This window comes from Armigeres subalbatus, chromosome 3, assembly GCF_024139115.2.
Source record: "Armigeres subalbatus isolate Guangzhou_Male chromosome 3, GZ_Asu_2, whole genome shotgun sequence".
Lineage (NCBI taxonomy): Eukaryota > Metazoa > Arthropoda > Insecta > Diptera > Culicidae > Armigeres > Armigeres subalbatus.
The window spans coordinates 23,651,533-23,857,779 of NC_085141.1; the positions used below are offsets into that span (position 1 = coordinate 23,651,533).

General features: G+C 41.1%; 10 protein-coding genes and 3 long non-coding RNA genes across 18 annotated transcripts; 5 read left to right on the forward strand and 8 right to left on the reverse strand.

Annotated features, from left to right (window-relative positions):
* Nucleotides 1-8,550: 8,550 nt before the first annotated feature.
* Nucleotides 8,551-9,801, reverse strand: LOC134219816 (uncharacterized). Of its 2 annotated transcripts, none has more exons than XR_009981672.1 (4): nt 9,435-9,800; nt 9,225-9,368; nt 9,073-9,161; nt 8,551-9,026 (listed from the first exon to the last, which is right to left on the reverse strand). It is a non-coding gene; the product is annotated as an uncharacterized LOC134219816 (long non-coding RNA). The 2 variants fall into 2 exon arrangements; XR_009981673.1 differs by having other exon boundaries at nt 8,552-8,992; nt 9,435-9,801.
* A 2,968-nt stretch (nt 9,802-12,769) lies between these two features.
* Nucleotides 12,770-18,597, forward strand: LOC134225821 (zinc finger CCCH domain-containing protein 14). Of its 2 annotated transcripts, XM_062706195.1 has the most exons (5): nt 12,770-13,011; nt 13,080-14,887; nt 15,038-15,780; nt 15,846-16,121; nt 17,720-18,597. In XM_062706195.1, exons 1-5 carry the CDS (start codon nt 12,973-12,975, stop codon nt 17,983-17,985), a joined length of 3,132 nt encoding a protein of 1,043 aa, XP_062562179.1. In that variant the 5' UTR covers nt 12,770-12,972; the 3' UTR covers nt 17,986-18,597. The 2 variants fall into 2 exon arrangements, with proteins under 2 accessions (XP_062562179.1, XP_062562178.1); XM_062706194.1 differs by having other exon boundaries at nt 13,080-15,780.
* Nucleotides 18,598-19,995: 1,398 nt separating this feature from the next.
* On the reverse strand, nt 19,996-23,617 carry LOC134225524 (uncharacterized). The gene is made up of 2 exons (XM_062705691.1): nt 23,246-23,617; nt 19,996-20,760 (listed from the first exon to the last, which is right to left on the reverse strand). Exons 1-2 carry the CDS (start codon nt 23,583-23,585, stop codon nt 20,708-20,710), a joined length of 393 nt encoding a protein of 130 aa, XP_062561675.1. The 5' UTR covers nt 23,586-23,617; the 3' UTR covers nt 19,996-20,707.
* A 6,265-nt stretch (nt 23,618-29,882) lies between these two features.
* Nucleotides 29,883-31,377, reverse strand: LOC134227793 (O-glucosyltransferase rumi homolog). The gene is made up of 2 exons (XM_062709469.1): nt 31,098-31,377; nt 29,883-31,036 (listed from the first exon to the last, which is right to left on the reverse strand). Exons 1-2 carry the CDS (start codon nt 31,240-31,242, stop codon nt 29,970-29,972), a joined length of 1,212 nt encoding a protein of 403 aa, XP_062565453.1. The 5' UTR covers nt 31,243-31,377; the 3' UTR covers nt 29,883-29,969.
* Nucleotides 31,378-31,499: 122 nt separating this feature from the next.
* On the forward strand, nt 31,500-33,108 carry LOC134227792 (mitochondrial chaperone BCS1). Its single transcript, XM_062709468.1, has 2 exons — nt 31,500-32,121; nt 32,212-33,108. Exons 1-2 carry the CDS (start codon nt 31,659-31,661, stop codon nt 33,021-33,023), a joined length of 1,275 nt encoding a protein of 424 aa, XP_062565452.1. The 5' UTR covers nt 31,500-31,658; the 3' UTR covers nt 33,024-33,108.
* Nucleotides 33,109-43,015: 9,907 nt separating this feature from the next.
* Nucleotides 43,016-45,773, reverse strand: LOC134226706 (dual specificity protein kinase Ttk). 2 transcript variants are annotated; one of them, XM_062707660.1, is made up of 6 exons: nt 45,390-45,773; nt 45,286-45,330; nt 44,644-45,230; nt 44,180-44,571; nt 44,015-44,121; nt 43,016-43,953 (listed from the first exon to the last, which is right to left on the reverse strand). In XM_062707660.1, exons 1-6 carry the CDS (start codon nt 45,527-45,529, stop codon nt 43,290-43,292), a joined length of 1,935 nt encoding a protein of 644 aa, XP_062563644.1. In that variant the 5' UTR covers nt 45,530-45,773; the 3' UTR covers nt 43,016-43,289. The 2 variants fall into 2 exon arrangements, with proteins under 2 accessions (XP_062563644.1, XP_062563643.1); XM_062707659.1 differs by having other exon boundaries at nt 44,180-45,230; nt 45,390-45,772.
* A 139-nt stretch (nt 45,774-45,912) lies between these two features.
* On the forward strand, nt 45,913-47,219 carry LOC134226707 (GPN-loop GTPase 3). Its single transcript, XM_062707662.1, has 2 exons — nt 45,913-46,282; nt 46,342-47,219. The coding sequence occupies exons 1-2, from the start codon at nt 46,238-46,240 to the stop codon at nt 47,191-47,193; spliced, it is 897 nt and encodes a 298-aa protein (XP_062563646.1). The 5' UTR covers nt 45,913-46,237; the 3' UTR covers nt 47,194-47,219.
* Nucleotides 47,220-48,868: 1,649 nt separating this feature from the next.
* LOC134225810 (polymerase delta-interacting protein 2) lies at nt 48,869-50,731 on the reverse strand. Its single transcript, XM_062706173.1, has 3 exons — nt 50,484-50,731; nt 49,615-50,245; nt 48,869-49,507 (listed from the first exon to the last, which is right to left on the reverse strand). The coding sequence occupies exons 1-3, from the start codon at nt 50,582-50,584 to the stop codon at nt 49,073-49,075; spliced, it is 1,167 nt and encodes a 388-aa protein (XP_062562157.1). The 5' UTR covers nt 50,585-50,731; the 3' UTR covers nt 48,869-49,072.
* Nucleotides 50,732-64,320: 13,589 nt separating this feature from the next.
* On the reverse strand, nt 64,321-158,391 carry LOC134225497 (uncharacterized). Of its 2 annotated transcripts, none has more exons than XM_062705613.1 (4): nt 157,885-158,391; nt 66,397-67,657; nt 65,397-65,690; nt 64,321-65,329 (listed from the first exon to the last, which is right to left on the reverse strand). In XM_062705613.1, exons 1-4 carry the CDS (start codon nt 157,893-157,895, stop codon nt 65,174-65,176), a joined length of 1,722 nt encoding a protein of 573 aa, XP_062561597.1. In that variant the 5' UTR covers nt 157,896-158,391; the 3' UTR covers nt 64,321-65,173. The 2 variants fall into 2 exon arrangements, with proteins under 2 accessions (XP_062561597.1, XP_062561596.1); XM_062705612.1 differs by lacking the exon at nt 157,885-158,391 and adding an exon at nt 88,067-88,489.
* A 1,947-nt stretch (nt 158,392-160,338) lies between these two features.
* Nucleotides 160,339-161,235, forward strand: LOC134225053 (uncharacterized). Of its 2 annotated transcripts, none has more exons than XR_009983148.1 (3): nt 160,339-160,439; nt 160,877-160,947; nt 161,014-161,235. It is a non-coding gene; the product is annotated as an uncharacterized LOC134225053 (long non-coding RNA). The 2 variants fall into 2 exon arrangements; XR_009983149.1 differs by lacking the exon at nt 160,339-160,439 and adding an exon at nt 160,606-160,732.
* Nucleotides 161,236-167,155: 5,920 nt separating this feature from the next.
* LOC134224807 (uncharacterized) lies at nt 167,156-168,115 on the reverse strand. The gene is made up of 3 exons (XR_009983068.1): nt 167,997-168,115; nt 167,491-167,561; nt 167,156-167,415 (listed from the first exon to the last, which is right to left on the reverse strand). It is a non-coding gene; the product is annotated as an uncharacterized LOC134224807 (long non-coding RNA).
* A 5,263-nt stretch (nt 168,116-173,378) lies between these two features.
* LOC134219154 (VPS35 endosomal protein sorting factor-like) lies at nt 173,379-190,151 on the forward strand. Its single transcript, XM_062697858.1, has 7 exons — nt 173,379-173,597; nt 173,678-174,589; nt 174,649-175,321; nt 175,548-175,691; nt 175,755-175,924; nt 176,122-177,052; nt 189,851-190,151. The coding sequence occupies exons 1-7, from the start codon at nt 173,584-173,586 to the stop codon at nt 189,953-189,955; spliced, it is 2,949 nt and encodes a 982-aa protein (XP_062553842.1). The 5' UTR covers nt 173,379-173,583; the 3' UTR covers nt 189,956-190,151.
* Nucleotides 190,028-190,981, reverse strand: LOC134219155 (zinc metalloproteinase nas-14-like). Its single transcript, XM_062697859.1, has 2 exons — nt 190,472-190,981; nt 190,028-190,408 (listed from the first exon to the last, which is right to left on the reverse strand). The coding sequence occupies exons 1-2, from the start codon at nt 190,962-190,964 to the stop codon at nt 190,161-190,163; spliced, it is 741 nt and encodes a 246-aa protein (XP_062553843.1). The 5' UTR covers nt 190,965-190,981; the 3' UTR covers nt 190,028-190,160.
* Nucleotides 190,982-206,247: the final 15,266 nt, after the last annotated feature.

Below are 206,247 nucleotides of genomic sequence, written 5' to 3' on the forward strand. Positions count from 1 at the left end.
AGCACGATATAGATGCCTCTAATGTTGTTGTTGATTTTGATGAACCTAAAGTTTGCATTTTGAAGATGGTATCCGTTGATGAAAACTTACTCTTGACTTTTCTCTAATTGGCTTCGCAAATCAGCCTCAATAAACTATTTTTTTTAACCTCGAGATTTCTGAGCCAAGTGATCATGTGTATATTATGTGGCTGGCAAGACCACCTTTTCATGAGAAAACATTTATGGGTCTTCGCAACTGAAAAATGCTGAAGTAGAGTAGAGTGGGGCAAGAGTGCGCGTGGGGTAAGAGTACGTTTTCAATTTTTTGAAGTAATGAAAATAGATAAACTAGCAGCACTGCATCAGTTTGACAGGTATTCTGGCCAACTATTATCATGTGTAATTGTAAATGATTTGAATAAACAACAAGGGAGATATGGAGTTAGATAACTTTTTGGTCATTTTGCTAAAAATAATTGGATTTCCGCAACTAGTATTTCATTACCATATATACGTTCAATCAGGTGAACATTATACCATTTCGATAACCTATTGTATAGAGTACTTTATGGTACAGAACACCAATCCGGTTGGTTTTCCAAGAAGTCAAAACCATTACTTGAATAATTTTTGGGACTGTGGGGTAAAAGTACGCAGGACCCGGTGGGGCAAGAGTACGCATATGAATCTTCATGTTATGATGTCAAACCCGTATCTGCGGCCGAAATAAGACTTCTTCCAAAGCGTAAAGATCCACAACTAAGAAAAAAGGGACAGAATTTGAAATTATCACAAGTTTTTAGGATAAGTTAAAGGAATTCGGTAATAGAAAGGACTTACCGAACAAAGCACTGAAGCGAAATAATGAAATTGTATTAGGACTTGTTGTACACCTAAACATAGTACGAAAACACAATTTCATCTAAATGATAATTTCATTTAATCAAAAGAAACATTCATAAATTACGAAACGTTTAGCTGGGAGGGGTTGCGAGATGTATGACGATCCATATAATTTTTAGAGGATTCATACAAATAGTGTAAGATGAAGGGGGAGGGGTGATGAAATAGCCAAATTTTACGTTACGTGATTGGTGCACTTTCTTTAAGGAAAATGCCTTTGTATACGCCACGCGAAACCTGATATATAATTTTACCTCTGTAGTTTTTTGTATATATAAAAAACAATGGTTTTTCGTATGAAAGTGCACATTTTTAGGACCCCCTCCCCCTTTAAGTGTTACGTAATCTTTAAACATTCCCTAATATATGGTCATTAATCATCAATTAAATGTTATTAACTCTTATTTGTGTTAATATATGCTTAAAGCACATGATTGGATAAATGCGTACTCTTACCCCACCCGATGCGCACTTTTACCCCACCGGTGGGGTAAGAGTGCGTTTTTCACTTGTCTTGCAATAAGGGTTCTACTAAAACGAATCTCAATAATTTCAATATTTTTTCCACTGGGTAACATAAAAGAAGAGTATATGAATCATCGACACTAATTTGATATGTAGAAGCTTGCTTCATAAGGGCCACATGATCGATTGAAAACTAAGTGCGTACTCTTGCCCCACTCTACTCTATATTCTAAAGTAAGTATGAGACTACAGCATCATTACGGCTATCAAGAGAAGTAAAAATTAATCGGTTTTAAAATGCATTTGGGGTTAAAAGAATAATTATTTTTGTTCAACGTTATTAATAAATGTGTGTGACCTAGGTATATCCATGTTCCTCCAAAAATTACGTAACGCTAAATTTGGCGATTTTGGACCCCCACCTTACTCTCTCCCACGTAACACTTTTTGTATGGATGGTTTAATATTTTTGTTCGAATCGTAACACTCGACTTGACCTCCTCCCCCAACAGCGTTTTGTAATTTATGAACAGCTCCATAACTTAAAAATGATCGGTGCTATCCCTGGTGACAAGTGGGTTCGGAAATTGATCTTTGATACGAACGAAAATCTTTAACGTAACTAAACATCGAATTCTTACAATAATCAGCACCGTTTATAAATATTTGACAACATCTGTGTATCCAAAATGGAATTTGGCAAACGATTTGCAGACCCTCCGTTGCCAGCGTGGTTGGCGACCATGGAACCATGGACCGAGTTGAACAGAGAAGACTTATGTACTGATATTTATTACAATAAATGTAATATGAATAGGCTATTTATTCTGATTAAATAATAAATTATAGGAAAAATATATAAAGCTCTTTTAGTGGAATGTATTCAACCGTCTAAGACGATTTAAGTACTCTCCATTTAATTCCACTATTTAATTTTCGATATCTTTTCAGATACGGTCAGTTGTGGTCGAAATACGTATCTGAAAAGATATCGAAAATTAAATAGTGGAATTAAGTGGAGAGTACTTAATTCCTCTTAGACGGTTGAATAAATTATATCCAAAATATTTCAATTTGATAAAATAAAATATGTCTGGTTTGACCCGTATGATATATGGTAGGGGAACTGTTCGGCATTTCATCTCATAGCTCCCATTTTCATCCCATTAAAAACAAAAAGCAATGAAAAGGAATTAGATTTGTTTCTTATTTTTGTGATTTTTCAGCAATGATCATGCATGTAAGCTAAAAGAAACGACGAGATTGGTGCTGTATTTCTTTGATCTTCGATGAGATGAATATATGTTCAGTGAGATGGAAAATGGAACAGCTCCCCTATATGGTTTGAAAATACTTACCTAGTTGATTCTCGAAGCGAATCTCAATATTTGCGACAATCCGGCACTGTTACTGTGTTGCCGAGTTGATCCAAAATATTTCGATTGATTTCCTCCCACATAGCATCCTTCGCAGTTTTGTTGGAATAATCCGCATGCGTTATCTGGTATATTTCAGGGTACTGACATACTTTTTGGCATGTCATACTTTTGATTTCAAATTCTTTCTCTTTTTTTGAGCGCTTTTTTGCATTTTTCTTGAAAATCGTCTCCTTGTATCTCCCCGCTCTCATCTTCCAGCCGCTCGGTCGCTAAAGAATCTTCGGGCGAAACCTCGATTATGTCTTCCTCGCTCCACACAATTTCGAACATGGTACAATATTTAAAAGCACTTCTTAATTTATATCTTAACAGGAATTTCAATAAAAACACTTAAACTAGTGAAGAAAAAATGAATTTAAATTTTCTGCGATCGTACTTTTATGGCTTGCATACTTTTTTATTTGTTTGTACTGTTGTAAAGTTTGGTGACACGGATATTTGAAATCAGTCAGGTTTTCCGCGGGTGGGTTTACACTTCGGGATTTTTGATTTTCCTGTGCGTATATTTTTTTCCCGTCACGGAAAATCAAAATCCGGCTCCCATTGAAAATGCATGGGAGCAAAATCCCGTGATCAAGATTCCCGAGATGTGAGGCTACCTTTACACAGGATAATCCGCATAAATTTATCGACTATACCATAAGTTTTAATTTTAAGAACGAAAAGCGTACAAACTGCAAATTATCTATTTTGTCCTGACGTAGTCAATTGATTTTCTTAAGAGGCTGAATCGAAAGTAAATTCCATCATAGATCCAGAACATGTTGGACATCATAAAAAATATCACGCCTAATGGAAACCTGTTAAATTATAATTTCTCTCCTCTCCAATTCACTTGGTACTTACGGAGCAATACTGAAAGCGCTCTGCTATGTTCCATCCGATGTGACTTTGTTGTTTCGAAGCGCCAAGCCCTCTTTTGTTCCCCTTTTCATTGCCGGCCAGTCGCCTCCGCTCGGCATCGACAATGAGTATTTCGAGGTATGTACCATCCAGGGTTAGACGACAATCGCATCCATGATATCCCTCGACGATGTTGTGTAAGGTTATGTACTCTTCAAGGATCCAGAGTGCTGCTCGTTGAATTTTTAAAGACTTGGCAGCTGGGAAAACTTCTGAGTTTCTATGTATTGCAGTTGATGTAACAACTGGGAAGAGTTCCGACCAGGAGTTAAGGATACTTTCCGTTGCCTCCATTGCCATTGTGAGTATTGGAAGCATTCTTCTAAAGTACAAACCACCTGATCATCAAGACATGAAGATAAACAGATCAATGCTCTTTTCTGATCGACGTGTAACATTGAAATGCATTAATGCAAGCAAAATAAAACATATTCTGCGCCGTACCCAAAAAGTTTGCAATCAATTACGGCTCGTCTGGGTGGTAGGTCCTACCTGAAGTATTTGTAGATAGAGCACGGTATTCCTTCTAACATACGAATGGTGGTGTTCCAGAAAAGCTCGAATAGCTGGGATCATAAATTCCAGGAGTTTCCGGCTTGCTTGCAATCATCTCCTGCAGCCAAACACCATATGGTAAAGTCTTCGGCATTTCCCAGTGAAGCAGCAACAACTTCTTGACTGTGTGAAGTGGAAGTGCGAAAGTGCGGTGGAAGTGCGAACCGGATGATTCGTCATCAGAAGGTTCGGTAGACGTTCCTCGTTCAACGGTATAGATATCGATCACATTTTACGGTCATCCGACAATTCTGCAACAAAAACATACTGCGTCAAAATAATTCTAATATTTATTTAACAGTAGGCACATATTTGGTCGAGTTTAAAAGAAATATTCATTTACCTACCTGGAAATGAAAAAACTTCCCCAATGTTTTGCCATCAAAAACACTCATGCAAACGAAAAAGACAGTCCACAACCTTGGAAATGACAACTGTTGTCAAACTGACGTGATTCGAATTGAGGGGCTTCTCAATGGTCGAGTGATTGTAATAATTGTAATCCGTCACTCCCCAGGGGTATATAGTGGTGCCCGGAAAAATGGCCACCCCTCCGTCTATGTATTCGTCAATGGTGTGCCCCCGAAAACGCGAGCACTTCGAAACTGGGATTCTGTCAGGAGTGACCTTAAAAAAGCATGAATCCAATTCATCAGCACTTTCTTCTATATACCACTGTGGCTGTGGGATAATTAATTTCCTAAACATATTGCGCTGCGCCGTACGACCAAATAAAGGCCGATGCCCACGTAGCGTTTTTTCAACGCTGCGTGCACGTGGCGTTGAAAAAACGCAGGTGTGCATCGGTGCGGCGACGCTGCGTTACCGCTTTTTCCCGATGCACACATGCGTCCTTTTAACGCCGGGTGAACGCAGCGTTGAAAAGACGCTACGTGGGCATCGGGCCTAAGTCAGCTACAGCTACAAGCAAATCAAATGAAAGATAAGACAAAAAACGCATACCGAGTTGCATAATATGTCTGTAACGAAAGGACCATAAGGAAAGTAAGTGCATATATGTAATCAATCCTTCTTTGTCTGTTAGACAGATAATTTCCACTTATAAGGAAATAATCTAATTAGACTAGTGGACTCCATACCCTCAAAATAGACTTATTGGAACTTGCTAGGATTAGGAAAAGGAGTGAGTGAAAAGAGGTTAATGAGTTGCAACGGTTTAGTATGTTTCCATATGAAATCATAAAGGATTGAGAAAGAACAAAATGTTTGAAATCCAGCATTTTACGAGCGCTACCCGAATAAAAATAATTATAGAAAAACAATACAATTTATTGTAACATCACTAAACAACGCGATAAATTTACAATAGATTTTATTGTAGATTGAATAATAGAAATACATTAGAATGTATTGTTATGAACCATTCATTAAATTGTAAATGAAGTTTTCGCATTAGAACGTACGGGTTGTTAAGTATCGTAACTATACAAAATCTGAGATTTTTTCATACACTTTTTTTTGTCAAACAATAGAGTGTATCGTAAATATGTTGTTGAAATATCCAAAGAAAACCAACAAAGAAAACAATCGCGGGAAAAGTGTACGGTTAAAAATCCCATGTGTAGAGATGCAAATCCCGCGGGGAAACAATTCCGTTTGAATTGATTCCGCACGGGAAATGTGTAATCTATGACGGGAAGAATTTAGTGAAGTGGATAGTGAAAATTGAAAAATGTGAGAAGTGTGAAGAGAAAACTAACGAATGATAAGCGAGAAATGAAAAAAATGAGTAAGTAAGCAATGAGCAATGAGTAGTGAGAATAAGAAGTAAGAAGTGTAAAATTAGAAGTGACAGTTGAGTAGTGAGAAATGTGTAGTGTAATGAGTAGTGAGAATGAGGCGCGGGAAGTGAAGAGTATGAAGTGAAAAGTGAAAAGTGACTAATGAGAAGTGAGAAGTGAAGAATGATAAGTGAAAAAATGAGTTGTGAGAAGTGAAATGAATAGTGAGAAGTGGGAATTGAGAAGAGTAAAGTGAGAAATGAGTACTAAGAAGTGAGAAGTGCAAAGTGAGCAAAGATAATTCTCGGGAACTTTTTCAAATCGGCGTATGTAACATTTTGATCAAGCTGAGAAAATGAGCTTGAAAGTTTTCAGATTTCATTTTTATTCCTATTTAGAAACTAATCATTTTTATTGCAATTGAATACACCTCAACGATACATTATGAAAAGGTTCATCGTCACTGACCCTGAAATCTGCACTGCGTGTGAACATTTCAGTTATTTTGATAAAAATATATGTTACAACGTTCTGCAACAGATAAATCACATACGTCGTTTTGATACGTCAGTATGACCGAGGTCATGCTACTTTCGTCGAAATGTTACGCTGCTCCGTACGCTGCATTGTTGATACGTCGAAATGTTGCGTCAAGTTGAAACGTTTCACGCACATGCGACAAAAAATTGCAACACTTACAACACGACGTAACAACATTTGCTGCAGAAAAACAACGTAAAATGTTTTTCTTAACGAAAATCAGAATATTTAAGCGACATGCTTAATTTTGAAATCAGTGATGAAAAAGTACAAGCAGACGCACGTTTTAAACTATTTAGTTGTTCGAAAAAACTTTTTAAAGTACATTTTCTGCTAAGCGGTGTATGTGCAATATTTTCAACAATGATGTTACACCGTTTTGCAAAAAATTGATTTACATTTTTAAAAACACATTTTCATGTAGCTTTGAAGATATACACATTTTTAGATGAATTTTATGCCATATGCTGTTGAAAACGGATTTGTTTACAATTTGCGACATACGTCGTTTTGAAAAAGTACCCGAGAATTGAGAAATAGTGTATAGTGAGACTTGCTCTAAATCATTCTCACTCACTCGCTCTAAGTCATTCTCGCTCACTCGCTCTAACTCATTCTCACTCACTCGTTCTAACTCATTCTCACTCACTCGCTCTAACTCATTCTCACTCACTCGCTCTAACTCATTCTCACTCACTCGCTCTAACTCATTCTCACTCACTCACTCTAACTCATTCTCACCACTCGCTCTAACTCGATCTAACTCATTCTCACTCACTCGCTCTAACTCATTCTCACTCACTCCCTCTAACTCATTCTCACTCACCTTCTCTCACTTATTTACTCTCTCATTCACTCACCAAATCTCACTCAAATACACATTCTCACTCGCTCGCTCAATCTCACTCACTCACTCACATTCACTAACTCTTGCTCTGTTGTGAAACGACCTCTGTCGGGAACTGAATGGACATTGGTCGGCCGGCTAAGCAACAATAAACGCCACAAAATTGATTACGTGTACAAGCGTGTTTTATTTTCGAATCGTAACATCACTGCCCAGGTACTATCTTGCTCCCTACACAGAAAGAAAAATCATTAGTAATGTTAAGAAAAACATTGGTTAAAATAAAAAGTTGCGTTGGTTCTTTTTCGTAGAGAGTTGGTTATGTTCAAAATAAAAGTATGGAAACTTTTGCAACTACCATGGCTTAAAAGCTGCTTACCACTCTAAATTTAATAGTTTGAACTTTCAAATTAAAATTGTAGAAATGTCAATACAAAATCATTACACTGGTGGAAGCAGCATGTGTAACATTTTAATTCAGAGATTTTTCATTCTTAAAATCCCTCTACCCACCATCTATCGTTTCTTTCAAACCTAATAAAATCGTATTAAATAGCTTTTAATGTTTAATTGCATTTTCAGAATTAATTTGTACTACACGTTACAGCTGCGGCTAAAATGCAAAGGTGGATAAAGGAGAGCACGTAGTTAGCATGTGGAGATACTGCGCCATCTTTCTTGTCGGCCAGAAGTTCCGACTCATGCGAATTATCTGCAAGGCAAAAAAAAAGAAAATCTCGCATTAGTATTTATCGTGATGTGTTCCGTTATTTCAACGCTGTTTAATTAGAATTAGTGAACACTGGCACTGCTTTGCATTTCACGTTATAATTAGGAAAATACGGAAAATATCTACCTTCTTGCTCCGTGAAATAAACGATAGCGTTTTAATATCGACGACACATTTGCGTGAACTTGATGGCACTTCTGGTTTTGGTTGGCAAAGGCAATCGAATACAACCGAAAAAGCAATATATTCTTCTTCTTCTCTGTTTTTTTCAAAACTTTTTGTTGACAGTTGAACAGTTTTTTGATAGTTTAACAGTTTTTGAAATTGAAAAGATGAACTTTTAAAATTACACTCAGGAAAGTAAAAAAACACTTTTGAATGAAATGCATAATTTTCTTTTATTGTTTTTTCACTTTTAATTTTAAGAAAATTCGCAACTTTTTCAATTAAAAGTGCATAATTTTTAAAGGTACAATTTTATTTTTTTCTGTGTACTCTCCTATTCTTTATCACCTGCATGCATTCTTCTTTTTTCTTTCCGCTGCTACTCTTCTAATTCTTCTTCGTGGCCTTCGGCCCATGCACAGGGTACTCACGTCCAACGTACGCTGACCAGAAGACAGCCATCGGTTTCCGACTGCGCTCGAGCCTACCTGCCTCACGACGATACTCGAGCGATGCAATCAGCACCCTTGGATGTTGTGTCGACAGCCGTGCCCGTTACTCGTCTGATCCACGTGTCTCCCCAACAGCAGCCCCCACTGGGTATCAATGCACCCACCTCTGGTAATCTGCGAAGCACTCCCTTGGAACAGTCCCGATGTTGTCGTCCCAGTCGCGTATCGGGATCGTGATAGGGATACCGCTCCTCTAGATTGCACCGGGAACTGGAAATCAAAATCAAGTAGAAAAAGAAAAGCCCTGAGGCATTCCTCAGGTTAGGCTCTGATAGTCCATAACAACTCACTTCTTTCCGAAGGCTTTTCTTCTCGGTGCTACCTGTGGTGTAGTGCCAAAGCTGCCTGTTGGTGTGGTGCCAGACGTGAGCTGATCAGCCTGCAGCGAAATTATGTGGTGAAATTTTCAATTTCATTTTTAATTAGCTCTGCTGTAGCTCACCTATCAACGTTTTACGGAATCACGCTAGCGACTCGTGCGCGCCGAGTAGAGAACCACCGGAGAATCGTCCGTACACCTCTGAACGCTCAACCTCTATGTTATGGCGAGACAACGCGCGTGGTCACGGAATGATTAGCGAGCAATCTGAGTGGGAACGAAATAGCGAGTTCCATTATTTGGCACCAATGCGATATATTTGATTCCACGTACCTTTGGCGCAAAACCAAGTGAATGAGCGTGCTGGCCGCTGCAGTTCCAAATTCTCGGCAATTAAAGCTCTCCCGGACTCCGTGTTTCGGCGTTCAAGCAAATGTTGGCACCTGTCGTCCCGTTATCCGCACGACGACGATGAATTTCCCTGCGCCGTTTCTCGTGCAGGTGAAATCTTCAACTTCGGTCACTTCGGAGTGTGGCTAGACCGAACAACTTTTGCCTGCCGACTCACTGTTTGCGGATAAGGTGTGTGTGTTCACCGGATGCAATGTTTCCGCTTTTCGCTGAGCTTCCGATGACAGCTGTTTTCCGCTATGTTGTTTTCGATGTGCCCATGTGGTGTTTTTGTTTTGTTTTTTACTTGTTGTACACGCTCAAAATTCTTTTTGGGTTTTAGATGATAAGCTTGCACACGTTACTATTCATATGAATTACTGACAAAATTTACTAACGTAACAGCTCACTCACTTATTCACTCTCACTCAATCACTCACTAACTCTTTCTCACTCACTCACTTTCTCTCATTCACGTACTTTCACACACTCATTCTCACTCACTCACGCAGTCTCACACACTTATTCTCACTTACTCACGAATTCTCACTCACTCTCACACCAAGCATTACAATATTGCACATATATCAATCACAAATCGGCATCCTAAATGCTAACTGCATTAGATCAGTTTTAATAATGTGAAGTGGCGTTTCTTTATCAACTGTCAGACAACGATACTCTAGATCAGCATAACGAATGCAGTGATACATTACTGTTGCTTTATTTCAATATGTCAAAGTAATGAACCATTAATTCGGTCTTATAATTGCCCTTTTCCACTTTAAGTCCACTTTTGGGGCTGTGTTTTTTACACGCATATATAGCTTCATGGTTACTTGGGTCACTCACTCACTCACTTTGACTTACTCACCCACTCTCACTTACTCATTTTCACTCACTTGCTCCTCGTTCTCTCCCACTCAATCGCTCTCTCTCATCTCCCTCTTCTCGTTATCTTTCCAACTACAGTATACCCCCGCTGATCCGACAAATGTATGGCCGGACTATCGGGGTTTCTCTCGTTAATCCGACTGTCAAATCCATACAAATGAACCAAAACAAAATCACAGCACAAATTTAAAAACTGACAGCATAATGTGTTTAAATGGGTGTTGATACTTTTTAATCCGGAAAATTCCGAATTAGCGAGATCCGGACTAACGAGTCGTCGGACTAGCGAGGTCCGGATAAGCGGGGGGATACTGTATTGTATATAAAGAAATCCGAACCAAAACCCCGAAGTGTAAACTCAAGCACGGGCGAGGATACGCAGATTCTCAAATCCCGAAGCAAAATCCTGAAGTGTCACACTTAGATTCAGAATTGCAGCTCGGTAATATTTTTCACAGATTCTATCCAGTAAAAGTAATTTTGAACCGAGTGGTCAGTAAAGTATGAAGAATTAACCGATTTCCGTATTAGTTTTTGCCGAGCTTTCAGCAATATAAAATTAATTACTGTTCCTCAGTAATATAATTTACCGATCTACTCCGTATTATGGAAATCTATCAGACTTGTCAAAAAATATACCGATCACTCAGTAAAAATATACGATTTACTGAGTACACGGTAAGGTTTTTACCGAGCCCTCAGTTTCCGTTCAACAAGCGTGATGCTTGATATGACGCCATGTTTTTTCAGTCGATTGAACTAAAAGCGGTTCTGACCAAGTTTTATTCGGTAGTTTGGAATACAAAGGTTTGCTCTATTTTTACAGATCCGTCCGTATTTTGTTTTACCGTGTTAATTACTTAATTACCGAGGTGACTACCGAGAGCTCAGCTGTTGAGAAATCGGTAATTCATCAACCGAGCCCGGTAAAAAAAATTAAGTGTGTAAACCCAATCACGGAAAATGTTTTGACAGTGGAGACTTATCGGCGGAAAATTTTCCCTGACAAAACGCCGAGCAAAATAAGGTATTTTATGAGACGTTTCGCGGTGGCCCGATTATTTACATTCAATGTTTTGTTTTGGTATGATTCTGCGTGAACATTCACACTTAAAATAAATCGCCGAATTCGGTAAAATTTTACCGAAATCTCAACAGCAGAACTGTTCGGTAAATAATTTAACTGATTTACGGTGATTTTGACAGTTGAGCAATGGAAAAAATTACAAAAAATCTGTAAAATAAATTACCGAACAGTTCTGCTGTTGAGATTTCGGTAAAATTTACCGAACATGGTGAAATGAGTTAAGGGTGTTAGGTCCGAACACAAAATAATGTTTGTAACCTTTTACTTTTCATTCGTGTTTTCTTCAGCATTTCATGCTTAGAATGCAATCCCGCATAGAAAAAAACAACATGTTATATGGTCAGAAACATTATTACGATGTAAGATATAGCTTCACAGTTTACGTTGCGGTTATCGAATACTTTTCGATCGATTCAACCATAACTGCTCGACATCATCACTAAATGTCAACATATAACATGCTGTCTCTAAAATGTTCTTTATTTCCTGCATTATATGTCAACATTTTATCATACTGTTGAACGAAAATTTTGCACGCGAAAACAAACGATTTTTTATGGTGACATAACTTACACACTTAAAATAAATCGCCGAATTCGGTAAAATTTTACCGAAATCTCAACAGCAGAACTGTTCGGTAAATAATTTAACTGATTTACGGTGATTTTGACAGTTGAGCAATGGAAAAAATTACAAAAAATCTGTAAAATAAATTACCGAACAGTTCTGCTGTTGAGATTTCGGTAAAATTTACCGAACATGGTGAAATGAGTTAAGTGTGTAACAACCCATTCAACATATTGTTATTTGTCAAATAACCGTACCACAAACTGTTAAAACTTTATATGAGATTGTTCATTTACAGTTGTCAACAGTAAAGGATACTGTTATCGACCGCACGGGAAAATATCCATGTACAGTTTGTAATTATGCGGGATGGTATAAATAATCTAACAACACGTTTTAAGAATGATGTGAAAAACCTTGTTCTAAATCCCTGGTAGCCGAAAAGTAAAACAGGTAGGATTGATGATGGGACCCATCGGAATGTTCAGCGCGAAATTACCAAACAAACGGGCTCCCACTAATTGTCAAAGTGGATAAACATGAGAAAAACAGCTGTTTCGATCTGTCTCATAAAATGCCTTATCCCGTAACAAATCCCGCGGACACGTTTTCCGAACCAGCACCGAGCGTGGAAAGCTGGATACGTATTTTTTGTACGATCCCCGTGCTAAACTGCGCGATAAATGCACTTTTCGAGCAGTCAAAGGTGAAAGTGCTTGAATGCGATGAAAGAGAAAAGAAAGCCTGAAAAATAAACGTCAAAGTTTACGATGGCAGAGCAAGGCAGAAGAGAAAAGTGAAAAGTTTTTCATCCAAAATTTGTTACAGCAGTAGAAAAACCGTGAAAATTTGATAATAATTTGAATTATTGGTCGTAGAGAATTGTGAAATCCTACTCGTGAGAAGTGTGGCACTCAGTTACGCGTTGAGAAAATGGATTCTCTGGGGTCGGAAATCGGCCAGAAGATGAGGGTAAGTTTTTTTTTCGATTTTTCTACTGGAGTGGGGTTTGTTGATGGCGGATTTACGTGTGATTTCAGAGCGCCGTAAAAGCGAAACTCATCGAATTGGGAACCGGTACTGCTAGTGGTTACATTGATGATGAGCTTCCCGATTATGTTATGATCATGGTAGCAAATAAGCGCTCTCGACAGCAAATGGTGGACGATTTGACACTGTTTCTGGGTGGCCAGACTGAAGTATTTGTCAATTGGTTGCACCAGGTGCTTCAGAAGCTGGAGGAGGTGACCCTTCCGGCATCATCGACTGCCACAGCTAGTGCAACCAAAGGAGGTGCAAAAGAGCCAGTGGCAAAAAAGAAGGCAACCGATCAAAAAGATAAAAAGGACAAGAAGAAAGACAAGAAAACCAAGAAGAAGGACAAAACTCCTGAAACGCGGAACAATCGGGTGGAGCCGGGAAATGAAGAGCAGCACACGCCGCCACATCCGGCCAGTCAGTTAGGAGGTGGTACAATTCAGGACGTGTTTGCGAATCAGTTCATTCAACATGCCAAGAAAACGATGGATGTGGAGAACAATGTATCGAAGAAAGCTCCACGGGAGTCTACGCCACCCATGAGAGACAGTTCCAACTCTCGAACAGGAAATGAGTTCGACATTCCGACTATATCTGAAATAGCCGGACAGAGTGCAATGTCGAAGCATCAGAAGGAATTATCAGAGTTGGAAGAGATTCAACAGAAAATTAAACAGGCTAAAAAGCAACTTAGGTCCATGGGTTCCGATGAATCGGAGGACGAGGATTTCCTGAACATAAAAGCAAATGATGAAGATTTAGAAAACATCGAAGATGGAGGAGTGGCTGCTGCTGCGAGAAGGAAAGAGAAGCAAAAAATGTCCATTGAACAGGAAAAGACTCGCACTGATGAAGAAGACCGAAGCAATACTCCACCACCTCCAGTAGTTGCAGCAACGCCAACAAAAAAGAAATCCATAATGGAACGATTGGGTACTCGCCCTGAGCCAAAACCAGCCACATCCGATTCGACGACTAAGGAGGCGAGCATTGCGACGAACAAGTCCAATATAATCAGTTTATCGGCGCACAGACGGGAAGAACGAGAATTATACGTGCCGGTTTTCCGTCGGAAAGAGATGGAAGAACAAGCTAAAGCCCGAGAAGCTAGGGCGAAGCTTAACAGAAGTAGAAGCCGGGAGCGAGACCGACGACGGTCGCCTTCTGGTCGATCCGGTCGAAAAAACAGCAGTCGTAGCCGTGATCGGTCGCGAAGCAGAAGAGATCGCGATCGAGAAAGGGATAGGTTTTGTGAACGATCTAGGAGCCGTGATAGAGGACGTGATCGAGATCGAGAACGGGACCGCGATCGCTCATCCGGCCGGGTAAACAATGGAACAGATGTTCGCACAAGAATCGGTTCTAGAGTCATAGTGCTTCCACCGAAGCCAGAATACAACGAGGAAGATGAGGAATTGGAAGTTCCCATTGCTAGTGTAGTGAAGATACAACCCCGTCCTCAAGTTCCAAAAAATAAACAACCTAGCAAAAACCTTCTCTTGAAGGCGATGGCCGAAGCACAGCGTTCAACCGCAGCAAATCTCAAGAAAACCATAACTAATCGGGAAGAAAGCTCTTCTCGACATCGACGAATGCTCATAGAGATACCAGGCGCAAAATCTGATGAAACTCCTCCCGTAGACGTCCATTATGAGTACGAAGACGACGATGAAGTGGACATTGTGGAGCATGTTTTGCGGGATGATGACGTCGACGCTGAGTTGGAGCAGATTCTCAATTCCAACGACGAATACATACCGGAACCGGTTACCGTGGCTACTTCCGTACATTCGGACACCGACAGCGATGGGTACGTATATGTTCCTTCAAAGAAGCTTTCTGATAAGCCATCCTTGGACGTCCCAACGGATGAGTACGACCCGAAAGACCCAGCCAAGAACCCGAAATTTGTGGTCACCTTGGACGGCGCTTACAAAAAGTCCTCTCGATCTTCCCCCAGTCACACACCGCCTCCCCCGGGCAAATCGAAACCCTCCATCAAGGATCGAATTGGTCACAAAGTGTCTCCCAGTGATCCTAGCACTACGCCGCCACGGGACCGTGAACATGGCAACGACGATCGGGCCCACCAGGAAGCGCTCAAACGTCGGAAGGAACGCTTCAGCATCAAAACACCTTCGAAGGAGAGCAGCGGTAGCAGCAAGCGCGAAACTTCCAAATCTCCAGAGAAACGGTCGAAATCATCTAAGAAGTCTCCATCTAAGCGTGAAAAGCGCTCATCCAACTCCAATCGAAAATCTTCCCCTAACGATTTGAATGAACTGCTTCTACAGCGAACCAAGGAATTGCTGGTAGACGACAGCGTTTCCTCTTCGCCGATCTACATGTCAAAGTCCGACTACGAAAAAATCGAACCGAACTCTTCGTCCCGCAAGCGAAAACGCGTCTCGCCGATTCAGTTTGCCCTGACGGATGATGAGGCAGAGGACACCGATGGTGAGTACAATCACCACCGGGATCGAGACCACAGAGAGCGCAAGTCGATCGAGCGTATTGTTCCGCATGCCATGGATGACGACAGTCGAAAGGACCAGCGCCGTGAGCGAGACAGCGAACGACGCACAACAGATGATGATCGTCGTAGAAACGCTAGCAATATTTCCGGCAATGGGGACAGCAAGTCGCCATCGAAGAAGATCAAAAGGTTAGAATCTAGCCGGAAGTTTGATGATGTGCCGCAATGTAAGTAGTTTGATGTCAAGCCGTAGCCAAAATTGTTCATTTTTGTTTTGTTTTTCATTATGCAGTACTTAGTTCGGTATCGGTTTCATCGGACGGGCTTTCGAAGAGTAAAGCCATCATCAAGGAGCGTTGCAAGTATTTTCCACTGTGTCGGCAGGGGGATTCGTGCGAGTTTCTGCATCCGAGCACCAACTGCAAAGCCTTTCCGGCATGTAAATTTGGCGACAAGTGTCTTTATTTGCACCCGATGTGCAAGTACGACAAAACTTGTCACCGGTTGGATTGCAACTATATGCACACTAAGCCGTTGGCGGGGCACGTCTCGTCGGCACCGCCGCTAGGTGAGTACATTTTAGAAAACAGTTTTGACATGGATACCTATAACCAACGAGTACCATAATTCTTCTGTTCCATACTCTGACGAACCATGTCTCTCGGATTCGTCATATAACACTAAACAGTACGGAAAAAAATTGCATCGAATTTCAAAAAACAACATTGCTCACAAGTTTCATTACCCCAAAATATGACCCCATGCAAAATTTGAGCTCAATCGGACATGATTAAGGGGTGCCTAAAATTCATCAAAGTTTTGAATTTTTTTTTCCAAGAAAAGGAAACCAAAGGAAAAGTCGAAATTGGAATTTTTGTTTTTGATGCCAAATGACTTAAAAATGCATGAAACGTCAAGATCTGATGCTACTTAAAAAATTTTTTTTTCAATCGATTTTTTCTCTAAGAACATTTTTGGGACTTAAATTTTTTTTTCAAACGATCGTTCATCAAATTTGTTCAAGGGACGTTTCAAATATGACGTCCACTACTTTTTGAGATTTCTTGTCCCCCCCCCCCCCCCCTCTGTCACGCTTTTTTGTATACCTAGTATATGCAGTGTCACAAAATCTTAGACCCCCTCCCCCCCTAAAACCTGTGACGTCATTGTTGAACGACCCCCAACGAATTTTAACACCGGACGATACGCAAACGTTTTCGTACCCAAAATATTCCCCAACACTGCTAAAAAGGTTTACACACAAAAGACTTTGAAGCATGCTCTTTTGACTATAAAGTATTCAATTATGACTTCAAAGTACGCTCTTTCCTGGGAGAATGAGACTACAAACAAAAAGGAATAAGTAAATATTATGCACAATTATAACTATCCTTTATTCACAAATGATTAACATTTATGCATAAAAACAGCAAAAGTGTGTAAAATTTATCCTTTTTACTCCTTTTGTGGGTAGTCCCATTCTCCCGCAAAAAAAGTGTATTTCTGCCCAAAATAGCACACTTTCAGCTGTGCGTGTTTCAGCTGTGCAAAATTTGAGCTAAATCGGACATGATTTAGCGGTGCTCAAAATTAATCATTTTTTTTTTCTCACAGGGGGAATTTTTTTTTATGCCAAAGGACTCCAATTTGTTCTTCGGTTGACACTTTCAAAAAACTTTGATATGAGTGCAGCCTTTTTATATACAATAACCTCTTTAGATTTTAAGATAAGTTAAATACAGAATCGGCTCCAATGTCTCCGCAGCTGATCACACACACACCGGTAATATTTGCAAATAATTGCAAACAACGCGTAACACCAATACACGATCAATTCTTCCGACGACGGGAAAAAAATAATATCACCATACATGCTCGCTGGTATATGCATTCTCTCTTGAATCTCCAGTTCGAACAATAGCTATTTTTTTATATCTTTATTAAAGAGATTTTCAGCCCAGATTTTTTCTCTTATTACCAAAGTTCGACGTCTACCAATTTGATGTCATAAATTTTATTCTTTAGATACTTACTTTATCAAGAAGTGACTGAAATATAACTTCGCGTAATTAACCATACGTACATCGACGCTTCAAGAAAACATCTAACAACTCATTAACAATTTTATACAAAAACAAATCTAAACATCTGTGTATTTAATTTCAGCTTCCTCGGTGGTTCCTGTTCAGAACTACAAAACCATTACGGCCAAACCATTGCCGCAGCTGTGCAGGTTCTATCCGGGCTGCTCAAACGGCGACCTCTGCCCGTACTACCACCCGAAGTTGTGCCGCTTCGGAAAGCACTGCATGAACAAGGTCGAGTGCAACTTTTACCACTACGATTTGCCCGGCGGTATTGGGGGACCGCTCGACCACCACGAGGTACCGCCCAAGGACAAGTTCAAATGGGTATCCCCCTTCTCGGCTTAGCATCATCGTCATCATTATAACCATCAGTAGATGTGGATTGTTTTTGTTTTTCCTATCAGGTAGCTGCTACTTTCCGATAAAAACTAATTTCTACAGCACGTAGAGTAGTGCCCCATCTTGCTGGGATGCTCTTTTAATTTCTAATGCAATTCGATGTGTTTTCTTTATTGTTTCAATAGTTTTAAGATTCAATATTATGGATATATTTATTCTTATTTAGATGCGAATTCTGTAGTAGTAAGAAAAAAACTGCAGAACGACAGCAATGAATTCCTCAAGAAGGAGGAAGAACTCGGTGAAGTATAAAACAACAAACTAAAGTATAAAAAGAACTTGTTTAGATGTTTGTTCAAATAAACATTATGTTATAAAAAATATGAAAATATAGAAAGGGAAGAATATTCATTGTACATACCAACTGAAAAAAAAACATCTGCATGATAATAACACAACAATAGAGTACAGACCAGCTTTTATTCGTATCAGTGAAAGTGTAGGCGAAATCTAGAAGCATCGACATATTGACGATGGAGGGAAGGTCTTGCTTCATAAATCGATCATATAGTAGTGGGCAAGACACCATCGGTAAATATAATCGATTCAGTTAATTCATATTGGTCACCAGGTAAATGATACGTCCGAAAATCCTTGTTACAGTGAGTTGATTGGCTGGTTGCCTGGGCATGTAGAGCAATATCATGCTGGTCACATGTTATGCAAATGCATGAATGCAAATCTAATTGACTAGATTCCATTCTATTGCCACTGAATACTAGATATTAGTCTTACGACTACTGAAGGTCCATCCTCTTCAATGCTTTCGACGAATCTTGGTAAAAATTTCCAAGTACCTACTCGCTACCGTGATCATTTTCCGTTAAATTTTTGATGGATTGTTTTTTTAATTTCAATGGTTTTATTATGTCCTTAATTCAACGGTACTATTACAATATTTACTTTTGCAGTTCAGATTTGGAATACCTTTCAACAGAGGGCAATTCAATTTCTTAACAAGAAGCATTAGTAGCATAAAACAGGATTTCACTAAGTACAAAAAGTTTTTTAGGGAAAATAGTGCAAAAAACCCTAGATGTAAAATTGTTACAGGCGTTAAGGGATGAGATGCTTTGATGAGCGGATTTGTTGACGTTTCACAGGATGTTATGAAGGATCTCGTAGCCCGTCCAATGCTTGTGTCGATAGTGTTGACACCGGCCAACTTGAGGAGATCGTCGGTCGGATACCAGGGGTTCAAGTTGAGGACCATCTTGAGTTGCTTGTTCTGTTTCACCAAGAATCGATTAGGGTGAGATTTTGCGCAGTTGTCCCAGACCGCCGATGCATATGTACTTAATTTGCGTTTCGTATGAGGTGATAATATTGTCGATGTCTCCTCACATGAGACATGTCGGAATCGACAAATCTCGAGTCATTCGAGACACCTGAGTAGTGTAGCCTGGGCACTGTTGTCCTTCTGAGCTGACATCAGCTAGAGTGAGAGAGTGCGTTCTGTAGGATCTGCCTAGGATGTGGTGGGGTTCGACAGTGGACTCTGTTGAACTTCTATAAAAAGCTGCATGTGTCCCCAAGCAGGCCCTATCAAAGCGACCGTGTACCGCTTAAAGCGCACTAGCCTAGTCCTGGTGTTGGGCGGGACTTTAAACAAATTTGACCCGACTGATCGAGCGTCTGATCACCAAGGAGGTGCGGCTGCAACAGCGTTTGTTCTGGCATCCAGCGGCTGAGTATGAAATGCTATTCCCCGGAAGCTATACCTAAGATGGCAGCCCCATCCCGCTGGCCCAACAACCTACTGTTCCCAAAACATCAATTTGTTCAAGAGTCCGATAATGAAAGAATACGGACTGATTTTACGGCAACGACTCTTAGCGCGAAACAACGGACACGAATAGGGACATGGAACGTTTTTGAAATGACCGTGTTTAAATATACTTAACGATTTCGGATTACTAGGTAGAACAGGGAGATGTGTTTTCATGCACGCTCAAACTAAAACTGAGCTTTCGTATATTCTTGTATCGATAACAGCTTTACTGCGAACGCACACATTTTAAGTGCTGATATAACAGTTCTCTCTCCTTGAGATATTTCTTACATTATTTCAAAACTTTTCAACACTATTATTAATCTATGTACAATCACTAAAATTACAAATTCAATACATAGTAAATTATTCGAAATTACAATTCAATAGTAATAAAAATTATCATTTTTCTTTTGTCGTTTTATACGTCGAGATCGCCTTGGCTGTGATTCCGGAAGATGACCAGATGATTTCTGAAGATTCCCATGATTCGGTTGATCGATTGGCACACTTAAGCCCGATGAAACCTGAACACTAGATGAATCTTCGAACGCTCCATCTCCACTCGAACCTCTTCGCATACAATTATTAGCGCTCATCGGCTGAGAATCGCCGGATGATGGTAACAAACTACTGTTACTTGACGCACATTTAATTGCAGACAAACTATTGCCTGAAGCGTGGTTTGACAAACTATTGCCACCTATGGACGGATTCGACAAACTATTGCCGACCATATTCATTGACTGCTGCTGTGGATCATAAATGAATGAATCTGAGGCAAAACCATAAAAATCGCTATCGTCAGAAACATTGTTGTCGACTTCATCATCTTCTCTCCTTCGTTTTCTAGTGGCAGGCTTCCACCCACACACCAATGTTCTAGGTGGTTTGGCTTTAAGTTTCAACTGGTCCCGATGTGCCGTATAAATCCGACCTCCAACCGAGACCTGGAATACATTTTGGATATTTGTTTCAGGAACTTGGCATCCAACCACCTTTTAATATCAGTTGCTCTAAAGTTCTTAAAATAGATTTGTTCTCCTGGGCGCAAATGAGAAAACTTATCCGGTGATGAACATTTATCGTCCTTAGAACTATCAGTATTCTCACTGATGTGAGTTGTCAAATTCCTCTTGAAACTACTCCTTGGATCAACTAGATCAAGTATCGTTTTTGGTCGAAAGTTGAACAGCTTTTCAGATGGAAATTTTGAATCCTCTGAACACGTGTTCCGATAATTAAATAAAAAGTATGAAATTTGATCCTCTATACATATTTCTATCAGGTATGGATCTGGCAGAAACTATGTCAAAACGTCCTTGACAACAGGAACCATTCGTTCAGCTTGACCATTACTCGAGGGGTGATATGGTGGGCTTTTCATGACCTGAATACCTTGCTGATCAAAGAAATCTACAAGATATTTGGAGTTAAACGGAGGACCTCCATCCGTCACAATAACGTCTGGAAGACCAATCCTTGCAAAAAGGCCATAAACTTACTTTTAACTTTGTTAGAATCAGTACCATATTTCATATACTCGACTTCCAACCACCTCGAAAAACTGTCAACTATAACAAGGAAAACTTTTTGTTGAAAATAGAAAAAATCTGCATGAATCCGACTGAAAGGGCGACTGGTTGGAATCCAACTTGTAGTTTGCGTAGATTTCTTATGAACAACAGACATTTGATTACAAATCCTGCAATGTTTGACAAAACTTTCGATGTCACTGTTGATTCCAAACCAATACACGGATCTTCTTGCCAGTTGCTTAAATTTGCTAATCCCTGAATGATTCCTGTGAAGCAGTTTTAAAACGGAATCCTGAAGCTTCGCCGGAATGACTATTCGATCCTGGAATATCAAACACCCATCCAAAACTTCCAGGTCTTGATGGTGTGAGTAAACGTCTCTGAAGCTCCTATGCACTTTCTTTGGCCAACCATGCTTCATAAACGACAAAACCTGCACCAAAAATTCATCCTTTTGCGTTTCTTTCGCAATGGTCGTATAGTTCAGCGGAATTTCACCAGAAATGTTGATAGATTTTATATATTCTCTTTGTAAACTTCGTGGAACTTCTTGAGGCAAAGGAAAACGAGAGCAGTAATCGGCATTACCCATTTTTGATGACGGTCTGTATATTATGTCAAAATCATAAATTGAAAGTTCTAAGATGTACCTCTGTAAACGCGTCACAAAAATTGAATTTTTACCGTCCTTTCCAAAAATACCAATTAAGGGTTTGTGATCCGTATAGACAGTAAACTTTTTTCCGTACAGAAACTTATGAAACTTTATCGTACTAACCACTGCAAGTGCCTCTAAGTGTAATATTGGATACGATTTTTGGGCATCATTGAGTGAAAAAGAAGTAAAACTTATTGGCTTTTCTTCTCTTCCAACAACATGCGCAATGACCCCACCTAAACCGTATCCGCAGGCATCTGAAACAACGACAATTGGCTTGTCAGGATCGTAATATTCCAAAAGGTTAGGTTTGAGCAAAATTTTCTTGCAGTCTTCAAAACTTTGTTGCATTCCTTATTCCAAATGTATTTGGCATTTTCTTCAGCAAACTATAAAGTGGACTAAGGCGGGAGGATAAATTGGGGATAAAACGACCGTAATAGTTGATTAACCCCAAAATGCCTTCAACTCAGTGACGTTATTCGGAGACTTAGCTCTACGAATCGTCTCAACTTTCAGGACAAGGTAACAAACCATTTTCTGTTAAAATATGTCCCAAATAAGGCAAACTTGAAACAAAAAATTTGCATTTTTTTAAATGAACCTTAATATTGAACTTAGCCAAACGCTCTAAGACCAAATAAAGCTTATTTTTACAATCCTCAAAATCCTCACCAGCTATTAGTACATCGTCAAGATAACAACAAACACAATCCAAACCTTTTAAAACTTGATCCATCACTTTTTGAAAAATTGAAGCACTGCTAGATGCTCCTTGAGGCAAACGGTTATACGAGTACAAACCCTTAATAGTGTTAATCACCATAAACTTTTTAGATTTTGTTGAAAGACGCAACTGAGTATAAGCTCCTGCCAAATCAAGGGAGCAAAAGACCCTTGACCCAGACAAAGAAGCAAACAAATCTTGAGGTACAGGCAACGGATACGTATTCGGTACAATGAGCTTATTCAATGAAACTTTGCAGTCAACTACCATTCTAATTCCCTTGTCTTTTTTTATAACAATAACCACAGATGAGGCCCACTCACTGGCCTCAATTGGAGTGATCACACCGTCACGCTCCAATGAATCAATATGTTTTACAACTTGATCACGCAAGCGATATGGAACCTCATAAGCTCGCTTGAAAATGGGTTTGTCTTCCTTAAGTACCAAATCTGCCTCAAAACCAGTAATAGGGACAGAAAAATCGTTGTCAAAGACAAATGGATACTTACTTTTAATGTCTTCCACAACCCTGTCTTCCTTCTTGATGTTGGTGTGGTTTATCATCAGTTGACCCCTAAACGAATCTCGCCACACTGGAAAGAAAATGTCCAGCCACTCTCTACCGAACAAAGGAATGATCTCTTTTGCACTTTCTAGCACGACTAGCGGCACTTTCATATGCCGTCCGTTCATCTGCACCGAAACCATTATCTGACCTGCGACGGACAGACGGGCACCATCGACGACTGCGAGCTTCAAATTACACTTGGACAACGGTTTATGTTTGAAGCGCTCACTGTATGTTTGCCTGCTTATTATAGAAACGGCAGATCCACTGTCCACTTCCATTTGAAGGAATGTATCGTCGACACCTGTTTCGATGAGACACGGACCGCTGGATCGTTGAGTAGAAGATATCATCAATACATCCATTTCCTCTTCAGAGTCCGATTGGGCCGCTCTTCTCAATCTCTCCGAAGATCCGTTTTTTGCTAAGACTGCAACTGACTTGATGGACGGCTTTTGCTGTTTTAACTCGAAACAGTATCTCCGCGTATGTCCTTTTCTACGGCAATAATTGCAGAAATAAACCTTTTGTCTTTTCTCGGAGTAGAAAGGCTCCTACTACGACTACGACTTCTAGTATCGCGATAGCTATGACGGTCACGACCTCTATAACGACCATGTGACCTTGTAGGTGTCGGCGATCGTTGAAATCCCACCTTTTTTGTCCCGAGACGCTCAACCACACTTATTCTGGCCGGCTCCTCGTTGATGAAGGTTGCACGTTCAACTGCTTGTTCGCGATTCACAATAATTTTCTCCGCCTTCGCAAGAGTCAATTCCTCCTCATCCAGCAGCCGTTCTTGAAGTAGCTTACTGGATACACCGCACACCAATCTGTCCCGAATTGCCACGTCCTTGAACGTCCCGAAATTGCAGTATTCGGCCAGTTGCTTAACCGAAAGCACAAAGTCTACCGCTTTCTCATTAGGTTTTTGACTACGGGAGTAGAACTTGACCCGCTGTACCAGATCACTTTCGCTTTTGTCATACCTTTTCTTAAGCGAATCCGTTAGATCTTTAAGTTCTATATCAGCAAGATCCCTACCAGGAAACAAAAGTTTCAGTTCCGAATAAACCTCGGTCCCACAAGATGCAAGAAAGGTTGCTTTGTGCTCATCAGCTGGAACTTTCTGGTGCAATAAGATCCAATTTAATTGTTCTAAGTACTGAGCGAACGGAATAGTACCAGGAACATATGGTTCAACACTATTCACCAACGGCATGTCTCTTGAAAAAATCGAACAAACAAAACACACAAACTATAAATATTCCAACAGTCAAACTTTGGTATTAAATAAGATCAAATTCAAAAACTTTAATTGAGATTTACTATTCAATAAACTGGTTTCAAGGTTTACTATTCAATAAACTGCCAAATAATTTACAAACCTTAAACGAATGTATCTCAATTAAACATATTTTAATTATCGAAACAAACAAATCAACCAAAAAACGATATAAAAAATAAAACAGACGTACCTGACGTACCTGACGTACGTAGTGCAACGTATCAACCAAACAGCGATAAACAAATTCCTCTAAACTCACCAAACACAGCAACAGACAAAGTATTTCACGCCACAGTACTCTCTGCTGACCTGAGCTGACCTATGGGCGATTTTTATTATCAATCGTCCTCACAAACTACAATGCCTTTTCATAGAAAAGCAAACGTGATGGCGGTTATTAGCGTAACATTCGCACTTTGCCTAAAAAGATTGTCACTAAACAGTCTCACGTGGTATATGCTATTTTAAGCATTTGTTAACATAAATCGACACTACTTTACAACGCGTTTCAATATAATTTTGTAAACTTTTAGAGTGAAATTTAATAAAATTGGTTACTGCCAACTTATCAACCAAACTTGAGGTTGAGCTGGGCGTCTAACATTAAATTGCACTTTTGGCAAACTACTGCCACTATTCCGTTGCACTAAACCACGCAAATTGAAACTAGTGATATAAATCACGAAATTAACTTTTTTTAACGTTCACCTCGTCGCCACTGAAATGACCGTGTTTAAATATACTTAACGATTTCGGATTACTAGGTAGAACAGGGAGATGTGTGTTCATGCACGCTCAAACGAAAACTGAGCTTTCGTATATTCTTGTATCGATAACAGCTTTACTGCGAACGCACACATTTTAAGTGCTGATATAACAGTTTTAACCCTAGCCCAGCAGAGTAAATTGGCACAACTTTCCAATGAGGCACGCCGCATGAAGCTTGAGATCCTGGGACTGAGTGAAGTCCGTTGGTCAAACTTTGGGGTACACAGAACACCGTCGGGACAAGTTCTGCTATACTCTGGTTTCCGAGGTGAACACGCTCCCCGGCATCGCGGAGTTGGCTTCCTACTGAGCGCTCAGACACACTCTGCGCTTATGAAGTGGGAACCTATAAATGAAAGGATAATCGTTGCCAGATTTAAAACACGGGCCCGAAACCTTACTATAATCCAATGTTATGCGCCAACCGATGCTGCCGATCTGCAAGACAAAGAGAACTTCTACAGTCAACTCAATGCCGTCGTAGATAGAATTCCGAAGGGTGATATCAAGATCTGTTTGGGCGACTTCAATGCGAATATCGGATCCGACAACTCGAACCATGAGCGCATTATGGGACGCCATGGTCTCGGAGAAATGAGCGAAAACGGAGAGCTGTTCGCAGAATTTTGTGGTAATAACGACATGGTGACGACATTGCTCTTCTTTCATCGACCGGTTCACAAGGTCTTTACAGAAAATCAAATCGACCACATCTGCATCAGCCGAAAATGGAAACGGAGCCTTCTTGATGTACGGAATAAACGTAGTGCCGATATCGCGTTCTGATCATCACCTCCTCATCGGCAAAATAGGCCTGCATATAGCGCGGATTCGTCGACAGGAGGAGAGAGTTGGACGAAGGTTCAACATACGCCGACTGGAAGATGCCACGGTGAAACGGTCCTTCGTTGAAGCACTGGAGACGCGTGCTGCAGATATTCCGGAAGGTGGCAGCGTGGAAGACCAATGAACCGCCATCAAGAATGCCTTCATCGCCACCAGCGAGAACAAACTGGGCGAACTGCCCACCCAGAGAAAACAATGGACCACCGATAAGACATGGAGGAAGATAGAGGAGCGAAGAGAAGCCAAAGCCGCGATAGAGCGATCAAAAACCAGAGGAGCCAAAGTCTTAGCCCGTCAACGATACTCGGCTCTTCAGAAGGAATAAAAACGCTCATGTCGACGGGACAAGCGAGCTTGGGCAGACTCTCTGGCCGACGAAAGAGAGAGAGAGCCGCAGCAACCGGGGACATTCGCCTCCTCTACGATATCTCACGATGCTTAAGCGGGGCGAAGATGAATGCAACGATGCCTGTGAAAGACGCGAATGATCAGTTATTGACCGACCCAACTGACCAACTGAAGCGCTGGTTCGAGCACTTCTGGAGCAGGTCAACGAATTCCAAGAGTCCCTTTACTTGGTATTCATTGACTACGAAAAAGCTTTCGACCGTCTCAATCACGAGAATATGTGGGGCGCCCTGAGACGCAAAGGGGTTCCTGAGAAAAATATCGACCTCATCGAGGTATAGTACGAGGCCTTCTCTTGTAGAGTGATGCCCAATGGGGTCTTGTCCGAGCCTATCCGGGCCGTAGCTGGAGTAAGGCAAGGATGTATTCTATCACCGTTACTGTTCCTCATCGTAATCGACGAGATTCTGGTAGGTGTTATGGCAGCCTACAACCATGGAGCACCTAGACGACTTCGATGATAACGTTGTACTCCTCGCTCAACGGCGCTCTGATATGCAGAGTAAGCTCAACGACCTTGCCGAGCGCAGCAGAGGCAGACCCAGAGGCTCATGGCGGCGAAGCCTCAATAAAGAAATAAAAGAAGTCGACCGAAATCTAACCTGGCCACAGGTTAAAGCGATAGCTAGACAACGCTCAGAATGGAGATCTTTTCCAGTTTTCCCAAACTTTTAGGGTCCCCATGTCCGATTCCACCGCGTGCAGCCAGCGTGTTCGTGGCCTTCCACGAAGCCTCCGGCTCCTATCTGGTTCTCTGTTGAATTTTATTTTTGCTATTTTTTCTTCCGACATTCGCACTAAATTACCAGCCCACTGAAGTCTGTCATTTTTTTACGATTCACAATATTTTCTTCTTTGGATACTTGATGCAGCTCATGATTCATGCGTCTGCGCCACATAACATTTTCTAGTTTCCCTCCGGGTATTGTACGCAGCACTTTTCGCTCGAAAACCCCGAAAGCTCTCCGGCCCGCCTCTGGCTTCATGTCCATAAAGAGCCACTGGTAGACTCAGAGTTTTGTATAGAGCAAATTTCGTTTCCGTCTGCATGTTGCGATACCTAAGCTGGTTACGTAATCCGTAAAAGGCCCTATTCGCAGCAGCAAATTTTTACTTCACGGGAAACGTCATTGTCACATGTCACAAGCGGTCCAAGGTAAACAAATTCTTCAACAACTTCAAACACATCACCATCAAGCACTGCCTCAGCACCAACACAACTAGCGCTTCCTCTATCTCTACCTGCCATCTTGTCTTGGTAGAGTTAATGGTTAAGCCTATCCTCGCCGTCTCCCTCTTCAGTGTGACAAAAGCCTCCACTACTGCTCTGTGATCGACTCCAATGAGGTCGATGTCGTCTGCAAAGACTAGGAGCATATGTGACTGTGTGATGATAGTGCCGTTCCTCTGCACGCCAGATCTCCTTATAGCGCTTTCGAGTGCAATGTTCCTCTCATATTTTCTGGATAATGTGGTGGGTTGATTGATGCAGCTGCTCACTTCCGTGTTTGAGAAGCTCGACCGGGATCTCGTCCTTCCCAGCAGTTTTACTGTTTTTCAGCTCGTTTAGAGCCTTCTTTACCTCATCCAGCGTTGGTGGTTCTACAGCTTGACCATCGCTTCTCCTGTCCTTCAGCTATCACACTAGTGCTGTCCAATGAGCAGCTCGAAGTTGTTCCTGTCCTGCTCGTTCTTTTTTGTCAAGAAATGGGCATGAGTAGGACAGGGAGAAACTTCGAGCTACTTCAAGCTCTCATTGGACAGCACTACTCTCTTCATGTTGCCTTTTTTTTCTGCGGTTCTTCTCTTCTGTCCTTGTTTCACTGTACCGCTCTCTGTTGGGACGGGTGCGAGCCACTAGCATTCGACTCCTAGCAACATTTTTCTCGTCCTTCATTCGCTGGCACTCCTCATCAAACCAACCATTTCGTTGGTGTCGCTGTGCAGTGCCCAACACTTCTTGCGCTATTGTAGTCAGAGCTTCGTGGATATTTTCACACAATCTGTTGATGTCGCCAGATCCGGTGGCATCTCCTATCCGCTCGTCCAGCTTCTGATGGTACTGTTCAGCAACTCCTCCAACTGACAAACGTTGGATATTGAAACGCATCGTTCTGTAGTTTAGTGAATTCGTGACGCTGGAAAGTCGCGCCCGATTTTTTGCAACTACAAGATTGATCGGAGTCAATGTTCGGACCTCTGATGAAGGACCTTACATCTATAACATCCGAGAAATCACCTGTCATAAGACGAGTTTAAACAATCCCATTGAATTCCACCACTTAATTGTATCCTGACAGATACGTATTTCGACCTCAACAGTAAGGCCGTCTTCAGTGTCTCGTACTTGACTCGACTTTCGTCGAAGTCGAGTCAAGTACGAGACACTGAAGACGGCCTTACTGTTGAGGTCGAAATACGTATCTGTCAGGATACAATTAAGTGGTGGAATTCAATGGGATTGTTTAAACTCGTCTTATGACAGGTGAAAACATTCCACTAAAAAGCTCAAAATAATTTTCTTATCATCCGAGAAATGTCGTTCGTGGATCAGCACGTGGTCTATTTGTGAGGAAGTGTATCCACTCGTATGTTGCCAGATGTGTTTGCAGATAATCTTACGTACGAAATAGGTACTGCTGATTGCCATTCCTCTAGCAGCCGCAAATGTTACAAGTCGCAGAACAGAACATTATCGTTGGTAGCGGAATGAAGGCTTTCCGTACCAATGACAGGGCGAAAGAAACTTTCTCTTCCGGTCTGCGCATTTGCATCCCCGATGACAATCTTTAAATCGTGCGTTGGGCACTCTCCGTAGGCCTTATCAAGGCTCTCATAGAACTCATCCTTTACGTCATCAGGCTTATCGTTCGTTTGGGCATATATGCTGTTCATACACACTTAAAATAAATCGCAATTTTCTGTGAAATTTCACCGAAATCTCAACAGCAGAACTGTTCGGTGAATAATTTTACAGATTTTCGGTGATTTTGACAGTTGAACAAAGAAATGCGGTCGATTATCGGCTTCCTTCGGATAACACGCTTCATCTGCTTTCCGATCACCATAAAGCCAATTCCTCGTTCTGCTCTGTCACCGCCGCTATAGTAGATGTGGTACTTGAATGAAGTTTTCGCTATTGGATCCACCGCCCGGATTGCATAAAAAGCATAAAAAATGCTAAGCTAGATTTGAACTCAAGTTCATGAGCATTTGATCAGTAAGTCTAAACAAAGTTTTCGGATCAAGCATAATTTGTCATTCATTTTGCATGGTTTGGAGTGTTTGTCTTTTATTTGTTTCATTTTGAGATTCGTTTTTGTTTAATTCAAGTCATAAGACATGCATACAATCCCTAGATCACTCTTATCAAACTATGGTCTCGCTTCACCTCATACTTGGTCAATTTCCCATACCGCCGCAGCAGTCGTTTCCAATAACACTCGACGTCCTTCATTCTCAGATGTTTCCAGACATGCTCGAAACCTCGATCAGCTATCTCCCGAGCCAGTTGGTCATGCTCCGCGAAAAATCTGATCAATTCCTCCAGCTCTTCCTGGCTGGCACCGACGCGCACGGGAACATAGTGCACCCACGGTTTCAACGATGAGTAGAAGAACTCCTGCCATTCGCTTCCCACGTGAAAGACCAACGATCGGCACAGAAACAGATGCTTGAAGCGAAAGCTGGCCGCTACTCCCCGGAAGTTGAATAAGTACTTGTACTGGCAGTGATCTTCCAAGCGAATCTCACTCGCGGGTTCGGCATTCAACGTATCCTGCGGGGATTTCCAAGCTTGGTTCTTCGTGTACTGGGCATCGACCAAATCAGGTCTACGGCGCGAAAGCAGAACAAGCGGGTCACGCTCATCGGAGGTTCTTGATCCTCTGAAAAATCCAATTCCTTTCTTCTTATCCCACGTCCATGATTCAGCAGCCTTCTTGATTGAAACCCTGTGCTGGTCCCATCGTCCCAGTCCAGTTGGGTACAGCGATATCGCAGGACCACCCTCCCAAAATCCCCACGTCGGATACATGATGTCCAGATAGTCGTCGGTTTTGCTAAAGGAGAATACCGGTAACTTTTCCTGGTGGTTCCAGTGTCGATTGATCTGTGGCCAGTCCCGACAGTTTATTATCAGCTCCATATTCGGTAACATGGGCAGGTTTGGTTTGATGAAATGTTCAATTCCAGAGCATCGTGCCGGAAACATGCACTCCTTTTGTCGATATAATTTGTGGTCCAGAATTTGATACTTTGTGCCGTATGCGGTAGCGCTTTCGATCATACGTTCGGTGATACCGCTACTGAAAGGGCGGATATCCGCCTTCAGGACGTCCGCATGACACGAACAATTTGCTTGCGTACAAGGCTCGTACGATGCTAACGCTTTCTGGATTTCAGTTATATACTTATTGTCAGCTGAAATTCGTTTAAAGTTAGTCAAGCTGAAAAATATTAAAACTCTGAAAACGGTACTTACCAGACTTATAGAAATTTAACTTTGGTTCATTCTCTGACGCATCAGAACATGATTCTCTTGCCATACACATTGCACTGTTATCATTTGAAAATCCCTTATGAAGATTTAATATAAGAACGGTTATAATTATTTCTAAGTACGGCATAATACTGCTGATATTGAATAACAAAATGCAACCGGCGATACCAAAGTACCGTATAGACGCGGACGCGGATCACTTCCCGTTGAGATTTCGCGAATCGCGGTGTTCGCGAAGTTCTGTTTACATTTCACTTTTGTTTGGAACATTGGAAATGAAATATAGTCGGTTCCATTTTTGCCTCCGGTTTTTGCGGTTTTCGTTTATGAATCCCGTTTCATCAGTTTTGTTTTGATTTTTGTGCATCTCAATCTTGCTGATCTCGCTGACAGACAGACGGCAGAATCATGACGTGTTTTGGACGTTTTGGTGCTTCCTGATGTTTAGATGAGTGTTTGTGGTGCGAATTTAAATTGGAATCATTCTTCTGTAGGAAACTAGATCTAAATTACTGTAATCAAGACTGAAGTGCGTTATTCGAAATGACTATCACCGACTATGTTTCGGCACTGTCGGATAATCCGTACTTCGGGGCCGGTTTTGGTCTATTTGGGCTCGGAGCCGGAGCTGCAATGTTACGTAAAGGCCTGCAGGGCGCGTTGATTTTGTTTCGCCGCCACTACATGATAACGCTGGAGGTTCCATGTCGGGACAAGTCATACCAGTGGGTACTGCAGTGGATCACCCAGAAGGGAGCTCGACACACACAGCATCTGAGTGTGGAAACATCGTTTCAACAGCGCGATACCGGCCACGTTAACACGAAGTACGATTTCATACCATCTATCGGGACGCATATAATGCGGTACGGAGGTACGTGGATCAAGGTGGATCGTGCACGAGAACAACATACGTTGGATTTACACGCTGGAATACCGTGGGAAACTGTCCAACTAACTGCCTTTGGTCGGGATAAGAACTTGTATTTTAAAATACTAGAAGAAGGTAAGATGGAGCAGGGTCACTTTGACTTCAGTCCTCAGTTACACATCACATGTAGATTATAATAATTCAAGGTTCATTTCCATATTTCAGCCAGGCAGCTTGCTCTGAAAAACACGGAAGGCAAAACTATTATGTACACCGCCATGGGTTCCGAATGGCGCCCGTTTGGTCACCCAAGGAAACGAAGACCTTTGAAATCCGTCGTGCTGGACGATGGAGTTACGGATCGAATTCTGCGCGACTGCCGAGAATTCATTCAGAACCCTCAGTGGTACGCGGATCGTGGCATTCCATACCGCAGGGGCTATCTTCTACACGGACCACCAGGCTGTGGAAAATCTAGTTTCATTACTGCTCTGGCAGGCGAAATCGAGTTTGGCATTTGCTTGCTGAACTTGTCGGAGCGTGGCCTTACGGACGACCGATTAAACCACCTGATGAACGTTGCGCCTCAGCAATCAATCATCCTGTTGGAGGACATTGACGCTGCATTTTTATCTCGAGAAGATACCAAAACGCAAAAAGCGGCATTTGAAGGGCTTAATCGAGTCACGTTCAGCGGATTGCTTAACTGCTTGGATGGAGTGGCATCAACGGAAGCGAGAATTGTGTTCATGACTACCAACTACATTGACAGGCTAGATCCCGCACTGATACGACCGGGTCGAGTTGATGTCAAAGAGTACGTTGGCCACTGTACTAGGCATCAGCTGGAGCAGATGTTCATGCGATTTTACGCAGGAGAAGAAGGTGCACAAAATGCGAGAGTGTTTGCTGATAATGTACTGCAGGATGGGCGCAATGTTAGTCCCGCTCAGGTTCAGGGATATTTTATGATTCATAAAATGTCGGATCAGATGACAGTGGTAGAGAATGTTCAGAAAATATGGGATAACTTGTGATAGATACGTAATGGAATGTTAGATTAAATGCAAAGTATTGTTATGAATAAATTCTTACAGTTGCCTGGTCGGGTTACCCTCAGAACATCACATGCGTGTCCCTTCAACACCTGAATGCACTAAAGACTATTTCAGCTGTAAAACAAAAGTCGAAACAATTCTGTGTTTATAGATACTCAAAATTATCTCTTCAAAGAAACCCAAATAGAACATGAACAATGAGACTCAAGAATGAACTAGCATGAATTCCATGTTTTATTTTCTATCTATCGCTACGATCTGAACGCATTCTAAACCTCAATTATAAATCTTAAAAAATGAAGAACGCTGAATTTAGATTCTGGTGGTACAATTAACATTTTGCCATGAAAGAAGTTTTATTGTTGATGATTAAAAAAAGAAATATTCCAAGTTATCAATGTATTAGCTCCGGTGATGGTTGGCAAATGCTGGGTAAAGCGTACCATTGGTACTTCGAGTACCTGAAGGAATAAAATAGACTCCATCACGCGGTCCTTAGCCTCCTTACCCAGCAGCTCCAATCCCTACCTCCCCGTGGGGCTGGCCGAGATACGAGTAACCTTAGGAAAGATCGGGTAACCAACCCCGGTGGGAACTATGGCCGTATGCTGACAGGGAATGGGGGGTTTGCTCCTCTCCGGAGGTGCAAATCTTACTGAGCGTCTGTTCTCCATGTAAGGAGCTGCTCACAACAGCGTCTGTTCTCCATGTTAGGGGCGGCTGATCATCGTCCGAATGCCAGCGAGGGACTCTAAGTGAAACTGTGCACCATGGTCCACCGGAAATAAGGAGGAATGGTCCTCCGGAAATTTAGGAGGTTTCGTGTCAGGCCCTGCAAGCCAGCCAAAAAAAACTCACGCAACGAACAATCAACAAGAGAGTACGGACCGGAACCATCGGCGAAGACCACTGCGACGAAAAGGGACTAGCGATTGGAAACTCGGTTCGTGGAACTGCAAATCTCTCAACTTCATCGGGAGCACACGCATACTCGCCGATGTGCTCAAGGACCGTGGATTCGGCATCATAGCGCTGCAGGAGGTTTGTTGGAAGGGATGAATGTTTAGAGGCAATCATACCATCTACCAGAGCTGCGGCAACACACACGAGCTGGGAACACACACGAGCACGGCAACACACACGAGCATAGTGATGGGCGATATGCAAAGGAGCGTGATCGGGTGGTGGCCGATCAACGAGAGAATGTGCAGGTTGAGAATCAAGTTCTTCAACTTCAGCATAATCAACGTCCATAGCCCACACTCCGGGGCCCTTCTTAGCCGTGCGGTAAGACGCGCGGCTACAAAGCAAGACCATGCTGAAGGTGGCTGGGTTCGATTCCCGGTGCCGGTCTAGGCAATTTTCGAATTGAAAATTGTCTCGACTTCCCTGGGCATAAAAGTATCATCATGTTAGCCTCATGATATACGAATGCAAAAATGGTAACTTGGCTTAGAAACCTCGCAGTTAATAACTGTGGAAGTGCTTAATGAACACTAAGCTGTGAGGCGGCTCTGTCCCAGTATGGGGATGTAATGACAATAAGAAGAAGAAGAAGAAGAAGAAGAAGAAGAAGCCCACACTCCGGAAGCACTGACTCTGACCACTATCTGATGATGGTTAAACTGCGCCCAAAACTATCCGTCATCAACAATGTTCGGTACCGACGACCGCCGCGGTACGACCTAGAACGACAGAAGCAACCTGATGTCGCCACTGCATACGCGCAGCATCTCGAGGCAGCGTTGCCGGAAGAGGGTGAGCTCGATGGAGCCCCTCTTGAGGACTGCTGGAATACAGTCAAAGCAGCCATTAACGACGCAGCGGAGAACAACGTCGGGTATGTGGGACGAAGTCGACGGAATGATTGGTTCGACGAAGAGTGCAGACAGATTCTGGAGGAGAAGGACGCAGCGCGGGCGGTCGCGCTTCAACAAGGTACCCGCCAGAACGGAACGTTATAGACGGAAGCGGAGACAGCAGACCCGCCTTTTTTAGGAGAAGAAACGCCGCCTGATAGAAGCGGAGTGCGAGGAGATGGAACAGCTGTGCCGTTCTCAAGAAACACGCAAGTTCTACCAGAAGCTCAACGCTTCGTGCCGCGAGCCGAAATGTGCCGGGATAGGGATGGGAGCATCTTGACGGACGAACGTGTGGTGATCGAAAGGTGGAAGCAGCACTACGAGGAACATCTGAATGGCGCTGAGAGTACAGTCAGTGAAAGTCATGGCAGCGGAGGAGATGACTACGTCAGTTCAGCGGACGATGGAAGCCAACCAGCCCCCACCTTGAGGGAAGTTAAGGATGCCATCCAACAGCTAAAGACCAATAAAGCTGCTGGAATGGATGGTATCGGAGCTGAGCTCATCAAGATGGGCCCGGAAAAGCTGGCCACTTGCCTGCACAAATTGATAGTCAGAATCTGGGAAACTGAACAGCTACCGGAGGAGTGGAAGGAAGGGGTTATATGCCCCATCTACAAGAAAGGCGACAAGCTGGAGTGTGAGAACTTTCGAGCAATCACCATCCTTAATGCCGCCTACAAAGTGATATCCCAGATCATCTTCCGACGTGTGTCACCGTTCGTGGGAAGTTTTCAAGCCGGCTTCGTTGACGGCCGCTCGACAACGGACCAGATCCTCTAAAAATTCCGTAAATACCAGGTCCCAACGCACCATCTGTTCGCTGATTTCAAGGCGGCATACGACAGTATAGACCGCGTAGAGCTATGGAAAATTATGGACGAGAACAGCTTCCCTGGGAAGCTTACTAGACTGATCAAAGCAACGGTGGATGGTGTGCAAAACTGTGTGAAGATTTCGGGCGAACACTCCAGTTCGTTCGAATCGCGCCGGGGAGGTGTTATGCGGAGAACCGGGTGTAACGGCCGGGGTACGATTTTCAACAGATCCAGTCAATTTATTTGCTTCGCGGATGACATGGACATTGTCGGCCGAACATTTGCAAAGGTGGCAGAACTGTACACCCGCCTGAAACGTGGAGCAACAAAAGTTGGACTGGTGGTGAATGCGTCAAAGACAAAGTACATGCTTGTGGGCGGAACCGAGCGCGACAGGGCCCGCCTGGGAAGTAGTGTTACAATAGACGGGGATACCTTCGAGATGGTCGAGGAATGCGTCTACCTCGGATCCTTGCTAACGGCTGATAACAATGTTAGTCGTGAAATTAGAAGACGCATCATCTGCGGAAGTCGGGCCTACTACGGGCTCCAGAAGAAACTGCGGTCAAAAAAGATTCGCCACCGCACCAAATATGTTATGTACAAGAAGCTAATAAGACCGGTTGTCCTCTACGGACATGAAACATGGACAATGCTCGAGGAGGACTTGCAAGCACTGTGATTATGCGAGAGACGGGTGCTTAGGACCATCTTTGGCGGTGTGCAAGAAGACGGTGTGTGGCGGTGAAGAATGAACCGTGAGCTCGCCCAGCTCTACGGCGAACCCAGTATCCATAAGGTAGCTAAAGCCGGAAGAGTACGATGGGCAGTGTTCCAACCCCTTCGGATCGGAAGCAGCGTCACTGCCCAGCAACTGAAACTTCATCCGAACACACAACCACCAACACCCCATCATCTGCAAGTAACACATTTCTGTTTCTTTCGACGCCGGCGATAGCAGCGACGGCGGAGTACAGATAGTTTTCCTTCACCAACGAAGCTCAAGCCACCGCAGTGCCGTCGACGAGACCAGTTCACTTTCACCCGTACACTTGATCGCAGCCGAAGAAGATTAAATTTAATTTTTGTAGTTAAGCTAATAAATGATTTGTAGTACTAAACTGCGGTAAACTGTAGTACTAAACTGTTTTGAACTCTTGAAATAGGTCATTGTCCTTGCCAACCTGCCATTAGATAAGCCAAACCTCCCGTCGTTGTGTTTTTTGCTCAAGGGTGATACAGTCCGGCCGCGTGTTCTCCCCACCCTGTTTGGGGCTCGAACAGGCAGGGCATGTTGCAAGAATGCCGGACAGCAACCCTGCAAAGATGGTGTTCGCTTCCGATCCGGCAGGTACGAGACGACGTGGAGCGCAGCGAGCGAGATGGGCAGACCAGGTGGAAAACGACTTGGCGAGCGTGGGGCGTATTCGAGGATGGAGAGATGCGGCCTCGTACCGTGTATTGTGGCGTCAAATTGTTGATTCAGTGTTATCTGTTTAGATGTAGACTAAATAAATGAAAAATGTGCAAGCTGACGATAAAAGGACGATTTTTCAACTATGTATAGCATCATCAACGTGCACAGCCCACACGAAGGGAGACCCGACGACGAGAAAGAAGCGTTCTATGCACAACTGCAGCAGACATACGATGGATGCCCACTGCGAGACATCAAAATCGTCATCGGTGACATGAACGCTCAGGTAGGAAGGAGGAAATGTATTGATGGAGGAAATGTATTGAATGAAATGTACGACAACGGCCAACGATGCATAAACTTTGCAGGCTCCCGCGGAATGGTAGTCCGAAGCACTTTCTTCCCTGCAAAAATATCCACAAGGCCACATGGAAATCACCTAATCAAGTAACGGAAAACCAAACCGATCACGTTTTAATCGACGGTAAATTCTTCTCCGACATGACGTATGACGGCGAATGTGAGCAGTTAGTTTAGGAGAAGAATGCAGCATGGGCGAGATTGCTACAACATCGCACGAGGGCGAACCAGGCACGATACAAACGGGCGCGGAACAGATAAAACTCGATCTTTTGGAGAAAAAAGCGCCAGCAGGAAGATCGAGACCGTGAAAAGGCGGAGGAACTATACCACGCTAAACACGCACGAAAGTTCTATGAGAAGATAAATTGTCTGGTCGAAACGATCGTTGGCCAAAAATGCCATTTAGCAGAAATAGTTTTTTGACAGAATGGTCATATGGCCAAAAATGTCATTTGGTCCAACGGGTCGGTCATAAAAAATTTCAATTGGGCTTATTCTACGAGTGGAGTGACATGAGATTTCTCGAATGACGTGAGAAGAGTCGTATAGCCCCATTTGAATAACATGGTCACCTCACGTGAGAATTGCTAAAATAGACTCATCTCACGTCACTCGACTCGTAGAATAAGCCCAAATGACTGAACCTCGTACTGAACGGGTCGAGGAACGGGTAATATGGTCAGAAATGGCCACTTGTTTGGCGAAAGGGTCGAAATGGAAATTGAACAAAATTCCATGGCCTCTCTATTTTTAAGTCGATATTGTGATTCTCGAGATATTATAGCATTTTGCTCATTCACCTCTGCCTCGCTTAGTTGTGCGCCGCTAAGGTATTTTGTCATATTGTGGTACTTACTCAATTTAAGTGCAGAATATTGCATCACAAATTAAACACAATTGCACTACTAGGATCTACTTAAACAATAGAGTAGAGTGGGGCAAGAGTGCGCGTGGGGTAAGAGTACGTTTTCAATTTTTTGAAGTAATAAAAATAGATAAACTAGCAGCACTGCATCAGTTTGACAGGTATTCTGGCCAACTATTATCATGTGTAATTGTAAATGATTTGAATAAACAACAAGGGAGATATGGAGTTAGATAACTTTTTGGTCATTTTGCTAAAAATAATTGGATTTCCGCAACTAGTATTTCATTACCATATATACGTTCAATCAGGTGAACATTATACCATTTCGATAACCTATTGTATAGAGTACTTTATGGTACAGAACACCAATCCGGTTGGTTTTCCAAGAAGTCAAAACCATTACTTGAATAATTTTTGGGACTGTGGGGTAAGGTACGCAGGATCCGGTGGGGCAAGAGTACGCATATGAATCTTCATGTTATGATGTCAAACCCGTATCTGCGGCCGAAATAAGACTTCTTCCAAAGCGTAAAGATCCACAACTAAGAAAAAAGGGACAGAATTTGAAATTATCACAAGTTTTTAGGATAAGTTAAAGTAATTCGGTAATAGAAAGGACTTACCGAACAAAGCACTGAAGCGAAATAATGAAATTGTATTAGGACTTGTTGTACACCTAAACATAGTACGAAAACACAATTTCATCTAAATGATAATTTCATTTAATCAAAAGAAACATTCATAAATTACGAAACGTTTAGCTGGGAGGGGTTGCGAGATGTATGACGATCCATATAATTTTTAGAGGATTCATACAAATAGTGTAAGATGAAGGGGGAGGGGTGATGAAATAGCCAAATTTTACGTTACGTGATTGGTGCACTTTCTTTAAGGAAAATGCCTTTGTATACGCCACGCGAAACCTGATATATCATTTTACCTCTGTAGTTTTTGTATATATAAAAACAATGGTTTTTCGTATGAAAGTGCACATTTTAGGACCCCTCCCCTTTAAGTGTTACGTAATCTTTAAACATTCCCTAATATATGGTCATTAATCATCAATTAAATGTTATTAACTCTTATTTGTGTTAATATATGCTTAAAGCACATGATTGGATAAATGCGTACTCTTACCCCACCCGATGCGCACTTTTACCCCACCGGTGGGGTAAGAGTGCGTTTTTCACTTGTCTTGCAATAAGGGTTCTACTAAAACGAATCTCAATAATTTCAATATTTTTTCCACTGGGTAACATAAAAGAAGAGTATATGAATCATCGACACTAATTTGATATGTAGAAGCTTGCTTCATAAGGGCCACATGATCGATTGAAAACTAAGTGCGTACTCTTGCCCCACTCTACTCTATACGGAACGCAACGCAGGCGAAAGAAAAACAAAAAACTACTAAACCACGAACAATTTCACTAAAACATATATTTTTATAAAGGGACGACATTATGCTGCAGACCTTAGAAGCGAATGTGGAAAAGCTTACCGAAAGCTCACATCTGTTTGACATTGGTTTATTTACTTTTTGCATGGCGCACAACTCGGCGCATGGGACCCGGCGCGTAACTGGTGAGCCAGTATGCTAATTTTAGAAAAGAATCGCAATACTAGCCTTTAGGCCAAAAGACATCTAGCCAGGTATCATTTTGCAAAACTAAACGTTTCATTGAAACTGTTATCAGGTCAAAACTGGTTTAACCGAAAATGTAGCTTGGCCGGAAGCAATGTACGGCCAAAAGGAAAATTTTGCCGGACTTGTAAAAAGTAGTTTACCATAACGAGTAGTTTGGCTGAAAATGTCGTTCGGACGAATAAGTCGTTTGACCGAATATAGATCTTTTGACCAAAAATGACGTTTGGTAAAAAATGTCATCTGAGAGAAAGAGCCATTTGGGCCAAAAATGTACTTTCTGCAATCTTCTTTGAAAAGTGTCTTTCGGCTGAATTGATCATTTTGTCAAAAAGACGGTTAGCCGAATAAGTCATTTGACAGAAAATGCCACAGAGGACATTTTCGGGTCAAATTACCATTCCTACCAAAAGGGCATTTTTGGTCAAACGACCTATTTAGGTATTTGAACGTTTTTTTTTTCGGCCAAATAATTAGTTCGGCTAAATGTCCATTTCGGTTGTAACGTTTCGGTTGTTGTTCGGTCAAACCATTTTTGACCTGATAACAGTTTCGGATAAACGTTCAATTCGGCTTAATGGGATTTGTTTAGATGGCTTTTGGCTTAAATGCCAGTATCGATTTAAAAATTTACGAAATTTCGTACAACGGTCGTTTGACAAAGGCCTTTCCAACAGGCTACTGACATTCTATTGTTTAGTGCATCGGCAGATCGAAGCCAGGATGTCCCGGGCACTATTTTTTTCATATTGCTTTTCAATAATGACCAGTGGCGTCGCGTAACCTCACTTTTTACCTGTGCACTGACCCAAAAAGTGAATATTTCAACATTTTGACAGTCCGAATGGAAAAGAAAATTATCAGAGTCGTTTGTACTAATCAAAATCTAGTTATTCTAGGCATTTTCACACACCAATTCCTTAAATTTAAGCTTAGTGCACAGGTAGATTGAGGTTAGGGAAACGCCACTGATAATGACAGCGGGCTATGTCGCTCGTCACAGGCTTCTTTTCAACGTATATGTCATTAAGCCAAACGGATGGAAATTTTGTACTAAATTATACGTTCAGTTATTTATATTTGGCCGTATGACCTGTTGGCCTTAATGATATTTTCGGATAAATGGCCCATTCTGTCAAACGATCATTTCGGCCAAACGGCATTTTTGGACTAATCAAAACGACTTTTCGGCCAAATTACCAGTTCGCTTTCGTCTATAAAATTTCCTAAGAATTTCTTATGGACAATACACTAGTCGCTCGATAACTGCAACATGTTTTCGTTTCTGTTAGCAAATACCGTTCGATAACTGCGACGCATTCTAGACGTCTAACAATTGTTAGACGACATCAGAATAGAAGTGCACCTGATTGTTCAGCGCTATCCAGCTATCATCGACTTTGACATCGTTTTGAAAGAGATTCTGGTATAGGTGCGATTGAGGTGAACCAAACCGCGGGCAGCTATGCCAGCCTATAATAATGGAGCACCTGAAACGACTTCGAATTGGCGGATGACGATGCACTCCTAGCTCAACGGCCCTCTGATATGCATAGTAAAGCTCAATAACGACCATGCCGAGCAACGACCACTTCGGCAGGTTGAGTCAGCAAGGTTAAAAAAACCAAAACTTTGGATTTGAACACGGCCACCCCTTCCAACTTCACGGTAGCTGGTCAACCAGTGGAGAATGTTGACAGCTTTCACTATTTTCGTAGCTACATGGTGTCAGACGGCGTTACTAAGATCGATATAGGCGCATGAATCAAGAAAGCAAGGGCCAAGAAATGTCTGGAAAAACTGGTAGATAAGTGAACGAATCAAAATCTGAATTTTTTACTCTAACGTGAATTATTTTATACGCTAGCGAAACATGGTGTTTATCAATGAAGAACACTTAATGGCTGCAGCAGGTGTTCATCAACTGATGCCTGCGGTCCATAATTTGAGCTAAGCAAGGCTTACCCTTTTCATCTGTACCTAATGAGCATAAGCATTATGACCGCACAATTCGTAGTTGCTACTCCGTGATTGACTGAACTTGCGAAATTGTACAGAGAACACAATGAATGGGGCTTGGGATTAGCTACCCATTCTCAATGTACACGTTTCGGGAGCTCAAATATTTAAAGTCAATAACGGCGCCGGCCACGTCCTTACGGTCATATAGGAATGGAAGGATTGTTAGTCCGACTCTCGTTGCTACTAGAGACCGAGTATACCTCTGCATCTCCACGATTGTCTTGGGATAGGATATCGTTTTAGTTACAAAGGATAATTTATCTGGATTCACTTTGGTAAGCGATGCGATCTATGGGATGGGAAATAACACTAATACGAGTTAAAAGTTAAAACATGCACGCCCGGTGGCATATGAAAACTGAGGAGATTCGCGTTTTGGACGACCGCACGGAAGCGCAGCACTCTGTACTCACTTGCTCGATGGCTACAGCAAACTATTGAAGAACGCGCTTTTTTCGACCGCGCGCGACATGCGCATGAGCCACCGAACACAAGATAGATATTTTATTTCTTTCCCGACGACTAAAACACGCACTGCACTTACTTGTTCGATGGCTACTCTTATTACCGGCCGCGCAATGCAGGACACAATATTTCGGCCGATCGCGCGATCGTTCTGCTGTTCGAAACAAGAGAAATCACGCACCGAACTGATTAGCTTTATTATCGGCCGCACAATGCAGAACACAATATTTCGGCCGATCGCGCGATCGTTCTGCTGTCCGAAACAAGAGAATTCACGCACCGAACTGATTAGCTTTATTACCGGCCGCACCTACCCTTTTCATCTTTACCTAATTTGGGGAAACTTTATTTTTGCAATGCAAGTTTGGCATAACGTACACGAGTAAAAACTATCAGTCCACGGACCCAATTCGATTTCACATTTCCTGATTTCGCTGAATTATAGCTTGAAGTCCATATCCTCGACTTCCGTGAAGTCATCACTGACAGGTAATGAAAATACTCAAGAATATAGAACTAGGTATACTTGAAACAGAACTACGAGGATCCGTTTGTAATAAATCTTTTTATATATACACCTTGGAAAATGCATCAAATAGAAATACAATCTGTTTGAGACTTAAGTTACTGTGTTAGTTTCGTAATATAATAAGCAATATCTATACGTAATAAATATTTCCGGACTAAAATGCTAGCAAAACTATGCATCGCCGCCCCACACTGGCATGCATCAAATGAAGATAACTTAGGTGCAAACTTACAATCGCATGTCATCGTTGTCGTAATCACTTGGGCGCTTCTCCATTCGGAAGCGGTATCACCATGTCGAATGGATACTGCAGCAATTCCGCCGTCGAAGCCCTGGATTTCGGGTCATACCTGAGGCACCTCTGCAGCATCTCCAGCAGCATGGCCGGGTAGTAGATCGGTAGCGGAGGATACTCAATCACCGTATGGGGATTTGTGATGATGCTTACCTTGTTGTGTATGTTCTTGATGTGGGCGAATGGAGTCTTCTTGTACAGCAACAGATACAGGATGCATCCCAGCGACCAGATGTCGGACTTTTTCGACATCTTGATCTTGGGCTGCGAAGTGGCAGGACTGGATTCCGTCGATGTGTCGATCAGGGCTTCTGGGCTGATGTAATTGAAGGTACCGGCCTGGGAGAACTTCATAATACTAGTGGAATCGAAAGCAATGTTGCTGGCAATGCCGAAGTCGATCAGCTTGAGGCGTCCTTTGACCATGAGAAAATTAGCGGGTTTCAGATCCAGATGGATGACTCCGTGCTCGTGAATGTAATGCACGCATTGCACCATTTGATACCAAACCTGCATCAGCGTATACAGTGGGATGTCCTTACGGTAGTTTTGAAGAATTTTGTGGAGATCGCAGTCTCCCTTTTCCATCACAAGAAAGAGTTGATTCGCTTCGGGATGGTGACAGCTGCGAAATAATTACCAGGTTAAGAAATAAAATGAGTTTTTATTGCCACTCTTATACTTACTAATCGTGGAGGGCTACTACATTTTCATTTCCTTGTAATTTGGCTAACAACTTTGTCTCGTTTAAATAACCCTCTACAAGGCTTGCGTCACCTTCAAGATTGACTAACTGAAATGTAAAAAAAAGTTTTAGGTACAATTCATTCGTGACGATAAAGCGCATTTACCTTCAAGGCGCACTCGATACCGGTTTCCATCTGCTTGGCCAAAAACACGGAACTTGATCCACCGGATCCTAACTTTTTCAGCACTTGATATTCCTTACCGTTTATCGCGATCACAGGGAACGGTTTGGCTTGTGATTGATCAACCGGCCGAAGTTCCTCCATCGTGACTACAGGTGGCGCAACATCTTTCGTTGTCCGAGGTGTTGGTTCCGGTGATAGGCGCTTTTCTGGTCCGGGAGTTGCCGGGAATAGATCATCTGTTGAACGTTTTGCGGGTCGTACTTGTTGCTGCTCTACAATCGGCGACAACGGTCTATCTTTCGACTTAATTGGTGTGTCCACCAGCGATAGCGATAAACTATCATTCGCACCCATCGGAGGCCGGGGCAAACCTGTGGCCAAAGGAGTAGCAAAGAGAATCTTCTGAGATTTGAATTCGTTTTGCAACGTATTCCGGGATTTACGATTTGTAGTGGAAGTAATTGCCCGTGACGACATTCCCCGTACGTGACTTTGAGGAAATTTCTCTCGTGGAGTTACGAACAGATGATCCTTGGGTGGAGATGGCATTTTCTGCTCTCGAAGGCTTCGGCCCAAATCTTGCTCTTCCGTCTCGTTCTTGTTGATGGGCTTTACTTCGATCTCTGTCACCTGTTCTGTTGCAGAAAGAACTGACGAGGTAGTACTGTTGATCCCTGAATCCCTCGCCCTCGATAATCTTGAAGCACTCTGGGAAAGAAGCGAAAACTGCTTCTCAAGCTGACGCCTGTCTAATAAAGGAACACGCTTTAAAATCTTTGCTTCCTGCGGTTCGGGGTCTTTAGCATTGTTCATTTTATCCTCTAGCTTCTTGCGAGCATGTACATTTTCCTTGTGGTCAGGACTAGGCATTGCTTTTGATGGTTTCTGAGCACTATCCATATCGTCGACGTTTTTCGATGGAGTCAAGAGGAACGAATCGTTCAAAATAGCGCAGTTCAAATTGTTGTCATCATCCGAATCCGATTCCGATTCCAATGGAGGTAGCTCGGAAACCCTTTTCGGCTGAATGCTGTAATTCAGTTTGTTATAGAAAAATATTGCAAAGAAATAAAAAAAATACTCACCTCCTAGTAGCTCTCCTGGAAAATTCGTCTGAGCATTCCTTATCCCTACAATAAAAAAATTTAGTCAACATTTTTCACAAACAGCCCAGTGATGGACAACAAACCTGCCAGAGATGCTATTGCTGAGCGACCCACTTCCGGACGAATGCAAAACGTCACAGCTATCCGGAACATCCTCATCCTGGTTAAAATCAGTGTCTTGTCCACTGCCGCTCAGCCGCTTTGCCGGATGGAACAATGACATGGTTTTGCACTTTCGGAGCGAATCGTTATGCGTATTTTTGATTATTTATTTTACTTATTTTACACCAACACGTATTTTAAGCCACTGATGCCAATGTACATTGCCGAATAAAACCTTGCACGAGAAAACTCCTAAATAAATTAAAAAAACAACCTTCAGTAACAAAACGGCTGTTAAAACTTTTCGCTTTCGATTAACCGCGAATAAACGAGTATGTTTTGACAGTGCGTGCATCGCCTCTTCTTTTTAAATTTCGCGGAACTGCCAACCTGATGAAACAAAAAAACTTGTTGTACAGTTGAAAAGAGCTCAACTAAAGTTTTTATTTGTTCGCGAAGTAAAATAAAATTCCTCGAGTTGAGATTTGCGCTATCTTTTTATCCTTATAGGTCTGTCTGCAAATCAATTAATATTGAATTCTTCAATTTTAGAACCCATTATTATCCTTGGTAAGCCGTTTTGTATATGGAAAAATCAAATATTTCTAGCTCGACATTGTGATGCATTATTTTTTGTCAGTGTATTAGCTTCGTAAGATTTTTATTGTTTGCAGTAAACAAAAAGTGCATGCAAGTGTTTTTGTTTATTATTATTATTTTGCTTAAACATAAACACGCGAAATCGGCTGAATACGCTGCGAGGTACTGAATCGTAAAAAAAATCTTTTGAATGTGAAAATCCTACACACTATAATAATTATTGTTCAAAATGCGCTATGGCCAGCTTGTGATGGGTCCCGCGGGAAGTGGAAAGGTAAGCTAACGAATTAGACAACGATAACATTTGCAAATAACCTTCCAATCTTTCTATAGTCAACTTACTGCGCCACGATGCAGCGGCATGGCTACGACGACAAGCGGCTGATCAAGGTGGTGAATCTTGATCCGGCCGCGGAGACGTTCGAATACCAGCCATTCATCGATATTCGCGATCTGATCCAGCTGGACGATGCCATGGAAGACGAGGAACTGCACTACGGCCCGAACGGGGGATTGGTCTTCTGTATTGAATATCTACTGGAAAATCCCGATTGGCTGAGGAACCAACTCTGCGGAGTGGATAATGACGAGGACGAGGAAGGGGTGGCCGATGGAATCGAAGAGCCTGACGATGATTATATTCTGTTCGATATGCCGGGTCAAATAGAATTGTATACGCACTTGAAAGCCGGGCAGCAGTTAGCCAAACTGTTGGAATCTTGGAACTTCCGACTGTGTTCGGTATTTCTGGTTGATTCCCAGTTTATGATCGATGGTGCAAAGTTCTTGTCGGGGACAATGGCGGCCCTCAGTGTGATGGTGAACATGGAACTGCCCCATGTGAACATTCTGAGTAAAATGGATCTGTTGAGTAAGACGAGTAAGGGACAGTTGGACAAATATTTGGAACCAGATCCTCAGGCATTGTTGGGAGAAGTTACGAATGAGTCTTCGTGGGGACGAAAGTATAGGAAGCTGTCTGAGACGATAGGACTGCTGATTGAAGATTTTAGTTTGGTTCGGTTTACGCCACTGAATATCAACGACGAGGAGAATATTGCCGATTTGCTGTTGATGATCGATAATGTGATACAATACGGAGAAGATGCCGACGTTAAAACTACGGATTTTGATGCCCAAGAGCCTGACGATGAAGACGATGTGGAGAAGTACTATCATGATTGAAGAATAAAATGTTGATAATAAAATCATTGAAGGTTGTTTGTATCTCTTCAATAATGTTTGCAAATTTGATAAATTTACTTACTTGATACTTGGCTACAGCTCTTCGATGAACCTACGCTTCTCCACTGAACTCGATCCTTCCAGTCGCTCTGAACATTAAGCGCCCTCAGATCCTCCAAAAAGCCATCGTGTACGCGGGCTTCCACGAAGCTTGCAATCTCTTTTGAGTTCTCTACTAAATATTATCTTCGCTTGACGTTCGTCCGGCATACGAACAAAGTGTCTAGCCCACCGTAGTCTGCCTTGTTGAAAAAGCTTAATAATATTCAGCCCTCTATACACCTTGTACAACTCATGATTGTGTCTTCGAATTGTCGAATTGTGTCTTCGTGTCGAATTGTGTCTTCGTTTCTAGACTACGGGACTTCAGCTGGTTACGAAATACGCAATAAGCCCTATTTGCAGCTGCAATACGCCTTTTCACCTCGCGGGTAACATCATTATCGCACGTCACTAATGTTCCAAGATACACAAGTTTTTCTACCACTTCAAATTTTTCACAATCCAGATCCAGCACCATTTCACTACCACTACCAATAATGAATCCACGTTGATTGCCAGTGACCATGTACTTCGGTTTTGCTGGTATTGATCGTGAGTCCAATCCTCGCTGTCTCCCTCTTAAAAGGCATAAAAGCCTCTTCCAAGGCACCGCGATCAATTCGGATAATATCGATATCGTCCGCAAATCCCATAGGAGCATATGTGATCTTGTGCTTCTTTGCACACCAGCTCTCCTCATCGCTCCCTCGAGCGCTATATTGAACAGTAGATTCGAGAGTGCATGACCCTGCTTCAATCCATCTAAGGTAACAAATGATGTGGTTATTTTATCCGCATCCCTTACACTTGATTTCGATCCGCCCAACGTTATATGAATCAGCCGTATCAGTTTCGCCGGAAAACCATGTTCTAGCATAATTTACCATTGCCAATTCATTCCGTTTCACTGACTCGTACGCCGCCTTGAAATCAATAAACAGATGATGTGTCTGCAAGTTGTACTCCCAGAATTTATCAAGGATTTGTCTCAGGGTAAACATTTGATCCGTCGTTGATCGGCCCTCACGAAAACCTGCCTGGTATTCGCCGACGAAGAACTCTTCAAGCGGTCTCAATCTATTGATCAGAATACGGGACATAATTTTGTACGCCGAATTAAGGAGGGTTATTCCTCGGTAATTGGCACACTCCAGTCTGTGCCCTTTCTTAAAGAGAGGGCAGATGAGGTTGTTCAACAGGGGCAGATGAGGCTGGCAGGCAATTCCTTGTCTTCCCATATTTTCGACATAATATGGTGCAGAACTTCATAAAGCTGCTCACTGCCATGTTTGAGAAGTGCAGTTGATATTCATTTTTTAATTGAACTGTTTGGCCAAATCGAGTTGCTCATAAAATGTTTTCCAACGAACTAATATGAATATCATCTAATTGCTCCATTTTATAACAAACCTAGAAAGTTGATTTCATATTGTATCCAAAATTTGTGAATATTTGTAATGGATCTTGTTCTGTTCCACAACAAACGAATTTGAAAAAAGAGTATTAGAAATTAAATGGAATAAGCCAGCAAAACTGTTCTATTTCTTTCACGCAAAATTTTATTCTAATCGACTTCGGTAGGTACTGGGATTATTTTATATCAGTTAAATCATATTTACAACGAATAAGTTGGCCTTATAGTTATTATGTTGAGACTATGCGTTGGACAGCATGTTTCACGGGATCATCGCTTTCAAAAGCGTCATATTTGTTTGTCAACATGTTTAATAAATATCATCGTTTCAAACACTTATGATCATATTTCTTTTTATAAAAACTAATCTTGCTTTGAGCTGAATTCTGCAGAGCTAACGCTCCCATCTGAGGATCCTCCTCCACCGGACGTCGTCGTGGATGACGGTGACGATCCGGAGTTGTTCGGACTTTTAGTGGTCGTTGAATCGTCCGAAGAGTTCCCACTGTCGTCCGGCTTGCTCTCGAGGGAGAAGGGTGGTATGCGACAATCGAACATATGTCCATCCTCACGCTCCATGCGGAAGGTACCCCACATGTGTCCGCTAGGAGCCTGTAGGCTCACATGCGAGCTGTATTGGAACGCCGGCAGCCGCGGGCTGAGGACTGGTTCTTGGCCAACTACTCCACGCCCACGGACGGTTTCCAGCGTGCCCGAGAGGGAGAAAATTCTCCAGTGTCGTTCGCGAAGCTGCACGCTCAGTTCCCCGAGATTTTCCAAACGAATACAATAGCGCCACTAGAATATAAGAGAAAAAGTATAAATAACCCCGACATAGTTAAACTTTACAAGTAGAGAGGTCGAGAATTCAGAAAAAGGACCCCAACGTTTGTTCGAATACTTACCCAGTATACTGAAGCTGCTGGGGTTTCGCGGCATCCCATATAGAACGGGATCACAGTTACGCGTATGCCCTCGGTCGTTTCCTTGTGCACATCGGACAGTTCTAGCCAGGGGTGATTCTTCTTCTGCCATGCCCGCAATGTATCCTGAGCACTAAAAGGTGGATCCTTGTCCGCTTGGTGTGCCAAGAACTTGTCGAACAATTCATGTTGCAGCGGATGCTGCTCACCGGAACTGTATGGCAAAATGTCCTCGTGAGCCACGTAATCCAGTCCCGGAATAGCGTACAAACTTCGACTGGATTCCTGGTTGCCCAAAAAGGTCACGGCCTCTGTCTGGGCTCGGATGTACGGACAATCCCGCTGGTCAATCAACACCTGATAGAAAGTGTGCGTCTTCTTTTGCACTTCTTTTGAGGTATTCGGAGGTGCAGGTGAATCTCCATTAGTCGACGTAGAAGTTGTCTCGCTCTGAATGCTCTTGTTTTGCGCAGGCAAATCGCGATCGTACACTCGAGCTAGCCAAGGAAATAGTATTACCCCTCGGTAGCCGAACACACGGTGTAGGAAGAGCTGACCAGTTTCGTACTTCCCTTGCGCCTTCGGAAGCTCCAATTTGCCAACCTCTGCCAAACTGAAATGGAAGTGAATCGCAATAAAATTATATAATCTCTTGTGAATCGCTTGTTTTGGATGCAAATGTATTTTATGTGATGCATTCTCCAAGTTAGCAATGCCGTACAGCAAATGCCCAACAGCTTTTATATTAGTGTTATCACTCGGGACATTGAACATTTCAGTGAAATAATATGTAAAATTGTATTTTGTAAGTCATTCTTCTCGTAGGACTGTTGACCACTTACAAAACTTACCGAGTGTTGTGTTGATCGCTAGCGGAAAAGTATCGCACGGAAAGTTGGAAGCAAATCGGGCGAAGCTGCCGCACGATCTGTGGCGTGACGTAGAAACCCATTGTAGCTGTCCAATATCGGTTGATTATATTTATTTCGAATTTCCGGATGCGAGACGGTTTGCGAACGAACACTGACCCTTTTTGCGCTGTTTGTTGCCGACGAAGCACCCAGCAGCCTCAACCATCAGCGGAGTTTTCAGTGACTGTCAAAATTTTCTCCGAATCGAACTGTCAACTTCGGTTTTTCGATGATGGCAAAAATTAATGATGATGACACAGTAAAAACATATACTCATATAAAAATACACATCAGTGTTGCCACATTTTTTTAAAGATTCAATCCACTTTTCCGCGAGCGGTAATGGCCACTAGAGGCCTTGATAAAGATTGTTATTCACCTGTCATAAGACGAGTTTATACAATCCCATTGAATTCCACCACTTAATTGTATCTTGACAGATACGTATTTCGACCTCAAAAGTAAGGCCGTCTTCAGTGTCTCGTACTTGACTCGACAAGTCGTGGGATTGTATAAACTCGTCTTATGACAGGTGAAAACATTCCACTAAAAAGCTCAAAATAATTTTCTTATCAAGATTGTTATTGTTATTGATTGATTGTTATTCTTTTACGCATCGCACGTCGCGTTTACTCTGGCGGGCACCTAAGAAGGGTATAAAGATCGCTTGAAAAACCGACTTTTTATCCGAGGCTCGGAGACCCAAGCCGTATATACCAATCAACTCAGCTCGACAAACTGAACACATGTATGTATGTGTGTGTGTGTGTGTGCGTGTGTGTGCGTTACAAAAATGTCACATCAAGATCTCAGCCGTCCGTGGACCGATTTGCACGATTTTAACACTAAACTAAAGCTTTGACTTTGTCATTGTACGAGTTTAATTTTTTTTTGCAACATTTGGTTCCAGAGATATGTGAGAAATACGAACATGAAGTGTATTTTCAGAAAACTAACAAAATAATGTCACATAAATATCTCAGCCGTCTGTAAACCAATTTGCATGATTTTATCTTTAAACGAAAGCTATGACTTTGCCATTGAACCCATTGTATTTTGATTTTGCAATTAGACATTGGGTTCCGGAGATATCTTTGAAATACGAACATAAAGCATTAGACGTATCAACTTCACACATTGGTAAAATATGTCCCATCAAGATCTAAGTCGTCCTTGGACCGATTTGTGCGATTTTATCTTTAAACGAAAGCTTTTTTTTTTGACTTTATTAAGGAGACTTTCTAAAAACGAAAGCTATGTTTTTATCATTGGACCCATTAATTTTTTTCTGCAATCGGAAATTCGGTTTCAGAGATATCTGTGAAATACAATATGAGACATATTTTCAGACTACTAATGAAGAATTGTCACACCAATATCTCAGCCGTCTATGACCCGATTTGAACTCTTTTGGGCTTAAAAAGAAGCTGTAATATTGCCATTTAAGGCGGCAAATCAAATCTGCAGTCTTTTTGTATTTTTTAAAAGTTGTTAAATTTCCAGAAATATCACTTTTTTTATTTTGAAATCGATAAAAGCATGATCATATCAGTTATTTTATATTCAATTGAAGGTCATATGCATAGAAATTGTAATATGAACTGGGCACACACAACCATTCAAAAGTGTAAGAAGGGTTGCGTTCACTGTAGGTGGATTAAGTCGGGTTTTCTTTTTTTTTTTTTGCTAATTATCTAATACATGCATTCATCTCTTAGACTAGGTGTTCCGTGTTTTGTTAACACTATCATCCTTATTTTTACTTACTTGATACTTGATGGGCTACAGCTCTTCGATGAACCTACGCCGAATGGAGTATCCTTCTCCACTGGACTCGATCCTGGGCCAATCGCTTCCAGTCGCCCTGAACATTGAGCGCCCTCAGGTCCTCTTCAACTGCAAAAAGCCATCGTGTACGCGGCCTTCCACGAAGCCTGCGGCCTCTTCCGGGTTCTCTACTAAATATTATCTTCGCTTGACGTTCTTCCGGCATACGAACAACGTGACCAGCCCACCGTAGTCTGCCGTGTTGTATAAGCTTAATAATATCCAGCCCTTTATACACCTGGTCTGGTACAATTCGTGATTCATGCGACGCCGCCAGATACCGTTCTCCTGTTTACCGCCGAGTATTGTCCGCAGTACCTTACGCTCAAACACTCCGAGAGCTCTCCGATCAGCCTCCTTTAACGTCCATGTCTCATGGCCGTATAAAGCCACCGGAAGAATCAGAGTAGTATACAGCGCGAGTTTTGTTTTCGTTTGCAGACTACGGGACTTATGCTGGTTACGAAGTCCGTAATAAGCCCTATTTGCAGCTGCAATACGCCTTTTCACCTCGCGGGTAACATCATTATCGCACGTCACTAATGTTCCAAGATACACAAATTCTTCCACCACTTCAAATTTTTCACCATCCAGCACCATTTCGCTACCACCACCACTAATGAACCCACGTTGATTGCCAGCGACCATGTACTTCGTTTTGCTGGTATTGATCGTGAGTCCAATCCTCGCTGTCTCCCTCTTAAAAGGCGCAAAAGCCTCTTCCACGGCACGCCCAACTAACAATTTTGGTGCTAAAAGCTTCAACTTCTAGCCTTTCGCTGTATAATATTTGAATAAAAGCAGCCAATGCTGAATAAAAGAAAAGTCTCCGCAAATAATCCCTTAAACTTCAACTCGACTATTACCCAAATATCTATCAGCTAGTCAGTTTGTGCCGAATATATTTCATCTTTTATCGTTTATGCAGCTTTCATATAGTCATATAACAGCTCTGTTTGAATTAGCAACAAAGCTTATCGGTTAAGAGCTCATGTATGTAATTAAGTTGCTTGTTAGCAACTTCCTATATTACGGTGAGTAGCATTCACAATGAAAATGCTTTCGCTGTTGTTATAGCACTAACAATATAGCGTAATGGCGCTATAAATGAACTAACGAAGCTTTTAGGCAACTTCTGTATCTTTGAAGATTACACAACGTTTAAGTAAACCTTATACTGCTCCTTTTAATAGCTTATCAGTATGGAACGTCAAAACCGCAATGTTTACATTTGATTTTTGTTGCCGGAGCTGAGTATTAGCTATTGATTTCTGTAACGCAGCTACAGAGGTATTCACCTGCTTTTATAGCAACTGACAAAGCGCTGTCATTAATGCTAGCAGATAGTGTTAGAAAACAAGCCATTTAGAAGCGATATTGCTGATGACGGCTACTGTTAAACGATTAGCAGCAGAGTAACATCTATACAGATCGAGAAAATGTTGCCTAAAAACAATTTCAGCGATTGATGATGCATAAAAGTTAGCCCACAGAACATGCTAACAGATGTTTGAATAATGGTTGAAATAATGCTGAAAGCATACTTTTTAAGCTTATGTGCTGAAAGCAGCATGTATGCCTCTTTCTAACGTTTATACAGCATGAATCTGAAAATTGCGTTAGTAAACCAACCTATAGGGTATGCGAAGAAGCACATCCATAATTTTCTTTGTTATTTACATATGTCAAAGTGACGGTGATGACAGAGTAGCGGCCATTGAATCAGGAGATCAGGAGTTCGAATCTAGGTAGCATCAAAATTGATATTTGAGTTTTCACAAAAAAAAAACATTGAATAAACTCCGAAATTTACTCTCCTCTCAAATAATATTTAATCAAAATGAATTCAGTGGCTGTATAAAACTTATTTAACAGATTTAAAAAATCTGAATAAGCGCTATTGAAGCGAATTATATTACTAAATGGTTTAATAAAGATTGAGAAAAAATTGTGTAACATGCTGTAAAGTAGTTGTGCAGGCACGCCAAAAACAGCTGAATAGATTCGCCAGATTTGCCAGATTAGCATTGAATAGAAGTTCTTGATTATATGTATAGCACACATATTCAGCTTGAAGCCGTATAGACGAGTTGAAATAACATTTACATTGACATTAAATGTTAGTTGGGCGGCGATCAATTCCGATAACATCGATATCGTTCGCAAATCCCATGCGATTTTGTGATAATGGTACCGCTTCTTTGCACACCAGCTCTCCTAATCGCTCCCTCGAGCGCTATATTGAACAGTAGGTTCGAGAGTGCATCACCCTGCTTTTATCCATGTAAGGTAACAAATGACGTCGATATTTCATCCGCAACCCTTACACTTGATTTCGATCCGTCCAACGTTATACGAATCAGCCGTATCAGTTTCGCCGGAAAACCATGTTCAAGCATAATTTGCCATAATTCATTCCGTTTCACTGAATCGTACGCCGCCTTGAAATCAATAAACAGATGATGTGTCTGCAAGTTGTACTCCCGGAATTTATCAAGGATTTGTCTCAGGGTAAACATTTGATCCGTCGTTGATCGGCCCTCACGAAAACCTGCTTGGTATTCGCCGACGAAGGACTCTTCAAGCGGTCTCAATCTGTTGAACAGAATACGGGACATAATTTTGTACGCCGAATTAAGGAGGGTTATTCCTCGGTAATTGGCGCACTCCAGTCTGTGCCCTTTCTTAAAGAGAGGGCAAATGAGGCCGTCCAACCAGCTAGCAGGCATTTCCTCGTCTTCCCATATTTTCGACATAATATGGTGCAGAACTTCATAAAGCTGCTCACTGCCATGTTTGAGAAGTTCAGCCGGGAGCTGGTCCTTCCCGCAGCCTTATTGTTTTTCAGCTCTTTGACAGCTTTTTTAACCTCATCTAGTGTAGGTGACTCCACAGCTTGTCCATCGTCGCTAATATTTATTCTGTTCACCGATGCACCGTCACTTCCTCCATTCAACAAAGTCTCGAAGTGTTGCTTCCACCTGGCAGCCACTTCAGTTTTATCTGTCAGCAATGTCCCTTGTTGGTCGTTGCACATGACGGGGGATGGCGCTGTCTTTCTCCGCACGCCATTGACAGATTCATAAAACCTCCGCTTATCGTTCTGCTCCATTTTTTCCTGCGCCTCACTAATCACTTGTTCTTCGTACTCTTTTTTCTTTCTGCGGAAAGTTCGTTTTTCGGCTGCTCTTGCTTCCTTGTACCGATCTCTATTCGATCGGGTACCTGACACCAACATCCGGCTTCTGGCAACGTTCTTCTCGTCTGTCACTCTCTGACACTCCACATCGAACCAACCCGTCCTGGGTCGCCTCTGTGCAGTGCCTACCACTTCTCGTGCTGTTGTGCTCACCGCTCCATGGATCGACTCCCACAGATCGTTGATGTTGTCGCTAACGTTGATTGCACTTATCCGTTCGTCGAGCTTCTGGCGGTACTCAGCCGATACTCCTTCCGCCGACAATCGCTGGATATTGTAACGCATCGTTCGCTGTGATCTTTCGTTCGATACAGTTGACAACCGTGATCGAATTTTACTGACAACGAGGTAGTGATCAGAGTCAATGTTCGGACCTCTGAATGTCCGCACATCAATAACATCCGAGAAATGGCGCCCATCCACCAGAACATGGTCTATCTGGTTGCAAGTTTCACCATTTGGGTGTCTCCAGGTGTGCTTTCGGATGTTCTTTCGTGCAAAGTAGGTGCTACTGATGATCATCCTTCTGGCTGCAGCGAAATTTACTAGCCGTAGAACCATTGTCATTGGTAGCTGTACCGATTATGGGAAGGAAAAGGTCCTCTCTACTGACCTGAGCGGTAGCGTCTCCGATAACAATTTTCACGTCATGCTTTGGGCACTCTCCATAGGCTTTATCAAGACATTCATAAAACGTGTCCTTCACGTCGTCGGATTTATCGTTTGTCGGTGCGTAAACGTTGATTAGGCTGTAATTGAAGAATTTGCCCCGTATCCTCAACACACAGATTCGTTCGCCAATGGGTTTCCACCGCATCACTCGCTTCATCTGCTTGCCCATCACTACGAAACCAACTCCATGCTCTGCTTTTCCGCCGCCGCTGTGATAGATGTTATACTTGAATGCAGTGTTGGTCGTGGGGTCCACGGCTCGGAATGCACGTTCTCCGGATCTGGGCAATCGGACTTCTTGAATAGCAGCCACGTTCACTCCAACCTTCTGCAGTTCACGAGCCAGAAGGCTCACTCGTCCAGGTTCATTTAGGGTCCTGACATTCCAGGTACCGAGTTTCCAATCATAGTCCTTATTTCGTTGCCGGGTCGGTTGCCAAAAATAACGTTCTCTTTTTCTTCTATCTCCATTTTTCGTAGTATTTGAGAGGCTTCAGTAAGCTACCTTACCGGGGTCGCGTTACCTACATCGCAATGATGGGGCTGCCACCTTAGGTATAGCTGACGCGATACAGCATTTCGTTAATCAGCCGCTGGGTACCAGGCAGACGCTGTTTGAGCCGCACCTCCTGGTGAACAGACGCTCGAGGCGTACCTTCTCACTCTAGCTGATGTCAGAAGGACAACATGTTACTTTGCTATGTTACTTTTTAGTTATTATTAATACATTTCAATTGCCTCTGGCAGTTAGGATTTTTCCTCTGGTTTAATTGAACCATGTAGGAATTACAATGTTTTTAACTTAAACTAAACTTAACCTAATTTATACTAAGGGTATAAGGAGCTAATCGTTGCAATAGAAGATTGCAATGAATTTTGTCTATAAAATAGGAAATCCTAAATAGCAGAAGTCCTAAATATTTGGCTTCGTTAGACCAATTAATTGGAACCCCATTCATAGTGACAACATGTCTGCTAGAAGGTTTCAAATAAGAAGCTCTCGGCTTATGTGGGAAAATTATAAGCTGAGTTTTGGAAGCATTCGGGGAAATTTTCCATTTTTGCAAGTAAGTGGAGAAAATATCCAAACTTTTTTGCAATCTACTACAAATGACACGAAGGCTTCGCCCTTTGGCTGAGAGGCCCGTGTCATCTGCAAACAAAGATTTTTGTCACCCTGGTGGTAAATCAGGTAAGTCAGAAGTAAAAATGTTATACAATATGGGCCCCAGTATGCTGCCTTGGGGGACACCAGCCCTTACAAGAAATCTATCAGATTTGGAATTCTGATAGTTTACCTGCAGCGAGCGATCTGATAAATAATTTTGGATCAGTTTAATAATGTACACACAGTAAAAAATAAAAAGTAATATTACATCAGATTTGATGCACATCATCGCCGTCGTAAATATAATGTTTTTTTAACGAGCCTGGAAAAACAAAGAGACGCAATACTCCTACCTTTAACAACCTTGTGCTCGATTGGAACAACTGATTTGACAGCAAATGCGCTGTTCCAATTTTGACACTTCGTCTCTTTGTTATGAGTGCAGCCTCTTTATGTTTTATTACATCTAGTTGACGTAACAAAAAGTTGACGTACTTGATATTTCGTTTTCAAATTGAAGTAGTGTAATTCAATTTCGACGTAATATTTTTTACACGGATAGAAATTTCATTCATTTGATTCAAAAATATTCATGTTTGTTCACAAACTGATAATATGTTTGAATCAAACATATTTATTTTGAAAATAAATTTAATTTCTGTTTGTTTCATGCGTGCACTAGTGGGTAGCCCCTCGCTCGCTCTTGCAAAAGTAAACAAAAACTTCAGTTCGGGTCAGGTACCCACTCGGAAAGGAGTACTAGACATCTACCGTGATATCTCTGAGACAAAAAAATGAGTCTCCTAGATATTTTTGTTCGATGTCTAGAAACTGTCACACCTCAAATCCGCCTCAAATGCAACAACCGTTTCTACCTCGATGAATAAATTATCAAACCGGTTAGAACCGATTGGATTTGACAGGTCTAGTCTCGTAGATGTTACCTCGATATCTCCTAGACTCGAGTACCACGAATCTTCTAGATATCTTCTAGATGTGAATACCCCCATTCCTTCCTCTTTTTCTTTTTTTATTCTGTTAGCTTTTCTTCAATTTTTTTACATTTTGGATAAGATATTATTTTTAATTATAGGAGTAAAACAAAATGTTTCTATTTTATTATTTAAAAACAACAATTAACATAATGAATCCATGTGCACAATGAAGAATAGATCTTATAGCAAAAGTATTCCGTTTGAAAGCGTTTTGGGATTGGGTTTGCAATTCTCTAGGGATTCTACTCTGAATCCCCTGGGAATACCGAATGGAATCCCAGAAGAATGGAATCTCGAAAGGATGCCGATTGGAATCTTAAAAAGATTCCGAATGAAATCGCAAAGGAATCCGAATGAAATCCAAAAGGAGTCCCGGGAAGATTTCGAATGCAATTCCGAACTCAAAAAACCCTTAAAAAGACCAAATAAAATCAACAACAAAGTATACAGGTACGAGCGAGCGCCGCTGATTTCAGTCTTTTGTGAAATTTGGTGAATCAGCCTGTTATAGTAGACATCACTACCAGCAAGTTAAAACAGATTGCATCCTCTCGCGCGCCGACGTTCGTACTCCAGACCACGATAAGTAATTCCTTTAAGCCGCCTATGGATACATTTACGCTGGGCTTGTTTTTAATTCTTGAAACTGAAATTAGAAGGAAGAATACTCTTAGTTGGTATTAGACAATTCCAATATGCTAGTTGGCATAATGCTTCATAAAGTCTAATCGAACTCACCTGTACATTGATGTTCAACAACCATATAACGGTTAAGTCTAACCAGCTCCATCCAGCAGTTCCAGAAGTGCTTGAAAAATTGCGGGTTTCCGTAATGTGTTGGGCGTTTCCTTCCATTGTCTACGACAGGGGGAATTTTTCGATCCAGAGATATGCCAACGCCTGGTGTCGCTATCAGGAATTTGTTGATTGCCCCAGAACAGCAAGGTAAAGCTTTGGCCGAACCGCACTCGACTCGGTGAAAAAATGAAGACGAAAAAAGCGCGAGGTTTTGTGACAGTTGAACCGCTTAATTTATTTGGCGGTATGAGCACTATGAGTGTACCGGTAACACACACATGCCCAATCATTCTTAAAAGGAACTTGGGTTAAGCGCTGGATGAAATTGTGGCTTGGCTTAGGTGGTTTGCGTCCTATTCAGGTATATTCCTGTTCGCTTTTAGACATCCTTCCATGCGGGTCCGATTGGATTCCAGCAAAGAAATGGAAGCAAGTTTTTTCTTGCTTCCAAATTGCTGATGAGGATGTTTTTCAGGTACAATAAGGTAAGTAAATGAAATATGAACGTTAGCAATTGTGGAATCTGGTAGTCAAATGCTACCAGAATATAAATATTGCAATAATTGATAGGAAAATATTTTTGCGGTCGAACCAAAACAATAATATCCATGTTTGATTCAATAATTTCGGTGGTTGAAGCAACTTAAAATGCATATTTGATTTAAAAATAGTTTTCGTTTGCTTCAAATGTAACATTATGTTTGTTTCAAACGTATTTATGTTTGGTGCTAGAACAAACTGAACTAAAATAAAAATATAAGATAAAAATAAAAAATCTAAATAGATTAAATTTTAATCTAAAACCATATTCGGTCTATCCACTCTTTGCTTAGATTAATTCGACAAAAAGCTTTGAATGATTACTTTAAGTTTAATCCTCGGAATGATTACTCCTTTTTTATCTAATGAAGATTAAAGGTAATTTATTTGTTTTAAAACATTTTTTCTACCAAAACAAAAAAAAGTTGACGTTGAAGAGACCAACATGATGTTAAATGTTTTTATTTATTAATTCATGGTTTGAAATTTAATTTAGACAATGGATTTCATCATTTTGTTTTCTGGGTTTCTACGGTGGACAGAGAATTTTGTGAAAAAAAAACGCTCGGTGGCTGTTACTGATATATCAACATCTCTTTCATCAGCACTTCCACTTGCTTCAAATTCTGTGCCGATACCACTAGCTCCCGAACTACCAACATATCCGTTTCTGGACGCAGAGCAAAACAGGTTTCGTATAGGGCTGTAGCGCTGATCACTGAACCCCATCCCGGACATCTCTGAAGCTCCAAATCGTGCAATTCTACTCCCGCGCGGTAGAGGTAGTCGCCATTATCGTTTTTGCTGGTGCCGTAGCAGAATCTGACTGACAATTGGAATACCTATGTGGAAAGGCTGTATCGGTCATTTTTGGAAAAGTTAGAAGAAAATAAAACTTACCTATGCCAGCAAGGCTTTTACGCCAGATGATAAACTTAAAAACAGATAGCTTCCGTCGTTCGTGGCGGCCTTTAGTACAAACTGGTTTTTAGTGCCTTGATTTGGTCAAGGAAATTGCCATTTTTTTACGTTCTCGTTATTATCACGAGCAGCTAGCACAGCTTTTTCATGCAATTATGGATGTGCAAACAAAAAAAAACTAATAATGTATTGGCGGGTGCCATTTTTGGAAAGTTATGGGGGAAAAAATTATAAGAGTCAGAAACATAAGTGAAAATGCAAATGACAGCTTTTATTCCAAAAAATCTTTGGAAAAGCTTAATTTGTAATCGCTAGAATGAATAAAAGTGGGAAAAGATAAAAAAGGAATAAATAATAAGCTAAATAGCTTTTTCACTTTTCTCCGTGTAGAATTTACCTCAAATATGTTTGTTTGAACCTGAGATATTTATGTGTTATATTTTATCGGCGTGGCGGCGACACACTGTTGGTTATCAGCAAAAGAAGTAGGGGAGTTTACACGGAAGTTTTTTCAGGAAGTTCTTCAGAAATTGAAAATTGCTTCGGAAGTTCTTCCAAAAATTTCCTGTAGGCATACCTTAAGAAGTTCTTCCAGGAATTCCTCCGGAAGTTCACCCGGCGATCCCTCCATGAATTCCTTGAAAATTCACCCAGGAATTACACTGGAAATTCTAACTGCAATTGCTTCGGAGGATCCTCTTGCAATTCCTTCACAATTTCCATCAGGAATTCCTCCCGAAGCTCCTCCGTGAATCCCCCCGGAAGCTCCTCCGGAAGTTCTTCCAGGAATTCCTGGGGAAGTTCCTCCATGGATTCCTCCGGAAGTTCGTTCAGGAATTATCTCGGAAGTTGATAGAGAAATTCATCAGGAAGCTCCTCCAGCCCGGAAGTTCCGCTGAAAATTGCTCCAAAAGTTCCTTCAGTAATATTAAAGAAAGTTCCTTCTGATTCCAGGAATTGTTCCGGAGTTTCCAGCAATATCTCCGGAAGTTTGTCTAGAAATTCCTCCAGACATTCCTTTGAAAATACTTCCACGAATTCCTTTAGAATTTCCTCCATTGGAAGCTAACCAGGAATTTCTCCGGAAATTCCTCAAGGAATTCTTCCGGAAGTTTCTCCGGAAATTCCTCCGGAAGTTTGTCCAGAAATTCCTCCGAAATTTTCTATAGGAACTCCTCCGGAATTTTCTCCAATAATTTATCCGGAAGTTTCTTCAATGATTCCTACGGAAGTTTCTCCAGGAATCACTCGGGAAGTTTATCCAAAAAGTTCCTCTGGGAATACTTCCGGAAGTTTCTCCAGAAATTCCTCCAAGGACTCCTCCAGAAGTTCCTCCAAGAAGTTCATCCAAGAATTCCTCCGGAAGTTCCTCCAAGATTTCCTTTGGAAGTTCCCTCAAGAATTCCTCCGGAAGTTCCTCCAATAATTCCTCCGGAAGTTCCTCCAATAATTCTTCCGGAAGTTTCTCCAATAATTCCTCCGGAAGTTCCTCCAGAAATTCCTCCGGAAGTTCCTCCAGGAGTTCCTCCGGAAGTTCCTCCAGGAATTCCTCCGAAAGTTCCTCCAGGAAATCCTCCGGAAGTTCCTCCAGGAAATCCTCCGGAAGTTCCTCCAGGAAATCCTCCGGAAGTTCCTCCAGGAATTCCTCCGGAAGTTCCTCCAGGAATTCCTCCGGAAGTTCCTCCAGGAATTCCTCCGGAAGTTCCTCCAGGAATTCCTCCGGAAGTTCCTCCAGGAATTCTTCCGGAAGTTCCTCCAGGAATTCCTCCGGAACTTCCTCCAGGAATTTCTTGGAAATTTCCTCCAGGAATTCCTCCGGAAGTTCCTTCAGGAATTCCTCGGGAAGTTCCTTCGGGAATTTCTCCGAAAGATCCTCCAGGAATTCTTCCGGTAAGCCCTCCCGGAATTTCTCCGGTAAGTCCTCCAGGAAGTCCTTTGGAAGTTACTCCAGGAATTCCTCGGGAAGTTCGTTCAGGAATTCTTCGGGAAGTTCCTTCAGGAATTTCTCCGGTAAGTCCTTCCGATATTTCTCCGGTAAGTCCTCAAGGAATTCCTCGGGAAGTTCCTCCAAGAATTCCTTCGGAATTTCCATCAGAAGTTCCTCCGGAAGTACCTCCAGAAATCCCTCCGGAAGTTCCTACAGGAGTACCTCCGGAAGTTCCTCAAGGAATTCCTCCGGAAGTTCTTCCAGGAATTCCTCCGGAAGTTCTTCCAGGAATTCCTCATGAAGTTCCTCTAGGAATTCCTCCGCAAGTTACTCCGGAAGTTTCTCCAGGAATTCTTTCACAAGTTCCTCCAGGAATTCCTCCGGAAGTTCCTTTGCAAGTTCATCCAGAAGCTTCTCCGGAAGTTCCTTCAGGAATTTCTTCGAAAGTTCATCCAGGAATACTTCCAGAAAGTCCTCCAGGAATTTTTCCGGAAGTTGCTCCAAAATTTTCTCCGGAAGCTTCATCCGGAATTCCTCCAGGAATTATTCAGGAAGTTTCTTCAGGTATTCCTCCTGATGTCCTTTGGAATTTTTTGAAAAACTCTACCAGAAACAGCGGCATAAAAAAATCATCGGTGGACTACTACGGTATGAACATGACTGGTTTATATCAGATTTGTATCGAGCGTAGTGACCTGGTAGTCCAATTGATCCCAATTCCAAAACAGTTCGGAGAATTTAGAACACCTGGTTCGGGTATGACACATGGGCTCTAGACTTGTATGAACATGACTGGCTAATGTCAAAGTTGTATTGAACGGAGTTGACTAGACCAATTGATAATTGGTTGATTTCAGATAGATATCGAGCGCAGTTGACCTGGTAGACGCATTAATCCAAATTTCAAAACAGTTTGGAGGACCTAGAATATCTGGTTTGGGTATATCTGATTTGCAAATCATATTCGTGAGCTCTTCGGAGTTGTATGGACATGATTGGTTGATCTCAGATATCTGTCGATCGCAGTTTTTGTATGGAACTTTTTGTATGAAAAAAAAAATTTCTTCTGGTCATTTTCGGATGTTTCCTATATTCCTATATTCCTATATTCCTATATTTCCGATGACCTATTTTCCCATAACTAACCCGTTCTTCGCAAGTCCATGAAACAAGCTTTCAGAAACTTTTTAAAGAGTTGGAAAAGAGCTACTGTAGCTATTGAGAGTTGAATAATGCATTGATTTTTCAAGAACTAAAAAGTGTCTGGCTCTAATGCCTATATCTTGATAACCATATGGCTTAGAGTGCTGATATGCTGGGGTTTAATGCTCCAAAGCATTAGCATTTAGTAGGTCAACTTGAATTACGAATCAGAGAAAATCGATTTTTTTTATTTTCGGCCACCTGATTCCCCATAGTGAACTGTGGCGGGCCGGTCACGTAGCCTGAATCATCCGTTGAAAATGGTTCTCGACAGCGATCCGACGGGCACAAGAAGGCGAGGTGCACAACGAGCAAGGTGTGGATCAATCAAGTGGAGGACGATTTGCGGACCTTCCGACGTGCAGCCATGGACCGAGCTTAATGGAGAAGGCCACTCCGGCCTTATTCTGAAATAAATAAAATTTGAGGCATCCATCCTGAAAGGGTGAAATAATACTGAGTTTTATTACTTCTACAGGTGGTAATGTCAGCGATTTCTCCCAATAACGTTAATTATTATATTATGCTCTATTAGCACTCATTGAAGGCTTTCGGATATATCTAAAGCTTGCAATACATCGCATTAGTATTGTTGAGTGAATGGGCACCTTGTATTTATGTAGTAAAAATCTTTACAAAAGAAGCTATCAACAATAGCTAGCTTGAAGTGGATTTCATGCTGATATTTTTGAATAAATTATGGATAAGCTTAAAGAGTATGTCTACGATAAAGCGTGTTTAGAAAAATATTTAGGACTAAGCCTTCCAAGGATTATCTTCGGTGGTAGTTTTCCATCGGAAGAGATACTTATCTAATTAATTACAAAAGTGTAGATTCTGATCAAGTTAGTGTAAAGGTTATATTATTTCCAGTATTTTCACAGTATAACATCCTTTCAATCGCTCCAACTCCCTTAGCATAAATTATAGAAAAAATTATACTCTTCTGCATGCACAACTAACATTAATACCATCACGTTCAAATCACATATTTTGGAGGCCTTTAAAAGACTTCATCGAAAGTAAGGTACGAAACATATGTTTGCATCCCAAATTCTCGTAATCAAACTACTTATCATCATCCCAATAAAATCAACAATCATGCAAATTAAAGTTCAATCTTTTACGTCGGATAATTCTTCACAATATCGCTTCTTCGAACTCGAAAGCTTATTTGTACAACTAATCGTGAAGAGATGAAAGGAAATGCTTATTTTACTAAAGGCATTTGAAACTATTATCAGTTAATGGCTTCTTGTATGAACCCCTCTTTCGGTGCTTTTGTGTGAAAATCTGTAGGAATTTAACGAAAATTACACCGAAGCGCGCTGGTGGTGGAACCAAATAAAACGACCTCTCTACTAATATCTAATCATCAAAAGAGGTACCAAACAAAACAAAATGGCTTATATGAACTACACGGATCGTACAGTATCATATCTAGGTCCCACCGTTACTATCACTGGCCGGAATTGGAGGTAGGTTGGGTGGAACGTACTCGATAAAGTTGGCTGGGAATTGCCCCTTTTGCCCATTCGTTTCTCCATATAACCATTCGGACGTGATCTGACCCAGGACTGTCACGTACTCATTTTCCTATAATACGATAGAACGAATATAAGAATTATTCATAACACATATAATTATGATTTTCATAACATACCAATATCGTTAAATCGTCTAAGGTTTCCGCGTTGAAGGTATACAGTACACGCACTTTCGGATGGTGCTTATTAAAGCTATTGGTTCCACTATAACTAATATCACCATATTTAGGAGCAGTTTTAGTACTGCTGCTGCTGATACTGTGGGTGGCTGCAGATGGTATCCGGTCTTCTTGCAGCGGCACTTTTACCTCAATATAGTTGGTGGGAAACATTCCTTCACATCCACGGCGATCCCGGCCTAACATCCACTCTTCGTTCAGTCGTTTCAATAAATAAATTTTATCGTTGGTCTGAAATGAATGAAAAGCATAACATATTATATTAGGAATCTATGAACGACATCTTTAGAATATTTATTATGTTTCAACATGAGGCCTTCCGTAGCTCAGGAAAGATACGCGACTGACTGCTCAACGTAACTGAAGAATGATGCCACAATTTTGAGAAGAGTTTCAATTTCCCCCAGGAATTTTTTTAGGGGCAATACTAAGATCTGAAGGTAGGTTGGGAACCACTGCTATTTAAGGAGTACTGAGAGAATGGATTGACAAGGGTCGTTAACTTGTTGATTTTTCCAACGTTATCGTTATTATGACACGTAACTATGAGAAAATTTACGACTGATAAGAATAAAGAGAGAAGCTAGACGGAACGGAATGACAAATAATACGCCGAAGGGAAAGTACATGATAGGAAGAGGTTGAAGAGGATCTAATAGAAGCCAGCTGTCATGGATTTGCATTAGTGGAGCGAGGTTGTCGATGAGTTTGTTATTTCTGTTCATTGTAAATAAACATCTTAAAACCTCGTGCTCATGAGTTTGTGTATGCTAAACAGGCATTGGTATTCCTTAGTCTAGTGACAAGATGCCCGGCTACAAAGCAAGACCTTGTCGAAGATTGCTGGGTTCGATTTCCGTGTAATAAATACTAAGCTGCGATGCGACTAAGGGATCTAATGGCAACCAAGGAACAAATGAAAAATGAGTTCACTCACCCTAAAGCAGAGATCCTCCTCGGTTTCTCCGCTGAAATCGTACATTGCGAATCCGTATGGCTCGCTGGCGCACTCAAGATCGTCAGACACATCTGCCGCCAGACAGGGAGGTGGCGGTGGTGGAATGTTTGGCATCGGCGGTGATGGGAGTGAATCCTGTGATTCCTCATTATCGTCTTCGAAGCCATCCGTCGTCGATGGTAGACCAACAGGAACGACTGTAGCCGCAGATGGCAATGGGACAGGCTGCTTTACCGACCCCCATAATGGCAATGGTGCCGGTTTCGATTTGTGACTATTGTGCACAGGCGTGGATTTTTGACTATTGCCGGCACTGCCTGCCTTGATGATGGTGGGCATCGCAACGGTTTGTACTTTTGGGGCGACGGATTTACCATTGCACAGGGGATCCACGAATTCGGATGAATAGAGTTTACTGTTCACCGCGGGGGTTCGTATCGTGGCAGAACCAACCGGTGCGTACATGCTGGACGGGTTCGTTAAAGGTCTCGCCGATGTTTGGGACATTCCGAAGGCGTCGGAAAGATCCCAAAGGTCTTTAAGGGCTGACGTAGAAGGTGTGGCAGCCGTAGAAGATGCCGGAGTGGTGGCCATTGAGCGCTGATGTTCGTGCTGACTGACAAAATCATCTTCGAAGCCACTCTCTGCCTGGGACATGTTTCCATTGTTCGGGGAGGAATAGTTCGAGTCCGAACTAAAACTATCTACACTGATACAATCGCTGCAGGATTTCTGGGTGAACGTGGGCGAGCTTGGTGGTGAGTCAAAGCTTATCAGTTCTGATCCGCTAGCGGTGGGTTGAGCATTGTTCCCTGCAGTAAATCCGATGGAACCGTACTGTCCGGTCGGATGTTGACTCAAGGGCGGTGGTTGTTTCGGAGGTGGAGGTAACTTCATTGGCAGCTGCCCCTGTTGCGACTTGACCACGCCTTTTGAACCATGGTTTCGTTTCTGACCGAAGAGGTTCGACAGAATGTTGATGGACTGTGGCTGACCGGGTTTCTTCAGAGCCGGGACCACTTTCGGTGGTGGAGGTCTCGGTGGAGGTGCCTTCTTAGGTTTCATATGGAGCTGATTTCCGGTTAAGGGAGGGGCAGGTCTACTGCTGGCCGCGCTATAGCCCGTTGGCGGTGGACTGAATGGTGTGTCATCCCAGTTGGTGGCCGGACTGTAGCGTGTGGTTTTGTTCGAGGTTGCTTGTGGGGGCGGTGGAGCTGGTCTTGACGGAATCGTCATATTTCTAGAAAGAGAGACAACATAACTTTTAGTTTTCTTCTAAAAGGCTAGATAAAGTGTGCAATACAATGTTTAGGAATAGCTCTTACTTTTTAACCGATATAAGTAATAAAGATAGGTACTCAAACTACTCCAAGAAAGCGTTCAATTTTAAAAGTTCATGTTCGTGAACTCTATGTTATTTTTTTCGCATACTTAGCATGACTATCAGTTTGAATTTTTTAAATCATTTTTTTGGGAGCACCCCATCCTGCAACAGGGTGGCTCCACTTGTTTGCCAAGCCAGAGGTGACCCTAGGGGCCTTTCCCTCTATGCCGCTCCTTCCCAGCTACGAGCTAGACACTTCTACACTCTGAGGAAAATCTATGCTAACTGCGTTTCTCCTGGTTGATCCCACGTTCGTTTACGTGCAGTTTATACTCGATTAATATAACCTCCGTATCCTCGCCGTGTAACGATTTAATCTTGCATAGATTACTTTTTTACTCTAGCTTAGTAGAAACTTTCAAAATATGAAAAATGATTTGTTTGATTTTCGAATTCTAATTTTCGTGATTGATTACATCTTTTGATTACATCTTGCCTTAGATTTCTAAATTTAATGATATGACATCAAACTGATTACTTATTTTGTTAACAAAAACCAACATCAAAATAATTTTCAATTTGCTTTCTTCCACAGCAAGAATAGTTTTCGATTTGATGTCACAGTAAGATTTTTCTGCTATATATTTTGAGCTTTTGACCAAACGACCGAAAGGTTATCAATCCGAGTTATTAAAATTAGACGATTTTCATAACAACTCAAGCTTCTGTGAGTGTTATTTCTCCAATATTGGAAAGCTGTCACAAGCAGAGCTTAAAATCTCGGGTACTTATTCAAAAGGACGTATGTGATTTTGTAAACAAAGATTCATACGTCGATTTGTCTAATCTGAAGGTACTCCCACGCAAACCAACACTACCAACAGGTAGCCGAAGCCCTCCCCTACCTGTCGGAGGTGATGATTTGTGTGGGTGTGCCATCAGAGGGGCAAATCGACGTTCGAATATTTGTTTACAAAATCACATACGTCCTTTTGAATAAGTACCCGAGAAATATTCAACTTCATGAAGCAACTTCGGTCCGAATTTTGACAAACATCGCATTAAGAAAATTATTTTGAGCTTTTTAGTGGAATGTCTTCACTTGTCATAAGACGAGTTTGTACAATCCCATTTAATTCCACCACTTAATTGTACCTGTGACCTTGTCAAGGTACAATTAAGTGGTGGAATTAAATGGGATTGTACAAACTCGTCTTATGACAAGTGAGGAAACATCGCATGAATATTCAAAACATAGAATGACATAGTCAGACGACTACTCCACAAACTCATTCATTCGACTGTCACTGAGTGTGCTTACTATGTGCAGAAAAAAACATATTTAGCATTGTTTATGTTGATGTTTACCGTTGAAAGTGCCTCGCGGATGAAAATCGGATTTAGTTCTATGCAGAGTGTAAAATAATCGAAATTTTTTGGTGAAGTCCACCTCCCTTCACTTGTCAGCTCACTTTCAGACGCATTCATAGTCGGCTCTGGACTGTCAATATTCAATTGAATATTAGTCATTGAATATTTATGCACATTCTACAAATTGATAAATTATCTGAAATCTAAACACGATTTAAATGAGTGAAGTAATTTATCACATAGAACTGAATCCGATTTGCATCCGTGAGGCACTTTCAATGGTAAACATCAATATAAACAATGCTAATTATGTTTTTTTTTCTGCACATAGTAAGCACACTCAGTGACAGTCGAATGAATGAGTTCGCGGAGTAGTCGTCTGACTATTTCATTCTATGTTTTGAATAATCATGCGATGTTTGTCAAAATTCGGACTGAAGTTGCTTCATGAAGATGAATATTTTAGGCTCTGGTTCTATGTGACAAATTACTTTACTCATTTGAAACGTGTTCAGATTTCAGATAATTTATCAATTTGTAAAATGTGCCTAAATATTCAATGACTAATATTCAACCGAATATTGACAGTCCAGAGCCGACTATGAATGTGTCTGGAAGTGAACTGACAAATGAAGAAAGGTGTACTTCACCAAAAATGTTCGAATATTTTACACTCTGATCCTAAACAATGCTAAATATGTTTTTTCTGCACATAGTAAGCACACTCAGTGACAGTCAAATGAATGAGTTGGTGGAGTAGTCATCTGACTATGTCATTCTGTGGGCAGGATATATAGTTGGAGCAAACAAAATAACTGCTTACACTCACTTCGCGTTCTTATAAATTTCTATTTTGCCAATTTCATAGTATTTTTTTATGTGTGCTGGCCATGAAGCCAGAATTGCTTTTATTCTCTCCGCGTGTCTCTATATTATACCAACGTCTCTGATACAAACATTGAATCGTTACTCATTTAAGCCGTGGTGCTTCAAAGCATCGCCAAAACGCAGACAATAAATGGGATATATTAACCACACTAAGTCGAATCCAAATCCAACAGACGGAATCAAGAAAGATCCATCACAACTGAGGTATATGTAGATATTAGGGTTTTAAGCAACGCTTCATCGGTGAAAATTTCTTGGCAAGAATATTTGGTTCTCCAAACATGTTTTTTTTTGCGTAGAAAATCTACGGCTACAAAGGATAATTAAAATGAATGCAGTTGAGGAAAGCACTGCTGATAAAAAATATTTTATTATTATTGTACTGATACAAAATAATAAAGCCTATGACTAATCTATCGATAAAAGTTTTCAATTCCATATGCTTGATTATCATGTCAATATATCCTGAGTATCAGTATCAAAATGTTAAAAAGTGTAAAAAATCTTTTGGAGACATACCTAGTAAGAATATGAGTCTATTCTTTCAAATATAAATCTTGGAAGTGTAATTATTGATTTACAAAATAGCCTCTAATAGTGCCCCTGGAGATTTTGGGAAGCTTTATTGTGGGTATATTAAGGCGTTAAAGATTCAAAGGTTTTTGAAACTGAGTTTACTGCCGCTACTCGCATATCAGTCCCATTTCGGTTTTCGTCACTTTTTAGTTAACACCGTGAATAGCATTTAATTTTATCATACTTCCACATAACATGATGAAAAATGAGACTTTGTTCGGGAGAAATGTGAAAAAATACCAAACCAACCTTGTCCCATATTGAATATACACGCACACCAGTCCCATCAAGAATTTACATAAGTGGATTGCTCAAAATTCAATTATATTTCCATTGATTTGAATCGTTTTGCATCAACTCATTGGATGAGGAATGACTCTGTAATATTTCAACTAGATCGTAGAACGTTTGAATTTATTAGATTTTTTTTAAGTTTCGCATGTAAAATGCGTTTTGAGACTTCATCGGCTATTATCTCAGTATGCGAAAAACCAATATGGGACTGATATGAAAGTACCGGCAGTTTAGTGTCCGCGTAAAAAACGCGTAAAAACTTCTCAAAAATCGATTTTTCGGGGTTTTTTCGAACCGCGAAAAAACGGCTTTTTCGAAAAATCCATGTAAAAAACGTGTAAATCCCGAGAACCGCGTAAACCGCAAAATCCGCGGAAAACGCAGAGAAAGCCATCCCAGTGTGCCACAATAAAATTAAAAATGTTACTTGGGTTCCCCCGCAAACTAAAATGAACGACGCTGCCCTTTCGATCCCATTAGACAACAATGGCTCTAAGGATCGCTTGATGACTCCTGCAGAGAAAGTCTCCAAAGTAGGTCACTGCCTCGTCAACTCACACAATCTTGGATAGAATATCGTCAGTCCATATCAAGCAGTCGTTAACGAGTATGTGTCCATTTGACTCCACTCGGTGGAGTTGAAAATCTCAACTGACGAATTGACGACGTACATATGTATACCTTCTTCTTATTATTATTGGCATTACATCCCCACACTGGGACAGAGCCGCCTCGCAGCTTAGTGTTCATTAAGCACTTCCACAGTTATTAACTGCGAGGTTTCTAAGCCAGGTTACCATTTTTGCATTCGTATTATCATGAGGCTAGCACGATGATACTTTTATGCCCAGGGAAGTCGAGACAATTTCCAATCCGAAAATTGCCCAGACCGGCACCGGGAATCGAACCCAGCCACCCTCAGCATGGTCTTGCTTTGTAGCCGCGCGTCTTACCGCATATGCATATCAAAACATCACAAAACATGAAGGTCCCCAGGCCTCAACAACATCCATAACTTCATTCTCAAACACCAGGCCTCAATAACATCCTGAACCTAATCCTCAAACATATGAGTGCTCCGTTTTCCGAGCACATTTCGCTGATTATTAGCAATCCCCATCTGGAAGCCTGACAAAGATCTATTCTCTCCCTAAAGTTGTCGTCGCATCAGCTTCCTTTCAGGGTAACCCAAGCTGTTTTAAAAGGCGATTCAACGCCGGTTACTTGAGTGCCGGCCGCAGCATCTTCTTCGAGGAATAGTTTGACTTCCGCCGCGGTTGATCAAATGTACACCTACACCACCAACTGACACATCAAGGGACAAGTTTGTCTCCAGTACCTCTGTCATGGCGGCCTAACTACAATATACCCAGCTGTCGACCAGGATTCCGGGTCTCAGTCAGCGGAGCACACGAAACATCTTAGACCAGATCGAGGATCGACCTTGCAACACCGAATCTTTCGCTTTTGCTCGCAAAACAAATTGAAGACCCCTTAAACTCCCTCTGTCAGCAAAAGATATTCCAGACCGCGACGACGGCGACAATCTTTATTTTGAAACTAAAATATCTTTTACTCTCTTTAACTTGATATTTTTAATGTAAAATGTCTATTTCTACATTAAACAACATATCGTCTGAAAAAAGCTTGAATAAACAATATTGGTATGTATCGAACGAAATGTTTAATTAGATTCAAATATGATGCCTTTGTTGATCAGCCGATTGATTTCAGGCCACGCTACTCCTCGTTGACCTGTTCAAACGATCGATTGAAGTATGATCTTTACCAGGCATGAAGTAACATAAACACTAGCCTCAATTCAGATACAAAGGGCTTCCACCCTTTTTTACCTGAAGCTGCGCATCAAACTTAACTAAGATATTATCGTTAACTACTTTCCCGCCCTATGAAGCCGTTCGTCAATGAGAGGCAATTAATTGAACAAAGCGCTCTTACACGTTATGAAAAACTGGATTGCAAGTACTTACACTTTTTTCTGCGAAATCACTAATTATGTAAAACTTTGGTAGAGAAGTCTTACCGCAATGGAAAACAGACCCGTTTTTGAATGCACAACCGAGCAATTTAATGTTTCGCTTCTTTATTTTCGCCAAATAGCTCGTAGAATAGACTACAGTGCCGTTGGTAGTACCGAATGAGCAGTGTCGTGACGAACGCTCATCGAATGCGAACGCTGCAAACTTGCTCACACCTCACCTTTAACAAAAACTAACTGCCCGGCATACCTCTCTATACATCGGCGTTGGCGTTAGGTTCGTGCGAGTGCGTAAAAAATATGATAGCATCAAACGCGACAATGACTCAGCCCCAAACGGTTTTCTCCTATGCGTTGTATACTACCGAGTACCGATTACTGAGGAGACACCACCACTTGCACTTATCGAGGTCTCTATCACAGTTCATTGTTTGTCGCGATCTCTCTTTACGCTCGTGCCATGAATCTGATATTCCTTGAACTGGCATTCATAGGTGAACTTTGCAAAATTTGATTGATTCCAGCAGTTTGATGGGTCATAGAATGTCTTAAAATGGATTTAAAAACAGTGGACTTAATAGTTTAGCTTTGTTATATAGTTATATAAGCTTTGTTTCATTCGTCTATTTAGCGGTGAAATGGTTTGCATTTCACAGAGAAATAATCTAGATCTTTTCTAACCAAATCGTTGTGAATCGCATTTCAATTTTAACCTTTCTACAGTGCTAAAAAACTCACACTGACAATGTTTGGGTCATATTGACCCGGATTTGACTTAGCAATATTACAGGCATTTCTCAGTAAGTTATTATTTCCAGCCAATAAAAGTAATATGATGGTTATACTTTTTTTTATTTATGCCGTGGAAGCCGTAAAATTTGTAACAGTATTTTCAATAAAGATTTTTCGTACGGTTCTGCCTAAAGTCTTACGAGTACACATGTTTATTGCATTATGTGAATCCTCTGAAAGCTTGCTGGGTACGTTTTTAAGAAGTTTATATTCCGAATAAAAATTGAAAGGGATGACGATCCCTTACACTCGGTATAGACGCCGCGGAAAAAATCACGGTGATACGCCGCACCTACTTACTATCAGCACATTAATGAGATATTATTATTAAGTTGGGTCAAATATTACAAGTGATTGGGGGGATAATCCTGCCAAAAAATTGGGACGTCCTAGGGTATTTATTCCATTATTAATAACATGTCACAATATTTCTAATATATGCAAAAAACGACTTCGACTTAATTTGTGTCGCTTTTCATTGTTATCATGCGTGCTCATCGCTGCTCACAATAAATGAGAAATAGATCAATTTGCACTCCAATTATTTGTTTTTAAGTATTATTGCAATGGGTACATGTTAAAAATTAAAGTAGCAGTTACCCTACGAAGGAAAAGCAGGCATCGAAGAACATTCTTCTCATCCCCACACTGGGACAGAGCCGCCTCACAGCTTAGTGTTCATTAAGCACTTCCACAGTTATTAACTGCGAGGTTTCTAAGCCAAGTTACCATTTTTGCATTCGTATATCATGAGGCTTAGACGATGATACTTTTATGCCCAGGGAAGTCGAGACAATTTCCAATCCGAAAATTGCCTAGACCGGCACCGGGAATCGAACCCAGCCACCCTCAGCATGGTCTTGCTTTGTAGCCGCGCGTCTTACCGCACGGCTAAGGAGCGGGCGCTCGAAGAACATTTCAATAAGGAAAATTAGACCAACTAAGCATAGCATACCATAAGTGAATGTACAAAGTACACCCAGGTTTTTTTTTACACGGTTTGGTTTTGGTCGTTTAAGACCTTCAGCGTCAATGAACCAATGAGTTAACCCACGAAAAAATCACAAAAAATCTAAGAAAATTCAGGGGGTATTTAAAAAACTGAACTAAAAAATTAATGAAATCCAACCGTGTAAAAAAAAAAACTGATTAATCCACCTAGCGGTGTTGGTGCCTTTCTCGTGCAAAAAAAAATACAAAAAAAATTGATTTTTAGTGTGATTTGCGCATAGAAAATAGTATTTTGGCCATAACTTCTGATCCCATAGTCCAATCTAGCCAATTTTCAATAGCACACAATGGGACAGGATTCTCAGTCGAATGGAACTTGTTGCGAGTGATTCGGTCAATGCTAAGTTCCAAAAAGTGTGTCTACAAAATTTTGTGCACATACACACTTACACACACATACATACATACACACAAACAGACATCACCTCAATTCGTCGAGCTGAGTCGATTGGTATATAACACTATGGGTCTCCGTGCCTTCTATAAAAAGTTTGTTTTTGGAGCGATCATATAGCCTTTACGTATACTTAGTATACGAGAAAGGCAAAACCTGGGTGTACATGTAAAAATCGTCAATTAGGTAATTATCTGCATATTGTCGCAAATTGATATTTGAGAGAACTACCTTTTCCTATACATAAGCAGTTGTATACCTGGCCACGTCCTTACAATCACGTAGTTCATCATCAGATGTCTCATGAACGAAATTTGTGTTTGTTGGTTGGTTAAATAATAGGGATCTCTATTTGACAATAAAGAGCGTGTATCAATAAAAATATATAGGAAAAGTGATTAAAAAGTGTGACACTCAAAGAGAGGCTCTCCACTCAGCGACACCCTCTTAAGTACCACGGAGTTGGATATTGGGAAGGTATTCTTTGGGTCAGGATTTGCCTGTATCTGGCAATGTGATCATGGTAGATCTTACGTTATGGGTAAATGTAGAAAAACGCAATATGTGCAATTGTTGACGATTCATGTAGTTGATTGTGGGAGAAAAAACGAATAAAAAATGAATAAAAGACTATTGATGAACTAATCTCATCGACGTGTATTGAAACACAGTAGTATTTTTTTAATTTTTTTACCCTATGATTTTTTTAGGTTGCAAAACAACTATAAATGGTTATGTTTTCCCGAACAAATATAGATCGTTTATTTGTTGTAAAAAAAGTAATAACCTCAATTCTCCAACGTTTTCCACATGCGGCGTCTCTCCCTGAGGTGTGGCATCTCACCCGGATTATTTTTTTCCCAAACACGAATAGTATAATGGTATAATCCAACTTTTTTGTTTTGGCAAATTACCTCTACATTATGTAGTAGGATCCTTAAACTATTATTTTATTTTTTTATTTTATTATTTATTTGGCGACGTGTTGCCATGGACCGAGCCGAATGGAGAAGACTCTTACATACCGCACAGGCCACTTCGGCCTTAGCCTGAATCCTTAAACTAGCAATAACAATAAATAGAGTTTCAATTTTACGTCGCGGATTGTTTTGAAGGAATATCGATTCTTTAAAAGGTTTGGTGCTACAAAATACTTTGATTATCAAGTAATCAAAACATTTTTAAATCTGTTTCTGTTACGTACACTTCTTCTTCTTCTCCATGGCTCTACATTCCAACTGGAACTTGGCCTAGCTTTTCAACTTAATATTCTATTAGCATTTACTCAGTTATTAATTGTAAGCTTTTCTATGCCCGCCATTGCATGAGTATGTATCTTGTGTGGCAAGTACAATGGATACACTAAGGCCAGAGTGTCGAGAATATTTCCAACCCGAAAACAGCCTAGACCGGACCGAGAATTGAACTCGCCATCTCCGGAATGGCAATCTTACACTGTTGCTCGCAAGGCTACTGGAGACCCATCACGCACACTATGGATTCATTTGAAAAGATAAGTTACACAATTCTAATTTTTCCAATAACGGCTTGCTGTTCTAAGCGATTTGTAACCTTTCAACATTATAAAATTCAATCAAAGTTAATTGCCTAGATTTCGGGTATTGGCTACCCGACATGGTTATTGATTTATATAGTTCTGAAAAACTTCGATGTGAATATGTACATTATGTGAGAGATTTTGATTTGGAAAATGTATTGAAGGTAACCATTTGCCATCGAAACGACTCGAACCCATGACCCTCAGGCCTCAGGCCTTTTGTTTAGAAAACGAACAATTCTGTGTAACTTTCAACTCCCAGGACCGATTTCAACCAAATTTTGTCACATATTTACTATAAAGAGACGATCATATGGAAGGGTAATTTGAGAAAGGGAGAGAGATCTGGAGGGAGGAGTATTGTTCAAAAAACGGGCAATTCAGGACCGAAGTGAACCAAATTTGGTACACACATTCTCTATCCTAAATAGAAGATAACAAAAGAGGTGGAATGGTCATTGGGAAAAAGGGGTGGGTATAGGGGGATGGGTTATCTTTGGAAAATGAGCAATTCAGTGTAACTCCCAACCCCCAGGACCGATTTCAACCAAATTTTGTACACATATTTACTATGAGGAGCCAATCATATGGGAGAGTAATTTGGGAAAGGAGGGAAGGGTCTGTAGGGATGGTTATTGTTCAGAAAACGGGCAACTCAGTGTAACTTCTGAACCCCTGAACCGATTTCAACCAAATTTGGTACACACATTCTTTATCCTAAGGAGATCAGTTCTAACGATGTGAAGTTGCATTTATTTATCAACTGTTAGACAACGATACTCTAATTTGCCATTGCTAAATTGCTAAAGTAATGAACCATTAATTCGGTCTTATAATTGCCCTTTTCCACTTTAAGTCAACTTTTAGGGCTGTGTTTTTACAAGCATATAGAGTAGAGTGGGGCAAGAGTGCGCGTGGGGTAAGAGTACGTTTTCGATTTTTTGAAGTAATAAAAAAAGATAAACTAGCAGCACTGCATCAGTTTGACAGGTATTCTGGCCAACTATTATCATGTGTAATTGTAAACGATTTGAATAAACAACAAGGGAGATATGGAGTTAGATAACTTTTTGGTCATTTTGCTAAAAATAATTTGATTTCCACAACTAGTATTTCATTACCATATATACGTTCAATCAGGTGAACATTATACCATTTCAATAACCTATTGTATAGAGTACTTTATGATACAGAACACCAATCCGGTTGGTTTTCCAAGAAGTCAAAACCATTACTTGAATAATTTTTGGCACTGTGGGGTAAAAGTACGCAGGAACCGGTGGGGCAAGAGTACGCATATGAATCTTCAAGTTATGATGTCAAACCCGTATCTCCGGCCCAAATAAGACTTCTTCCAAGCGTAAAGATCCACAACTAAGAAAAAAAAACAGAATTCGAAATTATCACTAGTCTTTAGAATTAGTTAAAGTAATTCGGTGTATTAGCGGTGAATTAGCGAACAAAGCACTGAAGCGAAATAATGAAATTGTATTAGAACTTGTTGTACACCTAAACATAGATAGCCAAATTTTACGTAACGTGATTGGTAGACTTTCTTTAAAGAAAATGCCTTTGTATACGCCACGCGAAACCTGATATATATTTTTACCTCTGTCGATTTTGTATATATAAAAAACAATGGTTTTTCGTACGAAAGTGCACATTTTTATGACCCCCTCCCCCTTTAAGAGTTACGTAATCTTTGAACATTCCCTAATATATGCTCATTAAACATCAATTAAATGTTATTAACTCTTATTTGAGTTAATATATACTTAAAGCACATGATTGGATAAATGCGTACTCTTACCCCACCCGATGCGCACTTTTACCCCACCGGTGGGGTAAGAGTACGTTTTTCACTTGTCTTGCAATAAGGGTTCTACTAAAACGAATCTCAATAATTTCAATATTTTTTCCACTGGGTAACATAAAGGAAGAGGGAACTGGGTAACATGAATCATCGACACTGATTTGATATGCAGAAGCATTGCTTCATAAGGGCCACATGATCGATTAAAAACTAAGTGCGTACTCTTGCCCCACTCTACTCTATAGCTTCATGGTTACTTGGGTAATGATTTATTCATTTTTGACAATGATGACTGATAATGATAAACAATAAAATTTATAATGATATGGAAATGCTAATATCATCTTCCAAACTTAGACGCACATGTTCATGATAGAATTAGAGGCGAAAGTATAGAATAGTTCCGTTAGGATACGGCAGGCATGAAGAATGTTTTTATAGAAGTCGATTTGAAAGCGAGCGGAGGGCAATATTTGTGATGGCACATATCACACGACCTTCCTTCTGCCAAGTTCCCGTATGAAGGGGGAGGGAAGAATATCAGTGTGGAAGCTGATATATCTCCACTGGCTAAATAAAATTTATGTTTGACAACGATTATGAATAATAAAAAACCGTTGGAGTATGATTAACGATTACCGATAGTGATTAAATGTTGAATAATGATTAACGATCGATATGGTTAATGATTAATGATTATGAATGATCAAATTGAAGGATTTGCATAGTGACCAATAATCAAGTAACCTTTATTCCAAATTGGATTATTAAAATGTATAAAAATTATATGATTATGATTAAAGATTAATGAATAAAAGCGAGGTATGCAATGATTAAAATTGATGATTAATGAATAAACTCAAACAAAATTATGAATATGATTAGTGATTAATGATTAAATGTAAAATTCTATGATTATGATTAATGAATAATGAATAAATTAAGCATTATCACGATTAAATCTATGCCAATACTCTAATGCTCTAATGCTCTGATATGAATAACTCAATGTTTGTATGATTGTGTGTATGTTACAGCATAACTTCTGAACCCCTAGGCCGATTTCAGCCAAATTTGGAACATACATTCTTCATATTAAGGAGACGAAGATAGTGGGTTAAGGATGAACAAAGGAGGATGTGAGGGAGTGGTATTGTTTAGTTATCGATCAACTCAACCCTTCATCGAAATCATGGTTTGTACAGTAGAAAGCAATGATTAATATGTTTTCTTCTAATATGGTGAAGTGATCCCTTCTTTAAAAATAGACGTTTGCCCGGAATAAGACATCGGTGGATGTTTTTCCTTCTTTAGAAATAGACGTTTGCCGGAATAAGGCGATTTTTAATTTGATCCCTTTTTCAAAATCAGTCAATGTTTACAAATGAAATCTGCCTTCTTTTAATCACATGATGAAGTATCAATAAGAAAACACAATTCTTCTGTTTATTGATTTTCCGATTTTGAAAAAAAAAAACCAGATTAATCCACCTAGCGGTGATGGCGCCTTTCTCGCACAAAAAGGTAATAAATGTAGCCTTTACGCTTACACCTCGATGATGTACAAGAAAGGCAAAACAGTTACACCGTCTAATGTTGTGATAGAAAATTTACACTAGTAGACGACAGATGGCGCTGCCAAAAGTTTCTCGAATTTCCTATGTTCGAATTTTGACTTTCGGACAATTTCATAGTACTATGAAACTGAACAAAGAGCATACTTACGCCTAAATGCGTGCAACACGAGCATCTTTATAGTACGATGAAACTCTTAATGGGAAGCCACGGATAAAATATTCATAGATGCAAGGCATTTTTCATAACACATTATTGTTCTATGTGACTATGTCTCATCACTATTTTAATATTATCTATTTTTTGCAATTTGCAATTATTATGAAATTCAATAGTGATCAACAGCGTTTTAGTCTCTGTCGGATGCAACTTGTTGTAAGAAAATCAGTTAAGAGTTTCTATGTGAAAATTTGGCTAATGTTTTTATGGCATTTTGTGCACACACACGCACACACATACACACACACACGCACACACGGACAGACAGACATTTGTTCAGCTCATCGAGCTGAGTCGAATGGTATATAACACTATGGGTCTCCGGGACTTCTATCAAAAGTTCGATTTTGGAGTGAAATGATAGCCTTTCGGTACAACTTAGTTGTACGAGAAAGGCAAAACTGCGAATCAAACTGGCAACTCCGAGCAAGGCCGGGTACATACAGCTAGTACCTCATAAATGCTCATAATCTGAACAGGTTTTAATGCATATAAAATTGACTTCGCGCCACCCCTAAATGGCCACCGAATTGCCTGAAATTTTGCCAGGACTCCTATATTATAAAAATGATGCTAATAGACATATGGGAGTTGGAATTTTCGAACATTTTTGAAATGTGAACTGCCCTAGTATTAATGCGTGTCGATATGTCCCGATAACGAAACCAGCAGAATTCGGAGACGCATCCTGGAGATCGTACGTACTTTGGACTCCGCAAAACGCTACGATCGAATTTCACCGCCGTACCAAACTGACCATCTACAAAACGCTCGTTAGACCGGTAGTTCTCTACGGATACGAGACCTGGACGATGCTCATTGAGAGCCAACACCCACTTGGAGTTTTCGAGGAAAGTGTTGCGTCCTATCTATGAAATGAAATGAATCACCAGTTGCAGCAGCTGGTGCGAAAACCATCCATTGTTCACACCGCGGAAAACCGCAGTGGGCCGGACACGTAGCTAGAATGTCGAACAACAAATCAGTGAAATGGCTTTCGATAGCGATCCGACGGGCACAAGAAGGCGAGATGCGCAGCGCAATAGAAATGGATCAGAAAGACATGCACTAAACAAATGACACGGGTATACTAAAAAGTTCAATGAAATGGACCCGTCGGTTCATCCCGAACAAAGAAAAAAATGTGTATTTTGGAAATGTTATACACGCCCAAAATACACATTTTTTACACAATATGCTGGAAACAGATTCACAACCAACATCTCTAATGCGTGCGTAAAATTTTGAACAAATATTAATCAAACGAAACACTTAAGTATTCAATTTTTCTGCGTTCAAAAGCATTCCACTAAACACTTACCCCGTCAAAACCACTATCACAACGCTCAACGTGCCACTTCAAACTGAATGCAAAATATGAACTGCACAAACCATCTTTGTTTTATCCTCGTATATTCAAGGAAAAGATGAATGAATAGTATTTCGTATACATATAGCGTTATCATTTTTCGATGATAAAACAGCAACACTCTACCATATGACGCGGCGCCAGAATACGCCTCTCATCGTCATCTATTTGAGATACCATCGTCGACGTCGTCGCATTCTCGCAAAATTCCCAGTAACTTCCTTGATGCCCCATTGCCGCCAGACACTGTAACTTTTATCATAATATGGTGGAAGAGCCAGCTGTTGACCCATTACCAATTTAGGCCGATACAAATATTTAAAAACTATTTTGTCTCCCCCATCCTCGGATTTTTTTTGCCAAAAAATAATATTTTGAGGGGGCAACAAAATAAAATTCGGATAATTTTGAGGATTTTCAAAACATTCTTTAACAAATACGAGTTTTTTTTATTTTTTTTCATTTTAATATTATTTTTTTATGAACCCCCCCCCCCTGGGTTTTTTATGACTGACTAGGCTCAAATTTGGCATAAACATTCTTTGCATATCAAAAAATATTGTGGCCAAATTTCATAAAATTTGGTCGACAAAAACCCTCCTGCCAATAATAGAACAAAACCTGCCAAAGCCGTCCCCCTACTACATTTCATTTTCATTTTGAAGCGTTTGGTGGGGGCGATGAGAACGCAAGTCAATCCAAGGTGGATAATAGAGAGGGTAATGGCAAAAGAGTCCTTGCAGACCACTTGAACGCTATGGGGAAGGATAAGGACGGGGTAAAGTGAGGTTCGGATTTGGAATCGACTCGACACTAATGTAAAATGTACTTGAATGCAAACTAGTCAATGATCAAAGGCTAAAAAGATAATTTCAAAAATTCTAGTACAACGTTTTTCTAGTTTTTAAAATGTAATCTTCTTCTTTTGCCTTGGAAGCAGCTGTTGTGGTTTGAAAGGTCACTTAGTCATATAGTCCAATTATAAGTAATTTAATTAGTAAGCTTTATGTGATCACATTGAAAATAAAAAAAAATGTTGCGTATTAGTGTTCTATTGTATAACTTCAATTTATGCAGAATGAAGATTAATTAATTTTGTTTGTTCTGGGTGTAGAGTATGCGTTCGTCAAATCACTTTGTTTACCTAAGTCATTGCTTCGTCAATGTTCTTAAGCTGTGTCGACACTACAAACTCAATGTTAGATACTACATGTAAAAGTGTTGAAGAATTTAGTTTATTCTATTCAAGGATGTTAACGATCATTCAGTAATTTGCGCTCGATCATTTAGTAGTTTGTCAATAACACATTCCAGAAGCAGAATTTCAAAATATGTTGTATGGTGGACTTCTTGTGCGATGGTTTTTCTACAAGTATGTCTAATGGTTCGTTGTTTGAATTCCACAAGTAACGGAGTTATAGCTATAGTTTCAGTAACTTAGACTAAATGATAACAAAATTCCAATCATTTAGTTTGAGTTACCGCAACTAGCGCTCTAACTCCGTTATTAGTTGAATTCTAAAAACGAACCATTAGGCAAAGTTGCAGAAAAACCTTCGCACTAGAAGTCCACCATACAACATATTGTGAAATTCCGCTTCTGGAATGTGTTATTGACAAACTACTAAATGATCGAACGCAAATTACTGAATGATCGTTAACATCCTTGATTCTATTGTCATTTTGTCAAGGTTGCCTATAACTTTAAACTATTCTAACAAGTAGCTTTATCGGTGATTAATTGCGTTGATTATCTATTAAGTTCTAATCAAGGTCAACTATACACCCAACCAGAGATTGCAACATTTTATTGCAATCTCGCATTAGTTTCGCGTACAGTTTGCCATAATTTGCGACATATGCACAGATTGCATTAAGTAAACGGCAGGCCCTTGTATTAGGTCCCCGGTCACGAGAAAATAAGAACTGGTTATGTGTTTGTGTCTACATTGAATCTAATTTTACACTCCCATCGAGGAATGAAATGCTGTATACTTCGACAACCTCAGCAACCTTATAAAAAACTGGATCAAAGGCGGGAATTGAACCCGGACCCTCCACACTAAGCACATCTAGACTGACGCGCTAACCATCTGGACTATTTATCAGACTAGCTTTATGTACCCGGCCTTGCTCGGAATTGCCAGTTTGGTTTTCAGTTTTTTACAATCAGAAAAAGATAAAACCAATTGGTCAACAGAGTAATTGTGTTAACTTATTGATACTTCGTCATTTGACTAATAGAAGGCTTTTGGAAGCATTGACTGATCTAGAAAAGGGGATCGTTGGTTTGAATAGGCTTATTCCTGGCAAACGTCATTTTCTAAAGAAGGAAAAACATCCACCTATGCTTTATTCCGGGCAAACGCCCATTTTTAAAGAAGGGATCACACTCGCCATTGCCTTTTTCCGGGCAAATGCCCACTTTTAAAGAAGCAATCACATCCACCATCCAGAAGGAAACACATTAATTATTGCTTTTCACTGGGCAAACCATGATTCCGATGAAGGGTAACAATAATCATTGCTCTACACCCAGCAAATGCATGCTTTCTATGAAAGATTTTTCTGATGCTGTTCATAATTATCCTAAATGCCCTTCATGTCAAATGACCTTTAGCCAAATATTGTTATGTTAATGGCCTGCTTCATTCAGGGATATGTTATTGTCGAGGATTTGCTATTTTTAAGGAATTCGGGAAATTTGTTTTCAGAGCATTGTACAATGTGAAAGAACCTCGAATGAACTAAATAAGAGGGGTTTCAAATTAAGACGTTTTCTGAACAATACCTAACCCCAACAACCTCCTGCATTCCGAAAGTTTCACCCAGCCTCTATATAATAGTTAATATGTTTTTACAAAATTGGTTTGAATTGACCCATGCGGTAAAAAGGTATACTAAACTGCTCGTTTAATAAATATACCATCTTTCTCATTCAGCTATGACACTCCTATCCAGTCTGATATAGTCTTCCTTAAACAGAGAATATGGGTTCCAAATTTAGTGGACATCGGTAAATGGGTTCAAAAGTTATGCTGAATTGATCGATACCTAAACAATACCCCTCTCGCACACCATCCCCTTTTAAAATTACCTACCCACATCCACTTAAGTTGTTTCCTTAGTACATACAATATTTGATACAAATTTAGTTCAAATCGGTCATTGGGTTCAAGACTTACATTTAGTTGATCGATTGCTGAACAATACCCTTCCCTCCATACCCTCCTTTCTTCAAAGAGCATCCCCAATCACGCTATCGTCGTCTCCTTAAGATAAAGAATGTGTGTTCCAAATTTGGTTGAAATCGGCCAAGGGGTTCAGAGGCTACACTGAGTTGATTAATAACTTAGCAATACCCTCCCCATACCCTCTCCCTTTTCCAAAAAGCATCCAAAACCTCCTATCGTCGTCTCCTTAAGATAAAGAATGTGTGTTCCAAATTTGGTTGAAATCGGCCAAGGGGTTCAGAGGCTACACTGAGTTGATTAATAACTTAGCAATACCCCTCCCCGCACATCCTCCCCCTTTTGCTAAGAGCATGCTTAGCTCCCCTCCATTGTCGTCTCCTTAAGATAAAGAATGTGTGTTCCAAATTTGGTTGAAATCGGCCAGGGAAGAGTTACACAGAAGTTACACTGAGTTGATCGATAACTAAGCAATACCCCTCCCCCTTTTCCAAAGAGCATCCCTAACCCCCTATCGTCGTCTCCTTAAGATAAAGTATGTGTGTTCCAAATTTGGTTGAAATCGGTCAATGGGTTCAGAAGTTATGCTGGAACATACATACAAACATACATACAAACATACAAACATTGAGTTTTATATATATATATATATATATATATATATAATATAATATAATATATATATAGAAGATAGAAGATAGAAGATAGATAGATAGATAGATAGATAGATAGATGAGGAACGACGCGACCAAAGGCAATCATTATCCACGTTTCATGCTATGCGGATGTGACAAGTGGAAGGGAAACAGGGATAGCAATGAGTGATACAAGTGGAATAAGCATCGTGCATATTTGTGTCCTTTTTCGTTATCAAGCTAAATGGAATCGGAAAGATTGTGTGGGTTAAAGTTTTATTGCTGTACACGATTCATATACTTGTTCTAGGAGGAGTTAACGAGATTCGTTTGGATGTATTGATCGAAACCAAATAAACCGACTTAATGCAATGAGCTGTATTAACAAGTATGACATTCTCTGATCGGATTGAATGCGAGATACAAAATGCTTAATACAAAGAATGTCATACAGAATTGTTTTGGGTGTAGGATTCACTTTTCGGTGGCAAACTAAAGCTTCATCACGCCTATTGCCTATCTATTTGTAAAAAAATATCGAGAATGAAGCTGTTATAAGATTGTTCATATACCATCATTATAATGTGTGTTTTTTTTTTATTATTGCTCTTCGAAATGAGGCATAACAAAATAAATCTGGTACCACGTTCCTAGTTTTGAAAAAACTTCTACTCAGTGTATCCAGCAGTCGATTCCCTACGAATGTCTTGAATACTTTGTTTTTCAATAAATGCCTAGCTAGCTGAATGTAAGCGTGGCTACGACTCAGCGTCACAGGGAACGCAACAGATAAGTATTGCCGAAAAGAAGAGAACTCACATCATTATCACCGATGAAAAAGGCCTCTGTCTGACTGCGCTACCATTCAAGGCTCCAAGACACGATGTCCGTTGGATCACATGCACATGCGTTAAATCAGTGCGCCAATGCCAGATATGTGACGCGGCACCAAACAAAAAAGTCAACATGTGATACCACCTTGACAGGATATGTCTTTGGTTGCTATTTCAGTGCTAATGGCGTAAGCCCACCCATCGCGGCAAGATCACATATCCGAGGGGAGGGATTTTTTTGTCGAGAAACAGATATTAGAGAAAAATGCCCAAAAGTAGCGGAATTTTAAACTTAGGCGAGGAAATATCCAATATGTTGAAATTGCATAGCTCCCCTCCCCAATTGCTCCCTTGCTGATACATACATAAAACAATAAAATACCCGATGTTATTCGTTGAAATTAACGTTTGAATGTCTCTGTACATGCCCTAAATCTAGGCGCCCTGGGGTATATAACAGGGAATCGCTTTCCTGTAGCCGACACTCCATTTGACTTCCGTGTTCCGTTTTGGGTTGTTCTTCTTGTCAATTATGGACCCCCAAAAGATTCCTATAATGGACACTGTCGTGTTTATTTTTTCCAAAATTGTATAAAATCATCTATTTTTACATTCCATGGCATTTCCAATGCATGTAATCATATCATTGGAATGTAAGTTAGGTTCTCCCGATGGAATTTCATTGAAAAATGTTTATATTATGGTGTAATATTGTAATTATAGCTGGAGGGTCCATTATTGGTATTTTGACCAATAGTGGATCCCTTCACTATTGGTCAAAATACACTAGATGTTAGAATAAGCATTAGCGTTGTTACGGTGTAATTCGTCGATTTACCAAAAGTGATACTCATGTAATTCCTTCGATATCCCTGTCTATGTTACCAGAAATCAAGAAAGAAGTTTCCTTGATTCCAGTATTAGACAAAAGTTAGAAAAGCATGAGGATTACTACTCCCGGCTACGCCCATCTTTACCACATGTAGGGAAAGGAAGGAAATGTGTATTTAACGAGTGACCACCAACATAGCGACACACTCATAAGTATCACTGAATCAGATAATGGGAAAGGTATTCGTTGAATAAGGTCTAGCCTGTAGTTGGCAATGTAACTATGCACAGTGGTCCAGGAAGCAAACAAAATGGTAATAACTTTTTTAAGCCGAAAGTAGCAGAGATAGGAAGAAACTATGTTCTACAAAGTTGTTTCTAATGGTAAGGGCGTTTTTGGAGTTTTGATGAAAACTAGGGTGGACCACATTAAAAACAAATAGAACATGTAACTTTTTTATTTGCAAATATATAGGTATACATTGTTCCGAAAAGTTGTAGCTCAGCTAGTTTCCAAACATTTTGCTAAAAAAAATGTTTCTCTAGCTCTTAAATTGACCGATTTAGAGCAATTATCCCAAGTTGACTTAGGGTGACCCTTAAAAAAACAGTTTTTTTGCTCAAACTTTTTTGATTCACATTTCTCAGCAATGTGGTGTTCAGACGACTTTTAGAGCTTTGCAAGGAGCACATTTTCATGTACTTAGCTATGGTACATTTAACTCCGTAATACACCACGTAAAGGCGTCACGGGTTTAAAAAACCCAAAGCTTTATGTTAGATAGAAAATTAATAGTGTGTTTAGATCACGAGCTATTCCACATAGAAATACTTGAAGTCAAAGTCTAACACACTTAATTCACTGGAAATAAAGTAAATTACGTTTCACATCAAGATGCTATGAATGTAACGTAATATAACTCGCAGTGTGAACACTTGACTCTATAAAGCCTTAACACTATCACAATTTACGTACATTTTAAACCGCTTCTTTGGCCATTGCTGGTGCGGATAGAGCCCATACGATATGGCCGATAAAATATCACACATGTTTCGTCAGATCCTCCTGCTGCTCACTACTGGCTCTTTGTTTTTTTTTCTCGGGGCACTGATATCGACAGCGAGAGCGGAAGTTTTGTTTTTGTTTTTTTTTCTTTTCCTCTATGAATGCAATTAGTTTATCAATCTCCGGACACTGAGGTTTCGTTTCACACTTTCTGATTTCCCTTTCGACCGATGAAAAAGATACATCACCAACGATATGCTAATTTAACAGTTTTAATTAGAAACCGCGCAATACGTTGCCCTTTTTGTCTTTCCAAGGTATACACGAAACGTGCTGTCTGCGAGAAAATGATCTTCCGAACTTAATGCTTTTCCTGCTCTGTTGACAGTGATGTTTTCCTGTGAAATTGCGCACAATTTATAAAGATTTTTCTGCCTCCCGATTCCATATGTGTTAAGTTTGCCGCGTTGATGACGATGTCGCACTTCAGTAGGTATTTAAATATACACGACTTATAACCGCAATACGGGAAAGGAAAAAAAGTTGTTCTTCGGGACAAAGGATAGGAAAAAAGTTGTTTATCTACAGAATGCGATCAACATATAAAGGTTCTCAAGCATCTTATTCGCGAGACGCGAATTTCCAATACGGGGAAAATGTCTGTCTATATTATTCCTACAGATACAGGTGGTGGAAATTCAAGCAAAAGCGCATGCGCGATTTACTTCTTGAACTTTTACTAATCTAAAAATTGAAACGAACTGTGGGAAATGCGCAATATATGTTTGTATTCCCAGACGGTAATACGAGTTTAATGGTACTATTTATTAAGTCAACATTTTGTTTATCGTTCAAAAGATAGCTTAATCCGTGTTTTGAGTCACACAGTTCGTTGAATTAAGCAAATGATTGTTTATTTGTATGACCTTGCTCCAAGATAGATCACGAACCGATCGACGGACGACATTTCTGGGAAGTTCTATATGTGAGGTGTTTCAGAGGCAAAAACATTGACTCGAATCTCCAACTTGTAGTCGCAAAAATTCCAGAACGATGTGATAATTAATGCACAATTTCTTCTTCCATTTACTCCCACTACAATTATTTGTATCACAGGTAATGTGACCAGATAAATTTTATGTGAGCGCGGGACAAAAAAAAAGTTCATAGTTAAATATGTTTTAGAAATGCGCTCAGAACTTATGTATTACCCAGGTTTAGTTTGCTAAGAGTTCGATAAACGGTAGCTCATTTTAGAAGTCAAAGCTTGACGTAACTGTCGAATCTATCGAATACTATCGATATCCACTATCAACACTTTAAAGGTCGTCTTCTAACTGAAGTAAATTTTCCGCAAGATTTTGATCCGCATGAAATTTTAAAGTAGTGGGATCTGGACGTTCCGTGTCGAAATCCAAGCAATCACGTCGCAAGAAATACATGTAAAGAAAATACACGTAGCAAGAAATACATGCAAGAAGTAAAATCTGTCAACAAGATTCCCATAGCGTATAAGGCCAGTGTTAATAGAATCATGTTCAAATCTCAATCATCGAAGCCTCATGCGCGAGCTAACTTGCTTACGATCTGTAGAGAGTGCATCGCGCTTGAGTTTTTACAGAATCGCATCGTTTTGCTCATTTGCAGAAAAATGATTTTGTAAAAACCCAATCGAAGAGTATTTTATGTTTAAGGTGATTATACAATGAATCCAGAGGTGAATTTTGAATTCACCACGAGTTTTTCTAGACCCTTCTTCATAAGTCCAATTCTGGCACTATAATTTTCGTACAGAGCTGAAAATTAAGTCGATTGTTCAACATAAGTGAGCAAACGATCCTACCATTCATTGTGTCATCGATATATGCGTAATAGTTCTCTCAACTCGTGCTCTTGAAAAAAAAAAACCATCAGAAGCATGTGGTTGTCAAGATGGCTGATGCAAATTGCGAGTCGAACATGAACGATGAACGATTCTCTGAGCCATGAGTCGGGTGGGGTTTGACTCGCGCTTAATTTGAATCCTGGATGAGATTTGAGATTTTGAGTCTTTCTTAACACTGCTACAAAGCATGAGTAAAACAAACTATAGAGATAATCACAAAGGCACATTTTAATCTTGACATCTATGATCCATATGATTGCCTTACAAAACATTTGATTCAGTCAAAATCGTATATTTTAAAAATCTAAATAAATCTAATATCCCGTCAATTAAAATTTTGTTTTACATATACCTATATATGTCTTAAGGACCGAAGAAAATTAAGTTATTTCGATAGGACCAGTTCTGAAACGTTATTCGTAAGAAGCAATTCCCGGGAGTCAAGCGAATAATCAGTTATATCTATCAATGAAGAAATCATCCTTCAAATTAAAATTCAAGACGGATGCTGATAACCTTTGTACATTACCGGAACACCTCGACCATTGGATGTTAACAGATCAACGCGTGTTTCTCCATCTATGCATTTCCGATTTCACCATCATGGAAGTGTAATTTGCCGACGTTTGTTAGTGGTAGAGGATCGAGCGACAAATACTAATTTGGTGAGGTCTTTTCAGTTTACATATATGTACTACTTATAACCCTTTCCAATCTTCCAACTGTTTTTTTTGCTTATTTTTGCTCTTTACGTCTATGCTTTCAACCACTACCCTTCCAGAGAACTTCCGAGTCAGATTAAGTGTCACACGAGAATATACTTCAGTAGCATGAAAGACTACTATTTTCAATGTAATCAATTTTATATTTCAATATTTTTATCCATCAAGCAAAAAGATTTCCTACGAAAATATATATTATAACTAATCACATAAATTCAAATCTATCGAAAAGTGTAGATACCAAGTTTAAGTGGGTAGTGAAAAGAAAATTTGAAAACAGCAATATTTTTGTATCATGTTGATCAACCGGAAGTTAAAGGGATATATTTTCTTTGAAATTACTTTTCGGGAACTCGTGAGTTCGTTTCATACTGTTTGTATGTATAATCAATGTTGCTAGCACAACTCTCTCTTAAACTCCCACGTAAAGAATTTCCAGGAGAAGATTTTCAGAATTTCCGCGGAAATTTCCTTCCCAGTTTACACGGCTTGCTTCCACGCAAAATTCTTCCGAATTTTCAAGAACTTTCTTAGATTTTTGAAATTTACAGAAGTATATTTGACTATTTTACTATATATGTATAATTAATTTCTGCCTTTATTTGCATTATATTTTGACTAGCTTCAAATCTTTTTGTAAATGTCTATTTCAATATATCTATCTTTCCATCTAACTAGCTTCCCATTTTTCCCTTATCTCAGTAGTAAGACATTGAAACCAATTACTGACTCGTAGAAGTGATACAGAAACGTTATATAGTAATAGTAATATAGTATCTGCAAAACGTTTAGTTTTTCTGCTTTCTTCGTTTTGTGCGAAGAAATATTCGATTTTGGTCAAATACAACAGAATGTTATAATATTCTTAAGGATAATGTTATATTCGGCCAGTACTTGCTGGTGAAGAAATCAGTTCACCTCTTTTCTTTGATTTGCAAATTGTGTGCGAGCATCGGTAGATTTTGATCTGTATCGGCGAAAAGAGTACTAAATGATACGTTATCCGACCAGAAGATATTTTGATTTTTAATTATTTTAGACATTAGAATAGACGAAGATTATGTAGGGGGAGATCCCCCAGTGCCGGACACATAAGCCATTTAACAAAAAACTCTCTAATTATACGGGTTATGTTTACTTGTACACCATATACACAAAATATGATCATTAATGATTTATACAAACTATATTTGTTCATTTGAACACGTTTTTGGACGATGTATTTTGATGCGGAATTTTGGTGAAAATTTTCACGGTTCAAAAAAGTGTCCCCGAGTACCGGACACTTTTGCATCATGTTAAAATATGACCAACTTCCTATTACATAAGTAAAGACATCATTTAGAATATTAATATTTTTCACCTGCTTCAAGTTGTAGATATTAACATGTGTTAATAGAGCTTATTTGACTCTCCAGCTCAATTTCTTACATCCTACTCAAAATTCCCTCCAATTCAATGACACCTTCAATTTTTGTTTCTGTTTATTTCTGTGGCTTTCTGATACATCAGCATAAAGAAACAATTGAATTGAAGTAAGTTTAGCAAAACAGGTGCAAAGAATGGCTATCTGATCACATGAAAAAACTCACTGTCCGGACCCGGGGGACAGCTACCGGATACGGAAATTGATTTCGCACCATAGATACATTATATATCTTATAAATCATGATCGCTATTTGAAATATGACTAATATTGACCATCTCGACATAATCAGAATGCATTTCATTGGTTTTAATATTGTTGATTCAAACCTTCTAAGATAAGGCGGAACATGAAAATGTTTGACAATTTTGCTCAATTTTTAATTTTGTACAAAGTTTATAACATGAGGATCTGATATTCCATGTAGGTTATGGACTTTCCAATAGCTTTCTTTTGTATTACATAAAGTGATGGAGGGATCTTGTCCAGAATTGTCCGTTATTGGGAGGTGTCCGGCGCTGGGGGATCTCCCCCTACAAGTCATATAACCATTGGCAATACTGTCTATTTCGTGTCATATGCTCGATGATCCTGGAGGGATGGTTTTGATTAGTAAGTAGAAGTTAAGCACAAGTAATTGGTTTAAGAGGATATTGTAACAACGTGTAACGCGTGTGCTCTCTTTCATATAGTGGGTGTATCAAAATATCCTATCGGAGGATCTAGAACAATTGTTATTTTCGCTATTTTTTGTGCAAACTCCATATGGCATCTCAGAAAATCTCTAATGATAGCCGATTTACCCCCTAAAAATGTATGGAAAAATGACACCCGATAGAACATTTTAAAAATTCACCTAAGTGAAAGAGGAAAATCTATACTTTCGTGTGGTGGGTGTTTTAGAGATGCTGTTTTTTGAAAATAAGCCTCTTCGGACAAAGACACCGTGGAGAGGCATCCAGGACCTACGCGGAATACAATCTCGTTAGATTTCTCTACATCTCCCTATCTTTACCTTCAGTTAAACTGCGGGATATTCCAGGTATTAACCACTGGAAGTCCTTTAAATTATTATCAGATAATTCTTTTGAAATTCCCCGATGAAATTCTCGGGTGCGGGTACGTAATCAGAAAGTGAAAATTAATGTCGCGTCAAGACGTGTTCTTTAGTAGGCAGAACGATCGGTCGATCACGGAATTTTTGTTCTGCATAGTGCGGTAAGCAGAACGATCGGCCGGTCATGCGAAATTTTGTTCTGCTTTGTGCGGGTAAGAAAAGTGAAAATTAATTTCGCGTCCAGACACCTTCAGTTCGTTTGATTGTGTTTTTGTTCTAAATCCTTTAAACTACACGCTTTACACGGCATACCGTTTACCAAAACGAACCCTGCCACACTCCCTACCCCATGTATTCAACATCCCAGTGATTTCTCGTGGAAGTGCAATGACTCGTCGGCTTCTATCAAAGCGAGTATCATGTCAACATTTCCTACCTTTTCCTTAATTGACCTGCATTCGGACACGGCCGGCGCTGGTGTTGCTTAATTTTGGGTCACCAGTTCTTACACATTGAAGATGATGTTAATCCCAAACTTCGTCTGTTGGTTCTCTGTGTAATTACAGCTGACCTGGCAATAACGGAGGAGCAACCGTGGGCGGTCAATCATGCTCATGCTCATGCTCATTTCTTATTTTTGTGATTTGTTTATGCTCAAAGTGCCGCAAGCAATCTTTTCCGGATTTGGTACAAGAAATCAATAACGACGGCGATGCGTCATTTCGGGGAATGTTCCCCGATTTCAATTGGATGAATGAAGCCCTGTGGTGGTTGCTCCGAGGGAGCCAATTATCATCAAAAATGAAGCCTTTCAAATTGATTTTGGCAGCCTTTCAGATCATAAATGGACAAATGACATCGGTGAGCAAGTTCCAGTTCTTTTCTTTTACTTGATTTTTGATACCGTGATGTGCTTGCATTCCATTTACTTAAGCTAATGCGCTATCAAAACAAGAGCAATTCTTTGGCTCCAATTCCAATCATATGAAAAACTATTGGTCCTAACTAATTCCGTTTATTCGCGTTCCTTATTCTGTTTACCCAAAATATTTTTTTCGTGGAAATGGTAATAGCAGTAATGGTAATAGTTATAATAGTTTCTCTACAAATTTTCAATTCATCATTGCAAATAAAAAGCTTCAAATGATACTTTCTTTCAAATTTGCATACAAAAATTCCATACAACATAAACATTATTCTAACTGCTCAGCAGCATTTCCACGGAAAAGGAAAGATTTCCTATCGAAGCTTTCCACCTTAAAGTTAATGTAATTAAGTTTAGAGCCTCTAATTTTGACCAAAAGCTAAAACTGCTAAAACTGCTATATATGCATAGTTTTTTTTTAATAAACTCCGGATAATCCTACTTTTACAAAGAATCCACGGTTTTCGGTAAACCATGATCTGATCGGCTCAGAGACGGGAGAGTTTCGATAACGTTTAAGTTGTTGTGCGATATGTACTTTTTGTGCTCAATAAAAATCTTTAAAACAGCGCAGATGAACATAGTTATTTTTGCAGGTTGAAAGCTATTGCGACTTTTTAGTCTAGTTTATGAGTTACGGACGTAAATGCAACCAGAGTCAAATTGCTGGAACGGCAACTGTTAGCGTCCAACTCTAAGCTAGCCACATTGGACCGGACGTAACCGGAGACCAACACAGACCAGCACATTCCGCACCGGTGTTATTGGAGCCGCGACCGACGCCCATGATTGATGGTTCTTGCCAGTATCAGCATAAAGTATTACCCAGCTAGGTTCCATAATAATTAGTTAACAATAAAATTCATTCGTATTTCTTCACTCGAGCGGACAGGTCGATTGTTTAGTTTTTTAAAACGTATCTCGAACGACAAAAACATAAGTGGCGCAGTCGGTAGGATCCGGTAGTTTTCGGTTGTGATAAGTGTAAAGTGAAATCGCCCGCCAACTGGAAGAACGTGGGAATAACGTCACCGACAGGAGTCATCTTCGACGGATTATTGAAGATTCGAGACGATATCCAGCACTCATCAAGCGAGAGCCTGCGGATCAACAATCAACCTATCCCCCTCGCGACGGTTCATCGCGGAAAACTAACTGTAAGTAAACGAATCTATCAACAACATTATCGATTAATAGTGATAATAAGTGAAACAGTGAAAGTGAATTAACAATAAATCCCTAAAATCGTTAGATAAAATATTTGTGAATATTAAGTGAATGATTACAAGGAGAATGTCTGAGGAAATTACACAACAAATTGAGGCTCTTACAGCCCAAATTGAGCAACAGAGACTACAAATTGAAGCTCTATCATCCCGTCCCCGTTCAAATTATGAAAGTGAAGTAGAGTCTAGAGTAAGATTGCCTTCCAATCCTACTTCCTCATTTAACCCATCTAGAGTGCCAGATGCAATCAAACTAATTGTCCCATATAAAGGAGATAAAAATCATTAGCCACCTGGATCGCGTCCGTCGAAGAAAAACTCGATCACGCAAAGCAATTATGTCCATCAGCAGCAGATGTCACTATGGTGTTACCTCTTTGGACAAGTATTATTAGGGACAAGATAACAGAGGAGGCCAGTGAAGCTCTTGAAGCGCGACACACCCCTTGCGATTGGAATATTATCAAAAAAGTACTTATCGAGTACTTTGGTGATAAACGAGATCTTTCTAGTCTTGTAACCCAGATTTGCTATTTAAAACAAAGCAACAAGAATATAACGACCTTTTATAACGAAAGCCGTGAATTATTATCGGATATTGTTGCAAAGCTAGCCTTAGATCCTGACTTGAACAGAAATATTCAAACCCTTTCCCGCAGTTATGAAGACATGATCCTCAATTCATTTATTGATGGCCTCGTCGAGCCATATTCCACACTCGTTAGAACTACATGCCCTACTACTCTTCTGTTAGCTTATCAACGTGCGCTTGATCAATTTAACGCTGCTCAGCGCAAGAGAGAAAAATTTCCAAAACTTCAGTTTCTTCCGAATAACACTAACAGAGCCCCGCCTCAGCAAAGTGGAAATTTCAATAGATACCAAAATAATTTTAGGGCTCAACCAAATTACAACCCGAATTATCGCCCATACTATCAAAATAATTTCAAACCTCAAAATCAGAACCAGCATAACGGTCAATTGCAGAACGCAATTAAATTCGAACCCCAATCTTCCTCAAACTTCAGACAGAACAACCCACCCCAAGGCAACATGAGAATTAATTGTCACGAAGATCAACATGAGTCCGACCAAACTTTCCCATATTGCACTAATTCCGATCAGTACACAGATGAGCCATATGAAGATCCTGTTGAATATCATGACGACTCAAATTTTCAACCAGGCCCAGATGCGGAAACCAAAACGTAAATAATTTTCTTCCCTACATCGTTGTGCAAGTACAAACGAAGCAGCTAAAATTCCTCATTGACACAGGTGCCAACAGGAATTATATTGATCCAGCCAAAGTTTTGCCAAATGAAATTTTTGAGTGTAAACCTACATGTGTGAACAATATTAATGGTTCATATGAAATTAATCAAAAGTAAGGTTGACCATTTTCCAAAATAAACCTGCATTAGATTTCCAATTATTCAAATTCCACTCCTTTTCGATGGCCTTATAGGATATGAGTCCCTTAAGAGTCTCGGAGTAGAAATATTGACTTCCACTAATACATTAAAATTTCCGGAATATTCCATTCAAATGTTACGAAAATATCCTGACTCTTTTCGATATCTCTCAATGCTCACGAAGAAGTTCCCGTAGTTTTGAACACAAAAGTTAGTCATGGAGATTTTTACATCGAATACCCTCTTCCCTAACACAAGATGTGATGATTGTACCAGGTCTGTATAGGGCTGACCATAATAAAGCCCACATTTTATTGAAAAACTGTTGCAATTTCACCGTGAAATGCAACCCAAACTGTTTAATTCCCTCTGAATTGAATAATTTTGAAGAACGTAAAATGAACACAACGTCTAAAAATGAATGCCGCTTTGATCCTGCTCCAATTAACCTGAAATTGAGAAACCAACTTCGTATCGATCATCTTAATGGAGAAGAAAGGGATAAACTTCTAAATCTTATTTCTAAATATCAGGACGTTTTCTTCATTAAAGGCAATGACTTGACCTTCACTAACGCAATCAAGCACAAAATTGAAACCAGGGATGAAATCCCTACCCATGCGAAGAGCTATCGGTACCCCTATTGCCATAAGCAAGAGGTACAAGATCAAATAAACGAAATGTTAGCTCAAGGCATTATACGGCCTAGCACATCCCCTTGGTGCTCACCAATTTGGGTTGTCCCAAAAGGCGGATGCCTCAGGCAAACAAAAATGGCGTTTAGTTGTCGATTATCGTAAACTAAACGATAAGACAATAGACGACAGATACCCGCTACCAAATATCACTGAGATTTTGGACAAACTTGGTAGGTGTCAGTACTTCACGACGCTGGACCTCACCTCGGGTTTCCATCAGGTAGAAGTTCATCCTGATGATGTGTCAAAAACGGCGTTTAGCGTTGAACATGGATTATACGAATACCTTCGCATGCCGTTTGGGTTAAAGAACGCGCCTGCAACATTTCAGCGCGTCATGGATAATGTTTTACGAAATTTATTACGCAAATGTTGTCTTGTGTACATGGACGACATAATTGTCTTTTCAACTTCTCTGCAAGAGCACATTGAAAACTTAAATAAAGTTTTCCTAGCTCTCAAGAATGTTAACTTGAAAATTCAACTCGATAAGAGTGAATTCCTAAAGAAAGAAGTAGCATTTCTTGGTCACATTGTCACCGACCAAGGTGTGAAACCAAATCCTGATAAAATCAATGCCATTCTTAAATGGCCTATTCCAAAAAATCAAACCGAACTAAAAGGGTTTTTAGGAATTCTTGGCTACTACAGGCGGTTTGTCCCTGATTTCGCCAAAATCACGAAACCATTAACCGCCCAACTACGCAAAGGAGAATCCGTAGAGCACACGCCTTTGTTTATGAAAACCTTTGAAACCTGCAAAAGTCTACTGACTCATAGTAACATTTTGCAGTATCCCGACTTCGATAAGCCATTCGTTTTAACTACGGATGCGAGCAATTTCGCCCTAGGAGCGGTGCTATCGCAGGGACCTATCGGAGCGGATAGACCCATAGCTTACGCCTCGAGAACATTGACCAAGTCCGAAGAGAATTATTCGGCCATTGAAAAGGAATTGTTGGCCATTGTATGGGCAACTCGATACTTCCGCCTGTATCTCTTTGGTAAAAAGTTCACACTCTATACTGACCACCAGCCTTTAACATATGCCCTAAATTTAAAAACCCCAAACACAAAACTCGTAAAATGGAGACTTCAGTTATCCGAATACGATTTTGAAATAAAACACCGGCCAGGGAGACAAAATGTCGTGGCAGATGCTTTGTCTAGAATACCTGAAATAAATGTAAACGAAGAATCATCCGATTCAAGTTCAATTCATTCGGCAGATACTGACGTGTCAGAATTCATCGAATGCACCGAACGTCCCATTAACTTCTTTCGCAATCAGATTATTTTGAAAATCGGCACTGAAGATTCTGAAACCTATGAGGAAATCTTTCCGAGAGTTCATAGACGAATCATTACCAAACTAAATTTTGGAGTTCCATCAATGATTCGAATCTTCCGGGAATGCATGGACCCATCAAAACAAAATTGCATACTTTGCCCGGAACGCTTGATTCCAACTATCCAAATTGTCTATAAAATTACTTTAGTAGACATAAAATCTTCAAGATCAAGATATCGCAGAAAATGTTAACAGATGTAACTAATATTCAAGAGCAAGATTCGCTCATAGAACAAACCCATGAAACCTCACATCGAGGCATCAAAGAAAATTACGCCGAAATGATTAGACGTTATTATTTCCCTAACCTTAAGACTAAGATTAGGAAATTTATTATCTTATGCCAAATTTGCAATAAAGCCAAGTACGAGAGGAAACCGTATAAGATAAAACATGGCGAAACTCCCATCCCTAAAAAACCATTGGATATCATCCATATCGATGTTTTCATTTCGCAACCCTACTTATTTTTGTCGGTAGTCGACAAATTAACTAGATTTGGAAGCCTCATCCCCATAAAATCTAGAGCTATTCCGGATATCAGAAAAGCTATACTGAAATACTTTGCCTTGTATGGAACTCCTCAGCTAATAGTTTCAGATAACGAACCGGCTATAAAGTCCATTGAACTAAGAGGCATACTCGCAGATTTGAACGTCCAACAATATTTTACTCCCGTTGATCGTAGTGAAACCAATGGCATCGTAGAACGCTTCCATTCTACAATAGCCGAAATATTTAAATGTAATAAACATAGGTACCCGAATGTCACTGTCAAAGAAATGTTCCTTATTTCCTGTACTCTTTACAACAATAGCATACATTCAGCTACCAACATGAAACCACGAGAGATATTCTACGGGATACAAGACGACGAAGAAAGGCCATTGGATCGTGAGAGAATGTTAGAAGCTCGGAATAAAATCTATGACGAAGCTGTGCACCAAATCTCACAAATCCAACGTAACCAAAATGCTCAAAGAAACCAAATTCGAGAAAACCCCCCACCTCTGGATGTAGGTCAACTGGCGTTCACCAAACGACACGGAGTAAAAAACAAGAGACAGGATAACTTCACCCCCGTCGTAGTCGCCGAGGACGGACAACAGACGTTCCTTGATGAAAATCAAAGGAAGTTACATAAAGAAGCCCTTCGTCGAATCAGAGAATAGGAATACTTCAAGCGAAAGGCTAACTATATACAATACTGTAAGAATATTCCTTTACGCAGAACGTACTGCTTGGACATATCCCAGCACTTGCTCAACTTTTCCAAGCTTAATTACAAATCGCAATAACTCCTAAACCAGATAGTCGACCTGCTAGCACTAATCCAATTAAACCCTATCACTATACAAATTCCATTCTAAATAATCCATCTTTGCTTTAAGCTATCGTACTAAACCAGAATAAATTTAGTTATTTTCACTAATAAAAGTTTTTCTAATTTTAGGACAACATTATGAAGGCTACCACGCTCATCATTTTCGCCGTGATCATCTCTTCATCTACAGCAAGATCCTCCCCTAGCATCCAAATAACCGATCTCCAACGAAATCCTGGTTTATTAACACTAGACATTGGGAAAACCTTTGTTAACATTGGGAAGCATCAAATTTACCACACAATTGACTTGAAACGATACGAACCAATTCTTGCAAAGCTCGAAATTATCCTTCAAGGAATCAAAAGTTTTGAAAATTATACAGATATAACCAAAATGCTTGAGTCAAAATTTAGCAATACCCAAACTCTGTTTCACAACCTAATGCCAAGACATAGAAACAGACGAGGATTGTTCAATTTTCTCAGTTCTACTCTAAAACAAATTACAGGCAATCTGGACGATAATGATCTAATAAAATTTCGGAGAATATCAGAAAGTTAGAGTCCAATAACGAAATTTTGATAAACGAAAATAACGAACAAGTCCAAATCAATAGCCAACTTCAAGATAGGATGAATAGAATTATCAGACAGTTAGAAAAGGACCATGATCAAATCAAACGATGTCTAATAGATTCACGAACTAGTTCAGGTGTAGCGAAAATTTGATAATTCTACAAGACATTCTAAAACCAATATTTTAATTGATAATGTAAATGATCACTTTAGAACCATTTTTGAAATAGTACAGCTAGCCAAATTAAGAGTTATTTCCAAAGATATTTTGACTCTGATGAATTAAAAATTATAATACAACAATTTGAAACCCAAAAGCTTAACGTAGAAACCGTAGATCAAATGTACGAATTCCTTGAAATAAGCAGCTTCCATAATGAAACTAAGATTATTTTGTAATTGAAATTCCCTCGCTCGAAACTCTTGCCTATAAAACTCTCTTACTAGAACCTTTGATAATTAAAGATAGGACGCTGAAGGTACCGGCAACCATAGCAATCATCAACGATTCCAATCTCTACTTCATCAACAAACCCTGCCAGGAAATAGGACGCAACCACATCTGTAGCTTGAAAACCTTCAAAACTCGACAAACGATGGCTGTTTCTCAATGCTTCTCAACGGAAAACCAGCAAACTGCTCATTTAAGGAAGTAAGCCAAGTATCGGTGGTAAAACCATTAACCCCAAATCATTTGGTCGTCAAGCAAATCAAAACCAAGAGATCATTACTTCTTGTGGAATACATAACAGAACTCTAACTGGCACATTTTAATAGAATACCATAACTGTACTATCTATATCGATGGGTTGGAATTCACCAACAAAGAATGGTATAAAACAGGTCAGTTATCAATCGTTCCACTGGACGGTTTGGACATCCAAATTAAAGACCTAGAGCCTGAGATGAGTTTCGAAAAAATCCACATCAACAATAGACATCATCTGGATTCTCTAAGAAAACCATGAATTCTGTCGTACTAACGTCAATGTCTTTATCAGGCGTCAGCCTGCTTGCCATTATAATCGCCATTTTATTTTATATGAGCAGAAAAATTTTCCATGAGAAGCAACGTGCCAAACCAACCGGAAACGAGGACGTTTCGGACTTCAAGGAGGGGCCAGTTACGGACGTAAATGCAACCAGAGTCAAATTGCTGGAACGGCAACTGTTAGCGTCCAACTCTAAGCTAGCCACATTGGACCGGACGTAACCGGAGACCAACACAGACCAGCACATTCCGCACCGGTGTTATTGGAGCCGCGACCGACGCCCATGATTGATGGTTCTTGCCAGTATCAGCATAAAGTATTACCCAGCTAGGTTCCATAATAATTAGTTAACAATAAAATTCATTCGTATTTCTTCACTCGAGCGGACAGGTCGATTGTTTAGTTTTTTTAAAAACGTATCTCGAACGACAAAAAACATAAGTTATGTATTATATTTTATTCATTTGTATTGTGAGAAAGTGAAAACTCAGTTCGCATCTAATCGTGTTTTCTTTAGTAAGCAGAACGATCGGTCGGTCATCGAAATTTTGTTCTGATTAAGTGAAAATTTAGTTCGCGACCAGTCGTGTTTTCTTCAGTAAGTAGAACGATCGGCCGATCATCGAAAATCTTGTTCTGCTTAGTGCGGTCGGTAATTAAAATAATAAGGGTTCGTTCGATAGTGTTTTTATTTTACATAGATCAAACTACACGAGGCACGATATAAACAGGCGCGGAACAGACAAAACTCGATTTTCCGGAGGAAAAAGCGCCAGCAGGAAGATCGAGACCGTGAAGAAACGGAGCAACTGTACCGCGCTAATAACACACGAAAGTTCTATGAGAAGTTGAACCGTTCACGTAAGGGCCACGTGCCACAGCCTGATATGTGTAAGGACATAAACGGGAACCTTCTTACGAACGAGCGTGAGGTGATCCAAAGGTGGCGGCAGCACTACGAAGAACACCTGAATGGCGATGTGGCAGACGAAGATGGCGGTATGGTGATGGACCTGGGAGAACGCGCGCAGGACATAATTCTACCGGCTCCGGATCTCCAGGAAATCCAGGAGGAGATTGGCCGGCTGAAGAACAACAAAGCCCCTGGGGTTGACCAACTACCAGGAGAGCTATTTAAACACGGTGGTGAGGCACTGGCTAGAGCGCTGCACTGGGTCATTACCAAGATTTGGGAGGAGGAAGTTTTGCCGCAGGAGTGGATGGAAGGTATCGTGTGTCCCATCTACAAAAAGGCGGATAAGCTGGATTGTAGCAACTACCGCGCAATCACATTGCTGAACAGCGCCTACAAGGTACTCTCCCAAATTTTATGCCGTCGACTAGCACCAACTGCAAGGGAGTTCGTGGGGCAGTACCAGGCGGGTTTTATGGGCGAACGCTTCACCACGGACCAGGTGTTCGCCATTCGCCAAGTACTGCAGAAATGCCGCGAATACAACGTGCCCACACATCATCTATTCATCGACTTCAAAGCCGCATATGATACAATCGATCGGGACCAGCTATGGCAGCTAATGCACGAACACGGTTTTCCGGATAAACTGACACGGTTGATCAAAGCGACGATGGATCGGGTGATGTGCGTAGTTCGAGTTTCAGGGGCATTCTCGAGTCCCTTCGAAACCCGCAGAGGGTTACGGCAAGGTGATGGTCTTTCGTGTTTGCTATTCAACATCGCTTTGGAAGGGGTAATACGAAGAGCAGGGATTAACACGAGTGGTATAATTTTCAATAAGTCCGTCCAGCTATTTGGTTTCGCCGACGACATAGATATTATGGCACGTAACTTTGAGAAGATGGAGGAAGCCTACATCAGACTGAAGAGGGAAGCTAAGCGGATCGGACTAGTCATCAACACGTCGAAGACGAAGTACATGATAGGCAGAGGTTCAAGAGAAGACAATGTGAGCCACCCACCGCGAGTTTGCATCGGTGGTGACGAAATCGAGGTGGTAGAAGAATTTGTGTACTTGGGCTCACTGGTGACTGCCGAAAATGACACCAGCAGAGAAATTCGGAGACGCATAGTGGCTGGAAATCGTACGTACTTTGGACTCCGCAAGACGCTCCGATCGAATAGAGTTCGCCGCCGTACCAAACTGACAATCTACAAAACGCTAATTAGACCGGTAGTCCTCTACGGACACGAGACCTGGACGATGCTCGTGGAGGACCAACGCGCACTTGGAGTTTTCGAAAGGAAAGTGCTGCGTACCATCTATGGTGGGGTGCAGAAGGCGGACGGTACGTGGAGGAGGCGAATGAACCACGAATTGCATCAGCTATTGGGAGAACCATCCATCGTTCACACCGCGAAAATCGGACGACTGCGATGGGCCGGGCACGTAGCCAGAATGTCGGACAGTAACCCGGTGAAAATGGTTCTCGACAACGATCCGACGGGCACAAGAAGGCGAGGTGCGCAGCGGGCAAGGTGGATCGATCAGGTGGAAGATGACTTGCGGACCCTCCGTAGACTGCGTGGTTGGCGACGTGTAGCCATGGACCGAGCCGAATGGAGACGACTCTTATATACCGCACAGGCCACTTCGGCCTTAGTCTGAATAAATAAATAGATCAAACTACACACCATACACGGCATACCGTTTACCAAAACGAACCCTGCCACACTCCCTACCCCATTAGAGTGGGGCGTCATGGTCATTTTTTCAAATCAATGGTTTTTCGAAGCCATTCTGGGTCCTGAATAACTGTGCAGAATTTGGGACCGATTGGTTGCTTCCTCGCTTTCCGCATCGCGTTTGAAGTTTGTATGGAAATTAGTATGGGAGAACGTATATTTTTGCATTTCTACTACTAGAGGTTTCAGTTCATCGTAAACCAAGTGGCACATTGCGTTAAAGTATAACCCAAAGGATGCCGAAAAACTTTCCTGAAGAAGGCACGTTGCTGGAACGTCCACGAAAAAAGTTATAACGCTTCAAACATTGAGTGTTCAAACCATATGCAAAAAATCGTTTATTCTGCCAGCACTGCCGTACTACGTAGACCAATAGTTTAGCTGAGTGTTATTTCAAAATAATTAATCTTATAGGGCTATTGAGCTAAGGGGAGCTATTCGGAATTATTTCACAAAGAAAAAAATCCGACAAGAAGGAAAATGAGTTTTGCCTTTCGATAGCCATAGGTTGTCCGGTAGTGCTGGCAGAAACATTGATTTCTTGCATATGGTTTGAACAATCAATTTTCGAAACGTAATAAAATTTTTTGTAGACCTCCCAGCTACGTACCTTCTTCGGCAAAGTCTTTCGGCATCTTCTAGACTATATGCTAACGTATTGAGTCACGTGATTGATGATGAATTGAAGCCGCTAAGAGCAAAAATGTAAAAAAGTACGTTTTCCCATACTAATCTCCATATAAATTTAAAACGCGATGCGGCATGCGAGGTTGCAACCAATCGAGCCCATATTTTACACAGTTGATTGGGGTCCCAAAACGATTCAGAAAAACCTTGATCTCACTTGATCGGACGAAGTTTGCGTTTTTCCATACAACTGCGCCCCACTCTAGTAGCCATGGACCGAGCCGAATGGAGACGACTCTTATATACCGCACAGGCCACTTCGGCCTTAGTCTGAATAAATAAATAGATCAAACTACACACCATACACGGCATACCGTTTACCAAAACGAACCCTGCCACACTCCCTACCCCATATATCCAACATCCCAGTGATTTCTCGTGGAAGTGAAGATGACTCGTCGGCTAATCTAAGCGAGTATCACGTCAACAATTTCCTACCTATTCCTTAATTGACCTGCATTCGGACACTGCCGGCGCTGGTATTGCTTATGTTTGGGTCATCAGTTCTTACACATTGAAGATGATGTTAGTCCCAAATTTCATCTATTGGTTCTCTGTGTAATAACAGCTGGCCTGGCAATAACGGAGTAGAAATCAATAGAAATAATGCGACTAAATTTTCCATCGAATTCATTTTGTTGTAAGCAAATCGGTTGGGATTAAATCCAAAAGAGAATGAGGAAATATAACATATCATCTCTGTATACATATACGATATGTAGCATACCGTAAAAGACTTTTTTCGCAAGCTGTCATGATATAGAAGTGATTCGGGAGACTATACCTCTTGATAAATTTCTTTTAAAAAGCTCCAAACGCGAGGAGAACTGGTTTTTATGATGCAATTCAACTTGTTCTGCACAGCTGTGCGATCCCCAACACAAAATAAGCGAGAACAAAGCGAGAATCTCCACTTCTCGGTGGGGGCAGTCTATCCGATTCTGTTTTTTCGCACTTGAATACAAGTTTGATAAATTTGTTTTCATGGCTTGTTATGATTCGGGCTTTTCTTTTATCGTTGTTCGTTATATATTAAGAACGATTTCTGCAAACCCTGATAAGAAAATAATTGAGACTTTTTTACCCGTTTTGGGCATAAGAAAATGTATTTTGGACATAACTTCTGATCCCATAGTCCAATCTAATCAATTTTCAATGGGACAGCCGAGCATCGCTCAGGATGGAGATCTTTCAAGTCGGCCCTTTGCACCACCGGAGGTGTACAGGATCCATAAGTAAGTAAGTAAGTAACAGGATTTAAATGCAACAAATGTCAATTTCAACATATTTGTAGTGCACTGCCAAAATTTCAGCTCAATCGGTCAAAAAAAAAACCCAGATTGATCCACCTAGCAGTGATTGTGCCTTTCTCGTGCATTATTAAACAACACAATCAAACAATCAAATGCATTATCGGAAAATTCGTTGAAATGCTGAATTATATTATAATTAGTATTATAAGCGTGCGCGTTTTATGCGAGTTTTTGTTAATTATACCAGAAAGCTGCAGAAACGTTATGGCGTTATGCGTCGTAACTTGCATGCAATCAATGCTTTCCAATTGTTGTACTAAAATCGTGTACTAATCGAGTAGAAGAGCTATTTCAAGGTTGATATTTCAAGGCATGCTAGAACTTAATTACTATGTTTCATAACTAGTTTAATATTTACATTTTTTTAGAATGCGGAATCGTTATGAAATTCAATAGTGATCAACTACGCTTTATTATCTGTCGAATGTAGCTTGTTGTGAGAGAATCGTTTTAGAATTACTATGTGAAAAATTGGCTAATGTTTTTTATGGCACATATGCACGCACACACACATACACACGGACAGACAGACATTTACTCAGTTCGTCGAGCTGAGTCGATTGATATATAACACTATGCGTCTCTGAGCCTTTTATAAAAAGTTCGATATTGGAGTGAAATGATAGCCTTTCGGTACAACTTTGTTGCACTAGAAAGGCAAAAACGAAGAAAACAATGGTAATTTGATTGTTTACTATTTTTGTGTTTTTTTTAGCAGAAAGCACAAATGTTACAAAAAAACGACAAAATTGACGATTTATTTCTTTTTTAATGCATTTGTTACAGTGAGATGGATATGGGTACGTTTCCCCTACATTGTATTTATTTTGTTTACATATTTTGCAAAACATCAAATGCGTCTACCTAGAGGCAAACAACAGATCAAATATCTCGGTCGATGTCTTTTAATTTTGCAACCCACCGCATCTCGTCTCCGTGGTCAAGGTCGACAAAGGAAGTGTGAAGTGGTTCGATTGTATTGTTGATATGTAGAACGACCACACTGCCACAAATAGCAAAAATAAAATACTACGAGCACGTTAGTCCACGACTGTAAGCTAAGGTATGGACGTATAACTACCATTATATAGTAACGGAAGTATAGTAGTATTGAAGATATAATTTTAGAACTGAAGTTAGACACACTATCCGAAATAATTATAAGGACAGCTTCAAATTTTGTAAAAGCTATTTATTCACGAAACAGCAGATGCGGATTGCAGTCTTAAGCTCATATCACTTCAAATTAAAAAAAAATCTCCTGATTAAGTTTAATTTAAGACAGAAAAAAATAAAATACCTATCAATATGATGTTGCTTCATATTGTGAATAGTTGGGATCTATCTCTCTTTGTCAATTAATTCAAACCTAATTAAACTTGGAAGTGACATTTTTAGAATCACGAACTACCCATTCACGAAAATCATTCTGCTTTGAGGTTTGTTGAGGTTTGTCAAAGGAAACCTTGCACTTTAGTATTATGATCAAATTTTATAATTTATAATTGACTTGTAAGTCACATAGACCAGTTCAACACTGTACTCATAATCACATCGTCCAGTGTATTATAAATAAGTAGAGAAACTAATGAATATAAACATAGTCGGCACGTGTCGTGAGTGTTTCTGCGCGCTTCCACTTTTCCCCACTATCGCGAAGTGATTAGTGTAGTAGTAGGTAAATAAGTCACACAAGCACGCAAAATAATCAAAACAACATGTCGCGCTGAAAACCGGTAAAATGCTTCGCAACTGCGCAAGTTCTTAAAAGTTGAGTGGTTCATCTGTTGAAACAAAAATCGTCAGATTACGATTCTCATATGCTGATAAAAATGATCATATGCTGATAAAAGCGTAATTGTTAAATTTTATTTTTAACAATTACACGGTTGTAAATTATGGATATTGGTATAAATCTAAAAAAGGATCATTTCATTACTCCGCCTCCCATGACGAGCCAGAGTCAGTTTTCCTTGCCGTTTCAGTCACCTACTGACTGACCACTGACCGGTGGCACCGTAAACAACACTAAGCAGTATACATATGTTGAGCGCTCACGCGATGAACTGGGTCAATTTGATTTAGCTCACACCACAACGTAGATCATCGTTGGATGGTTTACTTGCACGAAGTGCTGAACATATTTTTACCCATCCAATGCATTATTAAATTTTGTAGGTAGTTAGGCTTACAGTATTAGGGAAGTTTGGTTTATGTCAAGCATGTAATCGTTGACTTGATGTCCATTTCCGCTGCAATCAATAATGGATTGCAATTTCAGGGTAGAAGGTCACTTTCATAAATAAGTAGTAGGTATGGTACCAATCAAAACATTTCCAACAAACAACACAGTCTTATGCTTCAGATGCTTTACTAGCATGTGTATGTAGTGTACGCAACCCATCGCACATTCAACTCTTAATTGTGACTGAAATGCAAATCGTTTCAAGTGCGTGTTGCCCGCTGCCGCCTAATGCATCGGAATGTTTATTGTGCTGTGGGAACCGAATCTCTGACATCAATTGCGCTCTGGCGGATGAGCCGGACCGGTTCAAGGTCGTTACGTACACACATCGCATACCTATATGAAGATTTACTCTCAATCCAAAAGCATCAGACCGGAGTAACCAACATGTACATCAATTTCATAGGGCATAGTTTCACAGTAACTCAAAATAGCAATATTTGCTCCATTAGATATGAGTCGAATTACATTCGTTGGCTATCTTTAGTCTTTAGTTATGATTTAATTGATCCCCTGATACCTACTTGTGTTGCTGCTTAACCTTGAAAATTCGTCAATGTTTCGCTTGTACAAATGTTTCTGACCTTCCGGAAGACATCTGGCGGCCGTTCAAGTTTTATAAAGGGCCCGCTGATAAGCTAATATTCAGAAAAATTAATTCCAACGAACTCTTATGAATTGACTATTATTACATACGTTATTGATCTTCTGGAGCGTCACTACTGGCTCTCAAGTCCACGAAAATGGGTTACGCGAATCATTTGATAAGCAGAGTGCGATAATGAAGGATTTTTTAATTCACTCATATAAGATGAGTTGAATGACCACTTTTACGGATGTTTCCGGACCTTCCGGACAATAAATGGTTTCTTGGTTCCATGAGAGTGATTTACAAAAAAATATATTTAAAAAAACATGTTAATCCCTCTAGTGGCGATGGTGCTTTTCTCGTGCATCATAAAATGTATTAAGAAATCATAAAATCATAAAATTATTTCCCAAGGGGGGGGGACCCTTGGGGAAAAACAGTAATTTGGAAATAACTCCGGAACGCAATGGCCGATCAGGCCAATTTTCAATAGGAAAAATGGGACCGGATTCCACGAGCAAATCGGTCAATAATAAGTACCTAAAAATGAGTGAGTTTTTTGCGCACATACACACATACACATACACAGACAGACATCACCTCGGTTCGTCGTGCTGAGTCGATTGGTATACAACACTATGGGTCTACGGGCCTTCTATAAAAAAATGTTTTTGGAGCGAACATATAGCCGTTCGGTACACTTAGTGTACGAGAAAGGCAAAACCCAGAATAATCCACCTAGCGGTAATGGTGCCTTTCTCGTGTATTATAAAACAAGAAAAGCATATCAGAGAAGTCAAAATTGCACTTTAGGGAGATAGATTCAGTTATTTTATCAATTCACGTTTATATGGGGCACACACTTGAGGTATTCGTACCATGGTACAAAGCGACAAGAAAATAATTTCAAGGCTATCTTTAATGAAGACAATAATTGGTATGGCACTCATTTCAAGATTTTTGTACCATGGTATGAATACCACAAGTTCCCCCCATATTATTTGCGTTCATTTTTGAATGCATTGCAGCAGTTTTTGAAAAAAAAATTCGATTTTGAAATTTAAGAAAAATGGGTGAACAAAACAAACTATATATTCACTTCCAAGACGATTTCGTGATAGAAGGTCCGGAGAACCATAGTGTTATATACCAAACGACTCAGCTCAACGAATTGAGATGATGTCTGCCTGTGTGTATGTGTGTGCGTGGGTGTATGTATGTGCACAAAATAAAACTCATTTATCTTTTAGGCACTTATCTCGATTTTTTTGCAATAAGTTGCGTTCGACGGGAATCCTGTCCCATTGTTTCCTATTGAAAATTGGCCAGATCGGACAATGGGATCAAAAGTTATGGCCAAAACACTATTTATATACGAAAAACACGCTAAGAAAATCTCACTCAATTTTTTTAGTATATCTAATGTACGAGAAAGGCTCAAACACCGCTAGGTGGATCAATCAGGGTTTTTATACCAAAAACGGGCGCGTAAAAATTTCTCACTCATTTTTTTGGCATTTATTCTTAACCGATTGTTGAACATTGGCTATATCGGACTATGGGCTCAAAAGTTATGGCCAAAATACTAATTTTATAACACACGAGAAAGGCTCCATCACCGATGGATTAATCTAGGTTTTTTATAAGAATGAAATTTGAGCGTTTTCTTCGAAAAAACATTTTAAGCTGTTTTTAAGGATTTTTTTTCTCATCGGTTAAGGGCTCTAACCAGTTTTTTTTACAAGGACTATGAGATTTACATGGTTTATGAGCAACATCAAAAATAAAAAAAAAATTCCAAAATAGAATGGTTTTGTCGCAAAAACCGAATGGGGTATGGTCTGTATTTGTTTTCAACAATTTTTGTACGAAACTGTACGGAGGTTTTGACGCTCGATTCAAGATAAACTCTTTCGCTTGCATTGATTATATTTTAACTGAATTCAATAGTTTTTAACTGACTTTTTTGTTCGTGAAAATGACCAAGTGCACCATTTTCATTTGAGGAACTATTCGGCCTTGTCAATAAAAATGGCATTGAAACCAGAATTCTTTAATGACGAATCTAAATATAGCTCTTCTCGGTAGTGGTGATGGAAAGCAACATGCCACCTACGCTTCGGAACGTTTCTAAGACCATGGAGATCTCTCAGAAAAAGCTAATAGCATTGCGTTGCAGCTTGTGGATTACTGAAGACGATGACTGATCGATATTTTCTTGAAAGCGGCTCGAGTTTTTTTTTGAGACTTTTGACAACCGCAGTCGAGTATGGATAATTATGTTCAATTCCAGGAAACTCAACAATCTTTGCTCATTCATTGCTAACATCTTGATTTTATCTCAAGGTAACGCTGTACTGGAGAAGCGTTTTAGATTAATAAACAGGGTTTGGTTGTGAACCAGCATAAGGATTAAGGAAAGACTGGCATAAACGGTCCCACATGTGTAACAAAGGTAGAAATAAACAAAACAATAATTAATCACTACACAGATAGAAAAAGTTGTTGAAATTTACACGAAAGTAATGCACATAAAGGGAATGCCAAAAAGAGCGTAATTTTAAACGATATTTTTGCTTGGATGTATGCAATTTGTATGTCATAATGCCACTCTTTATTCGATTAAGTGGCATAATGCTATACATTTAGGGTGAAATTAATGGGAAAGATTTATGTATGCTAAGAATAGTGTAATTTTCCGCGTCTGTATTTTTTACACGCTGATTAGTTTTCATTATTTTGTTCTGTGTACACACAAAGGCCTGCTTAAGGTACAGTAAGACTCAAGAACAGAAACTAAATTGAGAAAAAACAAGGATCAGGAATGAAGGGCATGAAGTTTTTGGAGAAGATGGAAGACAACGCAAATGCTGATCGGGCTTGGTAGTCATATGGCTACTGCTTCTGCCTCATACGCAGGAGGTCGTGGGTTTAATCCCAGGTCCGTTCCATTATCCTACTTTGTATCTTTCTCTATATTTCTCATGTTCTAGCAATCGCTAGAACTGGAAATGGACTTCCCTACCGTTTCCATTACTATTCCTATACCTTTAACTTCAGTATTCTAACAGTAATCTGCTAGAATTGCAAATGAACTATAGAGCTCGTTTCCTACATCCAATTAGAAATTCCATAAATTGCCTTCTCCTATCTATCACATTGGCAGCTCGTTAACCAAGACGGACTTCTCCCTCTCGAACCTAATCCAAAAATTCCAACAAATTCCGCATGAACTCGTAGCAAGTGCAGAGGTATATTCGGCTTGCAGTGGGCGAGTGATTGCATCATCATTTATTCCCCCTTCCCTACATTGACTTGCATTCTGACGTGGCAGGCGCCCAGTATGACCTAACAAATGAGATCACCAGTACTTGTACATTGAAGATGTGTGCTGCTAGTCCCAAGCAAAACATCAGTTGGTTCCCTGTGCAAGAACAGCTGATCTGGTCATAATGGAGTAGCAACTACGAGCAGTCAATCAAGCTCAAGCTCAAGCTCAAGATGGAAAACAACGCAAATGCAGTACTGACAGAAAACACAATTGACTTTTCCTGTCAGAAATTTTCATTCACTCAATCGATTGTTTAATTTATTCAAGGTCATATTTCAATTTTAAGAGTGAAATCAGTTTCTCTCCAAATTTGTGACCACTATTTTAGTTTGGTTTCGTCAGCAGTGTTCCATTATTTTTTTTTAATATTTTCAATTAAATTAAATAATTCCTCGCTTAACTTTTCAAAAGGTCCTAAGTAACATTTTTTTGTGAATTAATTTGAATATGTATTGCAATCAACAGATCAATATGAAAACTTTTGCTTGCAGTAATTCATGAAAAAAATGTTACTTAGGTCCATTTGAAAAGTTAAGCTAGAATTATGTTACAGTCAAGAAAAGCGTTGTAATTGCCAAGTGGATTGATCCGTAGATAAAACGACGCATTCATATACCAAAACAATTGGAAAATATTTGAATCTCGTGATTCATTCGTGGTTCAAATCTGCAAAAAATAGAACTAATCGTTATACCAGTTTTAAGTTTTTGACGAACGCTCCACCACGGACCAGGTGTTCGCCATTCGCCAAGTACTGCAGAAATGCCGCGAATACAACGTGCCCACACATCATCTATTCATCGACTTCAAAGCCGCATATGATACAATCGATCGGGACCAGCTATGGCAGCTAATGCACGAACACGGTTTTCCGGATAAACTGACACGATTGATCAAAGCGACGATGGATCGGGTGATGTGCGTAGTTCGAGTTTCAGGGGCATTCTCGAGTCCCTTCGAAACCCGCAGAGGGTTACGGCAAGGTGATGGTCTTTCGTGTTTGCTATTCAACATCGCTTTGGAAGGGGTAATACGAAGAGCAGGGATTAACACGAGTGGTACAATTTTCAATAAGTCCGTCCAGCTATTTGGTTTCGCCGACGACATAGATATTATGGCACGTAACTTTGAGAAGATGGAGGAAGCCTACATCAGACTGAAGAGGGAAGCTAAGCGGATCGGACTTGTCATCAACACGTCGAAGACGAAGTACATGATAGGCAGAGGTTCAAGAGAAGACAGTGTGAGCCACCCACCGCGAGTTTGCATTGGTGGTGACGAAATCGAGGTGGTAGAAGAATTTGTGTACTTGGGCTCACTGGTGACTGCCGAAAATGACACCAGCAGAGAAATTCGGAGACGCATAGTGGCTGGAAATCGTACGTACTTTGGACTCCGCAAGACGCTCCGATCGAATAGAGTTCGCCGCCGTACCAAACTGACAATCTACAAAACGCTAATTAGACCGGTAGTCCTCTACGGACACGAGACCTGGACGATGCTCGTGGAGGACCAACGCGCACTTGGAGTTTTCGAAAGGAAAGTGCTGCGTACCATCTATGGTGGGGTGCAGATGGCGGACGGTACGTGGAGGAGGCGAATGAACCACGAATTGCATCAGCTGTTGGGAGAACCATCCATCGTTCACACCGCGAAAATCGGACGACTGCGATGGGCCGGGCACGTAGCCAGAATGTCGGACAGTAACCCGGTGAAAATGGTTCTCGACAACGATCCGACGGGCACAAGAAGGCGAGGTGCGCAGCGGGCAAGGTGGATCGATCAGGTGGAAGATGACTTGCGGACCCTCCGTAGACTGCGTGGTTGGCGACGTGTAGCCATGGACCGAGCCGAATGGAGAAGACTCTTACATACCGCACAGGCCACTTCGGCCTTAGTCTGAATAAATAAATAAATAATAAGTTTTTGACAGTTGACTGGTATAAAAAATGAATCTAGAACGGCTGCTGGGAAAATTGATGTTTCAGATTCATATTCAAACTGACAGTCCCGAAAAATTTGAATTATCACTGATTTTACTCTTAAATAGTAAGACGCTTCAAAATATGAATTCTTTGGGAAAGTTGACCTTGAATAACTCAAAAAAAAAAATGACAGCGACAATAAAACGAGATGAAATTTTCGACGGGAGAGGCTAATATGAGCGAGCACCCCCATTTTTTTTCAAACTTGGGTATACATATATTTTTATTAAAAAATGGATAAAGGAATTAAAAAACCCAGATTAATCCACCTAGCGTTGGTGGTGCCTTTCTCGCATTTAGTGAAGACACCAACCTTATATATGGGGTTTATATGGTCCGATGTACCATTTTCTTCATAACTTTTAAATGCAATGAGCGATCGTTATAAAATTCAATAGTGATCAACAAGGTTTTGTCCCCTGTGAATGAAACTTGTTGCGAGAAAATCGGTTAAGGATTTCTATACGAAAAGTTGTCTAATGTTTTTTATAGCTTTTGTGCACACACACACACACATACACACATACATACACACGGACAGACAGACATGTGCTCAGCTCGTCGAGCTGAGTCGATTGGTATATAATACTATGGGTCTCAGAGGCTTCTATAAAAAGTTCGTTTTCGGAGTGAAATGATAGCCTTTCGGTACAACTTAGTTGTACGAGAAAGGCAAAAACGTAGTTGTCACGGGCGTTAAATACAATTGGGTCACTACAATCATTGTTACTTAGAGTACGATAGTGAAAAGCTTTGAAAAAACCGCTATGTTCTAGATTGAGTTTCATGAATTGACCACTTTTATCGGTGTTCCGGTGAAATAATAATAGTGAAAATACGTCTATAGAAATGGGTGACGACAATCGTTTGTTGCGAAGCACACGATAATGAAAAGTTTTTGAAAAACCGCTCTTTTCTGGGATGAGTTTTATAAATTTGACCACTTTTACGGACATATTTTTTGGAGGAACAACACAAAATACGATGATGCATGGAAATAGGCATTGGGTACATTTAATTTGAATTATTGATACAACAATTGTGAGCATTTCCAAAATTACCTTTCGAAACGCAAGACATCAAGCAAAAATTGGCCTTAGAATCTTTCCCTATAAACAATTTCAATTGAATAAGCCAGATTTTTAGCTAAATAAGATTATTTTTAGGGTTGTTAGTTTATTTGTTGGGTTGTTCCTTCGAAACCGATTCCTAGGGAATAGAATGTTCAAACTGCAAAAATCAGTTAAGAATGACATCCGTGGAATACATAACTTCAATTTGATTCCATAAGATTGGTTCGAAAATGAACTTTTGGCAGCGAATTGGAACAGAAAACTTTGGAATGTCTTCACTTATCATAAGATGAGTTAGTAGGGTTTCTTACCCCATTCCCGGCCTAACATGCGTACGACTGTATTATTTAATTGATATTTATGACAGGAAGCAACTTTTTCTGAAATTTGTAGGCTGTATAATACTGCATTGGGGTTCACTTCTGCTTAAAAAATAGCTATTCGTGCTAAATATCGTTCAAAGAAGCTTTTATTTGATTTAAATTAACGAGGTGCAGCACTCATTTCAGTCATAGCGATTCCCAATCCGGCATACAAAAAACCAGTTCCCGGCCTAAGCAAAATTTCACTCAATCTCTCAACATTTTACTCTCATTCTCTCTCGGGACGGTAGAAAATGCGATGTAAACAAAAATATGCACGTTCCACGACAACCTACCGATGCCAGATGGTATTATTCATAATCATTTTTATTTGGTTGCGAAGATATATAAACTCATCCAAGACATCTTCCAAATACTTTAAAGCAATATTTATTTCACCTTTTAAAATCGAGAGAACTATAAATAACATGATAACGTCAACATATTAGACAATTTTCCTATTAACGATGAAGTATCATTTTTATAATCCTGGCCTTTTGGCAGCACGGTGCGGCTAGAAGTTCTTGGGCCGAGGTGAATTTTTGTTCGGTTTGTGAATACATTTTAAAATGTATTCTAGTATGTTTAAATAAGTTCTAGTGAAACGAACAAATAAGAATAATTGAAGTGCGGGTGTTTAGAATTATGGTGTGGTGATTAATAGCTTCATGCAATGGTTGTATCGAGCACTGTGACGATTTCCAGGTAGGTGTTTATTCGATAATACCGTTTTGTAAAAGTGGAAAGAATCACTCCGGCTCAGTGGTGTGGCATCGGAGAGTGAAATTTTGAATTCTACATTTTTATTTTCTACAATTGAATCAATTAGGAGTAAAACAAGTGATAGAAAAATATTGAGTATTGTGAAAAATAAATGGGAGACTTTTTAAAAATTATCAACCATAAACCTACGACTTCCAAACAGTTTAAATCATTAGTTTTCTGTGCAGTGAGCCGGGAACCGGGTCCATAGGCCCAAGTAGTGATTTACCCTACTATGCCATTTAATTCCATCACTTGATTGTAGCATCACAGATACGAAATTCAAGCTCAACAGTCAAGTGTTTCGACATTAAGAACGAGAATTTAAAATCCATAATCACAGCTGTTGACACCATTTTGTGCTTAGTCGTGTTTCAGAATTGGCAATATAGGTACGTGTTGTATAAACTAACATTAAAACTCGCAAACTTTGGTCAAAGTAATTTATGACCGATGAAAATTTATTTTCCGCCACTTCATACACATCCGGCGTCACTAAAAATGAAACCCATATGTACGAACACCGTGAAGCATCTTCAAAAAAAGTACCGGAATAGATCACCTCATATTTTTTTCGTTCCTCACAATCGATATCAGCTTTACCTACGTATTTTATTTGGTCGAGCCATATTTAAAACTAATTCCATGACACGCATGGAGTTGTCAACAATTCACTGATAGTTGATTTTGATCTGTTAATAGTAACAAGCAACAATTAAATATATTTTGATACACTGTAACTAGCAGAGATGATCACTCAAAATACACTCTTGCAATGTAAATACGACCTATTCGCAAAGCGCTCTATAAATAACGGCTAAAGCTGTTTTGAGGTGTCAGTAGCCTCCACCCCAATTTATACGATGCTGCTGCTCATCATCAATCAAAAGACGCACGTTCGAATATCGTCCACCGTGATTCAAATTGGGCAGGGTTCGGATTTCTCACTCACTCACGCGACAACAGATCGCTCCACCATCCATTTTATCCGGATAAATTACAGTGCGATAAACTCCGGCACAAGCGATGGTGCGAAAAATTGTCATCCCTCTTCCCATGTTTCGCGAAAATCAAATGCTGCTTACTTTGCTTCTCCGAACTGATTGCATACGACGATGCGCCACGATAAATAGTAGGTTCAATACAGCAGTTTTTCTATTTGTTTCCAATCAGTTTGTCTGGTGTTGTGATTATAATGGGCGCTCTAAACATTTAAAAATTGTTTTGGGTTCTAATCCCGTCGCGGACCTACAGTTTTGTGAATATGCTTTTAAAACTTATCTGGAGAAGTGGCGAGATGGAGAATTTGGAGGCCCAAAATTAAATTATCCGGCAAGCCGCCGCTCGCGAGTTTATCGCCCATCTTTCTATCCGGATAAAATATTGTGTGAGAACACTTGCTCAAAGGAGAATATGGAAAAATTGCACTCCGCTGTTGGGATCAATCCTGGGTTTTTATTCATATGAGTGAGAATTCCGAAGCCTGAAATTGGGTGACATTGAAAGCGAGTGGCCTGTTTGGAAACGGCATGCGAAAATGAAATCGACGACACTAACGAGCGGAGCAGCCGGTGCACGCCGTAATTTTAAATCGATCGATTTCTATGGCTGTTTTTTGCATTCACATCGTTTTTCTTGAGTGCCTTAACAACATGACGTACTTATGTGCTTTGGCTACTTCGCTTTTTCAAACTTCGTGGCACGTTGATTCAATGAACCAAAAAATCAATATCGTAATGTGAACTTATGGTACACTTAATCACCTTAATTACTTTAAAAACCTTTAATGCGCATTAATATGTAGAATTAAAAGTCGCATCAACTCAAGAGCGAATGGATTACAATCGAGTTAAGTACGAGACACTGAAGACGGCTGTTGAGGTAGAAAAATGTATCTGCAAAGTTACAATCAAGTAGTGGAATTAAATGGGATAGTACTAACTCGCCTTATAATCTCTAAATATTTTTAAACAGTTCTAGGAAATATTTTAGAAAAAGTGCTATGAATAAGAACAAAGAGTTTTCCGAAAAATGAATCTTTTTGAAATATGATTCAAATCTATTCGGTCGTGTTTTGATTCTAGCTGGCTTTAATTTTGAACATTATCAATAGCTAATGGTATGATGTTACCAAACACAACTTTGATATGAATGCACTTGCACGATATCGGCGACTTTATTAACATTGGAGGGTGTTTATTTATAGCACTGATTCAATTGCTCCAGATTATTGAATTGTGATTTCATTTTGATACATACAATGATACGCGTGTAACTTGTTATCGTCGTCTAAACAAATAAATTATGCTTCATTAGTTCAACAATGTGAGCATTTATTATAGTAAAAGACTATGCTTGTAGAAGAACAGCAGCCAAAACTAGTATTTGTCGCGATTTCATCATTCGGAAGCACTACAAGTTTTTTTTCTATCCAATAGAAACTAGGTATATAACTAAGTCTATCAATATGTCAGTAACACGAGCGCTGTATTTGTAGTGGTTTTTGCTATCATTTTTGAAGCAGTCCTTCATCACACTAATGGGGGTGCTCAGTGCATAGCTATTATGACCAATACTCTTCAATCGATTGAATTAGTATCAATAGAATGAACAGCAAATTTGCACATGTCGTCTGGACGGTATCGCACAAACGGTAGATGGCGCCTTAGCTGATGACAATGCAGTGCACTGAAAATCAATACTTCCTATGGCTCTGGTTCTTTCATAGCCTCCCACCAATTACGACGAATGATGGTGATTGACGCATGAACAATATGTGTCTACAATTTGAAACAAACTATCTGCCTACATTCCGCCCTGGGGTATCTGAATAACGGGACTACGGTGGCTAAAATTGGTAACGGTTCCCGGTGCTCGATTACTTATCAACTGGGAATTCCAAACAGCGTGACGTTGAATCGAACGGCTACATTTAGTACGTGGAATTGACGGTTGTATCAATCAACACCACCATCTGAGGGCGATTAATGGATGATTAGAAAATTATTTAGAAAATTTCAGTGTTATGTCTTCATTTGTCATATGACCGTTTAATTCCACTAGTAAGGTCGTCTTTAGTGTATCATACTTGAATCGACTATTGAGCTACAATCAAGTGGAATCAAATGGGGTAGTATCGTCTAATCACCAGAGATGGTTTCAATAATTGAGTCATAGGTAGACTCATTTGCTAACAATTCATTATAGTAGCTCCATTTTTTATATGAATTGTATGTTGGACTGGTAGTGCAGTAATTTTCTTACAATTTAGTTGAACAGTTTGTTGTTCAAATATTTAAGAAGTACTAGCAAAGTTTTAGAAAAAACTCAAAGGTGCAGCCCAATCGGGTTGTACGCAAAGGTGACGTAGGACTACGTAGCTATTCGAAAATGATGGTATTTGCCATAATAATTTGTCTCGTTTTATTAACATTGAGCAAACTGCTCGGAGGCCAACTCAATCAAGAAGTCGATTAGTTGTTCCCAGTTGGATGGACTTTGAGTCTCTAACCGTGGAATTAACATGACTCAACGACTCGACTGGCTATCATTCGGGGACATCACAATCCTTACTTTGCCACGTACGCTTACATCGCGGGCGAAAATCAATCGTTGCAAATAAATATATTTCCGATTGGTTTCACGCCACTGCTTATTTCTCCTTTATTTCGTCAATTTTTGAGGATGATGTCCTCCAAAAAGGCCTTTATTCAAAAGGTTGATCCGACAACTCGATATGAACTTTCTTCAAAGTGCAAAACTCAATCGCAACTAGCAAATTTGATAGCGCATCGGAGGGAGATGATGCAGTAAATTTGAATGGATGGAATCACTAACAGCAACCAAGCTACTACCTTATCTCTTTCTTATCATAAAATGTTAGTCCTGAGAAGAACCAATTTTCATTTCCCAATGCGACTTTCTAATAACTAACTGCATCCAAACGCTTGCCGGCATCTTGCGTTGAAACTGTCCGACCGCCACATGATGATTTTTCGCTCAGCCTCCAAAATTTGGAATAAATTTTCCGCATTGCCACTGCCACCCCACGCCTTCGTGCTGCTGTGTCCGCTCCGCTGCATTAAATGTCGAACCGCTCTTTGTGGAATCCCGATCAAAATGGCTCGCGCGCGCCGAACAGCAGCTTTCTTGTATTTAATAAATTAAACCCGTAAGCCCCGCCTCTTTGTGATCTGATATGGGTGTTAATGTAATGTGCACTCATAACGATTAATGAAGGGGCGGGGCTAACGGAATTACTTCATTAGATATAAGAAAGCTGCTTTTTCGGCGCGCGCGAGCCATTTCGATCGGGATTCCGCAGACAACGGACCGTTCGGAGAATGACAAATTCTAAGAATCCTATGAAATTTTCTCGCAAGATTCTGAATTTGGTTATGAGATGTTGTTTATCTAAGATGCGTATTGTTGCGAGGAGTGACAACAGAAATTTGACTCAAGACGAAGTTTCTTCATATTACCAAACATTATCTCTTGACATCTGTCTGTCCAAGCGACGTTCACTAATGGGTAGTTGCTGTAGGTAGATAGTTTTCACAAAGGTGGCGTCTTCATGGATTTTATACAAAAGAAAGTTGATCGGAAATAAACTTTCTTCAAAGTTCAAAACTCAATCGTAAATAGCGAATTTGATAGCGCGTCGGAGGGATATGATGTAGTGAATTTTAATGGATGGGATCACTAACAGCGACTAAGCTACCACGCCAAACCCGATGCCACCGAAACAGTCCATTTTCGCAATTAACTCTTTCTTTTCGTAAAATGTTGGCCCTGAGAAGAACCAATTCTCTTTTCCCAATTCCCATTCCAATAACTAACTGCATCCAATCCAATCGTGTAAATTTGCAGCATTGCCACACTGCCACCCACTTCGTGCTGCTGTATCCGCTTCGCTGCATCGAATGTCGAACCGCCTTCTGTGGAATTCCGATCAAAATGGCTCGCCCGCGGCGAACAGCAGCTTTCTTGTATTTAATAAAATAAACCCGTAAGCCCCGCCCCTATGTGAGCTGATATAGTGTAAATATAATGTGCACTCATAACGATTAATGAAGGGGCGGGACTAATGAAATTACTTCATTAGATATAAGAAAGCTGCTTTTCGGCGCGCGCGAGCCATTTCGATCGGGATTTCGCAGACAACGGACTGTTCGGAGAATGACAAATTCTAAGAACCCTATTAAATTTTCTCGCAAGATTCTGAATTTGGTTATGAGATCAATCGTAAATTGCGAATTTGATAGCGCGTCGGAGGGAGATGATGTAGTGAATTTTGTATGAATGGGATCACTAACAGCAACCAAGCTACCACGCCAAACCCAATGCTACCGAAACAGTCCATTTTCGCAATTAACTCTACCTTTTCGTAAAATGTTGGTCCTGAGAAGAACCAATTCTCTTTTCCCAATTCCCATTCCAATCACTAACTGCATCCAATCCAATCGTGTAAATTTGCAGCATTTGCCACACTGCCACCCACTTCGCGCTGCTGTGTCCGCTTCGCTGCATCGAATGCCGCACCGCCTTCCCGATCGAAATGGCTCGCGCGCGCCAACAACAGCTTTCTTGTATTTAATAACGGCACCAACATTTCAAAAGGGCGAAACTGCTTTTGTAAACAAGAGCTTCTCACGTTTCTGGTGGGCTTATTTGTGCTCACCCACCCAATCCAGCACCATTAAATGAAAGAAAACGATTCGATGCTTCCATTAGAGGTATTGGATTGCATGGGTGGGCTTAAATTAACCCACCAGCGACGTGAGAAGCTTTTATTTACAAAAGCAGTTACGCCCTTTTGAAATGTTGATGCCAAAATGAAAACCGTAAGCCCCGCCCCTTTGTGAGCTGCTATGGTGTAAAAATAATGTGCACTCATAACGATTTATGAAGGGGCGGGGCTAATGGAATTACTTCATTAGATATAAGAAAGCTGCTTTTCGGCGCGCGCGAGCCATTTCGATCGGGTTTCCACAGACAACGGACCGTTCGGAGAATTATGAATTCAAAGAATCCAATGAAACTTTCTTGAAAGATTCTGAATTTGGTTATGAGATGTTGTTTATCTAAGATGCGTATTGTTGCGAAGAATGACAACAGAAATTTGACTCAAGACGAAGTTTCTTCATATTACCAAACATTATCTCTTGACATCTGTCTGTCCAAGCGACGTTCACTAATAGGTAGTTGCTGTAAGTAGATAGTTTTAACAAAGGTGGCGGCTTCATGGATTTTATACAAAAGAAAGTTGATACGAAATAAACTTTCTTCAAAGTTCAAAACTCAATCGTAAATAGCGAATTTGATAGCGCGTCGGAGGGAGATGATGTAGAAAATTTTAATGGATGGAATCACTAACAGCAACCAAGCTACCACGCCAAACCCGATGCCACCGAAACAGTCCATTTTCGCAATTAACTCTTTCTTTTCGTAAAATGTTGGTCCTGAGAAGAACCAATTTTCTTTTCCCAATGTTCCTTTCCAACTAACTGACACCACAATTTGTAATAAATTTTCAGCATCGGCACTGGCGGTGCGGGATCGCCACAGTGCTATTTTTATGGTCAACCTTTTCTTCATATGAAATTCTGGTTCGTTGAGGTTGAATGATCTGCAGCAACACATCGAGCACCACCACCAATGCGATGGATTTTCTTTGAAAATGTTATTAGCGCCTCCGTGATGCTGTGTCCGCTCCGCTACGATCGCTTTGATGCGTCTGCTATGCGTAAAATCTTGTTCAAACTGAGGATTAGATCCAAACCCGCAAGTGATTGATTTTTATGTCTGTGCTAGTGATGTATGTACGTGATTGGTTAGTTTACCTATTTCCAAACTTTTTATAATTTTTCGATAATAAATAGTTAAAAATCAGTATTTTCAAATAAATACAAAGAAGCGTTGACTCATCCTTGATCAAATGGTCCAAAAAATGAAAATCCATCGAGAAACGGCTTAGATATTAAAGTTTAAAGTCTATCATATTTTCGTGACGGTCCCCGATTTTCGCAATCGTAAAGTGTACCCCAATATAGAAAACACAGACGTAGTCCTGCGTCAAAACTCTCAGTGCCAATAGTCCACTAATACAAAAAAAATCATAAAAACAACTTCTGAAATGATTGAAACCGGCCCTGGTTAGGACAAGTGAACTGATGATTAATGTTCAACAAAACAAACGAAGGATCTTTCAAATTTCAAACTACGCTCCTTCCATTATCATATTTTTTGTGGTTTTCTTCCTATGATTGGAGATTTAGGGTAATTTACTACTTGCCTGGCTAAATGCACACAACATACCTGCAAATAAAAGGAAAAAAAGTTGTTTAGTCAAAATAGTATTTGAAAATAGAAAGAAACATTTATCGGAAAACGATAAACCTACAATAATCAGATGTTTTAATATTTAGCATATCACTTATGATCATTCAGAACAGAACATCATATCTAACGGATTTTTTTTTTCAACCATCCAGCTGCAAAACTATGTCACTCTTTCATGACAAATTTAATGGTAAAGATTAGTTCATACATCATGTATTTGAATTTTGAATTCGGTCGATTTTTTATTTTACGTTTGGAAACCCCGCCTTTTACCACTTTCCAAAAAACGGAACAGGATCAAGACAAGACGAAAAATGTTGAATAGAAAATTATGCTCAGAGCTCGTTTAGTGGAATCCGCTAAAAAGGGACACTACACAGCCAACACTAAGTGATATATGCTAACGAAGTTTTGAATTTTTTACCATGAAAATTTTCCCAAATCGATTTTATGTTTTTGATGCCAAATGACTTAACAAGGCATGAAACGTCGAGATCTGACGTTATTAAAAAAAATTGAAAATAATCGATTTTTTGTCTTAGAACATTTTTGGGACGCAAACGTTTTCGTAGCCAAAAATATTGCCCTATGCAAAATTGGAGCTAACACGGACATGATTTAGGGGTGCTCAAAATTAATCAATTTTTTTCTCACAAGAGGAAATTTTGTTTTTTGATGCCAAAGAACTCCAACATGTTCTTCGGTTTACACTTCTTGCATTTTCATGGGTAAAAATGTCAAAACTTTGATGAATTTTAGCCACCCCTAAATCATGTCCGATTGAGCTCAAATTTTGCATGGGGTCATATTTTGGGGTAATGTAACTTGTGAGCAATGTCGTTCGAAAATACCGCATCTCAATGTTTTTGTACATGATTGAAACAGATTTTACGACCGTGATTAGGACGAATTATTTGTTTATAGGCCTTATCGATTAGTCCTATTCAAAGTATGAGGGAGTAGATAATCGAAAGGTAATTGGTGGTTTCCATATCACTAACCAAGCCAAGCCAAAACCAGTACGTTATAGACAAGATTCACGCGTCGATTGTGTGCTGTTCAATGGATGGTCTCCATGCCTCCCTTTCACACTCTATCGCTCCATACTTGCCCTAGCGAACGGATTTCAATCTGCTTGTTTTCAATTATCCGTTTTCCATCCCACTGTGATTGTTTTCACCATTTCCTTAATGCACGGAAAAGGCATCACCACTGTTAGGTCGATTACTCTGGGTTGTTTTAGTGCCTTATGGCTGTTAGAATGGATAAATTATTCCTTTTTTGATCTGGGCGGTTAATACATTCTTCCCCATTTGAGGGCATATTCAAGGGTGTCCACATCCGAACCACAAAATTAAAAAGTTCAAAAAGGTCAAATTTGCGAAATTGTCAATATTTATTTAAATCGGCTTAAATGATGGCATGATACCAACTAGGGTCAAAGTTATGGGTACAAATTCAAAAGAGTGCCCATAACCAAACATCTTTCCCTATCAATCGTCATCGATTGAATCAGCATGCAGTAGACTAGACAGGAAATAAAACAGCATCCAGAAAGAAATCAATTGATAATATGACGTGACATAAATCCAACAAAAGTATGAACAGTCAACAAATGATTCAGGTTTACTTTTGTTCTATTATATTGTGTATAGTTTTCTTTAATGAAATGTTTTTCAGCCAAGTTCAATGAATTTCATTCATTCAAATTGATTTATCCGTAGCAGTACAATCGGTTTAGTCATCAGTGACAGGTATATTTCTCGGGACATAACGTTTTATTCTGAGAGCTAAAGTTTCATCAGTTAATGTGTTTTTTGCCTTTCTCGTACAACGAAGTTGTACCGAAAGGCTATCATTTCACTCCGAAAACGAACTTTTTATAGAAGCATCGGAGACCCTTGGTGTTATATATCAATCGACTCAGATCGACGAGCTGAGCACATGTCTGTCTGTCCGTGTGTATGTATGTGTGTATGTGTGTGTGTGTGTATGTGTGTGCACAAAAGCTAAGAAAAACATTAGACAACTTTTCATATAGTAATCTTCAACCGATTTTCTCGCAACAAGTTTTATTCGACAGGAGGAAAAGTCTTGTTGATCACTATTGAATTTCTTAACGATCGACCGCTGCATTTGAAAGTTATGAAGTAATGGTACATCGAATTATATAAGCCCCACTTAAGGTTGGTGTCTTGAATAAAGACGAGAAAGGCAGGGTACGATGGGCAGGACATGTTGCAAGAATGCCGGACAGCAACACTGCAAAGATGGTGTTCGCTTCCGATCCGGCAGGTACAAGACGGCGTGGAGCGCAGCGAGCGAGATGGGCAGACCAGGTGCAAAACGACTTGGCGAGCGTGGGGCGTATTCGGGGATGGAGAGATGCGGCCTCGAATCGTGTATTGTGGCGTTAAATTGTTGGTTCAGTGTTATCTGTTTAGATGTAGACTAAATAAATGAATGAAAATAAATTATCTGTCTCTTGAACGAATTAATGTTTGTTTTCCTATGTTAAATTTACTGTCAGGACGTAGCCGGCATCGTTATTGATCCTGAATTTATGGAACTCAAAACACGCACAGTGAGAATAGTTTCCAAATCATAAAAAGACTGAATTACTGAAAAAATGCCTTTTAACTTGTTTAGTGGAATGGTTTGCCCACTATTTGATTGTAACATATTACTGCTATGTATTTCAACCTTGCTAACAAGGCCAACTACAGTGACTTGTCCTTGACTCGACTTGTCAATTTTATCGAATGGACATAAATTGCTTTATTGTAGTAGTGGTTGTTCATTGTTGTTGCGGCCCATTAGAAACACATAAAATTAGTGTCACATTGCAACATTTTATGCAGACACGTATAAATACATATATTATACCATTTCCTTGATATGCTTATGAACAGTTGTTTTTTGGAGTGCATCTATACCCGAGCAGGAGATTTTTTTTTTCGAGGGTTGACCAGTTGTAGTCTTAATAGACTGTTATCAAGGCTGGGCTCTCCATGTGATACACAATACTAGCAGACGACTCAAGCTATGTTGCTCACTAGGTCACTGCGGCCGGGGGTTGTATTGTGATCATACCGATGTATTTCCCTTCCCACAGTCAGTCAGCTTCTACAGTCAGTCAGTTATAAACCGAACAAATAATGGAAGCTCAGCACGTACACAGATGGTTTTTAACATGATAGTTGAATTCATTGTTATTGTAGCCGATATTCAATACCTCATAGCAGCCGATGTTGACAGCGGGTGGTACTGATGTTATGTCCAAGTAACACTTTTGAATGAAGATTTTTGTTTTACAATAAACTAATTCAAGTACTAGTGCAATAAATCAACAAATTAATCTAAGAGCTTCCCTTATTTTTTGCAGTTGAGAACAAATGTCGTCAAGTTAATAGTATCCTATAAGTTTGTTACTATCATGTCTAAAACAATGCCCAACAATGTCCAGTTGTCTGCAGTTTCGATTGTTATGGTCAAGTTCTCTTCAATTATCATGGTATCCAATATTCCTTGGGTGATTAAGTTATTAGTCCTATAGAGAATAATGCGGCCGGGAGTCGTATTGTGATCAAATCGATTTTTTTTTTAAGTTTTATTAATGTGTTTTTTTAATTCAAGGATTAAGTTCAACACAGTTCAAAACGATATATTTTCCTTCCCAAAGTCAGTCAGCTTTTTTCTACAGTCAGTCAGTTATAAACCGAACAATAATGGAAGCTCCGCACGTACATAAATATTTCCCATATAAAGCTGAATTCGTGTTTTCTTGTAGCCGACATTCAATATATAATAGCAGTCGATGTTGACAACGGGTGGTACTGATGCCATGTCCATGTAACACTTTTGAATGAAGATGTTTGTTTGACAATAAATTAATTCAAGTACTGATACAATAAATCAATATATTAATCTAAGAGCTTCCCTTATTTTGATGTAGTTGAGAACGGATGTTTGTCAATATGTCTTTCAGTTAATAGTATCCTATAATTTACAATCATTTCATTAGTCCAAACAATGTTCAAGAAATTTCTGTCCAGGTGTCTGCAATTTCTATTGTTATAGTCAAGTTCTATTCCACTCCTCAATTTTCAAATAGGCACTAGTTTTTTTTTGGGTATCCCGCTGGAGCTTAAATTGTCAAGACTGGACCCGAACAGAAGTATTGCCTTTACTAAGATCAATACTTAGAAGAACTAGTCTATGTTGACCACTTGAACACTATTTGTTTAAGATTTCCCTTTTCCCTTCAGTCTGTTTATCGACAACCTGTCAATAATTTACCAAACAAATAACGGAGGCTCTGAAGACACCAGAAATTTGTAGAGAATTTAAATATAAAATTGTGTTTAGAGTTCCTTTGAGCCGACATTCAATATCTAATAGCAGTCTATGTTGACAACGGGTGATACTATTGCCACCTCCAAGTAACACTTAAATTGGGGATATTATTCTCCTGGTGTTTATACAAGTTATGTTATAATGAATCGAAAAATAAATCTAAAAGCTTCCCTTGTCTTGATGCAGTTAAAGAAGTAGTTTGGAGAATTGTACCTATCGTTATGTCTTCTACCAATTGCAGTGATGTCTGGTATTACAAGTTTTAATAGTCAAACAGTAAGTTTACTTCTAATTTTGTCTAATATTTCGTAAGATGTCATTTTGTTTTAACTTGTTTAATTCACCTATCACATTGTCTTTCTTAGTTTTTTGTCCCCCTGTCATAAGACGAGTTTATACAATCCCATTGAATTCCACCACTTAACTGTATCTTGACAGATACGTATTTCGACCTCAACAGTAAGGCCGTCTTCAGTGTCTCGTACTTGACTTGACTCAAGTCGAGTCAAGTACGAGACACTGAAGACGGCCTTACTGTTGAGGTCGAAATACGTATCTGTCAAGATACAATTAAGTGGTGGAATTCAATGGGATTGTATAAACTCGTCTTATGACAGGTGAAAACATTCCACTAAAAAGCTCAAAATAATTTTCTTATCATAATAGTTTTTTGTGTTCTCTACGTAATTCAGTTTAAGTCGATACTCAATGTAGATTATGTTGCGTCGTTCCTTCATTTTATTTGTCTAATACTAATCTTCCAGGGTCGTTTCCGCATAAATGTAAAACCTACTCAAAAGGTTTAAAAAAGCATCGCTTAAAAGTTAAGCGAAGATAATGAAATTTGCCCTACCGTTTCTAATTGTCTTAAATCCTTACAAGCAAGTGTAAAATAACTATCATTATATAAGCCGTGGTCAGCTATAGGATTCACTTTTCGGTGGCAAAATAAAGCTTCATCACGCCTATTCCCTATCTGTTAATAAAATTTATCGAGAATGAAGCCATTATTAGATTGTTTGTATACCATAGTTGTCATATGTGCACCCAACCAGCGGATGGCAGATTTTAATACAGTTCTGCATAAGAACCTTACAGAAACTGTATAATAATTGGGCATATACAATTTCGGAAGATTTTAATACAATTATTGTATTGAAATAATACAGATTTGTATTATTTTAATACAATATTTGTATAATAAGCTTGCAGAATTGTATATGCCCAGGTTTTATACAATAATTGTCAGATTTGTTTTTTGGGTGTGGTATTTTATATATGGATCTTTAATTTGAGCACATAAAAAAATAATAATGCTCCTAGTTTTGAAAAAACTTCTACTCAGTGAATTCTATTAATGTCAATTTCCTATTAATGTTGATAAAGTTGATTACATTTTCTCTATATATACCTATCTAGCTAGATTTAAGCGTAGCTACGACTCATCATCATCAAAGAACACATCAGAAAAGTATTGCAAAAAAGGGGGAGATCTCACTTCATTATTACTGAGGAAAGAGGCCCACCTCACTGCATTACTATTCCAAGCTCCAAGACACGATGTCCGTTGGTTCACATGTCCATCCGTAAAATCAGTGCGTCAACGCAAATTGTGACGCGGCATTGAACAAAAATAGTCAACATGTGATACCACCACTACAGGATAAGTCTTTGGTTGCCATATCAGTGCTAATAGCGTAAGCCCACCCATCGCGGCAAGATCACATATCCGAGGGGAGGGCATACCCGAGCAGGAGAAATTGGCTGAATAATACCTAATTCTGTTATTGATACCATACTCTGTTATGAACTAGTCCTGCATAAGAGGTAAAATACCAAAGGAATAATACCAAAAACTAATATGCATAAAAAGCCATAACATACTCAGTTACTAAATTGATTCAATGCCAAATACATAACCAATTATTATTCGTTTGGTATTGAAATACCTAAGAATGTTATGCCTCAAGTATTCTGCATATAAGTTTTTGGTATTATTTTTTGGTATTTTGCCTCTTATGCAAGGCTAGTTCATACCAATTTCTGTTATCGAGGTCGTCGCTCCTGCTCGGGAAGCATTTTATTACAACCTTTCCGTACAATAAACTCTAAAATATGCATATAAAAAAGTTAGGTTCAGAGACATTCCAACTCCATTACCTGCTGATTAATTTAGCAATTTGATGTTTGATGTAAGGGAAATAATCTGCTAGATTATGTTACAATAATGTATAAAAATTCCACCAACGCGTGCTGAGTTCAAGAAATGTTTTACGTACAGTCCGCTCGCGTCCAATCGACGCACCTTGCATTTGCCAACCAATTCACTTAGGCACTGCTGTACTCGAACATACCCACCAATCCATCTAATTTGGCATACCTTTGTAATAGACGGTGTTGATGCCAACACGGAGGGTGAATCTGCTCGTCATAAGCTACTGGTAACTGGGTTTTGTAGCACCCATCAATGGAAGCTACTAATCGTTTCAGTGCGAGCATAGCAGACAATTCAAAGGTTGGGTCGCCGCGGTGCACGATGCATTAATAAAGTCCGCTGGTCTCTTTCGAAAAGCCTCTGAATACATAACCAGTAACCACGCATGAGAAGTGTAACATGATTGATGAGATAACGGCTACAACTTTGGATGTCCCTATAGATATATATCGAATGTGGGCGCTAGCGTTTGCCGATGACGATGATAGCAAAAAACTTGTTTTCTGCAAAATGTTAGATAACAAGCTACCTGCTGTTGAAGACTGACTATGTGATCTTGGTTGGATCAGGTGATGCAAAACAAAATTAAATTAACATTTCAAAATAAGACCGAATAAAAATATTTATGTAGGGCTATTGTTATGGTTCTCCATTTCATAACTTTTTATCATACATGGATAAAGCAACAAATTATATTTTTTAAATTTTTGTGATTTTTTATCAGCAGTAAGTTTACAAAGCAAAGTATTCGAATAAATATATTCTTTTTCTTTTCTTTTCATGGATCAATCACACACATTACAATCACGCTTTTGTGTAAATCACAAACTTGCTTATTTGCGAAGGTGTTGTACTTTTTGTAACGGTACGAGCCGTCGAAGGTCTATAACAAATTTTGAATTTCAATTTTCATATAAACTGATTAACGATTAAAATAAAAATAACTAGGTAAAACATGATTCAGTATTCAATCTACAAGACTAAATCTAAGATACGATATGAAACTGCCCGGACAAGCGGTAGCTCGTTCGCTGAGAAGTGAAACAAGCTTCAATTGTACAACAAGACATGGCGGTCAGCCCTTTGCTCGAACTGTCGGACAGGTTGCGTGCGTTTTTTGCAGACGGCCTGTCTGTCTGGTGATGGCGGTGGTGGCGCCACTGACAATTAGCTGTTCGCTTATTTCTACAGCCGTAGACCATAGGTTAAAAGTGCGCTTGCTTGCATACTTCTGCTTTCGCCTGTAAACTATATAATTCAATTATGACTGGCATTGTTCGTTGGTAGTTTTCTTCATTGACAAAATGTAAGTGTTAGGCGGTAACAGTATACCATGTTTGATTCTGTAAAATCCATATATGGAACGAATTAAATAAGTATGTTGCGACTTTTTCCACAATTTGAAAAATAAAAATGCCTTCACGCATATGAAACGGAGAAGTAATTAGTATTCATCAGTCGAATGTAAAAACCTTCTCTGGCGTTTTATTCACGGTCAGTGGCTCGAGAACGACCAAGGGGAAATCGCCAAAATTAGAACGGCTAAAGTCCTCGCATGAAGAATGTAACGCAGTTAACGTTTGGCGAACTACCCTACCAAAAGACATAAAGACAATTTTAATTTGGTATGGATTCTTCGTTCACGCCTGGTTTCCATCCGCTTTGACGAGGATATGCATCAGAGAGTTTCCTGTTGTAAAACTGTTTATCAAACCAGCACGTCTTCGATGGCTCGCTTCACTTGTTTCAAGCTATTCCAAGCTCCAAGCAATGACAAACGTGGTTCCGCTCAAACCCGCTAGCTCAATAGTTGTATCATCTCTGCAGAGGAGGGTGTGTTTTCTTCATACCTGCGTTCCGGACACATTGTAAGACTGAAATCGAAAACCGAACATGAGAAAAATTCCTCTGCAGGTACTGCATACAATGCAATAGATACATTTGTACAAGGGTTTTTAACGATGTAGCTTTTTTCTCATCACCTACTGCTTTATCCATTAACTACCACTTCTAAACAGCCGACTGACCAGCAGCGCATGCAAACAAAGGTCCACGGCGAGCGCGCTTGGTTTAGTTAGGGGTCCGTTAACCAATTACGTTACGCTAAATTGGATAATTGGAGACTATTCCCTCCCACTCGTAACACTGTTTGCATGGATTATTTAATTTATTTGTAAGAACCATAACGCTGGACCTGGACCCTTCCCTCCCCGCACAGCGTTACGTTATTTGTGAAAGATCCCCAGCAGGTGGAGGTAGCCACAATTGCGCAATGCGTCAACGCATCGCTGAACTTCTACACGAATTTAATTGCTGGACGGATGATTTGCGCGCATTAACAAATCACAAAGACTCTAAAACGAGGTTGTTTAGGTCTGAGATATCGACATTTTATGAGAAAAATGCTAAATAAAACCCTAATTTATTTACCTAGAGGTAATGGTGCCTTTATCGAGCTTTTTTTTAAATAGTATGTTGGCCACAACTGTTTAACCCATGGGGAAACCGATTTCAAATGTGGAAAAAAATGGATAACTTCATTTCAAGCAAATCGGTTGATTAATAATTGTTTAAATTTTAAACTTTAAAGCATTACTAAAGATCAGTGAGTTTGATTTTGCGCATATATATATTAGGGTGTCCCAAAATTGGACAAAGTCTGGGTTTTTGGGGGCTCAACCTTCAAATGAAAGCATAGTGTAAAACAAAATAAAAATTGTTCTACGACAACTCTGGGAAATGACGTTTAGGGGTGGCCCCGACGCGTTTTATGAAAAAAGTGCATTTTTTATAGGTAACATCGAAAATAGCGGTATATCTGAAAGAAATTCGATGAAACCCATCCATTTTATATTTTTTACATTTAACTTAGGGTCTATACTTTATGGTAAAACTTTGATACCGCATGTTTTAGGTCTATATATTTTTCACTGATGCTGATGATGAAAAAATGATGAATTTTTCTTAATATTTTTTTATTAATGCATCCAAAACGGGTATCCATCATAATGCTTTCAAAACTAGATATACATAGAAAGATGGGGAATTTTATAACGAATATTTTGCTAAAAATAGCAACCTCCTATCTCTATCCGTTTAAAAGTTATTCACGATTTACTGCAGCTTGGAAAAAGACTTTTTGAAATTTCGGATCATAATACCTGGATCATGTTTAAGTAAAGAAACGCCTACTTTTCCATACCAACCAAATGAGTGCTTTAATAACCAATATAGCATTCATATGAGTTGCATAAAATTGATTTTAATACTTATTTGAGTGTTATAATGGAAACCCAACGATGGACCAGCAGTAACATGACTGACTACAAATTGTTCAGTTAGTCTGGGTGAGTGCTCAAATAGATTGATGAATATGGTTTTAAAACTACCCATAGGTAGGTTCAGTTTTCGTGTCATGGTTTGTCGAGCTGTGCAATGTTTCTCGATAACATGGAAATTAGTTGTTTTGTGACCATCTTGATTTTTTGCAAGAACGATCATGTGAAGCAAATCCAACTAGATCATTTTGATATCGATTTGTCATATTTTACGCCATATTGAAGCTCATTTTACGCCATTACTCATTACGCCATTACGGAATGGTAGTCCGAAGCACCTTCTTTCCCCGCAAAAATATCCACAAGGCCACATGGAAATCACCTAACCAAGAAACGGAAAACCAAATCGACCACGTTCTAATCGACGGTAAATTCTTCTCCGACATCACGAACGTCCGCACTTACCGCAGTGCGAATATTGAATCCGACCACTACCTCGTTGCAGTATGCCTGCGCTCAAAACTCTCGACGGTGTACAACACGCGTCGAAGTCGGACGCCGCGGCTTAATATCGGGCGACTACGAGACGGTAGACTAGCCCAAGAATACGCGCAGCAGCTGGAAGTGGCACTCCCAACGGAAGAGCAGCTAGGCGCAGCGTCTCTTGAAGATGGCTGGAGAGATATTCGATCCGCCATTGGTAGCACCGCAACCGCTGCACTTGGCACGGTGCCCCCGGATCAGAGAAACGACTGGTATGACGGCGAATGTGAGCAGTTAGTGGAAGAGAAGAATGCAGCATGGGCAAGATTGCTGCAACACCGGACGAGGGCGAACGAGGCACGATATAAACAGGCGCGGAACAGACAAAACTCGATTTTCCGGAGGAAAAAGCGCCAGCAGGAAGATCTAGACCGTGAAGAAACGGAGCAACTGTACCGCGCTAATAACACACGAAAGTTCTATGAGAAGTTAAACCGTTCACGTAAGGGCCACGTGCCACAGCCTGATATGTGTAAGGACATAAACGGGAACCTTTTACGAACGAGCGTGAGGTGATCCAAAGGTGGCGGCAGCACTACGAAGAACACCTGAATGGCGATGTGGCAGACGAAGATGGCGGTATGGTGATGGACCTGGGAGAACGCGCGCAGGACATAATCTTCCCGGCTCCGGATCTCCAGGAAATCCAGGAGGAGATTGGCCGGTTGAAGAACAACAAAGCCCCTGGGGTTGACCAACTACCAGGAGAGCTATTTAAACACGGTGGTGAGGCACTGGCTAGAGCGCTGCACTGGGTCATTACCAAGATTTGGGAGGAGGAAGTTTTGCCGCAGGAGTGGATGGAGGGTGTCGTGTCCCATCTACAAAAGGGCGATAAGCTGGATTGTAGCAACTACCGCGCAATCACATTGCTGAACGCCGCCTACAAGGTACTCTCCCAAATTTTATGCCGTCGACTAGCACCAACTGCAAGGGAGTTCGTGGGGCAGTACCAGGCGGGTTTTATGGGCGAACGCTCCACCACGGACCAGGTGTTCGCCATTCGCCAAGTACTGCAGAAATGCCGCGAATACAACGTGCCCACACATCATCTATTCATCGACTTCAAAGCCGCATATGATACAATCGACCGGGACCAGCTATGGCAGCTAATGCACGAACACGGTTTTCCGGATAAACTGATACGGTTGATCAAGGCGACGATGGATCGGGTGATGTGCGTAGTTCGAGTTTCAGGGGCATTCTCGAGTCCCTTCGAAACCGCAGAGGGTTACGGCAAGGTGATGGTCTTTCGTGTTTGCTATTCAACATCGCTTTGGAAGGGGTAATACGAAGAGCAGGGATTAACACGAGTGGTACAATTTTCAATAAGTCCGTCCAGCTATTTGGTTTCGCCGACGACATAGATATTATGGCATGTAACTTTGAGAAGATGGAGGAAGCCTACATCAGACTGAAGAGGGAAGCTAAGCGGATCGGACTAGTCATCAACACGTCGAAGACGAAGTACATTATAGGAAGAGGTTCAAGAGAAGCCACCCACCATTAGTTTGCACCGGTGGTGACGAAATCGAGGTGATAGAAAAATTTGCGTACTTGGGCTCTATGGCTCACTGGTAACTGCCGAAAATGATACCAGCAGAGAAATTCGGAGACGCATAGTGGCTGGAAATCGTACGTACTTTGGACTCCGCAAGACGCTCCGTTCGAATAGAGTTCGCCGCCGTACCAAACTGACTATCTGCAAATCGCTCAATAGACCGATAGTCATCTCCGGACACAAGACCTGGACGATGCTCGTGGAGGACCAATGCACATTTGGGGTTTTCGAAAGAAAGGGCTGCGTATCATCTATGGTGGGGTACAGATGGTGGAGGGTACGTGGAGGAGGCGAATGAACCACGAGTTGCATCAGCTGTTGGGAGAACCATCCATCGTTCACACCGCGAAAATCGGACGACTGCGATGGGCCGGGCACGTAGCCAGAATGTCGGACAGTAACCCGGTGAAAATGGTTCTCGACAACGATGCGACGGGCACAAGAAGGCGAGGTGCGCAGCGGGCAAGGTGGATCGATCAGGTGGAAGATGACTTGCGGACCCTCCGTAGACTGCGTGGTTGGCGACGTGTAGCCATGGACCGAGCCGAATGGAGGAGACTCTTATATACCGCACAGGCCACTTCGGCCTTAGTCTGAATAAATAAATAATAAATTACGCCATTGCAAAAAATAGTGTGTGCAACTAATTGCAAAACTCGATTTTATCAGCACTCGTAGTATTTATCTCATTCGGCAAGCCTCGTTGGATAAACGTACAACCATGCTGATTAAATCATCTTTTTGCAACTAGTTACACAAATTACTATTATCATTATTATTTTATAATGCATATTGAAATATTTGGCATCTACCATCTACGGAATCTCTGGAAATAAGAACAATCTACACTAATTACGAACTATTTTGCCTACCAATACTGAATACAATGATAAATTGATTGCATCGATAAATCGGGACCAAAATGATCCAGCCGGATTAACTTCACATGATCGTGCTGGTTAAAAAATCAAGTTGGTCAGAAAACAATTAATTTCCATGTTATCGTGAAACATTGCACAGCTCACCAAAACATGAAACGATAGCTGAACCTACCTATGGGTAGTTTTGAACCCAAATTCATCAATCTATTTGAGTACTCACCCAGACTAACTGAACAATTTGTAGTCAGTCATGTTACTGCTGGTCCATCGTTGGGTTTCCATTATAACACTCAAATAAGTATTAAAATCAATTTTATGCAACTCATATGAATGCTATATTGGTTATTAAAGCACTCATTTGGTTGGTATGGAAAAGTAGGCGTTTCTTTACTTAAACATGATCCAGGTATTATGATCCGAAATTTCAAAAAGTCTTTTTCCAAGCTGCAGTAAATCGTGAATAACTTTTAAACGGATAGAGATAGGAGGTTGCTATTTTTAGCAAAATATTCGTTATAAAATTCCCCATCTTTCTATGTATATCTAGTTTTGAAGGCATTATGATAGATACCCGTTTTGGATGCATTAATAAAAAAATATTAAGAAAATTCATCATTTTTGGGCATTTAAAGCATAAGTGAAAAATATATAGAGCTAAAACATGCGGTATCAAAGTTTTAACATAAAGTATAGACCCTAAGTAAAATGTAAAAAATATAAAATGGATGGGTTTCATCGAATTTCTTTCCGATATACCGGTATTTTCGATGTTACCTATAAAAAATGCACTTTTTTCATAAAACGCGTCGGGGCCACCCCTAAATGTCATTTCCCAGAGTTGTCGTAGAACAATTTTTCTTTTGTTATACCCTAAGCTTTCATTTGAAGGTTGAGCCCCCAAAATCCCAGACTTGGTCCAATTTTGGGACACCCTAATATATACACACGTGACAATTCACATAAATATATGCATCGAATTTACTGATTTTAAATCTCAAAATTAAATAAATCCTTTTACGAATCTATGTATCTATATTAGACTGGCCCAGGAAACAAAAAGTTGTCGAATTTCACGGGGCACCCCCCAGGATTGTGTATTTTGATGAAAAAATCGAAAGCTAAGTAAAAATTCATTTAATCATCGTGCAATGTTCTGTGAAATTGTTCTGTAACATACCAACTGCCCTTTTTGCAATTTTGAGCTCAATCGAGCAATCAGAACCAATTTCCAGATCGAATGAGTTACGGAGGTGTATTTTCCTATATATTATGGCTGAAATCCCCATACAAACTTCAAAACAAATGCGCCAGCTTCAGCAACAAGCGATTGAGCTGAAATTTTGAGAGTTTGATTTTCTCACCAAAAGATTTAATCCTGATGGTGCCCGTGGAATTCGACAACATTTATTTTGCCCCATACTAAGCTGGGGCAGTCTAATCTATATATTTTATTTATTTTTTATGTCTTACTTTTTGATACGTTTCTATAACATATGGAATATCAGAGCGACCTATCAGAGTGAAATAAAACAAAAGTGAAATAAAACAAAACTGCAGTTTTGTCAAACATGCTCTGTAAAAAACCGACCGACAATGATTTATCTGCACCGGTATGCGTGTAGGGTCGGGTCACGGTTGGGTATAACTCCCGCACAGGGTCAAAAATCAAAGATAGGAACCTTATTTTTCCAAAGCTCCTCCGTGATCGTGTATGCTCACTCGAGTATTTGAATCATTTGTTAGAGAAACTGCATAGGATAGATGTACCAGTTGTTGCATTAGTGCTTACTATGCTAAATGGCCAATCCAATAATCGCAAACCAAGTTCAAATCGATAAAGCATATTCATATGGTACGATAACACCTTTGATTTCCTCCAAAACAAGCAAAGCAGAATTGTTAAAATTGATTTTGCTTAATTTTTGACGTCCTTTGCACCAGTTGTCGCACTAGTGGTCCCAATTTGGCCAATCCCATAAGAAAACAATCGGATTTGACAATCAAGGAACCAAAATAAGAATAGTGCCACAACTGGTGCATGTGTTCCTATTATGGATTAATCAATTTTGAGGATAAAAACAAATTTTATTGTGGTTTTCACAGCTGTTCTAAGGAGCAGTAAGTAAAACCTTTCGCTTGATATATAAAGTCCACCCACAAGCCTTTTCTTATTTTTTTAAAAAATAGTTGTTCTTATTTATGGCGACAATTGGTACACCCCCCCTATATCTATTTTGCACAAATCCGAGAAAAGAATTGAATGAATGCTATGATGTGCCGTAGCAAAGCACGCTTATTAGCGTCATAAATTGATGTACGCCAGTGAAAAAAAAACTATTGAAAAAAAGTTTTGTTTTAAAGTCGTTTAAGAAAAAGGTTTACAACTTTCTCAAAAGGTTTTGTTTTGATTTGTTTTGATTTGTTAGATAGTTGTTAAGAAACATAAGACATGCTAAAATTTATCTTGTGGAACCTACCGAGTCGTAGATGGTAGCACACATTTTAAGCTAGGGTGAAGTTTCCCTGTCCTGGTTCGATAAAGAAAGGATTTACAAAATTCTAATGATTGAATTGCATGGCTCACAACTTTTTCAGTTTGTTATCTATCGTTTATTTGGAAGGCGTTACGGAGCCGAAATCATGATGCTTATACGCTAATGTTAGTTTTGAGGAACCGAAAGGCTCGCGGTTTTTTCGAGGTAAGGGAATACAATAATACAGTGGGAAAGGAAGGGAAATTATGGTGCCTAATTAATTACAATGCTGATGTTGACATAGTTGACAATTTTGGAGATGTTTCACATCTGTAACGGGACAAACACACTATTTTTTGGGAGACAACAACAAGATGAAGACACTCGTGATGGGGTAAGACAGACAAGGGGATAGCCAGACTTTGATTATAGTCTAACATCAGCGAGGAATGAGATCGCCACGCGAATTCAGTACACTGGATTCTTTTTTTACACGGGGGATGCGTTCCGTGTAAAAAAAGTTTTCAGTTCAAAATTTGAAAATCCGTGTTATCGACGAATCATGCAAAATGGAGCAACCTTGCACAAATTTTGTATGGGATTTTGTTTTACACGGCCGTGTAAAAAAAATCCGTGTGAAAACAGAATCGGGTGTACAATCAAAGTTAATTGGCTATATTCCGGGTATAAGTTTTGGGTTGGGATCTGACGTCCAAACTGGTACGGAAAAACAACCCTACTTCATTGAGCGCAAGTGCTGATGAAGCTTCGGATATGTGCCTGTTGTTGGAAATTTGATCTCATAAGTAGCCTTCTGAGCTGCGAAGGACAATGGAGGTCCTTCGTAGCTTAGTAGGGAAAGCACCTGTCTAGTGTACTTGTTTCGTGTAAGGAAGGAAGAAAGTGGTTGCCCTCCAATACATTTTTCGAACTAAATCTTTCACATGTTGTGCAATTGCACAAATCGAGTTTCAGACATACATAGTTATTAGTGGTTATTATTTCCACTCCGAGTGGCTAATACCCGGAATATAGGCAATTAACTTTGATTATACCAGACATCTCAGTTTTCTCCGGAGATAATTTGATACCCAGCTTTAAAGCCCAAGTAGACAAATTGTCCAGAGTATTTTGCAACGATCCTTGAAAATCGACTGCAGTTAGCCCCGAAACGGATACAACGCAATCATCTACAAGCTGTCTTAACGAGAAATTAGGATGAATTAATGTAGCATTCAGGATGAATTCATAGTTCAGCAGTGGCACTGATTTTTTAAGCAAACAAACGTTACGTTACGTTACGTAAATTTTGTAGATAAGCTCAAACTACAAAGGAACGGGCTTGGTGGTCATATGGCTACCACTTCTGCCTCATACGCTGTGCAATTGCGATTGTTCTGATCGATCACGGAGTAGCAACTACGTTATGCACGGTCATCATGCTCTTGCTCATAAGCTCAAACTACAAAGTTTTATTGATTATCATTTCAAATACAATATCTATTTCAACAACTTACAATCTCCAGTGATCTTATTTGCATCCACTTATAGCCTTATAGGTTCCAAAAACCTCGATCTTATTTTTAAACTAATATTTTGTACAATACTATATTCTATAATTGATGATCAACATTTTTTCAGAACAAACTTGATAGGGTGAACAGAATTACCTCTCGCGGCACCTTCCTTACACTTCGTCAGTAGCTGATCTGTTTCCCGGATTATGACATTTATTCGGTGGCCAATTTTTTGGGCCTATCTTGATGAGTTAAGTTTCTATACCATCTCTACCAGCTATTTCAACGTTATTGACGTGTTAGAGATGACATCCTTCCTCAACTTCCCTCAAGGTAAGAGCTGTCGTCTCCTCCACTGCCTTGTCTCTAAAACTGCCTGTTCTCTCAGCGCCATTCAGATGTTTCCTGAAGTACTACTTCCTCCTTTCAATCACTTCACGTTCATCAGTCAAGATAATCCCATTCTTATCCCTGCATGGCACGGCACGGTAAATGCTGGGTAAAGCGTACCATTGGTACTTCGCGTACCTGAAGGAATAAAATAGACCCCATCTCGCGGTCCTTAGCCTCTTACCCAGCAACTTCTATCCCTACCTCCCCGCGGTGCTGGCCGGGATACGAGCAACCTTAGGAAAGATCGGGTAACCAACCCCGGTGGGAGCTATGGTCGTATGCTTACAGGGAAGGGGGCGTTTGCTCCTCTCCGGAGGTGCAAATCTTATTGAGCGTCTGTTCTCCATGTCAGCATCGGCTCACAACAGCGTCTGTTCTCTATGTTAGGGGCGGCTGATCATCGTCCGAGTGCCAGCGAGGGACTCTAAATGAAACTGTGCATCATGGTCCACCGGCAGGGAATCAATATTCGAGTAACGCCTAACAATATACCCTTTGTCGTCAACAGAGTTTGTTACTGACAAACGCACCTCGCAACAAGCCTTTGTCAGAACCCGAACACAATATGACAAGAATCATTTAGCTTGCATGCTCTGATTTTTCCGATAATACGATGCTAATTTTGTAATCAGAGTTAGATTCTCGAATATTTCCATAAAAGCAAAAACTATGACAGCTTAAAACCGATATTTGCTGTTGAGATGATGCAAAATAACGGGTTTAAAAGTTAGTAACAAAATTGTCTTCTTTTTTGTTGCTGACAAAATATTTCGGATCTTTGTCATTATTATCTCCGACAAAAACAAAGCTTTGTCGTTGGTTCTCTTTTGTCGCTTGTTTTGCATGCGCATTCAAGAAAAATTGATTCCCTGTCCACCGGAAATAAGGAGGAATGGTCCTCCGGAAATTTAGGGGGTTTGGTGTCAGGCCTTGCAAGCCAGCAAAAAAAAAATTCACGCAACGAACAATCAACAAGAGAGTACGGACCGGAACCATCGGCGAAGACCACTGCGACGAAAAGGGACTAGCGATTGGAAACTCGGTTCGTGGAACTGCAAATCTCTCAACTTCATCGGGAGCACACGCATACTTGCCGATGTGCTCAAGGACCGTGGATTCGGCATCGTAGCGCTGCAGGAGGTTTGTTGGAAGGGATCAATGGTGCAAACGTTTAGAGGTAATCATACCATCTACCAGAGCTGCGGCAACACACACGAGCTGGGAACAGCTTTCATAGTGATGAGCGACATGCAAAGGCGCGTGATTGGGTGGTGGCCGATCAACGAGACAATGTGCAGGTTGAGGATCAAAGGCCGGTTCTTCAACTTCGGCATAATCAACGTCCATAGCCCACACTCCGGAAGCACTGATGATGATAAGGACGCATTCTACGCGCAGCTGGAACGTGAGTACGATAGCTGCCCAAGCCACGACGTCAAAATCATCATAGGAGATTTGAACGCTCAGGTTGGCCAAGAGGAGGAGTTTAGACCGACTATTGGGAAGTTCAACGCACACCGGCTGACGAACGAAAACGGCCTACGACTAATTGATTTCGCTGCCTCCAAGAATATGGCCATTCGCAGCACCTACTTCCAACATAGCCTTCCGTATCGGTACACCTGGAGATCACCACTGCAGACAGAATCACAAATCGACCACGTCCTGATTGATGGACGGCACTTCTCCGACATTATCGACGTCAGGACATATCGTGGCGCTAACATCGACTCTGACCAGTATCTGGTGATGGTGGTCCCAAAACTATCCGTCATCAACAATGTTCGGTACCGACGACTGCCGCGGTACGACCTAGAGCGATTCAAGCAACCTGATGTCGCCACTGCATACGCGCAGCATCTCGAGGCAGCGTTGCCGGAAGAGGGTGAGCTCGATGGGGCTCTCTTGAGGACTGCTGGAATACAGTCAAAGCAGCCATTAACGACGCAGCGGAGAACAACGTCGGGTATATGGGACAAAGTCGACGGAACGATTGGTTCGACGAAGAGTGCAGACAAATTCTGGAGGAGAAGGACGCAGCGCGGGCGGTCGCGCTGCAGCAAGGTACCCGGCAGAACGTGGAACATTATAGACGGAAGCGGAGACAGCAGACCCGCCTTTTTCAGGAGAAGAAACGCCGCCTGGAAGAAGCGGAGTCCGAGGAGATGGAACAGCTGTGCCGTTCTCAAGATACACGCAAGTTCTATCAGAAGCTCAACGCATCCCGCAAAGGCTTCGTGCCGCGAGCCGAAATGTGCCGGGATAAGGATGGGAGCATTTTGACGGACGAACGTGTGGTGATCGAAAGGTGGAAGCAGCACTACGAGGAACATTTGAATGGCGCTGAGAGTACAGGCCGTGAAAGTCAAGGCAGCGGAGGAGAAGACTACGTCAGTTCAGCGGACGATGGAAGCTAACCAGCCCGCACCTTGAGGGAAGTTAAGGATGCCATCCAACAGCTTAGGACCAATAAAGCAGCTGGTAAGGATGGTATCGGAGCTGAGCTTATCACATGCCTTCACAAATTGATAGTCAGAATCTGGGAAACTGAACAGCTACCGAAGGAGTGGAAGGAAGGGGTTATATGCCCCATCTACATGAAAGGCGACAAGCTGGAGTGTGAGAACTTTCGAGCGATCACCATCCTTAATGCCGCCTACAAAGTGATATCCCAGATCATCTTCCGTCGTCTGTCACCATTAGTGAATGAGTTCGTGGGAAGTTATCAGGCCGGCTTCGTTGACGGCCGCTCGACAACGGACCAGATCTTTACTGTACGGCAAATCCTTCAAAAATGCCTTGAACACCAGGTCCCAACGCATCATCTGTTCATTGATTTCAAGGCGGCATACGACAGTATAGACCGCGTAGAGCTATGGAAAATTATGGACGAGAACAGCTTCCCTGGGAAGCTTACCAGACTGATCAAAACAAAGATGAATGGTGTGCAAAACTGTGTGAAGATTTCGGGCGAACACTCCAGTTCGTTCGAATCGCGGCGGGGACGGCGGGAGGTGATGGACTTTCGTGCCTGTTGTTCAACATTGCGCTAGAAGGTGTCATACGGAGAGCCGGGTGTAACAGCCGGGGTACGATTTTCAACAGATCCAGTCAATTTATTTATTTCGCGGATGACATGGACATTGTCGGCCGAATATTTGCAAAGGTGGCAGAACTGTACACCCGCCTGAAACGTGAAACAACAAAAGTTGGACTGGTGGTGAATGCGTCAAAGACAAAGTACATGCTTGTGGGCGGAACCGAGCGTGACAGGGCCCGCTTGGGAAGCAGTGTTACGATAGACCGGAAGACCGGTTGTCCTCTACGGACATGAGACATGGCCAATGCTCGAGGAGGACTTGCAAGCACTCGGAGTATTCGAGAGACGGGTACTTAGGATAATCTTTGGCGATGTGCAAGAAGACGGTGTGTGGCGGCGAAGAATAAACCATGAGCTCGCCCAACTATACGGCGTACCCAGTATCCAAAAGGTAGCAAAAGCCGGAAGGGTACGATGGGCAGGGCATGTTGCAAGAATGCCGGACAGCAACCCTGCAAAGATGGTGTTCGCTTCCGATCCGGCAGGTACGAGACGATGTGGAGCGCAGCGAGCGAGATGGGCAGACCAGGTGCAGAACGACTTGGCGAGCGTGGGGCGTATTCGAGGATGGAGAGATGCGGCCTCGAACCGTGTATTGTGGCGTCAAATTGTTGATTCAGTGTTATCTGTTTAGATGTAGACTAAATAAATGAAATGAAATCCCTGCATATATCGGCTCGCAGCACGAAGCCTTTGTGGGATGCGTTGAGCTTATGATAGAACTTGTGTGTTTCTTGGGAACGGCACGGCTTATCGACGACGTTTTCCGACTATAGCGTTTTGCCTGGTCCCTTGTTACGTCCTTCTTCTCCAGTATATGTCTACACACTCAATTTCTACAAACGATTTCCCGCTTTCGGTAGAACATGACGTTTACTTGTTTGATATGATTATGCGTTTTGATTTGAGTGGGTGAATACAATATAAATTAGACATTTTTGCATTTCAAAAATCGTATAGACCTATGTGAAAACTTCATACTACCGCAGCAGCAGTGTTGCCCATTCAGAGTTGCCAGTTGATTTGTTTGTTCAGGGATCAGATTTCGCATCTTTGTATGTCTTCAGAATGAATACCTCTGAACCGTCGTACCATTCATCCTTTCCAACACACCTCCTGCAAAACACCTTGCTGTCAAATAAATTCAATGGATAAATTCTTCTTTTATTATGACGTTATCCTAAACCTTAGATTCCAGAACACCGGAGGTGTTACAAGTTTCCAAGCATACGTAAAAAAATAGGAGAGATTCACGGTTCAGAAAAGTGTAAGCTAGTACCGGACACTATACTATTATTACATCATGTTGAAATATTACTAAGCTCCCGTTTCATGAGTAAAGGCATTATTTAGAATAGTTATCTTTTTCACTAGCTTTAAGGTGATTATACAATAAAGCCAGAAATCGGCCATTTTGTAAACCACGTGCTTTTCCAATATTTTTATCAAGAGCACGAGATGAAAGAACCATAACGCGTATGCGGCTGAAATAATGGTAGATCGTTTGCTTAGTTATGCTGAACAATCATAATTTGAGTTTCAGCACTGTACGAAAACTATATATTATAGATATTCAGTTGTGTTACTCATACACTCGAAAAACTTGACCACTCTTAGGGTTCAATGGTTCCGGTTCTGATCGAAATTGAATGATACATAACGATTGTTTTGATCATTTAAATTAGGACAATTTTGTTTTCAATATTACCCTTTTGACAATAAACTTTTCTGCAGCGGTAATTTGATCGAATTTGGTAGGCACTGGCTTCTAGTTCCGTGCGGAAATAAACGAAGAAATCGAATCTAACGTCATTTTTCCAACAACCGCCTCAAACGAGGCTGTAATTTTCTCGCCTGCAATCATCTGTGCAAAACGGCTGCCCACCACGCTATGCTAATGCGGCTAATATGATGCATGCAGTTCGGAACACGACGTGTATTATTGAAACAGTGAACAATCTAACCGCCAACAGCGTCGACGTTGTCGTTGTTGATGTCGACCCGTTTGACCGCATGTGATCTTCCATTGTCGAGCCTTCCGCACCGGTCGGCCGTTATATACAGATACCATAGCAGTTCAAAAGTTGTTCGACAAGGTTACACAAACAGTACAGGTATCAAGTGATATCAATATTCATAGCCAACATGCTAATCAGCTGATGGGGATGTTCTTTCAACACGGTCATTATACCTTAGCTGTAGACTGATGGCTAGTTGAGCTGGTTGTGTAAGTCTATGCTGAACATTTGCCTGGAAGTTGTAATTAACCACGACATGAATGAATGTGACTGCATACGGTTAAGCGGAGAGCCAAGGCGTGACATTGCTTGCTTATCCGGAAATAACAAACTCAATTCTCTGCTAGGTAGCGAGATTTCAGCAGTGATTTTTCCGCAACTTACAGACAGCTACTAAGGGTCTGTCTCATTTGGAGAATTAAACTTAAAAGTGACAGTTCGAAAATTAAAAAATCACCCCGTTATAAGAATGGCTGGTGCTACCCAGCAATTCCAATAGGACATCGATGGAAAATGATTCGATATCTGTCAAAAGTAATCTTGCTCTGCGAGCAGGGTTATTTGATAATTATTGAAATGTCACTTTTAAGTTTAATTTCAGTTTAATTATCCAATTGAGACAGACCCTAAGTGTACATGTACTAGAGGAACATATAACACATAAAAAGTACATCTTCGAAACTTTGCATGATATAGGGGAAATGTTCCGATCTCCATCTCACTGTACATATATCCATCTCATCGCTAAACAAAGAAATACGGCACCAAATTCGTCGGTTCTTTTGTCAACATGCGTGCTCACTGCTGAAAAAAATCACAAAAATAATAAACAGACCAAATTCCTTTCCATTGCTTTGATTTTGATTGGATGGAAATAGGAGCTATGAGATGAAGTGGCGAACCGTTCCCCTAATATAAAGTGAATTTTTTAATCCAGCCATCGGGTGCCAGATTTGTTGCAATTCTGTGTGAAAATTTGTAAAATCTGTTTGGAAGCCTGGTATACATCAAAAATTTATTTTTGAAAATATGTGAAAGTGAAACAATGTTTTGAAACCAATACGTATGACTCAGTACAATGAACTGAGAAAATATCTGCTTGTTAATTAAAAAGATATTTCAACAACAATTTGCTGATACTAGATTTAATCCTGAAAATCCCTAAAAATGTACATAATTGAATACACATTTTACTGAACCCAAACTCGTTTCTATAATCTACCAGTTCAGCATAACTAACAACAGCAACACACATCTGGAATCACGCGTCCTGCTGACGAACAACACGTGAGTCTTTAAGCTGTGATGGTGTATTCGTTAAGCTTTCGCTCGTTTATACAAAGGGGACATATTATCAATATGCTGATCGTTTATGATGGAAACTGTAACTGATTACTGGTATCAAACACACTGATTTATCCATTCACCGGAAGAATATTAAGGCTATTATAGCATCATAATCTTTATTATCATAAACACAATATCATCAGAACAAACCTGTACATAACTGGCTAGAAGCAATAATGACAAATATCAGTCTATCGGCTTCAGCCGCTTACTTTATAACGTCAACTGGCGAAGCTGTTTCTATATTGAACCAGGTGTTGTGATTCTGGTTCGAACGGTTCAGTAATACGTAGTTACTTGGCTGAAGTTAAACAGGTTTTACTGTTAATCAACTACCGCAACTATTGCACAACTCCTGTTTTTTTAATAAATATAACATGCTGGCAGTATCTGAATTATTAGAATGATTGTGAATATAATGGACATAATTTGTTAAACACGATTAGGAAAGGAACGACCCTTTTTTCTTTAATCATACTCATTTCACATTTAAATTGAAGAATAATACGGGAATCTCAACGATGTCGCTATAAACATAATAAGGATCACGATAAATTTAGCCAAGATTTGATTCATTGCGGCATGATTGGTTGAATCAGCATGATACATGAATGTAGCAATGATTTTTATATTGCCCATATATTAATGATCATGTTTAATTTCTTTGGTCTTAGCTACATCAAGATTGATCTTGTTATGATCTAGGGAAATTTTCTCCTTTCTCCATCTCACTGTAACAAATTCATCCTATGAGAAATAAAACAAGCAATAAAGCACGAATTTCGTCGAATATTTTTGTAAATATGAGTAAAGTTGAAACAATCACTAAAATTAAAAACAAAACAAAAAACGTTCGCGCATCATTCTTTGTATTTCATAGGCTTAAAAGAAAAACTGCGAGAAACATAAATGATATTGACAGAAACAGTACAGTGTTGAAAATAAAAAGGTGAAGAAAGTTGTTTTAAGTGAATTATTTATTACAAATTGTAGATTTTGTACATTTTTGAGCATTCCTAGGGGACTATGCTTCCCCAGGCCATCTGCGAGTTGTGGGGCTAGCCTAGGATGTGGTGGGGTTTGACAGTGGGCACTGTTAAATTCCTATAAAAAGTTGCATGTATCCGCAAAAAGGCCCCATCAAAGCGACCGTGTGCCGCTCAAAGCGTACAAGCCCGAGTCCTGGTGTCAGGTGGGACACAAAACAGACCTGACACGACGGCCTTCCGACGAGACAGGAGGTTTGCGCAGGCCCAATAAGCCGCCTGGAAAACCCATAATTACGAACAATATAAGTGATAATGCGACTCGATATAATCGGCAAAGACCTAGGCGACGAATAAAGGATTACGATTGGAAGCTTGGAACATGGAACTGCGAGTCGGTTTCACAGGTTGTGACAGTATGATCTACGATGAATTACATCCCCGCAACTTCGACGTCGTGGTGCTGCAGGAGATTTGCTGAACAGGACAGTAATTGTGGAAAAGCGGGCATCGAGCTAGGAACCAGCTTCATAGTGCTGGGTAAGATGCGCCAACGTGTGATTGGGTGGCAGCCAATCAACGCAAGGATGTGCAAGCTGAGGATAAAAGGCCGTTTTTTCAACTACAACTATAGCATCATCAGGGCTGGTAGCGATCGATACCGCTCAATGACTTTAGTGATCAAAGCTGACGAAAAAGGGATCAAATAGTGACTTTCAGTTGCAGAAAAAGTGACCGAATAGTGACTTTCAGTTTCAGTTGCAAGTTCGATAAGACGAAATCAAGCGTTTTCGGGTCGAAGGAGAACCTTTTTTTAGTGACTTGAGGCGGAAAACATATTTCACTCACCTCTCTTTTCTCTTAGAACGAATTCAAAAGAGAAACGAAAATCGTACACGCTTTTATATAACTTTTATATAAGTACTAAGTAACTAAGTAAAATTGTATTGCCCTCTCTTTTAATTTCACGGAAATTTTACTCAATATCAGTAAAAAGCAGGACTACTCAAAACTATGAGTAGTCTTGCGAGCAAATCAAATTTTTACGCCACTGGAAGAGAGCGAAACACGGGCTTGGTAGTCATATGACTACTGCTTCTGCCTTATATGCAGGAGGTCGTGGGCTCAATCCCAGGGCCGTTTAATTCTCCTTGTGTCTTTCTCTATATTTCTCATGTTCTAGCAATCGCTTGAACTGGAAATGGACTTCCATTTCTATGCTATACCTTCAACTTGACTATTCTAGTTGTAACTGTTAGAATTGGAAATGAACGAAAAAGCTCGTTTCCTACATCCAACCAATAATAAGGTCTATTAGTTGCTTTCTCTTATCCTGTCACATTAGCAGCTCGTTTACCATCAAGACAGCCACGAACCTAACCCAAAAATTCCAACAAATTCTGCATGAAGTCGTGGAAAATGCAGAGGTATATTTGGCTTGCAGTAGGCGAGTGATTGCATCATCATTTCTTCTCCCTTCCCTACTTTGACTTGCATCCTAACGTGGCAGAGTGACCTTAACAAATGGAATCACCAGTACTTGCACATTGAAGAAGAGTACTAGTTTCTGTGCAAGAACAGCTAATCTGGTCATAATAGAGTAGCAAATACGGGCAGTAAATCAAGCTCAAGCACTGGAAGTGAGCGAATAATATAGACCTGATTTTCTTTTCCGAAAAATGATTTCTCGGCAAAAATCTGCGTGATTAGTCATAGGTGCCACGGAAGTTTTTAGAATTTTTAGTGCGAAAGAAACAACAGAACGGATCGTTTTGGTAGAACACGAAACAAAAATTACAAAGATTCAGGTACAACTCCCGACCTTCAGCTTAAAATGTCCTGCATTCTGCATTCCTGAACATTTGAATATTTTTCTTCCAAAATACGCATAATTTCCGATTTGCTTCGTGAACGATTTTTGCTATGGAATTCGACAGCGCATGCAATCTTCAAAATTGGGGAGACTTGATCTACTTTCTATGATATCTACTCAATAAATATTTTTTTAGAGCATACCCTCTATTACATCTGTCAAATCTACAAAAAAAAAATTTGAAAACAATTTTTATTTTCTTGAATTTTTTCGCCAAATTTTTGTATGGATTACTAATGAGGGATCAAGTCTTCTTATATTGAGGCAACAACTTAAAATCAAAATATCCTGAAATGGTGAAGGAATGTTGGCATTTTTATCAGTTAAGATCATTTATTGGGCTGTGCAAAAATGATAGTATTTGGTCATTATTGGGAGAAGTTGTTCAAATTTTGCGTGGCTAACTAAATACATCTTTAGGAGAAACAAAACACAGTAAATAATAGAGTAAATAAGGTTGTCAATAAAAGAATCATTTGTCTAGAGGATCTATTATAAAAATGCGCTTTAATAATATCTCGGTAAAACAGGGGAGAATCAAGTCCCCCAAGAAATCAAGACTCCCCACCTTCCCCTACTGTATAAAGTTTGAGTTTAAAAAAAATCGAAATCGGCAGGTCTTCTGCTTGCATGACTGTTTACCAATTTATAAATTGTGACGTAAAACACCTACAATAAGCTACATGTGAAATGCCAATAAGAGCAGCGAGTTGAATGACTGGCAAAGTCTCAGAGCGATCACTTTTCCAAGATCCGTAATTTCATTCCCGCCATTTACAAAGCATCTTCCGACGCATACATAAAGCTTCATTTAAAAAAAAAATAGTCAATAGATTCAAAATAGTTGAAAATAGTGACTTTTTGAGAGAAAAAGTGACTTTAGTGACTTTAGGTTGAAAAAAGAGACTTTTTAGTGACTTGTCTGAAAAAAGTGACCCGCTACCAGGCCTGCATCATCAACGTGCACTGCTCACACGAAGGGAGACCCGACGACGTTCCCGACCCAAAGCGTTCTACGCACAGCTGGAGCAGACATACGATGGACGCACATCAAAATCGTCATCGGCGACATGAACGTACATGTAGAAAGGGAGGAAATGTATAGACCGGTCATCGGACCGGATAGTCTGAAAGCCGCACCGAATCGAATGATAACGGCCAAAGATGCATAAACTTCGCAGCCTCCCGCGGAATGGTAGTCCGAAGCACCTTCTTTCTCCGCAAAAATATCCATAAGGCCACGTTCTAATCGACGGTAAATTCTTCTCCGACATCACGAACGTCCGCACTTACCGCAGTGCGAATATTGAATCCGACCACTACCTCGTTGCAGTATGCCTGCGCTCAAAACTCTCGACGGTGTAACACGCGTCTAAGTCGGACGCCACGGCTTAACATTGGGTAGCTACAAGACGGTAGACTAGCCCAAGGATACGCTCAGCAGCTGGAAGTGGCACTCCCAACGGAAGAGCAGCTAGGCGCAGCGTATCTTGAAGATGGCTGGAGAGATATCCGATCCGCTATTGGTAGCACCGCAACCGCTGCACTTGGCACGGTGCCCCCAGATCAGAGAAGACCATAAGCTCACGAGTCACAACGAAAACACAATAGTAGAGTTCCCTCTACTCCATTGCAGGTTACTAACTGATACTTCTACCAGCAGTTACAGCTCACCCTATTCATCAACAGGTTATAGGCCCAGGAATAGTTCCAGATCTACAACCTAGTGTCGATAAACTAGTCCCAAATACTTTATCAAAGGCCAACTAATTAAGTAACTAATCTTTGACGTAATCGCAGTACGGGATCCATGAATCGGTTGTATAAGTCGCGTGGCGCCGTGGGATCATGAATTGACTGCATTAATCATGCGTAGCGTCGTACCGAATTTATCGGGGCAGGTCAGTAATTAATCCTAAACATTCAGAAGCTGGTCAGCAGAAGTCCTGAAGGAACTCGGACCAAAACATAAACATAGGGGACGAAGAGCTCAGGATGACTAGCTCGGTGTTAGGAGGGCCGAGAAGATTAACGAGGCGTGCACAAATGATAATTAAATTACGCGTAAAATAGAATCGCAAAATAAAATAAAATAAAAATCAAATATAAACTTTATTTGATTTTTTCAAACTATTTTCACATCAATCAATGAATTAAATCAATTTAGATTCAAAATTCCAAATACGTGCATCAAAATGAATGTAAATTTACAAAATAGTTCAGGCTGTGTAGAGAAATGCTGAAATATGTATCGGATAGTGTGCGACTCACCGTTGTAGACGGAAGATAATCAGGAACTATACATCAGTTAGATGTATCTGCTCTTTTGTAATATCAAGGAATATTGCTGAACACCGCCTACAAGGTACTCTCCCAAATTTTATGCCGTCGACTAACAGGAAGTTCGTGGGGCAGTACCAGGCGGGTTTTATGGGCGAACGCTCCACCACGAACCAGGGGTGGCATTGCGCATCTCGATTCGAACGTAATTCTATCACCCCCATGAAACGGCTGTCATCCACGAACAACTCGCCTGAAGCCGAAAACATGGTGCTGCAACATGGTGCTGGATGTAAACATTGTCGGTTAAGCAATAAACACACGAAGTCAGAATGTCGAAGTCGGATGCGTAAGCGGCATGTGTTGTATTGTTAAATTATATTCAACGAGATGTATTGCATTGTTGCGTGATTCTCGACGTGATTAATTGGCGCTTTGATGTTGCATGAAGAAGAAGAAGCAGAAAGATGATATTTAAAAAATTTCGCACGAGAAAACATACAAAGATATCTCTGAAATTCTAAAGGCAATCTAATTAAAAACGGTAAACAGTACGGGGTTGGACTTTTCTTATACTGTGTATTAAGTATGATATCACAGAGTAAAAATTGAAATTGAAATATTGTGTTTATTGTGCAGTAGAAAACAAGCCTAACCCCGTACTGCTTACCGTTTTTAATTAAATTGCTTCTAGAATTTTAAAGAAGAGTTTCAAAAATTTCTTCGTATGTTTTCCCGTGCGAATATTTTTGATTATCATCTTTCTGCTTCTTCTTCTTCATGCAACATTAAAGCGCCAATCGCCAATTCTCTCGCGGCAGTATGAACGGAGCTTAAAATAGGAAAGGCAACACTAGCGCCACCCAATCGGTAGACGGCTTCAAGAACTACATCTCATTTCAGGGGGGTGAATTCTATCGAGTCGAACATGTTTGGCATTACGGCTTTCGATTCGATCTCGAAAACGACTCATCGTTCGAGTATGCTCGAGGAGGTACAAGAATAACGAGATGTTTTGGCATTATGGATGCTCGATAGCACACTGGAAAACGACTCAAGTCGAATGAAAAACACTCGTCACCTTTATAGCTTTCGAATGTTGTTCGAAAGTCATTTCTTGCTGAAAGTTTTTAATTATATTTGTTATTATTTCTCTACGGGAAGAGAATAAATGTTTCATTATTGTATCTTGAAGGAAAGAATGTCATTAGTATACCTACTTTTATAGTTTCCAGACAATATGCAATATCTAATTATCCCGAGGTCCGCGTAAAAACAACTTCAACTAAAATTTTTTTTTGCAGTTTTCATGTATTTCATGCCGATTTCGATAAACCGCGTAAAAATCGATGGGGAAAATCTGCGTAAAAACGTGTATATTCGTGTGTACGTAAAAATAGTTGAGTTAAATAAAAAAATACGAGAAAGGCAAAAACGCGGAAGAGATAACCCAAGTGCATTTAACTAAAACACATGGAAGCATCAAAGTAATTTATTGTCGAATCCTTCTTTAGCTTTAAATTATTTAGCTCAAAATTGGATCTGTGGCATAAACTCGAATAAACATAAAACTTTTAATTTGTGTCGTAACAATATCTCAATTTACAAAACATATCGTATCGGCATAATGTTTTAATCGGTTGCAACTGCTTAATAAATAATATTCCTTTTTAAAGTCATTGAGCACAATTTGCTTGTTTATAAATTAACTGCCAATTCATGCCCTGAATGCCTTTCCAACAGGCAACATGCTACACGCAGATGAAATTACTCTTATTCTCTCTGTTTACTCACATTCGCCATGTGCTGGAGGTTGTCTCTCCAGCGGGCGGCATACTAAACACGGAGACAGCTATCTCTTATTCTCTCTGTTTACATTTCATTTGACAGAACATATTCGATTGAGCTAGTACAGCATCATTCGAAATCTTGTACTACGACTTAATGAAGTCGAACGAAATACATAATGCCGCATTTTTTCGAAACGAATGCAAAAACGTACGAGTCGAGTGATTCGATTCGAGATGCACAATGCCACCCCAGCTGTTCGCCATTTGCCAAGTACTGCAGTAATGCCGCGAATACAATGTGCCCACACATCATCTATTGATCGACTACAAAGCCGCATATGATACAATCAATCGGGACCAGCTATGGCAGTTAATGCACGAACACGGATTTCCGGATAAACTGATACGGTTGATCAAAGCGACGATGGATCGGGTGATGTGCGTAGTGCGAGTTTCAGGGGCATTCTCGAGTCCCTTCGAAATGCGCAGAGGGTTACGGCAAGGTGATAGTCTGTTATTCAACATCGCTTTGGAAGGGGTAATACGAAGAGTAGGGATTAACACGAGTGGTACAACTTTCAATAAGTCCGTCCAGCTATTTGGCTTCGCCGACGACATAGATGTTATGGCACGTAACTTTGAGAAGATGGAGGAAGCCTTCATCAGACTGAACTGAAACTGAAACTAAGCTGATCGGACTAGTCATCAACACGTCGAAGACAAAGTACATGATAGAAAGAGGTTCAAGAAAAGACAATGTGAGCCACCCACCGCGAGTTTGCATCGGTGGTGACGAAATCGAGGTGGTAGAAGAATTTGTGTACTTGGGCTCACTGGTGACTGCCGAAAATGATACCAGCAGAGAAATTTGGAGACGCATAGTGGCTGGAAATCGTACGTACTTTGGACTCCACAAGACGCTTCGATCGAATAGAGTTCACCGCCGTACCAAACTGACAATCTACAAAACGCTTTTCGAATCGCGATTTGCATCATTGCATGATTTTTACGTGTTCTTGTTTGTTGAATGCATTGAATTATCTTTTTCGCTTGAAACAACGGCTAATAAATCCATATGTGAACAAAACATACGCCTCGATTGTGTTTTGACGCTTTTTAGAGCGAAATCATTTTTCGGCGAGTGAGCGAAGCGATGCGATTCTAACCAAGCGACTCGAACGCGATGATCTCCCTACAGAATCGCAAGCGAGTTAGCTCGTGCATGAAGCCTCGTTGATTGACATTTGAGTATGATTCTACCAACACTGTGCTTAGATGATCGATTCACACATTTATTAGGCTTTGATGATCTATTTCCTGAACATTATTACATCCTATTGTTCATAATCTACAACTTATTTAAATGCAAGCTATAGATTTTCGATACACTAAAAATGACTTCGAAAAATCAACCCCTTTAGTTCTTTAAAAAAACATATTTAGTAACTTTGGAATTGAAACTAAATATATTGACATGATGTTACAATTTTTTGCTTATTGACCTACTAATAATACATGGTAAATGTTTTGTGTAAAAATTTCTGATAAATCTATTACTATCTATCGGTCTTGAAAGAGCTAAAAATCATTGATCTAGAGTAATAATTACTCATTCAAAAAAGTACTTTATATAAAAAAAGTACTGTATATATTTACTTTCAAAGTTTCTACACGAAATTTAAAACTAGTATCATACTAAATCATGATGTCTTCTTGAGTTAAAGTAACGCATCAAATTTTCTATCATTTAATAGTGCATGAAGAAAAAATAAGTGTTAGAATCGAATACGAAACAAGCTTAAGATGGTTCAAGGAAGGTGAAAACTTGCTTCCACTGTAAATGGAATAACATGGAATAACTCTCCAACTCAGACGTGTTAAGAAAAAAAAAATGGAATCACGTACCACGCTTTCGAAAGTCATAAAAGCCTTAAATACAAACGTTCTTTGCGTTCGTTGTTGATCCAACAAATTTACATATCATTTCCTCTTTTGAAGCGATTCTGTCGAACTAGAGGGACGAGGCACTTATTCTCAGAAGAAGGTGGCTAAAATATCTAATAAACCGAAAATTCATACCCGCAGAGTTTCTGGCAGTGCCCGGCGTTCAAGTATAATAGTTGTTGAGGTCTCAAGGCTATTGACTTTTTATTATTTTTTTCCCTAATATATTGTTGTTCCACGTCTTGATGGTGTTGACGGCGAACATACACACACCTATCAATCTTCCCTGCTTCTCGACTTTTCGTTGCTTGTAGCTAATAGCGCTAGCACCGTGACTGGTGACTGACTACTATGAATGGATGACCGAACCAAAGGTGGAAGATAGAGGCAAGGTGTGTTATGATATGTTTGTTGCAACGATAAGCAGCTCCGCAAGCTGTAGATCAACCATCGTAGAAGAGCCAAGGGCGGTCTTCTGCAGTGATGAAGCAATCCGAGCCAACCAAGCGGCAAAATTTGTGCCTCAGCAATGCTTATGGCTAGTGTTTTAGGAAATCCGGAGTGCTTAGCGATAAGTGCGTGTCTGCTTCAATAAATATTTAACGCTACAAATGCCGATTTCTGACAATAAAAGTACTCTGATATTATTTTGTTTAGGAGATAGTTATACTATTATTTATTGCTTGAATTTGGATTTGCCAAAGAGTACATATACAGACCATGAACTGTATTACTTGAGTATGTCTTGATAAGGTAATTCATACACATTATTTTCAGTAAAGCATAGATTTGTGAACTTTGGCATCAAGTTACTCTATATTAAACTCATAAACACTCTACAGAATATACGGAGTTGAATATTGATAAGGGAACTCGTTTGGTCGATTTGTTTGAAGCTGCCACTACTTGCAATACCTCAATATCTCCTACGCAAGTATTATATTTTTATTTATTTAACGAACCGTTATAACAATGTCATATTATTAATTATTTCGCGTACTTTGCTTTACAAAAAAATCTTCAGTTTATACTAGTCGTCAAAATCCATATGGGTTTTGTCAAGAAAAATTGCCAGAGTCGTCATTTCCCTACTACCCGTCAATTAAGGAAATAATGCCTTCAACTTCTTAATAAAGAACTAGAAATTCTGTTTTCTCTTCGAAGTAATAGATATAACAGTATAGGTAAGTATCTTTAGCAGTTGATGTGAATACCATGCAATCGCCATCGAAGATCTCGAGAATCTGTAGAATCGTCATCGTGCACAGTGGACTGTTACTTACCTACTACTCATATGGCAAAGGTAGAGAGAAATCCAACTACATACAATTGCCCTGTCCTGCTCTGATCTGGTCTGGCGCTATCGTGACGAACTGGCCTCTACTTCCTGCTTCACGATCCTCCTTCCACTTCGTGTGATGGCAGTTTAGATGATCTGTGCAATCAATCCACTGGAAGGTCTGAACGACGTACACAAACACAATAAATATTATAATCAAATAACACAATAATCCCCAACACAAATCACTCTTCTTCCTTGGATCGCAGGCCTGTCACCATCATCCATTGGAATTGGACGAAAATTTTCCCCCAAAAAAACACCCGAACCCGTCCTTTCGGATATGAGTCACGCGCGCACTAATATAAACCGACCCGAACGGTAATATGGGAAACTTTCAAGTTTAGGCAACACGGGAACTGGACTGAAATATCGCAACTTGATTTTGATGCAATACAAAAGAGCAACGATTATTCGACCGACGTCCCGCGACACACCATTTTCTGTCGAACAATGAAACTCAACTGACATAAGAAAGCAAACGAATTTTTTTTTTCGTTTGTTGCTACTGTAAACCCGGCATTACTCATTAAAGAGTAAAATGGACCCATTTTTTGACTGTCATGAAACTGTCAAAATAAGGGGTATTTAAAAAATTTTGATAGTGGGTAATTTGTGTCCACTTTCAAGTTCAATAATTTTACCCATTAATGGGTGAAAAAATAGTTGTTTGCGGCAAATCTACATAAGACTGCCGATACGAAAAGTTGACTGAAGTTAAAGTGAGAATTATTTTAGTTTTATTTGGTTTGTATGTTTTAATATAATATAGTTTTATATCTATTTCAGCAAATGGATTTTTTTCCTTCTTCGCGGGCAACTGATTGTCGGAGAAACATTACGTTGGAGGGCAAATGTCGATGGAGTCCGATTGAAGTAATCGCTGGCCCGCTAAAGTAAATCCCCGTGAAAAATATGCGATGGTTCCGAGAAATGCCGGAAGCATTAAAAGAGGAGAGGATTATTTATTATTGGTGAAATAAAATGATTTTATTGAATGCAAATATTCGGCAATTGTTTAATTGATTGAATTACGAATGAATTTGATTTTATTATTATTAGCGATTTTTAAAATGATAAAGAGTGAATTTTACCCATCGTCAACAAAAAACTTTTTCTAATAATGGGTGAAATTTACTCGTTATTTTGACGTACAAGTTGTTTACTCATTAATGAGTAAACGATGTTTACTCTTTTAATGAGTTGAACTATTTAACTTCATAATGGGTACTATTTTACCCATTAAAGAGTACTTTGGCGGCACAGTGTGTGAACGATGAGCAACAACGGAATACGTTACGGAGGGACAAGGCAGAAAATGGCAGTACTAGATTCATAGGGGACGTCAGTCAGGAAGAAAAATATTTGAACCAGAAACGTTTTTTATAGTACACTAATATTGTACGTTGAATTCAAAACTGCCCGGATAAAAATTTACAGTAACTTGAATGACATAACCCATTGAAATACAATAGATTGTGCGGTAAACAATACAAACTATTGTACGCTTATTGTAAAATGTTCACGGTTGTAAAAGATCTTTATTGTACTTACATTAACATAACAATATATTTAAATGTTACCAATACATTCTATTATATTTTTATTGTTCGCTTATGTTTGGTATTGCACATCCAAAAACTAAACAAATTATGGAAGTATTCGGTTTGGATGATCTGGAAATTCGTCTAATGTAATTGAATTAATATAATTTTGGAATATTTCATGGATTTATTATATTGCTGAAATAACAATTGAAAACAATAAAATTACAGTAGCTTTGCTCATTAAATGAATAAAAATGTATACCGATTCTCAAGTAATATATTTTCATATTGCAGGTCTAGAAATGTTATGCAATAAAAATTGGAATTCAAAAAAATTGAAGGGAACAACAATTTTTGCTCATCATTTTACTCGAAGAATGGCTGGATTCATTTGAGCGTGTACAGTTTTGTTTATAATAAGTGGAGAGTAGAAATACTAGAATAAGAGATCGGCGAAGACGCCATCTTGTTTCCAATCGAACCGTCAAAAGTATAGATAGTGGAATATATAGATGAGCGAAGATAAATCCTTTGTCTCCAAACGAACTGTCAAACGTGTCTCCAAACGAGCATGACGTCACGATTTCAATGAAAACGTTAAGGGCTGTGACGTCATATGCGCGTGTGCACGGGCAAAAAAATCGACTCAGCCATGCTTTCGCTCATCTATAGATTCCACTATCTATAGTCAAAAGCGGTTCCAATTTAACTTGTTTACTTTTTGCTTCCATAAGAAGCAAGCAAAAAGTTCAAGTGCTGCCAGTATTATTTTCACGATTTCATGCATTTTCATACGTTGCCATTTCTACAGTTTTTCACTCCGCCGGTCTCTGGTTATAGGGTTGCTAGTGGAGAGATGATAATAATGAAACTTTATGGTGCAGAAAGTGGCTTTTTCATTGCAGTTTCTGGGTGCTGGGCAACGGTAGATCACTATGGCTTCTGTACCGTGGTAAGTATCTAAAGTGTTGGAGCGCGTTAGAGCATCATTACTGGTCCTGAGCGCAAGTATTTTGATCACACTCACCGTGCTGTCATTAGTCAAACTTTTTCGCATCGGTTACTTTTTTCTATTATCATTTTGGTGGCTGTATTCCGTACCGGTGACGTTTGACATTTGATAGTTCATCAAATAGCAGCGGTGTTATCGCGCTGCAAAATTTGGTCACCTATGCGCGTTTAGTAGCGACCGGTAAAGTGTCAAGTAATGATACTGGGCTGGCAAACGGCTTATACTCACCACCGGTAATCGTATATATACGTCGTATACGTCTTATACTACAAAAGTTCAATGTACATAATGGACGCAGTGGTTCATCCCGAACAAAAAAAACATCGTCATAATACCTGATGACATACCTGGTAACATGTATCCTTGTTCCTTTACAGAAATGAAGCTTATGATGAAATACTGATGCTTGGCCAATCTCACCCACGAGATATAATAAGAACTGATGCAGGTATTTTTTTCTTTTCTTCTCGAAGTACGTTCTATTCTATTCTTTTATAATTTACATTTTGCACAGGTTTATAACTACATGTATTGTATCCGGAACAAAGTTAGTACGTCTTTTATACCGAAGTTGGATTTTTCTCCAGATACAGGCAACTTACCCAACTTCGAAAGTAGTGCGCTGGATTCGCCTAAAGATGCGCTAAACAACGCATCAATTAGTTTGACAGATAAAACTTTGGAAGAAAGTTCGGTTCGGAAGTCCCGACAGCAAAGCGAGGTAAAATGAGTGAAAATGAAGTTTAAAATGATTTAAAATTAAATTGAAAATAAAATAATTTGTAAATCAAATAATTGTATTGTATTTTTATTGTAATGTTGGAGTATAATGTATTCTAAATCCTGTTGTATTTCTATTGTAAAACAATAGAAACAGTAATTGAAAACATTTGAAACACAATGTTTTCTATTATTTTCTCGCTCGAAATCATCCCATTGAAGAACCGTAAAATCAATTGTTTTGCTCAAAATTTTGTATGGAAAATTTTCGATTTTTTTATTGTAAAGATACATAACAACCCCTCTTTTTTATTGTAAAAGTCCCATTTACCATTAATTTTATCGTGGAAAACCATTATTTCTCATGTGATTTTATTGTCAAAATTCTATTATATTCAATGGTAAAAACTATGTTTTAAATGGTGTTGTAACAATAAAATTTATGATATTTTAATGATATTTTTTATCCGGGTGGACCCGACGGTTTGAAATCGCCGGTCCATCTAATCGACGTTGAAATTGTCGGTCGACGAAAGAGTGAGAAAGCTACACAGTTGCCGTTAAAATTGACATTCTTTATGCACTGCTCGTATTGGCGTAACGAGTGCGGAAGATCCTTGCACTGTTCCTGCGCTTTCATTGATGTTTGTTTTGATTCCTTTTGACAGCCAACTCACGTGGTTTTGCTTTCGACTCCGATCTCGGCTTGGTGTCGCGACGAGGCGAAGGGTAAAGTCCCATGCTTTTGGAATCATAAATAATTGCTAGCCAGTTAGGAAAACGAACAGTGGGTAATGTCTGTGACATAACCGCTAAGTGGACGTAGGACTTGACTTGGCCATGCCTTTAAGATACATAATATGTCCAAATTTCTCACATCAACTATTTTGGATAAATAATCGGCGTTGCATACCATTCCTTGGCAAAATCTTCTCATCAAACCGACACAGAAATCAAATCTACCTCGAACAAGAATCATCAAAAAAAATCAGGAAGTATCTGTCCGGTCACGAAATATTAGCCTCGACAGTGGCAACCTTCCCACTGAAGGACTGCCTGAAATGTAGACTGTATCTCAGCCCTTCCACTGAAGAGCCTTCTAATCCGTGCGATAGCGACTGAAGGAGAACATTATTTTTAACTCTTAGAGCCTTGAAAAAGGCTGTTTGCTTCGGCTAAGTGCAAAAAGTAAGAAAACGATCTTTTCAAATAACCGCGAATTTCTAGTAGTGGTATTAAAAAGACTGAATGCTCTGCGAGCGAATGCACTTTTCTTTTATACCTTATTTTGAATCTTCTCTGCTTCCCAATTGGTGGGCCAATCAGCTAGTGTCTTGTATCCCGCTTCTTTGTCAGCCAAAGCGTCATCATCAACGCGTTCGAGAAGGGCTTCTTCTTTTTTACGCTTGTTGCTCGCTGCTGGCGTCTATTTCCTAACGGGACTTTTCGCTAGATACAGGCCAATAAGCCGGGCAAGCGAGCTTAGAATTGCAGTTCAGGTGGGAAGTAGGGTGTTCTTTTCTAAGACAACATTGTTAGTAGTAGAAGGAAGGAAGCACCCGGACATGGGATTTCGGGTGATAAGATTTAGAATTGGTAACATGGGACGATCATTCAGTCACGTTCGCTTTGTGTGCGGTCAGTATCAAACAATGTTTATCTACATATTTTTTATCAATGCCAAAAAATCCAACATTTGATGAAAAATCGATTGATAGTTTATTAATGTTTGAGCTGTTATCGGTGTTTTTTTTATCCAAATAAGATTATGTGAGAGATTTGGACATCTTATGAATCTTTAAAGGCATGGTCAAGCGAAGTCCTTCGTCCACTTCGCGGTTAAATCAGAAAAATTATCCACTGTTAGTTTTGACGCTATTTATGAAAATCACGCATAAAATTTTATCTCTAGAATATTGGATTTGGCACCTAAGTACAATTTCTATCCCGAAGGGTATTGAAAGCATTGCTATTGATCTCTATTATTGGCTCTCTGAAGAACCGTTTGTTTTTTGGACATACATGCTGCATCATGTGGCTTTTCTTCAGCCTGTCTCGGCTCAGCACCGATGCCGGCCGGTCTCGGCTCAGCACCGATGCCGGCCGGTCTCGGCTCGACTCTGCTGCTGCTGCCGGTATCTGCTCAGCATTGCTGCTTTGTCGGGTCTGTAGGGTGGACTGATGATGTACTGGCTAGGTTTCGGCTGATGATGGTCGCTTCGATGGTGTCGAGTCGAAAAAGCGGTCGGTGCAGACTTCATTCCCTGCTAAAAGGAGTGAGTGCTGTTCAATCGATGATGCGGTTGCTTCGCTTGTTCCGGTCAGAATGAAAGAAAAAATTGCGTTGCGCTATTTTATGGCTTCTCGGCAGACCCAGCAGCTGCTCATTCGCTGGTGTCTGCACCAATCAGAACGTGGTAATGGAATGATGCAAGAATTATGCGGTACCCATATTTATAGGTTCCCTTGATCTCAATGTTTTTCATTGAAAACAGTTTCATGCCTATTGAAACAAGTTTTTCGGGTCTTATCAAGCATGGGCATGAAAGGCATACTTGAAATCTGTCGATTGAGGGGCTTACCGCAGAAATTCGTCCACTGAGACGAACGCTATTAACGTTTAAAATCTTTCAACACAGCGTAACGCGGTCGATTTGAATATTTTGAAATGACACCCGGTATAGTAAAGAGAGACGTAAGTCCTACGTCAAAATTTATTATTGAATTTGATTGAAGAAAAAAGTGATCTAATGATTTTGAAATAGATTTTACGACTGCATCAATCAACGTATTTTAAGTTCAATATAATAAAGCTCCATTCAAACCAAGAATCAGAATACTAAAATAGTATCTGCATCATCCAAGTACATGGACATCCTCCCTAGCTTGGAACGGTAATTTGAAACAACACCAAGCAAAAATTCGTTGGAATCCATCCTTCGACTAAATCCACAATAAAAATCCACAAATTTTATTGGCAAAAATCTAAAGATATTTACAAATAAATTTTATTGGTACGTTAATAACCACCCGCTATAGGAGAATCCACATAAAGGTTATTAGTTAATAAGGGGTAAGTGTGTTTCCACACACACGCTATGCGAATTCACATAGCCGTTATGTGGGAAATGCTATAGTCAAAATATATGTGTGCCACTTATAGGGTAAATGATATATTTTGGACATGTATATATTTTGGACAAGCCTGAGCTTCTTCGATCAATTTTAGATAATGTGTAGGAAAATTTTTATCGAAAGTATGATCATTGCATACTTTTACCTCAACTCTAGCGGCTCCTAATAAGAATTCACAAATCAACTATTATTTATCTTTAAAATTACCTAAAATGTAAAGCTTTGGTGTGCCTGCTGGACGCCAGTATGCAGGAGAACATGCATTATAGGACTCTTCGTAACATGCACCTGAAACTTTGCCTGAAACACGTTTAAATTGGTTCAAACGGCAATCTTGAGGTCTTGCGGCCAAAGTTTGATTGTAATTGAGATACTAACATATTCCAATCGCTTAACATGAACTTGAGACGGATGAAAAAGGAGTGACCAAAATGAAGTTATGTTTTTATGTATCAGACATTTATTGGTCACCCCATGTACAGTACAGTGAACGTTCGCTAATTGGGGTTTTTCTAGTTGGGGCGCTTTTTAGTTGGGGGTTCGCTAATTGGGGCGAAACCCAATTAAAAAGCAGTCAAACGTCAGAATGTGATGTCAAAAACGCGTTGACGTTTTGTTTCCGTGTTTGGCGGGATCGATATTTTCTGGCGCGTAAAATTTTCCTTTGTTCAACGCAAAAAGTAAACAACATTGACGCTTGTCAAAACGCCCCAATTAGCGAACGGCATTCGCTAGTTGGGGTGAGGTCGTGCCCCAATTAGCGAACGATCACTGTACATGGATGAACCATTAATTGCCAACTTTCAGGCTGTTTTCAATGATATCGATAAGATTGCGAAACAATGTTAATTTCTGGTTTAATCTATGTCAGTTAAGCAAATAAATGCATTTAAATGAATGTGGATACGTGTAGGTAAGTCATACCATTGAGATCTGTAGGTGGCCATTTTTAAATTAGGAGAAAATGACTCTGTCCAAAATATATGCATTTTCCATGTCGAAATTATATATATGATGTCCAAAAAGAAAATATTTCAGTTCGCAGTATATCACAGTTTACACCTAGTAAACGTAATTTACTCAAAAATTGGGCAATGGAGACACAAGACTAATCATAGGTTATGTATTTGGATGAACTTAGTGGTTTTCAATTGTTTTATACCGTGGACCCCCGATAATTTGAACGGTACCTGATTCAAATTAACGGGGTTCACTTTTAATTTGAACTTCTGGTTACTCTATAAGCATCAGAAAACTGGTTTCTGGCTGCTCTCTTTGCTGGTTTGATTCTGCGTTCCATTTCACGATGTTCCATTTTTCTTCTCTCGTTTCCACGTGGTAAATGACGTTTAAACCATTTTTAATTTGAACGATGTTCAAACCAACGGGGTTCAAATTAAAAAGTGTTCAGATTAAAAACGGTCATATTACCGGGGGTTCACGGTACTATTCAATCTCGATATATTTCCTAATGAATGTCCTGCGCTTGTCCAAGATACATCATTTACCCTAACGAATATGATTGGTTTTTTGTCAGTGTAGAGACCCGTGGAGAGTGAAGCCGAAAGTACCAAACGAACCGTCAAATGCGCTACCAAACCTCTTACTCTCTAGATAGGCGTGATAACCTCTACACCAGAAGACCACTTAAAGGTCCCGTTTGCGGAAAAGCCATCAGGATCTGAGTAACGATGTGATTCAAATTTTGACTTTTTGCCCCCCCCCCCTTGCTTAAACGATTGCATTTGCCTTTTAAAAATCCTCCTAAATTTCCAGCTAATTTGGATGTAATTTAAGTGGACACGTGCGGTTTGATGTTTGTATGAAAATTACTATGAAAAACGCTCCCTTCAAGCTCTAAAAACATGAGTACATCGACAACATAGGAAATTTTATAAGGAAACAAGCCGTCTTTGTTGCCAAACGATTTGATGCTCGTTATTAAGGAAATACTGAATCGTGGGAAATTCAATTTTACACGTAAAAGAATAACATCAATATCAATAATGAGCTTTTTTGTTTTCTTCATTACATTGCTTCCAAATGAGAAATCGCTTCGCAACAACAACTGCCTTTCAGCATGAGAAGTATTCTGTGTGGTCAACGTGTTGATTATATTTAAATAGTATAGGCCACGTCACGGTACGGTGTTTCATATAAGGGTCAGTTTTCACAGTAATTTCCATAAAAACTTTAAATGACGTGTGCACAGTCAAATTACATCCAATTTGTTAAAAATTACAAAAATGGAAAATGCAATCGTTTACGAATCTGGGGGCAAAAAAGTCAAAATTTAATTCACTCTAGAGTACCAACCTTCACCGTGGTTAGCTTTTTTCCAATTTCGGATGCTTAATTTGCCCAATCATCTCATGTGCTTTACTGTTGTATACCCGGATAAAAAATATCATTAAAATATCATAAATTTTATTGTTACAACACCATTTAAGACATAATTTTTACCATTGAATATAATGGAATTTTGACAATAAAATCACATGAGAAATAATGGTTTTCCACGATAAAATGAATGGTAAATGGGACTTTTACAATAAAAAAGGGGGTTGTTATGTATCTTTACAATAAAAAAATCGAAAATTTTCCATACAAAATTTTGAGCAAAACAATTGATTTTACGGTTCTTCAATGGGATGATTTCGAGCGACAAAATAATAGAAAACATTGTGTTTTAAATGTTTTCAATTACTGTTTCTATTGTTTTACAATAGAAATACAACAGGATTAAGAATACATTATACTCCAACATTACAATAAAAATACAATACAATTATTTGCTTTTACAAATTATTTTATTTTAAATCAGTTTAAACTTCATTTTCACTCATTTTACCTCGCTTTGCTGTCGGGACTTCCGAACCGAGCTTTCTTCCAAAGTTTTATCTGTCAAACTAATTGATGTGTTGTTTAGCGCATCTTTAGGCGAATCCAGCGCACTACTTTCGAAGTTGGGTAAGTTGCCTGTATCTGGAGAAAAAATCCAACTTCGGTATAAAAAGCGTACTAACTTTGTTCCGGATAGACAATACATGTAGTTATAAACCTGTGAAAAATGTAAATTATAAAAGAATGTTAGTTTTATTATATTTTTTCTAATCGAGAAGAAAAGAAAAAATACCTGCATCAGTTCTTATTATATCCCGTTGGTGAGATTGGCCAAGCATCAGTATTTCATCATAAGCTTCATTTCTGTAAAGGAACAAGCATACATGTTACCAGGTATATCATCAGGTATTATGACGATAATTTTTTTATTTATTTTTTGTTCGGGATGAACCACTGCGTCCATTATGTACATTGAACTTTTGTAGTATAAGATTACGATTACCGGTGGTGAATATGAGCCGTTTGCCAGCCCAGTATCATTACTTGACACTTTACCGGTCGCTACTAAACGCACTAGACCAAATTTGGCAGCGCGATAACACCGCTGCTATTTGATGAACTACCAAATGTCAAACGTTACCGGTACGGAATGCAGCCCCCAAAATGATAACCGAAAATAGTAACCGATGCGAAAAAGTTTGACTAGTCTTAAATGACAACACGGCGAGTGTGATCAAAATACTCGCGCTCAGGCCCAGTAATGATGCACTAACGCGCTCTAACACTTTAGATACTTACCACGGTACAGAAGCCATAGTGATCTACCGTTGCCCAACACCAGAAACTGTAATGAAAAAGACACTTTCTGCACCATACAGTTTTATTAATATCATCTCTTCGCTTATTATAAACAAAACTGTACACGCTCAAATGAATCCAGCCATTCTCCGAGTAAAATGATAAGCAAAAGTTTTTGTTCCCTTTAATTTTTTTGAATTCCAATGTTTATTGCTTAACATTTCTAGACTTGCAATATGAAAATATATTACTTGAGAATCGGTATAACATTTTTATTCATTTTATAAGCAAAGCTATTGTAATTTCATTGTTTTCAATTGTTATTTCAACAACTATAATAAATCCATGAAATATTCCAAAATTATATTAATTCAATTACATTCAATTACAGATCATCCAAACCGAAAACTTTCATAATTTGTTAAGTTTTTGGATGTGCAATACCAAACATAAGCGAACAATAAAAATATAACAGAATGTATTGGTAACATTTAAATATATTGTTATGTTAATGTAAGTACAATAAAGATCTTTTACAACCGTGAACATTTTACAATAAGCGTACAATAATTTATATTGTTTACCACACAATCTATTGTATTTCAATGGGTTATGTCATTCAAGTTACTGTAAATTTTTATCCGGGTATCCACAATCAAGCGAGCCCAAATTGTTTGTTATCGAGAACATCACACTCTATGCCCCCAACAACGGGCTGGGCGGATTTGTGAAGAGTGTGAATCATTCACTCTCTGCTGTGTCAAAGACTTGCTTGGCTAAAGCATTTGATAAGTGTGGTTGTTCTATACGCATGCGATCGCGTGTGCTCAAACGACTAATAACGGTAGAAGGCCGGTACTTGATTATACAAATAATTGCATATTATTCGGCAACTCGACCGCACGAAAATTACTTTTTTAATAAATTTCTTGGATGTTCATATGCGCAGCACATGTTTCGAAATGGACAAATTGATATGAATTTTACGAAAAAGAATCCAGGTGTCTTGAAGGGACTCAAACCTGTCGTAGCCAAGCAACGGGCTGGGTGGATTTGTGTAGACTGTGAATCATTCACTTTCTGCTGTGCCAAAGACTTGCTTGGCTAAAGCATTTGATGACTGTGGTTGTTCTATACGCATGCGGTCGCGTGTGCTCAAACGACTAATAACGGTAGAAAGGCCGGCACTTGATTTTACAATTAATTGCATATTATTCGGCAACTCGACCGCACGAAAATTACTTTTTTAGTAAATTTCTTGGATGTGCATATGCACAGCACATGTTTTGAAATGGACAAATTGATATTCATTTCATTTATTTAGTTAACATCTAAACAGATAACACTGAATCAACAATTTGACGCCACAATACACGGTTCGAGGCCGCATCTCTCCATCCTCGGATACGCCCCACGCTCGCCAAGTCGTTCTGCACCTGGTCTGCCCATCTCGCTCGCTGCGCTCCACGCCGTCTCGTACCTGCCGGATCGGAAGCGAACACCATCTTTGCAGGGTTGCTGTCCAGCATTCTTGCAACATGTCCTGCCCATCGTACCCTTCCGGCTTTAGCTACCTTCTGGATACTGGGTTCGCCGTAGAGTTGGGCGAGCTCATGGTTCATTCTTCGCCGCCACACACCGTCTTCTTGCACACCGCCAAAGATGGTCCTAAGCACCCGTCTCTCGAATACTCCGAGTGCTTGCAAGTCCTCCTCGAGCATTGTCCATGTTTCATGTCCGTGGAGGACTACCGGTCTTATTAACGTCTTGTACATGACACATTTGGTGCGGTGGCGAATCTTTTTCGACCGCAGTTTCTTCTGGAGCCCGTAGTAGGCCCGACTTCCACAGATGATGCGCCTTCTTATTTCACGACTAACGTTGTTGTCAGCCGTTAGCAAGGATCCGAGGTAGACGAATTCCTCGACCACCTCGAAGGTATCCCCGTCTATCGTAACACTGCTTCCCAGGCGGGCCCTGTCGCGCTCGGTTCCGCCCACAAGCATGTACTTTGTCTTTGACGCATTCACCACCAGTCCAACTTTTGTTGCTTCACGTTTCAGGCGGGTGTACAGTTCTGCCACCTTTGCAAATGTTCGGCCGACAATGTCCATGTCATCCGCGAAGCAAATAAATTGACTGGATCTGTTGAAAATCGTACCCCGGCTGTTACACCCGGCTCTCCGCATGACACCTTCTAGCGCAATGTTGAACAACAGGCACGAAAGTCCGTCACCTTGTCTTAGTCCCCGGCGCGATTCGAACGAACTGGAGTGTTCGCCCGAAATCTTCACACAGTTTTGCACACCATCCACCGTTGCTTTGATCAGTCTGGTAAGCTTCCCAGGGAAGCTGTTCTCGTCCATAATTTTCCATAGCTCTACGCGGTCTATACTGTCGTATGCCGCCTTGAAATCAACGAACAGATGGTGCGTTGGGACCTGATATTCACGGCATTTTTGAAGGAAGATTTGCCGTACAGTAAAGATCTGGTCCGTTGTCGAGCGGCCGTCAACGAAGCCGGCTTGATAACTTCCCACGAACTCGTTCACTAATGGTGACAGACGACGGAAGATGATCTGGGATATCACTTTGTAGGCGGCATTAAGGATGGTGATCGCTCGAAAGTTCTCACACTCCAGTTTGTCGCCTTTCTTGTAGATGGGGCATATAACCCCTTCCTTCCACTCCTCCGGTAGCTGTTCGGTTTCCCAGATTCTGACTATCAGTTTGTGCAGGCAAGTGGCCAGCTTTTCCGGGCCCATCTTGATGAGCTCAGCTCCGATACCATCCTTACCAGCTGCTTTATTGGTCTTTAGCTGTTGAATGGCATCCTTAACTTCCCTCAAGGTGGGGGCTGGTTGGCTTCCATCGTCCGCTGAACTGACGTAGTCATCTCCTCCGCTGCCTTGACTTTCACTGCCTGTACTCTCAGCGCCATTTAGATGTTCCTCGTAGTGCTGCTTCCACCTTTCGATCACCACACGTTCGTCCGTCAAGATGCTCCCATCCTTATCCCGGCACATTTCGGCTCGCGGCACGAAGCCTTTGCGGGATGCGTTGAGCTTCTGATAGAACTTGCGTGTATCTTGAGAACGGCACAGCTGTTCCATCTCCTCGCACTCCGCTTCTTCCAGGCGGCGTTTCTTCTCCTGAAAAAGGCGAGTCTGCTGTCTCCGCTTCCGTCTATAACGTTCCACGTTCTGCCGGGTACCTTGCTGCAGCGCGACCGCCCGCGCTGCGTCCTTCTCCTCCAGAATCTGTCTGCACTCTTCGTCGAACCAATCGTTCCGTCGACTTCGACCCATATACCCGACGTTGTTCTCCGCTGCGTCGTTAATGGCTGCTTTGACTGTATTCCAGCAGTCCTCAAGAGGGCCCCATCGAGCTCACCCTCTTCCGGCAACGCTGCCTTGAGATGCTGCGCGTATGCAGTGGCGACATCAGGTTGCTTCAGTCGCTCTAGGTCGTACCGCGGCGGTCGTCGGTACCGAACATTGTTGATGACGGATAGTTTTGGGCGCAGTTTAACCATCACCAGATAGTGGTCAGAGTCGATGTTAGCGCCACGATATGTTCTGACGTCGATAATGTCGGAGAAGTGCCGTCCATCAATCAGAACGTGGTCGATTTGTGATTCTGTCTGCAGTGGTGATCTCCAGGTGTACCGATACGGGAGGCTGTGTTGGAAGTAGGTGCTGCGAATGGCCATATTCTTGGAGGCGGCGAAATCAATTAGTCGTAGGCCGTTTTCGTTCGTCAGCCGGTGAGCGCTGAACTTTCCAATAGTCGGTCTAAACTCCTCCTCTTGGCCAACCTGAGCGTTCAAATCTCCTATGATGATTTTGACGTCGTGGCTTGGGCAGCTGTCGTACTCACGTTCCAGCTGCGCGTAGAATGCGTCCTTATCATCATCAGTGCTTCCGGAGTGTGGGCTATGGGCGTTGATTATGCTGAAGTTGAAGAACCGGCCTTTGATCCTCAACTTGCACATTCTTTCATTGATCGGCCACCACCCGATCACGCGCCTTTGCATATCGCCCATCACTATGAAAGCTGTTCCCAGCTCGTGTGTGTTGCCGCAGCTCTGATAGATGGTATGATTACCTCTAAACGTTCGCACCATTGATCCCTTCCAACAAACCTCCTGCAGCGCTACGATGCCGAATCCACGGTCCTTGAGCACATCGGCGAGTATGCGTGTGCTCCCGATGAAGTTGAGAGATTTGCAGTTCCACGAACCGAGTTTCCAATCGCTAGTCCCTTTTCGTCGCAGTGGTCTTCGCCGATGGTTCCGGTCCGTACTCTCTTGTTGATTGTTCGTTGCTTAAGATTTTTTAAAGGCTGGCTTGCATGGCCTGACACCAAACCCCCTAAATTTCCGGAGGACCATTCCTCCTTATTTCCGGTGGACCATGGTGCACAGTTTCACTTAGAGTCCCTCGCTGGCACTCGGACGATGATCAGCCGCCCCTAACATGGAGAACAGACGCTGTTGTGAGCCGATCCTGACATGGAGAACAGACGCTCAATAAGATTTGCACCTCCGGAGAGGAGCAACCCCCCCCTTCCCTGTCAGCATACGACCATAGTTCCCACCGGGGTTGGTTACCCGATCTTCCCTAAGGTTGCTCGTATCCCGGCCAGCACCGCGGGGAGGTAGGGATAGGAGTTGCTGGGTAAGAGGCTAAGGACCGCGAGATGGGGTCTATTTTATTCCTTCAGGTACGCGATGTACCAATGGTACGCTTTACCCAGCATTTGCCGTGCCAAATTGATATGAAATTTGCAAAAAAGAATCAACGTGTCTTGGAGGGACTCGAACCCTCAACCTCCTACTCTCTAGATAGGCGTGATTACCTATACACAACAAGACCACTTAAAGGTCCCGTTTGCGGAAAAACCATCAGAATCCGAGTACAGACCCAAGACAGACCTGAAACCCAGAAGCACAAACACGGACGATAAAAGTTTTGGTATTGTCAGTTTCCTGGTAACAAAACGCGCCGATCACTTTTTAAGTACCTTTTAAATCGTCGCCAATATCATTATTTTCAATCTGTGGTAGTTCAAAGCCAAATTATGAAAATATGCATGAAAAATAGTACTGAATTTTGGGAAATAATGTGATTATTGAAATCAAACAATTTTGTTCACAGTTGATCTGACAGGCCATTTTTGCTGGCGACGATTTGCTTTGCGACGATTTCAAATCGTCGCGGCCGATAAGGTGGGAAATTGATAATATTTTTTAGCAATGAAGCTCTATATTCAAACGCCGTGCTTTATTTTCATCTATGATCTAGTACTACTGACATTATTCACGTTAACATTCTAGTACCTTACTCCGTTAGCTGTTTGTTGATAACGGAAACCCGAACAGCTGAAGCGGCTGTGGCTGAACATTGACAGTTGTTTAGTTACGGAATGCAAAACTGCATTTTTATAGGAAATTAATTTGTTTAAAACTAAAAACGATCTGATTAACTCTATTAAACATTGTTGTTGTTTCCTTTAACGAATAACTTTGTCGAATTGAAGTCGAGTGCAAATAATAATAGTAAATTTGTGACACAGTACCGAAAAGATGTCCGCAGAATGGTATGTAAAATTATGAGAAAATAAATTAGTGTGTGACTTAAATGTGGCGGTTTCCGAATCTTGTCTGTTTCACCTCCTAGGAGATGTATCCGGCGCAATCAGGACGAATGTCGGCGCTATTTGGACCAATTCAAGGTGTTCGATCACCCTTTGAAGCAATCCACTATCACGGTTTTGGAGAGCAAGGGAACTCGCATGAAGCCGGTCAACAGCATCATCAGTGAGAGTAACAGCGGGTCGTCATCAACCATTTCGCTGGATCCGCTCAGTTTGGCACTGGACGGATCGGATCCGTTGAGCCAATTTGCACGACAGGATTCGGCGCAGGATCCACTATCACAGATGGCGGCCGAGTTCGAAGGAGCTTTGAATGTGTCGTCCTCCGGTGCTAAGTCCAAAAAGAAAGAAGTTTCCAATCTTTTAGAAATGGATTTGATTGAACCTTGGGCTGGAAGGAGAAGTGCCATTCTGAACAAGTATACGACCAACGAGAAGTTGTCCATAGTGACTAGCTTTCTTAATGGTGGCGAAACCATTAAATCGCAAACGACAATGTCGGAAAAGGTAAAGCATCGGTTGGAGCAGTTGGATGAATTTGAGGACGGAACCGTTCGACAAATGCTTGATTTGTCACAGCAAGAATACGTAATTAAAATAGAACAGTTAAACCATGAGTTAGTGCAGGCATGGAATACAGATCAACGGGTGAAAGCCCTGAAAATTGCAATTCAGTGTTCAAAACTTTTGGCGGATACTTCAGTCATTCAATTTTACCCATCGAAATTTGTTTTAATCACGGATATTTTGGACATCTTTGGAAAACTTGTGTACGAACGGCTGCTTGTAAAATCACGAGAATCGATCAAATCAGGTGGTCGAGGTCTAACGGCTCTATCGGAGAATTTCTCTCCAGATATGGTGCCGGAGTCGGCTAAGGAAACATGCCAGAATTGGTTCTATAAAATAGCATCTATTCGGGAACTACTGCCAAGGTAAAAATTTACATGATTTTATAATAATTCATTATAAAATATTAATATATATTTTTCAGATTGTATGTCGAAATGGCTATATTGAAAAGCTATCGATTTCTGACATCCAATGAATTCAGTTCAATACTGATGCGGTTGACTCAAATGATCCGAGGCGTTGGAGATCCTCTGGTGAATATTTACGCCCGGTGTTATCTATGCAGAGTGGGGATGGCTATAACCACAGATCGCGACTATATTAAAGAGAACTTGAACGATGTGCTCACAATTTACCACACCATCCTAAACGGGGGAATCCGAGCTGATATCTCAAAGCATCGCATCAGCCTCTGTGGGTATGTTTCCCTGTTTTTGCCGGCTCTGGACTGGCTCATGCAGGGTGTCACGATTTTGAGTACCGATGCCGAGTTGGATGATGTCTTGAAAAGATGTCGCGACAAGAAACACCCGGCCCTGCTTATGCAATCTATAATGCAGTCCTTCCGACCCGATTTTATTGCCCTTCGTGCCGTGCCGTTTGTGGAGATCCTATCTACCATTTCAGTGGAAGGTTTATCACGAGGACATTTGTTGCGTAATTTGGGTAGCATTTTGAGTCAAACTGCTCCGCCAGCCGAACAGAGGGCACTGGTACTGAATGCAGCCTGGCGGACAATCAGCGCTATGGGTAACACAGAAGAATACATTCAGTGCGCGGAGATGTGGGCCCAGTATACGAGTCATCATTTTGGGGTAAGTAGAATTAATCAATGAATGTATTTGGTTAATATCCTCTTTTGAATGATAAAATATAGATTTTTTTAAATATATGTATGATAGATCAATTTAGGTAACTCATTTTCCTCTCACTATATAAAAAATACGGCACTATATTAGAATGAAAATTAAGTGAAATCGAACTTCCTTTTTTGCTTGTTGTTTACAAAATACCTTACTATAAATTCAATTAATTTTGCAGCTTCGCGAGCTCAATGCGTTGATGGGCGATATATTGTATCACATGACTCCCAATCGAGCATACGAGCAGCACTACCATGAACTGCAGGTTATTGCCGACAAGATAGTTTCCAACGCTCAAGATATTCATGGAGTTTTGGCGCTGGTAAGCTGAAACATTGAATCTTCAATCAGGAGAAGCTAAGCACATGTGTTTCTGACGTTGCAGGATAATTTTTTGCCGATGTTAGATCTGTTCCAGAAGGAATCTATCAAGTTGGACGTCTGTAAGAGTATTCTTAATAGTTATAGAACTGCATGTACTGAGGCATACATTTCGGATCCAGTTGTCACAAATGCTCTTATGTATATAAGCAAGGTTCTGAACGATTCCGTGAAGTAAGTATCCTCGTCGTTCATCGTGCCGTGTACAAAGACTTGCAGAGATTTCTCATTTGGTAAAAGCAGATAAACATAAAAATCAAAATGAAATACTATATGAAATACGTCTCATTTACTAGTCTTAACACACCGCCTTTAACAGTAATTCATTGTGAAATTCTATTTTTACAAATTTGTATGTTTATATGTTGCAGTGCTTTAACAAGTGAAGATGAGCGTCGGCAGATAAGCAACTTGATCAGCCACTTTATACGAAAAGTCGATTTTGGGCGAGACTTCGAGCAACAGCTTTCTTTCTATGTCGAGGCTCGCTCTGCATTCTCAAATTTAGACCACGTGTACTCGACATTGATTCACTGCGTCAATCGACTGGCAACCAGCACTCGGCGCATCGTAAAAGGCCAGCACACGAACAAAACGGCCGCCTTCGTTAAGGCTTGTGCTGCCTATTGTTTTATCACTATTCCTTCTATCATAGACGTCAACACCCGAATGGAACTATACCTCCAATCTGGTCAGGTAGCTCTGCTGAATGTCTGCTTACAGCAGGCAGACTCTTGCTTTGAAGCGGCTCTCAATCTCATCCCAGAAATTCCTCGGACTTTTGAGCAAGACGGTAAAACCCAATCGAGTGAACCCTTCCTCAAATCCTTCCTGATGAATTTCCTTTCCACGCTCGTTATTGTGCCTGACAATCCTACCCAAGGAGTGCTATATCTTTTGCGACTCTTACTAGAAGTCATTAAGAAATATCCTTTTGATTCCAACTACGAAACCCTCTCCTCAATATACCTTCATGTTCTGGATTTCCTGTCAGTCGCCGCCCAAGAAGTCTATCCCTATCACATAGTGAACGTGATTTCCAACGACGAGCTGTACGGATCGGATCCCAAGTTTCTGGCTGAGATCCACACCATCAGCTGCGAGGTGTGTGATGAACTGCTACAAATACTGAAACAGCTTCTCGAATCTAATGCCATTCGACAGCAGAGCCAGCTGGCACTGGATCTGTTTCTGAAGATTATCACTGGTGCGGACTTGACTGTGGATCGCATGTTCACGCTGACGTACAATCTATGGAATCTGGCGGTTAAAAATAGGAATGCGTTGGATGCGAAGCAGCTGGTAAGTACCTATGTTACTTAAACCCTATGTTTGTGCTCTGGGGTAATATGATCCCAGGCATTCCAGGTTACTTTGGACAGCTTGCATTTTGTTATTTATTTACAACTACTTACCTGTAGCTTTCCCATTACGTGAATTGCTAATCTAAACAAGAAACAGGCGTTTTTAATGTTCTAGCATACAGAAAATACGCATTTGTCAGGATTCAGTTAGAAACATACGAAAAAATACTATGCGCATTTCCAATTAAAACATCGAATTAAAACATCAAGCAAACAGCATAAGGACCGCGGATTCGGCATCGTAGCGCTGCAGAGGGTTTGTTGGAAGGGATCAATGGTGCGAACGTTTAGAGGTAATCACACCCTCTACCAGGGCTGCGGGACAGCAGGGACTATGTCCGAGGGCTTGACGATCCCTCCTGAGGTCAACTGCAAGTTGTGGTGCCTGCCTAGAATGTGGTGGGAATTGGCGGTGGGCTCTGTTAAAAACCTCTTTAAAAAGCCGCATGTATCCGCAAGCAGACTCCGCAAAAACCAAGCCAAGACTCCGCCAAAGCACAAGCCCAAGTTTCGGTGTTAGGTGGGACGCTAAACAGACCTTGACACGACGGCCCTCCGAGCCTGTAAAATCACAAATTACAGGTTGCGACTGTTGGCCCAAGTGGGAGCAAATCGGACTGGACTTGAAAAGTACTCACTCATTTTTTGAGATTTGTGCTAACGTAAGAACTGTATCACACACACAAAACGCGACGCAAGACTGGACACAACACTTATGGTTTTTTTGGACACAACACGCGTTTTGTGTGATTGAAAAGTACTGACTAGACTACAATTAGAAAACGTCTTTATTACTCAGTATCAGAATACAAACTGAAGAAATTCAAAATGAAAATTCAAAAGCATGGGTTGCTTCGATTGCTGTTAGCATGCTGCGTTGCATACTCTCGACACTCCTCAACGCTACTGCTGTAGGCCACATTGCTGGCGAAGTACCTCCAACCGCAACCTCGAGATTGGCTTCGTTAGAAGATCCGCTGCCATCCTTTCGGTCGGACAGTACTCGTACCGAACAGCTCCTTTCGTTTTCAAGTCCTTGGCATAGTGATATTTAGTCGAAATGTGCTTCGTACGGTTGCTGAACTTTTCGGAGTCCAGCATCTTCAAACAGCTCTGGTTATCTTCATGTACTAATATCTTCGTTACCTAGGTCCTCCAACAATCTTTGCAGCCGAACCGCCTCCTGGGATGCTTTGGAAAGGGCTACAAACTCCGCTTCTGCTGTAGACAAAGAGACGCAGGTTTGCTTCCGGCAAGCCCACGATATTGTGCCTCCACAGTACTGGAACACGTATCTGCTGTTGGATTTCCGATCGGTGCGACATTCCGCCCAATCGGCATCGGCAAAACCGATCAGACCGGACGAATCATCACTGCTGCTCAAACGAAGGTTCAAGTCCGCCGTCCTCTTCAAGTAGCGTACTGTTCGCTTCAGCTCGTCCCAGTCACGTTGTTTTGGACAACTCACCTTACGACTCAGGATCGAGATTGCCGCTGCGATGTCAGGTCTGCTGTTGACTGAGAAATACAGTAACTGTCCAACTACCTTCTGGTACTCCAAATTGTTTGGGAGCAGATTGCCGTCCTCTTCTATCTTACAATATCCAGGATCGATTGGCACGGTGGACACTTTTGCGTCCTGTAGGCCGACAGAACGGACAACGTCCTCGATATACCTCCGCTGGCTGATGAAGAAATCTCCGTTTTGGTCCCGACTAACTTCGATTCCTAAGTACAACTTGACGTCGCCGAGACTGGTGATTTGGAAATTCTTCTGCAGCAGTATCTTCAACGCACCAATGATGCGCTCATCTTCACTCGCCACTATGAGATCGTCAACATAGACGAGAACGTGGCACCAGTTGCTACCGACTCGGCTCCTATATCTACAGGCAGGGATCTGCCTCGCAACTCTCGCAACTTCCGCTACCAGAACCTCATGAAGACGCTGATTCCAGGCACGGGCCGCTTGCTTAAGCCCATACAAGTATTTCTTCAAACGGCATACCTTGCTTTCCTCGCCGCTGACGACAAACCCTGGAGGTTGCTTCATGAAGATCTCCTCAAGATTGCCGTTTAGGAACGCCGTCTTGACGTCGAATTGCTTGACACACATCTTCTTCTTGGCAGCTACAGACATCAAAGTGCGAAACGTGGCGTGTCGCACAACGGGTGCGAAAACTTCTCCATAGTCCGTCTCGTGTCGCTGGTTGAACCCCAGCGCCACCAACCTGGCTTTGTCATCGTTCCCAGGCATCGTTCGTTTGCGTTGACGCCAGTTCTTCCTTCATCACTTTGCGCCACTCGGTGCTATTCGGGCTGGACAAGGCTTACTTCAATGTTTCCGGCTCCTCCTGAACCGAAGTTTGTGCACTGCACGCATACCCCTTTGGCATTACACCAAGGTTCGGTCTCATCGATCTTCGGGGCGTATCTACCGCCGCACGCGCGCCGCCGATTTGCGGCTCAACTTCATCATCGCTTGACTCATCCAGTTCATCTGGGACATCCCAGACCTCGTCGTCATCGGATTCGATTTGTTCATCGGTTGGCTTCACCCGTTGGAAAGTGATCGATGGAACAACCAGATTTTATTCCACCCGGCCTGGACCGGCCACGCAAGAATTCAAAAATTTAACATCTCGACTTATAGTTACCTTCCATGTTGCTTCGTCGACCAGGCGGTACGTCTTTGACACCTCGCTGTATCCGACGAATCTTTGCTTGATGGCCTTGTGATTCAGCTTCCCGCGCTTCGCATTTTGCACAAGATAGTACGCGTCCACGCCAAACCGCTGGATGTATCCGAGATTGGGCTTCTTCCCGTGCCACCGTTTATATGGTGTGCCGCTGATGGACCGCGACGGCAGTCTGTTCAGCATGTAGTTGGCCGTCCTTACCGCTTCTCCCCAGAAACGGTTGTTCAGGTTTCCGTCGATGAGCATCCACCTGGCCATTTCGACAAGGTACCGATTCTTCCGTTCGGCCACCCCATTTTGCTGTGGGGGATACGGTGCCGTCAGTTGACCAACAATGCCGTTTTGCTCGAGGAACGCTTGAAACGTCTTGCCGGTGTACTCACCACCATGATCGGACCGCAAAATCTTGGGTTTCTTTCCGAACTTCGTCTTGGCCATTTCGACGTTTTCCTTGACTTTCTCGGGCGCTTCGGATTTCTGACGCATCAAATAGACCACCGTGAACTTACTGTAGTCATCGATGAACGTGATGACATACCGCCTTCCGCCCAGTGTCGTGGTTCGCATTGGCCCACAGACGTCGGTATGAACCAGATCCATCACAGCCGACGATGTAGTTTCTGACGCCTTCGGAAATGGTGTTCTGTTCATTTTGCCTTCAATACATACTTCACAAGCATCGGTGCAGCTGCAATTCTTCACTTTTACGCCGTCAGCCACGGTTTGCAGCTTCAAAATTGCTTCACAGTCACGATGGCCCAACCGTCGATGCCATGCATGCACGCAGTCGTCAGTCGTCGATGCCATGGATACACGTTCGGTTGGTTGGCGCAATATAAACAAGTTTCCAACGGATTTCGCCGTTGCACACACTTTCTCACCTCTCATGATCCTGGCTCCGCTCGCATCGAAGATGACGACAAATCCCCATTGCTCCAGCCGCTTCACGGATAGCAAATTTGACTTTATTTCTGGAACGTATAACGCACACTTTATGGGAACTTCACGCCGCCGGCCAGCAACATTGATCAAGGTAATCTGTCCAGATCCGCGACCTTTCGAACGAGCTTTCGTACCGTTGCCCACCCAAACGTCTTCAGTTGCGGCTTCGTCCAGATTCTCAAAAAATTCCCGGTAATTTGCAATGTGGCAAGTCGCACCGAAGAAATCCACTGCTTTTCCACCCGATCGGCGCACCCAGTGAGGAACGTATAGTTGTCGTCATTGTCACGCTGCGCAACGTGGTTGGCATTGTGTTGCTTGGATACCACCTTCGGTTGCTTGGTTACCGCACCGCTCGCTTTCGACGCCTTCCACGCTCGGAATTTTTCACAGCTTGCCTTCACATGACCCAACTTTTTGCAGAAAAAACACCGATCCTTTTCGATCTTGGAATCTGCATAGAGGACGGATTCAGACTCGTCCCCGTCACCGTTGCGCTGCTTCTTCTTCTGCCACTCGTCAATGAGCTTACCTTTAACCATGTCCAGGGTCAGGTCCTCCTCCGGTCGAGCTTCGAGAGCGGTCACCAACGTCTCGTACTCCTCCGCCAAACTGCTGAACAAAATGGCGACTAGTCACTGGTCGTCAATGATCTTTTCCGGTTGCAAATTATTCAGCTTCTCGAACAATTCCGCCAGGCTCGACACGTGCGCTTCCATATCACCGTGCTTCTCCAGGCGTAGGCTAAAGATCTTCCTGATCACCGAAACTTTCGTCGTCAAGGTCTTCTTCACGTGGAACTTTTCCCACGCTTCCGCCGCTGATTTGGTCTTCCTTATGTGGATTAGTTGATTGTCCTCTACGCCCAATCCGATTGACGCCAGCGCTTGCTCATCCTTGGTCTTCCACGCAGCCGTGACCGGTTCCGGTTCCGGGTCTGCTACAGCCGTCCAGTTACCTTCCTTGCTCAGCAACAGCTTCATCCGGAAGCTCCAATTGTCGTAGTTGGAGCCATTCAGCTTCGGAAATGAGACCAGCCTGTCCCCCATCTTGACGGATTGCTTCCTTTCTTCACCAGTTCCGATTCCGGTCGCAAAGGCCCATAACCTGTTGGCGCAAGTGGGAGCAAATCTGACAGGACTTGAAAAGTACTGACTAGACAAGAGGTTCCCAAACTGTGGGTCGCGACCCCCAGGGGGGTCGTGGGCTGTTCAGTGGTGGGTCGCGAAAGACAAATCCTAATTCATAATTTTGTTACTATTTTGTCCCACAAATTTATTCCATATTTTGAATTAAGATCTAACTAATGATTGGATGATTGGCCTTTTTTGTTATACGATATTTGGACAAGTAGAAAGAAGTCCTATACAATCCAAATGTAAGCCCCGAACCCAATCCAAAACCAATCCTAATCCAATTCGAATCCGATCTAAATCAAATCTAAATATAATTCAAATCCAATCCAAATCTAATCCAAATCCAATACTAATCAAATTGAAATCCAATTCAAATTCTATCTGAATAAATTTCAAATCCAATCCAAATCCAACCCAAATTCAATCCAAATTCCATCCAAAACCAATCCACATCCAATCCAAAAAAATGACGAATTTTTGACTAATACAATGATGGGATATAAAGCAATTTATTATAATTTGTCCAATCTAACGCGAACTCATTTTTATCTAATTTCCCAAAATCATTCCCCAGTAACATTTTGGTTTTATAATGGTTTTAAGGTCACTTTTACCTTAAATACGAGTAAATACGGGTTACCAAGTGCGTTATAAAACTAAAAATGTTACTTGGGTTTGGTACCTGGTGGGTCGCAAGCAATATGGGATTCTGCTAGGTGGGTCGCATATCCAAAAGTTTGGGAACCTCTGGACTAGACTACAATTAGAAAACGTCTTTATTACTCAGTATCAGAATACAAACTGAAGAAATTCAAAATGAAAATTCAAAAGCATGGGTTGCTTCGATTGCTGTTAGCATGCTGCGTTGCGGCTCTCGACAGCGACAGAATAATCTACGATGAATTACATCCTCGCAACTTCGATGTCGTGGCACTGCAGAAAATGTGCTGGCCAGGACAGAAAGTGTGGAAAAGCGGGCTACCTACTATAGCTTCACTAACGTGCAATGTGTCGTATCCAAACGATTTGTCTACCTTTTCCGTGGAAAACAGGCTCTGGACGCCGATAAACAATCAGCGTCCTTCCGCCTCAAGAAACGAACACTGAATGTTCTTCATTTATATTCTATGTCACCCTTCGAACAATCTTGAATTCCCTGTCAGCCTACTGGGATTTAATTTCAAATTTCTCGCTTAACTTTTCAAAAGGTCCTAAGTAACATCAGCAATCATTAGCTTTCATGTTGTTCTATTGATTGCGCTATTCAAATTAATTCATGAAAAAAATCGGATTTCCGTCCTTCAAAATGAGACTCCGAAACACCCCTAAATCCAGGGAATCCTTTCAGGTATGATCCCCGGCCACTGCTGCATTAAGGGAAATACCGAATCCTATGCCCTGGCCAGTGTCGGACACGAGGGACTACCTTACACCCGCCCCGTCCCGCTGGCCAATATTTAGAAATGGACAAAAAGCGTCGTCGGCCAGGGCTGGGCTCGAACTTGGAGCAATACTGCCGTAATCTGGAAAAGTGACGTAACAGCCATTTTACAACATGCATGTTTTCCATTTTTCTGTTAAAGAGCTCGATGAGTAGTACTCTCCTTAGCTGTGCGGTAAGACGCGCGGCTACAAAGCAAGACCATGCTGAGGGTGGCTGGGTTCGATTCCCGGTGCCGGTCTAGGCAATTTTCGGATTGGAAATTGTCTCGACTTCCCTGGGCATAAAAGTATGATCGTGCTAGCCTCATGATATACGAATGCAAAAATGGTAACCTGGCTTAGAAACCTCGCAGTTAATAACTGTGGAAGTGCTTAATGAATACTAAGCTGCGAGGCGGCTCTGTCCCAGTGTGGGGATGTAATGCCAATAAGAAGAAAAGAGATGAGTAGTACTCGTTAACACCATTTTTGAAAAATGGCGTATACGTCACTTTTTCAGATTACGGCAGAATAGCAGATGACTGTTTTTGAGGAAAGTCAAAGGATCCATCGGCTCCTGGATTGATCCAGCTATTCAAAAAGAACAGCAGGCTATGTCGAGGCTCCAGACCGGCCACACAGGGGTTTCTCACAACTTCGGTGGAGGTCCCTTCCGGTCCCGTTGTGATCTCTGCGAAACCGAAAACAGCGTGGAGCACTTAATCTACAGATGTCTGAAGTACGACCACTCTCGAAATCTTTACGTATTCGGGACGCACTGGCGGATGACGGAGCCATGTAATGGCAGCCATTTTTTGCTTCTTGACTGATGCCAGATTGTTCTACGAAGCCTAGTGCCCCTATCGGCCGAACACCATACATCGAGACATTTTTCGAATATAAGATCCACCCCTCAGTGATCGTCTTCCTTCCTGCCTACACTATCCCAACATTATCCCACGCCAAACTAATAACAAGACGTGCCATCACGTTATTGATTTTTTTGTTTCATTCCTATATAAAGAAGGATATCGATCTGAAACCAATGGAGCATATTCAGCCTCCTTCCGATTTCTTCGGATTCCGAATAATGTGGCTGAAGGATTTTTTGTTTTTGGCAAACATGTTGGCGGGGATTTTAAGGGCAAGGCTTTTATATCAACTTCGATCCTTCAGAGGCAAACTATGTACCACTGGAGAACAGCGCACAAATATGATCTTTGCTGGACTTCAAGGTCGCAGAAGAACCAGAGTATTCCGGCTCCAGGACACAACGAAACTACTCGCAGGAGTTCCAGAGACAATGTCTTCCACCAGAAACTGTGATATCTACCCCACGAAACTAAATCCCGTCATAAAAGTTTAGGTTAAGTTATAATTAATGGCGATGTCCTTGGTTGGCACGTTAGGGCGGCCCCTCTGGGCTACCCTTTTTCTTTCATACTATTGTTAAACTTAATGTGGAATAAAAAAAACACTTTAAAAAATTAAAAAAACAAGCATTTACAAAGGTGGCAAAATTGTACACCCGCCTGAAAGTTGAAGCAACAAAAGTTGGACTGGTGGTGAATGCATCGAAGATAAAGTACTTGGGCGGAACCGAGTGCGACAGGGCCCGCCTGGGCAGTAGTCTACCTTGGATCCTTACTAACGGCTGATAATAAAGTTAGCCGTGAAATACGAAAGCGCATCATCTATGGAAGTCGGGCTACGGGGTCCAGAAAAAACTCCGGATACACACCCGCCACGTTTGTTTGAACGAAAGTAACGGAAATTTGCAACCAAACACCTGGGGAGGCGTACCCAGGAAGTGTAGGAATGGTATCACCACTCCCGAACTACTAAAACCTATAGTATGCGCCTAAACCGCTCGAATGATTGCAAGAATCTTTCGGGTACCCTGCAGGAGGTACCCCATGATGCCATCTCACAACATAGACAGACCTCATTCAATATGGTGCTCACCCCGCCCTGTGGCTCCTATGCGGTCCTCCCTGAGCTACGAGGCTTACCCACTCATCCTTTTTGTCCTGTCGTGGCAGACATTGTGGCTAGTGGAAGGGGCGGGCCACGGAGAATTTCTGCAATCCCAACCACTACTGGCTGCCACGACAACTCGAAGTTCCACTTGTGCACCACTCTTCTGACACAGACAAACAGACATACCACTCGTGAATTAATTTAAATAATCTTTAGTTGGCCAATCAATCACTCGTGGCGCACGCATCGGATTTGCTCGAGTTTGACGTTTGCTCACTACCGCCATCTGGTGCGTGATTTGCCCAACTTAGTGAAAACAACAGATGTCGTTAGTGTATGTACGACGATGAATTTGATGAGTGAATGATCAATGTGTTATGTCTGTTTGTCTGTGCTTACATTCAGTCGCTTGCACCGTGGGGGTTGTAATACACCCATCTACCATTTTTTTCCACTTTGTTCACCTCCTGTGCATCGTTTGAGCGTGGAACACCCGGCTCGTCACACGTGCCTAACACTCACCTACCCAGGCTTTGATACTATCATCAGATAGAGTTCCAGGTACCTTGCATGAGGTACCCATCTGTTGACATTTCGAAGCTCAGATAGTCCTCAACCAGTGGTGCATTTGAACGCGTTCAATTTGCGTTCACAAAAAATGAACTGAACCTGTGAGCTTATGAGAAAATCACGCGTTCAGATCGAAAAACTGAACTCGAAGGAGGCTTTGCACGAACGTACCTAGTATGAACTCTGTCATTCGCTCAGCAGCTTGTCAATGTTAACACCTGCTTGGAGTGGTGTTGTCTGGCTGCCTTTTTGCAAGCAAACTCAATTTTTTAAGTTTAATCCGCATAAATGAGTATTCATTCGAGGACTTCGAATAGGTACCTCTCTGGTAAACATAATAATTATATTCATATTTTTTATTGAATAGTTCAAAAAGCAGAAATTTGCATATTGAAATTCAAGTTATGAGCAGTTAAACCCTAACAATCAACAATTTAAGCATGGAAGCCGAATAATAATAATGCATATTCAAGGAAAGGATATGGCTTCAAAATACTAAATGAATCGCAAATTTGCTCCACTCAAACATAAAGAAAGCTCTATGTTGTTCAGGGTGGCCACTCAATTTCCATTTTTGAATTCCCGTTTTTTACACGGTTTTCTATTGATTGAAACTATTTGAAGTTTTCGATTGAACTGTTACTGACTTATATATAGAGGATAAGGTACTACTCAAATAGTTATTTTACTGACAGCTACAATTTGAAGTTCTCAATCAAGGTGCCACATTATAGAAATTCATTGCTGCTGCTTTGGCTGCTAGACATTTCGAGGAATTTGTTTGACAAATTAAACATAATTGAATTCGATTCATCATCGCATATTTGATCAACTTGAATTTGATTGTAACTGCTTCAACCGTATTGCTGACAACCGAAAAATCAAGGGGCTAGACTTTACTATTATTTACTATTTACCATTTGCGTTGCATAAGAACAACGGGAGAGAGAAAGAGACAACTAGTGGTACGCAGCGCTGATCTGCGCCCCCTTAGTAAAGTCTAGCTCATTGCCGAAAAATGACATATAGAAAATCTCAATAGATCATTGCACGAATGTTTGCTATCTCTTTCCCACTTGATAAAAATTAGAAAACAACAGGACCATTACCTGTCAAATTTGACAAGTACTGGTCCTGTTGTTTTCTAATTTTCAACAGGTGGAAAAGAGATAGACGATGTGATGACGTCACCGTGCAATGGAGTATACAGACTTTTCACTTTATTCGGCTTTCCATGTTGGCTTGCTCGCTTGCTGATATACGTTACGTTTGAGAGTTTTTTATGCCGTTTTTTCTCCCTTTCAGGAACAGCCTCATCATTGCACTATCTTGTTATCCGGAAATTTCGAACTATTGTTTTATTGATAATTAAAAAAATTAAACTTGCTAGCCGTCATTACTGATATAGTGAACAGCTCGATAACATCAATCTTCTGCCATGCGATATCATGCGCAGTCTTGAAAAAATAGGCTATGATTTATATATAACTTTTACTTTTCCTAATATAGGTACTTTACTTTGGCATAATTCTGAACGCGTTCAATTTTTAGATCAGAACGCGGAGTTCAAGAGCCAAATGTAAATTTTGAACGATGATCTAAGATTGCTGTGATCAGGTTCTGTTTTTAAGAACGCACTTGCTGTTCTTAGCTCGCGTTCAGTTCAAAATGCAACACTGTCCTCAACCAATGTGGTGGTCACCCCGTCCTGCAACGGAGTGACACCACTTACCTTACACGTCTCCAATTTCTGAGGTGTCGCACCCCCCGACACTCCTGCAAGGCCTCACCAGACTTCAGTCATTCTAACACTACCGACCATGCGTACCATGCGATGCTTACTTGCTTTGGGGGTATTACGGGTACATACCCCTATCTCCCATTCGCTTGCACCACTTGTGGGGTGTGGGTAAAGCAACCACTGCCACCCGCTTGCCTCCGAAGCAGCCCTCACTATGTGGAACCTCCACAGGCTCCGTTAACGACCTGGCTAATTGTTTCACCCCGAGGCCAGTCATCCCCTCGGCACGGGTCGTCTGACACCTTGGATTCGGGGTTAGGGACGCCATATTGTCAGCTTCAGTGTTGTACCGAGCCTGGCGATATGGCCGAATTTACACCGTTGCGCACTTACTTACTTATGGATCATGTACACCTCCGGTGGTACAAATGGTCGACTTGACAGATCTCCATCCTGAGCTATGTCCAGCTATCGCTTTAACCTGTTGCCAGGTTAGATTTCATTCGACTTCTTTTATTTCTTCGCCGCCATGAGCCTCTGGGTCTGCCTCTGCTGCGCTGTCCCGCTGGGTTCCAGTCTAATGCTTGTTTACAGATGTCGTTTCGCCCCTACGTAGAATGTGGCCGACCCAGCCCTAACATTTCTCCACTGGTTGCCCGGCTACTGTGAAACTTGAAGCGGTCATCGTGTTTAAATGCAACGATTTGGTTTTGTTGACGTTGATGACTAAACCTGCCGAAGAGGAACGCTCGGCAAGGTCGTCGAGCTTACTCTGCATATCAGAGCGCCGTTGAGCGATGAGTGCAACGTCATCAATCAATTCGAAGTCGTTTAGGTGCTCCATCCGTTACGCACTACTTCCGAGTATCCATATCCCAACATAACGGGAAAACACCCGCACCAAATGTGTCATGTACAAAACGCTCATAAGACCGGTAATCCTCTACGTGCTTCCCTGGGTGAAGGCCAAATTCTCCGATGATCATAACGATGTCTTTCTCCTATGAAGCGGCATGTCGCACGTCCAATCGACCCAACAATGACAGAAGAACAAAATGAAATTTTGGTCGAAAAATTTTTAGCCCCCCTAGCAGTCCGGATCTTAAGGCCTCTTACGGTGTCATTCAGAATGGCTACCCTGCGGCTCACCAACACAATCTTACAATTACCCACCTCCTGCTCCTCACTGCGAATAGCACCGATCACATTAGTTTTGTTATAAAAAAACCAAACCTGACCACCATTTCACAAGCAAAAGTATCAGAACTAAGTTTGAACCTAAACCTACTTATTGACAAAATAATCGAATCATTTAGTGCACATGTGCAAGCAGTCATTGATCATTGCATATCACAGCAGGCAGTGATGTCAACATGAAATTCTGTGAAATCAAAGTGAAAACATGTAAAATATAAAAAAAAAATCTCTCTCCAACCTGTTATCTATTAATTTCATAATTATATCTTCCTTATTCTACTTTGGAACGTCTTGAAAAATAAAAAGAAAACGCAGTAAATTTCAATTATGCTATTGGTGTGTTTGAACAGCTGGCAACAATGTCACGATATGTATCTAGTATCATGAAAAAATAAAACATAAATATCAACGTAAATCAAAGTTAATCTGTTGATTTTCGGACACATTTCGTTAGTTTATGTCATAGTTAAACCGTATTGAGTAAACCTGCGTACAACTCAGACTGAAATCGTTCACATTAATGCAATGTTTACGGTAGTCGGATGTTAACAAAACAAGTGGTTATTTTTGTCTGCCTTGTAGATTGGTAGGTGTTGGTAGTCAAGTTTCTCACGACTACTAATCTTAAGTTGATGATTTTTATGGTACAACTACAAAGAGATTGGAGTGCCACCGCAAGTCACCTTAATCCTTTGGGTTATACGATTGGGGCGTGTTGAAGCACGAGCCTACAAATCATCGCACCCTTGTGTGAAGGCCCTAACGTCAGCCTTAACATGCACATGGCAGTTGATGTCGGAGGACTAGGTTCGAAAGGAGTGTTTTAGCTCCGGCGTCGCCTTGAAGATATTATTAATAAAAATGAAGCACACATTCAGTAAATTTGTTTGAAAGGTCCTTTTAATGATAACTGAAATCGAAAATGTTGATATTATTGCTTGGAGCAGTTCATATGGGATTTGAAAGAAATAGAACCAATTTTCGCATTATTTTCTGCCGCACCCTGTAATAGCAAAATTTCTAATACATTAATTCCTTTTCTTCCACAGCAAAAAATACTCTCATATACTGAGCACCTAGCAGAAGTTTCGCAAATAGATTCCCAGAAACAATGCCTACAACTATTATTAGAAAAGATGAAATCACGAATGTAAATAGATCTTTTTTTACAATATTATGTGAACTGCAAACATAAGCTTTATTCTTTTCAAGAACTTAGAGTATGATTACTTCAAATTATACACAGATCCGTACGGTAATTTTAATCGATTTATATAATATATTATGTATACATATATGTCTTAATGCATTCCTCCTATACGATAGGCACCAATAAATCATGCAACATAACTTAACTGTTCATAATGAAATGCCAGATGACACCCCATCACACTTATACATTCGCCTGACTTTCTCCAGATCCAACTCGCTTGCCCCATCAGTTTGTCCAAGCTGAGCAGTACGGTTGTCTTTGGAGACCATAGTCTCAGTAGTACCTGGCCTTGCAAAGGCATACGACGGATAGTGCATCACACTGCCGAAATCATATGGTAATCCGAACGTTTCCATGTAGTCCCATGTACCCTTGATAAAGTTTCGACGGAACTCTGTAGGGAGATATGATGATTTGTATCACTAGCTAAAAAGATATCCGTACCTATATTATCCACCTGGTTCGATGTTATCCCACAGCACCTCAACGTAATCGTCCCTGTCGGGTCGGGTATGCTCATGGAACAGCCCCAGGACATGTAGAAGTTCATGCTGTATGGCGCCCGGTAAGCCAACGCAGAAGTCATCCAGTAGCACCTCCAGTGGATCACGTTGATCTGGCCGGTATCCAATGTTCGATCCGCAGCCCAGTTCAGACTTGCCAAACTGTATGTGCTCGATCTGTTCCGTGGTCTTCGGAATGAAGTGAACACAGGTGGCTTGATGAAGGACGTTCATCGCATCAAGGACGGCTGATCGGTACTGCTGGTCGCAACTATCGGCAAATAGATACGGAACCACACCGTTGGGCCACTTGTAAGCCTGCAACCGGAGCGCGTTTCGCTGGTGGTGACCGACAGCTGGTTCATTGACATGAGTTTCGTAGTAGCCGTTGGCGCCAACATCAGCCCATGTTAAAGTGAAAAGTGAACTCAGTACAGTGAGAATCATGTGGTGCCGTGTGTGTTCAAGTTGCAAAAGTGCACTAGCTCTAGTGATATCAAGCAGAGTTCTTTTTGTAGCCGAGGCTAATGGTAAGTTATGCTTATCGAAAAATGAATTATTCGATAGAGCCTGCTGTTTTGGTTTCGTATTGTGTTGTGAGCATATGGCTCGGTTGGTTTGATCCTTGATGGGTCTTATCTTTTGGGAAGTAGCCATTTAGTTTAATTGTAATTGGTCGTTAGTTAAAAGCTATTGTATTACATGACACAATAAATTGTCTCGAAAATGTCTCTATTTCCGAGCTTCCAACTATTCTCATAGGAAATGTTTTGCAGAATAAGTCTGCTTATTTAAAGGCTGAGTTTTCTTTACATATTCATTATTTTGCATGATGTTCCAGCGTTTTCCACTGATTTCCCATCTTTTCCTTTTTCCCATTCCTATCCTTTGTTACTTTCCATCAGGTAAATGATAGGGGCTGTCCATAAACCACGTGAACAAATTTAAGTCAGTTTTATATACCTTTTCCGCCAGCGTGGACATTTGCTCATATAAATTTTCAAAAATTGGAATGGACCGTGGATATTTGCCATATCCCCCATCCCCCTAACCTGTAAACGTGGTAGGGGAAGAGGTGGTAAAATGAACACGTTAAGGACTACATACTTATAAAACGTGGACAATTAGCTAGTTTTACCAATCAGTCCAACAATTTAACTCATATTCATATTGTCTTCTTCTTCATCATCTTATTGGCATTACATCCCTCACTGTGACATGGACGCCGCGCTGCTTAGTGTTCATTCAGCACTTCCACAGTTATTATTAGCGAGAATTCTGAGCTGGGAATTCTCCGAGGATTCCGATGAGAACCCTTTAGTGATTTCGACGGGAATATTCAAAAAAAATCGACGGGAATCATCTAAGCATACCGAAGGGAACCTTCAGGGATTCTGAAGGCAATCCACCAGGAATGTTCCAGGGAGTCCGAAGGGAATGTTCCAGGGATTCCAAATCCTCCCGGGATGTCGACGGGAACGTTCCAGAGATTCCGACGGAAATATTTCATGGATTCCAATGAGAATCTTCTAAAGATTCCGAACGGAATCCTCCAGGAATCCCGACGGGAATATTCCAGAAACTCCGGAAGGGAAGGGAAGGGAATGTTCCAGGAATTTCGTAGGCAATGTTCCAGGGATGAAGAAGCAAATCGCCGAAGAAATCTGTCGAGGTATCCCGAAGCAAATCGTCGAGGGACTCCGAATTAATCCTCCAGTGATTCCAAAGAAAATCCTCCAGAGATGTTGAAGCAAATCGTTGAGGGATTGCAAATCAAACTTTCGAGGGATTCCAGAGCAAATCATCGAAGGATTTCGAAGTAAATCTTCGAATGATTCCGAAACAATTTGTCGAGGGAGTCCGAACTAAATTTTCGAGGAATTTCTAAGCAAACCGTCGATGTATTCTGAAGCGAAACGTCGAACGATTCCGAAACAATTCGTCGAGGGATTTGGAAGTAAATCGTCAGGGGGATCCCAAAGCAAATCATTGAGGGAAAGGAATTCTTCAGAGATTCCAATGTGAATTCATCTAGGATTCTGATCAGAATCGTTCTCGAAAGCTGAAGGGAATTGTGGGGATCCTAATGTCCATGATAAACTGTCACTTCAGTCACTTCAGATGGTTGACTTCATGTCTTTGACTGCTGGCGATGTACCACGATTGATTTGATTGATATTTTGATTGCTCTCCGTTGTTGTTAATATCAAGCTTTGAATACTTTGATGCTTTCAAATCAATTGGCGCTATAATGTGTAGCCGGCACGGAGCGATCCGTATCAAAAAGCACGTGGCTTAAGCGCCACTCCATTAAGGAGACCACGGCCCAATTTAATTTGCCGGATGAGACTCCCTCAAGGCGAGTCCATTTTAATTTTCCTGATAAGGATTTATGGATCGGTCCAGCCAGCAACCACGAAAAGTGCCAAATCGGGTCCCACGTTGGGCGCCATTTTGTAGCCGGCACGGAGCGATCCGTATCAAAAAGCACGTGGCTTAAGCGCCACTCCATTAAGGAGACCACGGCCCAATTTAATTTGCCCGGATGAGACTCTCTCAAGGCGAGTCCATTTTAATTTTCCCGATAAGGATTTATGGATCGGTCCAGCCAGCAACAACGAAAAGTGCCAAATCGGGTCCACCCTATCCTCCCTCTATACCGTACAGCCACACCATACACTCAAAGAGTCGGTGAGAGCCCACCAGAACCTAATACACTCTAAGTGGGAGTGCGCCTCTCATCATCGGCAGACTCTCCCTCTCAGTTGGAAGCAACATAACAAACCACAATCAAACTCGCAAAGAGGACGGGACACGGAAAAACACCAAACAATATCGCGTTGTGACGTTAAACACAATTAATCAACTAATTGGCTAGGGAGACAAATTGAACTTTTATTTGAATAACAGTTATTTATTTACTTATACTAACAGGGGCACATATTGGTTCGGGGTTTGTGTTTCGTTCGTTCCATTCATGTCTATCTCCTATTTTGTGTGCGTTTTCTCTTCCCTAGCTCTCTCTATATTCTGACTGTGTGCTCTGTGCTTGATGTTTACAGTACAGTGACTATAATAACAGTGTCGTCAAGTGTCAGAATTGGAACAGAATCGTCTGTCAGTTCCATACAAATGCGCGTTCCAAACGAGCAGGAGACCTGTCAAACGTGGCACATGACGTTACTCTTCTTATAGGACTCTAGTTTACAGTGACGTCATTTTATCTCGCAGCGCAGCTGCTAACTAGCCTGCGCTCCTACTACTCGACGGTATTTTTTGGTGGTGGCGAAAACGGCTCACGCACGCATGTTTCACGGGTCCGTGATGGCGGACCCAAGCGGTCGTCGGTGGATTGCGACTCGCGAAAATTGTTTCGGCTTCTAGCAGCACATTCGGTTCCTCAGTCTACGACTGGCACAAAAAACGTTTCCTCCGCGGCGCCCTCCTCGGACGCCGCACTCCAATCAAAAAAAGTTTGCTGACTCACCGGTTTGTTGTGGGTTTTACGTAACCTGACCCAGTCGATGACCTGACGGTGGGGTCGACGCTCCCGGCTTGTTGACGCCGGCGATGACGCTTCTTAATGAAGCCGACGCGGCGCGATGGCGATTGCTTGCCGGCTGGTGGATCTCGTCCACGTGGAGGCCCCCTGGCCTTCCCTTGGACCGATATGGCGACGGATCGGTCCGCTTCTGGCATGTGATGATCGCCAGGCAGGAATATTCCGTCCGTAGGAGGGGGGGTGGTGCGTCGCGCTTGGGTGCGATAATTTGCTGCGGGTGGGAAATATCTAGCCAATCTGGCGAAACAAAATACTTCAGCACAAGCACATCAGATCACATTTAGAGCACATTTTACCTATCTAGATGGTGGCATTTGCCAACATACCGCACACAAATATTCACGCACACTTTTGAAATCTAACTATTGGAGAACGAACAATAAATTAATTAAATAATTACATCTAACGCCACTATAGGAAACATACTTCAGACGATTGAAAAACAAATTAGCAAACGCGGACACTTCCAACTCATTGGCTGATCACGGACGAAATGATTGAGTCCGTGAATCCTCAGATTAAGGAAGGTGGGCTCGGACACAACCGGAAATACGTCATTTCCCGACTCCCTTCGTGTATAATCGTGACCTTATTGGTACGATGGATAATCTGACACGAAAGTTGTGCTGCTTTCCCTCTCCCACCTTATCCAGAAAACAAATGGCCTCGACCTTAGAGAGCCTGGCTAATTGATAAATGCCCGCTTGCCTATGTTAAGGGATCTGTTATCCTAAACTATTGGCGATTTATAGATTGCCTTTCTTACAACCTATGTATCTTATGAGAACTATTTACAGGTATTTATGTACAAAAAATATTAACAATATTCCTGACTGCTACAAATGTTGCATGAAGAAGAAGAAGAAGAAGAAGAAGCAGAAAGATGGTAGTCGAAAAAATCTCCACGGGAAACCATACGAAGAAGTTTTTAAAACTCTTCTCAAAAATCCTTAAAGCAATTTAATTAAAAACGGTAAGCAGTATGGGGTTGGACTTTTTCGATTATCATCTTTCTGCTTCTTCATCTTCGTGCAACATCAAAACGCCAATTGGATATTGATTTTTTTATAATTAACATCAAGTGCAATTCACTGCCACACACAATATTAGCTATAGCTACATATAACACGCGGCACGGCAAATGCTGGGTAGAGCGTACCATTGGTACTTCGCGTACCTGAAGGAATAAAATAGACCCCATCTCGCGGTCCTTAGCCTCTTACCCAGCAACTCCTATCCCTACCTCCCCGCGGTGCTGGCCGGGATACGAGCAACCTTAGGGAAGATCGGGTAACCAACCCCGGTGGGAACTATGGTCGTATGCTGACAGGGAAGGGGGGGTTTGCTCCTCTCCGGAGGTGCAAATCTTATTGAGCGTCTGTTCTCCATGTCAGGATCGGCTCACAACAGCGTCTGTTCTCCATGTTAGGGGCGGCTGATCATCGTCCGAGTGCCAGAGAGGGACTCTAAGTGAAACTGTGCGCCATGGTCCACCGGAAATAAGGAGGAATGGTCCTCCGGAAATTTAGGGGGTTTGGTGTCAGGCCCTGCAAGCCAGCCTTTAAAAATCATAAGCAACGAACAATCAACAAGAGAGTACGGACCGGAACCATCGGCGAAGACCACTGCGACGAAAAGGGACTAGCGATTGGAAACTCGGTTCGTGGAACTGCAAATCTCTCAACTTCATCGGGAGCACACGCATACTCGCCGATGTGCTCAAGGACCGTGGATTCGGCATCGTAGCGCTGCAGGAGGTTTGTTGGAAGGGATCAATGGTGCGAACGTTTAGAGGTAATCATACCAGCTACCAGAGCTGCGGCAACACACACGAGCTGGGAACAGCTTTCATAGTGATGGGCGATATGCAAAGGCGCGTGATCGGGTGGTGGCCGATCAATGAAAGAATGTGCAGGTTGAGGATCAAAGGCCGGTTCTTCAACTTCAGCATAATCAACGTCCATAGCCCACACTCCGGAAGCACTGATGATGATAAGGACGCATTCTACGCGCAGCTGGAACGTGAGTACGACAGCTGCCCAAGCCACGACGTCAAAATCATCATAGGAGATTTGAACGCTCAGGTTGGCCAAGAGGAGGAGTTTAGACCGACTATTGGAAAGTTCAGCGCTCACCGGCTGACGAACGAAAACGGCCTACGACTAATTGATTTCGCCGCCTCCAAGAATATGGCCATTCGTAGCACCTACTTTCAACACAGCCTCCCGTATCGGTACACCTGGAGATCACCACTGCAGACAGAATCACAAATCGACCACGTTCTGATTGATGGACGGCACTTCTTCGACATTATCGACGTCAGGACATATCGTGGCGCTAACATCGACTCGGACCACTATCTGGTGATGGTTAAACTGCGCCCAAAACTATCCGTCATCAACAATGTTCGGTACCGACGACCGCCGCGGTACGACCTAGAGCGACTGAAGCAACCTGATGTCGCCACTGCATACGCGCAGCATCTCGAGGCAGCGTTGCCGGAAGAGGGTGAGCTCGATGGGGCCCCTCTTGAGGACTGCTGGAGTACAGTTAAAGCAGCCATTAACGACGCAGCGGAGAACAACGTCGGGTATATGGGTCGAAGTCGACGGAACGATTGGTTCGACGAAGAGTGCAGACAGATTCTGGAGGAGAAGGACGCAGCGCGGGCGGTCGCGCTGCAGCAAGGTACCCGGCAGAACGTGGAACGTTATAGACGGAAGCGGAGACAGCAGACCCGCCGTTCTCAAGATACACGCAAGTTCTATCAGAAGCTCAACGCATCCCGCAAAGGCTTCGTGCCGCGAGCCGAAATGTGCCGGGATAAGGATGGGAGCATCTTGACGGACGAACGTGTGGTGATCGAAAGGTGGAAGCAGCACTACGAGGAACATCTGAATGGCGCTGAGAGTACAGGCAGTGAAAGTCAAGGCAGCGGAGGAGATGACTACGTCAGTTCAGCGGACGATGGAAGCCAACCAGCCCCCACCTTGAGGGAAGTTAAGGATGCCATTCAACAGCTTAAGACGAATAAAGCAGCTGGTAAGGATGGTATCGGAGCTGAGCTCATCAAGATGGGCCCGGAAAAGCTGGCCACTTGCCTGCACATACTGATAGTCAGAATCTGGGAAACCGAACAGCTACCGGAGGAGTGGAAGGAAGGGGTTATATGCCCCATCTACAAGAAAGGCGACAAACTGGAGTGTGAGAACTTTCGAGCGATCACCATCCTTAATGCCGCCTACAAAGTGATATCCCAGATCATCTTCCGTCGTCTGTCACCATTAGTGAACGAGTTCGTGGGAAGTTATCAAGCCGGCTTCGTTGACGGCCGCTCGACAACGGACCAGATCTTTACTGTACGGCAAATCCTTCAAAAACGCCGTGAATACCAGGTCCCAGCGCACCATCTGTTCGTTGATTTCAAGGCGGCATACGACAGTATAGACCGCGTAGAGCTATGGAAAATTATGGACGAGAACAGCTTCCCTGGGAAGCTTACCAGACTGATCAAAGCAACGGTGGATGGTGTGCAAAACTGTGTGAAGATTTCGGGCGAACACTCCAGTTCGTTCGAATCGCGCCGGGGACTAAGACAAGGACTTTCGTGCCTGTTGTTCAACATTGCGCTAGAAGGTGTCATGCGGAGAGCCGGGTGTAACAGCCGGGGTACGATTTTCAACAGATCCAGTCAATTTATTTGCTTCGCGGATGACATGGACATTGTCGGCCGAACATTTGCAAAGGTGGCAGAACTGTACACCCGCCTGAAACGTGAAGCAACAAAAGTTGGACTGGTGGTGAATGCGTCAAAGACAAAGTACATGCTTGTGGGCGGAACCGAGCGCGACAGGGCCCGCCTGGGAAGCAGTGTTACGATAGACGGGGATACCTTCGAGGTGGTCGAGAAATTCGTCTACCTCGGATCCTTTCTAACGGCTGACAACAACGTTAATCGTGAAATACGAAGGCGCATCATCTGTGGAAGTCGGGCCTACTACGGGCTTCAGAAGAAACTGCGGTCAAAAAAGATTCGCCACCGCACCAAATGTGTCATGTACAAGACGTTAATAAGACCGGTAGTCCTCTACGGACATGAAACATGGACAATGCTCGAGGAGGACTTGCAAGCACTCGGAGTATTCGAGAGACGGGTGCTTAGGACCATCTTTGGCGGTGTGCAAGAAGACGGTGTGTGGCGGCGAAGAATGAACCATGAGCTCGCCCAACTCTACGGCGAACCCAGTATCCAGAAGGTAGCTAAAGCCGGAAGGGTACGATGGGCAGGACATGTTGCAAGAATGCCGGACAGCAACCCTGCAAAGATGGTGTTCGCTTCCGATCCGGCAGGTACGAGACGGCGTGGAGCGCAGCGAGCGAGATGGGCAGACCAGGTGCAGAACGACTTGGCGAGCGTGGGGCGTATCCGAGGATGGAGAGATGCGGCCTCGAACCGTGCATTGTGGCGTCAAATTGTTGATTCAGTGTTATCTGTTTAGATGTTAACTAAATAAATGAAATGAACATATAACACGCGGCAATACCGAAGCTCCATCACTCCTAGAAATTCAAACAGCCATCCAACGCATGAAATCGAATAAAGCCCCACCCAAGTAACATTTTATATTTTAAAATACTCTTGAAGACCATAATTTACTCTTCAAGAGTGTTATAAAACCAGTATAAAACCAAAATGTTACTAGGGCAGGAGTCGATCGCATATCAGCCGAGACGCTCAAAGCTGACCCCATGACATCCGCCCAACTACTGCATCGTTTATTTTGTAATATCTGGGAAACCGAAACTTTCCCGGTCGACTGGATGCAAGGTATCTTAGTGAAGGTGCCCAAAAAGGGTGACCTGACTGTATGCGATAATTGGTGAGACATTATGTTGCTGTGTACCGTTCTCAAAGTTCTATGCAAGGTTATCCTAGTCCGGATTCAGGAGAAGATCGATGTGACTCTCCGATGGCAGCAGGTCAACGAATTCCAAGAGTCCCTTTACTTGGTATTCATTGACTACGAAAAAGCGTTCGACCGTCTCAATCACGAGAATATGTGGGACGCTTTGAGACGCAAGAGGGGTCCTGAGAAAATCATCGGCCTCATCGAGGCACAGTACGAGGCCTTCTCGTGTAGAGTACTGCACAAGGGGGTTTTTCCGACCCTATCCGGGTCGTAACTGGTGTGAGGCAAGGATGTATTCTACCACCATTACTGTTCCTCATCGTATTCGACGAGATTCTGGTGGGTGCACAGTGTACTCTGTGTTTCGTCTTTGACGTTCTTGATACGATACCGATTTGGTTTCATCGTTGCTGTTCACATAAATGTTGAATCGTTCGTTGTGTATTATCGTAATTCGCATTGGCTACAGTTAGGATAGCTCAAATCAATCTTCAGTACAAAAGAACAGCAACGAATAATCTGTGTAGACTTATGCAAAATGGCAAATCCCAAGTGGCTTTGGTGCAGGAAGCAAGGGTAGCTTCTACCTAGGAAACCTAGTGAACCCGCTTTTTGCTGCTTTCAGTAATGAAATGGCAAACTTTCGATCAATGACGCGTGCATGTGTACTTGTTAACAACGCTGCTACACTTATCTCTGAACTAACAACCAGAGATGTATCGATGTATGTGCTGTCACAATTGATGCAACTGGCGGATCTGAAAATACGTCTTTTATTCGGTTTATTTACCACATGATGAACCATCCCCTACGGATGCTTTAAAACAAGTATTGTCATTTATTGCACGTCAAAAGGCCTGTTTTTTACGTAAACTACGTCTAAGGGGAAGACTCGGATACAGGGTGACAAATGAAAATTTTCAAATCCGAGACCGTCACGAAATCATGTAAGATTTTGAACGTTAATAGCGCATTCATCTTTCGATGGATTTTTGAGATTTATATATCAATCGACTCGGAAGCCCTCCACCAATTTTCCAGTTATATTGAAACATTTGATTATCAACGTTAAAGTAGGGTATTGGACCATTTTGGCAGCACCCCTTTTTCCCGTTCGCAACGTGAGTCTCATTCGGCCGTCGTTCAGTGTAGTTGGTTTTTGGGCTCTTCTTTTTGTGCGGTGCTTCGCACCAGTTTGCCACAAAAGGTAGGGCCAGAGCAGTGACCGCAGTCGGCGATATCCAGTTTTCCGCGAGCGGTAATGGCCGCCAGCATGCCTGCGGGTTAGTCTCTGGTTTGACGTTTCTGGAGGTCAACTGCACCCACCATTCGAGCATTTTAATCAATGTGGCATATAAGAAGGCTTGAATTCACTGAATCCGCACCTTTTTATATGCCACATTGGTCAGAATGCTCGGAGCGGTGGGTGCAGTTGACCTCCACAGACGTCAAATCAGAGACTAACCCGCAGGCAAGCTGGCGGCCATTACCGCTCGCGGAAAACTGGATACATACAAGCGCATGTTTGTGCAAGGATAGGATGATTGATTATTAGCAACGGCAATACAATGTCATAATGCGATAATCGCAATAAGCCATTTTATAGAAAGCCCAAATGACAGGAGACCTAATACTAATATTTACATTTTACAAGGAACATTTGCGAAAATGGAATGAAATGATGATGATGATGACGAAATGATGATGGTTTGCATGCAAATTTACCAAAACAAAGACCGAGCCGTTCACTCAAAATTTTGATCAGCTGTTCGAATCTGTCTCATAAAATGGCTTATGCAGATGAACAAACATGTTCGATTCAAAGATAACTTAGGAAAATGGTAAGCTTATTGTATACGGCTATAGCTTCGGAACGCATACTTTATTGAAACGGGCTATAGGTTTCACTAGAACTATTACTTTCTAGCTCCCGGATCTAAGATTCTTGCAATCATATTAATAATATGGTTGCACGAATATGTTATCCATAATGCCACTGCCAGATAGTGGAAGTTAGATTGTAATAAAATAGCACAAATACCCTATTCCCGTCCGCAGCGTTTACTACTCTGGCGCATCTCAACAGAATGGCTTGGTTTTTGGTACCGTTCTGACTCAAATCCCGAATATGACTCATATTCCGAACACTGGCGTTTTAGCGCCCTAAAACTAAAACTGTCATTGATTTTCCGCACTGAGGATCAAGATAACAAACGAATTCAAACTCCTGTGGAGAAAATTACACGAATGAAGTTAAAATGGGCATTTAAAAGCTAAAGTTCGGAATATGAGTCATGTTCGGAATTTGAGTCAAAACGGTACATGGCTAGTATTTGTTGATTTCTAGTTGGCACAACCGGGTTTTATCGACTCGCGCTTCTTTGTCGGACTCAACTTCTCTGCCAACTATATCTCTGCCAACTATTCCTCGTCACTCCAAATAACAGAAGGCGGAAATTCTGCCAAAGGTCCAAGGCTCGTATTCTTCCTCTCGAGCAGTTTACCCGTCGTGTCGATCAGGCAAATTGGTCTGTACGCCGATGGGTCACCCGGAGGCTTCCCGGCCTTCGGCAGCAGTACCAACTTCTGCCTTTTCTATCTCTCAGGGAAACAACACTCATCCAGGCATCTCTGCATAGCTAGCCTGAACATGTTCGGGTTCGCTATGATCGCTGCCTTGAGTGCACTGTTTGGAACTCCATCGGGGCCTGGAGCTTTGTTCATCGCAAGGGTGTTAGCCACTGCGAGTAACTCTTCGTTCGTCACCGGAGCCACCATTTCGGCCACACTCCCAGCGCCTTGCAGCGCAGGAGGAGGCCAGGGACTTGTGGCTCGGGACGGGAAGAGTACTTCGATAATCCACGCCAACCGGTCCGGTGACCGTTCGGGGGGTGAAGAGCCCCCTTTGGTCTTGGCCATCACGATCCTATAGGCGTCACCCCACGGATTCGCATTGGCACCCTCGCACAGGTTGTCGAAGCACGCTCTTTTGCTGCTCTTAATGGCCTTGTTAAGGGCCAGTCTCGCTGCTTGAAACACTTCCCGGCGGACCGCTCTTTCCTCCTCGGTGCGGGCTTGTTGCGTCCTACGTCTAGCCTTGAGGCAGGCTGATCGTAGGGCTGCAATTTCGGCACTCCACCAGTATACCGGGCGTCTGCCATTTCTTGGCAGGGCTTTCCTCGGCATAGTAGAATCGCACGCGCGTGATAGCACAGCTACCAGCGCATCCCCGCTTAGACTGTCGGTGTTGGCCTCCAGTCCCAGGGTCGCGGTGAAAACTTCGCTGTCGAAGTGATTGGTCTTCCACCCACGGACCTGACAGGGATCACCCGCCCTCGGACGCTGCACACCATAGTTGATCTTGAAGCGAATTGCTAGGTGATCACTATGGGTGTAGCCCTCGTCTACCCTCCAGTCCAGGTCCGAGACCAGACTGGGGCTGACAAACGTTACATCTATCCATGACTCGGCCCCATTCCTACGGAATGTGCTACTGGCTCCGTCATTGACAAGCACTGCGTTGAGTTTTGCAAGTGCCTCGAGTAACGCTTGTCCCCTCTGATTGGTGCAGCGGCTGCCCCATTCCACTGCCCAAGCATTAAAGTCTCCCGCTATAACGAACGGGCTCCGACCTACTAGGTAGGCCGATAGCCTGTCGATCGTCTGGTTGAACTGTTCCATTGGCCACCTTGGTGGGGCGTAGCAGCTACAATAGAATACCCCATTGATCTTGGCTATCGCGACACCCTCCGCGGAGGAGTGTACAACCTCTTGAACGGGGGCTGTTCGGCCACATTGAGAGTTGACGTAAAGTCAATGTCAACTTCTCTCCACGAACAGCCTAGATAGCCGTGTGGTGTCGGCAGCTGGTTATCTGGCTAAGAATAACATTACGGATTGCCTGTTCCAGTGGTAAAAGTCCACCATACAGGTGACCCCTAATTTTCGGTGTGATGCGGCTTTATGCTTACCGTGCCTACGAATGAATGGTTAGGGGGGTCTAATAAGAACCTAACCACAAACGGAGCCTGTGAAGCACCAGGGCCCCCTTCACAGTATTTAGCCCTCGCTGCGCTAACCGGAGCTATGGCGTAGTTGACTTTTTACTTCTCCGAGATAATCGGCTACTCTTATTCAACCTCATCGTGAGGTTAAATAAGAGTAGGGTTATGATTATGTGTTTTAATTAGTTTTCAACAAATTGTCACCTATATGGATTCGCATAATGCGTTTTTTACAATGTGCTTTGTGTATGTTACCTATATGGATTCGCATTATGCGTTTTTTTACAGTGTACTCTGTGTCTCGTCCTTGACGTTTGGCTTCGGCTACTCTTGTTCAATCTCAACGTGAGGTTAAATAAGAGTGGGGTTATAAATATGTGTTTTACTTAGTTTTCAACAAATTGTCACCTATATGGATTCGCAATATGCGTTTTTCACAGTGTACTCTGTGTCTCGTCTTTGACGTTCGGCTTTGGCTACTCTTGTTCAATCTCATCGTGATTGTGGGGTTATGAATATGTGTTTTACTTAGTTTTTCAACAAACTTCCACCTATATGGATTCGCATTTTGCATTTTTTTTTACAATGTACTTTGTGTTTGTCACCTATATGGATTCGCATTATGCGCTTTTCACAGTGTACTCTGTGTTTCGTCTTTGACGTTCGGCTTCAGCTACTCTTGTTTAATCTCAACTTGAGGTTGAATGAGGGTGGGATTATGAAGGTTTTTTACTTAGTTTTTCAAAGAGTAATCTGTGTTTCGTCTTTGATGTTTGGCTTCAGCTACTCTTGTTTAATCTCAACTTGAGGTTGAATAAGGGTGGGGTTATGAAAATGTTTTTTTTTACTTAGGTTTTTTTTCAACAAATTGTCACCTATATGGATTCGCATTATGCGTTTTTCACAATGTGCTTTGTGTATGTTACCATTATGGATTCGCATTATGCGTTTTTCACAGTGCACTCTGTGTCTCGTCCTTGACGTTCTGCTTCGGTTACTCTTGTTCAATCTCAACGTGAGGTTAAATAAGAGTGGGGTTAGTTTTCAACAAATTGTCACCTATATGGATTTGCATTATGCGTTTTTTTTTACAATGTACTTTGTGTATGTTACCAATATGGATTCGCATTATGCGTTTTTCACAGTGTACTCTGTGTTTCGTTCTTGACGTTCGGGTTCGGCTACTCTTGTTCAATCTCAACGTGAGGTTCAATAAGAATGGGTTTATGAATATGTGTTTTACTTAGTTTTCAACAAATTGCCACCTATATGGATTCGCATTATGCGATTTTTACAATGTACTTTATGATTGTCACCTATATGGATTCGCATTATGCGTTTTTCATAGTGCACTCTGTGTTTCGTCTTTGACGTTCGTCCATTGTTACGTCCTCTGTTGTGACACCTCTCTTTAGTCCCTAGCTGAATGCGTGTGAATCTACATAATTGGCTTTCCTATAAATGGTTCCATTCCTTTTCCAACTTCACTTCCTCTTCCTTTCCCTTTTCACTTCCTTTTCCGTCAGGTAAATGATGAGAAAGGCCAGTGAAGGCGATGGCACAAATCTCCCAAATTGAGGGGAACGTGCCTCCTGAGCCGACGTTCTGATACTTGATACCCTCCGCGGAGGAGTGTACAACCTCTTGAACGGGGTACCTTCCCGTTGTGCAGATTGCCGCCGACCTAGACCCGTCCGCCACCCAGTTGCCATTGTCGGCAGGGACGTTGTACTGGTCGGACAGGAGGGCGACATCGATCCTCGACTCCGAGACCGCCTGCCACAGCAGTTGCTGGGCAGGTGCACAGTGATTCAGATTCAGCTGTGTTACTACGTCAAGTTCGATTCCCGGTGCCGGTCTAGACAATTTTCGGATTGGAAATTGTCTCGACTTCCCTGGACATAAAAGTATCGTGTTAGCCTCATGATATACAAATGCAAATATGGTGACCTGGCTTAGAAACCTCGCAGTTAATAACTGTGGAAGTGCTTAATGAACACTAAGCTGCGAGGCTGCTCTGTCCCAGTGTGGGGATGTAATGCCAATAAGAAGAAGAAGTACTACGTCAAAAGGCCTTCCGCTAGGCAGTGATGCTAATGCTTATCACATCATGCGTTCTTAGATATTGAGGGTGCTTTTGACAACGTGTCTTTCGATGCAATATTGGAAGCCGCACGTTGTCATGGACTACCTAATAATAATCAAATGGATTTACCAGATGCTTAAAAACCGACATCCCGGGTCCCCACAAATCTTATGTACCAAAACCAACCTTTTTTGTACATTTCGGGGCCCCCACAAGCTGTCGGCCCCGGGGCCCCTTCCGGCAAAATCCGGCCCTGATCACAAGACTTCTTTGGTCCTGAGCCAGCTATTCCAATATCTAAGTGTTGTGTGAAGCGTTTGATTAGCTCTTGGGATTCCACTCAGCACGAACGGTATTGGAGTAGTTTGGATTGGAGACAAAATTGTATATACGAGAGCCATCTCTGGTAGTAGCAAACTTTTTAGCTAATCTGTCTAAACAGAATTCCAGTGTTTCTATCACATGGCAAATATTCAATGTGTTGAATCTTTTCTGTCTTGTGAATCCGATTATGGAACTTCTTATCATCTGATATGTAACTGCCCAGTTTATGCGCAACTGGCTTTCCAAATATACACTTACTAAGTGAAATTGACTACAGAAACCTGAACCTTCAAAGTATTCTGTTGTTCATAACCCGTTGTGGTAAGAAGCTATGAGCTTTTGTACGTGTTGTATACGTTGTATGGCCTCTTCAAGGGTCCCTTTCCCAAACTTCCCATTTTTCTCCCATCCATATTCCATTCTTTTTTGTTCACTTTCCTTTTCCGTCAGGTGCGTGATGAGAAAGGCTGTGAAGACGATGGCACAAATCTCCCGACTTGAGGTGAACGTGCCCCTGGAGCCGACGTTCTGATACCAGATACCTCATCGTAATCGAGGAGATTCTGGTGGGTGCGAGTGACCGTGCAACAAACCGCGGACTAAACGACTTCGAATTGGTTGATATGCAGAATAAGCTCAACGACCTTGTCGAGCGCTCCTCTTCGGCAGGTTTAGTCATCAACGTCAACAAAACCTAATAATTAGATGTAAACACGGTAACCCCTTCCAATTTTATAGTAGTCGGGCAATCAGCAATCAACAGATGCCTGCGGTATATAATTCGGGCCTGGTGGCCTCACAACTGGATCTCAAACAACGAGCTCCATCGTCGTTTCGTTTTCGG

What these genes read in the sequence shown, in the direction of transcription:
- LOC134225821 (XM_062706194.1), top strand. Translation starts at nt 12,973, where the DNA reads ATGGATTCTCTGGGGTCGGAAATCGGCCAGAAGATGAGG. An exon ending in GTTTGATGATGTGCCGCAAT is followed by an intron (nt 15,781 to 15,845) that starts GTAAGTAGTTTG and finishes TTCATTATGCAG; the next exon opens with TACTTAGTTCGGTATCGGTT. An exon ending in CTCGTCGGCACCGCCGCTAG is followed by an intron (nt 16,122 to 17,719) that starts GTGAGTACATTT and finishes ATTTAATTTCAG; the next exon opens with CTTCCTCGGTGGTTCCTGTT.
- LOC134225524 (XM_062705691.1), bottom strand. Translation starts at nt 23,585, where the DNA reads ATGGAAGTGGACAGTGGATCTGCCGTTTCTATAATAAGCAGGCAAACA. An exon ending in GGTTGTGGAAGACATTAAAA is followed by an intron (nt 20,761 to 23,245) that starts GTAAGTATCCAT and finishes AATGTATTCCAG; the next exon opens with GTCTCGGTTGGAGGTCGGAT.
- LOC134227793 (XM_062709469.1), bottom strand. Translation starts at nt 31,242, where the DNA reads ATGCCGTACTTAGAAATAATTATAACCGTTCTTATATTAAATCTTCAT. An exon ending in GTTAAATTTCTATAAGTCTG is followed by an intron (nt 31,037 to 31,097) that starts GTAAGTACCGTT and finishes AACGAATTTCAG; the next exon opens with CTGACAATAAGTATATAACT.
- LOC134227792 (XM_062709468.1), top strand. Translation starts at nt 31,659, where the DNA reads ATGACTATCACCGACTATGTTTCGGCACTGTCGGATAATCCGTACTTC. An exon ending in TTTTAAAATACTAGAAGAAG is followed by an intron (nt 32,122 to 32,211) that starts GTAAGATGGAGC and finishes TCCATATTTCAG; the next exon opens with CCAGGCAGCTTGCTCTGAAA.
- LOC134226706 (XM_062707659.1), bottom strand. Translation starts at nt 45,529, where the DNA reads ATGTCATTGTTCCATCCGGCAAAGCGGCTGAGCGGCAGTGGACAAGAC. An exon ending in AGCAATAGCATCTCTGGCAG is followed by an intron (nt 45,331 to 45,389) that starts GTTTGTTGTCCA and finishes TTTTTATTGTAG; the next exon opens with GGATAAGGAATGCTCAGACG. An exon ending in GTATCGAGTGCGCCTTGAAG is followed by an intron (nt 44,122 to 44,179) that starts GTAAATGCGCTT and finishes TTTACATTTCAG; the next exon opens with TTAGTCAATCTTGAAGGTGA.
- LOC134226707 (XM_062707662.1), top strand. Translation starts at nt 46,238, where the DNA reads ATGCGCTATGGCCAGCTTGTGATGGGTCCCGCGGGAAGTGGAAAG. An exon ending in GTCCCGCGGGAAGTGGAAAG is followed by an intron (nt 46,283 to 46,341) that starts GTAAGCTAACGA and finishes ATCTTTCTATAG; the next exon opens with TCAACTTACTGCGCCACGAT.
- LOC134225810 (XM_062706173.1), bottom strand. Translation starts at nt 50,584, where the DNA reads ATGGGTTTCTACGTCACGCCACAGATCGTGCGGCAGCTTCGCCCGATT. An exon ending in AGCGATCAACACAACACTCG is followed by an intron (nt 50,246 to 50,483) that starts GTAAGTTTTGTA and finishes CTTCCATTTCAG; the next exon opens with TTTGGCAGAGGTTGGCAAAT. An exon ending in CAGCAGCTTCAGTATACTGG is followed by an intron (nt 49,508 to 49,614) that starts GTAAGTATTCGA and finishes CTTATATTCTAG; the next exon opens with TGGCGCTATTGTATTCGTTT.
- LOC134225497 (XM_062705612.1), bottom strand. Translation starts at nt 88,140, where the DNA reads ATGTGTGATATTTTATCGGCCATATCGTATGGGCTCTATCCGCACCAG. An exon ending in CCAAAGAAGCGGTTTAAAAT is followed by an intron (nt 67,658 to 88,066) that starts GTACGTAAATTG and finishes CTCTCTTTCTAG; the next exon opens with AAATATGACGATTCCGTCAA. An exon ending in TAGACGATTTAACGATATTG is followed by an intron (nt 65,330 to 65,396) that starts GTATGTTATGAA and finishes ATCGTATTATAG; the next exon opens with GAAAATGAGTACGTGACAGT.
- LOC134219154 (XM_062697858.1), top strand. An exon ending in ATACGAGTCATCATTTTGGG is followed by an intron (nt 175,322 to 175,547) that starts GTAAGTAGAATT and finishes TTAATTTTGCAG; the next exon opens with CTTCGCGAGCTCAATGCGTT. An exon ending in TTCATGGAGTTTTGGCGCTG is followed by an intron (nt 175,692 to 175,754) that starts GTAAGCTGAAAC and finishes CTGACGTTGCAG; the next exon opens with GATAATTTTTTGCCGATGTT.
- LOC134219155 (XM_062697859.1), bottom strand. Translation starts at nt 190,964, where the DNA reads ATGATTCTCACTGTACTGAGTTCACTTTTCACTTTAACATGGGCTGAT. An exon ending in GTGGGATAACATCGAACCAG is followed by an intron (nt 190,409 to 190,471) that starts GTGGATAATATA and finishes ATCTCCCTACAG; the next exon opens with AGTTCCGTCGAAACTTTATC.